General features: G+C 39.6%; 7 protein-coding genes and 1 pseudogene across 10 annotated transcripts in view; 4 read left to right on the forward strand and 4 right to left on the reverse strand.

Annotated features, from left to right (window-relative positions):
• The first annotated feature begins 313 nt into the window (after nucleotides 1–313).
• Nucleotides 314–158725, forward strand: LOC135698130 (uncharacterized). 2 transcript variants are annotated; one of them, XM_065218014.1, is made up of 6 exons: nucleotides 314–1107; nucleotides 87355–87385; nucleotides 156527–156949; nucleotides 157001–157121; nucleotides 157182–157530; nucleotides 157595–158725. In XM_065218014.1, exons 3-6 carry the CDS (start codon nucleotides 156553–156555, stop codon nucleotides 157901–157903), a joined length of 1176 nt encoding a protein of 391 aa, XP_065074086.1. In that variant the 5' UTR covers nucleotides 314–1107; nucleotides 87355–87385; nucleotides 156527–156552; the 3' UTR covers nucleotides 157904–158725. The 2 variants fall into 2 exon arrangements, with proteins under 2 accessions (XP_065074086.1, XP_065074088.1); XM_065218016.1 differs by having other exon boundaries at nucleotides 157022–157121.
• Nucleotides 50680–52031, forward strand: LOC135698096 (arrestin domain-containing protein 3-like). The gene is made up of 2 exons (XM_065217948.1): nucleotides 50680–51717; nucleotides 51787–52031. The coding sequence occupies exons 1-2, from the start codon at nucleotides 50691–50693 to the stop codon at nucleotides 51939–51941; spliced, it is 1182 nt and encodes a 393-aa protein (XP_065074020.1). The 5' UTR covers nucleotides 50680–50690; the 3' UTR covers nucleotides 51942–52031.
• Nucleotides 158726–175196: 16471 nt separating the features above from the next.
• LOC135698125 (triokinase/FMN cyclase-like) lies at nucleotides 175197–229922 on the forward strand. The gene is made up of 2 exons (XM_065218010.1): nucleotides 175197–176971; nucleotides 229910–229922. Exon 1 carries the CDS (start codon nucleotides 175223–175225, stop codon nucleotides 176963–176965), a length of 1743 nt encoding a protein of 580 aa, XP_065074082.1. The 5' UTR covers nucleotides 175197–175222; the 3' UTR covers nucleotides 176966–176971; nucleotides 229910–229922.
• On the reverse strand, nucleotides 187432–256516 carry Usp47 (ubiquitin specific protease 47). 3 transcript variants are annotated; one of them, XM_065217966.1, is made up of 15 exons: nucleotides 227518–227979; nucleotides 226656–226871; nucleotides 199201–199308; nucleotides 198251–199128; nucleotides 197914–198187; nucleotides 197504–197710; nucleotides 197268–197435; nucleotides 196918–197199; nucleotides 196399–196846; nucleotides 195936–196336; nucleotides 195723–195877; nucleotides 190349–190673; nucleotides 190154–190283; nucleotides 189894–190092; nucleotides 187432–189818 (listed from the first exon to the last, which is right to left on the reverse strand). In XM_065217966.1, exons 2-15 carry the CDS (start codon nucleotides 226851–226853, stop codon nucleotides 189668–189670), a joined length of 3924 nt encoding a protein of 1307 aa, XP_065074038.1. In that variant the 5' UTR covers nucleotides 226854–226871; nucleotides 227518–227979; the 3' UTR covers nucleotides 187432–189667. The 3 variants fall into 3 exon arrangements, with proteins under 3 accessions (XP_065074038.1, XP_065074039.1, XP_065074037.1); XM_065217965.1 differs by lacking the exon at nucleotides 227518–227979 and adding an exon at nucleotides 255985–256516 and having other exon boundaries at nucleotides 187433–189818; XM_065217967.1 differs by lacking the exons at nucleotides 226656–226871; nucleotides 227518–227979 and adding an exon at nucleotides 255985–256515.
• A 6530-nt stretch (nucleotides 256517–263046) lies between these two features.
• LOC135698097 (uncharacterized) lies at nucleotides 263047–264288 on the reverse strand (annotated as a pseudogene).
• A 5315-nt stretch (nucleotides 264289–269603) lies between these two features.
• Pfdn2 (prefoldin 2) lies at nucleotides 269604–270813 on the reverse strand. The gene is made up of 2 exons (XM_065217950.1): nucleotides 270489–270813; nucleotides 269604–270316 (listed from the first exon to the last, which is right to left on the reverse strand). The coding sequence occupies exons 1-2, from the start codon at nucleotides 270656–270658 to the stop codon at nucleotides 270001–270003; spliced, it is 486 nt and encodes a 161-aa protein (XP_065074022.1). The 5' UTR covers nucleotides 270659–270813; the 3' UTR covers nucleotides 269604–270000.
• Nucleotides 270814–271065: 252 nt separating this feature from the next.
• On the forward strand, nucleotides 271066–285026 carry ghi (ghiberti). The gene is made up of 2 exons (XM_065218034.1): nucleotides 271066–271509; nucleotides 284450–285026. The coding sequence occupies exons 1-2, from the start codon at nucleotides 271401–271403 to the stop codon at nucleotides 284572–284574; spliced, it is 234 nt and encodes a 77-aa protein (XP_065074106.1). The 5' UTR covers nucleotides 271066–271400; the 3' UTR covers nucleotides 284575–285026.
• Nucleotides 285027–286627: 1601 nt separating this feature from the next.
• The window catches only part of pall (pallbearer), a 1807-nt gene continuing 76 nt past the window's right edge, over nucleotides 286628–288358 (reverse strand). Inside the window, exons 1-2 of the mRNA XM_065217951.1 lie at nucleotides 288204–288358; nucleotides 286628–288135 (exon numbers count right to left, since the gene is read on the reverse strand). The exon at nucleotides 288204–288358 is cut by the window's right edge and continues 76 nt beyond it. Coding sequence (XP_065074023.1) covers nucleotides 287080–288135; nucleotides 288204–288317 — 1170 coding nt within the window. The 5' untranslated portion in view covers nucleotides 288318–288358 and the 3' untranslated portion in view covers nucleotides 286628–287079. The remainder of the gene's footprint in view (nucleotides 288136–288203) is intronic.

Raw genomic sequence — 288358 nt, forward strand, 5'->3', positions numbered from 1 at the left:
AATCTACCGATAGAAATGAGAAATAGCGGTGGGTGGACACTACCACCCACAGCATGTATGGAGGGGCTACTGTAGAAAGACACAAAAGATAACATAATTTCACACTATGTCATTCATAACTGCTTAAATGATCTAATTTACTAACCAGGCCATTTTTGTTAATCTTCTATCAGTTATTTTATGGAATCTTTGAACTACACATTAGCTTGCCGTGTTCACCGATATTACGACTGTACTCATGTTACCAAATTCATCAATTCATGTCCGATTTTCCTTTCCATCCCACAGGAAGAACCAGCCAAAGAGAGGCTCCCCTTGGCAGAAGCTTGAAGGGATCACCCCCTCCCGCCTGCAACACATCAACACGAATCAACCGATGATTGCGGTCAGCCGGGGCGCAGCGATCGCCGTGCTCGTCGAGCGATTTCAACGGACGAATAAGAAAGCAAAAAGTGCCACAACATTTTCAAGTGCCCGGCGAGCTGCTGCTGCTCCTCAATGGTGCTGAAAATTCGCTCTCTACTTAGCCGCCACTCCAAATCCCATGATACAACATTAATTCCGAACCGCTTTGCGTGCATTTGTGTGTCTGAAGAATCGTTTCGGGTTTTCGATAAACTCCTTTCGGTTGTGCAACATAAGTTTTGTGTTTTTACTTGCTTTGATTGTTTGGGGCAGAAAAGTTTCCTCGAGTGTTGTTTCGCGACTGTTTGCGATGTTTACGGGCTTATGAGTGCTTGTTGGAAGTAAAGGTATAGTTCAGCAAGAGAGAAAAGATTGCAATTTCGGGTTTACAACTTTAGTGCTGCCTAAATTCAATTGAATTGTTTTGAGATCGTGAAATCAAGCACTTTCTTTGCTGATTACTCGTTGTCCAGAGAGATTGGTGGGAAGTGGTGTGAACCTGTGTGAAGACAAGAGAAGAAGCACGCGAATCAACAATCAGACATTCTCAAACCGAAGCAAGAAGTGAATGGAAGAGCTGATAATCGTCCAAAGAAGCGTGCTGATTGCCGAATATCATTTAAAATTGGCATCCAGATCTGAAGCAGTACGCCTGATGATTTGAATGGCAGGATCTTTTTCATCACCTGGAGCTGTGTAACGGTAATTATATGCTTTTTGTTTGTAGTTTTACTTTAATGATAGGAACTTTAAAATTTTATGTTGGTCAATTTTTAAGGTTTGCTTTAAAAGGGATCCCTTTTTCGAAACGAGCTAGCAAATAAGCCGCAAAGTCTAACTTCAGACCTTCCTTCCGACTTTTACGAAAATCATGACTTTAAGATTGATGTTGTTGTTGTTGTTGTTGTTGTTGGTACTTCCGTCCGCTCTTTTTCAATGCTACCAGTCACGTCTGAAGTCAATTCATCAGTGACATATAGATATATTTTATCTCAATGCACAATATTTTCGCTTGGGAACCATGCATACTAGAGATGGGCGATCCGCTCCCTAGCTGTTCTAAAGACCCGATTCACTAAAGTGAGCTGATGACCCGCGGTTCATTTTTTAGGAACCGCAGCTCATCAGCTCACTGATATCACAAGTCTAAACCATTCAATCCGTCACTTATAGCGGAGCTTTTCAAAAAAGGACTCATTACTACTCTTACGCATTAAACAGCCTCCGCGTAGACCAAAATGCGCGCGTAATACAACTTGTGCCTACTGATCGATAGCATCAACGGTAAAAGCAAACTTCCAAGCGGCTGTATGGGAGAGAGAAACATATGTACTTGTGCTACACGATGTTAAATTTCTAATGGTATTTTTCAATGTATTTACTTATACGGCTCTTATTGCTGATGTTATTCCTTCAGCATATATGCTCGCAACTCTCCTCCCATCATTCTGATGAGGAGCGGAAGATCCACACAAACGCAAATACCGTGAAGCTTTCTAATTGCAATCTAATAATATATAATAATCGAAACATTATTGATTTAGTTTTGCATATGTTCACTTAGTTTTACTGGTGTTTCACGACAAATCGGCTTGATATTCAACCTCACAACTCAGCTCCGGATCCGAATCATCGACCGGAATGAATCACTGCACTATGGGGCATTTTCATACAACCAGGCGGTCAAAAATATTTCTATCATTTTTTCACAATTTCTGCTATTATTCTTGCTTGATTTCATCAATATAAGGTGTGCGTTATCACTTTTCAACATTTTCATGACCAACTTTTGAAAAGGGCCTAACTTTTGATTAATTAAAATTTAATTTTTACGATTTTATAACGGTTACAGTTTCAAGCTTGTTTTCAGAGAATAAAATCTATTGAACAAAGACAACCTACCATGGTTTTATTGGGGGGAACACCGTAAAAAATAAAAAAACCTTTTTTTTTGGAAATATGTTTATTTTTTTCAACAAATTTTCTGTAAAAAAAAAATACAAAAAGCCATGATACAATAATCAAAATCAAAAATGTTTCAACTAATTTCTTTTTATTCCTCTGTTACAATATCATCATGAACAAATTCTTCTTCAATTTCATCGACTGCTTTCATAAGTTCCTCCAAGGCATTGAAGTTATTAGTATCGACTACTGAATCACTTACAGAATTTTCAAATATCATGAAACTTTTCACGATGTCGGGATAATCCAGGGATTCTTTTTTCTGTCATCTTTTTGCCATCCAAATGGAACTGATCAGTGGGTCCGATTCATTAATGGCACGAATAAAGACATCATGTAAATTTTCTACTCTTGATCGTTTTCTTGCATGATGGGTTCGATATTTTTTCAATTGTTTATGTTTACTTTCTGCTGCCTCTTTCGCTAATGAACCAAGTGGTGCTGGTGAATGTATGATTATTTCTCCGGCATGAGCGAGAACTTTATGCACGGTTGCAGGAATTTTGTACCAATCATACAATTTAAGATAGAGCCTATATGTTTCCTTGCAATATGCATCAAATTTTTCCGGGTTTATTGGCTCTTGGCAGTTAATAGCAATTAATATATTCCGGAATCTGAAAATTAACTCTTCATCAATGTTCAGCACGGAGCTTAAAAGCTTGGGATTTCCAAATGCTCTTCGACAAACGTTTCCTTTAGTACTGGTACCTGCTCCACCCGATCGTGGTTGATCTACTCTTACTCCAAATTTTTCGTAAAGCTGTGTCGTCACATGTTTTTTTCTTTGTTCATATAGTTCTTTGAACGGTTTCGTTACCTTCCATTTTTTGATATCCATTCTGTATGCAATATGCAAAAGGCATTCGAAAAATCTTATCCAAGCATGAAGTGGAGATATGCCGTAATGCAAGGCTTCTTCGTTTGATATAAATCCTTCCTCGAATTTCTCTGCATCATTCATTACATTTGGTGTTTCCCCACATATTGGACAATTCTGCATCGACGAATTTCCAGTGATATAAGTTAAGACTTTTTCGTCTATCATAAAGGGTGTCCACGATGAAATTGCCACACACAAAATTGATTCGCAAAATTCGAGTTTTCATCCGATTGCCATCAAATTTTCAGGGATTGAGAAATAACTATTAAACTTCATTTTACGATTTTACTCGTATTTTATTTACAGTCCATACGCAAATGCCCGCACCTTGGCCTTAACCCCGGCCATAAGATTCTGCACAACCTGTGAATCAACCGTTTTTTGCATGTAAACCCATACTTTCTTCAGTTCCTCGACTGTCTTCACTACCTTAGGTCGTTTAAGAAGGTGCTGCTTCATAATCGCCCAGTACTTCTCGATGGGGCGGAGCTCCGGAGTACAATGTCTTTATTCGTGCCATTAATGAATCGGACCCACTGATCAGTTCCATTTGGATGGCAAAAAGATGACAGAAAAAAGAATCCCTGGATTATCCCGACATCGTGAAAAGTTTCATGATATTTGAAAATTCTGTAAGTGATTCAGTAGTCGATACTAATAACTTCAATGCCTTGGAGGAACTTATGAAAGCAGTCGATGAAATTACAACTTCCTGGCACGGGTTTTGGCGGACTTGTTCTGCTTCTCGTCGCGATTAGGGGCCTTTTGTACCTTGAACGTTCGAAGCCCAGCCTTAGTTTTGGCCTTCTGGACAAAACTTCGGCTTAGGTGCAGCTTCTTAGCCACATCCCTAACGGAGGCGTTCGGATTTCGGTTGAAGGCCCCAACTACGCGGTTGTGATTTTTTGGGTTGTACGGAATACTTTTTCCTTCACTTCTGGGCTTCCGATCGGTGGTCAACCGTTCCTCGAACCGCTTAATCACTCGCGACACCGTGGAATTCGCGATTCCCAACGTTTTAGCGATGGAACGATGCGAGAGATCCTTGTTCTCGTGATGAATGCGCAAGATTTTATCACGCACGAGCTGTTCTTTCGACTCCATTTCCGCGAGTTTTGATCACAGGACTTTAAAACTTGCAGGATGTAAATAATGCACTATGAACTAAATCCACTCAAATTTTCATTAAATTCTACCCAACGGTTAAAAAGTTAGAGCAATTTCATAGTGTGGCAATTTCATGGTGGACACCCTTTATTGAGGACAAAATCAAACTCAACAAGTATAAACTTGTCGTTTGAGAGTTCAATTTTCACTGGCGTTAGCTCACTCATTTCTTTTTCTACATCCTGTTTTGTAGCCAGAATAACTTCTTTACTCTCTTCAATTAATTCAAGGATGAATGGCCTACAAAATCGAATACTTTGAGGCATGGAATTAAACCACATAATTTCCTTTCGATCATTGTACATGAACAACTGAATTGGTGTTAAAGTGGACGAAAATACATCTGAATCGTCCTGACATCCTTCTGGTAACACTTGATGATATTGCGAATATCCAGTTGATCCGTCCATACCCCAGCTACATAGAAAAACCAGTTCCGTAGAAACTAGATCGTTGCTATCCATATACTCGTTGAGCTCTGCATCAATTATTTGGACGATTCGTTTCACTGTATTTTCCATCAGCGCCTGGAGTTTCACTCGTATTTGCAATGCACTTTCTTCGATGAATTCACTAGGAGGGGCGCATATTTTTTTCACTGCTCCGATCACATAGTAAGGTGCAAATCTTGAAGGTGATTCACTATGTATTACTTCGTATTGAAATCTACTCAATCCAGCCTCGATAAGTACACTAAAAGCCTCTTCATGGTTTTAGAGCTTTTTTGTTTTTTTTAACTTTAACTAAATTAAAATCCTTTCGATTATAAGCGGTCCGTTTTGCAAATAACAAAGCTTTCTCGATGGTATCGAATTTTGGATCAACTGCTTCTTTATCGATGACGCGACGTTTTCCTCTTTCACTCAAATCCAAGAAAGGTTTTGAAGGTCGTCCATGTTTTGTTCCCGAGGCCGAGGTTGAGGCAACACATTGCTCCTGTTCGATGAATTCCTCGATGCCAAATTCTCCATCAAGCCAATTCCGAAAATACGACTCAAATCGCTCTTTCGTGCGATTAGCTTCATGCCATTTGTTGATGTATTTAGTAACAATTTTATGGATCTTTTCATCACACTTGGTCTCAACCGTAAATTTGAATTACACTGTAGTAGTTTAAATAAAAGCTACACAAAATACACTATAGCTTCAAATTGACACTACAGTAGGTTAAGTACAGACTTAGGTATAAATTAAACTCATCCGCGCATATGCATAGGTATATACTTACGCATATGCTTCTATAATCGTCATAACCCAGGTACTTACTTTAGAATAAAGCATAAACGAATGTAGTTTTACGTTCATCCAACAGTGAACTTTATGATAATGATGACTTCTTTTTGTACAAAAGCTTAAGCCCTTTTTAAAAGTTTGTCATGAAATATTAGAAAATGTTCTTTAACAATATATTTCGACTATACCAACCGAATATAAATCCAAAAGTTGCAAAATAATTTTTGAAAAAGTTTGTTTCCAAGCAGGCTCTTGTTCAATTTGAAATCTCCCATAATAACCGAAAATTTCAAATCGCTTATATTTCCAATGGGGCAGATTGGGGCAGGCAAACTCTTCAGTACTTGTTAGAGTACACTCAAAACTTTATCCAGAGCTGAGAATTAGCCTGGGAATGTGCGAGACTCGAAAGTTTGTGATCAATAAAGTTAAATTTTCATTAATTTTCAATTATTTTTTTTCTATTTTTATTTTTAAATTTTTTTGTCTTCATCAAATTTCCAAATGGATTTTTTTTTTCGGAAAGCTTATTAAATTACCTTTCCAACGATGTATAATGATGTGGTAGTCATATGATAAATAGTGGATGAAATTTTATTTGAGTGGTAGTGTATTTTTGCGGCAAAATTTGTACTTTTCTTACTCTTTTTTGACTTCGACATCCGATATCTCAGAAACTAAAACTGCTAGAAGCTTGAAACTTTCAGATTCTCTTAGTTGAAATGTTTACTATCGACCAAAAATAACGAAATAAGGATTAGTGAAAGTCTATTTTTTGATTTTTGACCGCCTGATATCTGATAGTGCACTGGGTGCTGTTTAGGATGACAGCTCTCGGAACCGTCCAGCTCTTTGATTCTTCACGATTCAGCTCCTGATTCGGATCTGAGCTGATGATCTGGAGCTGAAGCCAAGAACAGTGAGAGCAATTCTGTGTGTGTGTGTGTGTGTGTGTGTGTGTGTGTACAATCCAACCCCCACTGTCCGGCAGTGTTATTATGGAAGAAAACTGCTTTTTATTACTCTTAATTTAAAGCAGGTTTAGTCCGGGAGTTAGAAGGTGTTAGCTCTATTGCAGCTCCAGTGACCCATTTCAGAATGCCTGGTAATTCACGACCACTCCGAGGTCACTTTTACTTACAATAAGCCCCGCATGTTTACTCTACCTTTATCAAATGGATAATGGTATCATAAACACACTTCCAGATTCAAAAACTATTATTTCCAAATCTGGCATGTATATAGTTTTGAAATTTTTTCATCTGTATTAAATCAATTTTAATGGACATTTCTTACCAATTTTGTTTCGAATACCTCTTGATTCATCTGCTGGCAGCCCTTACTTCCATTTTTATGTTCTTTCTTTGTTTTCCTTGTCTTCATCTATCATCTTCAATTATCATCTGAAATATATATTATTTTAGTATAACTGTGCATAACATTGATTTATAATCTTTTTATTCAATAACCCGTCATTTTTTGCATCGGATTGATTTGATTTTTATCAACAACCTGTTAACTTTTTAATCCTCTATATCTGTTTCAGATTCTTCCTCACTACCTAATACTTTATAAATTTCTTCTGCCTTGCTTTTCAACTTATCCCTATCCCTAGCTAATGTTATCCACTCTTCTTTTGTTGTATTTGTTAATTTACTTTTATCTTCTTTTATACAATCATTCCATGTCTTGGCTGGTCCACCTCTTTTCTTAGTATTTTCTTTAATTTTCTGTGCTACCTTCAATGGATGTCCTTAAGGTCTTCTTTGAATGTGACCCCAATAATTTATTCTCATCACCCTGATTTTTTTTACTGCTGTCTTTCCATCTAAAAGCTTTGACACTGTTAATCTACCTTTTGGCCTATCTCTACAATATTTCAACATTTCCTTTAATATCTGCATCTCGTATTTGCTGATTGATTTCCTATTTCTTTTAATTAATGTGGCTGCCTTAAGTCCGTACGTGATTGTGGGTGATATAATACATTTTAAGAATTTGTGAGTTTAAAAATGTTTCACGCCCAAGAATTAAGTTACAATAAATGTTTTACACGCAAATTTTCTTTAACAAAAAGAAGAAAAAACGAATGTTTTAAGATATTTTAGTTTTTTACATATTTTTATAAAAATCAAAACTTAGTTTTTTTTTCTAGAAATATTAAAAACAAATTGAAAAAAAAAAATTGTAATTTTTTTCAAACATTTTTTCTATGTCATCATGATAAAAAGTTGGACTGCACTTGATGGGGCATTCATCGTTCATGCGAGGGGGCAAAACTCAGTTTTTAATGTACATAATGTAGTATTACGAGGACCCGAGGGTATCTCTGAAGATAAAGAACAGTGAGAGCAATTCTGCTGGAAAATTAACATCAGCAATCAAATCTGTATGTAGACTGGATTGCATAGCATGAGAAAAAGCGATGTCAATCATATACACAGCAAAAAAATAATTTTGATATCACATCAAAGTGGATGCACTACAATCATGTCGAAAATTTCATGTAATTTTTATGACCACATAAATAAGCAAATGCAGTAAAAGCAGCGTAATGTCAGTTCATGCATTGTATTAATGATAATTTTGTCCTTTTTAGCAAGTAATATTACACCATATTTTCGACATGATTGTAGTGCATCCACTTTGACGTGATATCAAAATTATTTTTTTGCTGTGTATAGTATATCATCGCATGTGATATAGGTGTAGCTCTCTCGCACACATTTGCTTTACGCGGTGGTTGTTCAGTTGTTGCGTAAGTGGCATTTTCAATAGAAAAATTGAGCCATGTTGTAAGCTACACACTTAGAAATAACTAATTTTACACGTGACGAAATCCATCTTTGACTTAAAGGATGAGACGTAAACAGACATGTCATGTAAAATTAAGTGCTCCGAGACTGAAAAGTTCGAAAATACGTTTGATTGAGCTGATTTTTGCGTCTATTATGACTCAATTTTATGTCAAAATTGACGCTCGTATCTGTCAGTCTCGGAGCACCTAAATTTACATCAATTTTTCTAAGTGTGTACGGATATATTGGTTTAGACTACTTTTACGATTTTATGTAGTTTTAAGCCTCTATAAATAGCTCTATTGGTTTAGGTTCACCAAAACCACTTATTTATTTTCCAATTTTGAATTTGTGTCAAAATTTCTATAATGTCAATGTGACCTGATGAGCTGTTCAAAATAATCGGCTCCCCTTAGTGAGCTGGATGGTTCTGATCCGCTCAGCCAGATAAGCTGTTTTGCCCACCTCTAGTACATACATAACATAGCAGTTTAGGGGGCTCTGCATTAGGTGTAGTAAAATATCCAACAGTGAAAGGGCGGTGTATAATTTATCATTCATTTTAGCTATTCAGAATTAAGGAAAGGGTCTTAAATCAACATTCAGTAAACAAGCGCTTATTTTGGCATGAGGATACATCATTGATCCGTCCAGGATATGCAACCCAACGTTGTTTCACGAAGCGTAATCGAAGACATCGGTGAGGCAGTGGATGGTTTATCGGCAGCCAACATAAATTAAAAATACACTTATCTTCACAGAAAATTAACTATGTATTGCCTCCAAGAGGCAATCTTGCCTATTCGGAAGATAAGTTAAATACTTTACAACACTCTTACATGAAATTGTCTTCTCTTAAATAGTAAATACGAATCAGTTAATTTCAATAACACAAAACTCTACTTCACAAAATGTCCAGGCCAATACATCCAATCCGGATGTAATTAGGACGCTCGGGAAAAAAATCCGTTCCCATATTCGTGAACGGCAGCCTGGGCGATCTGTCTCTAAAACGTGTGGCTTAAGCGCCACTTCAGGAGGGAGACCACACGTCCAATGTAAATTTGCCCGGTTGAGACTCTCCTAAGGGCGGGTCCATTAAATTTCCTACAAAGGATTTACGAATCAGGCAAGTCGGCTTTCGCCTAAACGTCCAAACGAGGAAACCATATTATCCTCATGAAATTACAAACACAATGTCAATCAGAGAGTCGATGAGAGCTCACCCATTCCAAAAAGACCTATACGAAAGAGAATTTTCCTATTCGGCAGTCTCGTCACTTGCCATTAGACGTCGCCCCGATCTGGAAGTGGACTACTCTCCCCAACATTCAAACTCTCAACAAGAGCTAAGAGGAAGAGGAGACAGCTGGCTTCCATTGGCGTAGCTAGATAATTTATCTGGAGGGGCCTAGGCCTGTTTAATTTTTTTTATTTTGCAAAACTACGGTTAAATAGAAACTCACGAAGATGCTATTCAATCAAATTTCTTGAAGGCAACTTGTTTTTGGGTACATTTGTTTTGTGACCAATAATATGACATTGAGGCTTACTATTTATTTTAATGGTGACCCAATAAATTTGATTATATTTATTTCATAACAACGATTGGGACCTTGATTGGGGGAGCCTTGAAAGCTTACTGCTTTTGAATAAGCAATGATCGTTTGTTTATGCTTTTTGTATTGACATCACATAGCGTCTGGATCTCATAAATTTAAGCATCTCAAACCTATGAAAATTCGCAGAGCTAGGTAATCCATGAATTTTGTAACTGCTTTTTTATTTTGAATATTTCATTATGAGTAAAATCTCTGACATAAAGACTGAAACGCGCAAAAATTGGTCGACAAAAAAATCAAAATTCATATCACAAATATATTCTTATTTTTTTTTTGTAGTTCAATACATATATTTAGAGGAAAAAATATTCGTTTATTCTTTTGGTTTGTCAAATCCGAACTGCCGTGCGTCCCGCTTAACCCCTTCCATTAAATTTTGCCCAGTGGTCTCATCGACCTTATTCGCCGCCAAACGCCAGATAGATTTAAACTGCTGCTCGTTTTCCATGGATTTATTAGTTTTTTTTTGTGATTCCGTTTGACCAAGGCCCAATACCGTTCGATAGGGTGGAGTTCTGGGCTGTTGGGAGGGTTGTGCGCATCGTACCACTCGATTGCCTTTTTCCCATAGTGGCAGCTCGCCAAGTCCGGCCAGAACAGCACATATGATGCTTTAGTAATGGTACACGGTTAGAAAAAAATACCCAAAATTAAGTTCTTTTCACTCGTCTCGGCACTATAGTGCAGGAACCCAAAAGTAGGTAAAGCGGGTCAAAGTAATTTTCATTTACTTGTGTGCAGTTCGTATGGAATTTTCCACTGGCTTTTTAACCAAAAGTAAGTTAGTTGTACCCAACAGTAGGTAAATATGATTATACTCAACGTTGGATTCCCACACTTTACTACCCCTGTTGGGTGGTTTTGCTCCTTCGTTTTTGACAACATTAGTAGGAGAAAAGGAGACAAACTATGTAGTCAAAAGTAGGTAAAAGTGAACTGGCCGTTGGGTGCTTTTTTCTTACCGTGTAGCAGCCGCTTTTACAGGCACTCCTGGACGTAGATCTCTTGATTGATGGTTCCCGTAGTAACGAAAAATGCCACTTTTTAGACCACACGTGCATATGGCCTGCCAGACGAGATATTTTTCGGGAACTTCGATAGTTTGATGGCTTTGAAAATTTCAGCCACCTTCCCTTTTCCTGCTGCGGTATAAAACTCCTATCCCGGAAGCTGCTTGAAATCCACCATCCTTCACATAAGTTTCGTCGTCCATGACGACACAGTCGAACTTTGTGAGTAGATTCGTATACAGCTTTCGGGACCGCTGCTTTGATGACGTGTTTTGTTTGTTATCTCGGTTCGCCACCTTCACCTTTTTAAACGTCAACAACCCGGCTCGTTTCTTGGCCCGGTGCACAGTAGTATGGGAGACATTGAGCTTGTCAGCGACGTCCCGGATGGAGAGGTTAGCATTCCGCTTATATTTCACCGCCACCTTCTTCGTCGTCGCTGCCACGTCCAGTGTAGATTAATTGCGTTTGTTTTGAAAGTCTTCGCTGTTACGTCCGAGCGAAATGAACAAATGAATTAATTATGCATCAACGAATACGCGTTTGTTGATATTCTCCAGTGCTTGATTATCCAACCCAAAATTGTCAAAATCAGAAATGATCATCAAAAGCAAAATAATCAAATTCATTTTGGACAAAACGATTATTTTGAATATTGTCGACTCCAGAGCCTAAAACCGGGATTTTATCATCAGTTCAGCATGAGGCAATAATTTGCCATCGGTTTGTGTGTAAAAACTAATTCGAAACGTCCATCAGTGCTATATTTGGGTAAAATGAAAATAATCATTTTGCATTTGATCTTCAAAATCATCCCCACCAAGATGAAGACGAATATTAATATTGACAACAACGGAGGCGATAATGAACATTCAGCCATGAATTAATAGCGAATTTGTTTATTATTCAGTTCCAACCTGGATCGGGTATCAAGATCGGCTCTGCTTGTTTTCTGACAAACGTCAATTTGATCGTTTGTTTTTAAAACCTACCTCAGGTTGAGGTTCGCACTGACAAAAAGTTCGGAATGATTTTTATCAGCACTGCTCCTATGTTTTAGACTGGCAAAAAATCACTCCGTGGCGCATTCGCCGGACGCTACCTCCAAAATAGAAAGGGCTTGACTCACCAGATGATCGTTGGCTTACGCGATGGTCCCACGCACTGGTGATCCGATAAATGCAGTTCTCTGAAATTAAGTTCAAATAGATAAAAGTAGAAAAAAGGAACAATCTCACCAAATCAGTCCAAGTGAATCCTTTGCAAGCAGCTCTGTTACGTTTGGTGTAGCAGTTTCGATCATAGACCCGCCTTACGAGAATCAATCATCTGGTCGAATGTAGTTGATTGCTCTAAGTGTAAGTGGTAACTTACATCTACTTGAACCCGAAGCTACCGCTCATAAAATCATACAACGCATAAATAAACTGAAATTACTCCTTACTCCTATTAAAAACTATCCCTCGCGATGCTACAAATTTCTCGAGTATGGGAACGGATTTTTTGCTAGCATAACTGCTTTTGTAAACAATGACTTCAATCCACGATATAAAATCTCACTCTCATAATCAAACTTACTATGCTGATAGAGGAATCATTCTCCTACACGTTTGTGTTGTTATTTTACGAGGGTGAGCTTTTATTCACGAGCAATGTGTGATTGAAGTCATTGTTTACAAAAGCAGTTGCGCCCTAATCCCAAATCAGTTCGGGCATATTGTCCACATGTTGCATCAATATTAATTGATACACGGTTGTAAACAGTAAACAGCAGCTTGAAATGCTGTTTTAGGAATTACTAATTAGTGTTAAATGTACCATTAAATGCGTGTATGATATTGGATATATAATATTATCCAAGAGTTGATACTCAACAATTAATTAAAATTGTACTGTAGGCAAGGGAACCGATTCCGAAAGTTCGTGGTGCGGGAGTAAGTTGAAACCTGTGAAATAAAACCACACGTGTCTGGTGGACGATGTTTTCGCATAGCGCGATTGTCGAAAACTAACCACATCTGACCGACCCACAGTGTGACGACTCCTACCTGGCGACCTGGACAAAATTCTTAAAGGTCTTGAAATGGGTTACAATAGGCTTCCTTCGATTAGTTTCAAGGTTAAGAATCATATACTAGAACTAGAATTTTTTGTCACAAAGCCAAAGCTACTTCTAATTGGACTTAATACAGACAATCTATAACAGAATATAAAAGAGCAATTCGTAAATCTAAAAGAATGGATTGGAAGCTTATATGTGAGCAAATTAAAAATGTGCCTATTGTAGTTAGGCTTCACAAAGCCCTCTCAAAAGATTACACAAATGAACTTGGTAGTCTAAAAAACGATAATGGGAATTTTACATCCGATTCCCAGGAATCACTTAGTGTCATGATGGATACGCACTTCGCAGGCTCAATACAAATAACTTATGATAATGCACAAGAGGGGCCTCCCTTAGCTCAGTCGGTAAAGGCGCAGCTACAAAGCAAGACCATGCTGGAGGTGGCTGGGTTCGATTCCCGGTTCGGTCTAGGAATTTTTCGGGTTGGAAAATTTCTCGACTTCCCTGGGCATAGAAGTATGATTGGACTTGCCACACAATCATATCAATGCAAAAATGGTACAGGCATCGAAAGCTCTCAATTAATAACTGTGGAAGTGCATCTAGAACACTAAGTTGAGAGCACGCAATAAGCTAATATGCGATATACAATAAGCTTGAAATTCGAAGAAGAAGAAGAATGCACAAGACTTCGCAGCAGTTCAGTCCAGTTCAAATACGAACGTGGATAGAGCTCTCGAAATAGCTAGTGCTATCTTAACTAAGTCTAGGGTTGAGTGGGCAGTAGATTCCTTACAGGCCTGTAACTCTCCAGGATCAGAGGGAATTTATCCAGTGTCGTTACAAAAAATCAAGGATATCACAGTTCCTCTTCTGACAGAGATGTTAAGGGCCAGTATGATCCTGGGGTACATTCCTAAAAATTGGCGAGAGGTCCGGATCATATTCATTCCCAAGCCTGGAAAACGTGACAGGACTAGTCCCAAAGCATACAGACTGTATAACTTCTGTTATTTTGAAAATGATGAAAAAGTAATTGATCTTCATATTAAGTTATCATATTTCACCAGAAGATAAGCCAGTGCGCCTATCAAACTGGAACATCAACAGAAACACGTTAAAAATACGTTGATTTCAAAAATAGAAAAATCTTTTGAATCTAATGAAATCTTACTTGCAGCTTTTCTTGATATTGAGGGAGCATTTGAGTAAAGCTATGAAAATACATGGATTTGACATGTGCATCTCCAACCGGATACATGCTATGCTAACCATCCGTATTATAACAGCCAAATTAAGAGGATCTTCTTTAACAGCGAAACCAACAAACCTGCTGGCAGTTGGCAGGAAGGATTTATAGATATGATGTGGCTAGTGCGGAGGCCGCAGTACCGGAAACACAGCTAGAAGTTGAAGCGGTATCAGGCAAAAGAGAGGCGAATCATCAATATACTTGCCAGTAATAGCTGATCGAAAGACCCCCGACCTACATCTACACTCAGGGCTGAGACGACTATGCTGAGCGATGGCTGGAATAAGCGCAACTGATGTAGAGAAATCGGGGGCTTCCACAGTGCTATCCACGATGCGTCTCGGTGGTGGTCCAGAAGCAGTAGAGGTAGCAGCATTATTCTTGGAGATCGTGGAAATGTCGTGAATAGCGGGTTTGAAGACCTCATCTCCAATCCCACACACAGGGCCAGGACGACTGGTGAACGAAGGCGGGTAAAGCTCGACTGTGGTGGGGCAGTGTTGGCTAAAATCAAGATCAGAAAATCGAAATCAGCTATCTTTCAAGATCAATATCACGTAAAATCACAGGCACCAATATCACAAGCCAACATCACCACGAAAATTGCATGTGATTTTTGACCAATATCAGGCGTGATTTTCGATTCCCAAAATCAACCAAGATCAAAATCATAGGATTAGAAGATTCCAACGGAATGAGCTCGATGATTGGAAGTAGAAAATTGACATCCGCCGCCATTATGGAACCCAAGATGGCGGACCAAAATCCAATATGGCGGCCCCAGGACAGGGAATATGCATTTAAACCCATGCAATATGGGTATCTACGGAATGGGCTCTATGAGTGGAAGTAGAAAATTGACATCCGCCGCCATTTTGGAATTAAAGATGGATCAAAATCCAATATGACAGCCGCAGGACAGGGAATATGCATCTAAACCCATGCCATGTCCGCCAACTTGAATTCCAAAATGGCGGTGGATGTCTATTTTTTACTTTGACTGTTATACCAAGTTATTGATTTTTCGTTTGGTTTTTTTGTTGCCTCCAAAATCAACCTTAATTTTCTGCTGTGTGATTTTGCTGCTCTCAAGATCAGCCAAGATAAAATCAGCCATGATTTTCTGTGTGTGATTTTGCTGATCTCAAGATCAGCAGTGATTTTCGGCCGTTCTTGATTTTGGATTTTTTTTTTCATCACTGGGTGGGGGGATTAGGGGCGTACATGGAGTTAACATCGTTGCGTCCCAGAGTTATGCTTGTAAGTAAAAAATCATGGTTGATCGTTGTAGAGCTGAAACCGGTGAACGAGTCAGGAATTGATCTGGTCATAAGAAGATCGGACTTGCCTGCTGTGTACGGTCGGAAGACCACGTCTCCAAGCTCATGAATGTTGCATAGACTGCAACAGAGTAGACATTTATTCGGGTTCCGTTGTCGTTGCTGGAAGCGTAAAGTGGCTCAGAGGATGGAGGTTTAGGTATGTTACGATACTTTGCTGTGGGTACAGGCTGGAAAACCTCGCCGCCATTACCGATAGCAGGGCCAGGATGATTTCGGTTGATTGGATCTTCTTCCGGCTCGACTGCTTCGGGTGGGTCAGAGGCTTCCAAAGCGCTGTGTTGTTGCGTTCCAGTTCCTCTCATCAGTGTGTCAGTCCTCGAAAGGGATTTTTTTTTCCTATGTTGGGGACATAATACCACCGCGACCATTACTTTGATCTATTGTGGTGTATCCTCTTTTTATTTATGCCATAACGTAGTGGTAAGCCACTATTGTTTGAGTAACTACCACTACTGTTGTAAGCAATCATCCCAAGCAGGTAATACATTCCTTATGAAATTTATTACCTGATTGGGAGCAGCAGCCCAGATTTCCCAAGGTCTCATCAGACCCTTATCAAGATATCTGCATCGTTTATGAAATAGTGCAACACAGTCACACAGCAAATGTTCAGAGCTTTCACTCTTTAAGTTACAAAAGCGACATTTATCTTCATGAAGTTTACCAATGATTTTCAGGTGATATTTACAAGGACAGTGTCCTGTTATCCAACCAGTGTATGTACTCAAATCTTTTTTTGAAAGATTAAGTAACTTTTGTGTATGAAAAGCGTTCGGCTTTATAAAACGTTTAGATTGCCGAGAATTTAAGGTACTGGTCCAGTTGTACTGTACCTTTGTTTTTTCCCAGTTTTTTAGCTCCATTTTTAAAGCACAAAAAGAAAGTCCAAAGAATGGTTCAGGACCGATGAATTTCGTGGATGACCCTATTTTTGCCAATTGATCAGCTTTTTCGTTTCCTTCGATTCCACAATGACCAGGAACCCAATAAAGGTTAACCGTATTTCGACAGGACAGTTGCTGTAATAGTTTAGTACATTCCCACACCAGTTTTGACGTGTAAGTTTTTGATTTCAAAGCATTCAGCGCCGCTTGACTATCTGAACAAATGCATATATTCGCATTTTTATAGTTTCTTTTTATGCAAATCGCTGCACATTCTAAGATGGCATATATTTCAGCTTGAAATACTGTCGGCCAATTTCCCATGGACACCGAAAAGTTAACCCCAGGGCCGGTAATACCAGCCCCGACCATATTATCTTGTTTCGAGCCATCTGTATAAAAGATTAATGATCCAGGACTAATATTCAGTCTTCCTGCATCCCAGTCAACGCGAGTCACACCAGGAACTTGGAAATTATGGTTGAAATAATGTCGCTTTAGCATGCAATCTTCGTTCATCAATATTAATGGACTTATCTTAAACTCTTTTAGAATGCTAAAATGTCCAATAAGATCTCCATCGAAGAAATTCATGGACCGTTTGAGCCTTAGAGCACTTTTCTCTGCATCCAGTTGAATAAATTGATGAAGAGGAAGGATATTGAGTAAAGCATCCAAGGCTGTAGAGGGAGTACTACGCATTGCTCCAGTTATGGAAATAGTAGCAAGCCTTTGTAGCTTGTTTAGTTTGACTTGTGCCGTTTGTTGCTTAGTTTTCGGCCACCATATAAGTGAGGCGTAGGTAATCCTGGGTTTAACTGTAGCCGAGTATATCCAGTGTATGATATTTGGCTTCAGACCCCATTTTTTTCCAAACGTTCTTTTGCAGGTCCAAAAAGCATTTGTTGCTTTTCCTATTTGTTGATCAATATGTTTGTTCCAGCAGAGTTTACTATCTAAAGTTACTCCTAAAAACTTTACTTCTAAAGATAGTGACAGCTTTACGTCTCCAAGTTTAAGATCATTGATAGAGATTTTACGTCTTTTAGTAAAAGGTACAATAGTTGTTTTTGTAGGATTGATATTCAATCCCTCATCTTTGCACCACGATAGTGTGAATTTTATCGAATTTTCCACGGACTATAATGACAATGTCATCCGCAAACCCAATTATTTCGAATCCTTGGTGCTTTAGTTTTATAAGAAGGTCATCAACAACTAGGGACCACAGAAGGGGAGAAAGAACACCTCCTTGAGGACAGCCTTTTACAGCTGTTACTTTCACTACTGAATCTCCTAGATTAGCTGATATTTCTCTTTTGGATAGCATTTCTACAACCCAGTTGATTATGTTTTATTAAAACCACGATTTCTCATGGCGCTTATCATCGACGTGAAAGATGCATTATCAAATGCACCTTCAATATCAAGAAACGTTGCTAGTAGAATGTCCTTAGCCGCAAAGGATTTTTCTATTTTATTAATAAGAGTATGAAGAGCTGTTATTGTTGACTTGCCTGACTGGTAAGCAAATTGTGTCTTACATAATGGTTTATTAAGAAGTATTTCTGATTTGACATATTCATCTATGAGTTTTTCCATTAATTTCAAAAATATTGATGACAGGCATATTGGTCTAAATGATTTTGGTGAAGATTTATCTCTTTTGTTCGCCTTTGGTATGAATACCACTCGGACTTGTCTCCATTTTTTTGGGATGTATCTCAATAAGAAACTAGACTTGAACAATTTAACTAAAACAGGAATTATTATAGATTTACAATTTTGAATATGTGCTGGAAAAATTCCATCTGGGCCAGGGGATTTGAAAGAACTAAAAGAATCTATCGCCCATTCAATTCTTGAGTTTGTAAATATTCTAATGGCAAAGTTTTCAGCCTCTTCATTTGACATTTCTAGCCCACATAGTGAGACATTTGTTTCGGTAGATCTATCACGTTCACCACGGTCTGAAGATGTGGCATTTTGCATGCAATCATGATTTTGTAGTTGATCATCAGTAGGAAGGGACCCTGGATAATGGGTTTGCATCATCAGTTCCAGAGTTTCTTTTGAGTTTTCAGTAAAATGTCCGTCAGTCTTTTTGAGAGTTCCAAGACCGTTAGAATGATCTTTTGAGAGAACTTTTTGAAGTCTTGCAGTTTCAGGAGTGTTTTCTATGTTTTCACACATGTGTCTCCAATCTTTCCGCTTGGATCTTCTTATTTCTCTGTTATATTCAGTTAACGCCTCTTTATATTGAGACCAGTTTGAAGTAAATTTTGCACGGTTGAATAGTTTCCTAGCTTTTTTCCGTAATTTTTCTAATCTATCATTCCACCAGGAAACATCTCTATTAGTCGAGCGCTCCTTTGCAGGACAACTGGCATTGTAAGCTTGATTCATGTTAGTTATTAAGTCATTAGCAACTTTTTCTAGCTTTGTAATGGTATCAATATTATTGAAAATGGGTTCATGTTGACTCTTCATAATTGTGCTATATAGTTCCCAATTTGTTTTACGAGGATCTTTATAAACCTCCTTCAGTATATTAGCCTTAAATTCAAACATAATTTGTTTATGATCAGATAAAGAAATTTCGTCTGATACATGCCAATTTACTATTCGATCAGAAAGTATTGAACTACAAAGAGTAAGGTCCAAAACTTCTTCCCTTATCGCATTAACAAATGGCGGGGAGTTCCCTTTGTTACATATGTCAATATTAAGTTGTGAAATGAAATCAAATAGACACTCACCCCTTTTGTTGATTCCGGAGCTGCTCCATATCGTATGATGGGCGTTTGCATCACATCCGATGATAAAAGCCTTATTTTGGTTTCTGCAATGAGAGACGAACGCTGCAACTTCTGGAGGAGGTGCATCTTCAATATCGCCAGGAAAATATGCGGATGCCACGTAGAGCATCGTTTTTCCTTTTGTCGTTGGCACCTCTAGTGAAACTGCAGCAATATCTCTATTGATGAATTCTGTAATTGGTGTAATTTTGGCATTAATATTGACAAGAATTGCAGCTCTTGGCATGAGCTGAGAATTGTCATATATTAACTTACACGGTTGTGTAGGCATTCCTAAGATCCTGCTTTTATAAGTCCAATGCTCTTGAAGTAAGGCTACATCCAGTTTTCCTTTGATAAATGTCTTGCTGAGAATAGCTGAAGCTGCCTTTGCGTGATGAAGGTTTTCTTGTATAAACTTAATGCTTGTTCCAGTCATTTTTGTGAGCTTGATATATCTTGAAGGGCATTTCTAACTGCCTTTATTCTAGTTTCGGTCGATGTCCAAGACGATCATCTTTATTCAAACTCGAATTTGATTCGGAGCATAAGGCGGGCAACGCAGAATTTCCAATATTCTTTGTTCCACTACTTTCTTGAGGACACTCATGAGCATTGTGAAAACATCCCTCAACATTTGCAGTAGCATTGCAGCTATTATCAGGTTCACTGTTAGTGATGCCGCTAGCTTCTGTACCTCGTTGATTTGTCTCACGCATCTCAGCATCCTCGAAAATTTCGTGAATTCTAGAACTTGTATTGGACTGTTCTGAATCGCCCTTTTCCTTTTTGCCACCGAGCTGTTGTGATTCCTCATTATTTCCTGATTTCCTTGAGGATTTTTTTTTTTCTTAGATAAGCAACTCCGAATTTATAATCCAAAGTGAAATCGCATTTTTCTAAAGTCTCCATGGAAACAGCATCAACAGTCAAGACAAGTTCAACGTGATACTGTTTAACTGTATATCTTTTAAGGATCTTCCAAGCGTCAACCATTAATCCTTCATTTTGGCTTTCCACGAAGGCAAGGATATCCTCATTTCTGTCCTCTACACTTCGTGGGAAGAAACCCAGTAAAATTTCCGGCCTAGGTATGTCTTTTTCTTCAATTGCAAGGGATACTGCTGACAATGTTCCGAAACAATTCGAGCGATTGTGGTGACTTTCTTCGAACTCACGGAATTGAATACCCTCTGGCCACCAATCGCAGGAAAGGACAACATCCCGTTTATTTTGATTAACGCCGACTTTGAAGGAAACGTAGTTCAACGTGGATGAATCTATTCCTCCGGGCACCAATTTTGTAACCCGTGGATTCTCGTGTGTCTCCAGACCCAGACGGGTACACGACGTTAGGCATACGGTCGTTAGGCATACGGACGTTAGGCATATGGACGTTAGGTATACGGACATTAGGCATAATTTACGATAGGAATAATGGACGTTGGGCATAAAGGACGTTCGGCATAATGGACGTTAGGCATAATCTACCCGATGAATTCCAGAAGGATGATAATGGAGACCGTCTATTGATTGCTGACTTCGGTGACAATAATGAAACAGCCTTAATTTTTGGAACTCATGAAAACTTGGGACGTCTTGGACAGGCAAAGTATTGGGTTACAGATGGTACGTTTGCCACAGTTCCTTGTTTGTTTCGGCAACTCGTCACTGTTCATGGAAGTATCGCTCCTTTACATCAGCAAACGGTTCGGCTAGTTTTCATTCTAATGACAACAAAAACAGAATCGTTGTATCGAAAAGTATGGCAGGAAATCATGGCAGCAGCAGGTATGTTTTTTTGTAACTGTATGAAAAACCACAGAATTCACCATTCTTCATTTCATGAGCTGTTCTTCGGCATCATATTTTAAGCTTAGCTGTTTTTTTTTTGTTATTGAATGAAAAATCACAGAATTCACCATTCTTTATTTCATGTGCTGTTTTTTGAGGAAAACCTTTTCTTCTTTGACAATTGCAATATGTGTATAAGAATATATTACAGCAAATGTGTGATTTTTTTTATTTCTAGATGCGATTGATTTCAAGATAAAGCTAAAAACTATACTGAGTTTTCATTGCCAGATTACTTAACCGCTATCGCTACTAATCTTGGATCTAAGTAAATATGTAGCTACGTCACTTATGATTTGATAAATAATGGATTCCAAACTGTGCTTATTGAATAAACTATGTTTGTTCAACTTGTATCATTTTTATTCAACGCTTAGTTTAATTTAAGCATTGTTTACCATGCTCGAAACAGGTTTATAGAGTTACACAGCAGCAAGGTATTTTATGCCTAACGTCCATTATGCCTAACGTATATTATGCCTAGCGTTCATTATGCCTAATGACTTTATGCCTAACGTCCATTATGCCTATCGTCCGTATGCCTAACGTCCGTATGCCTAACGTCCGTATGCCTAACGTATTTATGCCTAATGGGGTACACTCGACCCAGACACTCAGAGACGAGAGATGAAATTCTGTAATTCGTAGTACTGGGATGGAATACAGATAAGTACACCCACACCAGATCTTCATTCAATTCAACGGTTCTGATAGAGCCGATTGGAGCTTTTTTCAAACATATTATGGGTTTGTTGTCAGAGTTAAACGAAGTACGGTGACGTTTTGGGGTGCCAGGAACATTATCGAAGCGATCATTTCTGAGCCAACGGGGTAGAGCTTGTCGGAATCTTGGAATCAACTTTGGCTGACGCATTCGGCGTCACAGACGTTTGATTGACGTCACGGCTCACGATATTGCGGAAGTGGCCGCACTTCCAGAAAATGTTATTTGCGTACAACTCAAGTTGATCGAGAATTTCGACATCAACTTTGGCACAGATCACGTGGAATGTGTGACCAAAAAATCCACGTCAAACGATGCGTTCAGAGTTCAAAATTTTCTATAAAAAAGAGCAGTAATTGTACAACATTTGGCCTAAAAATACCCAAGTAACCATAAGTTCCACATTCAACGATTAAAATCACTTCCAAGTTCCATAAAGTTCAAATAAAGTTCCGAGCGAACCTTCAAGTTCCATAAAGTTCAAATAAAGTTCCGACAGATTTTTCAAGTTCCATAAAGTTCAAATAAAGTTCCGGCAGTTCCATAAAGTTCCATAAAGTTCGAATAAAGTTCTGACAGAACTTTCAAGTTCCATAAAGTTAAAATAAAGTTCCGACAGAACTTTCAAGTCATGAAGCAATCCGCACAAGTATTTATTAGTAACAAAATTTAATTTACGTAAATATGTAATGATCAGTGGCCCGAATAAATCATAATTTTTATATTTATGCAGTACATCAAACATAAACAAATTAAAGAGTAAATTCCTGGATTCAAACCCGTGTATTCGATCTACGATTGCTAACCACTGCGCCACAAGTGTGTTGGATTACTATGCGGGCAAACACCAATTTAAAACTCATCAAGGTGTTGTGTTTCGTATTCAAGTCAGTCAGCTGGTACTGAAAAGTCCAACAGTAGGCGGAACAGCTCACTTTAATAAATCTCAGATGAAGTAGCGGTTTATGCTGGGGCTCTAACGCAGAAAGACTGGGTTTAATTCTTCAAACAGCTCCAATTATACTACTAATGCTGATAAATCAATACACATTAATACCTGCCTTTAGAAATAGCATTCATAAAAGTGCGAACTAAATATAGAAATTGGTATGGAGGACAAAAAACCTTTTAAATTTATTTTCTAAAAGTTCCGTTCAAGTTCCACCAGAAGCTGCTAAGAATGCTCTTCAATTTTACCGGAACTTAAAAATGAGGCTGGTAAGAATTCTATAGACGACCTTCAACCAAGCTGCTTAAGCCACAAATAGCCTTTTATTAGAACTTTTGGTTACTTGGGTAGGCAATTCAATTACGGATTACAATTCCGCAGAAGATGTGGTATTTGTATGTCATTACTATTGTGTATTAGGGTTGATGCATGTAGTATGTCACGCTCTGGTATGTGGTATTTAAGATTTTGTGACAAGCAATGCACTAGGTATAGGAAAAACGTCACGATAGGGGGGGGGGTGACATGATTAATGCATGATCCCTAATTGCAGAATCAATGATTTGTTTGCATGATAGGCCGAAGTGAGGGGCTACCCGAGCAAAGTCGGTTAACAAAATGAAAGCAAATCGATATTAAAGTGTGCAGTTCCTATCATAATGAAAACTCATTTTGATTTCAAATGTTGCGACATAAGTCTGATATCATATTGTGCTTTCATTATGCAGTCAAGACGTTTTAAATGAAAGCAACTTAATTTGAAGTTCTGCTGTTTACGTCTTGTTTAAAATTTAATTGAAATTCATCTGTCGTTGAACTAATGATTATCGTTTATCTGATTTGTTTAACAAATTTTAGGTCATTCGTGACTTGCCCGCGGTGAGATTGGAGCCTAAGTCTTTCAGCTTGAGAAACATGAATGGTAACCATTTACTCTAGGCCCGTATTCAGTTAAACATTATGAATGCAAAATCAGTAATCAAATTGATTTCATTGAAAGCAGGATTAGTTTTCCGTTTGCTTCAACAGTGTAAAATTTTGCTCTCATTTTTGCTGTGTTAACCGTTAAGTCAACCAAAATGAGATCAACTGGAGTATTCAAAACAAGTTACATCATAACAGCAAATTTTGATTTCAATTTGATGTTCAGCTTTGCTCGGGTAGGCTGACATTACATCTCGTAACCCGTATATAAGAATTTTAAAATGGTACAGGCTTAGAAAGCTCTCGAGAAATCGTTCAAAGAACATTACAGTTAAGAGCTGGTGTAAAGATCCAGTTGGAACGACATAGCCAAAGAAGAAGAAGCAGAAAATTTTCACCTATCGTAACATTTCAAATAAGCAACTTAAAATCGCCTTCGGAAGTTTGTTTTTTTTTTCTGCTGCCTTTAAATATATTAAAGTAATACTGGTTGGTGCTCGAATATAATCGAAACTTTTTTGTTTCCTTCAAAACGACGTCATGCTGGGATTGGAAAGGATCGTCTTCTGTTTATAGTCCCCTCTGTCTTACACCGCTCCAGCAATCTTGAAAATCCTCATTCCCCTTCTTCAACATTGTACCTCATCAGTTTTCAGAAAGACGACGACCCGCACATTGTACCCATCGCGCGCAGCATGTTTGCCATATTTGATGTGGTTTCCGATCAGTTTGTACCTTTTGATATGGTATCGGTTTTATTCACAACAACAACAGCAACAACAGAAACCCATCGTCGTCACACAGGCTTCATTTACGTGCGCTTTTTTGTCTTTAGCTGCACTCTGCACTTGGCCTGGCTAGCAATGGACCGCCGTCGGTTGTAGCACCAGCCAGTACGACGAACGTTGAAACTCAACGGACTTTGAGAAAATTACATACATACCGGGTGGTCCCTTCCAAACTGGTTATGGGCCGTCCAATCCAAACCAACCAGCCAGCCGAAGTCATACGGTTGGTGGTTGCTTCCAGGAGAGGAAATGGTGAGCATCGTCAGAAAATTGCAACCACAACAACACCATGTGGCACAGAGTTGTATAGCTTGTACCTTATTCCCCCTCTTGGCCGACTCGCTGCTTGTGTGTTTTCGAATAAAATGTAAGCTAAAAACTGTGTTTCCCGACCTGAAGCAAATCTCTTAAAGCTGGAGCTCACTCGACAGATTTCCAAGTGGACTGGACAGGAGTGGTTTCAATTGAGCAAAGGGTTGTCATGGAAATAGTGTTCTGTGATTTTTATCCCCGATTCGCTGTGTCGTTCCATGTAATGTAGACCTTACCAGCAACAATTCAATAGGAAGTTCTTGTGGTTTTTCGAGCAGGATTAACGTGAGCTGCTCATACCCGGTTTCAATGGGTTGGCTGGAGAGGCGAAGAACGCATCGAAAAGTGATAAGTGCTATTGAAACCACGTGCGTGGTGAGGGTTGGTAATTTGAAAATAATAGCTCATATTTAAGGTCACCACCATTAGTGTTGACAGTTTATCACGATGGGGGAACGTTGAGATCAAGATGGTGTATGAATGTACGAACGATTTTGAGGGTTCAGTTGTTTTAAACCTTGATCAGCTTATTGCTGATTATTTCAAAATGTGCATACTTACTGGTCATGTCCAAATTTTTGATGAGGAGCCGTACAGAAACTACGTAGAATTTTGTCAAGGGATTTCAGACCCTCTGGGTTGATAATCGTCCCCCCTTAAAATGTTATGAACCGTGGTTTATGAACAGCTCCCACACTGCATCACAGATTCAAAACGTCGGCTCAAAAACAAAACCGCTCCCAACATGTTGCTCGATAATGAAAACACATTTTATTCCACTGCGATTGCTACCAGGCAAATTATTCGGAAACTAATTGCCATTCCTGGCTTCGCAAACATTGAATGGCAATATTTGTCATTCCTTTGCTCTGGAATCCTGCATCAAAGTAATGCAGGAAATTTGCCATTTCGTGTGGTGGGTAAGCCTGTACTACTGGTAAGCGGTGTATTTTTACCATGTTGCAGTTCATCCTTACCAAGGCAAGGCAGAGTTTGTACATTTCCATAGAAGCGTTTCGACATACCGTGAACACTTAAACGAGTATGGTTCATAAAAGGTACATGAGCGGAACCTGTTCCCATACTTTGTAGACGGAGCGCGACATGGCGGCAGCTTGGACTGGGTCGAATGGAACACGATGCTGGCGAGGCGAATATCTACTGAACTCCGCGATGCATGCTGTGCGACAAAACACTCTATTTGCATTAAAAAGATTCTAATTAAAATAAATTAATCTGTGTCATCTGGTTTTGCCCGCGGGGGGGTAATCTCTGGGATGCTGAAGAAATATCTCTAAAGTTGTATGAGGAATGTATCCAGATGATTAAATCGCTTAATTGAGTCAAGTTTTGGACATTCGCCAATCAACGCCCTACCGGAGATTCTGTATAATGAATCACCGCAAGACTTTTCAATAAGTTATATAAACTTAACGTCTTCCAAATTTATGAATTATGAGTTATCCTTGTACTACTTATACTAATCTTCATTGTTTGACATCGTAGGGTTACGGGATGTCAAGTCAGTCCAGCGTTGCCAGATATACCGATTTATCGGTATTTATACCGATTTCCAAACTAGATACCCATATACAGATAAAGTTCCGCAGAATACCGATTTCTTAGATTTTATACCGATTTATACCGTTTTTTTTTTTAAATAATCAAAATTATTATTGCCTGCCGGCGCTCAGACTTCGGAGAAATTTTTTTGTGAGAGACTTGTATCTTTTTGAATACCTCATATTTGTTGAGCCTTCAAAATTCTAAACAATCATCTCTAAAGATGCCTTATGCTTGATACTCTTTCGACTAATGTTTGCATTTCCAGATAATATTTTGACTAATGTTTGCATTTCTTCACCGTTTTTGGCTACCCATCAATCGAGAAATAGTCGATGGCTCTTTCCGGCAATTCCTAGGGCGTAAATATATATATATTTTTAACATTATTTAACTTCCGGAAGTTTTTATTCATTTTTAAACTTCCTCAAGTTTTATCCAACTTTCCCTGGAATTTTCTTCCACCTTACCTTGGAAGCTTCCTCAGCCTTCGCTCGAATAATTCTTTCATCTTCTCCCGCCAGTTTTGTTTTTTGACTTTCCCGGAGCTTCAAAGATGCTATCAGATTTTTATTGCGGAGCCACACTAGCTGCAGACACATTTAAGAAATTCTGAAACTTCAGAAAAGTCCAGACTTTTGTGTAAGTTTCGATAAATTAAATACAGTTTCATTAACTTCTGTTAACATTCGTAAACCCGGAAATTTCAGAAAAGTCCAGCGAACTCCAGTGAACTTAACTCTTCGACTACCACACCTAAATCACACTTTTCACTATTTTTGTAATATCTTCGGTAAATTTTCATGTATTTTTGATGTTGTTATCTTGTTGGAAAGGGTATTAATTTTCCTTTTTGATGGTTTGATTGAGCATAGCACACAATGACGAGTTTGATAGTTAATCAATCTTTTGGTTTTTCAGTTTTTGTCAAGTCGGTAGACATGTCGTTTCAGCAAGTTGAAGTTGATCGGTTTGTCCTTTTATATTTTTTTCCTGAAAGCCTATAAAAGTATCTAATAGAATGCACCATGCACACATTTTTAATTGCCCTACAGAATGAATAATGACCTTCCGAAAATGTTGTTATAAATTGGTAATCCTGATTTTATGAAGCTACGACACAATCAGGGAGCGTGAATAACAAGCTAATAAAAAGATTAGGATGTGACCTATCCAGCGGTATTAAAACATTTGAAAACGGATAAATAGCGACTGAGATACATCATTTTGAAAAAAATGTCGACTCCATTTTCAGTGTGGTGCCCGAAGAGTTAAGGAAACATCATAAATATTTTGGAAACTTAACGAGTCCAAAGAACTGCAGGGAAATTTAATGGTTTTCAGGAACTTTAGTGAAGCTCAGAGAACATCAGGACAGATCAATTAATTTCAATGAAATTGCTGACATTATAAAGGAGTTCCGAGAAACTCAGGGAATTTTCGAAAACTTCAGCAATGTCTATGCAAATTAAGGAAACGTAAGGGAAGTTACATGAACATTAGATCATTGTGAGAACATTTTATGAGAAGTTCAATGCTTTTTTATGGCAGTGTCGATAATTTTTTTAAATTAAAAAAAATCGGGAAGATCGGAGAACTTCAATGTTGATGTAACAATAAATTCAAGAAAATTGTGAGAGCACTTAAGAGATTTCGTAATCTTCAAGAAAGTCCAGAGACCATCTAAGATGATTAGAGATATTCCGGCAGGAATATCAGGAAAATTCTCTGGATCATTAGAACATCCTCCAGGAATCTCTTTATTCCGGAATTACGTCCTTGTTTCTTCCGACTGTTCCGTAAGTGCTCTGGCTTACAACTTTTTACAGATGTTTCTTCCGATTCTGTGACACTACCCCCAACGCCATAACCCCGAACGCCGTTACCCCGAACGGTACACTACCCCGAACGCCGTTACCCCGAATAGTACACTATCCCGAATGGCCATTACCCCGAATGGCGACTACCCCGAAATTAAGACAAATAGAAGAACAGCAAGGGATAAATTTTTGAGAAGGAAATTTTCTTTTCTAATTAACCACTTCATTCGAGCACTTAAAATGACGTTTACTACCACTCGAACTTTGAAATAAAACATTATTTTGAGATTTTTTCTTCTAGAACCTCGAGAAAGGTAGCCAACATTTGTGCGTTTTATAATTGAAAATAGAAATTAGTTGGTCCAGTTTTGTGAAATCGCTGGTAGAAAGTCACGCCAAAACTGCTTGACAAAGTGGTCAATTTATACTGAATACAAATGATAGGATTCTATAACATTCACCAGAAAACCATTCCCCCGAAAACCATTCCCCAGAATCTCATTCCACAGAATGCACCATTCCCCAGAAAAGCATTTCCCAGAATGACCCATTCCCCAGAATGTACCATTCCCCAGAAAAGTATGCCATGTATTAGATTGACTATTTTTGTTTATTATAGTCATTCCTGGAATATTCTTTCGCGTATATAAAAAGAAAAGAAAAACTTATTAGGATATGTTTATAAATTTTGTATGGAAAATTGTCTACGCAGGGGAAGGGGGGGGGGGGTCAAGAATCCCAAAAAAACTGTCTACATAGTTAATGAACAGCCCCTTAATGGCTCAAGGAGGTTTCCCATCTTTGAAAATATAACAATAGGAAATAATTAATTCTTTGGATATACGATAAAGAAAGGAATATTCCCTTCTTTTAATATATAAAAGAGAAAATAATCAATTCGTTAAATATATGATAAAGAAGGGAATATTCCCTTCTTTGAAAATATAACAAAAGGAAATAATTAATTATTGGATGAACGATAAAGAAGAGAATATTCCTTTCTTTGAATATATAAAAAGCAAATAATTTATTCTTTGGATGTATGATAAAGAAGGGAAGGGAATATTCCCTTCTTTTAATATATAAGGAAAATATGTAATCAATAGCTTTTGGCAAGGGATTCGGGGTAATGACCATTTGGGATAATAACGTGTGGAATAATGTTATAAATTTGTAATCGATAGTTCAACGTTCCATGCACCGATTTTTCAATCCATAACGAGAAATTCTTCAACTCAGGTCTAGACTCAGGTCGAACAATTCTTTGATAAGGTTTAACAGTTTCCGACTGGTATTGCATATTGAATTGGATTGCATATTAGACCCTTTGACTTTTTAAATGGTGAACGAAGTGTTCGAAAACTTGAAGGTTGTCATTTTCTAAAGAGCTTTAAAATGGTTTGGAATTGATAAATACATAGTTCCATAAAAGTAAACGTAGTGTATCATCAATTTAGTAAAGTGAAACTAATCAGAGAGTTTAATCACAGACAACAGACATAACACTTTGAAAAAGTTTTTCTTGAAAACATAGTATCTCAAAACATAGGACCTCAGTAACGACATCTCTCGGGCTTCTCGCGTAAAACAAGCTTGCTCGCTTGCAAGCTTCAAAATTCCAATAAAAAATTATCATTTGTATTCAGTATAAATTCCAAAACGAAATTTCCTTCTAAAAATGTACCCTTCTTTTGACCCCTTGCTGTTCTTTCATTTGTCTTAATTTCGGGGTAATGGCCATTCGGGGTAGTAGGTCATTCGGGGTAGTGGCATTCGGGGTAATGGCGTTCGGGGTTATGGCGTTCGGGGTAGTGACATTCGGGGTAGTGTCACAGAATCGTTTCTTCCAATCTACCTTAGGAAGTTTCTGCCAGCGTCTCCAGAAATTTTTTTTCGTCTTCTCAAGGAAGTTCAATTGATTCTTCCAGAAATTTCTTTCGCCCTTTTCTGGAAGTTTGACCAGCCAAAGGTTTTCTTGTTCGACTTCTATTGGAAGGATTTTCCGATGGCTACTTCTGGAAAATTATTTCCGCTTTCCAAAACTTTTCTGGCTTCCTTTGGATGTGACATCCAATTTTTTTCCGATAGTTTATTTAAATTTTCGCCACAAGTTTCTCAATTCGTGTCTCGGAAGTTTCCCGGAGGTTTTTCAAGCTTTTCTCGAACTTCATCCAGGAGAGCTTCTTTCGTCTTTCTCTGGATGTTTTTTTTTCAGTTCCATTCAAAAGCTAATTCAAACATTCCCCGGAGTTTTCTTCCGGAATTTTTCGGAAAAGCAGGGTTGCTCTCACTCACTTGCTATAAAAAATATTTTTTTCGGAATCATGCAATCATTAGATGTTATAATGATATGTTGTACTTGTAAGTAACAAGAAGAGGGTGTAAAGTATGTGTTTGACTCATAAAATCTGTCAATTCCACTTTCAGAGCGTCACAATCAGCGATTTTATTATTCGTGAGCACTCAGAGTGAGCGCTCACGAGTCGTAAAATCACTGATTGTGACGTACTGAAAGTAATATTGACAGATTTTATGTGTCAAACATGTACTTCATGACCTCTTCTTGTAACTTACAAGTACTTATTAGCATTATACTATTTCATGATTTCATAATTCCGAAAAGCATTTTTTTTTTAGAGCAAGTGAGTGGAAGTAACCCTGTTCAAAAGCAAAAGATTTCTCAATCTTAAAACATTGCAACGACTACGATGTAATCTGCCCGACATTTCGGCCATAGGTTGTGGCTTTTTTCAAGGGAAAATATTAATTGACGTTATTGTCAATAGTTTAGTCGTTGTTGTGGCTGATTTTCCATATTTTGGTTTCATTTAATGATATTTAATTGAAAAAAAAAAAACTACTTGGTCACAATTTTGATCTCCACTTGAGTAAAACAATAATTTTTAAAATTAAATTAAATAAATTAAAGAGTGTTTTAAGACTGAGAAAGCTATTTCAAAAACTATTTGTCCGAATCATTTGCCCTTTGAAACACATCAAGTGGAAGAGTTTGCCAAAGTGTGGTGAAAATTTGAGCCCAAAATATTAAGAAATAAAAAATCCCGCCCATTATGAAAATAGGCCAGTTTTTGACAATTTGGATACCTGCTGGTAATCAACCTGTTTACTGTAGTTACTATAATAAAAACAAAATGTTGGTACACTATTAAAAATCTACATTAAAACACCTTCAAATTGAGGTTCTTAGATCACGAATAGCTTATTTGGTTGTGGAGTAATTTCTTCTGAAAGATGAAATTTTTTTAAATCTCGACGATTCTGGGTTGTAGCCGAGAGGGATCTAGGCACTTCAGAGCAAAATCAAAAAAGACGTTTGTTCAGAGTGCCAAAATAAACGTTTTGACCAAGTTTGGCTCAAATCGATGACATCGACCACAGGTGGTGTACCCACTTGAGCTGGAATGACCCATATACAAATTATTCAAGCTTCAAAGAAACTGCAATAACTTTTAAGGAGTTCCATGACATCAGAAAACTTCAGAGATCTCAAGAAATCCTCTAGGAAGTCTGCAGAACTTAAGGAAGATTGTGAAAAATAAAACTTTCAAGAAAGTTAGCTCCAGAGAAATTTAGAGATCTTAAGAGCAGTCCCAACATCTTCAGGAAATAACTGACTTTCGGGGAAGTTTAAAGATCTGTAGTTTTTGGAAGAGGATACTTAGTAGTATTCAGATCTGTAATTTTTAAAAACCTATAAATTCAGGACAGCACCATGAGCTTCAGGAAAGCTTTGAGAAATTAAAAGAAGTTTCGTGAATTTCAGAGATGTCCAGAAAACTGCAGTTTTTTCCGGGATGTTCTGAGCATTTTGAACAGGTCCGTTAATTAATTGCAAGAATTTTAAAAAAGTGTCGAGGGATTTTATAATATTCCGAGAAGTTCATAAATGTTTCAAACATTGCTAGAAATCTGTTTAGTCTTCATAGAAGTTTTGTGAATATCATGAATATTTTTGGAACGCAAGAGAAATTCAAAAAATTTCTTGAAAATTAAGGGAACATAATGAAGGGACAAAAACTTCAGGCAAGTTCAGAGATATTCAGGGATTTTTTAGGTTTTAAAAGATAATCCATCCCCGAGGGGCAAAAGTTCGATTCGGTATTGGGTTGAAAGTTCGGCCTCTCTCATAAAATTTATCAATTTCCCTGGGCATTTAGTATGATTGTACTTGCCACTCAATTATATTACTGCAAAAATGGTACAGGCATCAAATGCTCTCAATTAATAACTGTGGAAGTGCATCTAGAACACTAAGTTGAGAGCATGCAATAAGCTAATATGCGATAAGCAATAAGCTTGAAATGCAATAAGCTTGGAAGAAGAAAAAGCGAAAATTCACAAACTAAATGACAGTTCTTGAGAAGTTTTACTACGAAAAATAATTAAAAGCCCCGTGATGGAGTGAAGGACATAAAGAAACAACTTGACACACGGATTTAGTTAGAACTTGGAAAACAACATGGGTTTCGAAAACCTCAAAACGAACGTTTGCCCCACGTGATTATTAAACATTAATTTTAAATTAACGTGTTATACATAAATTTGCAATAATGAACCTTTTAATGCGTTACATATAGATGGGCCTTGGATCTAATCAATCAACGCACCGATGATATCACTGCGAAAGTAAACACGTCTTCCCCTTTCCTACAAACCTCACAGCTTCCTACGACGAGCCCGTTTTGGCATAACGTATGATCCCTTAGCATGTTTACCTTCCATATTGCTCGTTACCGAGAACAGCTCTTATTCTCCTTGTTGTTGAGTACGGTGATTGTGGAAAATGCATGGGAACGAACGTAAGACACACTCACTATCGCTGCACTACTGCTGCGGTTTGCTTGGTGACACTTAAAAAGCACCATAAACGGTGAATGTGCAGTTATTTTATTGGGAAAAAGAACCGCGTCGAGCAGGAGCACAAAGCGAGCCCGGGGAACCAGAAAGAATGTCGAACACTGAATTGTCGATGTCGTTTTGTCGGAGAAAAATGCAAAACATGTGTGTGTTGTTGGCTGGTGGTTTCTGTTTCACCGATGCAGCAAGTCGATTGATGCTGGATCGAAGTACACACTGATCTGGGACCTTCAAGTATCTACAAGTAAGCGTGCGCGTTGACCAAACCGAGCCGCCAATGCGGTACAATTTAAATGTTAATGGAGATTTTCACCTCAAGTCCGGCCGGTGCGAGGTAGCGCGGGAAAATCCGACATGCACCTAAATCAAAACTTTGCACGGTGCAATTAATTTTGATCAGGCGTTGTTATGATCTAATAATGGTAGCATTAAGAGAGTGTACCTGAAGCTGCGGCTCCACGGGTGATCGCGCACGGATCGCGCTCGGGGATTGATCCATGATAAATCGCCCTGGGGTTGTGCAATCACTCCTTGCCAGACTATGCTCGCAAACGGAATGGAACAGCAAACGCGAGTTGATATGTGTGTCGTGTTTATGGCGTACAAGAGGTTGTAATTATGTATGAACTGTCATAAATTATTCGGTTCTTTCACATTTTTACTAGAGGTATGTAATTTACTAGAACTAACCACTTAATAAGGACGTGTGGGATTTATTCGCAGCTCTTTTTGTTTGACATCTATATGAAATTGCTGCTGTGATGATTTAGAATTGAATGATTCAGCTTCGTTTCTGCTCGATTTCCGGGTTTCAATTTGTATATGGGTCATTTCCTCTCAAGTGACCGAGCAAAGGCATCGACCCTCTCCGATTCGAACCAAAATTGCAGGATCTACTTATTTTAGGCCAATACTTAAAAATTCACACTCTAACTTTACCCATCAATGAGTACAATTTCACTCATTTTGAAGTAAAGTACATGGAGACTGCAATCACTCACACACTTCCTATTCATCTACACGAGACTGCCAGGAATATTATTTCAGAGACAATACAAAACGGAAAGGGACATTCACTTAGTAAAACCGAAAAAGAGGAAATTCGTATTCTCAAAGAACTAAAAACAAAGCCGGTATTCTATACAAAAGCGGACAAAGGTAATGCAGTAGTGATTTTGTACAAAGAGGACTATGACAATCGGATGACGGAAAAAATTACTAATGGCCCATACAGACAGTTGAGGATTGACCCCCTCCCATCTATAGTTAAACATGTGGATAAAACGTTGAAAGAGTGCAAGGCGTTTATTGGCAACACTACGAATCAATTGAAAGTTTCAAACCCTATTCTCCCTAGGATCAAAGGTTTACCAAAGATTCACAAACCAGGAAACGAAATGAGGGAGATTATCTCGGCTGAAGGATCCCCCACTCATAAGCTTGCCAAATGGCTAGCAAAGGAATTTCAAAATATGCCTAAACCCTTTTCCACTCGCTCAGTCAACAGCACACAGGAATTCGCAAGTCAGCTTCAGGCATCAGGAGAGATTTGGGAAGATGAAGTCATGGTTTCATTTGATGTCACAGCACTTTTTCCGAGTTTACCAGTAAAGGAAGCCATCAGCCTTTTAGAGGACTGGCGTCTGAAGCAACGTGAGGATTCTACTTGGAAAAACAAAGTTCGGTCATATCTCAAGCTTACTCGTCTTTGTATGGAGGAAAATTATTTCATTTTCAGAGGAAATTTCTATAAACAAACTAAAGGCGCTCCTATGGGCAACTCGCTTTCTCAATTTGTATGTGAATTGTTCATGCACACTTAGAAAAAAATCATGTAAATTTAGGTGCTTTGAGACTGACATATACGAGCGTCAATTTTGACATAAAATTGAGTCATAATAGACGTGAAATTCAGCTCAATCAAACGTACTTTCAATCTTTTCAGTCTCGGAACACTTAATTTTACATGACATGTTTGTTTACGTCTCATCGTTTATGTCAAAGATGGATTCCGTCACGTGTAAAATTAGTTATTTCTAAGTGTGTGGCTAACCTAGAAAATACTCTGGAGGATAGGAATTTGTTGCCAAAATGTTGGTATAGGTACGTGGATGACATCTTTAGCATTGTTAAAAAGGGAGGCCATAAGCAACGTTCACAAGGACATCAAATTTACTCACGAAGAAAAGAGAGAAGGCAAACTCACCTTCTTAGATCTTCTCATCATCAGGAAAACGTCTTCGTTCAATTTCGAAATCTATAGGAAACCAACAAACACAAAGATAGTAATACCAAGCACTTCAAATCATTCCCATCAACACAAAATGGCCGCTTTTCACCACATGGTTCACAGGATGCAAACTTTTCCTCTTAGCGATACAGGCAAATCAAAGGAAATAGCTCACATTTTTTAAATCGCTAGACTTAATGGGTATCAAGAAAAAACAATTCAAGCAGTAATCGATAAAAGAACAAGGGATCATTTTAGGCGTATTTCGACAACTTTTACACCAGTAACAGAGGATTTAAAACGAGTAGCGGTGAATTACGACAAAAACATTACCAAACCATTGATTTCAAAGTTTAGATGTTTTGGCCTGGATTTAGTATTCAGCAGTAGGAGAAATCAGCTGAAGTCACTGTTAGGATCAACAAAAGATTCAATAAATGTCTTAGGGAAACCCGGAGTCTACAAAATCTCTTGTCCAGATTGCAATAAAATCTACTTTGGTCAGACGAAAAGGACTTTGGAAACAAGGTTTAAGAACACATCACAGAGGTAAAAAAGGCTAACAAAGAGATGGGTAAAGGACTTCATTATGAATTTAAATCCAAGGTTGCAGAACATATCGTTACAAAGGGGCACAATTTGACTAAGGAATTCATTAATATCCTGCGGACTGTATCTTCACCTTGGAAACTAGACGTAGCTGAAAGTTTAGAAATATTTAAACATAATCCATCAACATTGCTTAATAGAGATCAAGGAAACGGATACTCGAGACTCTTTAGCATGCTACCTAAAACAACACATCGTAGCATGCCTCTACCTGTTGGAGACTGAATTTAGATACCTGGTTAGGTAAATTTTGACATAGCAGGGGATACCTGCTGATTTTTAGTACCTATTGATTAGTATATAACTCGTAGATAAAAGATGGATTCTTCAGTGGTGTTGAGTGCTTGGCACTGATGAAGTCTGCAAGTAGTAGACGAAATACGCGTATCAGTCAAAAGATAAGCAATTATAACGGAATTTAAAGGAAATAGTAGATTAACCCATTAAATGGGTAAAACATTTATTGATTAATTAGTAACGTTTACCCACTAATGGGTAACAATTACTCATTTATGGATAACAGTTACCCATTAATGGGTAACTTTTATACTCATAAAATTCGTTAACCTACTTTACTTAAAAATGGATGGAATTGTACCCATTAATACTTTCCAGTAGCAGTACAAAAATGTTGAGCCAATCGGCTAACCCCCCTGCCCCCCTTTTTGATGGTTTTTAATAAACACCAATTGTCATTTTTACATATCTCTGAAACCAATAAAGATACAAACGACATAGGCTACCTTTTTAAAGTGTTAAACGTACTATCAAATTTTGAGACCGTATGTTTTCAACAGTGTATTACCAACTCTTCGATTTTTTTATTAGTAAACTTTAAGTAAAATATCTCAAAATTACCCCATTTTTTGATTTTGATGATGCCAAAGTGTTCAGTTTACATGTGATTGAATTTTAAAAACTATCCATTACATTAAAACGCTTCAATATATTGAAAGTTGTTCAAAACCATCTAATCTGTTAGTATGCTGAAGACATGATCCTGTTGAAAGTACAGTCAAATGCTGAAATCAGAATTTTTCTACAGTGTTGTCATGTTATGATTTACGATTTACGAATCTAAAAGTAAATCAACATTTTGACTCAGAAATTGCACATTTAACAGCTTAGTGTCTTCTGTGAAGTTGTTGTGTCTTTATTTTAATGAAAATTGCAAATAAGGTGGTGATTTTTTTTCAATAACAATTTTTTTGACTTAAGAAAGCGTTTCTTGAAAAATGTAGTTTTTATAGAATAACTCTATTACAAATTATACTTAAAAGTTGTGTGCTACACATTTTTACCGCTCATAAAATAACACATTTTTGCTATAATTATTTTTTTAATAAAAAATGTACGAACCGTTTTCTCCAAAAATAAAGTCATTTTCAATTGTATTTCTTCAAAAACGGGATGTACGTCTTGCAGCTATCGAAAGGTGATGTTTTAATGTACATTTTGTACACCCAGGGGATGTAAGATACAATAATGAGTGATTCATCCTCGCACGATGTTCAATGCAATAAAATGGAGAAAACAAAATGTGGAGTGTATTAGTGAGTGAAATGCGTTGTGATTTTCAGACTTGTGCTTAAGAAGCGCTTATTTCCTTTCATACTGGATTTCATATGCTTTTTTTTCTGCTGATCGGAAATTGGAGTTCTAAACTAAATGCTTGCTTGTGGGTATAGTCGAAAGTGTAGACAGAACACATAAAAGTGATGTGGAGGATGATAGGAATTGTAATTAACATTCAATGTAATAGATTTTTGGTTTCAGTGTAGGTAAAATTAAAGCGTAATCGTGCGAAATACATACCTTTATATTTCCCAACAAACAATTTGAGCAGATTAAAAGCTTATTTTTTGCCAAAGAAGAATATGTTAGCCAGAATAAGATCTTATTGAAAATTCAATATTGTTATGCAAATAAACACCGTATTTTAAACAAAAACGGTTATAGCTGTCTGAGAAAAAGAGATAGCTAATTGGTTACTTTGGCAAAAAAATGCGTAACCAAAACTTCTGAAAGATTTAAGAACCCAAGTAACATTTTAAGTTTTATGAAATACTACAAAGCAACTATAAAACAACATTCATAAAACCCTGGTCAAGGCTATTTTGTCATTAATGCATCCGCCAAAACCTCATTAAGACTAGAATATGTCTAGTTGGCCCACCCTGGAGAAGGTTCTGAAGGGTGTATTCTCGAAACTTGTCAAGATAGATTTACTGCAAAAGGTTGTATGACGAGCGCATTCAGAACCATTTGAAAGCTACAATAAAAGCTATTTAGCAACAATAAAAACCCTTTTCGAGCCATTACCCCTAACCGCATGCTGAATCCACTAGGAAAGCATCAATCAAGATAGAAAAGGATTTATGAATCCGATCTTATCAAAATAATTAAAATAGAAACTGATGGTATAAAAATATTGTTGAATATCCAAATTTATTACAATAGTTCTCATTAAGTGACCTAGTTTTAAGTGCCATATTCAATTTTATGTGAAATGTACGTGAAAACATCTAAAAAATTAAGTCCTCCCTCGTAAAACGTCGGTTTGACCAATTATTTAACATTAAAAAAAAATTATTCTTCAGATCGAGCTTGGCCGACATTTTTTTAAATGATTTTCGCATTAAAATGTTTGCTCATTGCTAAATTTACCAAAATATAGTTATATCCAAGGCAACATATATTGAAAATCGAAGATTTAAAAAAATAAGCAAACTAATTGTAACATATGTGGTGGCATAAAAGTTGATTTTCATGGGTCATTTGTGAAAAAGTTGTTTAGCTTTCAAGAATTCCTTCACATTCCTTATTAATTAGATTTTAAAATGGCTTTTATGAAGAAAACTTGCAGGCTGAATTGTATTTATCCAAAGCCATTTTGCTTGATCCTAAACCATTCAGATTAATGGCAGCATTTATGGAGGCAAAGTTGCCTGCAGAAAGTTAAACGTCAAAGTTTGTTTAGCTTTCGATAGTTGCGCTGTGAGATCCAGGATTATTCCAGGCGGTTTTCTCCCGATGGATTGTGAGCAGTTACTCAGATAGTTTGCGATACTGTTTTACAACATTTCGCATTTCGAACAGCTGGAAGCGCAATCGTTCCCGAAAAAGATCCCCTTCTTCCGGATGGTTACAGAAGTACACCATCCAATGATGCAGAGATGTACGGTTGAATAAAATTTTCGAAGAGTCTTTCGCCGAATAAAATCGCTGCTTTGGATCGGAAACCAGCTGATCTCCGCTAACTAACAGTTTCAGTGGTTTGCTGTCGGTTGTTATTTCGATTGTCATCGCAAGATCTGGAGAAGGCTGGTATGTTTTTCAACTTTAGACAATTTTATGAGTTCGAGGGCCCCGCTCACTTTACTCTTCTCTGACAGATGGTCAGTCGTTGGTGGTGTGCTGGTTCTTCTAAAGAAGTAACTTTATCTGAAATTGACTTGATTTTTTGATCCTACTTCGTCTATCCTTCGAGATTTCCTTGTCATAGATTTGGCATTTAGTAACTATGAGGAACCATCTTTTAAGCTCAATTTGTAAACAAAGTAATTGGGGAGTTAATGATGCTTTTTAAAAAGGCTAAAAAGCAACAATAAATGCTTTTTTTCTCTAATGCAAAACCTAATAGTTTTATGGTTGCTTTTATAATGATAGAACATGTTTATAAAGTTTTTTATAATGACATTAATAAACAATTGCTAATGACGTTCATGCTTGAATTATAGAACAGTTTTAAGGAGGGATTGATAACTGTTTTAAATTTATTTTTAAAACAGGACAGTTTTTGACTTTCTTGCCAGACTATAAAAGGTTTTTAAAACAGCAAAAAGCTGAATTACTAAGCAGGAATGTTTTACACTTTAAAATGCTATATTTAAACCAAGTGGATTGTTCTTTGCCGTTATAAAACCATCATAAATCAGAGTGGATGCTAAATGGTTACTGAATTGCTACTTGGGAATACATCATTTTCGAAAAATCTATGCAGGAAAAGTTAACTTAATGAAACCTACTTTAAGGGATTAGCCAAAGTTACTTATTAAAATTTGATGTAAAACATGAACCATTAGAGATAAAAAATGGTTTCTTCTGCAAAGTTGCTTGCAATAAACAGTTCAGCTTTGATCAGCAATAAGGCAGTCTATTCCAAATAATTGACTTACTCATCTGGTCATATCTCAAAAACTATTTGTACAAATCATTTGCCCTTGGTAACACATCAAGAAGAAAAGTTTTCCAAAGTGTGGTGAAAATTTGAGCCAAAAATATTAAGAAATAATAAACTCCATGGTGAAAATAGGCCATTTTTTTACAATTTGGCTACCTCCCGGTAATCAGCATGTTTACTGCAGCTACTTTAACAAAAACAAAATGTCTACATTAATAAAACCTTCAAATTGACGTTCTAAGATCACGAATAGCTTATTTGGTTGTGGAGTAATCTCTTCTGAAAGATGAAATTTTTAAAAATCTCGAAAATCCAGGGTTGTAGCCGAGAGGGATCTAGACAATTCAGAGCAAAATAAAAAAGGCGTTTGTTCAGAATGCCAAAATAAGCGTTTTGGCCAAGTTTGGCTCAAATCGGTGACATCGACCAGAGGTGGTGTACCCACTTGAGCTGGAATGACCCATATGCCAATTTTCGGCCATGGGCATGCAAAGAGAAAGTCGACGAAGAGAATCTGTCAATGTTACTTAGGACCTAATCCAATGTTCAGCTTGAAATATTCACAAGCATTCTCAGCGATCAAGTGTTCATGGATATTCAACAAAACATTCTAATACACTAACAACCCTGCAATCTGATGCTATTGTAATTTTCAGCAACGTCAGGAATGCTCATGAACCTCCTCAAACCTTTGTAGACTACTTAATATTACTTTTTTTAGTAGTAGTTAACTATTAAATTAAAGAGTTGGTTGAAAATGCTATCTAACATGAAGCTTTAGTGTGATAATTTATTAGCTAGAGAATGATCTTAGAAGAGAGTAGGTAGATAATTCCGTTAAAGTAGAATAGTTCGTGCTAGTGGCGTGCGAGGTGCGTACCAATTTACTTTTAGTTAGCCTTTAGTGATTATTTCAATTTAATTATAAATGGTGATTTCATCGCTGGTTTTGGCGCAAATTCAACAGTTTACTCATACTTTTAAATGATTACAAAATAACGAGTTTCAGTAAAGATTATTCAACTAAGGAAGATCACACGAAAATCCAAAAAACTTTTCCAGGCCGCAAAGTCTGTAATATATCAATCATATCAGATTGATGACTTGAAATAATTTATATTTTTGTATTCACTTAACTGTCAGAACCCCAAGGGTGCAAAGTGCGTGGCGATAGTGTGAACAAGTACGCTTCTCGGCAAAGTGATAGGTGAACTGTGTTGCAGTATCGCCACGCACTTTGCATTCTTGGGGTTCTGTCAGTTAACTGTGTATTTGTTAGTCACAAGATATCGTTTAACTGGCTTAGTAGAAAATATTAGCGTGTAGATTAGTTTCCCATCTAAGGACTATATTCCTGGCCAAAGACTCTTCTTGGTGCCATAAGAATCCTAGGAGCATATCAACTGTAAACATTTCACTACGACTTATTACAGTCATAAGGTGCTCCAAATTATTGGGACGGGATTGTGCTACTTGGAAAGAGTGCAATACATTCCAGTAGGAGCTACCAATATATTTTGAGTTTTACATAATATATAAGTAGTGAAACCTAGAAGATGCAGTGTTGAAGCTTAGACCTGACTCTTAAGTGGATATTTTTGGATGGTAGGATTTGCATAAACAAGCTGAACGTTAATTTGACTTGAATTGTTTTATTTAATAAATATGTAGTGATTCAATTACTGTTCGTAGCGATGGTCTATCTGACACGACTTGACTGCACCAATGATCAGTCATTTAACGGGAAGGATGATTCTGGCTTGCATTGATTAAATATCAGTGATGGTTATGATAGGGCTGCTAAATCTAAATCGAGGCCCTGCATGATCACCCTTACTTGTTTCCAAAAGAAGTTTATGGGTTCTAGATATTTACCCTTTCATCTAAAATAAAGGTAAAAATAGGAAAGGAATCTGCCCGATATCGCCGCAAGTCTTACCGCCACAATTGTTGGTGATTAAGGGGGGCGAGAATGCAGTGTCCTCACAACGCTTATCATGGCTGACTACGAGTCACTGCGATAGTGCTGAATATTCAGCACACTGCACTGAGAAACATTGGGCGCTCTTTGCACCCACACACGTATCTGGTAAGAACAAGCGGTACGCCTTTCAGACTACGACGACGGCTACCTTCCTTCCGTTTTGGTTGGGATAACGCCTTCAATGTAGCCAATCTTCAGCGAAGAACGAACCAGGGTTGACACAGACAACTCAGTGCCTGGTCCTGGAGTCTTGGTGAGGTTACACCCAGTGGCATACTGTTCAATGAGCAGAGCGGTGATTGTACTTCTCATCATTAGCACGATTGGCATGGATCTCCATTCGACCGGTAACAGAAAAGGGTATCTGTACCTGGTCTTGGAGAACTACTGTATTTCTGAAAATTTTCGAGGTGCTAAAAAATCATTTGTTAAAAAGGGATATGTTTGTAAGAACGTAAACATGTCAATCATCGATAGAATTTCCATTTGCCGCAATTACGGCCTCAACACGCTTCCGGAATGCTCGAAAGGTTCTGATAATATAGTCCGGATTAATAGCTCTTCAGGCGTGGGTCAATGTTTGTCTGAGGCTTGCTGTCCTGGAGTGGCGTCTGGCACAGGCTTTGGCCGTCATGACGCGCCACTGTGAATAATCCAAGGGGTTAAGATCGAGGCTGGATGGCAGCCACATATCTTTCGGCCAGAACGACAGATGTTCCTTCAGCCAATTCTGCGTGTGGTTCGAGGTGTGGCATGGTGACCCGTGTAACTGAAAGATCACATTCGGCACCGGTTCATATTGCTTAGTAATCCACGAAAGGACATACTGACTAAGAATGCCGATATACATCTCCGTATACCTAATTATAGTAAAAAATATGAATAAATTCAAATTGATTTTATACGAGTTTAAAAAATAACATACCTCTCAATCCTGATCAATGTGGGCGTCTTAGTAGAATACCTGTAGGTATAATGAGAGAGAGAAGGATTAGTATTTTCCATTTAATTCCTCTACTTTATTTGCTTATCCTTGACAGATACGCGTATTTCATCTACAACGTGCAGACTTCTTCAGTGTCTTGTACTAATACTCGACTCGACTGGAGTCGAGTATTAGTACAAGACACTGAAGAAGTCTGCACGTTGTAGACGAAATACGCGTATCTGTCAAGGATAAGCAAATAAAGTAGTGGAATTAAATGGAAAATACTAATAATTCTCTCTCTCATTGAACATACCTTTTTTCATATTATTGAGAAAAGCATACGCCCTTTTAAATGCCGTATTTTTTTTTGCCCCAGCCAGATATATTAGCATTTGAAAAAAGGTATATTTTTAGTAGAAAAACATCAATAATTCTTGATCGGCGAAAAATATCGACAAGGTCTATGTAGCAACAAATTGCGCCTTCTAAAGAGCTAAAAGTTATTTGAATCCACTTTTGCTGAGAAATTTGAAATAAGAAAACTAGAGCAAAACAACTGTTTTTTTTTAGAGACACCCTAACTTAATCCAAGAAAATAGCTCTAAATCAGTCAATTTAAGAGATACAAAAAAGTGTGTTTGAACAAAGTTGCTTAAAACTAGCTTAGCTATAACTTTGCCTAATATTGTATACCTTAGTTTATTCAAACAAAAAGTTAGATTTTTTATTTTAATGATAATAAGAACCACCCTAGAATTCATTGTCACAAAAATGAGGGCTTAACTAAAAGGAACAACTTTGTAGAAAAGACTTTAAGTCTAAAGTTTCAACTTCAGCAGGCGTTCTGGACCACTGTGCAGTGGCGTCGTATGAACGTACTTTCAGTAAGCTGAAAATAATAATAAACTATATAGGGGAAATGGCTCTAATGTTGGCCTATGGATCAAAGATTGGGCCCATGGCTTAAAATCTGCTATTTATCAATTGACGGATTTCACGCCAACTCGTCTTCGGAGTTGGCAGCACCCTCTCAGAACCTTATGAAACTTTGTGGGTGTGGAGACTTAGCAATTTTAAGCAACTTTGAGTACTTATTTTTTTCAAAATTTATCTCGCCTAACATTTGATAAGGGTCAAAGTTTTTTGCCCTACAAAATAGTGATGTATGGCGAACTTTTAGCAAATAATCTGAAATTTTATAAAAAAATTTAAATAAATTAAAAAATTGGTTTCTACACTCTAAAAAAATATATTTAAAAATTAAAAGTCATTTTCCCAAAAATGGTACCCCTCAGATTTGCTTGATATTTTTTCTCATGAAAGGCAATATAATTACCTAACTTTTCTTCATACATCGCAAAGTGGGCGCTTTTAAGGAAAAAAAGTTGTTCGAACAACAACTTTTTCATGTTAATTTTTTTTTAGCGTGTTTCACTCAAAGTCGAATAGTAATACGCGCACAACCTTATTAAAATCCGTTGAAACTTAATGAGCATAAAGATTTTGACCTTTTGATAATCTGGGCGTGCTTAAAACAAAAATCTAGCCTAACATTTGAAAGGGCCTAATACAGAGGATTTTCCTGCATTTCGAATGGTGTTTTAATAAATGAAAACTCTAGTGTTTTTGTTTAGAGCATAATTTATTTTCCTATAATTCTCCATACATAATTTGAGTTTTTCATTGATTATTAGTCTATCGGAAACAGAGTGAAATTTTTCGGAGTTTCCTTTGAATGTGAAAATCGCTTAGTAGAAATTATGTTTTGAGAAATAGGTACAAAACAATGAAATTTTTGTGTACCAGGTATAGTTTTTACATGACTGAACAGCTCCTTGAGTTCATCGGACATCTTTGTGTATTGATCATTTGATATGAAGCAGAAGTTCAATTTTGTTATGCTTGTATCTGTTTGTTTAACTGCCCAGTCATACAGTTCTTGTGGAGTTGTGATTGTGTTTCCATAATCTCGAGCAAGACTTGCTCTCTTTGCCATTCGTTTGAGAGTTCCTCCAATTGCGTCACATGGGCCTTTCCCATGAGACGTTGCGAAGAAGTGCCATTCTGCTTCCAATCCATACTTGGACTTGAAGTTGCACAAACTGGCAAAATTCTTTTTATTTTTGTAATGAGCCGCTGCTCCATCTGACATGAAAGTAATTTTTGTGAAACTAATAGATTGTTTAATGAAATCTAACAATTTTGATATAAATAATTGAACTGCTATTGTATCATGGGTCAATACTTCTGAAATAATAATAAAGCTTAAATTTTCCAACTTGTTTTCTTTTATGTAGTAAATTTCGAAAGGATGTATCGTAGCTTGATTATTGTTCCAATGATACCCCTGTGCTGAGTTTTGAATAATAAATGAATAATTTTCAGAAAAGTCGCAAATCACTAAAATTTCACCGTTTTGAAGAGAATTTTTTTTATTACTTAGGTAAGATGATTGCTCTTTATGAATAAAATCATGGGTTATGAGCTTTTCAACTTTTTCCGTCAAATATTGAACAAACTTATCTGCAGGTTTAATAATAGTTTCCAAATTACAACGGTCGGTAGTCAACCACTGTTGAAATAAAACTTCTTCCATATCAGAGTTGGTTGGAAATGCTAACATGAAGCTTTAGTGTGATGATTTATTAGCTAAAGAATGATCTTTAGAAGAGGGTAGGTGGATAGTTCCGTTAGAGTACGGCAGTATGAAAATTGAATAGAAGTTGAAAATGAGCGAAGGGCCATTAAAGCGACAGTTTTCAAGATAGACGCACATTTTTGCCTAGCCCGTACGATGTACGCGGGGACTTGAAGTATGTCTCCAAGTCCACAGGCAAAAATGTGCGTCCCTCTTGTTGCTCATAAACTGACTGCGGCTGTGGAATAGTTCTAGCGACGTTTTCATCACTACCTAAAGCCCCACGCTGCGAGAGCATTTCCAGTCGATGGTGTGTTATAATGCAGTTCTTCTTTACCCAACTATTGTGTTGCTTGTGTTCTTCCATATCATCTGCTTCTAATACTGATGTAAGTTCCCTCACGATACTATCTGTGGAAATGCATTCTTCATATGTACGATAAAAACAATCTATGGTTCTAATAGGACTACTGCAAAGTATTTTGTCTGCAATTTCTTTATATGAATCAAATTTTACACTATTAATAATCAATTTAACATTTTCATGTATAGTACAGACACATACATTATGTGTACCTGTACTATCCAACAGTATGCAATGCTTTGGTTGGAGCTGAGTGAACGAAGTAAATCCGATTTTAACACTTTTGTATTTCTCTTCAAAAATCATAAAAGCCTCTTTAAGAGACATCATCAATAAACGTTTCTGAACATGCTCTTTATATCCATTTCGATATTCAGAAACATAATCATTACTTCCTGGCATAGGCCTACTAATATCATCACTGTCAAAGAAATTTAAAACAATTTGTTTTTCAGTATCATTAAATCCATGACCACTTCTTGCTTTCTTACTACAAAGAATACCTTGTTCTCTGACTAGCCTTTTCATCTGTTTCACTGTATGATGGGGTGCATTAAACTCATTAACTATTTGATTCACTGACCATGATTTAGGGAGCACTGATAACACTTTTAATTTGTCATTTGTACTCGTAGAAGGCAAATTAAATTTCTCCTTTAACTGCATGATCATTTCGTCAAAATCATTTGATTTGTTGACATCGTCTGAATCCATCCCAAATATATTTTTACGCACTGCCTTTGTGATCTCTGCAGATATTACCACACATTAATATATAACGCTGTTAAGGTGATAGTACCATGAACGGGGGTGGTTTTGATAATAGGGGTAACTTTGGTAATGCAGCTAGGCCAAAAATTTATGACTTAAGGCACATCGTACGCAATATTTTGGATAGGAAACCGATGTTCCCTTCCAAAATAATGAATACGAAGAGCATTAAGTCATAACTTTTTGGATTAGCTGCATTATCAAAGTTACCTCCATTATCAAAGACATCCCCGTTTACGGTACATCGAAGCCGCATCTGAATTTTCCCCATGTTTGTGGAGCACGAGCTGCATAAACCGCATATCGTACAGTCGTGAAAATTTGATAGATTGTTCACCGAGGTTGGCCTACCAATCGATCAAATTTGTACGATAAGCGGTTCATCCAGCTCGTGCTCTAAAAAAATGTTGAAAATGAAGTTGTATCTTCGATGTACAATCCTTAAACCACACAGTTGAAACAGTTAAAGTTATTATTATTTACCTAGTGTATCATCAAATTCCTGATGTTCTGATTGCTGATGACTTGTTGATGGTTGCGGCTCTTCAAACTTCCGAGCATGGCTTGATTCTTTTCCATCCGATCGCCTCTTTTTCGGGAGAGGTGTCCTATTGTGCACTAAAATTCCACGACACGATTCACAAATACGCATTGTTACATCCAATTGATGATCAAAGCCCCATGAATGTATTTTCTCTATGAGACTTGATGATAAATTACGTAAATTATTGCGGCTGCAATTGGGATTGTTTATGTTGGCACTACATTGCACCCTTTTAATAATCAATTCAGCAGATTTTTCCATTGTTGTATATATAAACACTTTTTCGTTTCAACAACTATGCAGCACTACACTTTCAACAACTATGCACTACAGCAACTATGAGCATTGTTGTGATATCACCAAACTTAAATATTAGATTATGTCGGTAGAAACAGACTGCGGTGCTTTAAGTTTATACCTTATATCTCTCATGTGACTACCTGCGTTGTTATATAACTGCTATATAGCAGGTAACTTAACGATTATTTTAGGCATGCCTTAAATAATCGTTAAGTTACCTGCGCTATTATATGTATTCACTTGAGAGATGAGGTATAAACATATATGCATATTGCTTACTAATGGACACACCTAATACATAAAAATAAATGAATGATTATTTTTCTAATTAAATTAATCACAAATACATGAATTGAAATCTTTTCATGAATAAAACATACTAAGTGATTTTTACTTAGTTTACCTGTTGATTTGGAACAATTTGAGGGTGGTTTTATAGAAGTTGGATAGAGTGTATGCATATATTATAATACAATCCATCACAGGAAAGTGCAAACCATGCTGAGATGGCTGTTCCTCATTAGAACGTTTTGTTCTGAACTCTTATTGGACGATTTGCAGGTAACTTCTCTGTACCCTTTTCAAATGTTAGGCTAGATTTCGCCCAGATTATCGAAAAGTATACCCATAAAGTTTAATCGAATTTTAATAAGGTTGTGCGCGTATTACTATTCGACTTTGAGTGAAACACGCTAAAAAAAAATTAACATGAAAAGTTGTTGTTCGAACAACTTTTTTTCCTTAAAAGCGCGCACTTTGCGATGTATGAAGAAAAGTTAGGTAATTATATTGCCTTTCATGAGAAAAAATATCAAGCAAATCTGAGGGGTACCATTTTTGGGAAAATGACTTTTAATTTTTAAATATATTTTTTTAGAGTGTAGAAACCGATTTTTTATTTTATTTAAATTTTTTTATAAAATTTCAGATTATTTGCTAAAAGTTCGCCATACATCACTTTTTTGTAGGGCTTGTCATTTTTAAGCTATATCGATTTGAAAAAAAAATCGACAAAAAACTTTGACCCTTATCAAATGTTAGGCGAGATAAATTTTGAAAAAAATAAGTACGCAAAGTTGCTTAAAATTGCTAAGTCTCCACACCCACAAAGTTCCATAAGGTTCTGAGAGGGTGCTGCCAACCACTGGATGAGTTGGTGTGAAATCCGTCAATTGTATCATTGGGACGGTACTAATGGATACTTTTGGTTGCTATTGAAAATGTAGTCGATTGCAAAATTTATGTATGGGCCCAAATCAGGGGCATTTAGGCCGACATTACATCCATTTCCCCTACGTTCCAAAATGAGCCAAGACAGACTCTCGGCTTTCGTTCGAAAATAAATCGCTTCGAGAACTTGATTTGGTTGCTATTATTGATCAGTTTGCTTCAGTTAAGTCACATCATGCTATATTTTGAATTGACTTTAATGGCGGTAAGCTCCAACTCGGATTAACTTTTAGTACCGTCCCTGTTTGTACGATCTGCAAAATGTTTTATTAGAGTCATGTTGATAAACTCTGATGTCGACATCAAACCAGCCGGTCATTCTTAATCTGGATTTAATCTGAGGATAATATCGGCTGAACTTACCACCTTAAGTGATGATTATGATGGTCTTACTATGAATATGAAATAAACGTTACTGTAACGAGTTTTTCACGGTATATATAAATATGACTCGACATGTCGACATTTCACAATCTTGTATGTGTAATAATTAAAATTCATTGATATAGATCAAATATTATAAATTAATTATGTGAAATACTTAAAATATAAATACTTACGTCTAAAAAACACATTTGACAAGGGGTGTAATTTCCATGGTTTGCCAAGGGCGCTGTCAACCTTCACTACGTCCCTGCTCTTCAATACCATATTTACGTTTCCAGCTATGCTATTTTGATACCTGAATTTGGTATTCATAAGTTATTTTCTCCTCCTCGGGAAGCAGCACGCCACCGTACTGAGAAAGTGTCTTTTTTTGCGGAATGCCATACCTAATCATCACTGACACACTCCCAAACAGATAGGAGGGCTAGAATGGCGCAAAAAATGAATTGTGCTTTTTGTTGAGAAAATCCCCTTTCTGAAGGTTACAAAACATTTGGTTGTGACACAAGCTGGTGCTCTTGGTTTAATGTTAATAAGGGGTGTTTGTTCAAAATTTATTAGAAAATGATACCCTTCCATTCTTTTTTATCATAGAATTGATTCTTATCCTCGATTCGGCTCAGAATTTCAGGGCATTTAGCTTAAACAAAAATAAGCAACTTTTTCGAAGAAACTTAAGACACAACTATGCCGAAGACTGCTTCACGATGCAAGTTAGTGTTATTGATATATTTGCATTTGAATGTAAGAGAGAATTGTATCCGAAAACAATTTTTGCACACATTCAAAAGTAAATATAAGTGGATTCTTATTGTTCAAGCTACATGCTGAATCTTTCAGAAAGGGGTTTTCTCACCTAAAGGCACAATACTGTTGAAAAAGTTGAAAAAAGAATCCTCCCACAAAAATTTGGGCCAGTCTAAGAGGGGCCTCAGTTAGCAGCACTGATAACATTCTTATCTTATCGAATTCTTTCCCGATAAAGGAAAGGAACACCCGTTAATCCCTATCCGCCACGCACTTCCACCTGTCCGCCGTGCAATCCGCTAATTAGTTTCTTCCCATTCTGCCATCGCACTCGCACGCCCTGCAATTTATCGTAATGCAATGGCAAACAGTATCGTTTGTCCGTGATTTCGGTGTGTGTTTGTGTGGATTTCTAATTGATAGTGATCACTGGTGCCCTGTTATCAGGAAGGTAGAGTGTTGGTTTTTTTTCTGCGTTCTGTCTTTTCGTTTCCCTGTCTGTTAGTCATTCAGGGACATCCGTTGAAAGTGGCTCACCATGGCTCCGCCAATCTGTGACATTTCATTCGATGACAACTCGCACGGAGTGTTCTTCGCTGGTCAAACTCTATCCGGCCAGGTGGAGATTACCGTGCCAAAGGCGAAGAAAGTGAAGAGTGTCTTTCTGAAAATTACCGGCCAGAGTAGCGTGCGTTGGGCGGAGAGCAATAACACGGGGTCCAGTGTGAACTATACCGGTCGAGAAGAATATGTTAGTCATATGGAGAAGTATTTGGAGAGCCCAGATGGAGAGAAAGTGGAATTGAAAGAGGGAACGCACAAGTACAAGTTCTCGTACAAACTGCCAACGGATTGTCCCACATCGTTTGAAGGCGATTTTGGATATATACGGTATACGGTTCGGATAGTGTTCGAACGGCCGTGGAAGTACGATCTAACATATAAGATAGCGTTTACGGTGGTAAACCAGCTGGATTTGAATAAGATTTCACCACCTTTGAACGTTGCCACTGTGCGGGAGAACATGAAGCAATTTAGCTGTGGGCCGTGTAGATCGGCCCCTATGATTATGACAGTGTGCATTCCAATGACCGGCTATGTTCCGGGACAATTGATCACGGTTACCGTTGATGCCATGAACAAGAGTAAGAAAGATATAAGCGAGGTCAAGATAAAGCTCCGACGGCAGGTCAAATACGTCGGCCAATCGCCGAGTGAAAGAAGCAAATGTGTGCAATGCACTCTAGTCAAGTATCAATGCAGTGGCGTAGATCGCAACAAATCGGTAGGATACGCACGGCGTCTTCTGATTCCACCCGAGCCTCCCTCTCGAGTGACCAGCATAATACAGATCGAATATTTCGTCGAAGTCACAGCTAAAGTTCCGGGCATGTATGCGAGCCCTCGGATTAAAATTCCTATCATCATCGGTACTGTCCCACTGACCAATCTTGACAAATCTCAGACACGATCGTCGGTCGTCGACGGAGTAGTGGCGACGGGTTCCGGGTCAGCCAATAACCTCTCGACCCAGTTCCTATCGAGCAGTATCCAGTCGTTGAAAAGTAAGCATATCTTTCTTTTATGATCCTACCTACAGTGGGGTGATACATGTTTCCTTTGCATTTGCACAGTGCCTCACAGTTTCGAAGAATCGCCGAACAGGGCTGCGATCAACATCCAGGAGGACGACGAGTATCAAACGCTGGGAGCGAAACCTTTCACCCCGCGCTATCCGGTCTACAAGTTCGAAATCAGCAGCGAGACGGCTCGAAATCGAACCAGTTGAAAGGAAGAAAGGGGCGAGTCTAATGGAATTGTGACGTTTACGACACACTTATCGACTGAGGAAAAAAGCAATAATATAAATTGTAGTGCAGTGACTGCCGTGTATTATTGACTCTTATCGGTGTGTGACTGGTTCGTTTGGCAATGACATTCTGTCCTACAGGTTGTTTCGAAATTTGCAGCCAGTTTTGAGGTGCGCCGCGAGTGACAGTTGTGCTGTTCTGGTGACGCATGTGTGTGTTTGATTATTTTTTAGTAAATCATTATTAACTTTGTAGTTGTGTTGCATATGAGCGGTTTGCTTAATTTTGATTTACTGTGTTTACTTTTCAGAATCGATGAACTATTTGATGTAATTTTTCAATCAACTCATGTCACAACACAGCATAAAATAAAAATGACTATTATATAAAAGAGACTTGCACTTCAACTGCGCTAAAAATGAGGAATGGGGAAGATCGTTAATTTCACTGTATTTTCTCACCAAAACACTTCGATGAATGTATTTAAACGATTACTCAGCATTTCAACTTCAATTTGATTACATGTTTACGACTGGGCAAACCTGTTATGCCAAGTTTTTCTTCAAATGAAATATACGCATCATACAATACGTCTGATTTCGAATTGTTGAAAATAGAACAGCTGCCTAATACGCAGTTTAAGTGGAAGTGGTTGCCGAAGAAAAAGAGGTTGCCTACAATAGTCACATTCGCCTGAGAAGTTTCGAGCGTTGTCAAAACGTTTTCAACCCATTTTGGACAATACTGTCAATTGGAATAGGTAGAACCGCAAGCAGTACATAAATGTAATTCAAAAAAATATGTCATATGTGTTCGTGACGCTGAGAAATTGGTTGGAAATGCTATCTAACAAGAAGCTTTAGCATACTCTATCGGAACTATCTATTGAATAGAAGTTGAAAATGAGCGAAGGGCCATTAATGCGGCAGTGCAATTCAAATGCACACTCTTTGCCTAACCTGTCCGATGTACGTGAAGATCTACAGGAAAAAAGTGTGCGCCTGACTTTGCTCAAATACTTCCCGGGGCTGTGGAATAGTTCTAGCAACGTTTCATAACTACCTAAAGCTCCACGTTGCCGAAAGCATTTCCAGTCGTTAGTGTGTTATAATGCAATTCTTCTTTAGTTCAACTATTATGTTGCTCCTCTCGTCATGACCAACAACGTAGTCATCTCAGAGAGAAAGCAGTAGGGTGGGTGTTGCGTGCTGTACCATCATCAGTATTGTTGACGGCTACTCCCGCCTTGAGTTGTTACATGCAAAGTGTTTTTATGTTACTTCATACGCGAAGTTTGCGATTTTCAGAGTTGGTTGGAAATGCTATCTAACATGAAGCTTTAGTGTGATAATTTATTAGCTAGAGAATGGTCTTAGAAGAGGGTAGGTAGATAGTTCCGATAGAGTATGGCAGTATAAAAATTGAATCGAAATTGAAAATGAGCGAAGGGACATTAATGCGACAGTGCAAGTCTAACGCACACTCTTGAATGCTGAGAAATTGCTAGTAGAAGTGCGGACGCTGTTTAGATTGACGAGAATTATTAGGTAGTAAAATTACGTTTAGCTCTGTTCCTTATGATTGTACAATAGACTGATGCAAAATTTGACTTTTTCGCTCCACAGTGCTTAAATGGTTTCAAATCGGGTCCTGATAAGCCTTCCAAAGTTACAACTCATTTGGTTAGAAACAGACTTCGCACAAGCCATTTGAAGTTTGCATGTAAATTACTATGGGAAATCTCAACTTTTTGTTCATTGCCTTCTAGTTTTTTCCATATTGAGCTGCGAAACAGTTCGGTAGCTATTCTTATAGAAAATTTTCTCAGCTACATCTTTGCTGAAGATCGTTTCTATGTAAAACGAGACAGGAAAAAGTTAATTTTTTAAGAGATTAGTAAACTTATAACATGATCAAGCAGCTGCTCTGTAGGCAACACTGTATTTTGCAGTCTGACATAGTAGCCATGATTTTTGTGTCCTATTCAACGCCCCAGAAACACCAATGTTGCCTGCTGAGCAGTTGATTGAGCATGATCATAAGACATCAGCGCATTGAACCATTGATAACTTTCGATCCTTGCATTTGATCAAAAAGTGGTCTTCAGCAAAGTTGTAGCTGGAAAAATTTTCTACAAGCACAGTTGAGAGCTGTTGAAGCAGACCGATATGGTGAATTATTAGATCGACATGAACAAAAATCTTGGTTTTTCCATAGTAATTCCCATACAAACTTCAGGATCCGATTTGGAATCGTTTAAGTATTGTGGAGCGAAAATTTCAAATTTTGCATCACTCTATTGTACATTGATTTAGCATTTCATTTGATTAGCCTATATGGCTCTCCATCTTTGATTAATTCGTTATTCCTATTTAATATTTGCATTTTTCAGCAAATGTAAATTTTTCCCCTTGGGGGCATATTTGGATTGAATAGAAAAATAATGTTTTATAACCTACCTAACTACGAATATAACTTAACTTAACGTGTTAGATCACGTATTATCTGATGCCTTGATCTCAGACAACCTCTGAACCTTTCCAGGATGTATACTCTCCTTTCTTCTAATGTTCAGAATTCCAGCCTGGAGGTGGATCCCAGAATTTCGAGTCCGCGGGGGACTGTTTAGGATCATCATAAGGATATTGTTCTGGATCCTTTGCAGTTTTAGGTGATGGCAATGTGAACAACTCCCCCCCCCCCCCCCATTGTGATATCATATTCAATAACAGGTAGGATTAGTTGTTTATAGACAGCAAGCTTATTTTTCAGTGACAAGGAGGAATTCCTGTTGATGAGTGGATACAGTGATCTCATCAAGATGTTGCACTTAGTGTTAGTTTCATCTATGTGCTCCCTGAAAAGGAGCTTCCTATCTAGGGTTAGTCCGTGGTATACAACCTCTTTGGACCAATCTACCACTGAGCCGTTTAAGCGTATCTTAATATTCTCAGACGGAACAAGTCTAGGTGATTGAGAATGTAGGAAAATGGTCTTGGCCGCGTTGATACGGATCTGCCAACCAGTGCTGAAATTTGTTTCATTGTCATTTACAGACTTTCGCGCGATATTAACCAAATTATTATTCACATAGTCACTGATAGACTTGATACTCAAAAAAGCATTTGTCAAAATCTTATTTATTTCTTCACCAATGACAAAGATTCACCTGGTAACAAAAAGTGCAATTTTGTGCATTCTGAGTCACATTATTGTTATCCAAGAAATTCAGAACGTAGATGCTTGTTCATTTTAACGGCTCCATGTAATTGTTTTGCTCAAGTCATTTAATTTCGTTTCAAATTTAGATAATAACAAAATCTTCACATGTTCGTCACTGACAGCATTGTCGCTGACAATTGTCATGGTTTGCCTTGACGATGACTGTTAGTCAAGAACACATTGTACCGAAATTAGATTCGGCACATCCATCGGCACACCTTCGGCACAATCTTAAACATGCTCTAATTGAATATACCAGAGGAACTCAGACCAGCATTTCCTTATAGATCTAAATACGAAATGTAGGATCTAAGTAGAGTGGACTCAAGAGAAAGAGGCAGTTAGACCCCATTAATACCCTTAATTAAAATAATGCTGCAACTCACATAAAACAAAATACAGAAATCTATTCATCTATCTATCTATTCTCTATAATCGGTCTCCAACAATGTTCCCCACAGGTTCCAATTTTTTCCGGCTGCTGATAGACTGTTGCTTTTCACATCACGGAAGGCTAGCTTTCTGGTCTGCCTTTGAGGACAATGTAAATTATCATATGAATACAAAACACCAAAATTGCACACACCCACCACTTCCCGCGTCATCTTCAATCCGATTTATCCTTGCGATTTGAAACCAAAACATTCAAGGTGTCAGAAATACCGGGTTGCCGGGATGGATATTTTACAAACAATCACAGCTTGCTCTATGACCGGCACAATCAGCACATCTGCAGCACACTGAAAAAAAAAAGATGCCCCAAGATTGGTGTGCGGAGTGACCTACCCCTTGCTGTTGGCTCAAATGTGTGACCAAAGCAGAATTTTGAATAGCGCCGTGTATTGTTGAGGTTTTGCAGCACTGTTGAACTATTGAAAGCCTCAGACAGGACATTCAAGCCTCTCTGAAGTTTAGCAATGAGAGCTCCGATGACCCTACAAGCACAGAACAGAAGGGAAAGTGCAAACAAATCGGTGAATCAAAAAGTGCTCGTTTTTCTGCTCAACAAGCGATATGTTGTGATAGCGTTCCACACGGGCTTTCTATGTGCACTCACACTATCATAGCATGCTGCCTATCTTAACTGCAGGCCGAAAATGCCTTCTACCGCTAGGTGCGCTAGTGTTCGCAAATGACAAGTGGAGCCACTTTCTGATTCGAAGTTCCACTCCTGTGTTACAAGGGTAGGATGGATCTGCGAACAGAGAGAACGTTCCACCATCATGGAGAGCCGGAATGTCGGAGGTGAACAAATTGAAAAGGATGGGCCCAAGGATACTTCCTTGCGGAACGTTGAAGGCATCCGAAGTGATGCCATTGAAAGAGACTTGGCATGTTCTGTTTTTAGCTCACTCCCATCACGAGGGGAAATAGCCAAGCCTAAGAGGTAATCGTAAAATCTAGAACTCATATGTTTAAGCTCTATATTCAAGATGTTATCGAAACCTGGGGCCTTCATGTGTTTAGAAGATTCAATATAGGCCAACAGTTCGTCAGCTGAAATCTCTGAAACATCGGGGAAGTTTTTTTTTTCCTTTGGTTTGTTTTTTCCGTCGATCTTGTTTTCCGTGCTGAGCACCAATGCTACCGACGTGCCAGGAAGGCAGCTCCCACACCTGGACCCTATATCGACCCATCAACTCATGAACCGGGGACCAATGGCTTTACTTCCCATCCGAAGGAAGGCGTGATCAGAGATGTTATGCCTCAGAACATCCCGGCGGCGCCGACTGGGATTGAACCCAGGCCTGCTGGAGTGAGAGGTAATCACGCTTACCACTACACCACCGGCGCCGTTCATCGGGGAAGTTGTTAGGAATCAAATGGAGGTTGGCTGCATTTTCAGCCTCATGTGGACTAATCATGTTGTGTCCGAGCTGACGAAGTGTTGGACAATCACAGCAGCCTTCTCAACAGGAGTTATCAGATGAACCACTGAATCATCGGGACGATTCAGTGGAACCAGTGGTGGAATGGTGTAGCATGGTTACTGTAATACAAATATTAGTGTAACAAATTTTCTTTGTTATTATTCAAATAGTAAACTATTTGGATGTTTTGCATTTACAGTGTATCTCAAAATTAATCGTATACCCAAGAGGGCAATTTTTTGAAACATGGTAAATAGATATATATATATATATTTTTTATTCGTGGCTGGTGGTTGAACAGATGCTTATTCATTTATTGCTATAAATAGCTTTGGTCTTTATTGGAAGAGCCTATATGAAGTTGGGCTACAAATGGTGAGTCGACAAACTGGAAGGAGTGTTGTCCCAACAGCTCTGGTCCTCACAAAGTCCTACCTCACGCTTCCACGGGTCAGCCGATGACAAAGACCGCCAGCAAAAGATGCTGGTAGCGTAGCCTGGGCAATGTCACCACGATAAAAACATGGATCCGGATCGTGGTGATAGCAAAGTGAGGAGGTGCGACCCTCGAGCGTCTGTTCACCATGGAGGTGCGGCTCAAACAGCGTCTGTCTCGGAGCGAGCGGCTGAATAAGAAATGCTGTATCACGTCAGCTACACCTAAGGTGGCAGCCCCACCAACATGATGTAGGTATCGCGACCCCGGTAAGGTAGCATGCTGAAACCCCCAACATTACTCAGAAAAACGAAGAAAGAGAAAACAACGAACGGAATGTTCGGCAACCGACCCGGCAACGAAATAAGGACAATGAATGGAAACTCGGTACTTGGAATGTCAGAACCTTAAATGAATCTGGACGAGCGGGCCTTTTGGCTCGTGAACTGCAAAAAGTGAATGTGAGCGTAGCTGCTATTCAGGAAGTACGGTGGCCTAGATCCGGAGAACGTGAATTCCGGGCGGTGGATCCCAACGCCAACACTTCCTTCAAGTATAATATCTATCACAGCGGTGGCGATAGGGCAGAACATGGAGTAGGGTTCATAGTGATCGGGAAGCAGATGAAGCGTGTTATGCGGTGGAGACCGGTAAGCGACCGCATCTGTGTATTAAGGATTCGGGGCAAATTCTTCAACTACAGCCTGATCAACATCTATGCGCCAACCAACGATAAATCCGATGACGTGAAGGACGCGTTTTATGACAGTCTCGATAAAACTTATGATGAGTGCCCAAAACACGACGTGAAGATTGTAATCGGAGATGCAAATGCGCAGGTCGGGAGGGAAGATTTCTTTCGTCCAATCATTGGTACAGAGAGCCTACATACAGTAACCAATGATAACGGCCTGAAACTGATAAACTTCGCCGCTGCTAGAGGTATGGCCATCAGTAGCACCTACTTTGCACGCAAGAATATCCGAAAGCACACCTGGAGACACCCAAATGGCGAAACTTGCACCCAGATCGATCACATGTTGGTGGATGGCCGGCACTTCTCAGATGTCATTGATGTAAGGACTTTTAGGGGGCCTAACATTGACTCAGATCATTATCTTGTTGTCTGCAAAATTCGGGTGCGTCTATCGACCGTTACGAATTCAACGAACCGGAGATCGATGCGTTTCAATATCCATCGCTTGTCAGTAGAAGGTGTTGCTGCAGAGTACCGCCAGAAGCTTGATGAGCGGATTAGCGAAATCAACGTGAACGAGGACCTCAACAATCTGTGGAACACAATCCACGGAGCGGTGAACACAACAGCACAAGAAGTGATAGGTACTGCTCAAAGACGACCACGTAATGGCTGGTTTGATGAGGAGTGCCAGAGGTTGACGGATGAGAAGAACGTTGCCAGAAGCCGGATGTTAGTGTCTGGTACCCGGCTGAACAGAGAGCGGTACAAGGTAGCAAGGGCAGCTGAGAAACGAACCCACCGCAGAACGAAAAGGCAATACGAAGAACGCGTGATTGCTGAGGCGCAAGAAAGTATGGAACAGAACGATATGCGAAGGTTCTACGCGACTGTCAATGGTGTGCGGAGTAAAACAGCGCCATCTCCCGCCATGTGTAATGACCTTGAGGGGAATTTGCTGACAGATAAAACAATGGTGGCTGCCAGGTGGAAAGAACATTTTGAGACATTGGTGAATGGAGAGAGTGAGGGAGTATCGAGGAACAGAGTAAACATCGAGGTTAAAAAGGCAATACGTGAGCTGAAAAACAATAAGGCTGCTGGGAAGGACGAGCTCCCGGCCGAACTTTTCAAACACGGAAGTGAGCAGCTGCATCAAGCAATCCACCGTATTCTAACGAAGATATGGGAGGACGAAGAACTGCCTGCTAGCTGGTTGGATGGCCTCATTTGCCCATTATTCAAAAAAGGGCACAGACTCGAGTGCGCCAATTATCGAGGAATAACTCTTCTGAATTCGGCGTACAAAATACTGTCACGCGTTCTGTTTAACAGATTGAGACCGCTTGAGGAGTCCTTCGTCGGTGAATACCAGGCTGGTTTTCGTGAGGGCCGATCAACGACGGATCAAATGTTTACCCTGCGTCAAATCCTTGATAAATTCCGGGAGTACAACTTGCAGACTCACCATCTGTTTATTGATTTCAAAGCAGCATACGATTCAGTGAAGAGAAATGAGCTTTGGCAGATTATGCTAGAACATGGTTTTCCGGCGAAACTAATTAGACTGATTCGCGCAACGCTAGATGGATCGAAATCAAGTGTAAGGGTTGCAGATGAGATTTCGACCTCGTTCGTGACCTTAGATGGATTGAAGCAGGGTGATGCACTTTCAAACTTACTGTTCAACATTGCTCTTGAAGGAGCGATTAGGAGAGCTGGTGTGCAGAGGAACGGTATCATCATCACACGATCGTACATGCTCCTTGCCTTTGCGGACGACATCGATATCATCGGAATTGACCGTAGAGCAGTGGAAGAGGCGTTTGTGCCTTTTAAGAGGGAGACGGCGAGGATTGGGCTCACGATAAGTTCTACCAAAACGAAGTACATGGTAGCCGGTAGACAGCGTGGGAGCAATAGTGGTGTTGGTAGTGTAGTGTTGTTAGATGGTGAACAATTTGAGGTAGTGGAAGAATTTGTGTATCTTGGAACACTAGTGATATGCGATAATGATGTTACCCGCGAGGTGAAGAGACGTATTGCAGCTGCAAACAGGGCCTTTTACGGATTACGTAGCCAGCTGAAGTCCCGTAGCCTGCAAACGAAAACGAAATTCGCTCTGTATAAGACGCTGATACTTCCGGTAGCCCTCTACGGCCACGAATCGTGGACGTTAAAAGAGTCTGACCGGAGAGCATTTGGTGTCTTCGAGCGTAAGGTGCTGCGAACAATACTCGGCGGTAAACAGGAGAATGGCATCTGGCGGCGTCGCATGAATCACGAGTTGTACCAAGTGTATAACGGTACGGATATAGTGAAGCTTATAAAACACGGCAGACTACGGTGGGCTGGGCATGTAGTGCGGATGCCGGAAGAACGACAACCAAATATTATATTCAGCAGAGAACCCGGTAGAGGTCGTCGACTCCGGGGTAGACCTCGGACACGTTGGCTATTTTCAGTTGAGGAGGACATCAGGTCGCTAAACGTTCATGGCGACTGGAAGCGATTGGCTCAGGACCGAGTCCAATGGAGAAGAGTACTTCGTTCGGCGTTGAATCAACCTGGCGATTCGTAGCCCATCAAGTATCAAGTAAGTAAGTATATGAAGTTGGATTTATTTTAGTAAAACGCTCGATTTTCAACTTTTTACCTAGTGGAAGAATTTTAGTAGAATTAATGCCGTATGAATGATCCTTACTACGACTAAAAATGAGCAAAATTTCAAGAAGTTGTGATCATTTTAGTTCAAGAAAATAAGGTTGTTCAAAACTTACTCCTACGTTGTGTCTCATTTCAGGGGAAACATGTCAGAAGGGTCTAACACGAAACGTAAACAATGACTTGGATCGTCGGTATCTTAAGAATGACAACATACCCACTCAAACTAACTAAATCTTCTGACAGAGAAATGATTGTTCTATGAGCTGGTGTAGTCAGATTCCGTGGGTGTGTGGTCATTCAAGAGAAATCGACGTTCAAAGTCATTTTTTTTTTCCTTTGGTTTGTTTTTTCCGTCGATCTTGTTTTCCGTGCTGAGCACCAATGCTACCGACGTGCCAGGAAGGCAGCTCCCACACCTGGACCCTACCTATCGACCCATCAACTAATGAACCGGGGACCAACGGCTTTACTTCCCATCCAAAGGAAGGCGTGATCAGAGATGTTATGCCTCAGAACATCCCGGCGGCGCCGACTGTGATTGAACCCAGGCCTGCTGGGGTGAGAGGTAATCACGCTTACCACTACATCACCGGCGCCGTTAACGTTCAAAGTCATTGTTTACGTTCCGAGTTATACCCTTCTGACATGTTTCCCCGCATTTTGCGAATTGTGGCCACAGCACGGCCCTAGTGTTCGCACAGGGAAGAAAGTGCATACGATGCACACTGATAATTTTTTTTCACTTAGCTTACACTGGCAATTTTCGGTTGCATAAAATTAAAGCACCAGAGTTCTTCCACACTTTTTATTGCTCAACAGAATATTTTTTAGTTTATATTTTTTTTTGTTTATTCTCATCGAGCTACTGATAATGACTAATGATCCAAACAAATATATGCAGAGCTGGAAAAAGGGCCTATCTGGTTAGATCGATTCTCTTTCGATAACCACGGCACATGCCACATAGCATGATAAAGGAGGTTGTTATTTATCGTTCAAATCGTCAAATACAACAGGAAATCTAGATAAACTTTTCAAAAGGTCCTATCTATATTGATCAATTCTCTTCATCGACTTTCTATTTCGTCAATAACTCAGCTGCAAAACCTTTCCCTGTTGTATTTGACGGTTTGGCTAGATAAGAACCTCCTTTCATCAAACTATATGGTAGAATTAGCGCGAAATCTGTTTGCATATCAGTTATGAAAAGAGAAAGTCGATTAAGAGAATCGATCAAAGCAGAAAGGACCATTTGAAATGTTCATCGAGAAATGTTGTTGCAGAGCTGAGTTATCAAAGAAAGAGAAAGTCGACGAAGAGAATCGATCAAAGCAGATAGACCCTTTTTCCAGCTCTGTATAAAAATGATGATGGGTGGAAATAACGATGATGACGAAATAACCCGAACACAAGCAACCGAAGACCTAAGGTTGCCAGTTTACCTAAATAATTTCGGCTGAACGGGCGAAAATGCGATACTGTATGGGCTCGCTAACAAACACTTCACATTATGTTTCATCAAAGGTTTTTCAATAATAAAGGCGTTTTCCTTAAATTGCTCTAACCTTTTGTAAAACCAACCAAATATGCCTAATATTGAGAAAACGCGTCTTTTTAACTTGTGCTTTTAGAGCCGTTTTTCTAAAATTTAAATACAGCTGTACGATCAATTTTGAGATACACTGTATATACATTTGTATTATTCAATATTAATTATCTTCGTGCTTCATTATTATATACTTCTTATCGCTTAAATTCACTAATATTCTAATGTTCACTAAAGATTAGTTGAAAAGTTAGCTATCACTATTTCAAATGATGCGCATCAAAAATCCATATGAATAACTTGTATTCAAGTCGCTTTCTATCATTATTACAATAACATTTATTTCCATAAACCGTAACGGAATACAATCGAATCTGGAGTCCAAGGTTCAAAACCGAATAAACTAAATACTTTTAAAATAGATTGAGTGAGATAGGTCATGTAATGGCATGGAAGTGAAAGGGATAGCGTTTGGATCGGTTTCAATCGTATCGTGTTAGTAACTTAAAATTAGGAATATTCGAAAAATTAATTCAGTTATAATAATACAAATGTATATAGGTGTATGCCAAACATCGCAATCGTTTACTATTTCAATAATAGCAAAGAAAATTATTACACTAATATTTGTATTACAGTCTCTGAGCTTATTTTTTAAGATTCAGGTTAGCTTCCAAAAAGGCTTTGCACAATTTAGGAGGGAACGGATCTTATTGGCAAAATCGCTATTTCTGAGATCCACCATCCTGGCCTGAAAGATCTTTGTTAATCGATTACAATTGGTTTTCAAGATAAGCTGGTACTGCCTACGAATGGTGTTACGAAGTCTAATGAGGTCTTTAGTAGAGCTGTCAAGGTTCAGAGTGTTGCTCACCTGTCTGGATACTGGCACGTGCTGTTCACTGGCCCGGGAAGTCGCCTCATCGAAGGTATGTAGACACCGGTCAACATATTCGGATGGTGCCGTTTTGATTGCGCCGACTGTTGCCCCAAGCTTGATGTTTGACGTTCAAGTCGCCATCGATGATGAATTTTTCCCGCCGTCGTGTTAGCTTGACAATATCTCGTTCTGATGTTGACTTTGTGCGGTATCAATACCCCTCGAGTAGAGATGGTAGCCGTTAGCCACCTATCACAGAGCCCCTCGGCTTTCAGGCATGTTGAATAGTAATAGCAAGCAGCGCCATCGATCCAGGCCAATCCTCATCAGATAGCCACAGGGTACGGACGCACAGGTAAGTAGCTCCACATACAACGGTATAGCCGCGCATCGCGGCTAAGGCTAAAACTCCACAGACTTGTGTGGGGCAGTGAGCCGCAACGATGGTGGAGTAGAAACTTCCATCCCTACGGCTTCGATGATCTTCAGCTGGAAGCTTGGCAGCAGCCGACAGCAGATGTTTCTCCTTAGCGCAATAGCTACTCCTCCTCCTCCTCCAGATTTGGTTCGATCAAGACTCACGAGCCGGAAATCGGGAAGGTAGATGTTAATTTCGGACTTCAGGTGGGTTTCAGTTATGATGGCAATGTCGATGTTTCGTTCATTGAGAAACTCAACGAACTCGATATTCTTACCCTTGAGCGAGCAAGCGTTCCAGTTGACTAGCTTCAACACTTCAGAGGCCATACTCGATGACGAAAAAGCCCAGAGTGTAAATCTGGTCGTAACGGGTTTTGCAACTGCGCAAATGTGTGGCAAGCTGGGTGAATACGGGGATCAGTTGCTCCGCTGTGAACAGAGCATCTGTTTTTTCGTTCGGTGGTGGTGCATCATCGTGGCGCCTTGATAGTCCCGGAGAGGGGAGGTACTCCAGGATGCATCGGTTGCCGCATACGTTTGACGAAGGGTTGGGCACCCCAGAGGTTATCGAGACCGATGCAGTAGCAGCAGCCAGTCGGTTGTTAAGTGGGAGTGGCGGAAGCACCGGAATCGGCCGCCGATGGCCAATGGTAGGGAAGTTCTGCCCGTTGTTTTCCGGTACCCTTCTGTGGCCTGGTTGGTTGCTTGTGGAAGCCTTTTTGCGGACTGCGACGAACTCCGATCGTTTCGGGCAGCTCTTGTTGATCCCGGTGTGCTACCCACAGTTGGCACATATGGGATCAGCTTCCTCCATCATATCGCAAGCGCCAGAGTTGTGTTTTTTGCCATATTTGTTGCAGCGACTGGCCATGTGGCAATTTTTGATTCCATGCCCGAACAGTAAACAGTTCGCGCTTAGAGTGACATCACTATGTACTGGCTTGAACAATTCCCATTTTACCACGATGTTGGATAGGGCTCGAACATTGTGCAGATCCTTCATGCACGTGGAATTCTTTTCGAGGTGGACCAGATACAGCTGATCACGATACTCATGAGTGGCGTCATGATGAGTCATCTTGAAAATTTGGACCAGTTTTAGGCCGTTCGCCTGCAATTCATCCGACAGTGTGGCGGTATCCATGTCCGGGAGGCCTCTCAGCACCACCTTGAGCAGCTTGTTGGCTTCGAGATCGTGGGAGAAATAACCCACCATCATTTTTTCCAGCATGGCTTGAACCGTCTTGTAGTGTTTCATCACCGGGACTATCAGTTTGTAGCCCTCCGTGCACAAACTGATGGTAATTTGGAGACCTTTACTAATGTAGAAGTCTATAGTCTCCCGCAAGCCATCCGAGAATCCCTTTACGAAAACGACGGAAGTTTCTCCTTCCTTTCCACCTTCAGTTCATCGCCATTTGCCAATACGGCGTAACGGTGGTTCGCTAGCAGCTACTTCGAACGCGAACACTATCGCAACGAACTTTCCAAACAACTCGAGAGAGTGAGCTAAGACCGAACTGTACTTCTTGACGGTCAAGCACTTTTCAGGTTCAAGCAGAAAGATGTACAACCAATCGGTACTCAATTATGACGACTGGGTTTGGGGGGGACGTTTATTTTATGAAAACAGTGATACAATTCTCACTTTTTATTTGAACATTTTTCAAAAGTTTGTTTATGGAAAATTGAACAAAAAAAATATTTTAGCAGATTTGGAGGGTTATTTTTTATCGATTGGTGTATTTTGATTTAAATTTCACCTATAAATGACAAAGTTATAAGCGTTCAAAACCTAACACCTTTTCGTTATGGTCGCAATTTTAGATTTTAGATTTTCGATTTACCTCCTGTAGCTTCCCGTAGGGCGTAGTCTACGTCAAAAGAAAAAAATTCCGACTGGACTCGAACTGCACGGACTACAGACCTGTACTTTATCCACTGCTCTCTCCACGCTTTGGAACATGAAAAGGCTAAAAGTGAATAAGAAGCGCTCATAGTACCGTAGAGCCCTACGGAGGCTGATAGGAAATGCAACTAACATTGAATGTAATACATTTTTGGTTTGCGTGTGTAGTTGCCACCCTGCATTACCATTTGCATCCCAGAAATAGTTGGGAGCAGATCTCGCTCTTAATAAATAAAGCCATAAATGCATCGATGCATCGTTCCTCTAAATGCTTTCAAACTAGAGCCCATACAAACCGAAATTGCTTGCACTACATCGTTCACTATAGCGCTCTCATCTCTGTATCTGCATCATCTTGCCTTTTGCCGCCATCCCCCTAATTCACAGTCGGCTTTGAGTGCAAGCTTCTGCGATGGCTCGAAAAAAGCTTAATGGAGTGCAAAATGCACCGATTATGCATATATTCACTATCAAATGAGGCACAGAAGATCGTGCTGCCTCTCGCCGAGCATTAGAGACATGACATGGCAACCAGGCCGAGAAGCAGCTATACAACTCATAAAAAATAAATGACGGCTTGTTAAGCTTCCTATTGCTGGATGACTTTGTGAGATGATGCAACGTGCTGCAAGCTTGCTATCCGCTCTTAGACTCAAGGACTTGAGCAGAGAAAAAGTAATTAAAATTTATGTTTTTCTCAATGGCTGCATTTTTTTTTTCGTCTATTCAAATGGGTTGTTTTTCTTTTTTTTCCAGTCTCTGTTGCAATGCAAGGTATCTATTCTCTAGGGGCAGAGTGATGGAAAAATGAAAACTCAGTTTAGAATGAGGAGTACCTACCTATTCAGTGACGGATTTCGAGTCTGCTAGTCTGGTTTCGCTATATTTACTGAGAATGTTGATAGCATGAATACACAGCTGTGGGTGATGGTGAATATGAATGGGAACATACAACTGAAAAATGTATCCTTTTCGGAGAAATGAATAAAAAGGCTTCGTCTAGTGCTTACAGTTTTAAAAACGGAATTTATTCGTAACCCGTAGTACTTGGAAAGAAAGGTGATCGTGAAAGTGTAATGCAATCGGCGAGCAATGTTATTTAATTAATTTTGGCGAGACTTGGCGAAACACACAATGGGGGATAAATTTAGAAGGGCTCCTATTCGGTTTCCTGGAGAATGAATCATTATGTTGAAATGAGGTGAAGGTTAATTATTTCCGGACGGTTGAACAGGTAGAAACCTTTAGAGTTTTACTCTATTGAATTGAATTTCAGATTGCACAAGTTAAAAAAAAGTAACAACCGAATAACAGCTTAATTAAAGTTCAATCACCCAGTAAAGTTTACTTTCATCACCCCGAAAAACAAGAGAGCAGAAAAAAAGCAATTCCATTTCATTCTATACGATTATTACGGTAAATCGGAATCGGTTGGGGGCCTAAAGATCGGTTCCATCGTTTCGCGCGCTTCGGTGTTGTTTTATACAAGGGTTATAAAAATTCCCAATCGATCTGCTGCTGCTCATTCGTGTTGTCGTGATCTCATGTTGGGATAAAATGTTCAACTAATGAAGCAACTTGCCGCTTGCCGAGCTCTCCTGGCGCACACCAAGCGGATATACCTACCTATGTTAACAACGGCCGATCAGTCAGTCAGTGGGAGGAGTAATAAATGTTTTATCTACCTGCGATGGATCCATGGATGTCGTGTCCCCCCAGTAAATCCAGAGAGCGAGCAGCAGCACCATTTGGAGTGAGAAACGATTTTATTGCAATGCAATGCACGACCGGGTATGGAAGTTTGTTTTATAATAGTGGAGCGAGTGGAACGGAAAAAAATGAATGGAAAATACGCCCGGACGGATGTAGGTATCTTTTTTTTTTCTTTGTGGTTTGTTAATTAGGATTTGCGATTTTTGTTTTCTTTCTTTTCGAGTTTTCATTGGCCCATTTGAGTCGCCACCACACTCAATTGAATCCAAACAAGATCGGTTTGGTCGTTCGCGGGAATTGGACCCGATTGTTGAAGGTTTGATTTATGAGCAATTTATGATCACTCGATTAAAAAAGCAGTGAGATTGGAAGCGTTGCGGTACAATTTGTAGAAGCTACATCGTAATTATGGTTCTGCTTTTTATGGAAATTGTAATAAATGTGTTTCCTTTGTAATATTAGTCACCTTAACTTTAACAGATTATAGATCATTCGTCATTTGTCCTAGGATGAGACAAGTTTACGAGAAAAAATGAAAGAGAAAATAATTTTTGCTATTTTTCGTAACACACTTAACAACACATGTAATTGAAAAATTGATGAAAACTATAGCCAAGCAAAAATGAAAAAGAAGTAGTTCAAAGAGAAATCAGAGTCACTCAAGCTTGAATCTCAGATTGTGTCAAATTCCATAACCGTCGTTTTAAATGAAATATTCAAGTAGCAATATTCAAGCAGATCGTATAGTGCCATCTGGTTGACTATTACTCTCATTGACCTGTCAGGAGTTTGTTTTTGTTTTGATTGGTTATTTCAAATTAACAAAGGAAATTATTATCGAGATGGAAAGAAAATGTGAATATTGCTATTGTGGAAACAATCAGGGGAGCCCTGGAAAACTCGGATCTATGTCATTTTACAGTTTTCCGAAAGGCAGTGCATTGTAAGCTATGGAATATTTTTCATTAATATTATTTCCCCGATGCAGTATTTCGTGACGTAAATAACAAACATAGATAATCCCAAGTAACAATTTAACGGCCTTTTGGTTTTCACTCTGATTTATTGTGGTTTTAAAACGGCAATAAACAAAATTTTTAGTTTAAATACAGCATTTAACAGGACAAAAGATTCTTGATTAGTAGTTCAGCTTTATGCTGTTTTAAAAACCTTTTAAAGTCTAACGAGGAAATCAGAAAGAGTCTGATTTTAAAAATTGATTCAATGCAGCACCATATCCCTTTATAAAACTGTTCAGTATATCATTCGGTTTATGTCTTATTGATGTCATGACAAAATACTCCATAAAGGTGTTTTATCATTAGAAAAGCAATTATAAAACCGTTCGGTTTCCCTTTATAAAACTGTTCAGTACATCATTCGGTTTTTGTATTATTGATGTCATGACAAAATACTCCTTAAAGGTGTTTTATCATTAACCGTTCGGTTTCAAACGGAATCAAAAAGCATATATTGATGCGTTTTGGTGGCAATCGAGTGTATCACTTCCCACTGTTACAAATTAAACTTAAATGATGGATCCGCCCAGAGACGCAAGGAAATTCCAGATGATAATCGAGTAATATTTCTACCAAAATCAGTCAACAACAACAAAGCAGTCGACTAAGAGGAGCGAAAGAACTGAAACCCGTCAAATTAGACGCTTAAAATTGAATACACAGCATATTTTCAATGGCAGTCTTCTCCAGAAATAACGTTGCGATGATGATCCGAATAGCATCAGTGCCAAACTGGGACTGCGGAAAACTGCTGACAGGAAACATCAGAAGCTGTCCATCAGCTATAAATTGACTGCCTTCCGAACCATAGCAACGGTTCGGTGAAACGGTTAATTGTTCCAACGGTTGCAATGATCGCACAACAAAACTATCGAAGGATAAACAAATTTTGACGTTTAACTTTTTCCTGGCAACTTTGCCACCATTAATGCCGTCATAAAACTAAACGGAATAGGATCAAGTAAAAAAGCCGCATTAAAATGGCTTGCATTTGTTAGCGATTTCATGAAAACAAAACAGTTTTTGACACATGGCTTATGGAAAATTAAAATTTGTGCTAGCGCCATATTTTTATTATTCCATTTGCTTTTTTTTCAATCTTCGGTTTTTCAAGATGTTTTTCTTTTAAAATAACTTTATTCTCATCAATTCATCAATGAGCCGTAATAGAAATTACGAAAATCATCATATTGTCTCGGCTGTGAGCAATGATTAACAAAACGTATAACTTTATTTTGTTTCCTAAATTAAAAATAATTAGTCAAATCAACGTTTTCCGAAGGCGGACTTTTTTTTAGATTTTCCGAAGCACATTTCACATTAGATTTAATCTATCACCTAAAAATAGACCACAATTTGAGTTTCGATAATTTAAGTAATTCTTTCACTTTAATAATGAGGAAGTTTATGAAGATTTTTGACAGATTCATTTTTTAACAATTAATTTGGAAAGATCAGATATTTATGTATTCCTTTTGATCTTGCTTCATGCATTATTTTTAGTGCGCTTAGCAAGCATCAAAACGAAGACAACAAATCAAGAAGACTACCTACATTGCCAGAATCCAAGCGACACATGCAGTAGCGCTGCACTTGAGTGAAGGTGGAAGCAACGTATACAAAAATGAGCAAATACCCAAACCCTTCTTCTGAGGATGTAATATTTGCTATCAAATTCGTTGGAAGCATTTACCTTTGAGCGGCAGATGACGCGATCATACCTGTCTCATAGCGTTTGTATGAGAAAATGGAAGAGCTGCCAGTCTTCTTGATTTGTTGTCTTCGATCAAAGGCAAATGGCACAAGTATTGATGCCAAATGGCGTTTATTGTACTTGTACAAGGATTTAAAATGGTTCTCAATGTATTCGTTTTTGCAGCAAGTCATTCTTGAAATATTTCGATAATGCATTCTTTAGAACCTTCTTCAGGGTGGGTCAACTAGACAGATTCTAGTCTTAATGAGGTTTTGGTGTATGTAATAAAGGCAAATCTATCTCGATCAGAGTTGTATGAATGTTGTTTTATAAAAGCCTTGTAGTACTTCATAAAACGTCAAATGTTACTTGGGTAGTGTGATTCAATAGATTTAAAGAATTTATTTCTATCTGCGGTTTTATTGTTATGGATTTCATTTAGGCTACTATACGATGCTGTTCCATTTTCGCACGTTGTTCATCCTCAAGTGAAAAATTATAGTACAAACGGTTCCGAAATAATTACTGAAGCTCCAACTAACGATGGTACTTCGGATGATATGCAAATTGAAATCATTACCGGAGACGAAGATTTCGAGATGTGGTGCGCATTTGTTGGATATGGTGCGGATCAGACCCCTCCGTCTACTAGTGAGCATAAAGCTGTTGATTTTCCGATTTTGGACGACCACAAAACACGTAACGAATTACCTCTATCACAAGCAGTGTTGTGAAAATATCAAAAAATCAAATCTCACCAACGCCCAAGATCACGCTTGATTTTCGTAGACAAAAATCAACAAGCAAACAACTGCGGTTGATTTTGCAAGCTGTGATATCGCAGCTCAGAATATAAAGCTAACAAAACTCACCAACTGCAAATCTCACCAAACTGTGGTAAGATTGAGTTTAATGATTTTTGCTTTACACCCGAATGCAACCGAAACTTCCATAACGGCTTGCAGCAGTCCCTTCGCGTCTGCCATCGGTGAAGATTAAAAAGAGATAGCAAACTATGCTTTCTCTTTCTAAAAAAACGATGTGCAATGGAATCATTTTTGTGTCGAGTCAACTCTCAGCTTGATTCTTGCACATTGTGAATAGTCTCACAATATCAAAGGAGCTTGTAAAATCAATATCAAGGATGATATTTTGTTCCAATATCACGCGTGATATTGCGAACTCATGAGAGCGGAAAAACATCAATTGATTTCTGATTTTGCTAATACTGATCACAAGATAGCAATCACAAAAATGTAGAAAGACTACGACAGTCCCTTAAACGCTGCGCATATGTAACAGTAAGTTTGACGTCCCGTAAGGTGGGTAGATCACCTTTTCGTGGTACGTTACGGGATGTAAGATCTACCACCGATTCCTAGTCCTGACTACTTCAAACTAGGGGAACAGGATTTTTCAGTAATCCAAGGTACACATCTTAGTCCTTGTTACTTTTTATGCCTTGTTGATAGTGACAAGACTCGGCTTTGTCCACCGAGGATGATCTTGAAACAAGGAAAAAATGAGTCAGTAGTCTTCATCTATGTAATTCCTAATCTTCTATTCATTGTTCCCCAGTTTGAAGTAGTTAAGACTAGGGTTCTGATGCATGGTCATTATCGGTGTCATTCCTTAATTTTGTTGCTTAGGAATCCAATTTTGACTGACAAAGGGGCGCGCCTTTCAACACTCCGAAGGGTCTAAATAGCGGGACCTTTCAATTAGAGTCGGATCCTTGCGATTAATGCAAGAGTGACAACTTTAAAAAAATCGAATACTTCATCATTTCTCAATAGTGGTGGAGTAATACGACATGCACTAAACTAAGGACACGGGATATACTACAATAGATCAATTTACTGGTCGCAGTAGTGTTAGGTCCGGAACAGAGGAAAAAAAATTTGACGTCAAATTCGCAGTTCCATTGAAAAGCGAAATAATGAAAGAGATGGCCAGTTTCACATTGCCCGATCTGGTCTCAATGACATTCAGCCATCATTCCATTTGTCATGAGATCATATTCTGTCAATTTACTGTGGCAATTTTTAACCTACGTGGTGCTAGTGAGCAAGTGATTTCTAACGTAATTTACACAACATTTTTGATAAAATTTGTACTGCAACCGAATGACGGATGATGCTCCTCCCGAATACAGGATGAACATTGATACAAGAAGCGAACGGACCTCAGTTGAAATACGTAATGCTCTCTGTAGAATGATTGTCATCCCAAATTGTAATGCATATGGTATTGGTTCAGCCCCCTAACGCAAACCATCCACAAATCGATGATGAAAACAATCATATCGGACGTCATTTGCTGATCTGAACTGACAAACGAGGTGAAAACATAGTCATCGAAATTTGGATAAGATAAAAACTAAAAAGGAGCGCTCTCATACTCGACTTCATATGCTTTTTTCTGCTGAACGGGAATTGGAGAGAGTCGTGGCAAGTATGTGCGTCGTTCTCAAATGTTACAAAAAAAAGTCGAAAGACAAAAGGTCGAAAGACAAAAGGTCGAAAGACAAAAGGTCGAAAGACAAAAGGTCGAAAGACAAAAGGTCGAAAGACAAAAGGTCGAAAGACAAAAGGTCGAAAGACAAAAGGTCGAAAGACAAAAGGTCGAAATACAAAAGGTCGAAAGACAAAAGGTCGAAAGACAAAAGGTCGAAAGACAAAAGGTCGAAAGACAAAAGGTCGAAGGACAAAAGGTCGAAAGACAAAAGGTCGAAAAACAAAAGGTCGAAAACAAAAGGTCGAAAGACAAAAGGTCGAAAGACAAATAGTTTAAATACAAAAATTCGAAAGACAAAAGGTCGAAAGACAAAAAGTCGTAAGACAAAAGGTCGTAAGACAAAAGGTCGTAGGACAAAAGGTCGTAAGACAAAAGGTCGAAAGGCAAAAGGTTGAAAGACAAAAGTTATAATGTATAAAAGGTCGAATTGAACTTAGAGGAACAAAATATCGGATACACCAAAGGTCTAATGGACCAAAGGTAAAAAAACTAAAGGTCTAATGAACCAAAGGTCAAATACACCAAAGGTCGAATGGACTTAAGGTCGAATGAACATCAGGTAGAATGGACACCAGATCGAATGGACAACAGGACGAAATGAACTTACAGGAACAAAATGACGAACGGACAAAAGACGAAATGAAAAAAAAAATGAAAAAAAGGAGAAGTGGACAAAAGTTCATAAAACCAACATAAAAAAATTCAAAATATTGTCAAGAAAATTTTCCCACAGAGTTTAAAAGAATTAAAAAAAACATTATGCAAAAACTCCAATGAGCAGTTCGCTCATGATTTAAAGAATGAATATATTCTAGAAACAGACAGTTATTTGATTCTTAAATTTCCAGGACGCGCACAGTAACTATTTGTTCCTGATTAATGTGGGCGTCTTGGTGGAATATCTGTTTAATAAGAGAGAGAAGGATTAGTAATTTCCATTTAATTCCAATACGACTGCAGTCGAGTATTAGTACAAGACACTGAAGAAGTCTGCACATTGTAGACGAAATACGCGTATCTGTCAAGGATAAGCAAATAAGGTAGTGGAATTAAATGGAAATTACTAATCCTTCTCTCTCTCACTATAAACTATTTGTTATCTTGATTTTCCAAAGAACTGCTTATAATTTAAAGAAGAACAATATTTGAGAGATAGCCACCCATTTATCCTCTAAAAAATTGACCAGTTCATCCATTTAGACCTATTGTACATTCGACATTTTGTCAATTTAGACCTTTTGCGCATTCAACATTTTGTTCATTTCGACCCTCTATCTATTCGACCTGTGGTCCATCTAATTAGATATTTTGTCCCTTCGACCTTCTTTCCATTCGACCTTTTGTCCCTCTAAGCTCAATCCTTTTGCCCATTCGACCTTTAGTCCTTTCGAACTTATGTCCTTCGATCTTTTGTCCTACAATCTTAATTACTGTGGAAGTGCATCTAGAACACTAAGTTTTAGAGCCAGCAAAAACGCACTATGCGGAATTCAACTGCGCAAAAATTAGCGATGAGACTTCAGGTTAAAAATTGCATAGCTTTATATAGGGGAAATCAATGTAATGTCGGCCTAAATGCTCCTAATTTGGGCCCATACATAAATTCAGCAATCGACTAAATTTATAATGGCGACCAAAAAATATTCATTAGTACCGTCCCACTGACGCGTTCATCTAGATTAAATTGATAAATAGTATTTAGCGGTGGGCCGAATCTTAGATCCATAGGCCAAAATTAGAGCCATTTCCCCTATTGTCGATATTCATTGCTATTAATGTTGCCAAACTAACAAAAAATTCTTGAGATTACTACCAACTGACGTTTGTTTTCATGAGTTTTACGCAGGAATGATTTTTATTTTTTTCGTGAGTTTATTCTTTCAGGGAGGCTCAATAAATGATATTTGATAATTATTTTCCGATCGAGCTTGAATATGGTAGGTGTACCAGTTATGGTCATACATTTCTGTTGAGGAATTCCCATTGGCCATAATTGGAACACTCCATAATAGGAACGTATTACTGTTTTAATACCCTTGGATTCAGAGAAATGTTGAAGACCTTGAACTAAATGATCAAGCGCCGATACCTACACGCTTAGTTTTATTTGCCGAATCTCGGTAACTTCTGTAGCTCGAAATTTTTAGAGCAGCTCGGAATTAAGTTTTACTGACATCTCAGCAAAAGCGATGTTTGAAAAAAAAGAAGATTGGTTTGATAGACATTTTATTGATAATTTATTAAATTTCCCTCGAACCAAATATTGCCAAGACGTGCATGTGAATTCACATTTTCTCTAATTCAAACTGCAGTATTTTCAATTTACTGTTTGCTTCATAAAATTTTAAATGATTCATAAACTAAAACCTCCCCTCTACTCTTCAAACGTCAACGACAGGAAACCCTCGACTGGTGAATCTCTTCCTCCTTACACGAATGAATGCATTTTGCTTCGTGATTTTATCGTTCAAATTTAGATGTGGTTTTATTTCTCATTACCGAACCATCATCGTCTCTCGTTCGTTACTTGAATAACCGACCACCTTCGGTTGCCAAGTGCCATTTCTTCCGCTGCAGGTCGTGTATCATATGTCCTCCCCGCCCGCCACTGGGCCTTCCCAGCAATCTTCACACAAACGGTCGTTCAGAGTGACTCAATATCGGCCAAAGTGAATTTTCTCAAAAGTGAGTTGAATTGTCTGGGCTTTTCCAGGAATATGAGAAAAATCGATAGAGGTCTCACGCAGTCTATTAGTATGCTCCTAGACTGAGTAAAATTTTCATTGATTTTCCTCATATTCGAGAAGTTTTTCCTGGAAAATTCAACTCACAAAAGATTCTCTTTTCCCAAAATTGAGTTGACTCAATTTTGAGTCGGTCTGAACGACCGTGCAGACTCTCATTGCAACGGCGACGATCGACCGACCACAAACTGCATTGCAAGTGGCGTCATATCTGTGCGTTTTTTGCAAAAGTGTGATTATAAGCTGGCAAAGGGAAGGTATTTATTGCACTCTTCGAGTTAAACGTGCAATTAAAAGAAAATTGTAAACATAATTTATACTCTGGTACCGGGCGGCTGCTGCAGTTAGCCGAACCACGAGGACATCGATGACGACGACGTGGGGTATGGGTAACCACCAAGTCTCCTCGCGGTCTTTATTTGGACAATTCAATTGCGCGCCGGTGTGTGTCGTTGTGAGTGAAATCATAAAAAAATGTTTACGACCGGCAAGATCCAAAAAACGCAGAGGACTTTTCGGTTTACGGTGCGGAAAATTGACAGTCCCCGAGGTATATTGCTATACTTCGACATGTGAGCAAACGAAATTTACGACCAGATGAGGCGTTCCGCTCCGGGGTCCTGTTTGTTGCCTTCGATGCAGGTCAGTAAAAGAAACACCGACCGGGTCGGATTGAGCGGCGGGTTGCAACCAAGGTAGCAATAACAATGCACTTGTCAATATTTGCATACGGGTTATGGCTTGTTATTGGTGCGTGAAACCGGTGTTAGTATTTAACAAGTCCGAAGGAGGAGTGCAGGAGTGCAAGAAATGGCAACCGCATGTCTTGTTAGCAGGGTGCAAGAGCAACAAAATAGACTACATAATATGCTGTGACCCTTTTGTCACAAGGGTATGTTAAGCAGCCCATGACAAACTGTTCTCATATTGTAGGGACTCCAAAGTTCGTATAAAAATCCTGGCCTAGTTGTAGGTGTTATTAAATCTTATGTGAAAATACGTGAAAACATCGAGAAAAATGAGTCCGCCCTCGGAAAACTTACTAATTATTTTACATTGAGAGGAAAAAAATTATTCTTCAGATCGAACATTAAGTTTAGCCGAAATTTTTTTTTTAATGATTTTCGTATTTGAAATATTTGTCCATTGCTAAATAGATTAAAACATAGTTATATCCAATTAAATATGGTTTGAAAATCGAAGATTTTTAAAAGCATACAACATAATTGTAATATGCGGAGGCATAAACGTTGATTTTCATGGGTCATTTGTGAAAAATTTGTTTTGCTATTAAGAAATCCCTTCCCTAACAAATTCATAATGATTTAAAATGGCTTTTATGAAGAAAACTTGCAGAGTGATTGTATTTATCTAAATCCATTTTGCTTGATCCTAACCCGTTCAGATTTATGGCATTTTTGATAGAGGTAAAGGGGCCTGCAAAACGTTAAACGTCAAAGTTTGTTTATCTTTCGATAGTTGTACTGTGCGATCCAATGTTCTTCCAGCAAATTTTCTCACGATGGATTGGAAGCAGTTCCCAGGTAACAATTTGATGCTTAACAAGTGTTGATTAATCGATTTCAATTCAGCCTTAGATTGAATAATTGCAGTACATAGACCACGTTAACCTTTGTCCAGCTTTTAAACATCTAAATCTGGTGATTTTAATCAGCCAAAAGCTTAACATTAATATACATTATAAGCTTTTTAAGGCATTAAATAACAGTCTTTTCCAACCCTTGTTTAGCCTTCTAGTTTTATTTCAAAAATAATAATGGAAGACCGCTTCATATCTTATGCATTTATATGGAACTGCTTTAACTTGTTGCTGACTTATTGAATTTACATATTTATATTGTTATTATAAGTTTAAAAATTACCTTTGCATTTCGAGATTCGAACCGGCAGTTGGTGATTCACAGGCGTCAACTATGCCTACTGGACCATTTAAGCATATGTGTGGCAAAAGGTATGGTCATTAACTTGAAGCACGTTGTCGCCGCCAAAAGCTACTTTCTTCTCCGGTTAGGGAGAGTCTTTCGCTTCCAGGTCAGACACTGTTTCTCGATTCTAGGAGCTACTTTTTTCCCCGGTTAAGGAGAGAAGTTTTCACTTCTAGGCCGAAAGTTCTTTCGGATTCAAAAAAAGAGAAGAATCTGGAGTAACCTATGAAACTTAATTTTATTCAACAAAATTGTACAAAGTGATCTTACGGCTACGTGTTGCATTAGCAACTTATAATTATGTAAAACTTTTACATGATTTGTCCAGGGTTTAACATATCCCTTTCAATACCGAACTTTAACCTAATTTGCCTATTCTAATAAGCTAGGATTCCGATCGCCCTTGAAAGGGTAAATTTGTGTTGTTTAGACCTTATATACTATGCCCTCTCAGATCTGGGATTTCTCAGATATCTTGTAAGTTTATTTATTTTTGTAACTCAGATCTGATATGGCTCTACAAATAAGAATGAGACATTTGTAACGTTTAAACATTATAATTATATCCTTCGTTAAGGATAAACAGAGAGGGAAAGCTAAACGTAACCTAGATGCGCAAGCATGCCATGCGTGGGCGTGTTTATCCTACTTGAACGCAGAAACGTTCCTAAGTAAATACTGCAGTTAGATTATGTAAAACGAGCTCTCGCTCCTTTTGCCCTACTTTTCATTTCATATTCTTGGCCTTGGTATCAACGTCAGCTAGGGCTATGCAAACGAGATGCAACTATGTGGTTATCTTATGGTTTTGGTTTTAAATTAATTGCCTCGCGGTAACACACGTCAAATTTAAGTTAAATAACAGCAACCGGAAGAGTATTATACAGCAATGCAGAATTGTAAGCAACAACTGGTGACTGGTGCTCTCATTTTCAAGTGCACTAAACACAATGTGGACACAAGCACACGATTTATTTTGATGGTCATTTGGATGCTATTCTAGTGCCTTAATTGAGTAATATTTTTGGAATGCGGTCTGAAAATTCAGTGCAATATAAAGTGGTGAACAGACAAAACACAGAAGTACAAATGTTAATACATCCGACGTCCTCGCAGACCACTTCTACCTGGAGCTATTCCTAAAAATCTCCTTTGCCTTGTCTCTACTGCTGCCACTGCCTGTAATTAGAAAGGTAGGCAGTGAATTCAGTAGAACTAAAATGCCGGACATGCAACGAGTGACACAGCCACTGACGACATTTAACAAATTAAGCTATCAAAATATGTGTAACGCATTGCTGATTTGTGGAGTTGTGTTAAGCTTAAATAAGGCTTGTTCAATCTTTGGATCAGCTAACCTATTGAGGTTGGATTATGGGATACAATTCGCTTCATGCACTACTAATCAACTATATATTCAGCCTGATGTTAATTATCTTTGTACACCTTAAATCAACCAATAATCAGCTTCTGTTCTTAATTTTCAGCTTTTATTGTTACTTGGGTTACTCAGGAAGTGTGCGATACTGTTTTACAGCATTTCGCATTTTGAAATGCTGCAAGCTCAATCGTTCCCGGTGGTTCCCAAAGTGCACCATCAAACGATGCAGGAATGTACGCTTGAATTAAGATTTTCGCAGCGTTGACCCATTCGCCGAATAAAATTGAAGCTAATCTCCGCTAACTGACACTTTCAGTGGTTTGCTGTCTGTACACATCTGTACCGACAGAAAACCACTGAAAGTGTCAGTTAGCGGAGATTAGCTTCGATATTATTCGGCGAATAGGTCAACGCTTCGAAAATCTTAATTCAATCGTACATTCCTGCATCGTTGTTGTTGCATCATAAAACATTGTCGAAACAGTCTAAAAACAGACCAGCCTTCTCCAGATCTTGCGGATGGATGACGATCGGAATAACCTGCATCTAGGTTATTCCGATCGTCATCCATCCGCAAGATCTGAAGAAGGCTGATCTGTTTTTAGACTGTTTCGACAATATTTTATGAATTCGAGGGCCACGCTCACTTCACTCTCCTACGCCAGATGCTCAGTCGTTGATGGTCCCGGTCCCGGTCCCGGACGTCCTAGTTCTTCTAAAGACGTAAATTTTGCTGAAAGTCGATTTTCCTTCTGGCATTAGAATCACTTGAATTTTTCATCCTACTTCGTCTATCCTTAGAGATTTCCTTGTCATAATTTTTGCTTTTATTAATTATGAGTATCCATCTCTGTAAACAGAGTAATTATGGATTTTTTGATACACTTTAAAAAGTCTGAAAAGCATCAATACATGCTTTTTGCTCTCATGTAAAACCTAATGGTTTTATGGTTGCTTTTATAATGATAGAATACGTTTATAGAGTATTTTAACAAGAAATTAATAGACAATTGCTAGTGACGTTCATGATTGAATTATGGAACAGTTTTATGGAGGGATTGAGAGTTGCTTTAAATTTATTTTAAGAACAAGAAAGTTTTTTACTTTCTCGCCTAAATATAAAACGTTTTTAAAACATCAAAAAGCTGAATTACTAAGCAGGAATGATTTAAACTTTGAAAAGCTGTATTTAAACTAAACAGGTTGTTCATTGCCGTTATAAAACCATCATAAATCAGAGTGGATGTCAAATGGTTGCTGAATTGTTACTTGGGATGGTTATCATTTGAAGGGTGAGCCACCAGGGTTTGAGATATAGTGTTATTTTGGGCCACCCTACTACATATGCTGTGACCCCTTTGTCACAATGACGTAGCCAGCTTGCAAAATATTCACGAGCATTAGTTTTTTACCTTCCATGGCTCAGTCGGTAAAGATGCAGCTACATAATCAATTGTGGACAATATGGTCCTGGACACTCCTGGCCAATGTTTTTATATTGAAGTCATGTGATTTAATGTGTTATGCTAGTCAATTTCTGACCACTTCCGAGGCTACGCAGAATATTTCCAGTAGGGTGTATCAAGTTTGTATGGTAGAGCACAACCCCAAGTTCCCCACTACTGTTCCGATGTGTATTGAGGTCTCCCTCAACGGTGCCAAATTAGAACAAATTTGGTTATGATCAAGATTTACGGGAAAAATTTTAATTTTGCCTGAGGCACGAAACGAACCTATTCATTTGCTTGCCAAAAATCAAATATAGCTTTAATTTCACCAAATTGATTGGGATTGGAAATACTACGCAGAACAATTATTTCAAGGACTGCAAATCGATTAGACTTCTGAGAGAAAAAATTGAATATGCTGATTTATACCTAAATAGGTATTGCTTGTATTGCTTCGCGCATACCTACAGGCGTTTATATGAGTTTGTAGGTAGGCGTGAAACACTTGGTCTAAAGTGAAAGATTAGTACCGTAAAATGAGGTAACTTTAATAGGTATATGAAGCATATTCTAAATATATTTTAGAACAATGAATGTTTTTCAAATATATGTTTTTTAAAACAAGTACTGTGGATCGTAGAGTAAATTCGTCAGTAATATGTCTAAAGGAAATTTTTGCTTTTGCACTATTCGTTTTGTCTTGTTACCGAACATCAGTTTTTTTTGTTTTGCTGTTACTATGATAATAAAACTTTGAATGAGTATATAAAAAGAACCATGATTCGCAATAAGAAGGCAACAATGCATTGGTGATAGCTATTTTCGAAGTTACATTTAATAAGTGATTGTTTAAGCACCTTTTCAATCTGGCGATGATTACTTCAGATATTTGCAAAATATGTAACACACACTATATAAAAACTCTATATGATACACTGGCGTGCACAGGGTGGGGCAAGGTGGGGGCAATTGCCCCCTCTTTTATAAATAAGATTTTTTTTTCACATTTAAAAAATTAGAATATAAAATAACTTGATTTCTTGATAACTTGATACTTGATACTTGAAAATAACTTCATTTCATAATATAAGGGCACTGAAAACCTTTTATTGCGTCAATTCCTTTGAGATGGTCCCTCAAAATTGCACCACAAAGGTGCATGAAGGGGCAAACTTCAATGAAATTCAATGGTAATATTTTTTTTTCAAGGTGGTTCATGGAGGGTTAAAAGAAGAGGGTATATTTAAGGTTGAAAAAATTTACCTTTGTGGTGGTGAATCAAAGAAAAAGCTGGTAATTGAATTTTTCTGGTGTAAAATTATCATCAAGGTGGAGGGGCAAATTAAAATTAATAACTCTGGTGGAAAAATTGAATCACACTAAAAATTTGGAGGTGCACATTTAATTTAAAATTTCTGGTGGAAAGCTCGCAACACTGTGGTGAATGTAGAAGCAAGGTTTATTCATTTTTCTGGTGCATAATTTGCATCGTTCTGATGAATGCAAGCTTAATTGAAAATTTATGGTGGAAAATCTTCACCATTCTGGTGCATGCTTGAATTGCCACCAGAAAATTGCACCACAAAGGTGCATATTTAGTGCAACAAACTTCACTGACAATTTTTGGTGCACCGGTCTGGTGAATGGAGGACCATGGTTTATTGAAAAATTTGCATCGCTCTGATAAATGAAATGAACAGAAAATTTCTGGTGGAAAACTTCCACTGGTCTGGTAAATGAAGGTACAAGCTTTATTTAAATTAAGCTATATTGAAAATTTCTGGTGGAAAATCTGCACCGTTCTGGTGAACAGATGGGCAAGCTTATTAGCAAGCTTTATTGAACATTTCTGGTTGAAAAAAAAATACAACATTTAGGTGAATGGACGGACAACTTAAACTTTACTTCGGAGAAGAACCTCTAGGGTATTGAATTCTGAGGACTGTTCCAAAAGAAAAGATTTCTGGGGATGATTCCATGATTATTCTGCGAATAATTTCTAGTGCATCCTGAAGATAGTTCCAAGATAATTTCGAAAAGAATACCGAGAAAATCAAATTTTGAATGAAATTCCAAAGGGATTTTAAGCAAAATTTCAAACGAATTCCGAGGATAATTTCTAGCTCATTCCGAGAAAAATTTCTAAAAATTCTAAAGGAATTTCAGTTCCAACACTGAGAAAAAAAATCATGAAGAGTTCTAAGTATAATTCCAGTGGACTTCTGAAATGAATTTCAAAAGAGCTCTTAGGAGAGTTCTAAAAACATCCGAGGAGAACCTCAAGGATATTGAATTCTGCGGACTGTTCCAAAGAATTTGTGGGGAGTATTCCAAAATTCTACAAATAATTTCTAGTGAATCCTGCAGATAGTTTCAAGATAATTTCGAAAAGAATTCCGAGAAAATCAAATTTTAAGTGAAATTCCAAAAGGATTTTAAGAAAAATTTCAAGCGAATTCCGAGGATAATTTCAAGCTCATTCCGGGAAAAAATCTGAAACTCTAAAGGCATTTCAGTTCCAAGGTGTTCCGAGAAAAAATCATGAAGAGTTCTAAGTATAATTTCAGTGGACTTCTGAAATGAATTTCAAAAGAGCTCTTAGGAGAGTTCTAAAGACATCCGAGGAGAACCTCAAGGATATTGAATTCTGCGGACTGTTCCAAAGAATTTCTGGGGAGTATTCCAAGAAAATTATGCGAATAATTTCTAGTGAATCATGCAGATAGTTCCAGGATAATAGAATACCGAGAAAATTAAATTTTAAGTGAAATTCCAAAGGTATTTTAAGCAAAATTTCAAGCGAATTCCGAGGATAATTTCTAGCTCATTCCGGGAAAAATTTCTGAAACTCTAAAAAATTTCAGTTCCAAGGTGTTCTGAGAAAAAATCATGAAGAGTTCTAAGTATAATTCCAGTGGACTTCTGAAATGAATTTCAAAGGAGCTCTTAGGAGAGTTTTAAAAAAATCCAAGAAGAACCTCAAGGACAGTTCCAAAGGATATCTGGGGAGTATTCCAAGAAAATTCTGTGGATAATTTTCAGTGAATCCTGCAGATAGTTCCAAAATAATGCCGAAAAGAATACCGAGAAAATTAAATTTTGAGTGAAATTCCAAAGGGATTTTGTGGAAAATTTCTAGGGAGTACCGATAATTTCTTCTAATTTTCCGGGAATAATTCTTGAATAATACTTAGGAAATTCTTCTGAAACTCTAAGGGAATTTCAGTTCCAAGTTGTTCTGAGTAAAAGTCAAGAAGAGTTCTAAAAATAATTCCAGAGGACTTCTGAGAAGAATTTTAATAGAGCTCATAGAGTTCAAAAAATTTCGAAAGACTATCAACAAAATCTGGAGATGGACTTTTTTGAACCTTTTGAACCTTGGTCTATTGTTGTCTTACTAAGAATTCGTCTAAGAATCTTCTCTGAAAATTTCAAGTCATTTGTTACCGTGGTTAAAAAGTTACAGCTATTTATGTGCGTTGCAATAAATTCGGAATTGTCCTTTGTATCATCTTTAAAACATGTTGAATGTTTGGCATCATTTCGTGTCACCCCGACTGGCGGTACTTTGGGACAGGGTTGACATGCTCAATCCTTCGCACAAGTCGTAATTCCGTTAACAATCCTGTACTCGCTTGTCACAATAGTTTTTTGTGCTTTACATATTTTTTAAACCTTTTAAATAATCCTTTTAGCCTTGGCATTTAGGTCAAAATTTGAAAAAATAGAACTAAAATTTTCGCTGAAAATGACCAAGTTCAACGTACTCGCAACGGTAATAGTAAAGTGTAACAACAACAGCATATAAGGGCTTACAAAATCTTGAAACATTAAAAAATAACTGTAACGATGTCTTCAAAATATACAAAAATGTACTACACAAAATTTCAGAAAGGTAACTGAAAAAAATATGATACCAGTACCTTGAAGAACATGTTTTCTTTGGTTCATATTTTTAACCTGTAAAGAAGAGCATGACGCAAAACATTATTACAACGATTCCTACAGGGTTCAGAAATTGGAAGAAAGCGACCGAGTTGATGGGCAACCACAGTGATACCCATGTTGGTAGTATGGAAGCGTGGACAAATTTCAAAACCAGGAAAGGTATAGACGAAGAACTGGACCACCAAAAAAACAGCCAGTACACAAGTAAAGGGTGATACGGTCAAAATTTGGTCAAGGGAAAACGCGTGTAAATCGGTGAAATCGTTTATTTAAAAAATCAAATTAAATTTCTTTTTCAAGTTCAATTAGTATAAAATTCAGGAAAAAATATTCAGTTAGGCTTCCACTTTTCCAAATCCGAATTGCCGGGCCTTACACTTGACCCCTGCCATCAGATTTTGTACAGCCACCTTGTCCACCTTCTTCGCCGCAGAAAGCCAGTTTGCCTTGAACTGCTGCTCGCCCTTAGCAGTTTTTTTGGCCTTCTTTAGGTTCCGCTTGACAATAGCCCAGTATTTCTCAATTGGGCGGAGCTCTGGCGTGTTGGGAGGGTTCTTGTCCTTGGGAACCACCTGCACGTTGTTGGCGGCGTACCACTCCATGGCCTTTTTACCGTAATGGCAAGATGCCAAATCCGGCCAAAACAGTACGGAACAACCGTGTTTCTTCAGGAAAGGCAGCAGACGTTTATTCAAACACTCTTTCACGTAAATTTCTTGGTTGACAGTCCCGGAAGCTATGAAAATGCTGCTTTTCAAGCCACAGGTACAGATGGCTTGCCAAACCAGATATTTCTTTGCGAACTTTGACAGTTTCATGTGCTTGAAAACATCTGCTACCTTTCCCCTTCCTTTTGCCGTATAAAACTCCTGTCCCGGAAGCTGCTTGTAGTCGGCTTTGACGTAGGCTTCGTCGTTCATTACCACGCAATCAAACTTCGTCAGCATCGTCGTGTACAGCCTCCGGGATCGCGCTTTGGCCGTCGTATTTTGTTTATCATCGCGATTTGGAGTCACTACCTTCTTGTAAGTCGATAGTCCGGCTCGTTTTTTGGCTCGATGCACGGTTGTAGACGATACACCCAGCTTATTTGCGGCATCTCGGAGAGAGAGGTTAGGGTTTCGCTTGAAACTACCGGCAACTCTCTTTGTCGTCTCAGCGGCTTCCGGTTTTCGATTTCCCCCCGATCCAGACTTCCTGGCTGTCGACAAACGTTCCCCAAACACTTTAATTACATTTGTAACGGTTGATTTGGCAACTTTTAGCGATTTTGCCAACTTTGCGTGCGAGTAGCTCGGATTTTCGCGATGCGCGAGCAAAATTTTGATACGCTGCTCTTCTTGCTTGGACGGCATTTTGACAACTGAAGAGTGAATTCCAAAATCAAAATAGGAGCAACATTTTACACACACACACCTTCAAAATGAGGGGTGTTCAGGTTTTTTAAATGCAAAATTGAAAGAAATACGTCAAGTTGATATTGACCAAATTTTGACCGTATCACCCTTTAACCGTATTCAAAATGACAGGATTACGTTGTTGCACAATGTAGTGTTGCAGAACATTGCGAAAACCTTGCGAGGAACACCAGTGGCAATAATTGTAGATGAGACGAGCGATTGTGGCCATCACGAGCAGTTGGTGATTGTCATCAGGTATATTGATAATGATGGGATTAAATTGCCAATTCCATTGGCTGTCTGAAAGCAGTTTGCATTGAAGAAGATGAACCACCACCGGAGCAAAAAATAAACAAAACTAGCTAAATTGAACAGTAGGGAAACAGTGGTGGATGAACAGTACTCCCTATCCCCAGATTAAATGCACCATAGAAAAAAAAATTGCCCCTCCTTAACAAGATTCCTGAGCACGCTAGTGATATGATATCAAAGGTAATACCCTAAGCTACAAAATGAAACCAAGGTTTCCAGTTTGGAAATAGGGCAAAAGGTAAATTTAATCATTATTATCTAATATCAAAATTATCTACATTATCAAAGATAACCCGTTTTACGGTAACTTTCTGTACAAAGAGCAAATAGATTTTCAGTCATGGAAATAGCTATTCACATGTCCGAGATTTGGTGAAATTTGACCTACATTTGGATTTTTCTCCCAGAAATCGAGATTATAACCAAATTCACTGAAATGTTGAACAATTGTTGGGGACCTCAATACGCAGAGCAGTGGGGAACAGGTTGAAGCCAATGTGGTTTAGGCCGTCTTTATGATTCCTGTTGATCACATTATCCAAACCGGAGGCGAGGGGTTCGATTCCCAGTCCTCATGCATTGGTTGACAGAAAAAGTACTCAATTAAACTGTGGAAGTACTACTCTAGTTGAGAGCAAGCAAAACTGTTCGGGCAGTTTCTCACATAACGAACTGAACATAACTTACACGTTGCTTGCTATAAACTGGCAATTGCCAGTTCTAATGCACTTCAACTAATTTCAATGCACTTGGACTATATGTTTAAGTATTACTTCTGCGTGAAGTCAACGATTTACATAGTTGAAGATGCTAATTTCAAATAACAGACTAAAGTGGTAATTTTTATACGATAGATGAAAGTATAGAATTGATGGTTCCGTTTAGAGTACGGCAGTGTGAAAATTGCATATAGAAGTAGAAAGCGAGCTAGACAACTTTTAGGAAGGTACAAATCAGTTTTATTCATCTCTTTTTACTAAACTCCCCCTTTGGAGAGGGATGGTGAGGGGTGCCCCCCGCCACCACTGGCAAAAAGAGATGATCACCGACCCGCTCATGTACCAACGATGTGTTTGAAACAGTTCTACCGATTTTTACCGCACTCCAGTTGTTATCTGAAAGAAGGCATCCAGTCGTAGGTTTTGAAATTGCAGCTATTGTTACCTCTACCACGGTATGTGCTCCTGTCATCGTCGACTTGACGATCTCGAGGGGACACGGATGCCTTCCTTCAGATAACAACTGAAGTGCGGTAAAAATCGGTAGAACTGTTTCAAACACATCATTGGTACATGAGCGGGTCGGTGATCATCTCTTTTTGCCAGTGGTGGCGGGGGGCACCCCTCACCATCCCTCTCCAAAGGGGGAGTTTAGTAAAAAGAGATGAATAAAACTGATTTGTACCTTCCTAAAAGTTGTCTAGCTCGCTTTCTACTTCTATATGCAATTTTCACACTGCCGTACTCTAAACGGAACTATCAATTTTATGCTTTCATCTCCTCATCTATCGTATAAAAATTACCACTTTAGTCTGTTATTTGAAATTAGCATCTTCAACTATAATTTCAATGCTTAAAAGTGTAACATCTCCAATAATGTCCTTCTTTTTCACCCTCCAGCAATCAACCCTTCAAAACTGGCCAATTCCGGGTAAGTCAATTGCAGTGCACAGCCACGCTATTAAGTTTTCCAATCTAGGAATCCCTTCAAGTACAAACTCCATCGAGCCTAGCGGGCACGGCGGCTCATCTACTCATCAAAGACGCGTCTGCAAGAATTAGTGCTATCAGTCTCAAGAGTCTGCACTCGAGAGCTAAAAAAGTCGCGATTACATCTTGTTGTATTTCCGGAGGGAGAAAAAAAAAGCAAACTTCCATCAATCTCTCATCAACCCAGACACCATTTCACTCGAAGTGTCTCCAGATACTTCTCGCCTGCCAACCGCCTACACACATACCCATCATCCACTCCGTGATTCTTTGATTCTGCAAGCGAACGCTTTGCATTTGCACTTGCTACTTGTGGTAGGCACTAATGAAAACATTGCATAGCTGCAGCAGAGCATTTCCAGGCCAAAGAGCAAACACAAAATTTAATTTCAGACTCGACCTTCTCCGATCTGCGTGAAACCTTGCATAATTGTTTGTTGTGGTCAAATATAGTTGAGTAAAAATTTGGACTTTGTGAATCCCGCAAAAAACTTTAAAATCACGTATTCTGTTAATGAAGTTCGGCGAACGTCATAAAAATTTAGAACTTTAAAGAACTTCATAGATCATTGCGAAACTTCAAACGAATTCGTGGAAGATCAGAAAATTTCGATAAAGCTCAGGAAACTTTCTTATAGTGCAGTGATTTCTGAAGAAGTTCTGCAAACTTTGTAGAAGTTTATTAAACTTTATAGAATTTAAGAAAATTTTGTTACAGTTCAGTGCACTTTAAACAAGTTCAGCTAAGTTTGTATAAAATCAGCTAACTACGTATGAGGATCAGTGGATTTTGTAAAAGTTGTTTTTGTAAAGCTCCATTAGATTTGTTTTTGACGTAGAACTACGTCTTTGTCGACTATACTGGAGTGCAAATAAAAAAAAATGTGTTAGGTTTTGAACGCTTGTAAGATGGTAACTTAAAGATGACATTAAAATCTAAATACGCCAATCGATAGGATTTATGTCTACAAATCTGTTGAAACAAATACTTTTCAAATTGTCTTTAAAAAAAACTTTTGAAAAATGTACAAATGATAATTATATCGCTATTTTCATGAAATAAACCTTTTTTCCCAAACCCAGTCGTCACAATCGCGTACCACTTGGTTGCACATCGTTCTGCTTGAACCTGAAAAGTTATAAAACAGTGCTGCTGCCTCTGCCCATTCCGCTTCGAACGGCGTGGCAGCAAACAGCAAACAGGAGGAAGAGGTGCATTTTCTTCCTCTCTGCCGTCGTGCTAAACATTCTCGTAGTGGAGATCGAACAATCGGTCCTTCTCAGGTTCTCAGGACCACACATTATTACTCGTCAGCAGCGTTGCCAGGTTGCCAGATTTATCTGGCACAGCCAGAGAAATTTTTGCTCTGCCAGACAGATTTTTTGAGAAATCTGGCAGCTTCCTATGTTAATTTGCTGTGCCAGATATTCGCCAGACATTTTTTTCGGGTTTTGCCAGATTTTTTTTCTAAATAAGCCTGGCATCTCTGCTCGTCAGACAGAGGTCTCCCGAACGACCCAAGACCGCTGCATAGATAGTTCGGTGTTATCGGTCCAACATGAAGGCAGTCAGAGGTAGTGCGTCACCATCTACTGATTGGTGACGCGGAGAAGGTCGTTCAACTTGAGACAGGAAATTCAAATTATTACGTTCGACACGTAACTATGATGCTACTTATCAAAACATTGATCAGGTGGAGAACCTGTACACGAGCTTTTGCGCGCTGACTTTTAAACTCAATAACTGAATCTCCCTAATTTCCAATTAATGTTATACTATGCACGATATATGCAATCTTTATCTAAAGAAAACAGAACAAAGAATAATGAAAGTTATGTGGCATATATTAGCGCTAGTGTAAGCAGGTCTTAACTTGACGCTAACGAGTCAGCAAGCCGGGTGTGCAGTCCCTCGCTGTGAGCGCAACAGTTCAATGCCGGTAAAAGGAGGTCTCTATGGCAACGCTTCATAAACACATATGGGCAACTCTCCACTCACTTTCGGATCAGCTCTTCACAACGTAATAGTACGTTCAGACTACAGAGTTATAACATGTTATAGCGCTATCTTGATGGTGGTTTCTGTGTTGCAATTATTTGACAACCGTTATAACATGTTATAACTCTCCAGTCTGGACAGCGTTTAAGTCGCAAAAAAGTTATGAACTAGAAATTTATGTTGAAGGGGAGAGAACTACTTCGGCCTAATCGCCCATTTCAGGCCTATCGAGCAGAAAACTAAAAATATATAATTAATCCATGATTTCAGAATTAACAAGTCAATTATGCGTTTGGTAGATGCTTTAGCTAATAATCTACCGAACGAAGTCAATGAGAACGCGTGGTATGAAGGTTTGCACCCATTATTCCCAAAAACAAAAGAAGCGCTCCTATCGAATCAATTTTTATCTTCATCCGATAGGCCGAAGTGAATTCATTAGCGTTTCAATTGCGTTTCAATGCGTTAGACCGAGTTAAGAATCCGTAGGTCGAGTTTGGCGTCAAAAAGCAGTGTTAGACTTTTGACAACGATTGGTTTCTCCTTTTCAAATCTTATGGTACGTACGGGAAGGTAAATAAATTTGGAAGCCATCAGTAATAATAACATTCCGTTTGGTGCTAAACTGCGCTAGATTAAGAAAGATTAAGTGCGGGTTGTGCTTAATAGGCCAGAAATGGGGTAGTTAACCCTATATGGGAAGGAGGGGCTTAGTGAACAGGTGGGCATAGTGAGCTTCCTGTGCTATAGCCTTGGATTTTGTATGGTTCGAATCAAATTAATTGGTCGTTAATCATTGCAATGGTAAATTGAACCTAGTACCAATTAATTTGTTTCCAACTGTTAGAGGTTAGAGACTGCACTGCCCCTATATGGGGTTTAATCCATTCCATTGGGTGTTTAATATGGTTCAATGAAACAATCAAATTGACATTTCATTTATTCAATTACAACGGTTGCTATTTTATAGATTTTTAATTGAGCACAGGTAAAGAATATAAGTCAACTTAAATAAATTTTAGTTGAAAGCCACTTGTCTGTCATAGTTCTGCAACGTGAAGATATGTGATGTCAGGTGCACTTTGATTTCTAAAGTTGTTTTGCCATGACTAACATAAGTTAATTTCCGAAAGTTGGGTGAACATGTTTAGAACCTAATGATGAATAATATAGGAACTGATTTTATAATTTCAAAAATTGAATCCTAGTTTTAGGATGTATTCAACAACCCCCTATTTTTTTATAATGAATTGTTCATTTTGGACGTAAATTCCTAAACCATTTATTTTGTTATTAATTAATAATATATTTATATTACTTAATGGAGCAGCAAAAATAATCTCAAAGTTGTACGTCAAAAATGCGGTCGTGCTTTGGACACAACCCTAAACTTTTTATTTTAACTAATCATGTTTGTATTACTTCATGCGTGAAGTTAACGATTTACATAGTTGGAGATGCTAACCAGACTTAAAGTGGTCAAAGTGATTGATGATTAAACAAAAAGTTCAAATATGATTTTTGTTAATTTTTAAGAGTCCAACTCGAAAATTTCTCAGAAGATATCACTTATTTATAAGCTATTTAATGAATTTGGTTTTTTTTTTTCCAAAATAAGATGATATTTTTTACCGTGTATATTTTCCTGAAAATCAAATATATTTTCATACAACTTTTCTCAGAGATCATGTCGATTGGAAGTGAGATTTTTAAGTAATTGCTTATTGAAAAATATTGAATACACCACTTTGAAGTTTTTGTCGAGATTCAAAATGGCCAAATTTAGCTCAAATGCGAATGATTAACCTCAAAAAACAATCATGCAAAGCGAAAAGCAAATCGGAGAAGGTTGCATCAAATCGTTTCGTAATTTGACGTGGAACTGCTCAGCAGCAGCTCATACATAAAAGAAGTCTCTCAGTCCGGCGTCGTCATTACATTTCCTGCAACAAAGATACTCAGCCGCCGGATTCAAGAGCTTAGCTCCTTTCAACTCTATTTACATCAAAGCCGACAGTTTTAATTTTAATTTTCCACTCTCTTTATCGCTGTTGCTTTATGCTGCTACTGCTGCTGCTGAGCTGCTTCTACTGCTGCACGTACGATGAAACCGACTCAAAAGTGAGTTCAATTCGACTCAATTTTGCCAACAGTGTAATTGCTCACAAAGTGAGTAAAATTTTCCGAGCTTTTCCAGGAAAAATTCTCGAATATGAGAAAAACCGAGAGAGATTTCACTTACTAATAGACGTATACTCACAGACTGAATATAATTTTCATCGATTTTCTTCATATTCGAGAAGTTTTTCCTGGGAAAGTTCGGAAAATTTTACTCACTTTGTGAGAAAATCCACTTTTGACCAAATTAAGTCGAATCCAACACACTCTTGAGTCGGTTTCATCGTCCGTGTGCTAAACAACACTTTGTTGTACTGGTGTTGCAGCGATACTTGTTTGATTTTCTTTTCTCACCATCAGCAGTAAGCGCCGTGCACAATTTTCCCTTGGTTTCCTTTTCAAAACCGCCCACCACCACAAGTGCAATCTAACGTCAGTGCATAATATTATTTTTGTTTTCGACGGAAACGTGCAGGTACGTTTCACTGTTACAGCAACGTAGTGCATTATGAAAAATGGGGATGGTCACAGACCATACAAGTCCTCTATAGGGAATTCGATAATGGAATTACCATAGAATTCCATCTCAGAGACGCCCGGATTCCTGCCATCGTGTGAGTGAAGCGAATTTATAATATGTTCTGGTCTATAACAAATAAGGAATATTTATAATATTATATTATAGATAATAGGGTAAATGATGGCTTCGGCATCCATTGACTGTTTCCGGCAATTAAAACTTAAACGTTAATTTCGCTGTATTTTCTCACCAAATAACTTGACTGAATATATTTAAACGATTCCATAAGCTTCAATATGATTACATTTAAAAAAAATTACAAAAAAGCGCTCAAATGATTTTGGCTCCAAAAAAGATAAATTAAAGTAAAATAAAAGCATTTTAATAATTGATGTGTCCTGTCGCGCTCCAGGGCTTCAAAAAAGTTATTTTTATTGGTAACACCAGTTTTGTCAACCCTGGCATCGAGAATCACCCACAAATTCTCGATGGAATTGAGGTCCGGACTTTGTGAAGGCCATTCCAGCGGTTTGATCCAACAAGATCGGAAGAAAGACTTGGCTTCTTAACAGTATGCTTCGGGTCGTTGTCCTGCTGAAATACGAACTTCTCTTCAAAGCCCGTCTGGATCAGTGAAAACCTTCAGATTTTCCCACTGGATGTTGATGTAGGAATCTGCCGTCATTATCCCGTCGATTTCCACGAGGCTTCCCACTCCAGCTCCACGAAAAACACCCCCAGACCATCACATTTTCCTCCTCCATGCTTCACCGTGCCTTAGATGTGGCGCTCCCGAAGCTCCTCACCTGATCTGTACCACACACAAAACCGCCGCTTTCGGTTAAACAGCTCGAATTTTGATTCGTCCGTCCAGAGAACCGAGTTCCAGAAGACTAGGTGCTTATCAGCATGCTCCTTAGCAAACTTAAGCCGTTTTTATTTGTTTGCCTTGCTGATAAATGGGCGCTTCCGGGCAACTATACTGTGCTACGAGACGGCGACGAACAGTTCGATCGGAAATTGATAGCTGAAGGGTTTCCTGGATCTCGCGGACAGTTCCCTTAGGGCTCTTCTTGACTTCGCGCGTGATCTTGATGTCCGTTATTGCATCCGTTTTGCGCTTCCTGTCTCTGCCAGGGTGATTCACCACTGATCCGAACGTTTTTAGTTTCAAAAGAATTTTCCCAACCGCTACCTTGCTGATATTGTACTTCCTAGCGACAGCCCGATGCGATTCACCGTTTTGCACATCACGAACCACCAATTTTCGAATACACAAGGGAATTGCTTTCGAAATCACTGCGTTCTCCATTTTTTGTTTCAGCTGAATCAAATGCGATCACTTGTAGGTACAAATGCACCAGGTCGAGCCGTTTGCAAAACATGTCAAAATATCAAAACATAAACAATCGAGGGGATTTTCGATGGAAACTTATCGATCATATATCGATTTTTGAAGTGGGCACTTTTTTGCAACTGTTTTTTTTAATGCAAATTGATTTTTTTTAAAGTTTAACTCTTTTTTTTCAGTATTCCATAAGTAACACTTTAAAGGAATATAAAAAAAGATAGCAAAAAAGACTACAGTGTGTTTACTTTAACCAAATAAATGAGAGAAATTCAAAAAAATTATGAGGTGGGTACTTAATTTTGCCTATCAGTGTATATTGAAAAAATCTTCACCGAGATTTACGAAATGTCTTCACCGCTACTATTCCAAAGAATGGGGGAAGTTGTTCAATATTTCAGATTTGTAAATTGACGTAGGACAACTTGTAGAAGTTAAGAGAACATAATTTCATGTTAGATAACGTTGTTTAAGCGTTTAAGTTTAAGCGTCAAGGAACATCAAGGAACTTCGTGGATCTTCATGAAACTTGGTAAAACTTTAGGAAACTTCGAAGAAGTTCAGGGAACTCTATAGAAGTGCAGAAAGGTTTGTAGAAGTCAAACTAACTCTGTAGAACTTCAAAGAACTTCGTTTAAGGACAGAGAGTTTTGTAGAAGTTTAGCAAATTTTATAGAAGTTCAGATAAGTTTCTAGATTTTCATCAATCGTTGTAAATATTTACCGGACTTTCATAATATTAGTGAATTTCATTGGGGTACTTATTTGAGGTTCAGGGATTTTTCTTTGAATTCAGAAAACTTCGAAAAACTTCAAGGACTTCTTAGATGATCAGGGTAGGTCGTAGAAATACAGGAAACTTCGTAGAAATTCTGGGAACTTTGCAGAACTTAAGATAATTTCAAAGCAGTAAAGGAAACTTTGTTTAATTTCAGGGAACTTCATAGAAGTTCGGGGACCTTCTCTTAACTTCATGGTACTTCGTTGATGTTTAATGGACTTGCGTTTTCCAAAGAAGTTCAATAATCTTCATAGAACATCAGGAAACTTCGTAGAAATCTTTAAAGTTTAGGAAACTTTGTTTAAATAGAGCAAACTTCATAGTCAACTTTGAAGAAGTTAGCGAATTTCAGATCCAGAGAACTGCCCAGACGTTGAGAAATATTCGTAGACCTGCATCAGAACTTCGGAGAAGTTCATATATGTTTTATGAGCTCAGTAGATTGAATACTTACGGAACTTCGCAGATAATTTTGTTTAGAAGTGTTACCGGCGGGTAACCTTTTGTTTTCCATCATTAGATGTGGGCGTGGGGAGTAGGGTAAATAAAATTGTTAGTGTAGCTAACGGTCGATTTGAAGTGGGGGCGATCAACGCCCGACGGTGTGGATCGCGTGTGCCGTCTGATAGCAGTAGGTATCTGATAGCGCTCTACGCTACCTACGATCGTGGGCAGATGGAGAGGATCGCAAACGACTGGCCGAAGTAGAACGGAGGAGAGAGATCCCGACTGAGCGACGAGTCAGTAAGTGACGAGCCTCTGCCGAGGACGAATGAAATTTGGCGAAAAACCAGACGTTTTCGGGATCAAAACCCCGTTTCGACCCACGCGGTTTGTGAAGTGTCCGGTATCAGTATGGCCGTCTAATCATCTCCGGGTCCGGGTTATCGGACCGAAAGTTATTCAGCAACTGTGCTTGTCGGGTCGTCACCGAAGCGCCTAGCAAGAATTGGCCTCTCGTTGCCGTGAAAGCGCGGGCTGTTAGTTCCAGGAGCAATTCGACCAGTGTGGCCGCGTCGGCCTCTGCTGGCTCCGGGCGACCCCACAACCAAGGTCACATCGCCGTAGCCAGGCTTCCCGGCGGTTCAAGAACACGCCCTGCTGGTCCGCTAGCGCAGTTGAGCGCTGGGTCCATAGCCGCCACCATCGTCGCATCCATCACTGCCACCAACACTGCAAGAATCGATTCCCTTCCTGGCGACCGCCCGATCACCGTCTAGAGCGACACTACCACCCGTCATCCCGTCCGAGCTGCCAACCTCGGTATTCTTCAGCCACGTTGGGCCGAGATCTAACCATCACCCGATTTCTGCACCGCCCCACTACCATCACTGGCCGAATAAAGCGTAAGGTAACCAAATTCGCATTTTTCTAGGTCCCCTCACATCCGAAAGGTCTCCCTCGCCCAAACGCCCTGAGACCCGGAACCTTTGTGGCTTTGTGTGCCCACCCTGGAAGCTACCGTCGGCTCTAGACCAGTAGCTTGGGGTCTTGGCTGTTCTCCTTCTGGGACACAGCGGTTCCGGGGCCGAAAAGTGGTCTTATAGAAGTTAAGGGAAATTTGTAGATGTTCAGCGAAAAATCTATGAGTTATTGGAACCCAGTGGTTGCTGAGTATTGAGGTCCGTATTTCTTCAAAGTAGCAACCTTTTTGATAAGTTGGAACGTACAGGACATCTTTCGTATGTATCATAACGCCACGGTTACTGATTCCAGTGATTATACCTGCTTCCTTGGCTACTAGAGATTCTCCGTTCTTCGCTACGGTGAAGTATACTGGTTGCTTCAAGGCTTGTATCTTCGAAAAATGTTGCTTCAAAATTACGATATGTTCACTAGCTCCAGAATCTAGCAGAAATTCAACCTTCTCACTGCAACTTGTTCTTCTTGCTCCGCTGTCCGCCATGAACACGACAGATCTTGATTCGGTGGCAACATTAGCGTTGATCTTCTTCCGGCAATCTTTCTTCATGTTGCATCTTTTGCAACAGGCGAGACATTTTCCGCTAAACTTCTCGCTTCCTTGCCCCTTACGAAATTCTCCAGAAAATGCTGTAGGTTTCTCTTTGGAGCTTTGGACTCTGTCCAAACGCTCCGACTCGTCCCTCAGCAACCGGGTCTACATCAACTCGTAGGTCAACTCATTCTCCAGTAGGATCTCGAGGGCAATCATGCGGGGATTATAGGACTCCGAAAAAGTTCAACTGAGTGCTGCACAGACATCGCTTTCGCCACTCGGAATTGCCGAAGAAGATTCTCAAACTTCAGAAGATGGGCTCATAGTGACGACCCTTCCTTCAATTGAAGACTAGCGATCTGTTTCCTAATCACGGTTTGCTTCCCGGCCGACATCTTAGCAAACGTAACTTCAAGGGCTTTCCACATATTCTTCGTTGTAGATTTCTCCCGGATACATCCTAAGTACTCGTTCGATACCAAGCTCACTATCAGTGCGTTTGCAGTGCGGTCCATTTCATGAAACTTGACCGCTTCTACAGCTACCGCTAGAACATCCTTCATCACGCCCATAACCTATTGATGTCCGTATTTCTTCAAAGTACCAACCTTGTCGTTGAACTGAACTTCTACGCCAGCGTTCGTCAACGAACCAGATAACTCCGCGCTCCCATAGCGAACGGGAGCGCAAAATTCCGGATAATCCCAAAACGTACACTGAAATTGCCATTCGTGACGACCGCGACCTGTGGTACCATGGTACCATACCCTAGTAGCACGCTTGTCATAAATCGGTTGTGGCAACTTCTATACAACTTATATCAGTCATAAAAAAGTTGCTGCAACTTATTGTGACGGAAATGTGCTACTCGGGCAGGCGGTAAAAAAAATAGCGATGTCCATCCCAAGTGTATACGCTCCAACAATCGAGTTGCCCAGTCTCTTAACCACCAGATGGACGTCAAGACAGCTTTCCTATACGGAGAATTAAAAGAAGAAATCGAAGGTGTTTGAAAAATTTCAAGAATTTGAAGCAATGTCGAAGACTTTGAAGCTCACAATATATCAAGGGTTTGAATATTGCTTCAAGGGCTTTGCACATTTCATTCGTTGTAGATTTCTCTCGGATACATTCTAACTCAACATCCATTCTTACCTGACGTTCAATAAATTTGTTATAAAATAAAACTGATCCTTTCCTGGCTATTGAGAAATACGGACCTCAATACTGAGAAACACGTCGCCGACACAACACATACACATTAGAGTGGTTCAAAATATCGATTTTGCTCCACCAAGTTTAATCGATTTCAAATCAGGACCTGGTGATTCCCCAAAATTTGAGCTCATTTGGATGCGAACTCATACTGCACTGGCCCTTTGATGATTATATGGGAATTACTATGGGAAAAGTGAAATTTATGTTTTCCACGACCTAGCATTCCACTATAATAATTTTAGAAAAATCTTGCTATCTACTAATACTACAACTTTACCTAAGACCACTTTTTGGTTGGGCTTCAAGTTAAAAAGTGATAAAGTCATTTCGAAGCCAATATCTTTCTGATATGATTAACTGACATAATCCCAAGCCACAGACAAACAGACGTAACACTTCATTGTGTATCTTCGTTCATGCATTTAACGGTTGATTTGAATATTATCAGTTCCACGAACTACTCGCCGCAGCGCTGGCATCGGATCACTCTGACGTTCCTATACATTCTATAGAACTTTTATTCAACATTGTTTGCGAGCTAGCGAGCAAGCTTGTTTTCCGCAAGAAGCCCGAGAAATGTCGTTAGCAGTCTTGTAAGCGGTCACGGTAGTCGACACATTTTCTGTGATAATTGACTGCCTTTGATTCCGACACTTGCAAAACAAGCTATCATAGTACAGTACCAAACTAAAATGTCATTTGAAAGGCTCTGTCATACGACACTGTCGCCGAAGACCGTCACGTATGTATGTATTTTAGTTTTTCTCATATTAAGAGCTGCTGATGTTGTACTTGTGTGAATTCTGAAAATAGCAAGTAATGATGTCCTAGTAATAATATTTCTGATCAGAAATGGTTTGATTTACACCAAATTGAGGAATAACAACGAAATCACAAATGTCATATGATAGCTATTTTGATCATTTTCTTTTAGCTCGAATGTTATTCTACCGCTCGTGTTGCGTGAGAGAGACGACGGTAGAGCATGAGTGTTCGAATACAAACAGACTGTCGCGTACGACAACGAAGCGAGTGTAGTAAAAAACGTCAACTGTTTCAACCCCTGGTCGTTAGTGAGGTCATATGTTTTGAGATACTATGTTTTCAAGAAAACTTTTTCAAAGAGTTACGTCTGTTTATCTGTGCCCAAGCCATCGAAACTTCCTCAAAGTACTAAGGCTGCAAAATGCGTGTCGATTCATAGTTGACATGGCTGGTTCTCAGCAATGCAATGACCCATGGTTATGATGCAACCACCAATCGAAAGATATGGCTATCTAATTTTATTTTGAATAGATAGATACCCAATTGGACCTGTGGTTGAACAGCCGGAACGGAAAAAAAACCCGGAAAAGTCCCGAGCAAAATGCGTGTCGATTCATGTTGACATGACTGGTTCTCGGCAATTTGGTTACCACATCTTAAGATTGAGCCACTACTTGAAAGGTATGACTATCTACTTTCAAACGGAACAGACAAGAAACCGATTGTAGTTGTGGGTGGCCAATCGTAACGATAAAACCCGTGAAAGGTGGTTCTGTGGATATCAAGATTCACCGGGAAAATGGTCAATTCTTAAAAGTAATCCTAGAGCTGCGCGATTTTTTCTAATTTGCATACAATCATGAGCATAGAGAAAATATACCATCACCATATCGAATTTGCAATCAAGTGGCCAGAAAAAGGTACTCTGGATATCCGAAATCACCGAAAAATTAGTCAAATCCTGGAAGTAGACCTAGAGATCAGCGATTTTTTCTAACTTACATATAATCATTAGCACAGAGGAAATACGACATCAACATATCGATTCTGCTACCGCGTTTACCTGCCTTTCTGGATATCCTAATTCACCGGGAAAATGGTCAATTATTTAAAGTAGTCCTAGAGATTCGCGAGTTTGTCTAAATTACATACAATCACGAGCATAGATGAAATATGCTTTCACCATATCGATTCTGTCACCGAGGGGTCTCTGGATATCCGGAATATCCGAGAAAACGGTCAATTCGTGAAAGGAGACCTAGAGATCCGCGATTTCTAAATTTCATACAATCATGAGCAAAGAGAAAATATGCCATAACCATATCTATTCAATAAAAAGAGAGAGAATGATTAATAATTTCCATTTAATTCCACTACCTTATTTGCTCCATGCTAATGATTATATGCAAGTTAGAAAAAATCGCGGACCTCTAGGTCTACTTTCTGAAATTGACCATTTTCCCGGTGATTCCGGATATCCAGAGGACCGTTTTCTGGCCACTTGGTTGCAAAATCGATATGGTGATAGTATATTTCCTCTATGCTCATGATTGTATGCAATTTAGGAAAAAATCGCGGATCTCTAGGTCTACTTTCAGGAATTGACCATTTTCCCGGTGAATCCGAGTTTCCACAGAGCCAGCTTTCACGGGTTTTATCGTTGCGATTGGCCACACACAACTCCAATCGGTTTCTTGTCTGTTCCGTTTGAAAGTAGATAGTCATACCTTTCAAGTAGTGACTCAATCTTAAGATGTGGTAACCAAATTGCCGAGAACCAGTCATGTCAACATTAATCGACAAGCATTTTGCTTGGGACTTTTCCGGGTTTTTCCGTTCCAGCTGGTCAACCACAAGTCCAATTGGGTATCTATCTATTCAAAGTAAAATAAGATAGCCATATATTTCGATTGGTGGTTGAATCATAACCATGGGTCATTGCATTGCTGAGAACCAGCCATGTCAACTATGAATCGACACGCATTTTGCAGCCTTGGTACTTTGAGGAAGTTTCGATGGCTTGGGATTATGTCAGTTAATGGACTGCTTGCAGGGTAACACTGCATCTTGCACTTATGACATAGTAGCCTGGATTTTTGACATGGATGATATGGAGCTACCACTCACTGTAGCGAGACAACTGTCGGTAGACTGTGGACTATCCTCGCTATTCGGCTTGATCAAGTTTAATAACCTCTAATTGTACTCAACCTGCCCCAAAAACGGTTTGAGTGAATCCGTGGGCAACATTGCCCACGTGCATACACGAGATAAATGAGAATCTCCTTTCAACAACAGGATCATACAACCGGCCAAAAAACAGGCCAGGGAATGTCCTAATGAGTGGGAAGAAACCAAGCACACCAATGTTGCCTGCTGAGCAGTTTATGGAGGGTGCTGCCGTTGTCTTCGTTCGATCTCACTGGGCCACGGTTATTCTCATATATGAGGCTGGTTGATAAGGATGAAGTCACAACTCATGTTTTCGATGTTTACCTTGCAGAACAAGCAATTCACATCGCATTGAAATGCAACACACTTCGAATACATCTGTTTTGAACAGTAGTATGATTTAACGTGCAATACACTTAAATTGATAGAGAAAGATTATCAACATTTCAAAGTTTGCAGTATTAGAAATCAACGTATTGAACCATGGTGAATTACACTTAAAATAAATGTAATTGTACATATGAAAAATCACTTCGTTCTGACGTGTGGACCTTTTTGAGTGTTGTTTTTTGCCTTATCTGTAAGAAGGATACAATTGTATTGTTTTCGTCGCATTCGTTTTCTTTTCCAAACTTGGAAAAGCTAATAAAACTTACATTAATGCAGTATCAAACTTATTGAGATGAAAATTGGACTTATTTTATTTTTTAATATGTACGGTTGAGAAAAATGATCTAAAAAGAAAATGTTTTCAAATTAAATGTAATCCATAATAACAAATTATGAAGTCTTCAAATATCTCTAAATCACATATTAGATTTGGATGATATGGGAGAATTTGGACAAAGTCACATGGTTGCACGTGATGATGCTTGTGGCAATCGATTCTCCTGATTAACAGAAAAGTGTTGATTAAACTTATTTCCGAAGAGCCACCGGGGAAAGCGAACATCCCTAAAGCAGCGTTTTACAACGCTACATCTACGATAAACGGGTAGAACCCGACATTTACCACCACCTCCAGCACCTAGTGCAGTGTCAAGATTTAAGCAGATAAAGCTGTAAGTAAAAGTCCTCCAAAAAACACCCGGCAAACCACATGAGCCAAAGGCGCTGATCTTCACTGACACACTCGTGGATAAGTCAACAGAATAGGTACGGAACAAGCATACCAATGCGAATATGCCACATGCAAAGTGCAACCAGAAAGCGGTAAATTATCATGATGAAAGTGAAACAAGGGTGCTGACTGGATCACACTCCCGAGATGGTAGCTGCTATGATGTTTTTTTAGTCTTCAGAAGATGTGTGCTGGTGTAGAACAGAGTTGCTTAGAACGTAATTCTATCTCTTAGAATGTAACCTTTTCCTTGGTAACATCAGCAAACCGCAAGCCTTAATCCTGCCAAGGAGTTCTTTGTTCCAGACAAGCGACAACCAACCACGATGACGACGACGAATAGACGGCGCGAATCTGATTGCGTGATGCACTTCACATTAATTTAAATGCAGATGCATATAATCCGCACTAAGCGATCCGTACGTGTGCACCTTTTACATGTACTCCCAATCTACATACATGCCGTATGCAGAGCAAACAATCCCATCAGATCCGATCAGCCATCGGCGGGGATTTAAATTGCTCTATCGAGACGTTTACTTCGCTTTGCACGTTGTTGTTAATCGCGAACTACATGTTGAACGGGGCTCAGCCTCTACTTTTATTTTGCCACGAAATAAGCTTCGGCACGGACAAACCTTGATCCGATAGGTAAACGATCCCCTTTAGGTTTGATGTTTATTGGATTCAGATAATAAACAGTGAGCCTGAGCTTTGCCCAACCGGCCGACCGTTCTAGGTGCATATAAAGTCGATTCTCACTGTCCGATAGAGCTGTTAGGAAAGAGCGATCTTGAATTCATTAAAAAATGTAAATGAACTAGACGGATAATCGTAACAAGCTCTTTTTATTATCTGCTGCAAAGATAATGTTGAAGCTACAGCATTTTTAAATAATCCAGGTTTCACCACCCGCATCAATGGCGAGAACAGCATGAACAGCTAGCAAATTTATAGACTTGAGATTCCTAAAATTTACCTTGTGGTTTTGGTATTAAGGACTGTTCAAAAAACGACATCCAAAATCGACCGTAACTTCAATTTTCATTACATCGATATTGTTTACTCATAGGTATAAGTATAGGTTATGATCCAATCAAAAATATGCATTGCTTTAATTAATGATAATCAAACGCTTTTCCATATATTTTTGTTATCTCGAGTAAACAAACAAGGTTTATTTCATATTTTTTCCTCTCTACACATTGATGTAAATTTAGGTTCCCAGAGCCTGACATATACGAGCGTCAATTTTGACATAAAATTGAGTCATAATAGACGCGAAATTCTGCTCAATCAAACGTACTTTCGAATTTTTCAGTTTCGGAGCACTTAATTTCACATGACATGTTTGTTTACGTCGCATCCTTAAGTTACCCCTGCTCCCACACGGTTGTTCAATCTTGAACCGTCTGTATAAAAAACAGTTGAACCTGGACGGTCCCCCACTTTCCCAAACATTACGATCAAATTCTGCTGCATTGTATAAACGATCGAAATTATATTTTTTCTCCATCCAGTCTTCATTTTTTAATACAAGAGAATCAATATCAAACATTTTTTAAATGCTAAGGTGTCCTGTAAAATCACCTTCAAGGAAGTACTTTGTTCGTTGAATCCTTAAATGGGGGCGACCCCGGCGTAGTGGTTAACATCCATACCTCTCACGCCAAAGTCACGAGTTCAAATCTCACCCCCGGACAAGTCACGAATGACCCAGAGTGTTAAAGTGACTATAATAAAAAAAAAGAAAAGAAAAGAAAAATGAATCCTTAAAGCGCTCCTTAAAGCGCTCCTTTCAGCTTCTAATTGGATAAATTGATGCAACGGAATCATTATTATTATTTAGCTTTATTAAGGAGGCTTTCAGCCTTGGACTGGTTCGCCTCCGCAACGGAATCAGATAAAGTAGAGAATCTAGTGAAATACTCGGTGTGCTGTTCATTGCACCAGTTATTGAGAGAATAGCTTGTCTTTGCAGTCTCCCCAGCTTCTTCTGAGCCGATTTTTCATTAGTTTTCGGCCACCAAACTAATGATGCGTAGGATATTCTGGGTCTTACAATCGTCAAATAAATCCAGTGGATCATTTTTGGTTTTAGGCCCCATTTCTTACCAAATGTTTTTTTACTTATCCAAAGAGCATTTATTGCCTTATTAACAACCTGCTCTATATGTGAATTCCAGTTAAGTTTACTGTCAAGAATGACTCCCAGATACTTGACTGTTCGTGAAAGTTCTAAAGAGGTTTCTTTCAATTTTAAGTTATTTATAGAAAGTTTCCTTTTCCGTGTGAACGGTACAATAGTGGTCTTAGAAGGGTTTATATTCAACCCTTCTTTAGCGCACCACGACGAAACATAATTTAAAGCAGTTTGCATTCTATTTGAAATGATATTATCAAATTTTCCTCGTACTATTATGACTATGTCATCAGCTAAGCCAATTATCTCGAAGCCCTTTGCTTCTAAGTTTTTGAGAAGTTCGTCAACAATTAAAGACCATAAAAGAGGTGAAAGCACACCTCCTTGAGGACACCCTTTTACAGCTCTAACTGTTATGGATGAGCTTCCAAGATTTGCTGAGATTTCTCTTTTAGACAGCATCTCATTAATCCACTGAACGATGCTTTTGTCGAATCCACGCTTCAACATATTGTTTTTCATGGAGTTATAAGATGCATTATCAAATGCTCCTTCAATATCAATGAATGCTGCTAGTGACATTTCTTTTGATTCAAAAGATTTTTCTAGTTTTGTAACAAGCGTGTGAAGAGCTGTTACTGTTGATTTACCAGCTTGATATGCAAACTGATATTTACTCAAAGGAATTGTAATCAAGTACGTTGATTTTATATGCTGATCTATTATTTTTTCCAATATTTTTAGCATAATGGATGATAAACTGATCGGCCTGAAGGATTTAGAAGAAGTTATATCCTTTTTATTAGCCTTCGGAATAAATATAACCTTTACTTGACGCCAAGTTATCGGAATATAACTTAATCTTAAGCTTGCTCTAAACAAGCCTGTTAGAATGGGTGTCAAAGTTTCTTTTCCTTTCTGAAGTAGTACTGGAAAAATTCCGTCCCTACCTGGTGATTTGAAAGGAGCAAAAGAATCAATCACCCATTCGACTCGTTTTTCTGTAAAAATTTTATTGGCCAGATTACGAGCGTCTTTCCTGGCAATCTCTAACCCAGTCGATTCATTCATTGGTGTCTGAACTTCCGTCCTGATTTTTCCAGAGCCAGTTTGCGCTGCACGTGTATTTAGACCAAATATGGAGGAGATGTTTATTTTTTTCAATACTTTATGAATCCAAATTTTTGGGACGTTCGAAGCCCCTCTCGGCGTAGACCTGTGCGCGGGTTCAATCCCAGTCGGCGCCGCCGGGATGTTCTGAGGCATAACATCTCTGATCACGCCTTCCTTCGGAAGATAACTAAAGCCGTTGGTCCCCGGTTCATGACTTGATGGGTCGATAGGGGTATGGTCCAGGTGTGGAAGCTGCCTCCCTGGCGTCGGTAGCATTGGTACTCGACAATAAAGGGTGTATTCGAAAAAATGGCACACCGAAAATCTTCTGTAACTTTTGACCCGTATGAGTAAAAAACCTGAAAATTTGAGTAAATCTTATTCATGGTGTATTGTTTACATCTCTCAAGTTTCATAGTTATTCATACAGTAGTTCCAGTCATGTTGTGGAAACAAGAAATTGTCCGTGAAAAAAATGTTGTGCACTTACACACTTAGATTTTTTTGCCGAGATGGGCACCACCGAGCAGCTCGGCATTTTATTTTGCTGGAAATTCAGCAAAAAATATGTTTGTTAGCTGAGATCTCGGCAAAATTCCCGTTTGTTAGCTGAATCTCGGCAAGTTTTTCACTGAGATCCAGCAAAATAAAATGCCGAGCTGCTGGGTGGTGCCCATCTCGGCGAAAAAATCTAAGTGTGTGCAATCAACATCCAGAGGCGTCCCATGGATCGCTAAAAAGCTTGAAATTGCAAATACAACTGCACACATAGAAGTGATTATCGATTGGTAATTTTTACTGAAGTCTCAACAGCTGAACTATTCGGTAAAAATTAGGCATTTTAATTCATTAGTTTTAAGGGTCGATAGGTAGGGTCCAGGTGAGGAAGCTGCCTCCCTGGCGTCGGTAGATTTGGTGCTCAGCACGGAAAACAAAATCGACGGAAAACAAATCAAGGGGAAAAAAACCATTCAATCAGATATAAACAATAATTCTGTAAAAACGAATTCTCACATGACCATAATTTGAAGAGCCCCTTTCTCATTCGAAGCTCATCGTCACTGTCAATTGAGTCACTCACTATCATTTGATATAGTGGAGTATGTAAGAAACCCAGCATAATGGTCCCGAACAGACAAGTCGACCTGATGTCGGATCAATAGGAAAATTTAAGGTCGATCGCGACCCAATGTCGTGTTGTTGTTGGGTCAATTTTGGGTTCATGTCGGGTCAATGTCGGGTCAAAATCGGGTTGGGGTTTGGTAGAAGTCAGGTTGGTGTCGGGTTGGCTGAGCTTTTTCGCCGTAATGTCGACCAGAGCTCCGTTTATGTGTAGGTTAAACTCAATTGAATGATATCAAGCGTTTCTCAAATGAGAAAGATCCATGCCTTCGTCAAATGACTAAACAACTGATATCACCCATTCAAAGGATAGCGGATAGCTGCTTTTCTCATTTTCATCAAAAATGTTAAATTGATTTTGAGAATTTACAGCACTGATCCAAAGGGCTTTATGTAAATGTTTGATTAATTAAAGGTCTCTGAAATAATTCTAGAAGTCGTGCCTGCCATAATATCTAGAGGACTATATAAAGGTTTTTGATCTAAAGTAGGTCTGTGCAAACAAAATCCTGATCAACCTGCTCTCTGAAATAAATATTTTAGGTACATTATTTGAAAAACAGGGCAGTTTGAGATCTTCAGAATAATTCCTGATCAACCTGATGTCGTGACAAAATATCCAAAGGACTTTGAGTAGGTCTTTGATCAATTGAAGCTTAAAGAAATAATTCCTGAATAACCGCAAGATATACTATTTTGAAGACATGATATGATATGTTGAATAATTCAAGATCTTCAGAGTAACATATGATCATTCAAAAGTCTTCACAAAATATCCATAGGACTTTATGCAGGACTTAAATCAACTAAAAGTCTGTTAATAGATTGCTGATGATCCTGCAATGCTGAGAAATTTTGTGATAAACATGGTTTGAATTATTGACCAGTCACAATAATACCTGGTCGTTGTATTGATAAAATATCCAAAGTACTTTACGCTAGTCTTTGAAAAATTTCATGTTTTTGGAATAATTTCTGACTATCCTGCTATTTTGCAAAAAATATCTCAGATACATTATTTGATCTATTGTACAATCTTCAGAATAATTTCTTATCAACCTGAATTGATCCACTGAAAATTTTGGAATATGTCATAATCATCCTTGTATCTTTAGAGAGTATAAGAGAAGAGAAAAAAATATGAACTAATTTATTGAACAACTGGAGATCTCCAAAATAATACCAGAAGAAGTCTTGACAAAATATCCTAAGAACTTTTGGGAGATCAATCATTTACTGAAGTTCTTTTAAATAATTCATGATCAACCTGATGTCTTGACAAAATATCCAGAAGACTTTATGCAGTTTCTTGATCAATTGAAGGTCTTAGGACTAATTAAGGGTCAATCTGTTTTCTGAAAGAAATATCTTAGAAACATGATTTGAAATATAGTTTAGATGAAGATCTACAAAATAATACCTGATAAACAAGGAGGCTTCAATAATTATCCAGACGATTTTATGACGATCAATGATCAATTGAACTTTTTTGGAATGATTATTGATCCACCAAGATGATTGATCTCGCAAGAATATCTAAGATACATGACAAGATAATCATTAACCAACTGTTGATCCTGCTTTCTGAAAAATATCTGAGTTTTGAATTGCTGAACAGTTGGAGTCCTCCAGAATAAAAACTGATCGACCTCAAGTCTTGACAAAATATACAGAGAATATGATGCAGGTCTTTGACCATCTGATGGTCTGTGGAATAATTCCTGATCAACCTACTATGATACGAGAATATCTCTTAAACATATAATTCCATAACAACTTATTTTCTTGCAAGAATATCTTAAAGGCATGATTTGTTTTATTAAACAATTAGAGATTTTCTGAAATTGTTAATTGAAATGTTGTACAGTTGACGATCTTCAGAATAATACCTGATCATCCTGAAGTCTTGAAAATACCAAGCAATTCTCAACAATATCCTCGATCACTTGAAAGCCTTTGCAATAATTTCTTGACAGTTGTAAATCTTCAAAATAGTACTTGAATAACAAGGTCTTTGGAATAATTTATGAGCCACCTGGTATGATATGAGGGAATTTCTGAGAGAAGAGATTTGAATTGTCGGATAGTTGGATATCTTCAGGTATCACACCTGGTCATTCTGATGCTTTAAAGAAATATCTACACACTTAGAAATACCTAATCTTACACGTGACGGAATCCATCTTTGACATAAAAAATGAGACGTAAAATTAAATACTCCGAGACTGAAAAGTTCGAAAGTACATTTGATTAAGTCTATTATGACTAGGGTTACCATATGGTATCCTACAGGAGGACATTTTGACAAACAGTTTCTCGAAAATCTAACGATCAACAACAGAGGGATTTTCGAACATTATAATTTATTTTCGAAGTGTCAGTGAAAATTCATCAAATGGAACACAATCTTAGGCTGTGTTCCATTTTTCTGATTTTTTACATAAATTTGATATTTCGAAAATAAATTATAATGTTTGAAAATCTCTCTGTTGTTGATCGTGTGATTTTCGAGGTGTTTGTCAAAATTGATTCCTGGGCTGCCAGAAATAAGTCTGGTACAATAGCAGGCTGATTTGAAAATTTTCGATCTGTAACATTTAAGTTAAAATTAACCAAATGGAACACAGCCATACAGATTGAATCCAACATGTGTTCGATTTTTACGTTCTGGTTCTATGGGATTTTAGGTATTTCAAGCATACTATTCAAATCGACGTATCTGATTTTGTGAAAAATCACTTCAATCGACGATTTGTGGCAAATGCAAGCTCACTCACAGAAACTTACAACACCAGCTAAATAGTAGGCAGAAGTGTCTTCTACCTGATGATGATGATATTGTTTGTTTGCGTGGGTGAGTTAGCAGTTAAGACAAATCGTCGATTGAAGAGATTGTTTACAAAAGCAGATACGTCGATTTGAATAGTTACGCTTGATTTGTTTAGGCCGCTACCATACTGAGAGCGAAGAGTTGTAGTTTTCAGAAGCATAACGAGAAGATGAAGTGAATTGGTAACGACTACAAGTTATGAACAATATCAATTGAACCTTTGAAAATCATGAATTTTGTGATAGCGCACATATTGTTAAAACGTTTGATAAAAACTCATTGTCCTCCTTTAATGTTAAGAAACGGAATCATTGTCCTCCTTAATCTCCAAACCTCAAATGAAATGACCTCCTTTTCAAGTTTTTTATATGGTAACGCTAATTATGACTCAATTTTATGCCCAAATTGACGCTCGTATGCGTCAGTCTCAGAGCACCTAAATTTACATCAATTTTTCTAATTGTGTAGAGGAGTTTATGGAGAACTCTGATCACCTGAATCTTTGCAGTATTTTCTGAGTAGCCTGGGATCATGACGTGATTTGAATTGTTGGACAGTTGATTTTGTTGAATTGTTGGACAGGCTTAATTACTGTATAAATTGACTTTGGTGCACTTGATGGGTCTCCACATGCATTTGGCCCATGCCCTGTGCTCCGGGTACCATTCTGGATGTGGCCAAAATCCGACATGAGCCTAAATCTATCATGCGACACATCAATTCACATTGGATACATCTGGTTATGTGTCGGTTCAGAAAGTGGCCAAAATCCGACAACTCAAATCCCATGAGAATACTAGTTTCTTTTGTGTAGTGCTAAGCGTGATAACCTCTCACCCCAGCAGGCCTTAGTTCAATCCCAGTGGGCGCCGCCGGGATGTTTTGAGGTATAACACCTCTGATCACGCCTTTCTTCGGAAGAGATGTCTTGCCGTTGGTCCCCGGTTCATGAGTTGACGGGTCGATAGGTAAGGTCCAGGTGTAAGAGCTGCCTCACTGATGTCGGTAGCATTGGTGCTCAGCACGAAAAACAAGATCGACGGAAAACAAATCAAGGGACAAAAAAAAGTGTCTTCTACTTTCAAACTAAACAAGGAAATCGTCTCTTCATCGGTAAAGAATCCAGTGCACACGATGTCAACACAGCGGTGAACTACCGCTCATGTGTGGGTACCTGCGGGAATTTCACTGCCGCGGCAAACTCGATTCATTCGCTACCGCTGCCGCCGCGAATAAATTCCGCCAGTGGGAAGGAGTCCTTACTATGGTGGCTGTCATAATGACACATCTTAAACTTCAATTAGAACCTGAATGTTGGATAAATGTATACAGTTATACAATATTCCGGTTTGAATTGAAGTTTATAACCGGTGTTCAATAAAAAATTAGTATTTTTTCAATCATATAGCTAGTAGAACAATTTTTTTTCAACGAATTCAGTATTTTTTATTAAAAACACAATGTTTATTCTTCAAAAAAAAGTCAATGAATATTGGAGAAGGGGCCCTGGTCAGCCGTACGATGCAACTTAGTTGCGATGCTCTCACAAGGGCGCTGGATGGCACTGAAATCATTCTCATTTTTTATTCAACACCACACATAATTTTTTAAATTGTTGTCGAAAACATCGTTGCAACGTTTTGGAATACTACCGGAACTGGTGGTTTTTATAGTAATTATAATTAACCTGAATTAAATAGCTTAATCAGTTATGGCACGGTATCATCAAGCCGAAGACAGTGGGTTTGATTAACAGCCATCGAACGCCAAATTCAATTTATGGATTTACCACAACATTCTTTAGGGAGTCTGAGCACTTGCTCAGAGGTACCTGCAATCTGTTTGGATATGAACAATGTAGTTTTGTATAATTATTGTGACTTCCATTAATCATGTGCTTGAATTCTCATATGATATATTACAGCCAAGGAATCAAAAATATCTCCAATGACAAAATGACAAGCGATCAACGAACCGAATGATAACGCTTTGTCAGAAGTGGAAAGCAATAATGATATAATCTTCTTCCTTCTTTTTCATGACAAGCAGCCAGTGCGACACAGCTCACTCGGGGTAGAAGGAAACGAGCAAAGTATTGGCAAGCTGCTTCACGAAGTAAAGCCGAAAATGATACACGTTTGTTAATGGGAATTTTTTTTGTTATGTCTTTTCTTGATTAAGATCAAGCTATGTCTTCATCCGTGTATATTGCAACAAAGTAGGCAAGCAATATATCATTATCCTTCTACCACTCCGATCGAGCTGTGTTGCAGTGAGAGTTTGTCGTCGTAGTCGTAGCAAGCGTTTTGTCTGTATCGTTGGTTGCTTTATGTGTTTGGATTCGCTGATTACAGCATTTGGATACATACTATCCTGAACATGCTGATGTACATATCTCCGGAACCAGTTGACCGATTCAATTAGCAGTGGTTAGCAAAAAACACGTCATCTAAAAATTTGAAGTGCAAAACGCATATTTACACCGCCGGCGTATCATCATGGCGGCGCGTCGACTCAAAAACGTCAGCGACTGCGTGTGAAAAAGTATTGGCAGCGGCGGTGTGGCGCGGCGGCACACAGGTCTACCTTGGTGCAGGGCAGCATTTTCTATGTATCGTGCTTTTTAACAAAGTGCTACTTTCTGTTAGCAATATCTCCGGAAGAAATAAAGCTACACACTTAGAAATAACTACTTTTACACGAGACGTAATCCATATTGAACGTAAATCATAGAACGTAAACAAACATTTCATGTAAAATTAAGTGTTCTCAAACCGAAACATTAGCTAGTCGACGAAGAGAACGTTTGATTGAAGTGATTTTCACGTTTCTTTCAACTGATTCTTATGTCAAAAGGCCCGCTTACATGTGTCGGTCTCAGGGAACCAAAATTTACATTAGTAATGTTTATAATTAACATTATAGAGTGTTTTTAAATTAACTCTACATTAAATCTAAATATGAATTTATTATTTTTGTATAGTGTTGCCAAACATTTTATATTTGCGTCTAAAAACTTAAAAAAGCAAATTTCTCAGAATGACTACACGGAGAAAAAATACTACCCAAAATTTGAGTTCTTTTTACTTAATATTGAGTTCAGTCTCTCACTTGCACTCTTTATTTTTGTCAAAAACGGAACGAGAGATTCGACCCAACGATATAGTTCAGCCCAATAAATTACTTTTGAGTAAATTGCATATTCTGAAATTTGCGTGAACTACACTTAATTTTGGGTAGAATATACTTAGAAGTAAGTTTTTTTTATTGGTGTTAAATGAAAACTACTATATGCGATTTACTCAAATTTGGATTATTGGGCTGAACCCGTGAATTGATGAAAAAGTACTTAATTTTGGGTAGTTTTTCATCTCCGTGTATATTTTGATTTTCATTATGAAAGCATCACCGTGTTCCCCATTATTTTTACGTTAGAAACACTTATCGACAAAAAATAATTTGCGTATTTACTAAGATTCAACATTTTGAAGCAAAAAATGCTATAAATTATGAAGACTTTTTTTTTTCTTTTTTTTTCTGTTCACCCGTTCTTCTGAGTAAAACAACTCATTTTGCTTGCCTATTATTTGAAATGATTTTTTTTTTTTCAGTTAGAGAAGATTTACTAACCTTTGATCCCCTTCCTCTATTGTCAGATACTCACTTAGAAATTTTTTTTTATGGAAATTCAGGTGCTCTGAGACTGACATTTACGAGCGTCTATTTTGACATAAAATTGAGTCAAAATAGACGCGAAATTCAGCTCAATCAAACGTATGTTCGAACTTTTCAGTCTCGGAGCACTTAATTTTACATGACATGTTTGATTACGTCTCATACTATGTTTAGATTAAATTAGGTAGGTATTTCTAAGTGTGTAGTATAATCACTTTAACTCTTACGATACCACTTGAAATCACTGAAATGGGTTAATTTTTGATGATCGAGATCCACATATGCTACACACCAAAAAATTATGAATTTTAATGGTGATGTAAATATCCACACTCTAAAAAAAACTGAAAATTACACGAGCTTGAATTGACGTATGATCTAATTTTCTTGTCATGTAATTCGATAAACGGCTTAATTTTATGCGCACATAGACGCACTTCAAAAAAATAAAGGTCGACATTTAATAATAAACACATCAAGACATGAAATAGCGTCTTATGACTGAATATCACATCAACTTCTGAAAAATATGTCATGCTTTTAAAATTAGGTGTCAAAAAACCTAAAATTACATGACCGAAACTGAAAAGTAAATTTGTGACAGATTTTTATGTCCGAATAGATGTAAAATTACATGATGCCTAACCTCGGTGACAACGCACCTGAAAGCAGTAAGGAAAGCTTCGATCGTCATCGGCAACGTACTCCGCAGTTTTATCGCGTTACGGTACGGTATTGAAAAAAAAATGAGTGTCCGGTGCAATATATGTGGTTTGGACTGCGCGAATTCCACATTTTATAAAACAACATATCCGGCTGCATAGGAATGCACAAGTATTTAAGTGCGCGTTCGGATGCGAAGTGATATTTAAGTCAATTGTGGCATATCGACAGCACTTGAGGTAGCGCCATATTGAATGGCAAAGTGAAATTTTATACGAATGTCCGATAATATCCTGTAGTGTCAAAACAAACGATTTTAAATCAATCACTAAGCATGCAATGCACCACATATCCACAGGAGAGCCTATTTTTTGCCCGTTGAATTGCCGGAGAACCAAACCATTCGCAACACCAAACAGCTTGAGAATCCACACTAAATTATGTCTAAAAGATGTAAAATAGCAGGATTTTGAAAAATTATCAAAATCAGCAAAAATGAGCAACAGTGACAGAAATTTACGTCACGAAATGTAAAAATATGTCTTCAGTTTGTGGTTCGAGTAAATTTAAGAAAAGACGTAAATTTAGGTCGATTAAGCCGCTTCTTTTGAGTACATCTAAAAAGATTAAAATTTACATGAAATTTTTCAAGTGTGCATGCATGCTAAAATTGAAGCATGTAAACTTCGTTTTCACGTAAACTACCAACTTGCAAGAAATATTGCTTACAAAGATGGATGGTTTCTTACAATATTTAGAATATTTCATTAAATGACTCATAAATTTACACGATCTGTAATGTTAATTTGTATGATATGTGACGCTCCATTTATGTGCATCATAGTGACAGAAATTTACACTACTTTTTTCGAACTGTGTATGTCACTCCCTTGATTATTACGACATGCATTAATACCGTTACAGGGCACACACAGAAATATTCAAGATTTCATGGAACTAAAAATAACGAACCCAGCATCTATTGTATACCCAAATACTCGAGCACGTTTTCGGATGTACATTGTGCACTGATGACTGTTGGTTGCATACATAACCGTAACCTCTATCAATGCGCGATAGCCCAAACAGCTATAAGTTCTCTTTCCACCCACACATTCCACGCTCCCATCAGAGTGCACTGCAAAAGAGGGCAATCGGCCGGCTGCTGACGGGATAAAGCTTTCAATGCGTGTTGTCGACGAACTAGCTGGCTGCCGAGTCGGAGAGTGAAGGGTAGATTTGCTGAAAACTTTCCATTGCGCGAGGAAATCCATACCGTTGCATATTTTAGGAGATGCTCTTGAGCTTTTATGCAAAATTCAGAACGGTATTGTTTCGCAGGGGGTTGCCTTTTTTGTTCGAGCCCGGTCTGCTGGAGCAGCACATTTGCCTCTTTTCTTTTTTGGACGGAGAACAAAAAATGACGCTCTTCTAGCTTTACCAATTTATGTTTGCCCTTCGCTATATGAAGATATGTATGCTGGAATCTCTTCTTCCATGCGGCTCGCTTGTGGACTCTTTTCTTACCAAGCAGCAGCGCAATGGGAAGAGTGCACATAGCCGGTAGCATATTACCGGCTGGGTTGCAATTTGTAGAGTACTTGTAAGTGTACGTTGTCGTACACGTACTTGACTACATGGCATTATTCATATTAGGAAGCCCGTCGCTGGTGCATTTTTATGTTCTTCATTCCGGGGTTGATGACGAGTATGCACTACCACCTTATAGGAATTTCAACTCATTGTTCCCGTTGGCTACGACCGAGGCAACGACAGAACCGTTTGAGATCAGCGTCCATAAATGTCGTCTTGTACAAGGATATCTAACGAATGATCAGATGTGAAGACATTTGTTAGTCGATTTTGGCGGTACAAATTTGCATTGTTATGAGATGCATTTAGCACAACCTGCAATTAGCCTGAATATTATCATGAAAATTTGTGTATACACCAAAACAGGTGAAATGTTTTGTCAAATATGAAGGCTTCGTTTTACATTCACTAATCTGCAATAATTATTATGCAGTTTATCAACCAGATTCGTTAGTCGGATATTCAACCTGAAAGTTTTCAGGTTGGATTGTCAGAAAGGTTTCGGCTTCGGGGCTCAATCTTAAGTATAGGCAGTTCTGGTGATAAAACTTCATCCGATTTATTTACTTTCTTTGTGCTCAAAGCTCTGAAAAATCAACCAAACAAAAATAATTAATCTATAGGTTTTTACTTAGCGATTGTGTAATTGTGCCCTTTGAATATTGTACTTTTTTCAAAATGGTGTATTTGATATTTTTCAATAAAACGTACACAGTTCGAACAAGCTGTGTAAATTTCTATTACTATGATGCACATAAATGGAACGTCATATATCATACAATTTTACATTTTAGATCGTGTAAATTTAAGAGGAATTTCATGAAACATTCCAAATATTGTATTCAACCGTCCTTCTTTGTAAGCAAAATTTCTAACTAGTTGCTAGTTTACGTGAAAAGGGTATTTACATACATGAATGTTTACATCACCAGTAAAGTCCAGATTTTTTTCTGTATGAACGAAATGACGTCTGAGACAAAGTTGTAGGAAAATGTCAATTCTTTCTAGGAAAAATATATGAACAAGATATTTTTTTATGTAGCTTTTGGATATTTTTTTTACTAAAGGATTTTCAAAAACGAAGCTTCCGAATCCTTTAGTACCGTTGAATCAGGTAGGAAAATATAAAACGGACTCCGGTAGCATAACCTTAAAAAGACCCTTTTCCTATTTCCCACGTGCCCGCAGGACCCATTGAGTTTTACCACGGGGGCAACAATCACGCATTTCGGTGGAGCTCACATCAATGTGATGAATATAGTGGGTGAGGATGACTGCAACATACTACTCTTTCTAGCATTTAGCACTGCGATGCAAGTGTGAAAGAGTAAGCTGTGTTGTCCGTCAGTTTTACCGCTGACAGTATGCCAAAAGTGTCAGATTGTCCAAAAATGTCAAAATCATGTGAGCTATGGTGCATCTATATGTGGTTGACATTGATAGAGTCCCCCTGAGTTTTACCTCAAAGCCGTGTGTAAATCAGCCCGAGATCGCACCGGGTCAGGTAGTGCTCGATCGACCGGCTACACGTGCCAACGAGTCGAAGTTCAGCCTTGGTAGGGAACCAGGCACCGCGAGGAGTTCGCAGCGACAGGCCCCCGCCCAAGTAACAATGCACAGCAAAAAAATAATTTTGATATCACATCAAAGTGGATGCACTACAATCATGTCGAAAATTTCATGTAATTTTTATGACCACATAAATAAACAAATACAGTAAAAGCAGCGTAATGTCAGTTCATGCATTGTATTAATGATAATTTTGTCCTTTTTAGCAAGTAATATTACACCATATTTTCGACATGATTGTAGTGCATCAACTTTGACGTGATATCAAAATTATTTTTTTGCTGTGTGTAAACGCTTTATTCATTTAATTTGTACAGCCTCAAGCTGTATTCAAACGTTATACGATATGACCCAAGTAACATTTTAAGTTTTATGAAATAGCTACTATAAAACAACATTCATAAAACCCTGGTCAAGACTGCTTTGCCATTGATGCATCCAGCAAAACCTCATTGATGCTAGAATCTAGTTGGCCCACTCTGGAAAAGGTTCTGAAGGGTATATTTTCGAAGCTCTTCAAGATTGATTTACTGCAAAATGGTTGTACGATAAGCGTATTGAGATCCATTTCAAAACCGTATTTAAGCTACAATAAAAGCTATTTGGCAACAATTAAAACCATTATCTGAGCCATTAACCCTAGCTGCTTGCTAAGTTCACTAGAAAAACAACAGTCAAGATAAAAAAAGGATTCATAAATACCATCCGATCTTATCAAAATAATTAAAATAAAAACTGATCGTATAAAAATCCTGCCGAATTTCAAAAATTATAAAATAGTTCTCATGAAGTGGCCTAGTTTAAGGTGCCATATAAAATTTGATGTGAAATGTACGTGAAAACATCGAAAAACTTGAGTCTGCCCACGGAAAACATCGATTTTACTAATTATTTAACGGTAAGAAAAAAATATATTCTTCAGATCGATCATTAAGCTTAGCCGAGATTTCTATTTAGCATGATTCTTGCATTAAAAATATTTTCTCATTGCTAAATTAATTAAAATAAAGTTATATCCAAGGAAATATAGCTTGAAAATCGAAGATTGTAAAAAAACAAACAAAATAATTGTAATATGTCGGAGGCATAAAAGTTGATTTTCATGGGCCATTTGTGAAAAAGTTATTTTGCTTTCAAGTAATCCTTAACAAATTCATAAGGTTTTGAAATGGCTTTTATGAAGAAAACTTGTAGACTGAATTGTATTTATTTAAAGCCATTTTGCTTGATCCTAACCCGTTCAGATTTATGGTAGCATTTATGGAGGCAATGTTGCCTACAAAATGTTAAAAGTCAAAGTTTGTTTATCTTTCGATAATTGCGCTGTGCGATTCAGCGTTCTTCCAGGCGATTCTCTCCCGATGGCTTGGAAGCAGTTACTCAGAATGTGGATCAGCTATGGATCGGAAACCAACTAGTGTCCGCTAACTGACAGTTTCAGTGGTTTGCTGTCGGTACTGACGCAAGTTATTCTGATCTTCATCTATTCGCAAGGTCTGGAGAAGGCTGGTCTGTTTTCAGACTGTTTTGACAACGTTTTATGAATTTGAGAACCACGCTCACTTCACCCTTCTCCACCAGATGCTCAGTCGTTGATGGTACCCGTTCCGTCGGACGTGCTGGTTCTTCTAAAAAAATAAATTTTACTGAAATCGACTTCCCTTCGGTCGTTAGCATCGCTTGAATTTTTCCTCCAACTTCGTTTATCCTTCGAGATATCCTTGTCATAAATTTGGTTTTTATTCACTATGAGGATCCATCCTTAAGCTCAATTTGTAAACAGAGGAGATTTTATGATACATTTTTAAAAGCCTAAAAGGCAACAATATATGCATTTTACTCTCATTTAAAACCAAATGGTTTTATGATGGCTTTTATAACGATAGAACAGGTTTATAGAATATTTTAACCATACATTAATAAAAAATTGCTAATGAAGTTTATGATTGATTTTTAAAACAGTTTTATGGTGGGATTGAGAACTACTTTAAATTTAATTTTAAAACAAGACAGTTTTTGACTTCTCGCCAGACTGTAAAAGGTTTTTAAAACAGCAAAAAGCTGGACTACTAAGCAGAAACGTTTTACACTGTGAAATGCTGTATTTAAACTAAATGGATTATTCATTGCCATTATAAAACCATCATAAATCAGAGTGGATGCCAAATGATTGCAGAATTGTTACTTGGGGAGACAATCTTTACTCAACCTCTGTACAAGCAAATCTGGCGAACTTAGTCAGCTACTTATGGCTGTTGAAAAAAGCTCTTATTGCACTTCCATTTACGCTTCTAAACAGCTGTTATCCTGCTGTTTAGTTGTGTGCGAACTTGAAAGGCGCTTATTCGACCTTTTCCCGGTTATCCAATCATCACTACACAGTTTTCTCTTGAAGCCGGGTTAAATATTGTTTACGCTTTGTTTCTTGGAGGAATTGAGTTTACCCTGCACCGGAACCTGGAATCGAACTCGAGACGACCGCATTGACAAAACTTGACACTGACAACTTTGCTACGGCAACACTTTGAACTGACGTAAATAATCTACATGACTTTTTACAACAATATCGCTGAGTAGAGGCGTTATAATAGTGCACATGAATCACTGTTCTCGACTAGCTACTTCAGCTTTGTAAAGGAGCAGAGTAAAAGCTGTAAAACTGCACACGTCTAAAAATGAACCTAGTTGATTGTAAAAATGCTTTCAAAGTAGCGCTAACACAGTTTATTAGCTGAATACAGGTTGTTTAGTTGTTGAAAAAGCACTTTTGATGTTTATGTTATTCAGCAAGAGTGGTTGGTTGTGTAGAATTGATGGCTTCTGTATTGATGAGTAATGTATTCACTTTATTAGCTTTGTTTTGCAGCTAAAAGTTAAAAGTTGATTAATATTTGCGTAGAAGTGACATTGGCTGCTGTTATTCAGTGCGACTGACAAATTGAATAATGGTTGTGAAAAATTTGAGTAAACGCTCTAAAAAACTAATTTGCTAGGCGCTTTTCTTCAGCAAGAAATCCCTCAACAATCGATATAGTCTTAACTGATTCATGCTAATTTTGTAGCCAATTTATTACCCATGCTGTTATGACCACCTTCCCTTAACTTTTGAAATAATTTCTAATCCAAAACAGCTCTACTTTCATAGAGCTGATTGGGAGCAATATCGAACATTTATGAAACATAACTTCGATCCAAATATCCCTTTGCAAACCAAAGATGATGTTAATTATGCTCTTGAATCTCTGACTACTTCTATAGTTGAAGCAAAAGCTGCCTCAGTACCAAAGTAAATTCGATTCCACTATAATAGAAGACGATCACAAATCCGGAAAATGCTCAGAATCTTACAAAGCAATTCGAGAGTTCCCATAATTTCAGTTTGGGTCTTACTAGTCCTATTGAGAATCAGAAAATCGTTACAATCCTCAATTGCAACGATTAATTCCCTTTATACTTTTTTGGAGGCGAACCAACCTCAGGCTGAAAACCTCCTAAATAAAGATAAATCAATCAATCAACCCCTTTATACTTAGATAAGATTTAGTTTAAGTTTTTAGTTTTAAGATGTCAATTGTTATACCGACATGCAGGTATAGAAAACCTGCTTAAAATACTGAATTTTCAAAGCAAAAACAATGTAAACACACTTAGATATAAGATGGTGATGATGGTTCCACCTCTTACCCCTACAAAGGTTTGAGCTGGACGATTTATCTTTAAGATAATTAAATATGACATTTTAACCAGATTGGCAAACAAAATCGAACTGGTTTCAGTTACAGATATAAATTCCCTCTAGAGTTTACAGTTGCTTAACAGTGGAAAAGCTCAGGCGTCCACCTCTTAGTTCGCCTTTTTGTTCACCTAAAATATTAATAAGTATTAAAGGGTGATACGGTCAAAATTTGGTCAATATCAACTTGACGTATTTCTTTCAATTTTGCATTTAAAAAACCTGAACACCCCTCATTTTGAAGGTGTGTGTGTGTAAAATGTTGCTCCTATTTTGATTTTGGAATTCACTTTTCAGTTGTCAAAATGCCGTCCAAGCAAGAAGAGCAGCGTATCAAAATTTTGCTCGCGCATCGCGAAAATCCGAGCTACTCGCACGCAAAGTTGGCAAAATCGCTAAAAGTTGCCAAATCAACCGTTACAAATGTAATTAAAGTGTTTGGGGAACGTTTGTCGACAACCAGGAAGTCTGGATCGGGAGGAAATCGAAAACCGGAAGCCGCTGAGACGATAAAGAGACAAGCGAAACCCTAACCTCTCTCTCCGAGATGCCGCAAATAAGCTGGGTGTATCGACTACAACCGTGCATCGAGCCAAAAAACGAGCCGGACAATCGACTTACAAGAAGGTAGTGACTCCAAATCGCGATGATAAACAAAATACGACGGCCAAAGCGCGATCCCGGAGGCTGTACACGACGATGCTGACGAAGTTTGACTGCGTGGTAATGGACGACGAAACCTACGTCAAAGCCGACTACAAGCAGCTTCCGGGACAGGAGTTTTATACGGCAAAAGGAAGGGGAAAGGTAGCAGATGTTTTCAAGCACATGAAACTGTCAAAGTTCGCAAAGAAATATCTGGTTTGGCAAGCCATCTGTACCTGTGGCTTGAGAAAGCAGCATTTTCATAGCTTCCGGGACTGTCAACCAAGAAATTTACGTGAAAGAGTGTTTGAATAAACGTCTGCTGCCTTTCCTGAAGAAACACGGTTGTTCCGTACTGTTTTGGCCGGATTTGGCATCTTGCCATTACGGTAAAAAGGCCATGGAGTGGTACGCCGCCAACAACGTGCAGGTGGTTCCCAAGGACAAGAACCCTCCCAACACGCCAGAGCTCCGCCCAATTGAGAAATGCTGGGCTATTGTCAAGCGGAACCTAAAGAAGACCAAAAAAACTGCTAAGGGCGAGCAGCAGTTCAAGGCAAACTGGCTTTCTGCGGCGAAGAAGGTGGACAAGGTGGCTGTACAAAATCTGATGGCAGGGGTCAAGCGTAAGGCCCGGCAATTCGGATTTGGAAAAGCGGAAGCCTAACTGAATATTTTTCCTGAATTTTATACTAATTGAACTTGAAAAAGAAATTTAATTTGATTTTTTAAATAAACGATTTCACCGATTTACACGCGTTTTCCCTTGACCAAATTTTGACCGTATCACCCTTTACAAGCAATCAAGAGTTAGTGAACAATCAACAAAGCATCCTATTACACTAGCAACCCCGCAGTCTGATGCTATCATAATTTTCAGCAATGTCAGGAATGCTCACGAACCCCCAACATTTGCAATAAAACTTACTACTAACTCAAAGTATCTTCCAAATAAGCTAAATTCAGTCCTCCATTTCCGTAATACGCGCTAGAGGCTTAGACCTTTGTAGAAGGCATGTGTTTAATTAATCTACTTCTATTAAATCAAATATTAAAAATCCATCATCACCATCGAGGCGAATAAAAATAGTTTTTCCAATGCTACAATAATTATTACAAAGTCATTATGACAGCAATCCATACAAAATAATCCGTTAGAGATAACTTCGTCAAGATACATAATTTGTCAATCAATAAAAAAAAGTCATTGGATAACTGTTCAAACGACAGATTTAACGTGTGAAATGCAGTGTCTTTTAAATTCTGCAAGTGTTGCTGAGTGTTTGATATGTCTAGACATCGAATTGAAAACATTTATTCCTTTATAATATAATGAATTTTGTGAAGCACAAGTCAAGAAATGTGGTGTTCTTATTTTAACCGCGTTTCCTATATTATATCTATGAAAATCACTTCCCTTTTTTCAATTCGATCACACAAATATCGAGGCAGTAAACCGTTAACTACGTTAAAAATGAACACCATAGTCAAATATACAATTCTTTGCTACACCGACAACCATTGTAAGGCGTCTGGCATCAAAGTTAAGGAAGTGAATCTATTGCATCTCAAAATCAAACGCATTATTTTATTCTGCAATCTCGATATTTGTGTTGCATTGGCCAGAAATAAAATGGAAGGGCAAAAATCAAGATGAGGAGAGATGATTGATTTGTATAGCTGTATTTTACTGGCAATAGTGAAATCGTTTTTCAGTCGACATAGAATTCCATACTTCTTGGCAATTTTCTTGATGACATTGTCAATGTGAGAGTTGAACTTAAGTGTGTCATGAATAATCACGCCAAGATATTTAATCTCCGAACGCGATCAATAGTCTCATCATCAATTACAACAGAGACGTTCTCATTTACTCGATTCCGCGAAATTACCATAAATTTAGTTTTACTTGTATTCAATTTCAACTGCTTGTAATTCAACCATCTACTTAGAGAACGCAAATCTTCATTCAAGTGTAAAACGGCATCATCTAAATCCTTAGCTGCAATGAATAACACAGGATCATCTGCAAAAAGATTAATGCCGCAAAAATCGTAAAACACGTCGCAAGTCATTAATATACAAAATAAATAACAGGGGCCCTAATACACTTCCTTGGGGCACTCCATGGTTATTTCCCACGGGACTGGAAACAGAATCATTAAAAGCAGTCCGTTGAGTTCTGTCAGACAAATAGCTTTCAAACTATTTATATGCAGTACTCATAATTCCAAAGCACTTGATTGATCTTAACAATAAGGGCCTAGAAATTGTTTCAAAAGCGCGTTTAAGATCCAAAAAAACAGCAACAATCGTATCTTTGCACTCCAAGTTATGTTTCCACTTCGCTAATACCAAATTCAACGCGGTTTCACAAGAATAACCTTCCCGATATCCCGATTGTTCAACAAACTATTACTATTTAAATACTCCAACAGCGTTAGCGTTAGCGTTAGCGTTAGCGTTGTTATGATATACTTCGTAGATTGGATACTAGCGACACTCACGTCTCTTCTGAAATTCTCAGTTAGACTACTTTCAGGAATAATGCTGGGGAGTAAACATTGGTTCCAATCTAAACAAGAGTAACAGAAGCATGACTGCCGCTATTCCCGGCCACGCCCATCTTTACCATAACTAGGGATAGGGAAGGAAATGTTGATGTAGTACTTACTTAACGAGAGGCCACCGACTTAGCGACGCCCTCATAAGTGCTACGGATTTGGAGGGTTGGGTAGGGTATTCGGTTAGGATTCACCTCAAGTTGGCGATGCAACCAAAAGTATGTATTGTTTATTTGTTGTTTATTTAATCTCTCGATAGCCGGCTATCGAAAGAACATATTCATTTTGTTTAGTGATCATGAATTTTAAAAGTCATGACGGAGAGCTTGGGATTAAACCCATGATTTTCTGATCAGTAAGCAAAAACGATCCCTCCAGGGTCATCGAGCATCTCAGAACCATAACGCTTCTCGACAATACAGGACTACGTTTTCGCTTGATATGCAAATAGTTTCCGAGGCTAATGTTTAATATCAAATATACAAATGATGGTGGCGATTTATTGTGCTGTGGAAGAGCTTGGAGTTAAGTCCATGATTTTCTGCTCAGTAAGCAAAATCGATCCCTCCAGGGTCATCAAGCATCTCATAATCCACAGCGCTTCGCGTCAAAGTACGAATATATGGATGAACTATCTATTATTGAATAACTATTATTTACGATAATTACATGAAAGAAATAAAACATAAACTACAAACAAAACGTGACAACTAAAATCTCAAAAAGATATTCTCACAAATATATTTCGCGCAACTAGGAATCTCAAAACAATTAGACGCTATAATGATACTCTGCACTTGTTAGACACAAGAAGAGGCCAAAAAGCAAGCGTCCGACACACAAAACCCGCCAGATCCACTTGCAGTCACAATCAACGATTCTACGAATCGCGAGCGCTCACGAATCATAAAACCGTTGACTGCGACACTCTGAAAGCGAAAATGACAGGCTCCATTACAACATCTAACGAATTCAAAACTCCGAAAATCACTCATCTATAGCTAGTGAGTGGAAGCAACCTTGTATGCAACCATTCTTCATGATACACTATTTCTGTCTATCTTTCTATTAGGCCTGTGGACATGGACATGCGTTAGCTTCGAAACTTCTAACCAAATTGGGAAATTTTCCAAATCAGAAAAAAAAAACTTTCAAAGGTAATTACAAGTAAAATAAATATTGATTATTTTACGCAAAAACGAGCAAGTAATATTAAATCTCTTGTATCGTATGCTAATGCTAATTGACTGTAACAACAATAATATGCTTAAATAAAATAAAATATTAATAAAATTATATGCAAAATTAACTAGAAGATCATTACTTTATTGGTGAGAAGTTTCTAATAAGCCCTCCCAGTTCCTCTGTATACAGAACAAATCTGATACTATAATCAGAATTGCTCAGTCTGCATGAAGCAGCCGATTGCATCAAGGAAGTTCTATTAACAACCAAGAATTAATCGTTTGAGGTATACTGAAGCATTAAGAAGGTGATATGTGTCACTATAGGAAATCATCATCGTTGCAAATATAAAGGAATTAAACATAACCCTTTGCTTCAGTACCGTCAACCTCCATGTCCATGGGGAGGGCTATTACTATTTAAATACTCCAACAGATGGCCTTTAACAAAAAGTTCTAAAATTTTCTCTAATGTGTGCAACATGTTGATGGGACGAAACTCTTCGGCTTTAATCGTTGCAGCAACTTTTTGAATAGGGACCACTAAGGATTCCTTCCAAATTTGTGGCACATGTCCAGTTTGTAATGATTCATTAATAAGGTCCAGCAAGATATAGCCAATGACATCAAAGCAATCTTGAATAACTCTAGCATTAACATTATCTACTCCAGCCGATTTTCCTAATGAAAAACAAATAATTCTAAGTTCATCTTATGTAATTGGATGAAAAACTTCAAATCTACAACTACTATCAACTGGCTGTTTTATTACGTCAGGTTCATCGACCAATTCAATGTATTGATTAATCAATGAAACACTGTCTACAAAATAATCATTAAACATAGCTGCAATTACTTGTTCTGACTGTTCTAATGTGCCATTAAAAGTTATGGACCGGGGTTTGCAATTACTAGGTTTTAATAAAGATTTCAAAATTTTCCATAACTCTTTGCTGTTGTTTTGATGCTGATCACATATATATCATAACAATTAAGGCTGGTAAGTTACTGTAGTAGCTGGAGTGCCTAGATTAAAATGAAATGTAAACAGTTAAAAAAAGAACTTACAACCGAATGAACAAACTAGAGAAGTCCTAAAAATAACCGTTTGGTATTAGAATTCCATTTTGGGCCTATCGAGCGGAAAACTTCAAATAAATCCATGATTTCAGAGTTAACAAGTCAATTTATGCGATACTTCAGTTAACAAGCTACCGAACGAAGTCAATGAGAACGCGTGATATGAAGGTTTGCACCCATTATTCCCAAAAACAAAAGAAGCGCTCCGACCGAATCAATTTTTATCTTCATCCGATAGGCCGAAGTGAATTCATTGGCGTTTCAATGGCGTTTCAATACGTTAGGCCGAGTTCAGAATCTGTAGGCCGAGTTTGGCGTCAAAAAGCAGTGTTAGATTTTTGAAAATATCTCAACGATTGGTTTCTCTTTATCAAATCTTACGGTACGCACGGAAAGGTAAATAGATTTGGAAGCCATCAGTAATAATAACATTCCGTTTGGTGCTAAACTGCGCTGGATTAAGAAAGACTAAGCGCGGGTTGTGCTTAATAATGATATTGTCTCACAACGCGTAAATTAAGAAAAAAATATTAGCAAGCTTAAAATTTTAAGTACCATCACGCATGTTAAGAACTCTAAATGTATTTCAACTGTCTCCTCACATATAAACAAATAAAGTAACATCATAATCCCCATACCTTCATGAAGCTTTGAACGACCCGGTGTCAATATCCCTCCTCTGTATAATGGAACAAAAAAAAAGTAGAAGGAACACGGCTACCGGACAATCAATTGATGGACTCTTCGAGCCTGATTGCAAGAATAAACTGATGGTGAATGATGTTGATGAAGATAGCAGGAAAAAAATAAAAACTACCATCGGATACTGTATGGAAATGTGCTGTATGCAGATGGGGTGGTGTAAAAATCAAGAGAAGTGATAAAACAACAATCGATCTGAGCTCCTCTCAAGAGCGCACCTAGTTTGTACCGTATAGGTAACCTATGTCCTATATGTACCGTAAACTTCCATCAGACGCGGTTGTTTGTTTTAACTCTGATTCTGTCGAGCGGGCAAACGAGCCGTCATTGATGGAAGCCGTGTGCAATCCCTAAGTCGCGAAAGGATAGGCAAAGCAAGTTGGGGAAAAAATCCAGTGTAAGTGCAGCGAATAAAAAAAAAGCAATTGGGAAAGAAATATTCAAGCTTCACAGTTCATTGATTTGCATCGAACTTATCGGATCGCGACAAGAGGTACCCGACATGTAGTTACGGTTCTGCGGCAGATAAGAACCGTTAGACTCTTGGATACGGAATTTTATCCGAGAAAGAGAATTCACGAAAGTTAATCAATTAAGCTCGGGATCATAAGCTTTTCCAAAGCTCAGAATCGCTTAAAAAAATAATTCATCAGCGTTCAACAAATGGAACTTATTTCTGAATTTTTATTTTTATGAATTTTCGAGAAAGTTTCTTGAACCGAAAGGTGTTAAAAATTTGTCTCATTCCTGGGATATAGATTTATTTTTTTAAGCTCTGGGAAGCAATTTGGATTTGAAATGTATTAATATTTTATAAATCCAAAATTAGGATTAGTTGCTCGACGAAAAGTAGGTACGTTTGATTGAGCTATATTTCGCGGCTGTTATAACTCAAATTTATTTCAAAATTGACGCTCGTATATGTCGCTCTCAGAGCACCTAAATTTGCATTAATTGTCTAAGCGTATGTGCATTGGCAAGACTTTTCGTGGCCAATTGTCTGGTTCAGCGCTGCGACTCAACGCTGAGACGAATGATGGAACTAATGATGGGACGCCTCATGGAGGTTCTACTTGTCTTCGGAACAGCTTCTCAGCGGGAAATAACAGAGAGGTAGAACTAGATACAATGAGATGCAGCTCTCGCAGAACTTCTTCTGTCTTAATGAACTCGCTGACAAATTAGAAATCGTCTCCTAAGCCTGGTTTTGACCAGACCAGCAACCGATTATAGATTAAAAAAAAAACTCCACGGAAAAAAAAACAAACGTCACGTCTGCCTGTCTGTCTGTCTGTCTGTCTGTCTGTCTGTCTGTCTGTCTGTCTGTTTGTCTGTCTGTTTGTCTGTCTGTCTGTCTGTCTGTCTGTCTGTCTGTCTGTCTGTCTGTCTGTCTGTCTGTCTGTCTGTCTGTCTGTCTGTCTGTCTGTCTGTCTGTCTGTCTGTCTGTCTGTCTGTCTGTCTGTCTGTCTGTCTGTCTGTCTGTCTGTCTGTCTGTCTGTCTGTCTGTCTGTCTGTCTGTCTGTCTGTCTGTCTGTCTGTCTGTCTGTCTGTCTGTCTGTCTGTCTGTCTGTCTGTCTGTCTGTCTGTCTGTCTGTCTGTCTGTCTGTCTGTCTGTCTGTCTGTCTGTCTGTCTGTCTGTCTGTCTGTCTGTCTGTCTGTCTGTCTGTCTGTCTGTCTGTCTGTCTGTCTGTCTGTCTGTCTGTCTGTCTGTCTGTCTGTCTGTCTGTCTGTCTGTCTGTCTGTCTGTCTGTCTGTCTGTCTGTCTGTCTGTCTGTCTGTCTGTCTGTCTGTCTGTCTGTCTGTCTGTCTGTCTGTCTGTCTGTCTGTCTGTCTGTCTGTCTGTCTGTCTGTCTGTCTGTCTGTCTGTCTGTCTGTCTGTCTGTCTGTCTGTCTGTCTGTCTGTCTGTCTGTCTGTCTGTCTGTCTGTCTGTCTGTCTGTCTGTCTGTCTGTCTGTCTGTCTGTCTGTCTGTCTGTCTGTCTGTCTGTCTGTCTGTCTGTCTGTCTGTCTGTCTGTCTGTCTGTCTGTCTGTCTGTCTGTCTGTCTGTCTGTCTGTCTGTCTGTCTGTCTGTCTGTCTGTCTGTCTGTCTGTCTGTCTGTCTGTCTGTCTGTCTGTCTGTCTGTCTGTCTGTCTGTCTGTCTGTCTGTCTGTCTGTCTGTCTGTCTGTCTGTCTGTCTGTCTGTCTGTCTGTCTGTCTGTCTGTCTGTCTGTCTGTCTGTCTGTCTGTCTGTCTGTCTGTCTGTATGTCTGTCTGTCTGTCTGTCTGTCTGTCTGTCTGTCTGTCTGTCTGTCTGTCTGTCTGTCTGTCTGTCTGTCTGTCTGTCTGTCTGTCTGTCTGTCTGTCTGTCTGTCTGTCTGTCTGTCTGTCTGTCTGTCTGTCTGTCTGTCTGTCTGTCTGTCTGTCTGTCTGTCTGTCTGTCTGTCTGTCTGTCTGTCTGTCTGTCTGTCTGTCTGTCTGTCTGTCTGTCTGTCTGTCTGTCTGTCTGTCTGTCTGTCTGTCTGTCTGTCTGTCTGTCTGTCTGTCTGTCTGTCTGTCTGTCTGTCTGTCTGTCTGTCTGTCTGTCTGTCTGTCTGTCTGTCTGTCTGTCTGTCTGTCTGTCTGTCTGTCTGTCTGTCTGTCTGTCTGTCTGTCTGTCTGTCTGTCTGTCTGTCTGTCTGTCTGTCTGTCTGTCTGTCTGTCTGTCTGTCTGTCTGTCTGTCTGTCTGTCTGTCTGTCTGTCTAATCTAATGCATGTGGAGGTATAAAGAGATGTTCATACGGGGGTAGCCCTGGCTGTACTACGTCTGCACGTTAAGATCCCAAGTCACAATTTAAGTTTTATGAAGGCTCTGTAGACCATATTTTAGACTTGTAGAATGCTTGACCTTGCTTGCTTGAATGAACCTTTATAAAATTTGCAATGCTACTTGAGATGCACATCCTAAAATTCGGTAAGGAATATCAAAATATGATTAAAACTTACCGATAATCGCAAAAAGTACAAATACCTAAATCAATCGGTAATTACCTAAATAAACATTTATCAAATTTGTACAACAAAATAGACCATCGGTAAAAAATAGCGAAATTATGTACCCAAAACTTTAGGTAATCGTAGCTTAAGGTGAGCTGCATCCCACCTAAAAAGTCGCATCCAAACTGATAGATGGATAGTTTGGTGCTAAACTTCATCACCGCTATTCATTTAGGCATCTAGGCTACGCAGAGGAAAAAAAAAAAGTGTGGTTTATTGTTCCCTCACCCATATGCCTTTAGGATTTGTTCACACATTACGTAACGCAAGGGTCAAGAAAAATGTTATAATTTGTTACACTTTTTTGCAGGTGGGTCACAGCAATAAATTTTGTAAAATATATGTTTTGACCACAACATTTATTCCACTACAAATGGAGCGCCCAACCCTGTTTTAGAACTCAGGGGAGAGCAACTGATGCAACTAGTAAGGCTACATGGTACGAAAAACTTCTATTAGCGCATGGTCATTTTTTGGTAATGTCGAACTCAAAGCATAAGTAATAGCATAGAGGTAACTCTAAGACACGAAGGTCCCGAAATAATGTGCTAAGCTTTTTGGCTCAGCTCTGGTACTCTCTTCGGTCCCAAGCTAATGATTCACCCCTCGAAACATAGGAAAATCCAATAACCCCTCATTTTATCTGTCAAACTTTCATAGCGAATCAAAACAAACATTGTGTAGTACTAGAATTTCGACTAGAATGGGATACGTTAATCGTTTGCCACCATTTGGGACCAATAGGCTAGTCAAGTAGTGAGCCAATTTAAAATCGTTAGTTTCATATTGATTGTTGGTAATAGGGTGTCCCAAACACCCCTCGAATGATAGATTAAGCTATTAGAAACAATATCTACCTACACACTTAGATTTTTCTACCGCGATCGGCTGTGCAAATCTCGGCAAAAAAAGTTTTATTATTATTATTTATCTTTATTAGGGAGACTTTCAGCCTTGGGCTGGTTCGCAAAAAAAAAAAAAAAAAAAAAAAAAAAAAAATAAAAAAAAATTAATTACTGAGATATCGGCAAACATTTCATTTGTTTGCTGAAATTCAGCTAAGCATTATCCGAGACTCAGCAATCAAATGTCACTTTTGCTGAGATCTCAGTGAAACTTATTTTGCCGAGATTTGCACAGCCGAGCTCGGTAGAAAAAACTAAGTGTGTACACAAGTGGAAACTTTCTGAAAAATTGTTTACAGATTGCACGCTTTAAATTTTATAAAAAATTTTTTTTTTTCCGAACAATTTCCAAAAATGGGTTCAAAGGGTCATAAAAATAGATTATATAAAGAATCTCAAAACCAATCTTTCGGCTGATGCCGCTTAAACAAGTTCTTCGTCAGTATTTCAAAATGTGTAATAATGACTTTTCATCGCACAAGGACGACAATCATATTCGATTACTCGATTTGTACGGGAATTAGGACGCTCACCTAGGACTAATGGTTTCATATCAAAAATCTCAAGAGAGTTTTCCGATGACCCGTACTGTTTAAAGGCACTATACTGTTCGGTTGAGATTGTTTACAATTTGCTCTAAAACCGCTCTTTCACCCCCCCCCCCCCCGCGACCTCCTCGCCTATATAGTGACAAAGCTGTATTACCATGTATATACCCACCATGCTCTGAACCATTTGGTGGATTATTTTAACTTTTGGTTAAAATTTGACAGATGGAAAGTTATCGATTAACCCTGCTATCCGAGCGTGGTTACTTCTGACAGACAAGAAGTTAAATTTTGACAACCTAGGCTAAGTTCTTCTCGAAAACCAGTCGATCGACAGCACAGGGATTTTCGAACATACAGAATAACTTTCGAAATGTCACTTTTAACCACGAGTTAAATTAAACTTGGCAAATGGTTCACAGCCTAAGGCTCTGAACCATTTGGTGGATTTTTTTAACTTTTGGTTAAAATTTGACAGATGGAAAGTTATCGATTAACCCTGCTATCCGAGCGTGGTTATTTCTGACAGACAAGAAGTTAAATTTTGACAACCGTGGCTGAGTTCTTCTCGAAAACTGGTTGATCGACAGCACAGGGATTTTCGAACATAGAAAATAACTTTCGAAATGTCACTTTTAACCACGAGTTAAATTAAACTTGGCAAATGGTTCACAGCCTAAGGCTCTGAACCATTTGGTGGATTTTTTTAACTTTTGGTTAAAATTTGACAGATGGAAAGTTATCGATTAACCCTGCTATCCGAGCGTGGTTATTTCTGACAGACAAGAAGTTAAATTTTGACAACCGTGGCTGAGTTCTTCTCGAAAACTGGTTGATCGACAGCACAGGGATTTTCGAACATACAGAATAACTTTCGAAATGTCACTTTTAACCACGAGTTAAATTTAACCCGGCAAATGGTTCACAGTCTAAGGCTGTGAACCATTTGGCGAGTTAAAGTTAACTCGTGGTTAAAAGTGACATTTCGAAAGTTATTTTCTATGTTCGAAAATCCCCGTGTTGTCGATCGACCGGTTTTCGACCCACCGTTGTCAAAATTTAACTTCTTGTCTGTCCGAAATAACCATGCTCGGATAGCAGGGTTCATCGATAACTTTCCATCTGTCAAATTTTAACCAAAAGTTAAAATAATCCACCAAATGGTTCAGAGCCTAAGGCTGTGTTCCATTTGGTGAATTTTTCCTTAAATTTGACACTTCGAAAATAAATTGAAATGTTCGAAAATCCCTCTGTTGTTGATCGGCCGATCTTTGAGAACGTGTCTGTCAAACATGATTTCTTGTCTGTCACAAATAAGTTTGCTATTCTAGCAGGTTTATTTGAAAATTCAACAAATGGAACACAAATGAAAAAAACTGTGAAGCATTTCCCGAGTTAAATTTAACTCGTGGTTAAAAGTGACATTTCGAAAGTTATTTTCTTTGTTCGAAAATCCCTGTGCTGTCGATCGACCGGTTTTCGAGCCACGGTTGTCAAAATTTAACTTCTTGTCTGTCAGAAATAACCACGCTCGGATAGCAGGGTTAATCGATAAATTTTTTAAATTAAATGTCAAATTTTAACCAAAAGTTAAAATAATCCACCAAATGGTTCAGAGCCTAACCCAACAAACAATTTTAGCTGCAGATTAGCTTATACTGCCAAAAGTTGCCTTATGCAGCTAAGTTTTGCCTGTATAAGCTGAGTTGCAGCTAAAATTGTTAGTTGGGAAGTAACGTCGATTGAGTGCGGCGAAAGAACTCCAGTGATGATGGCTTCTGCGAGCCCAGCTAATCTTTCTGGCAGTTTCGGAGTCCATCGATTTCAAGCTGTTGTGGTGCATTACCGTGTGATATGCAAGAGCACCTTCTGCTGCCCAAATTTTCAGTGCTGGAGTAGACTTTTGCACTACAAATTTCAGCATGGACTTCGAAGTCGATTGGGTGTTTGGATATGCATTTTCAAATCCGATTTACCTGAAGAGGTTTATGATTTATTTGAGTTATATTATTCCTATAAAATGGAAAGATGTGCATACCGCTGTTGGCCACTGACACGTAAGAAACACACATACAACATTTAACGTCAAATTCGCTTTATCCCTGAATGAAGCAAGGATATGAATGAATGAGTTTTAACACGAGAAATTCACTGTCTTTAAATCAATCGATTTATTCCCTGAAAAAATGTTGAATCAACTAAAATATAAAATTATTGTGTGCAAAAAATAGGACAATCGTAATATTTTATAAATAAATCAGGTTGCTCCAAAACGACTTCAAAATTATGACATGTCGGTTGGTATCCCCAATAAAAGTAGCATTTTTTGCGTTACGTAATTTGAGAGCAGACCCTTACGGAGAGGTATCCAGATGGAAATCCTTTGTTTGTGGGAGGCGGGTGTTACGTTGACGCGACAACGACGACAACGGGCTCTGTATCACGTTCAGCACCATCATCACACTATAAGTTACAATGAAAGCAGCCAGCTGGTTGGGTCTATGCATGGGAAAAATCTCAAAAGTGCATAAAAACTTCCACATCCAAGCGCGATCTGAATGACTCTAGAGAGACGTGAAATTGCAGTCCCGTCTGAAGAGGAGGTAACAGCGTGCGTCGTCATCAACATCACATCATCGGTACTCGGAACATAGGTTCATCCATATGTGTGGGGGATAATCACCAGCATAAGGCACCAGGATACACCTACAACTCGTCGTTTCGTGGAGGGTAATGGTACCGGTTCATACTCCACAAAAGCATATTCATGGATAAGCTTCAATGAGTATATAGTGTGTCGTACATGTAGTGCAATGCGACTTACATTATCTGGGTGAAAAAAAGCCTTCGACCAACCCAACAAACAACGACCCGGACGCACCGAGTCATGTTTGATTGCTGTTTACACTCCGTAAATTGATTCAATGAAACTTTTACGCTCAATTGGACGTTCTATGGATCTAATCGTGCCTTGAAAGGAAATTGTTCCTGGCGTTTGAAAACGGCAGCCCTACTTTTGCTCAATAAAACAGATGAAATAATCCCTAATAAGTAAAAAAAACTCCTTAAAATAGATCGGGTTGCTCCTTAAATGATTGATCAAAATACGTTAAAAATCTTAAAATGCTCAGTAAATATTTAAAGTACGCTCCCTAAAATAGAGAAAACTGTACATTAAGCATTTGAAAATACTCCTTAGTATGCACCGCTTTGCACCATTTTGAAGTGTAATTGTACCATATATCATCGGAAAAGCTGCTGTAAAAAGGTTAATAAGTACCATGAAATCAACTGAAATGTTCAGTAAATCATTGTGTGCATTTGTGCATTTTTACTGAACATTTCAGCTGATTTCATGGTACTTATTAACCTTTTTACAGCAGCTTTTCCGATGATATATGGTACAATTACACTTCAAAATGGTGCAAAGCGGTGCATACTAAGGAGCATTTTCAAATGCTTAATGTACAGTTTTCTCTATTTTAGGGAGCGTACTTTAAATATTTACTGAGCATTTTAAGATTTTTAACGTATTTTGATCAATCATTTAAGGAGCAACCCGATCTATTTTAAGGAGATTTTTTTACTTATTAAGGAACATCGTCATTGTTTAATGATTCATTTACCTTTTTACCTTTGAAAACGTTTAAAAGATGCGAAGATAGTTCTGAACGGCTGGTGGCTTCTGGAGATTGCAACTGCCATCGGAAGGATAATGTTGAATGTAGTTAAGTAAACAGCAAAAAGTTCATAGTATGCGAAAAAGCTGCTTACCCAAACAATGTCGGTTAACAAAATGAAAGCAAATTGATATTAAATTTGCAGTTCCTATCATAATGAAAATTCATTTTGCTTTCAATTGTCGTGACATTAGTCTGATAGCATATTGTTCTATTATTATGTAAAGACTAGACTCGGAAAAAATGAGACATACAAAAATGATCACCAAATATTCATTTTAAATCGGATACTTCTCAAATTTTAAGGGATTAAATAACTATATTCATAGCGCCTCTCGAATGCTTCAAGCTCCTTGTTCCGTATATGTTGCTGAACTGGCGGCAATACACTATACGCTAGAAACGATCGCCTCACTTGCACCAGATCACTATTTTATTTTTACGGATAGTCTCAGTTCTGTCGAGGCTATTCGATCCATGAGGCCGGTAAAGCACTCCTCGTATTTTCTCATGAAAATACGAGAGCTTCTGAGTGCTTTATCTTTAAGATCTTTTGTCATCACCTTTGCATGGGTCCCATCTCATTGCTCGATTCCGGGCAATGAGAAGGCGGACTCACTTGCTAAGGTGGGCGCTATGCAAGGCGATATTTACGATCGACAAATCGCCTACAATGAATTTTTCTTCATTTATCGTCAACAGTCGCTCGCCAGCTGGCAAAATAAATGGAGTGAAGGAAGTTTGGGACGATGGCTATTCTCGATCATCCCTAAGGTGTCGAAGAGTCCTTGGTTCAAGGGGTTGGATGTGGGTCGAGACTTCATTCGTCTGATGTCTCGCCTCATGTCCAATCACTATTCGTTAAACGCTCACTTGTTTCGTGTTGGGCTGAAGGACAGCAATCTCTGTGAATGTGGACAAGGTTACCAAGACGCCGATCACATCCTTTGGTCTTGTGCTGAGCATCGTGGAGTCAGATCTGAGCTGTGCGATTCCCTTCGGGCTCGAGGTAGGCAACCTAATGTTCCAGTTCGGGATATTTTGGGTAGACGTGATCTGGAGTTTATGAAACTCATATATGTTTACTTTAAGAATACTAACCTTAGATTGTAAGTTTGATTAACCTTGTGTTTAGTTTGTGTATTGTGCGTGTAGTTTTTTTTTTAATGTTTGTTTTCAAGATGAATAGAAATAAGTTCATGTTTGAGGATTAATTAAATATTTGTATAATAAATCATATTTCAAACCTCCTTCTCCCTTTCCCCATCCAAAAAATTGTAAATCTCCACTAACCTCGAGACGACCGCGAGTAATCGGTTCAATTCCTTTAACTCTAGATTTAAGACATTAATCATGTATAATGCAAATGATAACTCGGCTCTGTAAAGTTTATTCGATTGAGCCTGTACAAATAAATTAATATAAAAAAAAATAACTATATATTAGCTATGTTTTGGCATAATTTATTTATTGAATTTCCTCCCCCAAGCTGAACGCTCGTAAATTTCTCTTAACACTGCTCATGAGATCTTGGGCGAGGCTTTGCCTATCTTCCTTACACAATTTCTCCCAGTTTTTCTTCAAAGCTTCATCGGTTTTGAATGTTTTTCCGCATTTCTTCAACTTTTTCTTCATTATTGCCCAAAACTTTTTGGCGGGTTCGCCTCCTTCGGGACCACATTAACGTCCTTCGCTTCGTACCAATCCATTACAGGCTTGGCATAATGGCACGAATCGAGATCCGGCCAGAACAGCTTGGGACCACGGTGAGAGCGGAGGAAGGGCAGCAAGCGCTTCTGCAAGCATTCCTCTCGATGAATCTGCCCGTTTATGGTGCCGGTTGTAACGAACGGCTTGCTGTACCGTCCGCACTCGCAGATCGCCTGCCACAACAGGTACTTCTTCGCGAATTTGTCCATCTTTCTCTTCCGGAACTTTTCCGGAACCTCCATGCGGAACGTACCGACAAAAAACTCGAGGCCGGGGATTTGTTTGGTGTCCGCCTTGATGTATGACTCGTCGTCCATGACGAGACAGCCTGGCTTGACCAGCCACTCACGGTACAGCTTCCGCGCACGCAATTTGACAACCGTGGTTTGCTTGTCAGTCCGGTTTGGCGCCTTCCTGACCTTAAAAACACGTAGCCCAGCTCGCTTCATGGTCTGCTGGACGAACCACTTCGACGAATTGACCTTTTTGGCCACGTCTCGGGTGGAAAGGTTCGGGTTATTCTTAAAGTACTGCCTTATCTTCCGCGCCTTCTCTGGGTATTCCGTTTTCTGTTTTCGGCTGCTTCGATGGTATTCGTCTCCTGGAACATCTTCACAACGCGGGACACGGTGGAATGGTGGATACCAAGCCTTTTGCCAATCCATCTGTGCGACCGACCAGGATTATCGATCACCGTGCCCAAGATTTGCTGGCGTAGCTCTTCTTGTTTCGAATGAATCTTGAAAACTACTTGACAGATCGCGATAACGATTTGCACACATATACATAACACTCTAAACTAGTAGTACCCAAAATTTCATTAATTTTTACTCACGCGATAAAAAGTTACACCCAAATCAAAGTGTCGCATTTTTTCCGAGTCCAGTCTTTAGTCAAGAGTTTTTTAAAAGAAAGCCACTTAACTTCAAGATCTGCTGTTAAAGTCTTGTCGAAAATTTAATTTAAATTCATCTGTCGTTGAACTAAAAATTATTGTTAATTTGTTTTGTTTAACACATATTAGGTCATTCGTGACTTGTCCGGGGAGAGATTTGCAGAGCAAATTTTCAGAATTCCTTCTGATGTCATTTGAGGAACAGTGTTTGAAATATGTTGCTACAGTTTTCCGTATGCTAACGGGTGTCCACTAAAAAATAAGATTGAAAATAATGGGTCGAACTTTATTTCAAAACTGATTTAGTTCATACAATGGGTTAAATAAAGTCTTCAAACTAAGCTTAGTGAATATTGGCATTCGGTCCGTGGTACACCGTGCGGCACAGCTTAGTCATGATATTGGAACATGACCGTTCCACATCGATTTTCCGGATGGAGCTTTTGATCCTGTTGGTGAGTTGCTTGGTGTCCTTGGTCTTCCAATTATCCTTGTATACCATGGAGCTCAATAGACCGCAAAAATCCTCGATAGGACGGCACTGCGGCAGATTTGTCGGATTCTGGTCATTTGGCACATACGGTATATTTTGGCTTTCTGCCGTACTTCCAGGTCATCCAGCGTCATTGGGATCTCACGGTTTTGATTTGCTCGTCAGTGTACTCTGGGAATCTGGTTTTCTTTCTACACACTATTTCCTCCTTCCTTAGAGTCTTGCAGATGTGTAACTTCAAGCAACAGCACTTTCTGGTCGAAGAATTGTACAATGCGCACGCGTAGTTCTTCCTGTTTCGACGGAATGCTGAACACGACTGGACATGTTAGAGTGAAATAAAGTGTGTGACAATTATCTGGAGGGTTAAGATTCATTCACCCAAGGTGATATTTATCTGTGAACGGTTTTGTTCTGTTAGAAAAGTATTGGAATCATTCTCATTTTGTAGTGGACACCCTTAAGTATAAAGCCTGAGCGAGATATATCCTGTTACGAAGCTACTTGCAGATTCATGCCAATAAAAAAAATGTCCGATCTCAAACTCCTTGCAAACCCGTCACCAGACACAATCAACGAACTAAAAAAAATCATTAGATGATTGCTCCAGAGATAAATTAAAAATTAATTTCTGCACTTTGTGCTAACCAGGTACATAAGATTAGTCAGGCCATCGTAGAATACATTGGTTAGTCTGTAAAACATAAAGATCTGAATCCACAACTCTCACCCAAAAGTCATGAGTTCAAATCTCATCCAGATAAGTCACGAATGGTCCAAGAGCGTTAAAGCAAAGATGAATACTAAGATGAAACTGTCGGAAGAAAAACTTTCTATTTTAGTGTCCTCTTTCACGGTCCCTTTCATCTAATGAATACCCCCCGTATGCAAGGTAATTTTGTGGTTTTGCTGCCCCCTCGGTAGAGATGAAATTTTGCGCTCATTTTGATCAAAACAATCACACCAAAATCAGAGATGTCCCATTTTTTAGTTACTCGATTAACAACTGATCGATTATCTTTTGTTCGCTGTGCTGCCATTTCTCCACCAATGAGAGTGCAGCAATGTTTGAAATGATCCGTGATGATCCTCTGGAGATGTTAATGCTTATATCGGCATGATATAACCGTTTACAAATATTTTACATTTCGGTTCGTTAATCGATTAATCGATTATTCGAATGAAAATCAGCCATCACTAGATGAATGTGAAACGTCATTTCAAATATAAGTACCGTTCATAAATAATGATACAATTTTAAATGGACCGGGGCTAATCACAAATTACGTACCCACGGTAACTGAAATAAACACGAGTGCTGACCGGTTGGTTAAAGCGACTATAAAAAAATAATGATCTGAACTCCAGACATTTTGGAAAACGTAATGAGGTTTACCTATTCTTTCATTTAATTGAATCATCGTATATATTGTAGAGTCTGCAGAACTTCATGATCAGATATCCGGAATTATTTGGCTTTCCAACATTATTATTTTTAAACACAATTAATAATTTTAAATGATGTTATGAATTTCCGTGAAGCACAAAATGCTCAAAACTTCTGAGTTTGTACAGTAAAGTAAATAAAACAAAGTTTCATGAAAACTTATACATTATTTGGAAACGTTACAGAAAAAAGTCATCAAATTATGTCCTCTTTTTCTGCATAATGTATTAATTACATATCAGCAAATTTGAATCAGTCAGACACATATTGATTGGGGCCTCCATTAGCTCAGCAAGACCATGCTGGAGGTGGCAGGGTTCAATTCCCGGTCCGGTCTAGGAATTTCTCGGGTCGGAAAATTTCTCGGCTTCTCTGGGCATAGAGTATGATTGTACTTGCCACACAAGCGCTCAATTAATAACAAAAAAAGTGCATCCAGAACACTAAGCAGGAAGCACGCAATAAGCTAATATGCGATAAACATTAAACTCGAAATGCGAAGAAATATTGGATCTGGCTGCTATAAAGCTACTCACTGTTTAGCTCTTCGTTTAACAGATCAGAAATGAAACTGCAGATCACAGTGCTCCATATTATTTGTGTGAACACTAGCGCACCTAGCGTTAGAAGGCAAGCTATGCTTGCAGTTTTCATGGGCAGCATGCTTTGATTGTGTGAGTGCCCATAGAAAACCTGTGTGAAGCGCATCCACCAGCATCGGTTGGTAAACAAAAAATTTCTCCCACTTTTTGATTCACTGATTTGTTCACACTCTCCACACTCGTCTCTCCAATTTGTGAGCCATTTAGCTCCCAGCGTCAGCCTACTCTTACGGAGAATTCTTCGGCTTCAGCTTTCACTTCGCACTTGTCTGAGGACATTACTACTTTCCAGCTGGTCTTCTCGCCATTTTCGCTGCAGCGCTGACATGATCTGCGTACTGCTCTGCTGGCTGCGTTAAAGGTGCCCTCCTCTCGACCAGGCTTCCAAATAGTACAGCCTCCTCGCGACAGTTGGTTTATACCTGAATTGGGTTCTTTAAAGGTATTGAGGTAAATGCATATTCGTAATCTGCATTAAAAATAGAACCCAAACCCAAAAATTTTATCAATTTTTGAACACTGGAACTATTTTAAATAAGTACGATTACATTTGCAAAAATCGCCTTATTAGCGCCCCTCTCTGTCACTTTGTATGGGAGCGAGTTGTCAGTTTGTCAGTTCAGTGTCAAACAGTGAAGCTATTATTTTGCTTTAATTCTTGATTTAAAAATCGAGATGAAAGTGTGTGGGTTCGAAAAAAATATCGCTCTGCTCAGAAAACGAAGCTCTTTCAGATGGGGTATAAAAACCGATATATTTTTCAAAATTTAAAGAACCCAATTAACTGTTGCTTTGTGTGCTTTCCTACCGCTTGCTACCGTACGTTCAGATCTGAATTCGAAGTGTATTGGCAACAGCGCACACACGAACGAATGAAAGCTGTATAGCGCTTTGCTAAAAGCATCGTGCTTGGAACGTAGTGAACCGAATGGGCTGTATTTATACATTTCATGACCAGGTTCTCCATGTTTCTGTCGTCATAACAGCCTTCACAAACCGACGACATCCTTTAGCTTACCCAAATGGCTGTCACGAGACATTATATACAATTGATATACGGCAGTGAAGTATGGAAGAAACCCAGAAGAATGATCCCGAACAGATATGTCGGCCCGATGTCGGATCAACGTAAGGTCAATTTATGGTCGACGTCGGCAAAATTTCGGGTCGATATCGGGTCAATTATGTGTTTATGTCGGGTCAATGTCGTGCCAACATCAGGTTGGTGTTTGGTAGAAGTCAGGTTGGTGTTGGGTAGGCTTATATTTTTGGCCGGAGACCGCGCGTTTTAAAAAAATATCGGAGGAAAATTTTGCAACGAACGTGATAGCAACCGAACGAGCTCCGGCGCCACACTGGTAGTGTAGTAGCAGTCTTACAACATACAAACAAAATTTCAAAGACAGCAGCAACGAATCGGCAGTTTGACGGACTGCTTGTTGTATGTACGAGGAACGTTACGAATGACCATCCGAAGCTGTCATAGCCGAACGAACAAAATACATGACTAAGAACGAGCTGTCGTGTACTGCACAAGACGGCAACGTTGCATGTCGTATAACAGCCTCACTGTGGGCTGTCGCTTACAGCTCAATCTCAAGACTGTCGTAGGAAAGAGAAAGCGACAGCCGTTGGAATACTGTCATGAGGCGGTACTTTTGGTATGCCTGCACTCGACACATTTCTTCGACAACATTCTCCGCGCTAAGGGCGAGCATATCCTCTCGCAAAGCTTCAAATCTAGGACATTAGAAGACCACGTGCTCTGGTGATTCTTCCACATTCTCACACTCCGGACAGAAGGGTGACGTTGTGTGTCCGAACCGATGCAGGTACTTCCTGAAGCAGCCATGACCAGACAAGAACTGCGTCAAGCGGAAGTTGACTTCTCCATGCTTCCTGTTCACCCAGGTCGAAAGAATCGGTATTAGCCTGTGTGTCCATCTACCGTTCTCTGCTGCATCCCACTTCTGCTGCCACTTAGCCATCGACACCGTTCTCACCATTTTTCGTACTCCTCTGGTTTCTCTCGTCATATAGCACTCGTAGTCCTCCGCCAACCCTAATAAAAAATAACCATAAACGAACGATAACCCAAATCATTGAACTATTCCATAAATGGTTTGGATGATACCCAGAACACGTCGTTAAGCAAATTAACCATACAATTTTTATTAGGGAAGGTTATGCCGATTGGGATCATACCGGCGATAACGCATACTGCCTCCAGTGAAATGGTTCTGTACGCACTCACGTTTTGTGGTGGGCTATCTGCAGCTTCGCTCCTTGCATCCAGCGTCTCACCGGTTACCATCAAGACGACATCGTCCGCAAAGCCACCGAGCTCAACTCCTTTGGGCATCTTTAGCGTCAGCACGCCATTGTACATTCCATTCTACAGCGTGAGACCTAGAATGAAGCCTTGTGGAACTCCCTAAGCGCTCCTAGGAGTTCCTCGTTGGAGACTTGGCCAACGTTGTCACAATTTTCCTCGCCATATGGTGTAGGTGGCCGAGTTGTTGGGTCATGCTGTGGAAAAAGTCCCTCCACGATGACTTTCAGCTTGTTGGGACACATTTCAACCGGCATCGTTGGTCCTCTGATCTTCGCCATCGCGACTCGGTATGCGTTGCCCCAGGGGTTGGCATCGGCATCGCGGCACAGCTCCTTGAAACTGTTTGACTTGCTCAGCTTTATCTTTCGTTTTAGTGCAGCCCTGGCCTCTCAGAACATCACCCTGCACTCCTCTCTGTCTGCTTCCGTTCTTGCTCTCTGAACGCGCCCTGACTAGAAGACAACTAGCACGGAGGGTGCTAATTTCCTCGTTCTACCAGTAAGCTGGACGGCGCCTGTTCGTTGGTTACAGTTTTCTTGGCATAGTTGTGTCACATGCCCTTGCTAATGATTCGGTCAACTCGTTCGCGCTTAGACCCGGGACGTTGCTGTCTACCCTTAGAGCTTCGATGAAGAGATCCTTATTGAATGCCTTCGTCTTCCACTTCCGCTCGCTTACTTTCGTCCTCCGCATTTCCACCGGTGTCTGTTCGCCGATACTGTACCGGATCACCTGATGGTCACTATGGGTGTACTCTCCGTACACTCTCCAATTCATATTTGCCACTAGCGACGTACTGCAGAAAGTGAGTCGATAATGGATTCCCTACCATCTTTGCGGAAGGTGCTGATGGTTCCTATGTTGGCTAGACTGACGTTCAACTTAGCTTCCTTACTTACCTTACCTATCAGACTAAGGCCATGTTGTCCTCTGCTGTCCGAAGAAGTCGTCTCCACTCTACTCGATTCATGGCCACACTTAGCCAACCTCGTAGTCTGCGAAGGGTCCGCAAGTCGCCTTCTACTTGGTCGATCCACCTTGCCCGCTGCGCGCCTCTTCTTCTTGTTCCTGTTGGGTCGCTTTCTAGAACCATTTTCACTGGGTCGTCGTGTGGCATTCTTACGACGTGCCCAGCCCACCGTAGTCGCCCAATTGTTGCAATGTGGACGATGGATGGTTCTCCCAGCAGCTGGTGCGATTCGTGGTTCATTCGCCTTTCGTCATCCATCTGCACTCCACCGTAGATGGTACGCAACACCTTCCGTTCAAAAACACCAAGGGCGCGTTGGTCCTCCACGAGCATAGTCCAGGTCTCGTGGCCGTAAAGGACCACCGGTCTAATCAGCGTCTTGTAGACAGTCAACTTCGTGCGGCGGCGAATTTTATTCGACCGGAGCGTCCTCCGGAGTCCAAAGTAGGCACGATTCCCTGCCATAATGCGTCTTTGAATTTCTCTGCTGGTATCATTTTCGGCGGTCACCAGTGAGCCCAAATACACGAACTCATCGACCACCTCGATTTCGTCACCGTCAATCTGAACTCGGGATGGGAGGCTAACATTGTCTTCCCTAGAACCTCTTGCTTTCATGTATTTTGTCTTTGATGCGTTGATGGCAAGTTCAATCCACCTAGCTTCAGCCTTCAGTCTGATGTACGTTTCCGCCATCGTCTCAAAGTTCCGTGCCATGATGTCAATGTCATCGGCGAAGCCAAGAAGCTGGATCGTGCCACTCGTGTCTATCCCAGCTCTTCTGATCACACCTTCTAACGCGATGTTGAATAGCAGAGCTTCTAGCAGGCTATACTCTCTTGCGTTGGTACACCAGCTCCCCCAATCCACTGCCCAAGCATTGAAATCTCCTGCGATGACGACTGGTTTCCGTCCAGTGAGCTCTCTGGTGAGCCTATCTAGCATCTGGTGGAACTGCTCAATTGTCCATCTCGGGGGTGCGTAGCAACTACATACATATATTCCATTGATTATGGCGATCACGAAACCTTCGTATGAGCCCGCCACCACTTGTTGATTGGGATACCGGCCCATGACTTGTATGGCTTCCATTCCCGCTATATTCGCCACCCAGTTACCATTATCGAGTGAGACTCGATATGGCTCTGCAATGATAGCAACGTCGCACTTTGTTTCCGTTGTCGACTGCCACAACAGTTGCTGTGATGTGTTGCAATGATTGAGATTTATTTGGGTTACCTTCATTATTGGCCCACCATCGCCTTCTTGAACTCTGGGCACCTGAAACTTCCCGTCACTCGACCGTTTCCGTCCTCTTTTTTGCAGAGCATGCACCTCGGTTGCTTTGTACAGTCTTTTGCAACGTGCTCCTTCTCTCCGCATTTCCTGCAAAGATCAAATCTATCAGACCCTTTGCAGTTTCTTGCCTGGTGACCGCAGCCCATGCATTTGTAGCATCTCTCTATTTTCTTAGACACACCCCCCCCCCCCCCCCATAGCTTTCAACGGGCACACTGACCACCCAACCTTGATTCGGCCTGTATTCAGCAGCTCATCGTTAGTTGCGTCCGAAGAAAGCCGTATCGACGCCATGTACATGTTACCATACGTCTTCCTCAACCAAATTGCCATTGGTACGTCTCTCAGGTTGCATTGCACCTTCAGCGCACTTTTCAACTCGTCTTCCGTTGTGATCTTTTCCAGATCCCTGCACTCGACCACTGCGCACTGACTCCTGGGATAAGGCTCTTACGTTCGCCGTCCCGCCAAGAGATTTTTCTATGAGCTTCTTAAAAGCTGCGCTCTTAACCGTAGGATCCTTTTTCAGCTCAAATAGCATCTCGCCTTTTTGGGTTCGCCTGGTTTTCACCACGTACTCGCCTAGTTGTTTCATCTCCGGATCCTCTATCACTTTCCGGAGGAGTGCTGCGTAGGACGTTTTTTCCTTCGCCTCAACAACTGTGGGCGTGGGGGTACGGCGGCCCGATAGCGACCGTTTTTTGTTACTCGGCAGAAGATCGTTCGATCTCAAGCCCATTTACTTTACTGAGTTGATAGGGTCACGTTATTTGCTTACCATGCTGTAAAATATCGCATCACTTTCCAAAGTGAATCGAGATCTAATGCACCCTTATAAAAAAATATCCTCTCCGTGACAACGGTCCGATGACCGCAAGGACGTGACCGACGCCGTTATTAACCTTGAGGATATTGATTCACCTGATTTTGCACACTGAGAATGGATTGCACACTGAGAATCTGAATCTGGTTAATCATGTAGGAAGTAGGCAGTAGGAACAGTGAAATATATGGTCATCAATTCTCATATTCATGCTCATGCTGGGCGGATATGAGTTAAGTTGAATACAGAGTTGAGTATCGTCCACAAATAAGTAAGGGTTTTTGCGTGATTAGTAGACCACCTCCCCATCAGTTTTGATTTTAAATTTAAAAAAACTAGAATTCACTTTAATTAATTTTCAACTACTTCCAACTTATTGAAAGATTCTCAAAACTTTCTCTACTAAAGGTTGTAAAACATTGGTGTCTGCCTCTGCTCAATGTGCTTATTTGTTATGGAAGCTATTGAGCACATGACTATGCAGCTTGTTTTTTTTTTGCTGTTATGAATGAGCAAACATAGCTCCATGAGCTTCGGAAGCCCTACATAAATTAAAAACCCATTTTTTGAACGTCACCTTTTGTAAAGGTTTTCCCCTCACCACGGCATAACCGCACAGTAACGGTGAATATTTGATGATACCTTCCCCTACCTGTTCCATATTCCATAATTTATATAATTACATTAATTGCGCTAAAAATTTAACCTTTTGGCTCTACCTGTCGGAAAGGATTCTCCGTTCACGATCAAAGCTGACTGCGTGTTCGGACGACGACGGTGTCCCCTTGGGTTAGGTAAATGAATGCACCCGACGGAGGCAGGTAGGAACATATGTACATCCATTTATCTAGAGGAGCCAAACCGCACGAGAAGCGCAAAAGAAAGCACACCATCCAATCCGGGTGTGGAAGGTATCCGGTTACAAACAACATTCCTGTTATGTGCCTGCCAAAACCTGCGTTGCGGTCGGACAGCGAACTTGACCACCCTTTCTGTTTGCCATTTTCACACATCGCAACGTACAACTTATGAAGCACCCCCCCGACGATCTCCGATGGCCGGCGACCAACCTGGAAGAGCACACATGCTCGCTCGGGATGTTGCAAAGTGTAATACGTACCTAGCTACTTTCCACACTGGCGACCGACGGCCTACCAGACCAGGAAGGGATCAGGGAAACCTGCTGGCTGCGCTTGGTGCGAGGTGTGCAATCAATATCAGGCACATGCGTTCGACCGGCAAAAACCGATTCCCGTTTTTTGGACGGGAAATTTGAGTCCGTCAGTTCAGTAGGTGCTTCGTAATTGCATAAAATGTGACCCTGGTCTTTTAAGCCTTACCGGAGACCGGTTGTTGTAACAACAAATCGATTAAATGTTTCGACATTTGATGCAAAAATCTGAACGGGGCTCGGGTTTGCGAGGGATGGTTGAAATTTGACCCGCTTAAGACGTTTTAATCCGAAAATGCGCACTTTGTGAGTGGCGGGTAGGAAAACTGATGAACACGGAATGGCAAAGGTGCTGGCTTTCTGAAATGGATCGTTTAGATTACGTTTCGGTTGGAAGCCATGTGAAGATGGTCATTGTTGAATATTTATTGTCAATGCCGGTGGGTTCTGTAGATTTATTTCATCTAATTGGCCTAACATGTAAATTATGAAAATTATTACTTATAACTGTTTAAATTATTCTCAAATGTTTATCTAGTCTGGTCTGGTCTATAACAGCAGAACAACAGAATCGATCAGATTTGCATGAGACTTTGCATAATTGTTTGTTATGGGCAATAAAGTGTTTTAGTGTTATATGAAAAAAAAAGTCAAAGTCTGGAATTTCAAACGCTACCCCATGGAATGGTAGTTTGCGGGGTCAGAAAAAAACCCTGACGAAAATTGAGAAGTAATTTGGTTCACGGGAACTCCTTGTTCGAACGGCTTGAAGTTTGTATGGGGAAAAACGACAAAATGTGTGGAGGAGCGAGCCACTTTCACATTCGCGGCTCTAGGTGGCGCTGTAGTGGGTCGATTTTCTTCGTGTACAAAATGTAGAACCTTTGAAGTATTGGGAACATCTTGGCTCAAGACCGGATGTGAATCCGAGCTACCCTCGAAAAGTTATTAGCGTTTCAAATGAACACCACCTGCCTTACTTTTGATGAGGGCCTAACGCGCTTTGTGCGGTTATTATTTTTACGAACAGGCATACGAATAGCAATCTTTGCATAGGTATGACTTTTTTGTTTAACCATGAAATTGGCTGAAATTTTTACAGCGCGTAGAAAAATATTCGAAATTATGTTCTACTAAAAACTGGAACAGATTTGTCAAGCGGTTCCGGTTTTATTCCGGGTTTCCTAGAAGCCATCGGGGGAGAAAATATGCCAGTCGTCTAGAACAAGGTGATGCTGGAAATCCACAGCAACAAGCATCTATGGGTAGTGCTGGTTAATATTTTAGCAATACCAACCCACAACCTGGTTATACATACTGATTGTCCACCGGAAAGCTATCCGGTGACCCTTAACCTTAATTTTTATGTTATGTATTTTTGATCAAAGTAGGCCTTGGTTATTCTCTGCATCTATATGGAATGTGGTAAAATTGTGGTTCTTTATATATCAGCTGGCCATTGGCTCCCAGTGGTTGCCAGATGGTCTGCCAGAAAATTTGGAAAATCTGTGAAATTAATTGCTGTGTAAATTTGATATATTTTTATATATTAGCTGGTAATTGCTTCTAAGTGGCCACCGGAGGGAGTGTACCCCATAAGGCATAAATACGTTAGGCATACGGACGTTAGGCATAATCGACGTTAGGCATAATGGACGTTAGGCATAATAGACGTTAGGCATAAAGTCATTAGGCATAAAGTCATTAGGCATAATGGACGTTAGGCATAATATACGTTAGGCATAATGGACGTTAGGCATAAAATACCTTGCTGCTGTGCACCATTACCATACCATATCGTGTGGCTTTGCTACTTGTGCTATTTCAAGTCGTAGTTTTATTCGTTATTTTTCAAAAATATTTATTTCTTGACCAAGTTTTTCGTTTTAATCATCCGGACATTATTGTTAAAAAATTGTGCTCGTAAAGTAGTTATTCGAAGTACAATTTAACTGTTTTTTGTCCGCGCAGTGCTGTGCTATAGAGTTGTTTTTGTTCATTCTTCACCTACGTGCTAATGTTGAAACAGCACTCAATCATCCTGAGCTTGTTTGTCATCACCGTCCTACCGCCAACTTTTGTTCCTGCAAGAAGTCTAATTAAAGGCGTTTGACCGTTCAACTGCCAGCATGGAGACAAATTGTGCCAAGTGCTCGTTGGAAATTACTGGCATTGAGTATGTGACCTGCCGAGGATACTGTGGCAGTGTGTTTCACATGACGTGTTCCGGAGTGTCTCGTGCCCTGTCTGGTTACTTCACATCCCATCGGAAAAACCTCTTTTGGATGTGCGATAAATGTGCGGAACTTTTTGAGATTTCGCACCTCCGATCCATCACCAATTTGGCAGTTGAAAAATCACCGCTGCTTTCTCTCACGGAAGCTATCACGAATTTGCAGACGGAAATTAAACAGTTGTCATCAAAGCCTGTCCGGTCAATTCTGCCACCTGCTGTCAACCGATGGCCAACACTTGAAGCAACTCGACCATCAAAACAATTTCGTGGATCCGACTCTGTGGTGCCTAAAACATCTGAGTGTCAGTCTGGTTCAAAACTGTTGGGTCAGAACGTCATCTCTGTACCTACATGTGAAAAACCGGCGGCAAAATTCTGGCTCTACTTGTCCCGTATCCAACGTGATGTGAGCAACGAAGCAATCTCTGAAATGGTGAAAGCCAACCTGGAACTCGAAAATGAACCTGATGTTGTGAAATTGGTCGCCAAAGGAACCGACACCAGTAACATGACCTTTATTTCATTCAAAGTCGGTCTAGACCCAGCTTTGAAGAAGAGAGCTTTGGATCCGTCATCTTGGCCCGAAGGAGTTCTATTCCGTGAATTCGAAGATCACTCGGCTCAAAAATTTCGGAGACCATCTGGTGTGAATCTAACACCCACGCCAGTGACACCGCAGACGACGTTTGCAGCAAATCAACCGATGGATGGACCCCGGGACGCGCAAAAATAAGCATTTTGGAAGCCTCTTATCCACTCAGCACAGTCGCGCCGATAAATGGTGAATGCAGTCGAAGTCGTCCCGGCCCTGTGTCTGATGTGCGAGAAGAGGTCTTCCAGCTTGCTTGTCTAGGCAAGTATCAACATAATTTTCATAATTTCCTGCCTGATGATGATTCCCTCCTCAGATCACCAACTTGTTCTGCCGGGAGTACCTCCAGCCAACATGGACAACGTCTTGAACGTCCCCTACCTATGTCGGGACGCGCCGAAAATTCCTACACGCCGGCATCTCGTGACAACAGTTGTGGAATTGCTGGTGACAACGATGTTTGGCTTTACTTCCAAAACGTACGTGGTCTAAGAACCAAAATTGACGACCTGGTTGTAGCGGTATGTGATTGCAATTACGATGTCATCATATTGATAGAAACGGGCCTTGACGACAGCATCAACTCACTGCAACTTTTTGGTACTGACTTTAATGTATTTCGCTGCGATCGCAGTGCTCGTAATAGCCAGAAAGCGAAGTTTGGAGGAGTGCTTATTGCCGTGGCCAGCGTTTACAAGTCTGTTGAGATAAAGAATAATAATGGTAGTAACCTGGAACAAGTAAGTGTGTCTGCCTGTATTCGCGGAAAGCGGTTCGTGCTTTGCGCTGTATATATTCCTCCAGATCGTAGTCGGGACGTAGGTGTTATCGATGCCCATTTAGCTACTCTTCGTGAATTACGTGATGCAACTCCAGATGGTGACCTTTTGCTTGCTTGTGGTGACTACAATCAACCACACATAGCATGGGATTGTCGTGATGATGGAAACTTAAACCTTGATCCTTCCACGACGTCTGCTGCCAGTGCTGCTCTGATAGATGGAACGAGCTTCCTGAATATCCGGCAATACAACTCTATTCGCAATCACCTGGGGTGCATCCTAGATTTGGTTTTCTGTGATTCCGATTGCAACATTGTAGTTAACGAAGCGGTGTCCCCATTGCTGGCTATTGATTTGCATCATCCACCGATTTTATTCTCCTTACCAACTCAATCCGATTGTGTTGACCGTGTGGAATCCCCTGATGCTGGTGAACATACGCTCGACTACTCAAAAATCGACTTCGTCATGCTCAACGAGTTCCTGATGAGCTGTGATTGGAGCAGTATTCTGGCAACAAATGACGTCAACGATATGGCAGCACAATTTTGCAACATAATTTGCAATTGGCTCACCGATAACACTCCAAGACGAAAACCTCCTATATCTCCTGCTTGGAGTTCTCCTCTCCTGCGGCTTTTGAAACGCGATAAAAATTCCTGGCAGCGTAAACTTCGCCGACATCGAACTTCTGAAACGAAACGCAACTTTCATCGCGCTTGCAACGCCTATCGTAAGCTTAATTCAACCCTATACAAGTCATATGTCTTGCGTGTCCAGACCAATTTACGTAGAAATCCCAAGAGCTTCTGGAAGTTTGTGAACTCCAAGCGAAAATCGTCGAATATTCCTTCATCCGTATTTTTTGGCGATTTGGAGTCTACTTCTATGCTCGAATCGTGTGATCTATTTTCCCGCCACTTCAGTTCTGTTTTTTCGGATTCAGCCGCCAACGCAGATGAAGTAGAAAGAGCGGCTTGCAATGTTCCTGAGGGTCTCATCGATTTGCGTACATTTGTGGTTAGCAATATGTATGTCGTTAAAGCTGTTAGGAAGTTGAAGAAATCTGTTTCACCGGGTCCTGATGGTGTACCTGCAATCATTTTTTGCCGCTGTGTTGCTGTTTTAGCTGATCCCCTAGCTCGCATCTTTACCGCTTCGTTGCACCAAGGAGTTTTCCCCGAAATATGGAGACATTCCTTTATGTTCCCTGTCCATAAGAAGGGCGACAAACGTGACGTGACAAATTATCGTGGCATAACAAGTCTATCTGCAGCTTCAAAATTATTCGAGATCATTGTGAACGATGCTATCTTCTTTCATGTCAAGAGCTACATTTCAGCAACGCAACACGGATTTATGCCAGGACGCTCAGTTACATCAAATTTGCTGAAGTTCACCTCAACATGTATAAATCACTTGGAAAATAGGGTTCAAGTAGATACCGTTTATACCGATCTGAAAGCGGCATTCGATTGCATCGATCATGGTATTCTTCTTCGGAAAATGTCTCGCCTGGGAATTTCGGATGGTTTGGTTGATTGGCTGAAATCATATCTTTCCAACAGAACACTTCGTGTCAAGCTGGGTTCGTGCACTTCATCACCATTTGCTGCAACCTCCGGTGTTCCCCAGGGCAGCAATTTAGGACCATTGCTGTTCACAATCTTCTTCAACGATGTGACGCTCCTCTTGCCGAGTGGTTGTGTGCTCATATACGCCGATGATCTCAAACTATACATTGTTGTCAAGAACGTCGAGGATTGCCGTCAGCTCCAAGCAATGTTAGATCAATTTGTTGATTGGTGCCGCTTAAACAAGCTTTCCGTCAGTATATCAAAATGTGTGGTCATGACATTTAATCGCACAAGAACGCCAATCGTATTCGATTACTCAATTGATGGATTTGTACTAGAAAGAGTAGAACAAGTAAGCGACCTAGGTGTAATGCTGGACCCTAAACTTACGTTTGACTTACACCGTTCAATGGTAATCACTAAGGCTAATCGTCAGCTTGGTTTTATATCAAGAATCTCAAGAGATTTTTCGGATCCGTACTGTTTAAAAGCACTGTACTGTTCACTCGTTCGTCCGATTATCGAGACTGCATCTATTGTTTGGACTCCCTACCAACTTTCCTGGAACATCAGAATAGAACGTATCCAAAAAACATTCATTCGTCGAGCATTAAGACAACTTCCTTGGAGAGATACACTAAACTTACCTCCGTATGCTGAGAGATGTCGCTTGCTAAGCATGGACACGTTACAACGACGGCGACAAATTCAACAGGCAACATTCGTCGCGAAGTTATTAAGTGGTGAAATTGACTCTACCCACTTACTCTCTTGCTTGAACTTTCGTGCGCCAAGCAGATTTCTACGCTCAACGTTCCTATTGCGTCAAGACTCACACCGCTCTTCTTTTGGACAACATGAACCTGTTACGAGTATGATTCGCACGTTTTCTACAGTTGAAGAGTTGTTCGAGTTTGGGGAACCTGCTGCTCAATTCCAGAGACGTATTATTAACTCCAGATACATTTAGTATTTGTTTTGGCTTATGGTTCATTAAGACTTATTGTCAGATGGATGTATTAAATAAAAAAAAAAAATAAATAAAAATCTCTAGAAACCTGTTTCGAGCATGGTAAACAATGCTTAAATTAGGCTAAGCGTTGAATAAAAAATGGTACAAGTTAAACAAGCATAGTTTATTTAATAAGTACAGGAATCCATTATTTATCATATCACAAGTGACGTAGCTACATAGTTACTTAGATCCAAGATTAGTAGCGATAGCGATTAAGTAATTTGGCAATGAAAATTCAGCATAGTTTTGAACTATATCTTTAAATCAATTGCACCTAGAAATAAACAAAAAATCACACATTTATTGTAATATATTCTTACACACATATTGCAATTGTCAAAGAAGAAAAGGTTTTCCTCAAAGAACAACTCATGAAATAAAGCATGGTAGATTCTGTGATTTTTCATTCAATAACGAAAAAACAGCTAAGGTTGAATAAAATATGATGCCAAAAAACAGCTCATGAAATGAAGAATGGTGAATTCTGTGATTTTTCATTCAATAACAAAAAAACATACCTGCTGCTTCCAGGATTTCCTGCCATACTTTTCGATACAACGATTCTGTTTTTGTTGTCATCAGAATGAAAACTACCGGAACCGTCTGCTGATGTGAGGGAGCGATAGTTCCATGAACAGTGACGACTTTCCGAAACAAACAAGGAACTGTGGCAAACGTACCATCTGTAACCCAATAGTTTGCCTGTCCAAGACGTCGCATGTTTTCATGAGTTCCAAAAATTAAGGCTCTTTCATTATTGTCACCGAAGTCAGCTATCAATAGACGGTCCCCATTATCATCCTTCTGAAATTCATGCCTAACGTCCATTATGCCTAACGTCCTTTATGCCCAACGTCTATTATGCCTATCGTAAATTATGCCTAACGTCCGTATGCCTAACGTCCGTATGCCTAAAGACCATATGCCTAACGTCGTGTACCGCTCCGGAGGATCTGGAACATCTGTAAAATGTATTGCTTCGTAAATTTGATCAAAGTAGGCCTACATTTTTCTCTGCATTTATATGCAATGCGGGAAAATGGGGTTTGCTAATATGTTAGCTAGTCATTGGATCCAAGAGGTCACCAGATGACCCACCAGAAGATCCTGAAAATCCGGAAGAATGATTTTTGTGTACATTTGATCAAAGTAGGCCTTGATTTATTCTGATACTATATGTAATGTAGTAAAATTGAGATTTTTTTGATTTATTAGCTGGCCATTGGCACCAAATGGTAACTAAATCCGGACCATCCGTAGAACTGATTGCTATGTTAATTTTATAAAATCAGGCCTTGTTTTTTATCTGCAACTAGGGTTAACTACCTCATTTCCGGCCTATTAAGCACAACCCGCACTTAGTCTTTTTTTAATCTAGCCCAGTTTAGCACCAAACGGAATGTTATTATTACTGATGTCTTTCAAATTTATTTACCTTTCCGCACGTACCGCAAGATTTGAAAAAGAGAAACCAATTGTTGAGATGTTGTCAAAAGTCTAACACTGCTTCTTGACACCAAACTCGGCCTACGGATTCTAAACTCGGCCTAACGCATTGAAACGCCATCGAAACGCCAATGAATTCACATCGGCCTATCGGAGGAAGATGAAAATTGATTCGGTCAGAGCGTTTCTTTTGTTTTGGAAATAATGGGTGCAAACCTTCATACCACGCGTTCTCATTGACTTCGTTCGGTAGCTTATTTACTCAAGTATCGTAACAAACGCATATTTGACTTGTTAACTCTGAAATCATGGATTTATTTGAAGTATTCTGCTCGATAGGCCCAAAATGGGCGATTAGGCCGAAGTAGTTCTCTACCCTATATGGAATGCACTAAAATGACTATTTTTGATATATAAGCTCGGCATTGACTCCAAGTGGTCTCCGGATGACTCACCGGAAGATTTGTAACATCCGTAAGATTGAAAATTCATGCCCTCTCTTAAAAGAGCGCCCATAATTGTAATTACGGGAAGTGCATACAAAACTAGAGTAGGAAATATTCCTGAAATTTTTTAAATATTCCTGAAATTCATGGAATTTACCATAATTTCTCGGAAACTCTTGGAAGTTCCAGCAAATAATTATTGGAACTGCCCTGAAGTTCTCTGATTATCCTTCAAGTATTTGAAATATCCCTGAAAATTGTGAAATTGCCTAAAAATCTCTAAACTTCTCTGAAATTCTATGGACTTTCCTGAGGATCTCAGAACTGCAGTTTCCGGAAATTCCCAGAATTTCTAGTTAAGTTAATTGAAGCATGAGCAGCGTATAATCCTGGATCAAAAATTTGGTCGGAGGTAGATACCGAAGATGTACATCGATCGATGTGAAAGCTTCAAACATACGGAAACTTGTTCAATTTGATCACAGTTTACTACAGACACCGCTGTACACTGCAGACTAGTTTTTACTGCAATTAACACACCACCACCTCTAGTAAGATTGCTGGTGGACTCACTACGATCGCAGCAAAATAACGAGAAATCTGACATCAGTTCAACAACGCTTATGTCTCAGTGAGAACGACCACATCGTAGTCACAACTGGATAATCCTAGCTTGAGTTCGGTCGTTTTGGTGCGCAGACCTCTTACGTTCTGGTAGTAGACGGACAGGAAACGCTGTGGCTCCGATGCTCCACCGTTGTTGCTAAAACAGTTGCTTGTCGAAATCGTAGAAGCTTGTCCGTAAGAATATAGAGTTCGTCTAGTAGGCGCTATCGATAATGCTGCAACTGGAATTGAACAGAGTATCAGGAGGGGGCAATTGTACGGACGGAAGATACTTGCCTGGAAGAGCAGGCTGGAAGACCCCTTCCTTAGCCACAGACACAGCACCAGGACGGCTGCGACGGCAGGAACTAGGATGATGCTGCCGTTGTAGAAATAAAGCGGTAGTATGATCGGTCTCGACTGTTCTGGGCGAAGAAGGAGCTTCCATAGTGCTTTTTGACATGCGTCCCGGCGAAGAAGGTGGTGGTTGATGAGAAGTTTGATGACTGCAAACGTTTCTTGGAGGGTTGCTGAAATCCGAAGTTTTGTGAGAGAGCGAATCCATGAATGAATTCATACCATAATTGTACTTGCCTGACAAGACAGGCTGGGTAACCCTGTCTCCGAGTTCGAACACAGGACCGGGACGACTGGGGCTGGACCTGATGACATGTGGCTCGACAGTGCCGAAAGGATAAGGGCCACCCGTAGAACCTGTTTGATTGCATTCCAGGCTGACATCTATACTGGATGATGATTTCATGGCAGCTTTCGGACGAGATGTAGCATAACCGTTTTTTTTTAAACTATGGTCAAATTCACAAACAGTGACTCCATCTGGCCAGTACAAAGAATCACCCACTACATTGGATGCAGTTTTGCTAACGATCACGTTGAAGGTAACGAATGAGAGATCCTCCATACTTTTCCCGCGTGGAACTAGCTTGACAACTTTAACCGACGCAAAATCGTTGATATGTTGTTTCACGTCGTCCTCTTTTTGGTTTGGGGTAAACGGGGTCACGTAGAATGCTTCCAAATCGTCAGGCGTCTGGCCCGATTTTGTAACGCTTAGAGGTCCAGTACTAGGCCTTTTCCAGCGGGATGGTTCCTGTTCACACTACCGGGCAGGGTAATAGTACCACTGGTGAACTCGCTAGCATTAACAGTGTTCAGCTGGGTGCCATAATTACCAGTTTCTGGTGTTGATTCAATCGGGCTGGCTAGCATTAACAGTGTTCAGCTAGGTGCCATCATAACCAGTTGCTGGTGTTGTTTACTACAACAAGCCTGTCGGGTTGATGGGCAACTGTGCTGTTAATCTTATCCAAGACTTCGAAAAAAGACGTCTCATCACAGGATCTCGAACGATTGATGGGAGCAATAGTGTCGTCGAGATTCTGTTCTGGGCGATCGATGTTTTGGTGGAATTTTGACTGATCGATCGATTGGCTTGAATATTGAAACTTGGTTAGTCCCACACAGGTATGATGAAAAATCAGACCACATGAACCGCTGCCCGATTACCTTCCCAGAATTCAAAAATAGCGTGCAAGCTTGGCAAATATCCATGTTGTTGAGAGAGTAAGCAGATCACAATTGGTTCACGGTACAATGCCTACGACGGTTAGGATGCGAAAGCGCCTAGATGTCGCTTCGGGATGTAATTTTCTGCGATAAGGAACAAAATTAGCAAATTTTACGAAATTCTGAGAACCACTATATCGTTTTGCTATGGAATGGATACCACTTGGTTTGCGTTGACCAGAAAAGTAATTTAAATTTATCAAAATAACTTACATGGAATTCAAATAAAAGTTGTAATGGACAAATTCAGCTCTTTTCTCATAGTTTCATGTATTTTCTTCCATTGCAGCACGCGAGCCCTGTTCCGGATGAACGATGTTCACGCTGTCCAAGCTGTCCAATGAAGATGGTCCATCACCCAATGGTAGCAGCGGTAGCAACAGCAATAGTAACAGCAGCGGAAGCACTAGTAGTAGTAGTAGCACCAGTCCCGGTCCCTCTGCCTTCGACACTTCGGCAGATTCTTCGGCGGCCGCTGTTACCGCATCCAGTCCCTCCGCGTGGAATCTTGAACTTGACCTGCAAATGATCGAAGAAGACATGCAAGTGATCGACACGATCGATCAGAGCTATTGGAATGGGAAATTTGTACCGCCACCGCCGAGGCCTCCCTTTCTGGAGGAGTCGATTGCACCCGATGGGCTGACCACGTGCGATCTGTGCAGCTGGGCCTGGCAGGATAAAGGAACGCTGTCCCTCGACGGAGCAATAAGTATGTTTAAATCGACTCGAGGACAGTTTGGGTTGCTAGTTGTTAAATTAGAGGAAATTTTCTCCCCCACAGATACCAAGGAGTTTAGCTGGACGTTTACGCTGGTCGTAGTCTCGCTCACATCGGCGGTGCTCGGTGCCATAATTATGATAGTTTTTCTTAGATGTAAGAGGTAAGCAACTTACTCATCTTTCAATAAGAGTGTAGAATCAAAGTGATTTTCTGTTTCTAGGATACGAACCAATCAGAACGGTTTACGAACGCTGTGCTTCGATTCGAGTAGTAACAAGGATACAGCGGGACTAAACTTTGACAACCAAACATCGAAGAATTCGACTAACGGGTCGTGTAGTCCGAGGAGTACGAACTCTGGACTTTGGACGTGGTTCAGCAGTCGAAAAAATCTAACTACGCCGGATCAGCTGGTCAACTCCCATACACTGCCAGTGGAAAATCACTACACCCACATGGATGACAACAACTACAATCCTGTCCAGATAGACGAAGCGTCCTACGCCGAAGTGGGTAACGAAATGGGTCCATCTGAAACGAATTCATACAAGTCGAGCTCCGTGCATCATGTGAGTAGCGTGTTAACTTCGATTGAACGGTAGACTGATGTTCATCTATCATATTTCTTGACAGGGAGGCGATAACGACATTCTGATTATGAATTGCCCTCTGCCAGCGATTCCGACCGGATCGCACAGCGGAGGAGCTAGCGGTTCTGGCAGTGCATACTACTCAGGACTGCTCAACAGTGCCAACATGCCCAGAGACGAGGACGAAGACGAACGGCCTTACGAGATCGTCGATCTGAAGGAAATGTCCTCGCCCCACAAGAGTCACAATGTACAAAGTCACTTTCTGAACGAGACTAACAATCTGCTGACCATCGAGAAGCACTCGGAAGGTCTACCAGAAGGAACTATTTCAGCGTCCGATTACGTTTAAGTTCCACATTTTAATTTTCTGGAATGTGCTTCGCGCTAGCTTAAGTTCACTTGTACAATATTGGTTCAAATTGTTTAAAGCGACAGCGATTTAATCTCAACTTAGAATGATCTTTTGTGAATATTATTTCCGTAGATGTGTGCGTATTTATTTGAAAACAAAAGAACTTTAAATGTAATTTAACGCTAAATTATTGATCCACTTCAGAATATTAGCTAAACGAACAAAAATCAACGAGAGCTTAACAAATAAGGGAGAAAAGCCACGTGAAAGCAATCGACTGCAAATAAGTCTGAACATGAAACATTCCGTCACAAAATTGTCCAACAATGCACCCCCTTCCATCTCCCTCTCTCTTAATACGTGTAGAATTGTGTGATCCTTTGTAGCCTTAGAAAGACTCCAGACAAGTAGCAAAAGTAGCAAAAAGTTGTATTTAAATGTGAAACATTTTGATATTATATTCTATACGAGCGGAAACAGCGAGGTCGAACCAAGCAACAGCGTAGAAAACAAAACAAAAAATGTAACGATTTTACAAGTTTTTACAATTTAAACAACAACAGACAAGAGAAAACCCTGTACAACCTAGTCGTAAGTAAACGAACGTATTTGTATGATATATTTACGCCCCAGCTCCAAATACTCTCAATCTCTCTAGCTTTAGAAGAAAATCGAGCAAAGCCTAGCGAAATGTGCTTCAGGTGGAACCCAGATTGACCATTTTAGAACACATCATCAAGCCAACACATGAATTTAAAATAAAGCAGTGAAATTTTCAATTAAATTGAGCAAAAAGCTTTTTGAAAGTGAAATCACATTGTTCGCCTGTTTTCCATACTCGCTACTATCCGAAATTCCACCCAGTAAGTAACGTTGGTAGATCACCTTTTCGTTGTGCGTTACTGGTGTAAGATCTATCGAACTCCGGCCCTAGGCTCTTCTTGTTGATGGTTATGAGACTCTGTTTTGGGATTGGAAACAAGAAAAGGTTGCATGGTCAAATATCAGTATCATCGTCTGTTTTTGTCGCTAAAAAGATCTTCTTTTTTTATTGTTTAGAAGGCGTGTTTAAATGATACGGAACATCACAATTGAATGAGGATTAATGTAATCCACGTAGACCAAAGTTTTATTATTTTTAACCCCTCCCTCCCCTAGTAGACTATAAAAGACTTTTCTGAAATCCCTCCTCCCCTCTCCTAAAGCATACGTAGACTTTCATAATTATGAAACAAATTCAAAATCGGTGAATTGTCTCAGATTATATTGTATTCATAATTTTAAAACGATTTTTGCAAATAATATATTCAAAATACCAAATAATTTTGGTATTCATGACAGATACATATTTCGACTACAATGTGCAAAATTATTTAAGTGGGAGTTTTTTGATGAGAATATAGAATATTCCATCATCACCTGGAGCTTTCATATTTTGCAACTTTTTGGTTATAGACCTTACTTCGTCCAAATCAGTCCCCCAGGAATCATCAAAAATATTTTCCTGAGAGAAAATATTCAGATAATCCCGAGCAACCTGATTCTTAATAGGGCTAGTAAGACCCAAACTGAAATCATGGGAACTCTCGAATTGCTTAGCAAGTTTCTGTACTTTTTCCAAATTTGTGATCAAAATTTTACCACCTTCTTTAAGCGCTGGAATAGGCTTTTGAGGTTTTTTCAAAATTTTTGTGAGTTTCCAAAAGGGTTTGGAACTCGGGTCTAATTTAGAAACATTATTTTCAAAAGTTTTGTTCCTCAGGGCAGAGAATCGCTTTTTAATTTGTTTTTGCAAATCCCGCCAGATAACGTTCATGGCAGGATCGCGTGTTCTTTGATATTGTCTCCTACGGACATTTTTAAGACGGATCAAGAGCTGAAGATCATCGTCTATTATAATTGAATCGAATTTAACCTCGCCTTTTGGTACTGAGGCAGCTCTTGCTTCAACTATAGAAGTAGTCAGAGATTCAAGAGCATAATTAATTTCATCTTTGGTTTGCAAAGGAATGTTTGGATCGAAGTTATATTCCATAAATGTTCGATATTGCTCCCAATCAGCCCTATGGTAATTGAAAGTAGAGCTGTTGGGATTAGAAATTATTTCTTGGGATATTTCAAAGTTACTGGAAGGTGATCAGAACCGAAGTCAGCATGGGTAACCAATTGGCTACAAAGATGACATGAATCAGTTAAGATCAAATCAATAGTTGAGGGATTTCTTGCAGAAGAAAAGCATGTTGGGCTGTTTGGATATTGAATAGTGTAATAACCTGCAGAACAATCATCAAACAGAATATTACCATTGGAATTGCTTTGAGCATTATTCCATGAGCGGTGTTTTGCATTAAAATCACCAATAATGAAGAATTTAGACCTATGACGGGTAAGTTTCTGGAGGTCACCCTTGAGAAAATTCTTTTGCTGGCCTACGCATTGGAATGGCAAATAGGCAGCTATAAACGTAAGTTGTCCAAATTTTGTTTCAACAGAAACTCCCGAAGTTTCAAAAACTTTGGTTTCAAATGAAGAAAGAATTTTATGTTTGATTCGTCTATGAACAATGATGGCAACGCCACCACAGGGTCCATCAAGACGATCATTTCTATAAATTAAATAATTTGAGTCCTTCTTAACCTTATGGTCAGGTTTAAGGAACGTTTCAGTTATAACGGCAATATGCACGTTATGAACTCTCAAAAAGTTATATAGCTCGTCTTGATTATCTTTAAGAGATCGAGCATTCCAATTTACAATATTTAATGCTTTAGAATCCATTACTGTATTTTAAAGTCATAACAATATTATTTGCAAATTTTAGTCCAGTTTGAATAGCATCAAACATGGAGTTAGATTTAAGCATATCAGAAATCATGTCAATTAATGATTTCTGTAAAAATTCCATTTTAGGGGCAGTAATGCTTCCTAAGTCAAAATTGTCAAAATTTCCGTTAGAATTACTTTGGTTAGTATTTTGATTTCTACCCGTTGCAATAACTCGCTGAACATTGTTAGCAGCGAGGGGAGTACCTACGGGTACGAATGTAGAATTTGTTCCTCGCTGACCGTTGTTAACAGCAGAGGAATTTGTACCTGGTCGGAAACGTGTAGCGTTTCCTACCTGTCGCTTAGAACGAGATTGTAGGATCGCTTTGCGAGTCTTACATTCCCAAAAATTGGATTTGTGGTTTTCACCACAATTTGAACATTTAAATTTCTTAGGATCTTCCTTCACAGGACAGTCGTCCTTTGCGTGAGAGGAATCACCACAATTCATGCATTTAGCTGGCATGTAGCTTTTTTTAGTTTCGTGACCCCATCCCTGGCACTTACGGCACTGAGTGAGGTTTTGGAAATTTCCTCCAGTCTTCCTGAAGTGTTCCCACTTCACTCGGACATGGAGCATAAGGCTAGCTTTTTCTAAGGCCTTAAGGTTGTTTAGTTCACTAGACTTGAAGTGAACTAAATAAAAATCATTAGAAATCCCGTTGCGCGAATCGCCAGGACGGGATTTCATTTTCATTTTGATTACTTGGAGTGGCACAACTCCAAGTAATTTTGCCAGTTCATCTTTGATCTGATCCAGGGATTCACCACTGGGCAGTCCTTTCATGACAACCTTGAACACACGTTCAGTTTTGGTGTCGTAAGTAAAAAATTTGTGCTTCTTCTCAGTAAGATACTTAGAGACATTTAAATCCGTCCAAGGTTTCAGCCAATACACGGCATTCACCCCGACGTCCAATTTGTAGTGAAAACTTAACTTTCACGAAATTCAAAAGTTCCATGCGAAGAGCATGGAAATCGGAAGTGGTTATCACAATAGGGGGAATCTTTTCCTTCTTGGCATTAAGCCGGGAAAGTTTACTAGAATTTTTCTTGGATGCTGGATCATTCTCATCATCCGTGAGCAAATCAAATTGATTGCTCAAATTAATTTCATCAGAAGGGGGGTCAAGAGTTTGCCCCTTTCTTTTGCGTTTAGGCGCCATGGCGGCAGTAAATTTTTATCCAAATCGACTTCCAAGCAGATTACTATAAGAATCTGAAGGATCGAAGAGGAATTTTCCAAATCGATATCCAAGAAGGATTACCTCGGGTAGGGTCCAAACAAGGATCGAAGAGGAATAAGAGTTGAACAAGGTAGAAAATGTTTACAGGTTGAGCACTGAAAAGTGCTGTTTAAATTTGTTGTAGCTTTAGGTAGTAGTAACACTTCCTTCAGCAAAAAGCAAATAGATCCGCACGGCAAGAGAGCACGATGCGGACTGGATTGAACCCAGGTAATTACGCTTACTACTACACCACCGGCGCCGCTGCTCTCCAGAGTTGTAACCCTGTAACCAAACTTGGAAGCAGGGGATACTCTATATAAATGCTGTTCTAACTCTTTTCTGAAATGACTTCTAAATTTTCAGGGCCACCAATGTTACGTTGGTGATAAGTTTTAACCTCCGAAACCGTACAGAGTGCGTCCCTGTCGCTTCAGAGCGTAGACGACATCCATGGCCGTGACGGTTTTGCGCTTGGCGTGTTCAGTACAGGTGAAGGCATCACGAATCATAATTTCTAGGAACACCTTCAGCACACCTCGGGTTTCCTCGTAGATCAGACCGGAGATACGCTTGACACCACCACGTCGAGACAGACGACGGATGGACGGCCCTGGATGTTATCACGCAGAATTTCCCAATATCGCCAAAGCTGCATCATCATGACTGTATATAGCCAATGGGAAGCGTGAAAATATGGTACCGGCAGAGCTGGTTGTCTATATGACAGGTTGCTAACTACGCTTTTGGCTGATGTTAGTAACCCGTGCGAGTTGGTGGATGGTAGAGTGGCCTTTTCTAAACCTGAATTGCTCTTCGAGAAAGATGTTATTATCATTTGAAAACACCAGCAGACGGCGCCTGAGTATCAACTTTTCGAATAGCTTTGAGATGGAGGACAAGAGGCTGATGGGGCGATAGCTTTTGGCACGGGTAGGATCTTTGCCAGGCTTGTGTATTGGAATCACTTTGGCTAACTTCCAGCATGCAGGGAAGTAACCAAGCTAAAACATTTGTTGAAGATAACGGTAAGATGGATGAAGAAGTCAATACTCAAGTTTTTCAACCCGCACCCTTCATGTTTTTAGTACTTGTTCGCAACGTTAGGGATTCTTGAAGCAAAGTCCTTTTATGGTTCAAGACAGGCTCAAGCTGTAAATTTTATTGATTAATTAACCAGCTTGAATAGTTCAACAAATTCGTACTTACAATTTAGTGCCCAAACAATTCTAGGTGCGAACAATATACGGATCTTTAAGATCTAGTTTTAATCTGTAGGTTTAGTTGTAAATTCAATAGTTTTAAGGTATTTCATAGGAACAAATTAGTAAATAATCTTACGAAATTCGGCTAAGGGTAATTCTTTCTGTCCTCACTCGAGTATTTCACTTCACATACAATATCAACAAATTTCAATCAGACAATAGACAATAGACCTATGTATACTCCCTACATCTGACGTTCGTTCGTTGTACTGGTTGGGTCATCCTTTTGGCTCACTTGTCCGAGGGGCTTGCACGCAACATCCTCCCCCTCATGTCGCCTCAGCTTCCGCTAGGCGTCATCTTCCGGTTCCACATCCAGTAGTGCAAGCTTGACGACAGGCCTTCGTAGTATGCCACCCGAAGTCATCACCTCAGCTTGTCGCACTGTCCCATCCTTACCAGGATACGTACGCACCACCCGACCTCTCAACCACCTATTCCTGACCTTCTCATCCGCTATGACTACCAACTCACCCTCTTTAATCGGCCTGACATTTTGAAACCACTTAGTCCTCCTGGATATCGTCGGCAGGTACTCGGTGATCCACCTTCGCCAGATGTTGTCCAGCGTGTACTGCATCATATTCCAACTGCTTCTTAGCGACTCTCCTTCACTAACCGGGGCCTTAATCGGTTGCTGAACCCCAGTTGAGCTTAACAGCAGGAAATGATTTGGAGTTATCGCTTCCTGGTCTGAAGTCTCCAGAGCAACGAAAGTCAACGGCCGCGAGTTTATCATCTTCTCAGCTTCAGCGAAGAGTGTTGCCAGCGATTCGTCATCCAGCTTACGCTCCGAAGGAATCGCTCCAAGAGCCGATTTAATGGACCGGACCATCCGTTCCCAGCAGCCTCCCATATGTGGCGCTGAGGGTGGGTTGAACCTCCACTGCGTATAAGTGTCCGTGAACGTGCTACTCAACTCCGCATTGATCTCCTTCGTTTCCTTTTCCAACTCCCGGCTGACTCCAACAAAATTTGTACCGTTATCGGAGTAAATCTCTTGCGGCGCTCCACGTCGAGCGGTGAATCTACGCAATGCCTTTTTGCATGAATCGGTTGTCAGGCTACTTGCTACCTCGATGTGTATGGCTCTTATTGTCAAGCACGTGAATACCACTCCCCAACGTTTAGCCACGCTCCGTCCAACCTTGACTAAGTACGGCCCGAAATAATCGACTCCGACGAAAGTGAAAGCGCGGACATGTGTCGTCAATCTCACGGTTGGTAGTGGTCCCATCTTCGGCTTCACTGGAACCGACTTGTACACTCGACACCACGTACATCGAGTCTTCGTCATTCGTACGCATGTTCTCAACTTGCCTACGTAGAACCTTTGGCGAACTTCGTTTACCACCGTCTCATCATTAGCATGGCGAAATTCTCGGTGATACCAATCCAGCAGGAGCTCCGTCACGCGATGTTCTCGTGGTAGTATGATTGGGTATCTTGCGTCGAGCGACAAATACTCCGCCGCACCGATCCGACTGTCTACACGAAAGACTCCGTTCTCATCCATCATCGGCGGCAACTTTGCAATCTTACTCGAACACTCCAATCGCTTTTCTTCGTTTCCCGGATCCATGTTACGCTTCATCGTTGTCACTTCATCCGGATATGCATCCGATTGTACCAGCTTCCACAAAGTCATTTCCGCTTTCTGTAACTCATCTCTGTTTAGCTCTACAGCTGTTTCTCGAGTAGTTCCCTTGGAAGCTCGACGAAGATTGTCGATGAATCGATGAACATACGCAACGCTCCGCTTCAAACGCTCGAACTTGGAGAAGCGTTTAAATTCGACTGTTGGCTTGACGATGAAATGCGGACAGACGAATGCTGGTCGAAGTTCTTCGTTTGTATCTTCCACGTTTTCTTCTAACCATTCACCGTCTCGGTCGTACAGGAATGCAGGTCCACGATACCAGCGGCTTTCGATTTCGGTTGATGGCCCTTTGCCCCACTTTGTTGCTTCGTCAGCAACGTTGGTTTTCGTTCCGATCCAGTTCCATTCATCCACCGCAGACAAACTCAGGATTTCGTTGACTCTAAAGGCGACAAATTGGCGGTAGCGACGTGAGTCCGACTTAATCCAAGCGACTACCGTTGTAGAATCACTCCAGAAAAAGGTGCGTGTTATCTTCACGGAATGATGATCTACGATGGTTTGCCTCAGACGAGCTCCTATTAAGGCCGCCATAAGCTCTAGTCGCGGCATCGAAAGTGTTTGCAGGGGCGCTACTTTGGTCTTCGATGAGACAAGGGTGCATCGAACCTCTCCCCTGTCGACGATTCGGAAGTATGCGACCGCAGCGAAGGCCTGTTCGCTCGCATCGACGAAAATGTGTAGCTGGAGCGAATCGTAGCTGGCAGGATCGTATCCCGGAAAATAGCAACGGCTGATCTTCACCTTGGTCATCTCTCTTAGTACCTTCAACCATTGATTCCAGCGACAGAATATCTCCGATGGAATCTTTTCGTCCCAGCCAAGGTTTTCCCTCCACGTATCTTGAACAAGCACTTTCCCATGGATGACGAAAGCAGCAACCAATCCAAGGGGATCGTAGAGACTCATCACCACACTCAGCAACTCACGTTTACTCGGAACAACTTCACCGTCTATTAGTTGTCGAAGCTCTTCACGTAAGCACAAATCGAAGCAGAATACGTCATCTTCTGGTGACCAAATCATTCCCAGCAACCGCTCGAACTTGCAATCCTTACCCGCTGCAAATCTCTTAACTGCAGTTGGATTGTCTTCTCCGATTCGCTCGAGAACTTCCGCTCGGTTTGACGTCCAGTTTCTGATGAAGAAATCAGCTTTCCCATGTACCGTCGTAACTTCTGTGGCTAGTTGAACCGCTTCCTCGATGGTGTCTACACTGTCAAGGTAGTCGTCGACGTAATGTTTCTTTTTAATCGCCGACGCCGCTCTCGGATACATTCCCTCGTATTCTGTGGCATTGAGATTCTTTACGAACTGTGACTGAACTGGTGAGCAAGTCGCCCCGAATATGGCCACGTCAGTAACCATAACCTTGATGGGAAGATTTGGAGAATCTCTCCACAGGAACAGCAGAGCACTGCGGTCAGCGGAACGGATGAGAATCTGGAGGAACATCTCCATGATATCAGCCGATATTGCTACTTCGCGCTCGCGGAACTGAAACAGAACAGCCATCAACGAAGTCAGAAGATCAGGGCCTTTCAATAGCTGGTCATTCAGTGAAATGCCGTCGACCTTTGCCGCCGCATCCCAGATGACACGAACCTTGCCGGGTTTGTTGGGATTAATCACAATACCGAGAGGCAAATACCATGTACGCCGCAGATCGAAGTTCCTCAACTCTTCCGTGGTCGCTTCATGCACATATCCCTTGAACTGAAATTCAGAAATCTGCTTGCGAACCGTTGCGTACAATTCTGGATCCTTTTGCAGCCGGGTCTCCAGACATTTCAAACGCTTTTCCGCCATGGGCCAACTGTCAGGCAACTCGATATAGTCGTGTTTCCACAACAACCCCGTTTCAAATTTCCCACTCTCAGTCCTCGTTGTAGTCTCGTCCAAAATCGTTCGTGCTCGCTCCTCTTCGACACCTTCGATGTTTGGTACCACTGCAATCCCGAGGCTTTCCAGCGTGAAGAACTCTCGGACACATTCGTGTAGATCAGCGGTGGCAGCATGAGCGCAAATATGCATCTGCCGATGTTGCAGCTGATCTCCCCCTCGTATGCTTCCGTATACAGCCCAGCCAATACGCGTCTTCGATGCTATCGGTTCTTGTGCACGACCTTCTCGCAGCTTCAGTGTAGCAAGCAGATGCGAATTGTTGAGCCCAATCAGTATTCCAGGAGCAGCTGACTTGAAACTCTGCACAGGCAATTTCCTCAGGTGTTTGAACTGGTTTGCCACCTCGTCGAAGTTCAGGGATTGTTCTGGTAGTCCTAGACCATCCACTGTGAAGGCTCCTTCGAGTTTGAAACACTTGTTGCTGCCCTGTGCAGAAATCTCCATCTGTACTACTCTTGCGTCCGATATCCTCTTTTTCATGCCGCTAGTCCAGTGTATGCAAAGCTGCTCCGTTGCTCCGTCCAGACCTAGAGAATCAGCCAGGGTGCGTTCCACCAAAGTCACTGAGGACCCGTCGTCAAGAAAGGCGAAGGTGTTGACTTCACCATATTTCCCGTAAAGCGTGACAGGAAGTACTCGGAATAGTGTGAGTGGCGCTGACGTCTGGTGGATTGTTACCGTAGCATTCGTCATCTGTTCGGTTGCCCTTGAATCCGCCGATGGCTCGTAGTGCAGCAGGCGATGATGTAACTTCTGGCAACCGTCGACTCCGCAGGCGTCCCCTTTACACGGCCAACGAAGATGTGGCTTCAAACATCGTCGACAAAGTTTGTGCTCCTTCACAATGCTCCAACGATTGTCGAGAGTAAGCCCCTTCAACTTAGAGCACTCATCAGCCTGATGATCTCCCGCATTGCACGCTGGACATTTCTTGAGTTCCTCCGTTTTCTTGCCGCTCGCGTTCAAAAACCGCTCCTTTCCCGCATTCCTATTGCCATTGGTCACCGATGTCGATCCATCTCGCTCCGTAGTGGTGTGCGCATTCACGTAGGCCTTTTTCGCTCTGGTACGGTCATCCTTCGGATGCTTCTGCTGAATACAAGATAGCGTTACGCTGCTGGTTGCAGATGTCACACGGGCCATATACTCGCTGAAGACGTTGAGGTCTACCATCGGAAACTGCTGCTGATACATCGCCCAGTTGAACTTAACGTTCGCTGGCAACTTGTCGACAAGCTCCTGTAGCAATGTGGGATTCGATAGATGCCAGTCCAGTCCAACCGCCTTCAGATGTCCGCACAAATTCTGCACTTCCAATCCGAAATTCACCAGTGTCTCGAACTTGTCCGGTTTTGGAGGGGGAGTAGCTTTAATTTTCGTAACCATGGTGTGCACGATTTGCTCTGGCCGTCCGAACAAAATCTGCAACGTTGACATCACCTGTGGAACCGTAGATGGATGCAGCAAAAAGCTGCTCACTGCGTCTCTTGCGGTTCCCTTTAAGGCACGTTGAAGTCGAAGTAGATTCTCGGAGTCGGAATATCCACAGGCTTCCGAAGAATGTCGATAGCTGCTGATGAAAAGCGGCCAGTCGATGGGATCCCCCGAGAAGATAGGCAACTCCTTCGAAAGTACTTGCCGCGCAGCCAACTGTTGCTGTGTTGGACGAAGCACTTCTTGTTGCAAACCGCCACCGGCGATCAGGGGATTTGATGGACCAGGAAAGTAATCGCCCACCTGAGGCACGCGTGGAGGTAGTGGTGGATGTATTACCGGTATTGAGTTTGGGACGGAGTATGAAGAGCGACCTCCGATTGGAGTCGAAGATATTGAGGGGTGGTAGTCATACATGGGGTAGTTTGGATGAGGGTCTGTATTTATTACGCTAGGAATAGGTGGTGCAGCACTTACCGAACAGGGACTGTTACCAAACCTTCTAATCCCTGGGAATTCCTCCGGTTGCTGCAAAACTGGGTAACCCTGTTGATCTTGGCGAAATTGTGGTGATGGGTGGAGGTCGGGTTGTTTCTTAGGTGCTTGCTGTCGCTGCTGCAGTCGCATCGACTCGAGCTGATTCTTCAGCTGCTGTTCCGCAGCTCGTAGACGATCCAACTCTGCATCACGTCGCTTCGATTCCTGCTGTCGTTGCTCCTCCATGGCGGTCTGTCTTTCAGCCATCTGCTGCAGCTGCTTCCTAGTATCTGCTTCTTGCCTGCGGAGTTGTTCCACGTCCGCATCCTTTTGAAGCTGCAAACACTTAATCTGTTCAACTAGTTCCAGTTCCCGTTTCCTTCGCGTTTCGATGTCCTGCTTGTGACGCAGCTCCAACTCGTTCGATCTCCGGCGATTAACCGTTTCACCTTGCCACTGGTCGTACGGTACCACTGCTCTTCTCGCAAGTTTCGGTACTGTACCAGTACGTGACACGACAGGCTTTGGTTCATCCAGGATATTCCGCAACGATTGAAGGTTCACCATCGAAATGACATCTCCTCCGACAGCGCCATCCAGCTCATTTTCACCGATAGTGATACTACCGGTCGAAAGGTTGATGTCGTTGAAATTAACAGGATCGTTTCGAAGAGGGAAAGGTTCTAGCAGCTTATCCTGAATTGGAGTAGAAGTCCGTTGCTTAACTGGAGCTTCCACCGAATGCGCTGGCGCATGGTGAGTTGGTTCGTCTGGCTTGGACGTCTCTACAACGACGTCGGGACCAATATGGCTGGCTTCATTCACCTGCTCGACGACCCAATCTTCGACCCGTTTCGCTGCTGATCGGTTGGAACGATGACTCCTTATGCTTGAGATTTCGTCTTCCTCTTCTTGTAGAATCAGCAGATCACGCTTTTTGGCAAGATACTGCCGATCGCGCTCGATTTTCTCCTTCGCAGCCCTTTCGTTCATCAGCCGTTCTCGTTCCAGCTGTTCCTGTTGAGCTTCTTCTTGCAACCTTCTTTCTTCCTCCAACAACTCCAGCTCACGAGCTAATCTAACTCTCCTGGCACTGGAAGTGCTAGATTGTCCTGCTACAGAGTTCGGTACAGATGGTGCTGGATTACGTGGGATGCAGGCAAGACACGTAAACACATCTGTGAGTATAGCGTCGTCGCTCATTTTGGCGCATGATAAGTGGTACCATTTGGTACACTTCTTACACTGCAGCCGATGACGTTCAGCGTTGTTCGGGCGGTCACAGCTAGGACAGTCATGTTCTTCCCCGTTATCGATCGCTGACGTCACGCATCCATCCTGAGGTGCCGGTTGGGAAACAATTTTCTCTTCGGAAACAATACCAGTCATTGTCGCCTCTTTCGCATGGTTAGATGCCGAATTGGTAGCACCACTCTTTGCGACGACATTTTTCTTCCGATTAGCCGCAGCCGCAGCCGCATCTGCTGCCATTCGCTGGGCTTTTGTTTGTAAACGCGTCTTTCGCGTCATTCCAAGAACCGTAGTCGGTAAATTCTTGAGAATTTGTTCGCAACGTTAGGGATTCTTGAAGCAAAGTCCTTTTATGGTTCAAGACAGGCTCAAGCTGTAAATTTTATTGATTAATTAACCAGCTTGAATAGTTCAACAAATTCGTACTTACAATTTAGTGCCCAAACAATTCTAGGTGCGAACAATATACGGATCTTTAAGATCTAGTTTTAATCTGTAGGTTTAGTTGTAAATTCAATAGTTTTAAGGTATTTCATAGGAACAAATTAGTAAATAATCTTACGAAATTCGGCTAAGGGTAATTCTTTCTGTCCTCACTCGAGTATTTCACTTCACATACAATATCAACAAATTTCAATCAGACAATAGACAATAGACCTATGTATACTCCCTACATCTGACGTTCGTTCGTTGTACTGGTTGGGTCATCCTTTTGGCTCACTTGTCCGAGGGGCTTGCACGCAACAGTACTTCTAATAGCTGCTATCACCTCATCAGCCGATGTTCTACTATCATCATGCACTACTACGGGGGTGTCAGCGACTCTAGTCATTGCCTCCAGTACGGCAGGCCCATGGGGGCTCACCATGGTTTGGCCAAGATTATGTGAAATTACAAAATGTTGGCCAAGAGCATGGGCCTTTTCAACTGGGGTTATGAGTATGGATGGGTCAACAGAGGAAACCGGAGGGATCGGTCTCGACTTATTTTTCAACATTTTGGTCATCTTCCAAAATGGTTTTGAACAATCTGGGAGAGAGCGAATCTTGTTGGTAAAATCGTTATTTCTGAGTTCCACCATCCTGGCCTGGATAATTTTGGTTTGCCTATTGACATTGGTTTTGAAGTGGGGCAGCCCAGAACGCTGGAACTGCCTACGAATGGTGTTACGGAGCCTGATAAGATCTTTGGTTGGGCTGTCAAGGTTCAGAGTATGAGTCATCTGTCTGGATGCTGGTACGTGTAACTCCCTGGCACGGTTGCGGATCGACTCAACCGGGTGGGAGTGTCCGGACACAGGATGTTGTAGTGGGCTTCCTGCAGATCGTTGTATAAGTTTGTGCCGTTCTGGGTTTGCTGACTATTGCCTCAGGCTTGATGCTTGGCGTTCAGGTCGCAAGCAACAAGACTGGTCGTGGCAAGGGAGGCAAACCCTAATAAAAATAACCATAAACGAACGATAACCCAAATGATTGAACTATTCCACAAATGGTTTGAATGATACCCCGAACACGTCGTTAAGCAAATTAACCATAACATTTTTATTAGGGAAGGTCTTGGAAAAGAAGGCGCCAAGCGTCATCGGAAGGTTCTGCGTGATAACATCCAGGGTATTACAAAGCCTGCCATCCGTCGTCTGGGTCGACGTGGTGGTGTCAAGCGTATTTCCGGTCTGATCTACGAGGAAACCCGAGGTGTGCTGAAGGTGTTCCTAGAAATTATGTTTCGTGATGCCGTCACCTACACTGAACACGCCAAGCGCAAAACCGTCACGGCCATGGTTATCGTCTACACTCTGAAGTGACAGGGACGCACTCTGTACGGTTTCGGAGGTTAAAACTTATCACCACCGTAACAAAACGGCTCTTTTTAGGGCCACCAAGTTCATTTCAGAAAAGAGTTAGAATAGAATTTATATATAGTAACCCATGAGTCACCCATTCAATTTGTCACTAAATACATCAAAATGATACAAAAATCAAATAATTTGTTAGAGAAATAAATTATGTTCTATGTGTAGTCTTATCGGTTATTTAAATTTATTCCGAATCACTTTCATAAACTGAGAAACCCTCATCGTATGCATTCTCCTGCTGCGCAACATCTTCGAAATTGTCCGAACTGTTAAATAATACAGAGCACAGACTTAAAGTACAGAGAGTACAAAAGGAGAGGAGCCAGTGTCGCTACTGGATAGCAAACTACTCATGATACCGGCGTCTTCAAAAAGAAAGGCAATCAAAATTTAATTTTGTGATTGTTTCCCAAACACAGACATCATATTCAAAGAGCATCGTGATTATGCATTGTAGCATTCTCTGTAAATTCCAACTAGTACAGTAAATGCTTTAGTGTCTACACTCCGCGTTGGATAGAGTCAATATTCGAAGCGAGACAAGTGTTGATTGAGAAATTCTGTGCAAATCTTCAAAATGTGTCAACACATGGCTGCTAAATATCTCCGCAATTATAGGAAGCGCGTGAGAGACCAGGAGGCAAGGAAATCTGCGAAACAGATGCGGACTGTTGCTGAAAGCGTTCGAATGTGTCGAGCCAACAAGAAAGCGGTCAAAGATAATGCGTCGCCAACTACTAGTTGGGACTCCCACAGTGCAATTTAGAAAATTGAACGCTAAAATTTATCCTAACATTGCTTTGCATTTTGCATTATCTTTATGTGATTTTTATATGCAACCCTCAATTAGAAGAAACATTTGATAGAATCTTATATTTTCTACACACTTAGATTTTTTTGCCGAGATTGGCACCACCGAGCAAGCTTGGCATTTATTTTTACTGATTTACAAATTTATGCAAGTTAGCCGATCTCGGCAAAATTCCCGTTTGTTAACTGAATCTCGGCAAAATTTTCACTGAGATGCAGCAAAATAGATTGCCGAGCTGCTCGGTGGTGCCCATCTCGGCAACAAATCTAAGTGTGTATGTTTATTGTTTCAAGAAACGTTCGTTTTAAAAGAATGAAATTATTTGATACATTCATTTCTCTCAAAAATTATATTTTTTGCCAATATTACATATTAATTAAGATACATTGTTAAAGAAAATCATTGTTCTCTTAATCTCTTTCTTGTATTACAAATAAAGTATTCAATATTATTTATTAAATTTGATAAAACAGAGGACAGTAGCAGTACTCATTGAAGCGGTAAATTATTCGATAAAACATCACAGAAGCTTCAATTTGCAAAATGAAAGTTTTATCTTCTCAGCGATAATTTGAACCAGTAAACAAATATATAAATATATTTTTAAGAATAATTTGAATTCCAATTCCCGATATTCAACTATCATCACCTTTTCTATAAGGTGATCAAAATATCGGAAGAAGTGTGCAGTACACCAAATCACATGCATGAGGCATGTAACAAATAGTGTGTTGGTGAGTTCTTTGGCGTTAATGTTTCCGAAAAGTTCACTATTTGGCTATAAGCAAATGCAAAGCAAACAAATTTATTGGCAGATTTGGGCAAATTTTGACCTGTTTCATGCTACCGGAAGGTATGCTGGTCACAAATACCATGCCAAACTGATTTCCTGCGCAAGTTATATGAATAAACTCGAATAAACACGAGGTCCAGTGATTATAGTAAAGCTTGCCATAAAAAAAATCACAGTTCAGGGTCATCACAACTTACTACAAAAGAGTTGAGTTATGAAATTCACTTAATTTCAAAATAATATCCGAAACAACAAACTAGAAAACAGAACAAAAATTTCGTAGTCCTACGTCAACAATGCGGTCGTGTCTTGTACACCACCCTCCAACTTTTTAAACTGATTGAACCACCTTGAAGTTTCTCCTTTAACTTTAAATATGAGACAGTAATAATGTATAACGGAAAGTATAACTCGGCTCTGTAAAGTTGTATTCGATTGAGCCTGTACAAATAAAGTAATTATTAAAAATAAAACCACCTTGAAGTTCTCTAAACTTCCCTGAAATGGCCGAATTTTTTTAGGACTCAGATCTTATTATCCAGCAGTCTTTTCATAAATCTTCCCCGAAATCCTCAGTATTTGCGTTCATTCCTCGGATCTGCTTTGAAATTTCTAAAAAATGTCGCTGATGCTCTACATAGACTTTCCTGACGTTTGTGAAAAGCACAAGTATTAGTGCAGAACTCGGGGTAAATAGTGCAAGTATTAGTGCAAGAAAACCTTTGAATTTACCCAAAGTTCTGCACTAATACATGTGCAATTCACAAACGTCAGAGAAGTCTATTGATGCTATTGATCGATTCTTCTCATCGACTCTCTCTTTCGTTAATAACTTGGCTGCATGCATATTTCGGGTTATTGAAGTTAGATAGAGTCGATGAAGAGGTTCGATCAATGTAGATTGGTCTATTTGAGCTTAATAGAGCAAAAATTAAATTTTGAACCACCCTACTATAGGGTAAACGCACCAATAGTGGAAGTACGTTAGTGCAATGTGTTCCTATAGTGGCTTATGGAGTCTCCATACGCCTCTATAGGAACACATTGCACTAACGAACCATTAGGGTAGATGTACCAGTTATGGTAATACGTTCCTATTATGGTGTGTTCCAATTATGGCTTATGGGAATTCCATAGGCCATAATTGGAACACACCATAATAGGAACGTATGACCATAACTGGTACACTCACCCTAGTTATTATTCGCGTTAAATCAGCGATTGACGTGTTTGTTTACAAATATGTACAATTACGCCCAAATCACAAATCACTCCGGTCCGGTGTTATTAATTGAGAGCTTTCTATGCCAATGCATGATTTTGTTTGTATATTGTGTGGTAACCCTAATAAGAATTGTATGGTTAATTTGCTTAACGACATGTTCGGGGTATCATCCAAACCATTTATGGAATAGTTCAACAATTTGAGTTATCGTTCGTTTATGGTAATTTTTATTAGGTAAGCACTCTATGCCCATAGAAATCCATTTCCAACCCGAAAGATTTTTTCCTCTAACGAACCGGGAGTCATACCCGCCAGCTCCGGCTATCTAAGGCGCTCCAATCTAAAATCGACTCTGTTCCATCGTTGGCCAAAAAAAAAATTAAGAAACCTTCAATTTTAAATTTTCGTAATTAAAGCACAATGGGAGCACACCGGTCCAAAATAGCAGTCATAACCCTACTTAATGTTATGGCAATCTGTACCACCCCAGACTGATAAGAGAAGATGCATCCAAACCATTACAACAGGATTGTTTTCGTTTGAACACGCTCCTATCAGTCGATAGGAGTGATCGGTCGATCGAACACCATGCTCTCGAACGTTAATACTGCGCTGTCGGGTTTTGTTCGCGCCAACAATGGCCTACGGTTTATTCAGGATCGCAACTGCGTCTTACGTCGGGAGGAACAGTTATCCAAAGCCAAAGTAAAGTTAATCTCCGGTGGAGGAAGTGGCCATGAACCGGCCCACAATGGCTACGTCGGTAAGGGCATGCTGGACGGTGCCGTTTGCGGTGATGTGTTCTGTTCCCCATCGGCTACGTCGATCTTCGATTGTCTTCGAATGGTGGCCAAGCCAGACGAGAGTGTTTTGTTCGTCGTCAACAACTACACCGGCGATCGATTGAATTTCGGGCTGGCAGTTGAACGGGCTCGGTTACAGTACGGGTACGAGAATTTGCAGATCCTGCTGAATGATGATGACTGCTCTATCATGGAATCGATGACGAAAAAGTCGGTCGGGAAGCGAGGATTGGCTGGATGTGTTTTGCTGATAAAAATATTGGGAGCGATGGCTGAGCTTGGTCATTCGATGGATGAGCTAATTCGGTTCGGCGAGGGATTACTGCGGGAAGGCTACATAGCAACGTTTGGCTTCACTTTTGATGTGATTGATGGCAAATTGCATAACGTCGAGCTGGGGAAGGGACTCCACGGTGAACCAGGCGTGTACAAAATGGATGTGTGCAATGGCTTTGAATCGATCCTACACTTTGCGCTGGATAGAATAGCTGGAAAAATTGCGCCCTACACTGACACTGATGTAGTAGTGTTTGTCAACAATCTCGGAGGAACATCTGAATTCATCATGGGTGTTTTCATGAGTACATTATTAAAAATGTTGATGAATGATTACAATATCAAACGCGTTTATGTGGGAAATTTTTTCACATCTCTGAACCAGTCTGGATTGTCGATCACACTGCTCAACCTCAAATACTCCGACAAATTGTTGGAATACTTGGACTACGAAGTACAAGTGGCGTCACCGTTGTTCGGAGGACTCCAATCTTATGATCTAGCGCCATCAGAGGTACTGAACTTCGATGATCGTCTAGAGTCTAAAGTCACAGGCATAGCCCACGAATACAAGTTATGTTTCGCCGAATCCAGCCAGCCCATGATCAGGAAAATTTTGAAGAATATTGCCAATTCACTGCTCTCCAGCCGGGATTTGCTCAATACCTACGATAAAGAGTGTGGCGACGGTGACACAGGAAACACCATCGCCAACGGAGCAGAGGCTCTACTTGCTAGTATTGACTCGAAGCTGGAATTGCTCCATCCGGCCAAGTTGCTCCAGGATATCAGCATGATCATGCAGCTTAGCATTGGAGGTACCTCTGGAGCCATCTACAGTTTATTCTTCCAGGCTGCCTCGAAAGCGTTTGCAGAAGCGGACAATGACCCGAAAGTTACCATCAAACACTGGCTGTGGGCCCTAACCTATGGAAACGATGCCATCGTACAGTACGCCTTAACCGAGGTTGGTGATCGTACCATGCTGGATGCATTGAGAAACGGGGAATTCCAGCTGCGAGATTCGCTTCTGCAAAATCTTCCGACGTTGATTAGTGTCGAAAAGTTTGCCAGAGCGTGTAGAATGGAAGCCGCAGCAACCAGAAAAATGGTACCGAAATCGGGACGAGCTTCGTACTGTGCGACGGCAACGGGAAAAAGCGACTTCGAGTACCCGGATCCGGGAGCGCATGCCGTTGCTATTTGGGCATGGGCTCTGTACGAAGGTTTCAAGGAAAATTGTACAGAATGAAAAAAGGTTACAGAAGCGGTTCAAACAGACCGTTGGTTTAGTTTGTTGTTTCTAATAAAGATAAAATTTAGTAACCAATTGGAATTAATAAGTTCAATATTTTTTTCTTTGAAAAGCGATAGGTAGTTACGAGAGAAAAAATCCACCATGAATTTTAGCAGCAAAAGCGTTGCCTAAAACACTGTGCAACAAGGTTTTCTAGGACTGAGAACATTCACTTTATTTGACTTTCTCGTGGTCCCCTGAGTAATTTTGTGGTACCGCCCTCTTTATGAATTTTGGTATGTTGTCCCGATGTCGGTCGTATACTGCCTAACTAAAGCATGTTACGACATTGTCGTCGAAGAGTTTTTTTTTAGAAAATTACTTGAGGATTAGAACATTTGAAAACGGTATCTCATTGTCTTAACCCTCGTTTGGGTGATTTTTCAAATTGGGTGCCCCCCTAAAAATCTAGAATTCATGGAAATTCACTTTAAAAAACCATAATATGTGCAAGTATGTTGATATTTCCTTTAAGTGATTATTTTAACAAGGATGAAAACACTCTAAATCCGATGATCATACTTTATTGTTATATTATTCATTTTAATAATGTTACCGGTCAAACCTGATTATAAGAATAACACGACCTTCTAGGACTGAGAAAATTCACCATTTTTGACTTTCTTGTTGTCCTCTGATTAAAAGTCCAGAACATACTTATACCCTAACACGACCTAATTTTTTAGTACCACCCTCTATATGAATTTTGGTATGTTGTCCCGATGATGGTCGTATGCTGCCTAAGTAAAGCATGCTACGATATTGACAAATCAAAGTTGGCACTCGTGGAGAATAGATGAACTATGAAAGTGATGATGGTTCCAAAATTTTACACGGTGAGGTATACGAGTTTAATCTAAAAATGCCTTTATTTTACAAATGGAGCATTTTATTTAAATCTGGTTAATGCTACGTTAGTAGAAAACTTAAGGACTACTAATATATAATAATATAAATTCGATATAAATTCTCAGTACAACCATTACACATACTATTATTGCTTATTTTGGTGATTGTTCTTACAAAGTACTCACTCAATGATCTAAAACTATGGGAAATGTTCAATAAAACCAAAATTGCAACTCTTAATTACTCGGCTTCAAATAAGTTCCAGCATTATTCAACAGAGATACCAATTTGTTTCCTGCATACCAAGCTTCAAATGGTGCAGCAATCTGAAGGAATCTTTCCGTGTTCATCGGATTCGGTGCTCAATTGTTTTTCGAGTTGATCGAGATAGCAATACAGGAAATGGATTTTCAGGGACATGTGCACATTTATATCGTTGAACGCGATTATCATACTCTCAATAATTAATAGGAATCTTGGAGACCGATTTATTTTTATGAATTGATTTATTTGTACAGGCTCAATCGAATAAACTTTACAGAGCCAAGCTATCATTTTCGTTATACATACTTAATCCTTATCTTAAATCTACATTAATAAAATTCCACACATTTTTATTGACGAATTTCCATATGGAATTCCACATGATTTTCATGTGACCACACATAAACAGAATCCACCCAGAAGCACACATGAAATTTATGAGTCAAATGAATAGTATGTGTGGTTACACATGGTCTTTATGTGTACAATATTAAGTATGTGTCTGACACATAAATATCATTTGTTGATCACATTGCAAAAATTCATGTGTGGGACACATAAAAACAATCTTTGAAATTTTATCAGTGTAGAGTTACAGGGATTGAACCGAATACTCGCGGTCGTCTCGAGGTTAGAGGAGATTTACAATTTTATGATTGGGGAGAGGGAGGAGGAGATTTCACTATTTCTAAAACATGAACTTATTTATATTCAACTTGTTATCAGCTGTATAATTTTACAATTATTACCAAAAAAAAAATTTAAAAAAACCAAACACACAAAATACAAAATGGAGACCGATTTGTTCCGAAACAATTATGAATCACATCTTCAACGCATCTCCAGGCACCTTGTTCCTTTGGCAAAAGATTGTTTTCGTAGACTGTACTCTTCTCTAACTTCCTGATATCCGGGCCATTAAGTATTCCTGCCGAACGAATAAAATTAAGATTATTCTATCATATACACGGACAGAAAATTGTTTGCATTGAACCAAACAAAACTTTAGTTGTATTTAAACAAACAATTCCGGTTGAAATTATATTGCATTTTGTTGTTTCAATAATACTTATTCATATAAATTCAAAGTAGGATTCTTTTTGTTTTAATAAGCCACTTTTCAACTGCAACTATTGTAAAAATAACTATATTCTATTATTAATCCAACAACAGTTCATTTTAATTTAGCATTTATTTGCTGTGTCCATTCCCCGGGTCATGAATGCAAAAATAACTACCAACCATTCCCTCGTTTTCACCCGGACAAAAGTGTAAACAATAACAAAACTTGTGAATTTCGGGAAATAAGTGCAAAATTTCCGAAAATCTTGAGACTTGAGCTAAGTATTTAAGTATGCTGCAGTTCAAGCTGCAGTTGCTAAATATAATCAATTTTCTGTTTTTTTCCTTGATTTTTTTTTTCATCGATCTTGTTTTCCGTACTGAGTACCAATGCTCCTGACGCCAGGAAGGCAGCTCCCACACCTGGACCGTACATATCGACCCATCAACTAATTAACCGGGGACCAACGGCTTTACTTCCCTTCCGAAGGATGATCAGTGAAAAAGATAACAAAACATAAAAAAATGCCATATTATTTCCGGAGTGATTTGAGATTTGGGCGTAATTGCATTTGTAAACAAATACGTCAATCACCGATTTCTCGCGAATAAAAGCTCAATCTCGAAAAGTATTAACACTATGCGGTAGAGGAATGATTCCTCTATCATTTGGTATAGTTTGTTTGTGAGATTGAGCTTTTATTCAAAAGAAATCAGTGATTGACGTGTTTGTTTCAAAAGCAATTACACCCAAATCTCAAATCACCCCGGATTTTTTAATCAATAAACATATTTTTATTTCTACTGCGTGAATTTTCAGACTTCATAAAATAAATATGATTGAATCAACAAGAAATCTCTTTTAAAAACAAACATATTTTTATTGTTGACCCAGCTGCCAAATTTGACAGCTTACGTCAAAACCATGAAAGCTCTTGTAAATTCGAAAAGATTTTCTTTTTGATTTAACAATCCATGGGTTTTGAGGAACAAAAATACTGGATTGTTGAAACAATAATGATTTCTTTTTACAGCCAAAACAAAATGAAATTCTTATTGATTTTACGTCAAATATTATTACGTTTAAAATATTTTTTTCTGCGTGTAGATATTTACTTGCTACCTTTTTTTAAGTTTAGCTGGTCTTAGTTTATGGAACCTGTCAGGCAAACATTGTTTGCTTGTCCAATGACTTAATAGATGAAGAGCTATGAGTGTGTTTGTTCATTTCCTTTAAATTCCGTTATAATTGCTTATCTTTTGACAGATACGCGAATTTCGTCTACTACTTGATTGAATTTCGTCTACTGCTACTACTACTTGAAATAAACCAAAACACTCAAAGCTCTTCATAAAGGGATTCCGTTAAGAGGTTCAACAAATTTAAAAAATTATTAAATAAAGTTTTTAACTTTCACTAGCTGATATGAAGGGGAAGAAGCAAGATTGAGTCTCTGGGAACGAGTGGTGGGTAGATTACATTAGATTTCCTTAGCTGGTGTTGTCCACGCATTTTCCAATCAGTTTTCAGTAAACGACCATCATCGGGACAACACACCAAAGTTCATAAAGATGGCGGTACCAAAAAATTAGGACGTGTTAGGATATAAGTATGTTCTAGACTTTTACTCAGGGGACAACAAGAAGGTCAAATATGGTAAATTTTCTCAGTCCTAGAAAGTTGTGTTATTCTTATAATCTGAAGAATTTAATCTACCCGATTAACATCATCGGATTTAGAGTGTTTTCATTCTTTTGGGTTGTTAAAATAATTACTTTAAGGAAATCTCAAAAAACCAGCACTTACTATGGGTTTTATTTTACATGAATTCTAGATTTTTAGGGTGGTACCCAATTTGAAAAATCACCCATGGTATTAGCAACAATCAATACGAAACTAACGATTTTAAATTGGCTCACCACTTTAGTGAGTGAATCAAAACAAACATTGCGTAGTACTAGAATTTCAACTAGAATTGGGTACGTTAATCGTTTGCTTGGGACCAATAGGCTAGTCAAGTAGTGAGCCAATTTAAAATCGTTAGCTTCGTATTGATTGTTGGTATTAGCATAGAGGTAACTCTAAGACTAGAAGGTCCCGAAGAAACGTGCTCAACTTTTTGGCTCAGCTCTGGTACTCTCTCGGTCCCAAACTAATCGATGCACCCCTCGAAACATAGGAAAATCCACGAACCGCTCATTTTATCTGTCAAACTTTCATAGCGATTCAAAACAAACATTGCGTAGTACTAGAATTTCAACTAGAATTGGGTACGTTAATCGTTTGCTTGGAACCAATAGGCTAGTCAAGTAGTGAGCCAATTTTAAAATCGTTAGTTTCGTATTGATTGTTGGTATTAGCAACAATCAATACGAAACTAACGATTTTAAATTGGCTCACCACTTTAGTAGCCTATTGGTCCCAAGCAAACGATTAACGTACCCTATTCTAGTTGAAATTCTATTACTACACAATGTTTGTTTTGATTCGCTATGAAAGTTTGACAGCTAACATCAGGGGTGTGTGGATTCATGCAGAACATGCAGGGGTGAGTGAAACAGCTTGGGACTGCTTGGGACCGTTGTTCTGGTACTGAGTGAGCCAAAAATAATAATGATTTTCTTCGGGACCCAGTGGTCTTAGAGTTACCTCTATGGTATTAGGATGTCTTCCATTTGGTGAATTTTCACTTAAGGCCCAAGCGCAATGACAGCCGTAGCGGAACGGCAGCGGCAGCGGAAAAGCCCGATCTGAGTAAGCCTACTTGTCGGATTGAAAACTAGTTAGAACAAAATCGACTTCGGTTAGGCATCTTGATGTCATTTGTGACAACTGTCAAACTTTCTGTTTCCGTTCCGCTTCCGCCTATATTACGTTTGGGCCTTTAGGGTTGATGCATATATTATGTCACGCTCAAAGGGGGCGTGGGGGTCTAAGATTTTGTGACAAGCAATGCATTAGGTATAAGAAAAACGTCACGATAGGGGGGGGGGGGGTAAATTTCTCCTCGATTTAGCGTGACATAATTAATGCATGGGCCCTTACATTTGACAGATGGAAAATATTCAAATAAACCTGCTACTCCACCAGACTTATTTCTGACAGACAAGGAATCAATTTTGACAAACACCTTTTCGAACATCGGAAGATCAACAACAGAGGGAAGCTTCTCGACATACCTTAGCCAACACCATGTTGTGGTTGAATAAATTCTCCAGATTTGTGTGAACAAAGCCTGAACAGTCGTTATATTTAAAAATTGTATTATATTTAAAAAGTATTATTAAAGGGTTACGCCACCCTAGGATTTTCAAAAAATCGATTTTTTTTTTACATAAAAATGTACTCTGATGTGTCAAGAATAAGGGACAATTGGTTCCATGTCGAACAAATTAAAATTCCGAAAGTTATAAGCGAAATTACAAAACTTTGCATCACGCACCTGAATCTGTACCTCAAACTTCAACCGCGTTTTTTTTTCGATACAACATTTCTCTCCGTGGCCCACACGATGGCATCTGCAATTTTGACTCAATTTGATCTAGACTTTGACGATTGCATTCTCTGATTAATTATCTAGAGAAGTACATACGAACTTTTCAATTGATCAAAAAATGCAATTGTGGTAAACAATTTTAGAAACAAATTTCAGGCGAAAAAAACTGATGGATGGGACTTTGCGTAAAATTCAAATTTTTTTCATCTCCGCATGTACTTCTCTAGGTATTCTTATATAAAATAAGAAAAACCACTCGTTTTTGTTCTAGGTTCATATTTATGACAAAGAAAGTGTGGGCCGCGTAACACTACACGGGAAGCAGTGCCAGGAACTCGCAGTGCTGCCAACTGCCACACATGGTTTCCCCTTATGAAAAAATACTGTAAGCACCCCTAAGTATGTGTATTATAAGCCCATATAAGTTAATTTAGTATGTGACTTTATTAAATAACAAAAAAAAAATAATGAAGTTGGTGCATTTTTCTGTATTCTAGGGTGGCGTAACCCCTTAAGCATGCAATTGAATAAAATCGTCAAGAAATCGTTTCTTCAATAGGCGATTGTTTTTGTTGGGATGGTCATCTTCTTGCAAGTCGATACAAGCACATATCAGATCATGGTAATAAATAAGCAGTCGATTTTATAGAGGTTTTCAGTAGGACTAGTGATATCTAAAAAAATATTAACATATAAAAATAATTCAGTTCAGAGCAATAAGTAATTTTTATTCTCACATTTGCTTCAATAATTTTTGCAATTTATATAGAAACGTCAATGACGACAGGACAGTTGTATTAGGTAAATGATAATCAACCGAAAGATAGACAGACAGACAGACATAGGCTGGGTACAATATGAACAAGAACCATTTGTGTAGGTATGCCAAGTAACAAAACGGTAACAAAACAAGTGACCCAGGGAGTACTAATAGAAAATAAATCTTTAGCACCAAAACTTACCTAACAGTAATCTCGTTTACTCGGCACTATGTACTTAAAGTAACAAAATAATATGTTCGTACTTAAAGGTATAATCCTATTCTTAGAAATATGGAAAATCACTGAAATCAAAGGAACTGAAAGTCCTTCACCTATCATGATCCCAACAGCTCCAATTTGTTCCCCTAGATCATCCTGGACTCATGTTGTACAACAGAACATGCCATGTCTGAATAAATTGATTGGAGCTAAGGTATTGCATTCTATTGTTCGAATGGAAGACCAAGCTCAATCAATATTATTAGGAATGTACGACTGGTTGTATAAAGCTGACCAGAAAGACTTGGATATTAGCACAACATCCTAAATCGCAGATTTCTGGACTAGAATAACTAAAGTATGGCAAGAGGATCAATTTTCAAAAAACTCCTTCTCAACAGCATCTCGCCCATTTACAGGTTATGGGACCAGGCTATTCGAAGGTTATAGAGCCTCGAATATGAGAATGCGTCTCAACCATAACATTAGTGCTATACTTGGAAGAAAGATTGTCACTCCAAACTTCATATTACCCCCTTCATCAAACATGGTGTGTACAAGGATGTTGACAAGACAACCAGTCAACTTAAATGCTTTCACAATCTGATGATGAAGCTAAAATAGTTTCACTGACTGTCTCTGGATTGTTGCCGTCCACTGATTCAGCTCAATCAAAAACTAACGTAAGACCACAGTCACCATTCCCTAATGATTCTCCCAGACTTGAAAGGGATGTCGATGTAGTTGAACGGAGAAATCAATTTGCTGAAACCTCAAAATCAGGTTGTGCAATACAGCAGTTCACATCATCAGTCAATAATGCGATCGCCGTCGCTATTGTAAAGGAAGGTGATAGTGGTGATAGTAAACAACCCCTTACGAATTCAATGACTTGAAACCGATGTACTCCTCCAATACTAGCTCTCAAGTGGAGTTAATTGATGAGATCCAAACAGGTAGTCTCAAAAATGAGAGACGATATGATTTCATGAAATTATGTTATCTCGATCCATCTGAAACAGTAGATGACCCAAGAGTTAGCCACTTGGAAGATCAGCGCTGAATTGAATGAGATTAAACCTGAATTTGTGGCCTTGTCATACCCGCAGGTAGGATTTCAACGCTCTCAGTACAATCCAGGGCAGAGACAAACGAGCTCCCTTCCAATTTCGAACAGATTGGATTTACACACCGCTTTTGGAGGGGTCGCCTCCCAAAAAGAGCTAGGGTCTGTTAAAAATTACCTGAATACTGTTAAAGGAGTCCCTGATTCCCTCACATCTCGGCTTGAAGAACAGGACTCATTCAACAAGACGGTTCTGGGTGGAATGAGAATCTTCAAAGACCAAGTGGACAACAGCGGCAATGCACCGAATGCACTCATTGAGAGTCAAGAACAAGTTCTTAAGGAAGTTCAGAGAATGTTTGACAAACTGAGTCTGGTCGCTCATATATTTCTAAATATCAATCATAGCCAAGGACATCAACTCAACCTCGCAAGTCGGCTCTATAGGTTAGTTTGGGAAACAGTTTTAGATCACATACCTTAACCGAGTTAATAAACCAGCTATCAACCAAATTCCCTATGCTCCATAATTTGTGCGACGTAGAGGCAGTCTTAGCATAAGGTTATCACGAAGCGGTCAATTTGCCTCAGGATAGCCTCGCAATCTGTCCATCCTTACAGGATATTAGCCATGGTTAGGGCTCTGCTTGTGTCTCTTCTAGTCGGGAGAAGTTCTAGGTCGATAAGTTGACAACGGCTTTCGTAACTGGGTAATCGAAACGGATCATTCTAAGGCAATCTACGCAACGCAAAACGAAGAAAGTGACTTTGAACAGATTCAATTTTCTCGGTACCGTTATTGTAGTTTGGGTTCCAAGCCGCTGAACATTACTCAAGCGTCGAGATATTAGACAGTAGATATCAGTGAAGTTTTTAGCCATCCTAAAAATGAACCCTAAAGTTCTTGACGCCTTATCGACAACATATGCAATGTGTTGCTTGAATGAAAGCTGTGACTGCAAGATCACACCCAAGTCTTTCACCTGATTCACGCGTTCGATTGTCGAGCCAAGCAGGTCATAGCTAAATAATATCGGTTGTTGTTTTCGTGAGAAAGTAATAGCGGAGCATTTGGCTGGGTTCACTACCATTCTGTTTAAACTGCACCAACTAGCGAATACATTCAGCTGACGTTGAAGAAACTGACAGTCAACAATGGAGCAGATTCGTAGGAAGATTTTGAGGTCATCTGCATATGATAACCGAGGAGCTTCGATGACCAGATACGCGTATAAAAATCAACGGTCTCATGTGGCTTCCCTGAGGTATACCTGATGTGCCGAAGAAGCTAGCTGATCTGCAATCTCCTATGGCAACCGGTAAGATATGATCGAAACCAACTCAGAAGATTACCGCATACACCGCCGAGCTGCCGAGCTTAGGAATCGCAATAGCATGATTCAACTTGTCGAATGCTGCGGATAGGTCTGAATAAATAACGTCCGTTTGAACTCGACCCGACATGTTTTCGGTTATATACGATGTGAGACACAGCAGATTGGTGGTTGTAGAGCGGCCGACAGTAAACCCATGTTGATCAGCACTCAAATACTGCTTGCAATTGGACAGCAACGGTTCCATAATGACTAGCTCGAATAGCTTCGAAACGGCACTCAAATACTGCTTGCAATTAGACAGCAACGGTTCCATAATCACTTCGAAGCTATTCGAGCGGCACTTAACGATTTAATTCCTCGATAGTTATCCAAAACTCGTTTCCTTCCTTTTTTGTGGACGGGAAACATGTGCGCAAATTTCCAGCAAGATGGAAATATGCCACTGGAGAGAGACATTCGAAACAGGCGAAGAAGCTGAATTAACAAGCTAGCAATATGTATCTTAAAAATACAGATGGAACTGCTTCAGGCCCAGGATTGAAGGATAACTTGAGCAGAGTCGCGGCCTTAGAAATCATCCCAGCATTAACATCAATTGCACCCAGCGTTTTATCATGTACTGGAACGTTCCTGGCAGCCAGGGTAATATGGTCATCACTTAGTATCTCATTAGTGAATACACTGGCAAGCTTGTCGGAAAAAAGGCAGCATATATGCTGAACGGTGGCAGCAACTTCTCCGTTGAATTCGTGCGTTCGCTGATTGGGTTTTGGAGCAGTTGGAAACAGACTCCGATTTTGCCTGAAAAATCTTCTTCAGCGACGAGACCCATTTATGTGAACAAGCAGAATTGTCGAATTTGGGACAAGGCCAATCCACACGAGGTCCACCAAGTGCCAATGCATCCCCAGAAAGTCACTGTTTGGTGTGCATTTTGGCGTAATCGGTCCGTACTTCTTCGAAAACGACGCTGGCGAGACAATCACCGTCAACGGAGAGCGCTACAGGTCGATGATTACCGACTTCTTCTGGCCTAAAGTGGACGATGCAACGTGCCACACAGCGCACGAAACAATCGATATTCTGCATGAGCGATTTCCGAGCATGGTTATTTCGCGAGGATGCGATGTCAACTGGCCACCATGGTCATGTGGTTTAACCCCACTAGACTTTTTCTTGTGGAGTTATGTTAAGTCGCAGGTCTATGTCAATAAGCCGCAAACCACCGATGCCCTCAAAGCCAACATTACTCAAGCCATCAACGAGATTCAGCCCGATTTGTGCGCCAGAGTCATGGAAAATTGGACCTCTCCGATGCACGAAACCAAGCGAAGCCGAGGCAGACACATAATGCTTTTGATAGGTTTTTCAATCGAAAAATAAATCTCTTCAATATCTCACACACAGTTTGTTTTATTCAACTTTAAAGATAGGAAACGCTTAATTGAAAACCCTTTAAATATTTGGGTATTACCTTTGACAAATCACTTCGATTTCGAACTCACATTCGCGACCTGAAACGACGCACTACAGACGGACTCAACATGATCAAAGTGATCAGTGGTGCTCGCGGAAGAGGACACTCGAGTCCTCTGGGGCTTGTTTCAATGGAATTGTGAGAAACTTCGTAGAATATGGTTCTGCAATATACGGCGTTGCCAGCAAGAGTCGTTAACAACCAATGCGTTCAAAAAATTACAGGCTGCCCGAAGAGCATACCGTTGAATAGCTGCACAGGAAGGAGTTTAGGAGACTGTACATCATTGGAAAGGATTGAGTTAAACAATGCCACAATGGATATGTGCTTTGGAATCAACTAGAACATTCTCTACAGAGATATACGGAAGGCTGCAATAACTTCACATTCATAGAAAAAATGTTAGAAGAACACAGACCAATTTTCTATTTTTATCGTGTTCAGTGTGAAGCACAGATGCAAGGAACTACGTAGCTAAAGTCACATCAGAAGTTGTCCTCAGACAGCTCACACTAGGATTGATTCACGGGAAGTACGCTGGACGCAAATCATTTACACTGATGCTTCCAAGTACCCTGATACATGCGGCATAGGTGTATTCCATGAAAGAGGACATTTCCGACTATCATTGAAGCTACAAAATCATGCTCTTCAATACATTACACGCAATCAGCTACAGAATACAGTTATAATGTATGATTCTAAGTCCGGTTGATAATTTATAAAGAATGAAAAATTAGCTCGTCAGGATATACTTCGTATGGCGTCCACATCGCGAACCAGCATCCAATGGATCCCTAGACATGCGAAGATTGCAGGCAACGAGGTAGCGGATCAACTGACGAAAGCAGCAATTAGGCAGGACACAGCAGCTAAAAACAAAATTTTCACCCACGACCCAATTAATTACTTCCAGCAGTCTGTTCCGATCCGATCTCAAAAATCACACACCACTACACGGCGATGTTAGGAAAAGGACGAAAATACTTCGCACTCTAAAATACAATCCCTGAAAAGCCATGGACTGGCTTTGGAAAACAGTGAGGTTCGCACTTTAAATGCAACGAAAGATTTAAACATTCTAAGAAACGTCACACGGTTCCTCAAAGAAATCAACAAGAAAATGTAAGTAAGGTGTAATAACATCACCGAGGTGAGTAAAAAGTCACAGTTGCGTGTGGCGCCTGTCAGAACTGACAACTCCGAAGAAGAAAATTTGTCGAGACTGGAAAGAAAATAAGCTGGCGATATATCGGTTTTTGCTGTGCCAACACCAAAATAGAGAAAAGAAGAAGAAGACTCCATGAATTGAATACCATTAAAATTTCAGTCCGTCTGTACAAACCTTTGGCTGATAACTAAACCTTCCTTCGGATTGGTTTAAAAAAAAAGATGCGAAAAACACAAAAGTTATGCTTACTATGATGATATCGCGGCGACTTCCTTCCACTTCTGCAGTGTTTTCTTGACTATGATATGAACTGGTGGTGAAATGTACTTCGAAAGTTTCATCAACGGAGGCAATACTATGGATATAAATAGACCTAATGAGCGTATTCATAAACAAATAGGGGTCTACTCTGTGGTCGTCGTTCGAAGTTTGAAATTTTGGAAGATTAAGACTATAGAAATTTCGGAAATGGAGGAAATATCGAAAAAAACGACGACCATAGATTTGGCGATAAAGAGTTTGAATCAACTATCAATGAAAAGCGATCGCTTTTTTTTTCTTAAACAAAGATAACAATAAGTAATCAAGTACAAAATAATTAAAAAAAAACTGCTGCTAGCTCTTCTAACGGTATTGGATGGGACATTTCTGAATTTCCTCTCCCTAGCTCAACTCCACATCGAAATGGATCTATACACAGTACTTGAATAATAGTTTCTCTCTTTTTACACAAACTCAACTTGCTGGTGGTGCAGCGTGCGCGCGCATTCTAGGCCCTTCTACACTTCTACAAAAGCTAGTTTATGCTGCTGGCTGGCTGCTCATTGTTGCGAACCTACATATGCGGCGCTACTACGAGTGCACTTTTTACTGGCTCAGACTTCGGCTTCTCCCTATCGATCAGATGCAACATTTTCTTCGCTTGGTACCGGTGCTGCACTCGGCCAGCTGCAATCAGTCGTCGGCCTTCTTCGGCGAGGCATCCACGTAGATCTTGAGGGCACGTTCCTTGCGCGGCGAGTAGGTCGAACTGCTGCGGATGTCCTTCTTGGTGAGCTCCTTGCGCTCCTCGGCCGTCAACTCCGCCAGTGGTTCGGTATTGTCTCTGTCGAGGGAAAGAATTGGAAATTGGTGATACACGATTCTTGTGTACACATATCATGAAGGTAAAGAAACCTACCTGTAGTATAGTACGTTACCGTCCTGGAAACTGGTACTGCTGCTGTAGTCGTCGGACCGGGTTGGCGTCGACGTCCACTGAAGAGCGGTGTGAATTTGTAGAACCGACACCGAGTCGCGTAGCTGCAGCTTGGCGAACTCGATGTTTTCCTCGGGAATTTCGCTAATTTTTGAAAGCAGGTTTTTCAGTTCGCACTTATCTGCAAGAATGGGAAGCATTATAGTGAGATATAGCATGGGTCGACAACCACGCAGACGTACTGGGGAATAAAATTTCTTGCATTTTTCCTAGCTTCATCTCCTTTGGAAGCCACCTTCGGATCAGAAGAACTACATCGTTGTAGTGAGTGGGTGTCACACTGGGGAGGTTTTCCACTTCTTGGAGGATCATCTGAAAGCATTCGATACTCGATAAATAGGTGCCCAATCAAGATCATCCGCGAAGACTCGACTTACATCAGCGGTGTTGGTCAACGCCACCTCCTCCCCGATCTTCTGCTCGTCGGTGTACACCTTGGAGATGCTCTTCCAGCACTTCTTCCTTAGTCGACAGCGCTCGTACGTAAGGTTGCTGTATTTGCTATCGGATGTGGCCAGATGTGCTAGAATGTCACGCTTGATCTGACCGACCTGCTGCCCGTTGCGGACGATCCAGTTGCATAGGAACGGTAGCTTGTCGACGTCGTCAACGACATCGTTTACGTTGAAGTAGTACAGGTTGATCTTGTATTCGCCCTTGCGGAGGACGCGACCGAGCTCGATCGTTAGACGATCCCCATCTCTGGAAGAGGAAGGAAGGGTGTCATTGTACATACTACTGATTGTTTGATAACGGAACGTTAACGAGTTGTATGATATTGTTGGACCCTTATGCAATCTACTGCAGTTTGTGCGATGCAATGCAAATAACGATTCTAATGTAAGGGCCTGTTCAAAAACTACGTTTTTTAGAGGTTTAAGATCCCCCCCCCACACCCCCACATCCCAAGAGGACAAAAAGGACAGAGGATGGGCTACCGGTTAAGATTCATCTAAGCCATACAAAACCCAACATTTCTTTAGAAAAATGTAATGCAGAACATTTCATGAGTGTTTTCATCGATTCAACGGCATCGTTAAGCTCTGAAGGGATCAGAGATGATCCAAGAGACACGTTCAGCCTACTGCTTTCTCTCTGAGATGACTAAGTTGGTCATGACGAGAGGAGCGTAAAGAAGAATTGCATTATAACACACCATCGTCTGGAAATGCTTCCGGCAACGTGGGGCTTTAGGGTACACTATTTTTCCATCAACAAAATTAATAATTTTTATCTGAAATGTACATACAATTCATATGATCACATGAATTCTATGTGATAGATCACATACATTTTATTGGATACATAAAGTTCTTGTGATTTTGTGGTGCGATTCCCAATTACGATATCAAAGTCATGTGAAATTCTAATGGATATTTTCCATTGGAAATGTTTTATTTTTTGAGTGTAGTGTAGCGTTCCACCGAAATTGTGCGAGATCTTGCTGTGACCGGTCCTCAAACGCGACGCTATCTCCTGATCCCGCCACTGGTTTTGTCCACTTTCTCGTCGTCTCTTTGGTCCTTCTGATGATGAGGGAGCGGATTTGGCCCATTCCGCGTCCCAAGCTTCCCATACTTTGCTCACGATCTTGCGCTTGACATCGTGTAACGGTACTTCGTCACGGTGTAGCGATATGCGAGGGACAGATGGTCCTGCTCCAGCCAGAAAGTCAGTTTCAGAGTTGCCCGGTATTCCGCAGTGCCCCGGAGCCCAGTAGAATACCGTGTTTGGTGGCGAGGAATTCATCGTCGCCTTTACCCAGGAATGAGTCGGGGTCTCGAATGTCAGGGCTTGTATGACGCTGTGCGAATCCGTGAGGACCAGGATCGGTCGGTCCGAGGGCGTTGTAGCAGCGATAAAGATGGCAGCAGCTTCAGTAGAGAAGACAGAACATTGCGACGGTAAGCTGCAGCTGGTTGGTGTGATGTTTCCGACTAGACCGATACCGACCCCGGCCCGAGAGCGAGATCCGTCCGTGTATCGGTGAGGGTGCTTGGGGTATTTTTCTCCTAACATTTCAACTGCAGTCCTTTTCATGGCCACGGATTTGTCTCCGGCTTTGAACCTGTCCTTTATACGGCTTTCGATTTTCGGTAATGGTGTTTGCCAGCATTTGTCTCCATGCCAGTGGACCCTGGCCCTTGATTTCCGGATGTCTTAGAGATGAAAGCAGCGGGTTTGGTCGCGATAGCTGCGGTTATACGGAAGCGGAAAGGCAGGATGCCCGCGTCGATGCAAGCAGCGGCAGCGGGCGAGGATGGAAACAGCCCAGAGACAGTCCGGACGTAGGTGTTGTAGACTGGTGCTAATGTAGCATATCCGTTGCGATGCAGGTCATCTCCAACCCGTATAGAAGGCGACTGTCGATAATTGCACTCGCAACGTGAAAACGGATGCTGCGGTTATTCAATCTGCACGCAGAGAAATGATTTTTAAATTCAAATGGATATATTTTTGGCCTAATATATTTTTGGTATTGATTCAAATATATTATTGGGTTAATTCAAAGAAAAATATTTTTGAATCAACAAACCGGTTGTATAGTCAATAATCTGTTTGTTGATTCTAAAAACCATTTTGTTGATTCAAAAATATGGTTTGTGACAATATGTTTGAATCAAAATACATTAGGCCCGGGAAATGGTCCGGATGAGATTCACTCGGCTGCGGCAATATTTCTTGACTGCACTGACATGCTGTTCAAAGTTGAGCAATCGGTCAACGAGAACTCCCAGAACACGGACGGTCTTCTTCAACGGTATGGACTGGTCGTCAGTTTTTATCGGTGGTCCGCTAATTCTGTGTCGAGAAGGGCAGACATAGCACCTGATGCTTTTAGGGGCTGATAATTCGAAGCCTACTGATCGAGCCCACCTGGCGATTGCGGAGACTGCCGCTTGGGCTCTCATCCTTGTACGTACTGGCGTGGGTCCGGTGGTGACGATGAGGATGTCGTCGGCGTAGACGACCACATATATGTTTTTTCGGTAGTTGACGAAAGACTCCGTTCATCGCCACGAGGAGCAGGGTAACGTCGATAGCCGATCCTTGTGGGTCTGGATGAAGTGAACGATAGATCCGTTAAGACTCCAGTCGATTAGTTGCTTAAGGACGAAGGGCGTCCACGTTCTGGTGAAGGCCTTCGATATGTCGAGCGATACTACCGTATGCGCGATAATGTTTGCACCATAGAGCAATGTCAAAATTTAAAAAAATCTCAAAAATTTTGTTTTCGAGTTTTTTTTTTTATTTATTCAAAGGCGGGATGTTTCTCAGAGTCTTAAACTATGTTAATCATCAATCAAGTTTTGACTTGCTGCAATTACGGCCTCCACACGCTACCGGAATGCACGGCAGGTTATAATAATGTAGTCTGGATCCATTTCTCTCCAGGTACGGGTCAATGTTTGTCTGAGGCTTGCTGTACTCGGGTGGCGTTTAGAACAGGCCTTGGCCTTCATGACGCGCCATATTGAGTAATCCAGTGGATTAAGATCGGGGTTGGATTGCGGCCACATATCCTTCACCCAGAACGGAAGATGTTCCTGCAACCACTTCTGAGTGCGGTTCGAGGTGTGGCACGGAGCACCATCTTGTTGAAATACAACATTTGGCTTCGGACCGTACTGTTCTTTGATCCACGGAAGAACATACTTACTTAAAATCCCGATGTAGACCTCCGTGTTGACCTTGTCGCCTTCTGGAATGAACACCGGGTCCATTTTTTGCCATCGGAAGCCACCAATCCAAACACCATAACGCTAGCAGGATGCTTGGTCTGATACACGTTCTTGTGCTCGTCGGCCACGTCTTTTACCGGAAGAGAACTAATATACCGGTCGGTTTTGGAATTTGATACGGGATCGACAGTAAACATGCTCTCGTCGGTGAACAGGATTACCGAATTTTTTCGCTTAAGGAAGTTCAAGATTTTCTTGTATCGTTCGATTCGTAGCTCCCGGATGCGGTTGGTAATCATGTGAGTTTTTTTTTCCGTGCCCTCGACTTCACCCCGCAAGCTTCCTTTACGATCTTCCGTGCCGTAAAATCACTGATCCCGTGTTCCTTTGCCATTTTCCTTATTGAACGCACTGGATTCACCCGAATCTTCCTTTTGATAGCAGCGATAACCCTCGGAACCCGAGCTGACCTCGGACGATCTGTGGCCACCTTCGCGGATAGTTGTCCTTTCATTTCTCGGTCTAAAACCCTGGTGACGGTCCACTCCCACGGCGATTAAAATGTATTTTTGCGATATTTGCGCGTGCGACAAATCACGAATACGCTGTCACTTCGTCATGGTGCAACTGTCAAAGTAAGTAAATCATAGGTTACGTGCATGCAAAGAAAACCAAGGCATTGTATGCACAGATGAAACGGGAACCTTATTTGTACGATGGTGCAAACATTATCACGCATACGGTATCTTGGTCTGCAGACCGCTGTCGTAGACGTTTCGAGGAGGTATTGCTTCAGTCTTCGATTGACCATACGCTCCAGGACTTTAACCATACAACATGTTAGCGCTATTGGAAGGAACTTGCTGACTTCGCGGGCGGCTACCCCGGCTTTCGGGTTGGGAACTACCAAGCTTTCCTTCCATACTGCTGGGTACCGACTTCCCGTTGCTGCAGCGAAGGGTATGCTACAGTTCCTGCGAAGGGAAGGCTTGGTTTATCATAATCATACTATAGCTTCATGTTAGGTAGCATTTCCAAGCAACTCTAATTAATACTGACTGAAAAGTAGTTAACCGCATGCCCAGCTGAACTTGTGCTGTATGATAAGTCCACCATATTGACGTCCTCGTCAACCTCACCGACAGTTTAACATCCGCCATTTTCTTTTTCCTTCATTATCATTTTTCCGCTATCTTGCTTCTTCAGTTGGTTCTTCTTCTAGATTCCTACGCACTCCACACTTCTCTTCCTGAATCCTGCCTCAAGCATTTGAGTCTACCGGAAGGTCGACCGCAAATCCCACACCCATCGTCATCAACGTCACTGTTCATGTCACAAATTACACTATGTCCTTAAACTATGTTACCACCAGCTTACTCTTACAAACATTATTTACGTTATTTTCAAGGACCAACCCAAATTATTAGAGAATGTTTATACTTCCACATCCACAAATGAAAATCAAGAATATTCTTTTACTTCTTCCTGCACTGAAGGTTGGTGCAAGAATGTACTGCGTGTGATGTTTGCTTGGCTGGGCATGTCCTGGTGAGCAACAACGGTTCTCAGATCACAAGTGCAGAATTAACTAACTTTCACTCATCCAAAGTCATCATGAACTTCAGGACAACCCCGTTGCATCCACAATCGAAAGACCAGGAGAAATATCCACGCACAACAAATCGAGAGGAGGGAGGATCGGTCTCAGAAGCATTGGATATGTTCTTGTTAATGTGAAGAAGCGAAACAAGAGATATGAAATTCCAATGAATCACTTTCTTTTGCTCGGATGAAGTTTCATTAACTCAAATTCCAATTGTTTGCTTCGATTCGAGCACTTATCACAAAAGCAGAGTTCAACGAATAGTTCTACGGAATAACGGTTATGATGTGATTTCCTTTATGGTTATGGCAAACCATGATTCGGAGACTGCGCAGGTTCTTTACAGAGTTACGATACTCTTGAAAGTTTTCTATAATACCCTACTACTCGTTTGAAAACCTACGCAAAACTGCAGCAATGCTCGGTGAATAGCTATTTATCTCAATTATCGGAAGCAGTACTCACTTGTAGGCATTGAGCTCCTCTTTGAGCAACGTGATCTCCTGCTGACTGCTGACAGCTGAGTTCTTGAACAGCTTGAAATACTCCATCGGTACATGCAAATACGATTGCAGTCTATACTTTAGGTATCCATGATTGGCGCGTTTGTCAATCAGAACCTGCAATCATTTACCATTTTTACTGAAACTCATAACCTGGACTCACTCGCACACTTACCTTAATCACTTTCTCGCTATCACTACTATTACTGCTACTGTCTTCCTCCGCGCCGGAATCGGCATTCGGATTGTGGTACTCCAGTGGAGCCACCTTGAAGTAGTAGTCGTTATTTCTGCACTCCGCCAGATAGGATTCCTCCTCATCGTCATCGTCAGCATCCTTGAAACCGTTGGTCGTGACACCATTGGTGAAATGCAAATTGCTAATGTCCCCGTTCAGCTGCGTGTGCACTTCGTCCTCTACCAGCGTTCGGTCGTTGTCACTCAAACTGCTATCCTCGCTGTTGCTGTCGGTGCTCGTCATCTGCACGTCGGTTCCGTTACCATTCACCACTGCCGTCGCCGGCTGTGGCACCACTTTGGGAACAAAGCGCGGGATTGACAACTTTTTCAACGTATCTGTCAGGGAAAGCATGAATTGAAAATATGAGATCGCAAAGTACAATCAGGTACAATCTTACCCGGATCCATATTTGGTAGAACAAAGTAAATTCCAATCAGATGATCCAATCGAGCCACAAACTGCTTGAATTTGCAGCCAAACTCAGGATCCTCCGGATTGTTCACAGTCACAAACACCTTACAATAGTCAATGATGTTCTCGTCACGTAGCGAAGCATCGTTATTGGTCAAAATTTTGCTGCCTTCCTTGTATTCGTTCAATGCCAAAATGACGTGCTTGGCATTCAAAATTAGCTTACGTGCCACAATCTCCTTGAAATCCAGTACGGTTTGGCTTTTGCTGACCCGAATCGAGATCGGCCCATCGACATCGTGAGTGGCCATATTCACGTGGTAAACCTTCGTCATCAAACCATCCGGTAAATACGGCTCGAACACTTCATGTTCCTCACGTGTTTCCAGCAACAGTTCACTGCTCCTCTTAAGCTCTCTCATGGTATCATCAATCTTTAGAGCACAGAAATATAAATTAAGTAGTGGAAATTTTCCAATAAACGGGAAACTTCGAAATCCCTTACCCTCTCATTCTCCATTCCCTCGAAGCTCTTCTCGATCCACTCCCTCTGCCGATCGTACGCAACTAGTCGGCAACGCTCGATCGGCACAATGCCTTTCACCTGCAGCACCCGATAGGCTTCCTCCAGCGTTTCCGCCAAGGTGTTTTCGATGAGCAGGAACATTTTGTAGTGCTTGATGGCCCGAGTCCTCGGGTTGTCAAAGTACACCTTCACATACGCTGAGTCGGAATCGGCCTTGCTGTTGCGACCGCCTTCCGAGTCACGGATTTTGGCTACCAGTTCCTGTGATAATAGAGAAACCGCATTAGGACCAAGTTCCTCCCCAGGAGGGTACGCTTTCGCCATCATACCTTGATGTGATCTGGGAACTCCTCTTCCTTAATGGGCGAAATGTTTTTGGACGAATCGATCTGACGGTACATCAGCATGTAAGCGTTGGTGCTGGAACTGTACGCACCGGAGTAGTACGTCTTTGAGGAACCGCCGCCGAACGATTTCTGGATGTCGTCCTGTGTGATCTATCGAGATGAAAAAAATAGAATCAGTATCACTCACAAATCAACGAACAAGTTTTGGATAATCATACCGGCGAGACAGTTTGGTCGTTGAACGAGTACCACTTGCAGCTGTTGAAGTCCTTGATGTAGGCATAGTAGTGACCACCGGAGGCACTGCCGGAGTGGATCATGATGGCAAAAAGTTCGTACAAGTACGGGCCGGGTGCATTGAAGTTGCTTACCGAGGGGGACTTACTGTCGCCGTTCAGCTCCATGTCAATTCCCTCGTCGTCTTCCTAAATTTTTTGCAAGGAAAACAATACCACAGAGATTGTGTGTTTAGGCTACGGGTTTAGGGTAAATTAATTCTGATAAATCTATGAAGAATTCCGATAGTGAGGAGAATTTGTTCTAGGTTTTTTCTAAACGTATTTTAGCCCTAACATCTCCTGATGATTGCCTGAGAAGAAGCGACAGCCGATGCAGTTTACGAACTCACCTGCGTCATGAACTGATCGTTCGGCGTGGTTGTGGTCGACGAAACGGACGTCCCGTTCTGGAAGGATGAGTCCTCCTCCAGGGCCGATCCGCTGTCTGTCGTGCTGCACTCGTCGTAGGTCTTCATGAAATTCTCGGCCGTTTGAATCGCCGCAGCTCCGTTCCCATTGGTGGACTCGGGTACAATCGTCGTCATGCATTTGAAGTCATGCACCTGAGACTGAGGGACCGCGTTGACAAAGTTATTCAAATTAAGCGACTGCGGGAAGGTGACTCTGAAATTGTAAATCGGTTATTTTACCACAAAATCATCAACTCCCAAGCAATTTCCAACTCACTTGTCATTCAGCTTGATACGATGGAACGTCTGGTAGTCAAAGTCGAACCGCTTCAAATGCAACGTCAAAATGTACGGAAACTTGGTGAACTTCAATCCTTTGTGGGCGTCGCATTTCTTGTCGCAAGTCTCGCAGTGATACTGGTTGTTTCCGTTCAGGATCTCCGGATGGACGAAAGCTCGTAGAGCGTCCTCGATGTTTTCGTAGGCCACGGTACTGTTGAACGGCCGCACCGGCAGCGGGATGTCCAGGAACTTATCCTCCCGTTGCTTCTCCGTATTACACTCCAAGCACTTGACATAGTCGATCATTTTACCCTCGTACAAGCGATTGATCAGGTCCGCCTGTTTGGTATTTTTGAACTTTTGCTCCAGGGCGTCGAACATTACGCGACACAGCTCCTGGATGTCGTGCTGCTGCCAACCCTCAGCCGAGTCCCAACCGAAACTACGCGTCAGATCGGTCGTTTCCACGGCTGACTTTGGCGAAGTCTGAAGGTTCACGAACAACTTCTGCAGCTGATAGGGAATTGATTTTGCTTCACCATTGCCGTCGAATTCCCATTTGTATAGTGCATTGCGGAACTCCGGGGTCATGAACAGTGCCTGAAGCAAACTGTTCAGATAGCAAGTCATGGCCTGATTCACCAGACCCCGGTAGTTGACGGAAGAAGACTGTGAACTCTCCCCGGTATATCGTCGCAACCGAGAAGACATGACATGTGCTTCCGCTTTATCCGGCACGGTGCTGAATAGCGGCGCCGGAAGTGGTGGTGGTGCCGGCATAGTGTTATTGTAGCTGGATGACTCAACCGGACTCGCCGACGCACCCAGATCAAAGCCGTCGTCGGAAGACATATCCGTTTGTACTGTGATAGCCTGTGTAAACAACATTAGAAAACCGGTTTGAACTCGAGCGCCCAACGTTTAAAATAACTTTCCTTCACTTACCGCACTAGAGTAGTCTTCCACTCTCGGTTGAATAAGGATTGTGTTTTGCTTACCGAGCTTTATCCCTACATCGGTAAGTTTTTTCTGTGTTTTGTCGTGCAAAGTAATCTGTAACGAAAGCAAACGTTTTTAGACAATTTACGATTTTCCAAATGAAGCAGGACGATGTTTCATATTTAGCAGTAAGTAGGTAGTCATTCCCGCAAGACAAAATTCAACCCACTTTTATTATACCGCCTTCCAATTCTAATATTAGCGCATTTCCACCACCATTCTATGGCAGCTGTTTTCCACTGGTGCTATTTTACGATGATTCTATCGTACTCAGTTAGTCACTTACTACTTGCCACATTTATTACCGTCACCAGTAAGTACCGTTGAAATTAATTGCGAGTCATTGATTAGGGAATCTGGCGCGTAAGAAATTAAATATGCCAAAATGTACACGTCGATGATCTGGGGCAGGATCCAGCTACGGTACGGTGACCAGCAAATCCCGATTGACAACTTCCCGGTTTTGTTGAGTTTTTCTCGATTGTGCGATATACATTTAAATTAAGCATAAAAGCGAATGCAATTGATTTTGAATTTGGATCTGCGTCGAAGACTAAAATTTTGTCTATGGAAATACGCTCAAAACTTATCAGGATTTTATGAGATTGTTCTCAAACATTTCCTTTAAAATCAATTCCAATCACAGACTTAATTTCAGAATTCTTCTAAATTTAATTTGGGATCCTCTCTGGTAGTCCCTTGAAAATATCATTTACCAGTCCAGGCATTCAGGGTGGCAAGTGAATTTCTGATTTTAAATTGCTGCTCTTTTCCGATTTTCCTGGTTTCTTTTATAAAAATTCCTGGTTTTTGAACAAAGCTTTAAATCTATCAGTTTTGCAGATTTCCTTTAATTCTTCTACATGAGAGAAATGTCTTAAGTATATTATATATGTGAAATACTTCAAATTATATGCTTCGTATGCAAACTAAACTGGTTTGAAAAAACAGAAGTAAATAATTATTCCATTACGTATATTCAACGTTCGCTGAGTTGTATTGACTTTTCACCAACCAAAGGACAATCGCTAACTAAAATGCATATCATGTGTCAAACCCGATAGTAAAAAAAATATTTAAAATGCATCAGTGCCCATCCGGCTCATGTCAACAAATTTAAATTAAATTTGGCAGATAAATGTCCATTAACTGAGTATTTGTTTCAGTCCAAGGTTTTCTACTTAGCTAGAGTCTACTCTGTAGTAGACATGTAATCAAGCGGCTTAAGGTCAATTTCTTGACCTCCGATCAAGCCTTAATTCTGGTTTAACTAAATGGGTACATTTGTCCTTATTGGCGATATTGGCATTTACTATATATGTCATTAACACTCCGAACCCGAAGCCTCGGTAAAATGTATAACGACAAACTTTCAATGTTTGAAAAATCATAGCTCAGCCATTTATTGACAAATTTCAAATTTATTGGCACCATCTGAAACTAGATACTTTAAAAATTTATTCGGTATCAATAGATTTAAAATCTATCATTAAATTGTAGAGCAATCATTTTTCAAACATTGCCAATTTTCCGCTACACATTTAACCGGAGGCATCGTGTTCGGAGTGGTAAAAAAAAGTTTTCATTCAACAACGAAATTTAAATCACGTATCCAGCACCGAAAGCAAGATTTGTGATAGATCAGTGCACGTGGATGTCAAATTTGACAATTTTGGATGGTTTGTTTCGGTTCACATTCGTACACTGATAAAACAGCAAAGATTTTATTTATGTGATTTCACACATTACTTCGATTAAACGCCCCACACATTAATTTTATAAACCACACATAAACGTCATGTGCTTAACATATACCAAAGATGTGCAGCTCAAATGAGCGTCATGGGTAGCGGCATATAGCAAAAAAAAATATGTGAGGACGCACATAAAAACGATACACCCCTGCCTGCCTGACCGACCTCGAAAAAGATGAATTGCAAAATGGAGGCCGAAAGCAAGTTCGCGAAAGTTGTGCCAGAAGAATTGGATCTACCCGACGAACTACTGCACGTTTTCGAAGGTAAATATATATGAAAAAAAAACTAGAAAAAATAAAGTGTTATTATACATTTCCTTTTTCAGGCGAAGAGTTTGAGATAACATCGATGATAAACATTACCAAGGACGAGCTGACCTACATTCCGGAGGAGGCTGTCAGCAAAGAAAATCAGCGGTGGAATGCAGAGAAAATTTTCAGGAGCATAATCTCTTGGAGTTAGATTAACGTAAGTTCTCTATATAAACAAAACATCCTTGATTCGAAGTGTAAATAATTATTATTTCTACCATAGGGCTATAAAGTGTTCGGATTTGCTGAAGTGACAGTCGAGGAGAAGTGCAATGAGCAATCACAAGATCCCGAACTCCATCAGAATTCGCAAAGTGGACTATCGGAACTTGAAGAACCGGTCGACACTAGTACGGAAGAGTTGGAAGCGACGTCGGTTATTGTGTCAAGTGTAAACAAGCATGCACTAATCCATTAAAATCTCCCAGACCCCCCAATCACTGAATCGACACATTTTATTCCACGACATCTGCACAGAACACATCCAAAACTACACAACAAACAGAACCATCAACTACACATTTTCCATTGAAATCCATAACCTCTCATTTTCCATTGAAATCCATAATCCCTAACCATAACCTCTATGTCTGATCACACATAAATTTTATCGTATAACGAATGAACGCCTTTATGTGTCTCACACATAAATTTCATTTGTGAAATCACATTGCAAAAATTTATGTGTGTGGCACATAAACGCAATATGCACAATTTTCTCAGTGTAGTTATCTGTTGCCATCATTTTTATTCGGGTGTTAAAAGAAAGGGATACAACAAGACCAAATTGTGTACTGATCTACAGGGTGCGTGACGAATTTTTTCAGTAAATTTCAAATAGTAATTTCTCATGCTTGTGCATCATGATTTAGATATATTTGGCAGCACTGGATAGCTTATACTGTTAGGTGTAAGATTTAAACAAACAATGTTGAGTAAACGTAAAGATGTCGAAACAAGAGAGCAATCTGTCAGCCGTTGTCGCTTTGTTGCGCGCCGGAGTATGCATGAAAGAAATAATTCGGTCGGTAAATGTGTCTGAAAGAACAGTGTATAATATTAAAAAAAGGCTTGGGAAAGCGATAAGACGGAGCACCTGCTCATACTGCTAATAAAGCACAGAAATGGCTTACGGAAAATATTTCGTAAATTTGGGAGGAAGAAATTTGGCCCCCAAGCAGTCCCGATATCAATCCGTTGGATTATTTTGTATAGGGCGTCGTCCAACGGGATACCAATAGAACCCCTCACACCACACTTAAGTCGCTAAAAGCTAAAATCAAGGCAGTGATGACATCTATGGATCGAAACATTTTAAAACGTGCATACTGCAGTTTCCGGAAGCATCTAACTACAGTCGTCGAAAGGAAGGCAATTTTTTTGAATAAATTTACCTACAACTTCCATATGTTGCGAAAGAAAATAAATCGCACAAAATTCATTGCTAGAATAACTAACTGGTGTATTTTTTCTCAAATATGCCATTTACTGCAAAAATTCGTCACGCACCCTGTATATATGAGCTTTCATCGTGTTTGTACTGAGGCTGTGTTCCATTTGGTTAATTTTTACTTAAATTTGACAGATGGAAAATTTTCAAATAAACCTGCTATCCCAGCAGACTTATTTCTGACAGACCAGGAATCAACTTTGACAGACGCTTTCTCGAAAATTGGCCGATCAATAACAGAGGGATTTTCGAACATCTTAATTTATTTTCGAAGTGTCAAATTTAAGTGAAAAATTTCCAAATGGAACACACCTTGAGTCTGTGTTCCATTTGGTGAATTTTCACTTAAATTTGGTAGATGGAAAATTTTCAAATCAACCTGCTATTGTACCAGACTTATTTCTGATAAACCAGGAATCAATTTTGACAAACATCTTCTCTTAATTAAAACACAGCCTGAGAACATAAAGCAAAGTTGCGTTGTCATGACATCAGTGACGAAAGCTCTGATGCTTTTCAGCTTGATTATTAAAGTGTATTGAATATTGCTGATTCACATATATCTTAGCATGCATCGATATTTCACAAATAAGCAGAAGCAACATCCGCAGCTGTGAAACATAAACACAACCGGATATAACCAAGATAATAACTATCATTCTTCGAAGCCTCGGTTGAAGACAGATCGATCCCTCTTGATGCAATCGACCAGATCCGCTGGATTATCAATTTTATCATTATATTATATTATTACTGGAACCACATGTAACCCTTTAACTAGTTCGTTTATTTGGAAGGCTCAATCGCGTTAGCTTTACGGAGCCGATAGTTCATTGTTCTTTGTTTGTAACAAAATTCACTTAATTCTATGTCTAGTAGGCGTTGGGCCGAATATTCGTGGCTTACTCGAGGTAAGAGAGGTAGATTGTCGAATACATGTAACCCTAGAATCTACTAAATAATTGTGGAGACGGTTGGTTGGAGGATCTTCTTTTGCCAATGCGCTGAAAAGCAGTTTTATTTTATTTTTCTATTCAAATATTTCTAGATTTCTTCAATTTATGTTGCGAACTTCCACCTGAATTGTTGTTTTGAATGTTTCCTTTCATATTTTATGTGTTGTCATGCGAACAAGGTCTTCAACTCGGTCTTCAAGGAACGATTTTGGTTCAGTGTTCGATTGTTAATTTCGGTTGCCAAATCTGACGCAAAATGCGAATTTTTCTCTGAACTGGCAATATACAGATATATTATTTTGCACGCATCACACATAAATAGTAACGTCATCATTTCAAACCTACATGCATTATTATTTTCCTGGTAAATTATTATTTTCCTGGGTTTGCTTAAAAATCCCCGGTTTTTCCTGGTAAAACAAAATTCCTGACATTTTCCAGGTTTTCCTGATTCACTTGCCACCCTGGGCATTCTCTCAGAACACTAAAAAAAGTATGAAATTAGCCCTTAGATTCTCTTTGAATTTCAAACTTTTCCGTAGAATTCACTGAAACTTCATACATTTTTTTTTTAATTTGCTTGAATCTCCTTAAAATCCTCATGCAATTCAGCTCGGAATGGTCTTAAAATTTTGCTCAGAAATATCTTAATGTTCTCCTCTAATAAAAAAATAAAAAAAAATAAAAAAATAGTTAAGGGTTGTGTCCCAAGTACGAACGCATTATAGACCATTATAGAACTATGAGATTGTTTGTTTTTTGCTCAATTTAATAATATTTACAAAATTATTGATTTTTAAACTTTATTCTTAAATAAACAAAATATTTAATCCAAGTTTTGAAATTGGGCGAAATTCAATATCGAGTATTTCCAGCCCAAAACGCTAAACAAATACAATTTTGTCTCGACCCATTCCGAGTTGAATGAAACATTGCTCACATGTTCGTTGCTACCAATGGTTGCAATTTTCATTAATGTGTTTTTTTTTTCTTCACAATAACTTTTGAAAAGGGCATAATAAAAAATAGACTATATTTTTTAAATCTTAACATGAATTCTATTTTATCTGATCAAAATGACATGTGAGAAGAAGTTGTACATATGTAATTAAAATATTTTTGATGTAAAAATACACTTAGTATATTAATATTAAAAATCGTAAAACGTAGATTATTTCAAAACACCCCCTTAAATCTTAAAAAAAAAAATCAATTTTTTTTGTTAGTTTTTCAAGTTGGTGAAATTGCATATTTTTAGTAAAATAATGATTTATTTTGATTCTACGCATAATTTTCGATAAGTTTACACACATAAACTTTTTTCCTAAGTCCAGTCGTTCTTAAGTTAATGCGAATTAATAATAATAGTCATAATAATTTTCAACATTTTAGACCATTTCCAAATGTTAGTCGTGATGTCAATAGTTAAAGCAAGTAATTATAAGTCAAGTCGTAGTATACTCGTGCCGCCTGGTGTGAGAATTCAGAACTGAGCTTAGTATCAACTAGTTACTAGTGATTTTATTGAATGAGATTCGATAGGTCGTGTTATTCAGAACAACTTTAGTGAAGACAGCAAACTTCTATCTAGTCGTACTGTCAAGTTAAATCAAACAATAAGATGTCAAATTGCACACTAGCGTCACCTGGTGAGTGAATTCTGAACTGAGCTGCCCATCATCCAATAGGTCTTATTCATCAGAACAATTTCGTACAAGACCACTACCTTCTATCTAGTCGAGGTTGCAAGTAAAAGCAATAAGAAGTGAAATGGTATATGTATGTTTGGAATCGAAATCCCCATTAAACCCTGGCAACCCTGGTCATCATCGATTTCAACTGAGCAGTTCAATATTGTATGCAGTCTAGACCATCCAATATACCATCTACCGATGGGGATAAGGGATCGAGACGGTTTAGGTATATAGGAATCATATTTTTTTTCTTTCTTATAGGGCGTCGTTGTGTCAATTTGGTCGTGGCACATTTCGAGTATGAGAGAGTGATTGCAGTTAGATCAAAAGTGCCTGAGAAAAATGCAAGCACTTTCGTGGATTACCCGAAGTTGCGATTGTGAAGATATGATTAATTACAGATAACACTCCCAAAATGTTCATTGAAATTGCTTTTAATGGTAAATTTAAATGTTTTTTAGTTGGTAGTACCACTACTTGTGCCAGTTCGCTCGCGTATGACGTATACACACTACAGCCATTTATTGAGTGTATTGCGTATCACAGTATATACGACAGATGGCGGTAGTTTTTCAATGAAAAATGTTCAATGAGTTGTGTCTGTTTTAAGGTAACGTTAGGATAAAATCAAATCATTGAGATATATAGCGCATCACTTTTAGAAATACTTCACTTCGCAACTGATGTACCATGCCGACGGCCATATGAGTACCTAAGTAACCATTTACAGGGTGTCGACTCAATGAAGAAAACCAAATTCCCTGATATTGCCTGACTTTCTGCAACCATCTCGATATCAATCTACAAACAAGGTTTTCTTAATCGCTTAAAGTTTGCAGCAAATTTGCTCGACTTACTTCATGATATAAGAAGAGACTCTTGGCATGGCGATTTTCTCACCCTTAGAAGCAGTGTTGAAAATATTCACCAAAATTCTTCGTGAAATATCGTGAACTTTTTCAATCAACGCTAGGGGCAAACATTTACACAGTTCTCCTACATCTTGCATATGAAACAATCTTTAATCCCTTTATATATTTTTTCCCATGAGCACAATTATTTGAGACCCAGCTCTATAAGAAAATTATTCCGGATAATAAGCTTAACAAAACGCTAAGATTCCTAGGGTGGGAAATCGTAAAAACAACGCTTTCACCTTCAAAATTCAGTAGCTTAACTAAAGGGTGATACGGTCAAAATTTGGTCAAGGGAAAACGCGTGTAAATCGGTGAAATCGTTTATTTAAAAAATCAAATTAAATTTCTTTTTCAAGTTCAATTAGTATAAAATTCAGGAAAAATATTCAGTTAGGCTTCCGCTTTTCCAAATCCGAATTGCCGGGCCTTACGCTTGAGCCCTGCCATCAGATTTTGTACAGCCACCTTGTCCACCTTCTTCGCCGCAGAATGCCAGTTTGCCTTGAACTGCTGCTCGCCTTAGCAGTTTTTTTGGTCTTCTTTAGGTTCCGCTTGACAATAGCCCAGTATTTCTCAATTGGGCGGAGCTCTGGCGTGTTGGGAGGGTTCTTGTCCTTGGGAACCACCTGCACGTTGTTGGCGGCGTACCACTCCATGGCCTTTTTACAGTAATGGCAAGATGCCAAATCCGGCCAAAACAGTACGGAACAACCGTGTTTCTTCAGGAAAGGCAGCAGACGTTTATTCAAACACTCTTTCACGTAAATTTCTTGGTTGACAGTCCCGGAAGCTATGAAAATGCTGCTTTTCAAGCCACAGGTACAGATGGCTTGCCAAACCAGATATTTCTTTGCGAACTTTGACAGTTTCATGTGCTTGAAAACATCTGCTACCTTTCCCCTTCCTTTTGCCGTATAAAACTCCTGTCCCGGAAGCTGCTTGTAGTCGGCTTTGACGTAGGTTTCGTCGTCCATTACCACGCAGTCAAACTTCGTCAGCATCGTCGTGTACAGCCTCCGGGATCGCGCTTTGGCCGTCGTATTTTGTTTATCATCGCGATTTGGAGTCACTACCTTCTTGTAAGTCGATAGTCCGGTTCGTTTTTTGGCTCGATGCACGGTTGTAGACGATACACCCAGCTTATTTGCGGCATCTCGGAGAGAGAGGTTAGGGTTTCGCTTGAAACTACCGGCAACTCTCTTTGTCGTCTCAGCGGCTTCCGGTTTTCGATTTCCCCCCAATCTAGACTTCCTGGCTGTCGACAAACGTTCCCCAAACACTTTAATTACATTTGTAACGGTTGATTTGGCAACTTTTAGCGATTTTGCCAACTTTGCGTGCGAGTAGCTCGGATTTTCGCGATGCGCGAGCAAAATTTTGATACGCTGCCCTTCTTGCTTGGACGGCATTTTGACAACTGAAGAGTGAATTCCAAAATCAAAATAGGAACAACATTCTACACACACACACCTTCAAAATGAGGGGTGTTCAGGTTTTTTAAATGCAAAATTGAAAGAAATACGTCAAGTTGATATTGACCAAATTTTGACCGTATCACCCTTTACATCGCAATTGCAATACTAAAACTTCACTGAGAAGATAATTTTCTAAGGTAATCAGATTGACAATAAGACCTAGAATACTGAATAACGCCACTCTATGCTGTCGAGGCAATGTTAGTCTACGTTTCTTGAATCATTATTCAATCATTAAAGTGCTATTCCAAGGCCATTATCGTAAATACTCATTTAGTTTATTCTCTGAGCCAGCCAGGCTGTTGAGAACACAATAAGGAACAAGAACAAGAAGTGATCAGAAAAATAATCATCTTCTTCTCTTAACTCTTTACCAGTCTTGAATTTGTTAAAAAGCGCTCCAATGCGCCCAAAGGATCTACGTCAGATGCCATTGGGCGTAACATCTTTAAAGAGACGCACATACCAAATTTTCAGGTTATATTTTGCAACAAATAACAACGTCTAGTGTCTACGGAAATAGATTTTTTTTATCAAACCTCAAGATCTCAGTTGCAACTTGCAAAAATGCCACATCAAGCAACCACAAATTCCCAACTTTATTTAAAATTTTAAACCATCCTCAAACTACACCGAGTAATTAAGTTGTTTGAAACTAGCAAAGTTTGTCATTCTTCTGTGGTTAAGAAATGTTTCCCTGCATTTCAATTAAATTCCCTGAGATTCCCTGATTTTCCAGGTCCAAAAATTAATTCCCTGATATTCCCTGACTTTCCAGGTTTTTCCAGGTAGTCGACACCCTGATATAGTCGCAATATAGCTTGTATATACTTGCTTGAGTATGGTTAGTTGGGGAATCCGATGAGACTGTCACTTCTTGAAACTAATCCCTTTTGTATTTCTTTCATTCTCATGATGTGTTGTCATAACGTTATCCAGACGCGCTTTCAGTATGCGGGAGAGAATTTTGTAATCAAAGTTGAGAAGCGAGATTGGTCGGTATGCTCCAGCAGGGTTGCCAGTTTCCTTTTTCTTCACTACAACGATTACACCGTCTACAAATTCTGATGGAAAACTAGCGCCTCATTTAGTATAAGGTTAAGCTCGCGATGTATGATGTCAAAAGTTCGGAGGTAAAATTATTTCGGAATTTTTTTTTTGAAGCGCTCGACTTAATCGTTGCCCATATATCCGCCGTGGTGATCTTGTCTATGCTGGCTTCGTTCGCTTCGTCGATTTCTGGGATGTTCTGTTGGCACTGAAAATCCTCGGGGTGTTCAATTTCTCCACCTGGTTCCGAGTACAGCTCGGAGAAATATCGATATACGTGCTCTTGAACGGATTGCGAATCGTCCAAGATCGCACCTTGATCGCCATCCAGTCGTGTTATCGTTGTCCTTTTTCTTCTTCTTTCAACAAGCTTGAATACGGACACAGGTTCTCCTACTTGTGTCGTACGAAGGTTTACGTAAATCGTACACTCTAAAAATTTTCACGTCCGATTTACGTGAAATATCACGTACCTGATCTGTATTTAGAAAATCTCAAATGTTACGTGACGTTAGTAACTTTGATCTGCATTACACGTCATGTCCACTAAAAATTTTGGTGAAATTGACCGTATATTCACGTAAACAGATTTAGTGTATTTGTGTTTGTGTGTTTGGGACTTCGATATTTCCGTAAAACGAGATTTACGTGATTTTCAGGTGAGCAAAAAAAACAATATGGCGTCACCGAGCGTGGTGGAAGAACTCCTGAAAGATTCAAAATTCCTCAGCGCTTGTTGCAAATGTTGGACGGTAATTTGATTCTTTTATATTAATTTATTTATGATTATATGTAGCCTTTTTCTAGTTTTATAATTTCAGACGGTGACATCAGCATTTTGAGTCAACAATAGGCCTTTTTAATGGGAACTAAACGATCGATTCAACCTCTGGTGGTGAATAGGAGAACGTCAAAAAGAGTGTTGTGAGCAGAATTTTTTGCCTTGAGACATAGGAAGCGGAACACTTTTTTACTTTTCCTGATAAATTGATTCATCTGAGATGCTCGAAAACTTAATCTACAGTTGAACAATTTTATTCTGTAACGTTTTTGCAAAGATCCTGTTGGTGTTCAGGAATATTTTTGTTGAGAAAAATGGAAAATTAGAAAAGTGCCTTAGTGGTTATGATCTTCCGGATTTCTTGTGTGTGAATAGTTAAGGTGCAAATCAGTTCAGATTTGTGGAAAATCGTACAATAAGGCAATTGCCGATGGAAATTGGCAAGATTTTGAATGAAAAATGCTGTTATTTGCGTTGGGGAAAATACTTATTCACTATACTTGTAAACAAACGGTTTGGTTGACGTTTCTTCTCGAACTCGCGTGGCGCACTCTACGTTGGTGGTGCATTAAAAAGGCGTATTGTTAATATTTTGCCAGAAATAAAAAAAGCTCATACACGTTTCTACCTTATAATAATCAATTAGTCGATATTTTACAATTTTATGAGTAAATATAAGTATTAATTGTGAAATTTATATCTTCCCGATAAAATTGCATAATATTGTCTGGTTCTATATATACTTCCGATTATTCTCATTAAAAATTCACATACAAATTACATGAAAAGCATTTTAAACCAAACGGAATGTCACGTAAAAGTTACCAAATGTCCAATAGTTTTCACCCCCATTTCACGTAAGCAGTACGTGGAAATCAGGTCTTTTTTACCTGACTAATCACGTAGATGATTGAAGCTGAATTTTGATCAGCTACGTGCAATTCCGGTAAAAGTTACGTGAAAAATAGGGTGGACGAAAACCACCTATGTTTTCACGTCAATCAAACGTGAAGATTTTTCAGAGTGTATCGACAGAGCAAGCATCTCTCCCTTATGGCCTGTTTACACTTATGCTAGTTCACTAGCGCTGATAAGCTAGCTGCTAGCAATAACGCTCACCAGCATGATGTTAACAGTTTCTAGCAGCTAATATCAACTAGCTGGTAGATGCTGACGCCCTGTTTTGCATCATGCTGGTGATTGTTTTTGCTAGCAGCAGGCTCATCAGTGCTAGTGAAATAGCAAAAGTGTGAACACCCCATTAAGGCGGTTAATGATTGCTAGCATTACATAATGCAGCCACCAATAAAGCAAGATTTTTTCACAGTAGCGGGAATACTTCATAGAAATTCATAATGTTCACAAATTCCACCGAGATAGTCTGCGAGATAAACCACGAGAGGATTACCATGTGAACTGCGACCTTAATAGGTCGAAGATGTTACAGCAGTGGCGTCGCGTAACCTCACTTTTTACCTGTGTACCAACTTTCAAACCCAGATTTAATGCCAGATTCATATTCGAATCGGTTGAAAAATACACTTATTCTTTTAGTTTATTCCATATCTATCCATTGAAAATTTTGATAATTGTTTATGTTTTGAGAGTTGGTGTCCAGGTAGATTGAGGTTATCTCCATATCTCCATATCAACTCTCCATATCTCGATATTGAAGGGATCATCGAGATATGGAGCGAACGAGATATGGAGGGAACGAGATACCGTGCGGGACCGAAATCCGTACACCTAAGCACGAGATAATCATTAATGGTCAAAATTAAATAATGTTATCACATTATGTTCTGTATCACATCTTTTTCCTATACATTTATCTTTATTTTACCATTATTTGCAAACACCAGGTCTTAAAATTACCTTTAGTTATTAGAAAAAAGTATTTAAATTGCACATATCTTGAATCAAAATCCGTACAGCGTTCTACGATTGAATCAAAATCCGTACAATTTTGAATCGAAATCCGTACACTGTGTTGAGGATGAATCAAAATCCGTACAGTCATGAATCAAAATCCGTACATGAATGTGAATCGATCCAAATCAATGAAAAAAAACATGTTGCTATCTTGAATAAAGTATTTTTTTTTAGAAGTTGCTTGGCTAGGAGTCCAAAACAGCTATACTCGTTTAAATACACTAGTTTACAGCATATTTGAACTTTATACGCTGAAGGTCATTTCCCATGTAAAATCGTACGCTGAATCCAAAAATGTAGTCAAAAAAATCTCAGTAGGATAGTTTTGGAGATATAGCTAAAAAATGGAATCTCACTTTAAAAAAACGTGTTTACTAAAACACAAATATCTCCGGCTGTAATGAAGTAATATTAATTATTTTAAAATTTTACGTGATAAAATTTGGCTTCAATCAAGTTCATTTTGTTTAACTTTTATTTTTTAACTAGTGATATCAGCGTTAGATTAATTGATGCTCCAATCGATTCAAACTAAAGGTAACTCATTTCTTTTTACTTAAGAAGGTGACTGTTCTAGATTTTTATGCTAACTAATATTATGTTTAAGGATTCATCCCAAGCAACAATTTTTGTTTTATTTAAGTTTTATAGCAGTTGATATAACCAAATTATAAAACCTTCACTGACGACCACATTGCTTTAACAATCTCCTGAGAACCGCAATACAGCCATGTCATGGCCAATTGGCCCAGTTTTAATGCAGTCATTAAAACTTGATATGCGAACTACTTTAGGAGCATAGGATTTATGTCAGTTTTATCACACTCTAGACGTGATTGTTAAAAATGAAAACATAAAACCTCCTCCAGGTCAGAAAGTTTTAACAGCCTTCTAATGACTACCATAAAACTATATTACAACCGCATAAATCGCTCCTGAAGAAGTTGATAAAACATGATACGCAAAACATTTTGACAGCTTTGAAGGTTTTAAGTTGGGGTTTTTGGATGATAGTTAATATTGAGAAATATTTTATTGTGGTTTTATTCTTTCGATGTTTGATGTGAAATCATGATCCTTGTCAGTTGGTAATAATGGCTGATATTATTGTACATTGAAAATAAGACGACTTTATTATAATTTTAAACCAATCTGTATATGCTTCACAGCATGCCGTGCAATATTTATGGTGATTTTTATACCAAATAGGAGCATAAATTCAGTGCGCCATATGAATATCAAAACATAGGGATATTTTTAATTTGTCTACATGAGCACCATACATTAAATAATCATTAAATGATTATCTAATTAGTACAAAACTGTTACTACTGTTGAGCAATAACCAGTCACATATTATTTAATTATACATAGATGTATGAAAGTGTTGTATTGCCTATAAATTAAAGCATAATTATTCATACTGTGTGAAATTTGTTCATACGGCGACATTTTTTTTCGTTATAACTTGCTACTCCTTAAAAATACCTCAATATAACATATTCTCCTAGATTGGAATTCTATAGCATAACATAAACCTAATGGTTGTATCTTAGCATTTCGTAGTCCAAATTGAGAGCGTTAAGTTATATTTAAGCTATATAACTAGCTTGCTGGTTTTATTCGGTACAGCGAATCAAAACAAAACAAAAACCATGACCACCTGTCAAAAAGTCAACATTCCAAGCGATCCTCCTATTTTCGCTTGTAATCAACATGTAAGAAATGCTTATTGGATCCACTAAAAGCTTTTTCAATACAAGGTTTAAAGCCGTGATGTCAATACTGGCCATCTCCAAACGGATTTAGTGAAACTGTCGGCGTTGCTTTAAGAAGGGTTCGTGGATCTTTCGGAAGTGTATCGGAAAGCCGCTTGTTCAATATTTTTAAGAGCTCCTTCACCGCACTGTGCCTTATGTAGGGATCGTATAACTGTAGTTCCTCCAGGAGTTTCATATTGTCGATCGTCTCATCTTCATCGTGTTCAGAAGCACTGAAGGGATTTTCATTTCATATATCTGAATAGATTTGTTTTTTATAATGACAAAAAATTTCAGAGTATTTTTTGTTGTAACAGTATATTTCTTATCTGTGAATCTTAGGCCTCTGATAAAGATGATAGTTGTAATGAAGCTTTAATGAAGGTCTAAGACTGCTTCAAGTTTTATATCGGTCATAAAAAGTGTACCATAAAACATAATTGTATGTTTTGTTTTGGTTTTATTCTTCGGTTATAAGTAGTGATGCAGAACCACCTTACAGCTACCGTTAAAACTATGAAACTATTTAATTTAGTAGTCATAAAACAGTTTTATAGACGACTTGACGGCCTGATTTTATGACAAGCACACAAAACCGTAATACAACCACAGGCTGGAAGGGATGCTATGATAAAACAATGATAAAATAAGAATAAATCTTCCAAGCATTTGGATTGTTACTTGGGATTTCCTCCAAATTTTATTCTATACCAGTGCTTTGGGTTTAATATTAATACTAGAGTTTACCTCCGATCACAACTTCGATGTCTTTGAAAATTGACATGTGATAACGTGCAAGATGCGCCATACTTTGGAACTTGGGGGTACTCAAGCTCAACGCTACAAAACATTATTAACCGGGACTAAACTGGGCGGTGTAGCTTGGACAATGTTGTCGAATCAATAATAGCAAACTGAAGAGAAGACTGCCGAAACATCTTTAATACACCGATAATGGAAACGCTCCACCAACCCACTGGCATCAAGCGATAGAATAAGCGGTTCCTAAGATGGTAGCTCTATAATAGCGGATAAGTGAGAAAAAAAAATACAACCATCTTAGAAACCAACAAAAAAGACAATGAACTGACATCAAGGATTAGTTTTTCGTTTTATGCATGAAAAATAAAATTGGTAAGTTAACGACTAAAACTTAATTTAATTTAAAACGTCAAGAGAGTAATAATAATAAAAATGTAGATTGCTTCTTTTCCACAGCTTTGTTCTGCTTCTTCTCCATTGTTGCCATTGCCTTTTCAAGTTATAATGCTTTCTTGCTTCCAACTTTCTTTCCTCTCCTTCCTCTTTTTCCTCCTATTCCTCTCTCGCGCAACCTTTCTCTTTTGTCGTTCATTATGCTTTGTTTCTTTGCGTTCTCTTTATCAATTTTCTCCCGTTCTACTTTCATGTATATTTCCGGCCATTCCTCGCTGGTGGCTACTGCTGGGAATGCTCTCTTGCCCATTTCTGTTTGCTCTCTGTAATTTGTATATGCGTGTTGGTGATATCCTGTAGGGGAGCTGCGTTGTTTTCCTTTTCGACTGGTTATTGACGCTCTTCATTAAAAGATATTAATAATATAACATTTACAATACGAATAAAATAAGAGAGTAGTGATTCAATACGGCATCTCTAATGGTGGTGAATAGAACGGAAAAATCCCTGGATGCTTCTCGGTAAGAATTCCCCGCATGCATCATTACCACAGTCTTCTCCAAATCCTCTAGCATGTACTTAGCTTCCATGATCTGCTGAAAAAAATTGGATATAGTGGAGTCGTCATTGTTAATGCACAAGTGTACGGATTTAGAATCAGCTGTTATATTTGGATCGAAATCCGTACAGTACTAATTTTGATAAATAAATACCATATGAATAATCCATCGCTTAGAATTGAGGTATAAAACGATAAACACTTACCTTTCCGATCGACCTTCAGGAAACTACTTGCAAAAATCACTTACATACCCTTAACAACTGGAAGTATATCCGAGAGATTTTCTTAGAAAATCGTTAAGAACGCAACCGATTGACAGAAATGTCCAACACGTGATAAGGTTTTTATTTTTCTTATTTTAATTGCATTACATACTGCTCAATTGTTGACGTAAACATCAAGCTAATGCATGAATGAACATGAATATGTATTCATGTATAATATTTACATTGTTATGAAGCATATAAATAAACAAATTCAACAGGGTGTACGGATTTCGGTGCTGTACGGATTTCGGTCCCGCACGGTATATAACAAGAAAAGCCAACTGTACCATTTGGAGTGACCGAGACTACCATCGACATAAAAGAAAAAAAGTGGTCACATATAGAGATATAGAACATCGATACATGGAAAGCTGACTATAGAAGCAAAAATAGTATAAACATTGCGAAACATGCAAGTGACGACGTCAACCACAACATTCCATACTGCAAACAATGAATGTGACGTCACAGACAACAGCTTTTTTTGACGTAGGATTACCACTTTTGACCACTTGTAACTCTGTCAATAGCGGATGGATTTTAATTCTAAACAAGCCAATTTATTGGAAATTTTTCTACGAACCTGCTAAGATAAACGCTTTATCAATTTTCAATAGGACACTGTTGAAAATTAAACAAATGTTCAAGTTTTGCAATGTTGCTCAATATTATCACCGATTGCCTGCAAAAAGTGTTTTCCCTAACTTCTTCTTCTTCTTCGCATTTCAAGCTTACTGCATATCGCATATTAGCTTATTGCGTGCTCTCAACTTAGTGTTCTAGATGCACTTCCACAGTAATTAATTGAAAGCTTTCGATGCCTGTACCATTTTTGCATTGGTATAATTGTGTGGCAAGTCCAATCATACTTCTATGCCCAGGGAAGTCGAGAAATTTTCCAACCCGAAAAATTCCTAGACCGAACCCAGCCACCTCCAGCATGGTCTTGCTTTGTAGCTGCACCTTTACCGACTGAGCTAAGGGATTGTTTTCCCTAACACAGATTTCAAAATCGAATTCCATCCGCAGGGCTGGTAGTGCTGATGCGATATAATAGTAGTGAATTTAGTGACTAAAATTACGGAAATAGTTACCAAATAGTGACTTTGAAATAATAAATAAGTAACCAATAGTAACATTTATACGATGACTCAGAAAGTCAAATATACACTAAGATTATTTTACCGAAATCTGTAAAATTTAACCGAAATCTCAACAGTTGAACGTTCGGTAAACAGTTCGGTGATTTTTCACAGATATTCGTTGAAAAATTACAGGAAATCTGTGAAAAAACACCGAACTGTTTACCGAACAGCTGGTGTGTAAGGTTTAATATTGAAATAAACTGTTTTTGTAATGGAATTTTAAATCACATTTCATGAATTCTTCTATTTATATCGAAACTCTCAACGGAATCTCCTATTAAGAGCATTTTAAGTGATTTGAATAATTTCCTTCTGAAGACGCTATTCGTGATGGCCAGCAAATAGCAATTTTCCCAAAGAGTTTTTTTTTCCCGAAGATCTTGAATTTGATTCTGCCTTTCAAATCTTTGATATAACTTTGATAATTCGCTAAGAATATTTCATATATTTTTTTTTTTTAGGATGATCTCAAGAACTTTTTTAGAATTATTCCACTCCTCTTAAACTTGCTTCGAAAACAAGCTTAACAAAAATATTATTGCATTCTGGAAATTCTTTGCAGAACAATGGACAACATTCTTGGAAATAGATTATTTCCGTAGTTTGAGATGCTGAAAATCAAATAGGTATCAGACTTAAAGTGGACATTTTAATAAAGTATAGAGTTGATAGTTCCGTTGTACTACGGCAGTGTGAAAATTGTATATAGAAAGTAAAAAGCAAGCTTAAAACAATTTTGAGGAATGTACGAAGCGGGTAGAGCATCCCTTTTACCAAACTCATCCGTTGATGAGGGATAGTGAGGGGTAAAACAGCAAAAAAGGTTATCTTCCATTCAATTCCACTTAATTAATTTTGGTATCCATGACAGATACGTATTTCGACTACAATGTGTAGTCTTACCAGTGTCATTCCCACTAAAGAACTTATCAAAATCTAACCCCCTTAAGTACTCATCCCCTTTATTATTCTTCCAGGATTTCCATGAAGGTTCTTCCCATAAATCCATTTTAAATATACTTGAATTCTCCTTAGAATTTCCATGTAATTAACCTCAGAAATATCATAAATTTCTGCTTAGAATAATCTTGGACCTCCCATCCTCTCCTCCCCAGAATTATATTGGAAATTCTATTCGTATTCTCCTCAGAATTCCCATGGTATTTTCTCAGTTTTCTCAAAACATCGCAGCTAGGATTTTTATTCCGTTTCGCCAAAAGCTTCAAGGACGTGTATTGCCTGAAGGCTTTATACTGTTCCCTGGTTCGACCTATACTGGAATACTCTGCCGTTGTTTGGTCGCCATTCTATCAGAATGCCATCCATAGAATTGAAGCTGTTCAGCGAAAATTTATTCGCTTTGCGTTGCGACACCTTCGTTGGCGCGACCCGCGTAACTTGCCGAGCTATGAAAGTCGCTGTAACCTCATCGACCTGGAGCTCTTGGAAGGAAGGCGTAATGTGGCGAAGGCTTGTTTCGTTGCGGATCTTCTGCAAGGGAACGTCGACTGCTCCACACTTCTCAGTCTTCTTGACATCAACACTCAACGACGGGACCTCCGGCTGCATGAACCAATGTTGAGTATGTGCCGCGTTTTCAATAGTTGTTATTATGTGTTCGATTTTAATGTGTCCCGCGAGAAAAATAAGCGTAGCTTTAAGAGATGTTTGCGTTAATTTTGTGTTTGAAGCAGTTTTGATGTTTAGATATAGGAAATTATCATTAGGGTAACTATTTTATCTGTTGACAAGTAGAAATAAATAAACAAAACAAAAATCCATCTCAGAATAGCCTTGAAACTCTTCGAAGAATTCCTTTGAGATTGAACCCTCAAAATCCGATTCAATTGGAATTCTTCTCGGAATTTATTTCGAGCTCTTTAGAGTTCTCTTGGAACTATCCTCAGAAATCATCACAGAATTCTTTTATAACTTCCTTAGTGACAAGTACTAAATTTAAAAATGTTGTTGATATTTTTCCATTTCACTCTATTTTAGTTGTGAAAAAGTGACTTTAGTGACTATTTTTAGAGAAATAGTGACTTTACCCTAATAAACAAATACCACAAACGAACAATATCCCGGATGGGTAAACTATACCATAAATGGTTTGGATGATACCCCGAACACGTCGTTAAGCTCTTTTTTATGGTTATTTTTATCAGGGTAGTGACTTTTTGGTGTGAAACAAAGTCACTAAAAAGTTACCTACTACCAGCCCTGCATCCGGTCTCGCCGTTCTGCTCATTCAATCACCGAGTGTGGTGGTGTCCGTTCGATCGTCATCAGTAGCAGCAGTGCTTTCGGCGCGTGGCATTGAACATTATTCTCCAGTGCACAACGAAAGGCTACCCGCAAGCAGCGAGCTGCAGCCCACATGACCGTCCATTCACCGAAGAAGCAGGAAGAAGCCGTACCGCTACTGATCGGATTCAGTTGCTCGTCGTGACCCGCTGTGGGCCATCTATACCAAGCGCGTCATCCTTGTTCCAAACCACATATAACTGGCCAGCCTCATTCGTGTTGAACACTCTAGCATTACTCAACCATCACGACAAAACGATTCTTTTCAGGATCACCATAAATTATTGTAGTTTAAGAGTTAATTTTCATTGAACGTTCGCTTGCCTTGCTGCCAGCCACATCACGCCCAAAGCTCTTGGATAATTTCCTCTAACTTTTTTTTATTGATTTGTTTCCCGTACTGAGTACCAATGCTACCGACAACAGAGAAGCAGCTTCCACAGTTGGACCCTACCTATCGACCCATCACAACTCATGGACCGAGGATCAACGGTTTTACTTCCCTTCCGAACGAAGGTGTGATCAAAGATTTCATGCCTCAGAAAATCTCGGCGGTGCCGACTGGGATTGAACCCAGGCCCTTTGGGGTGAGAGGTAATTATGCTTACCACTACACCACCAGCGCCGCTGACTGCCAATAGCTGTTTTGTGTGAAAAGATAATCATTGCAACCACTACACATTTGCACATTTAACTAATACCAATAATCCTGGTGGCGCAGACCTTACACGGCGAATGAGAACGACCCAAATTTGAGTTTAGTTCACTCATAATCGCCAAAAGGGCAGGAACGCAGCGATGAGTTAAATTTGTCTAATGGTTTCCTGTGGAAAACCTAAAAAATCTACCAGAAAATGAGGAAATTGATGAAAATTTTATTCAGTCTCGGAGTAGTACCAATAGGCTGAGTGAATCCAATCTTTACTTTTCTCAAATTCGGGATTTTTTCCCTGGAAAAACCTGGAAAAACATGAGGCAAATTTACTCATCGCTGAGTTCCTGCACTTTTGGCGATTATGAGTGAACTAAACTCAAATTTGAGTCGTTCTCATTCGCCGTGTACATAAAAGACATTGGCATAACGGATGTAGAAGGAGCAGCGGGTTACTATTACAGCGATATAGAAAGTTCAAGTGTAGATCGAGCCATGCGATTTACTCAGTTTATGGGCAAAAGCAGCACTGGGAGGAGAAAGGTAGAAAAACTCGAGGAAGCAAATTTAAAGGGACAAAACTCGGCTAATGTTTTGGTGTTATATTATAATACATTGGAAACGAAAGTCATTCTCGTTAGAAGTTACCATTAAAAGGAATAAAACTGCCAAAGTGACCGCTTCATGCTTGTAGTGCAACGTGATCAACCTGAACCCACATCCCTGGCAAGACTAGTACTCACTGAAGCCGCCACCGATGTTGGTGGTGTTAGTGTTGACAACACGTTTTAAGCTACATACATGTGTGTCGCATGGTCATATTGCGTTAAAAGTTTTTACCTGTGTAGTAATGCTGCTATCACATCCAATTAAAATGCACTTAATTTTTAGGCAACGATAATTCTTGTTCAACACAGTAAACAGCGCCTATGGCACAACAAAGATTTAAAAAAAACCTTCCCGCCACTCGCGACAAACTTTCCTAACAACTTATCACGCATGAACAGAGCTTGCTTGCGAATATTTGCAGCAGCTGTCAAATGTTGAAGTAAAATCGAACCAGAGAACCAAGATTTTTCGGCTTCACACAAAGTATATGGGAATGACATTCGTGTCATAGATGTGCCTGAACCAGCCTTGAACTGTACCGTTGGAGCGCAATGTTCAGTTCAAGATCTCTTAAGACTTCAGTTCATACATATTTCATGCACAGTTTGTGGGCAAAAGCAGTGCGGGGAGGACGAAGGTAGAAAAACTCGTGGCTACCAATTTAAGGTGAATCGCTGTGACATCCTTATTCTCGGAACCACTTCGAACTTTAAGTGCACAAATATCAGCTTCTACGACACGTGCAACATTCAAATTGTTACTCCATGTATGCTGCAGTACAACTTCACGTGAAATGGGACACCGATTTTCGGGATTTGTGCAATTGAAAATTCGAAGTCGAAGTGCATATGCAGGCTACGTGGCGGCCATTTGTGGACTCTACAAGGAATCACCTTGAAGGGACATAATTCGACTATTTCTAACATTTTAAAAGGGCGGAATTACAAAATCACCATACTGAGAAAACCACTTCCGAATTTTGAAGACCGAAAAATTAACCCCATTTTATTTCACGGCTTCCTATTTTCTGGATGATTTCATATCGTTTCATCATGCCTCTTTTTTTATTTTTGTATTCCTCTGTTCGGGACCTAACACTACTGCGACCAGTAAATTGATCTATTGTATCCCGTGTCCTTAGTTTAGTGCATGTCGTATTACTCCATCACTATTGAGAAATGATGAAGTATTATTCGATTTTTTTACAGTTGCCACTCTTGCATTTATCGCAAGGATCCGACTCTAATTTAAAGGTCCCGCTATTTATACCCTTCGGAGTGTTGAAACACCCTCCAAAGGCGCGCCCCTTTGTCAGTAAAAATTGGATTCCTTAGCAACAAAATTAAGGTATGACACCGATAATAACCATGCATCAGAACCCTAGTCTTAACCACTTCAAACTAGGGAACAACGAATAGAAGATTAGGAATCACATAGATGAAGACAACTAACTCATTTTTTTTCCTTGTTTCAAGATCATCCTCGGTAGACAATGCCGAGTCTTGTCACTATCAACAAGGCATAAAAAGTAACAAGGACTAAGACGTGTTCCTTGGATTACTGAAAAATCCTGTTCCCCTAGTTTGAAGTAGTCAGGACTAGGAATCGCTGGTAGATCTTACATCCCGTAACGTACCACGAAAAGGTGATCTACCCACGTTACGGGACTGCATCATGTCTCACTAAAAACTAAAAACTTAACTGCCAACACTGGTAATACGCCGTGGAAATACACCCTCGGGATTTTATGTTTGTTGTTCCGCCTTGGTTCTTCGTTCGTAAATTTTGGGAGAGTGGAATTACGCCCGGAGAATTTTTGGTCTTCTTTTTGTTCGTCTGCTAATCGGATGCATTTCAAATTACTCGAGCGTGACTAGACACTACAAAATCAGTACGATTTTCATATTAAAACATTATAATTCATTCAAAGTGTTTTTATGTTACTTCATACGCGAAGTTTGCGATTTTCAGAGTTGGTTGGAAATGCTAACATGAAGCTTTAGTGTGATAATTTATTATTACGTGATAGTTCCGTTAGAGTACGGCAGTATGAAAATTGAATAGAAGTTGAAAATGAGCGAGGGGCCATTAATGCGACAGTACAAAGTCAAACGCACACCTTTTTGCCTAAAGGCCGGCGCACAATGGATACGTTTTAAGGTTTTTTGACAGTTAGCCCATGCATTATCTGTCAAAAAAAAACCCGAAAACGTATGCATTGTGCGCCGGCCTTAACCCGTACGATGTATGCGGAGTTTTGAAGTAAGGGAGAACAGCCCATAATGCACCCCTGGGGTAAAATGCCCACTCATAGAAAAACAACGATAACTTTTCCTCAGATGCATAAAATCCTTTAAATTCCTTTAATAAATTGCATTTTACGCAAAACAAGACACAGTTGTTAAAATCAGCATATATCGCAAAATAATGGAACGAGATCACTTTTCGTATATGTTGTATATGTTTTACTTCATGAATCAAAGATTAACACTCTATCTCTACTTGCAGGCAGAGGCGTCGCGTGCCTCATTTGTTTACCTGTGCACCAAGCTTTGTTCGTTATAGTTTACCACCACGTTAGTTTTTGTTTTATTTTTCAATGCTCCATGAATTCGAGGGACATATTCTCCATCACTATATTAATCACTACCTAACGTAACATTTGAAGAACCTATCATCTTGCATGAACAAAACTTGTATGGCCCTTTTCGCGCTAACCGAAGTAGGAGGAATTGCAAAACTTAACTAATTCCAGCTGAACATTGCATTAGGTTCTAAGTAATATTGATCGATTCTCTTCGTCGACTTTCTATTTCAAGTTATTAGCACATAACCATTTCTTGTTGTGTTTGTCGTTTTAGATGCCAGATAAAATCTTCTTTTATAGATCTGTGTGCTGAAAACACTTTGGAATGAAGTCGACGGAGAGAATCTGTCAATGTTACTTAGGACCTAATGCAATGTTCAGCTTGAATTCTCGTTTTTATCAAAAGGCTAACTCTTTCGACTGAAGTGCAATAAAGAATATCCGTCAAACACTTCCGAAAACATTTTTTGATACAAAACAATGCCAAAATCTAGAGAAAATTCATAGTCCATTGGGTAGCGGAACAACACTATCAGAATGAACCAGGGAAGCTCATAAGTTTTGACAGACGCACCGGCGCAACTATCGATAATTCTAAATAGAGCTGGAATAAGAGCGTAACAGCCTTTGTAAACAATGACTTCTCTCGTTGATTTCTATGAAATCAAGGCACGCCTACACAAACCAACATATCCATCTGGTAGGGGAAGTCTTCTCCTACTCGATGGTGATGTTGATTTGCCAGCGAGAGTCATGACTTTCGAGAAATCATCGAGAGAAGTCATTGTTTACAAAAGCTGTTACGCCCTAATTCCAGCTCTATCTAGAATTGAGAGATTCACAACCAGGGATGTAAACCGTTGACGTTTTTTACTACACTCGCTTCGTTGCCGTGCGCGACAGTCTGTTTGTATTCGTACTCTCATGCTCTACCGTCGTCTCTCTTACACAACACAAACGGTAGAACAACATTCGAGCAAAAAGAAAATTTTCAAATAACTTTCATATGACATGTGGGATTTCGTTCTAATTCCTCAATTTGGTGTAAATTAAACCATTTCTAATCAGAAATATTATTACTAGGACATCGTTGCTTGCTATTTTCAGAATTCACACAAGCACAACATCAGCAGCTCTTGTTATGAGAAAAACTAAAATACATACATTCGTGACGGTCTTCGACAACAGTGTCGTATGACAGAGCCTATCAAATGACATTTTAGTTTGGTACTGTAATTTGATAGCTTGTTTTGCAACTGTCGCAAGCAAAGGCAGTCGAATATCACAGAAAATGTGTCGACTACTGTGACCGCTTACAAGACTGTTCACAACTCACAAGTGAGAGCGGGCTTTTGCGCTCTTTCTCCATTACTCTCTTTGTCAGCAATCAGATATCCAAGTGCACAGCGAGAAATGCATACTTTGGGCACCCATACATCACAAATGTTCTTCTAATTTAAACTCACACATTCAAACCGGTCTGCAAGTATGATAACGTCCAAAGCGTACCAGACTGCTGTTTCCGTGTTGCTCCCGTTTGACGCGTGTCTGCTGAAAGCTTCAATTACAACCAGTGGTGCAAACCGCCATGTATTATGGAAAATTTGTGGTATGTTTCAAGAGGTGATAGAAGGTCTGCTTGGCTTACATCAGGCATTTGGTTATTCACAAACTTGCCACCCGCCACCCAAAAGAGCTCGCTTCTTGGTGCACTATTTAACGAGTTTAGTCATGGTAGTGATATCGACATGGTTAGAAATCAATGCATTAGGGATTAGGCAGACCATCCCAACTGAATTTAACCCTTTTTGAAGCAAACCAAGGTCGAATATTTAATTAAGCACACTGTATTCATGGTCACTTGTGGTCTGGAGTAAAGAAGTACAGCTTTAATGTGACCATAAAATCTATAAAAATCTGTCGTGCAAAGGTTGCACATGTGGACGCGACGCCACTGCTTGCAGGGGTTACGGTTTGTCTATCATGTGGTGCATTTTGGCCATTGTTGTCGTGCGTCTTGCCCCAATGTTGTGGTGCATATTGCACCATGAATCAGGCGTTTTGCCCCACTATCATTTTGGAAACGATTTATAAAATACCTTGAAAATCATGAACAATCATTATTTTGTAGTTCGAAATCACTCAATCTTAGTAGAAAACATGGTAATGAACCATAAACCGTTACTTTCTCATTGATTTTTGCTTCCATACGCCAGCAATTGACGATTTTACTTAAACGGTGCGTTTTGCACCATCCTACCCTATGTCTTCAAATCTACAGGCAAAACAGTGTGCGTCCGCTTTTGCTCATTACTGTCTGCGGCTGTGGAATAGTTCTAGCGACGTTTCATCACTACCTAAAACCCCCCGTTGCGAGAGCATTTCCAGTTGATGGTGTGTTATAATGCAATTCTTCTTTAAACGCTGTCCAGACTGGAGAGTTATAACATGTTATAACGGTTGTCAAATAATTGCAACACAGAAACCACCATCAAGATAGCGCTAACATGTTATAACTATGTAGTCTGAACAAGGCATTACCCAACTATTGTGTTGCTCCTCTCGTCATGACCAACGTGGTCATCTCAGAGAGAAAGTAGTATTTATAATTCATAGTTTTAATGCAAGGCATCCCGCATAAACGCGAACCATAAATTGACCTTACCTAAAATGGTTAAAAATTATTTATAATCCCTGCTAAACTTTAACTGAAATGGTTATGGAACTTTACATGAACGTTTAATGATAAAGTTTCAACCTTATGTATTATGGTTTTTTGGAACTGGACCTTACAAATAATGGGTTCTTAAGAACCATTACCATTCCAAATTCTTGTTTTCTCCATACATTTTCAGAAAGAGAACTATATAAGAACGTTTTTACTTATGATTTGAGAACATTAATGGTAATGGTTATGGTAGTCAGTAAGGTCCATTAATGGTTTTGTATTATCGCTCAACTTTACGTGGAATATATCGTGAATTGGTAATCAGTAAATTACAGGCAACCAATTCGCGATATATTCCACATAAAGTTGATCGATGTTACAAAACCATTCGTGGACCTTACTGACTACCATAACCATTACCATTAAAGTTCTCAAACCATAAGTTAAAAGGTTCTAATATAGTTCTCTTTCCGAAAATGTATGGAGAAAACAAAAATTTGGAACGGTAATGGTTCTTAACAACCCATTATTTGTAAGGTCCAGTTCCAAAAAACCATAATACATAAGGTTGAAACTTTATCATTAAACGTTCATGTAAAGTTCCATAACCATTTCAGTTAAAGTTTAGCAGGGATTATAAACAATTTTTAACCATTTTAGGTAAGGTCAATTTATGGTTCGCGTTTATGCGGGATAACAACCCGTATCATAGAGTTGAAAATTGGAAATACGCCATGTAAAAGGTAACATTTTTGATGATTTGAAATGATGTTTTCTTCTACTTTTTCGTGTTTATTGAGTAATTTGTGGACTGTTCTCTCTATACATGTGTGGCAAAACATGGTTTGTTTACATGTTGGCTCTTTCGCCCCTTTCAAATGTTAGTCTAGATTTGGTATTATATTGGGGCAAAATTGTCAAAATGGCCGTTTCACCGGATTGTTACTGTAGCTTGAGAAATGGTGGTCCAGCCGTTCGTTCTCGGAGTTTGTGGCACCTAGACGATGTATGCAGCATGGAGCTTTAGTAGAAGTATCAGTAACTGCAATTGTTCCCTGTACGACCCCTTGAAGATCTGGAACTACGAAATCAATGATTCTTGGAACAATGTCCGCCAGTTCCTGCACCAACCGAAGCAACAAATTTGACATAAAGAGAACCCGGGATGGGTAAAATTTTCCAGTAATTTTGCTGAGACAATACTATTGATTAAAACACAACCGGCGACGCCATATGTATGGTAACATTCAATATCATTGCAAGGCATCTCCATCAAACAACAAAGCCTACCGACCCCTTAAATTTTTACAAAAACATATTCCAAGCATGACCAACATAAACCATTGTAGAAATGCATACAGCCCACTTACCTCGGTACTCGATTCGCTGTTGTCCTTGGCGGGAAGTAGAAGCTCAAAATCCGGATAGAGGGTTTGCGACGCTACAAACTCGTACAGATTGGCGACCGTGTTGTGGGCTCGTATTTTGAAGTTGAATTTCCACTGTTGCGCGCCCGGTCGTGGATCCTTTATGACACAAAGTGCTTCTTCATCTTCGAGGCATACCATCGCGTACTGTCAGGGTGTCTGCGGCATGATTTCCACCAATTTGTCCGAGAATGTGATTTTTGTTTTCGGCGCCGTGCACATTTAATAACATTCATTCGAGTTACACACAAGCCACAGTGCATGTTACACAGAAAAGCCACGGTAGAGAGAGAGAGAGAGGAAGAGAGAGATAAAAGATTGCAATTAAAATTGGGTTAAAACAGCGACGGTTTTCGGTGGTTTTCCTGATAGATGGGGCTGAAGCACGTAACAGTGATATTTGTTTTGATTCTCGCACAACACACCAACACAAATTTATCGGTTCATAAAACTGGTGGATGAAAATTCTCTCGCGTTCGATTCTAGCAATTTTAAAAATAGTATGACTAACAGTCAGCGAAATATTTTGCTCCATCTTGACACATTTTTCGTCACATGAAATAATTCCTTAATTCCTCATTCTTTCAAACGACTACAGGAGGCAGCAGTTGCTCACATTCCTGAGATGAAATCGAAAAGCGGAACATGGTTCTTTTATTATTGAAAATATACGATGTTCCAATTTGGTTGTTTTCCCCATAAGCAAACTCGTCACTCGCAATGTCACTTGTCAACCCAATGACTTCCTAATCGTTTCTTTGGGTCATAGATTTTCCGTATTTTGCTCGCACATCCCATAACGCACCATCATGACAACGGCGTGCTGCTGGCAGCAGCTGAATTCCCCCAGCAGTAGCAGAAGTCAGCGATCCTTCCGTTCGTATACGCTCTATGACGTAATCCGGGCAGAGCTCACGAGAAGATCAGCAACAGTCGGACTTCCACCAAGTGGCATCTAAAATAAACAGATCGACGACACCACCAAGTAACACGCGTCGGCGTCGGCCCCAAAAAGTGGAAGAAAATGTGCGATATTTCAAGAGGCGTACAATTAGCACAAATTTTCGACGATCGCTTCAAAATTGCACTTTTTCACCAGAAGACAAAAAATGGACCACAGATTCACGCACACACGTTCGCGTATTTCTTCTTCTTATTCTTATGCTATTCCCCTGTCACGCTTGCGATCGTGATAATTTTTTTAGATTCAGTCTGGTGATTTGTCTCTCGATTGTTAGGCCCTTATGCACGCACGCACGATTTTCAGCGAACTGCGCTGCACAAGCCGATTCGCTCCGTGCCAGCCAGGAGAGTCACACACGTCGCACCAGCACAAGGACAAACCTCACGACGAAGAAAAAGGGAAAATTGAGCGCAAAGTGAGAGTAGCAGTGGTCACGTTAGTGGTTTTCGTGGCCTACAGAGCCGTGCACTCCCCGCATTTCGCAGGTCTTGTGTACTGTGCACGAGGAAAAACATAGAGAAAGAGCGAAAAAACAGAGATTTTCTATTTTTGATTCGACACCACCGAATGGTAACAGCAAAACACACCGAACATGTATTCTAAATCGGCGCAGGCGTTCATAATTTGAAATTATTACAAACAGGACCAGGAAGACGCACGAAAGCTGGGCTGCCAAAAACGAAAGAAAAATGTGGTACAATACAGTGCCGATCAATGATTTTGAAATAGGGGTTTAGAATCCCAGTACTAGTGAATCCTCCGTGTTCGTCATTGTTAAACGATAATTGTTTTGACGTATGACTACGCCAGTGATTTCTATATGGGGGTAAACTTTGTGAAAACCGAAAATGGAACATGTAACAAAATTATGAAAGATTTTGACGTTAATAATTCAGCTGCCCCTGGACCAATTACAATAATTGTATCACCAATCGATCAGAAATATTTCTACGCATCTGCTAAACTCAAGACTTTATCATTTTTCTAAATGTCAATATTGAAAATTCCACGAATGTGCAACTGTTGCTATGATAATTAAAATTATCACCGATTGCTTGCGAATAGCGATTTCCCTTACACAGATTTCAAAGGTGAATTCCATCCGGTCTCACCAAACGGTGTTTATTCAATCACCGCGTGGTGATGTTCTCTAGTACACAACGAAAGGCTCCCCGCAAGCAGCTAGCTATTAAGGCTGCCCTCAACCGCTGATCGGATTCAGTCCAATCACCGTGTGCGGTGGTGTCCGGTCGTCGGTATCAGCAGCAGTACTTTCGACGCGTTGCGTTGAACATTGTTCTCCAGTACACATCGAAAGGCTGCCCGCAAGCAGCGAGCTGCAGCCCACATGAGCATCCATAGAAGGAGGAAGGTCGCATAGCCGAACACTATCGGGCTGAATGGGTCATTATACCGAATTTCAAAGGGACAGATTATGTTAAGAAATTGTTTTAAAAATCTTGAACTTGATATGGAGCAAGATTCTTTTTAAAGTATCGTGATCTGTTCTAATACAAATTTTAAAAACAAATTGAATCATAAAAATAATTTTAAAATTTATGATTCTGAGGACATAGGGGAAATGGATGTAACGTCGGCCTAAATGCCCCTTATTGAGGCCCATACATAAATTCAGCAATCGACTAAATTTTCAATAGCGGGCCAAAAATATCCATTAGTACCGTCGCAATGACGCGTTCATCTAGATAAAATTGATAAATAGCAGATTTTTAGCGATGGGCCCAATCTTAGATCCATAGGCCAACATTAGAGCCATTTCCCCTATGTTTAGAGTCTTAGAATATGCCATTTGGCAAGCCTGAGCGTCTGTTCTCCAGGAGGAGCGGCTCACATCAGCGTCTGTTCCCTATGTTAGGGGCGGCTAATCTACGACCGAGTGCCAGTAAAGGACTCTAAGCACAACTGTGCACCCTGGTCCTCCGGAAAGTTAGGGGGTTGGTGTCCGGCCCTGCGAGCCAGCCGTAAAAAAAGCATTGCAACGGAAAATCAGCAACAGAGGAATACGAACCGAGACCAATGGCAACGACCCCAGCGACGAAATAGGACTTGCGATTGGAAACTCGGCACGTGGAACTGTCGATCTCTCAATTTCATCGGGAGCACCCGAATACTCGCCAATCTACTGAAGGACCACGGATTCGGCATCGTAGCGCTGCAGGAGGTGTTAGACAGGATCCAACGAACGTTTAGAGGTAATCATACTATCTACCAGAGTTGCAGAAGCGCGGGATCGGTTGGTGGCCGATCGACGAAAGATTGTGCAGGTTGAGGATCAAAGGCCGATTCTTCAACTTTAGCATAATCAACGTGCACAGCCCTCACTGCGGAAGCACTGATGATGACAAGGACGCATTTTACGCGCAGCTCGACTGCGGGTACGATCGCTGCCCAAGCCACGACGTCAAGATCATCATAGAAGACCTAAACGCTCAGGTAGGCCAGGAGGAGGAATTCAGACCGACGATTGGAAAGTTCAGCGCCCACCAGCTGACGAACGGGAACGGCCTGCGACTCATCGATTTCGCCGCCTCCAAGAACATGCCCATACGTAGCACCTTCTTCCAACACAGCCTCCCCTATCGTTACACCTGGAGATCACCACAGCAGACGGAATCGCAAATCAGCCACGATCTGATTGATGGACGGCACTTCTCCGACATTATCGACGTCAGGACCTATCGTGGCGCTAACATCGACTCTGACCACTACCTGGTGATGGTCAAACTGCGGAAGAAACTTTCGAGGCAGTGGAGGAATTCGTTTACCTTGGATCCTTACTGACGGCTGACAACAATGTGAGTCGTGAAATACGAAGGCGCATCATCAGTGGAAGTCGTGCCTACTACGGGCTCCAGAAGAAACCACGGTCAAAAATATTCACCCCCGCACCAAATGTACCATGTACAGAACGCTAATAAGACCGGTGGTCCTCTATGGACATGAGACATGGACTATGCTCGAGGAGGACCTGCAAGCATTCGAAGTTTTCGAGCGACGTGTGCTAAGAACGATCTTCGGCGGTGTGTACACAGCAAAAAAATAATTTTAATATCACATCAAAGTGGATGCACTTCAATCGTGTCGAAAATATGGTGTAATATTACTTGCCAAAAAGGGTAAAATTATCATTAATACAGTGCATGAACTGACATTACGCTGCTTTTACTGCATTTGTTTATTGTTGTGACCATAAAAATTACATGAGATTTTCGACATGATTGACGTGCATCCTCTTGGATGTAATATTAAAATTTATTTTTTGCTGTGTAGGAGAACGGCGAGTGGCAGCGAAGAATGAACCACGAACTCGATGCACTCTACGGCGAACCCAGCATCCAGAAGGTGGCCAAAGCCGGAAGGATGCGGTGGGCAGGGCATGTTGCAAGAATGCCGGACAACAACCCTGCAAAGTTGGTGTTCGCTACTGATCCGTTTGGCACAAGAAGACGTGGAGCGCATAGAGCACGATGGGCGGACCAGGAAGGGGGTGATCTAGCGAGCATTGGGCATGACCGAGGATGGAGAGCGGCAGCCGCAAACCGAGTATTGTGGCGTACTATTGTTGATTATGTCTTATCTTAAATGTGATGTTGTACAAATAAATGTATGTATGTATGTATGTATGTATTTGGATAAATACAGTCGCTGGAAAATTGTGTGGTCTTGGAAAAAATGTTCAGCATTCTAAGAAGATTTTTTCATACAATTTTAAAAATTCAAAATTCTGAAAATAACTTGAAGAAAAATATTTAACGGAGCTATGACAAGAATCCTAAATTAATTCTGAGATTAAGTCCTGACGAACTCTTAGAAGAATTACAACAGAGTTGTGGGGAGAACTTCAAGGAGAATTCCTCGGTGATTCTGAAGAGAATTGTATGCGGATTGAGAGGAGGATAGCAGATAAATTTTAAGATGAATTTAAAAAGAAATATAAACATAATTTAAAGGGTTTTCTGATAATAATTTCAAAGGAATACTGAGGAAGATTCACAAGACACCTTTAAGCAAGATCCGGGAAAAATGCCGAAAGATTCGTGTTCTGAGGTAAATAAAGAAAAATGCTGAAAAATTTAAATTTAATTCTTAAGAATGTTTCACGAAAATTCAGCTCAGAATTCCAAGGTATTCTGAGGAGAATTCCAAAAGATTTGCGAGGAGAGTTTTCCATAATTTCAAAGGTTTAAGATAATTAAGAACTGAATAAACCATTTTTGAGTGAAGAAACATATGTTTGCTTGATTAAGTTTAAGCTGTAATTCATATCGAATATGTTAAGGTTTGATTTTTCCCGGTTCTCCCGTCAATTCCCGGCTTCTTGTCAAATTCCTGGTTATTTCCTAGTTTTAACGGTTTTCCCGGTTCGCTGGCTACCCTGGTCAATTCAGACGTCAGTTTTCTCAATTTGTTACCGGTTCAAACCAAACACCCTACAAATAATCTAAAAATTATCAGAGTTTCTTAAGATATACTTGTTGGTCACGTCGGATTAACGGTTCCGAATTTACACGGATATTTCTTGGGGTCTGTCCAACGGTCATGTGAAACATTTCCATGATATTTTTAAAATTCCTATTCTATTTTCGTTGTCAAATCATAAACGAATCGGATATATGTGACTTTGTGGATCATGCACGACTTATTACCATGTATACCGAAGATTCTAGGTTCTTCAAATTGTCCAGCACATCAGTCGATTTGTTCTACTAGATCAACCAAGACTGGAATAATGGCTGTAGTATCGAAATATGTTCAATCAGATGTCTATGTGGATCATGACCTATTGCCTATTGTCATGATATAGCATGACCTATTGCCATGTATAGCAGATGCTCTAGGCTCTCCAAGTCGTCCTGGGGTTCAGATGATTTATTCTACTAGATTGACCATGACTGGGATAATGTCTGCAGCATCGAAATATGTCCTAACAGTTTCATAGTGCCTATGTGTATAATGCGCGATTTCCATGTATACCAGATGTTCTAGGTTCTCCAAATCATCTTGCAGTTCAGATAATTTGATCAAAAAAGACTGTAGTATCGAAATATCACATCTTAATGGACATATTAGGTCAGCCCTGATCCTCATAGACACTATGAATCTTCTTGGACATATTTCGATACTACAGACATTAGTACAGTATTGGTTGATCTAGTAGAACAAATCAACTGAACTACAAGACTATTTGGAGAAGCTAGAATATCCGGTTCACATGGCAATTAGTCACATCGATTAGTTAGTCGATTCGTTTATGATTTAGATGTTCATATTAGAAATAAAAAAAAAATCATGAAGATGTCATTTTTCAATAATTTCAACATTCAAAGTGTTTATATGTTAGGAGCTGTTCATTAACTACGTAGACCGTTTTTTTTTTTATTCTTGAGATGGAATTTCCTTCTCTACGTCCATATAAAAACCTCGCACTCCTGTGTGCATGTTAAGGCCCAACTCAGCAGAAAACGCCCAGACGACACGGTTAACCTTTCTGTATGTCCCCAGCACAAACGCCATATCACGATCCGGGACACCCTGGTTGAAGAACGTATTAAACGTCGTCCCCCGCAGACAACATGCAAACCTAAACTGCCTTTCCATCAGCATAACAGAAAATCAATTGCTCCGGGTTATGCAGCAATGTATACTGCATTGATTCCGATTTAAACATAATACATATGGCCTTTTCCAACGTAATCCGGTACGTAGCTTTCATTTCCACGAGATCCGAATATCCAGTGCCTTCACAAAATTGGCAATATCGCTCATGGAGGGCTTCGCACTTTCATTTGGGAAGTTAAATCCAATTGTTTTGCCACCTTTCGATTTTTTTTTCAACGTCAACAACAAAAGGTATCAAACGAGACACGACACACAAAAGCGCGTGACCGAGAGGCGTAGCCCCGACTGACCGTAAAGGTCTTAGTAAAGGTATTTTGGCGTTTATTCATCTTTAGAAACACAATTTAATAATTTACTTTACATTTATTTTGGTGTTTTTCAAAGGGATTTTGACGTTTCAACGTAATTTTGACTTTAAAAGTTTGACAAATTTTGCGATTTTCAGGTGATTTCGTTTTTCTGGCCTTTGAAATAAGCGAAATTTTAGTGCTTTTAAGACAAAAGTGTTGTTTTTTCCTTTCATTCTGCCATGAGTTGGTTCACCTAGTAATTTTGGCGATTTTAAGACGTTTTCAATATTTTTGGCACTTTGGAGACTATAAAAATTTAAATACTTGTTCATGCTTGAAATATTATTATTGTTTCACCTTTACACTTTCTGGCGAAATACACCTCCTCATCCATATCCTCGTTTCCGTGCAAAACGTGATTTTCATAAAACACCTATTTTATGAAAAATACGTTTTAAATGTTATCTAGATCACGGGAGTCTATTATGCTACGGGCAGTGACTGTCAACAACTTAGTTAATGATAGTTATGATTGAACTTTTCAACCAACTACATTCAGATCTATAACCAGAAACACAAAACTAGAACATTCAAGCCGACAAAAAATATGCATCGTTGCCAAAAAATCTCTCGCATTTCACGATTCAATTGCCGAGTGTGACTCTTCTCCCCACCGTCCTTCCTGTGTACCCAAACTGCCTACACCATCCACATCCGGATCTAATAATTCATTGAGGAATGGCTATTCATAAACCTATCGCCAGAATGCACGTGCTTTCATTGACAGTTCGTTTACTGCAGTTCTTACTCTTGTCTGTACTCTACTGTGCAACGCAACGTAACCAAAACAACCCTTTTCCGACTGCGGGCAAAAATAGAACCACCACCACGGCCATCGTCGTCGTTGCCACCACGAAACTAGCACAAATTAGGTGCAAAGACAACACTTGCAGCTTTGCCACAAAATTGCTTATTTTACGCCAACCTTCCTGAACGAATCTATAGGCTCTCAATCTCACACCGAACGATGAGTAGGTTGTTGCGAGAGAACAGAACGCATATTATTTTCGTATCGTACGACTATAGCACGGCCGATGAGAGTAGCTCAGTAACTGAGTTGAATTCAACTTAAAATTTCAAGAAGTTGTTTTACTCAGTGAGTATACTAGTAGACTGAGTGAAATATGTTTCAATTTTCGTCACAAAGTAGTTTTTCATGGAAAAGCGAGAAAATTTTCAAACGTAACTCCAGTAATGCAATTGTTAGTTTTAAATTCGACTCCATTTTGAGCTACTCTCATTGGCCGTGCAGCACGGTCGTTAGCAAGGTTTTCCGCTTTTCCTCGTGAGAGGGGTGAGTGAGAGAAAATTTCTTTAATTATCTCAATTAAAGCAAATGAGAGCGATTCGTATTAATCGCATTAGGTAGCAGTGAATAAGGTGTTTATTTGTTTAAACGCCGGTAAGCGATACAGGTGTGGGTAACTTTAGAATAATAAGCGCCACCGCGCACCGGTAGGTATAGAATCTCCTCGGTTGTATGGTGAAAAGCAACATTCTAATTAATATGTAAAATACGTTCCGGATTTAAAAAGAAATCACCTTTGCAGCATCAGTTGAGTGGGATAAATCGCACTGTAATGTACACGGCGAATGAGAACAACAAAATTTGAGTTTAGTTCACTCATAATCGCCAAAAGTGCAGGAACTCAGCGATGAGTAAAATTTGTCTCATGGTTTCCTGTGGAAAACCTAAAAAATCTTCCGGAAAATGAGGAAATTGACAAAAAATTTATTCAGTCTCGGAGTAGTACCAATAGACTGAGTGAATCCAATCTTTACTTTTCTCAAATTCGGGAATTTTTCCCTGGAAAATCCTGGAAAAACCTGGAAAAACATGAGGCAAATTAACTCATCGCTGAGTTCCTGCACTTTTGGCGATTATGAGTGAACTAAACTCAAATTTGAGTCCTTCTCATTCGCCGTGTAGGCAGTCATGATCGGAGCGCAAAGGGGGGGGAAGAAATAGGAAAATGCTTGTGCAATGGAAAACCACTTTTCGCTGCGACTTAGTGGGGTTTATTTTCGCGGGGTGGTTAGCGGACGGTGCTTTATACGTAGTTTGATTTCCGGGTTTGACACTATGAACGATTTGTGAGCACAAATCAAGCTGGGTGGATAGTTTTAAAACGTTGAATGCATGTACGCAAACTAAACGGAAAATACATCAAAAGTAAGTATGGAGCATTTCCAGGCCAAATCTATATATATAAAAAATAATTTCTGTGTGTCTGTCTGATCGTTATAGACTCGGAAACTACTGAACCGATCGGCGCGAAAATTAAAATACAGGAGTTTTTGCGGCGGGAAAGGTTCTTATGGTGGTTCGAGACCCCCCCCCCCCCACTGTAAGGGAGGGCTCCCGTAAAAATGAATAAGAAAAATATAGCATACTTTTTTGAATCGGCGCATAAACTCAAGCTAATATTGAATCCTGAGCAAGGCCGGACATACTCAGCTAGTATCAAATGAAAATCGAATTTCAGGCTCGACCTTCTCCGTTTTGCACGATTTTTTGCATAATTCTAGATAGAACTGGAATTAGGGCGTAGCAGCTTTTGTAAACAATGATTTCTTTCGACGATTTCTCAAAAGTCATAGCTCTCCCTGGCAAATCGATATCACCATCGAGTAGGAGAAGGCTTCTGCTACTCGATGGATACGTTGGTTCGTGTAGGCATGCCTTAAATTCCAAGAAATCAACGAGAGAAGTCATTGTTTACAAAGGCTGTTAAGCCCTAATTCCAGCTCTATCTAGAATTGTTTGTTATAGTCAATCATGCAGTCACAGGAGTGGAACTTTGGATCAGAAAGTGGCTCCACTTGTCATTTGCGAACACTAGCGCACCTAGCGGTAGAAGGCATCTTCTGCCTGCAGTTCAGATAGGCAGCATGCTATGATAATGTGAGTGCACATAGAAAGCCCGTGTGGAACGCTACCACAACACATCGCTTGTTGAGCAGAAAAACGAACACTTTTTGATTCACCGATTTGTTTGCACTTCTCCTTCTGTTCTGTGATGCAGTGCTCTCTGTGCTGTCGACACAGGAAACTGTGTGTTTTTTTTCGGCCCGGGTCACGCGATTACCTGTTATTCGATTGCACCTATTGTTACGATGCTTGCTCATTGTGTGAAGTTCATTCGCTTTTGTCGTTATCCCGTTGGAAGCAAACAACTGGAGATGTCGGTGGAAATAAAATTGACTGTTAGATTTAGCTTCACAGCTTACTGTAAAAAACCGTCAATGGACGAAATTGCGACCTTTGCGAAAGCGCTGGACACGGATCCCATTATGCCGATGGAAAATCAGTCGAGGTACACATGTCGCCTGCGGGGGGAACTGTTCAGTACGTGAGAGTTTACGACCACAAGAAGTCCCGGATAGCGATCTAGTATTGATGCTAGGGAAATATGGTGATGTAAAGCGTGTAGTACGGGAAAGATTAACAGCTACCTTGGGCCTCGATATGCTGGACGAAAAAAGAGGATTCCCAAGTCACTGCATTTTCTCAATCGAAAGGGTGTTACCGTTTGTAACATTTGTTGATGTATTTCTGTAATTTCCAATTTGACAACCCTAGTTTTAGTACATTATACAGTACCACAGTTTACTACCAACTGCTGGGATAGGTGATGAGCCAACAATTGGAGTTCAATGGAAGATAAGAGTACAGAGAAAGGGAACGGCGAGTAGCACAAAAACTTCTTCCGCCACTTGCCAAGTAACCTTAAAGAAGAACAGTTGAACAAGATAAAATAAAAACCGTTAAGTTTTCCTATTAAGAACGCTCGATCGAGGTGTTCGGCCAGATCACGCCGACAGGCCTTCCGTGAGCGATTGACCGCTGGAGAGCCAGTTCCGTTCGACGGCCCGGAGGAAAGGACCACTTTGGACCTTTCCGTTCCGAACAAGTTCCAACCAGATTCATACCCCGATCGTTCTCGCGTAAGGTGCCTCGTTTAAGCTTTCATTCGCTGATGACCTAAAAATGTATCATGTCATAACTGCTCTTCCAGATTGTATTGCCCTACAAGAAGATATTGATACTATACTGGTATGGTGTGGCGATAACGGCATGCGGGTCAATAACACGAAGTGCAAAGTTATTACCTTCGGTCGCTGCAATAACCCCATTCTTCATCAATACAGAATGGAAACTGCATCATTGGAACGTGTGTCGTCCATCTGTGACCTTGGCGTTACCATCGATTCGAGGCTCAGATTCAACAAACACGTGAGCATTACCACTGCCAAAGCTTTTTCTGTGCTGGGATTCATCCGTCGCCACGCTTCCGAGTTCACCGACATCCACGCTTTAAAAACTCTCTTTTGCTCGTTGGTTCGTAGCATTCTAGTACGCTGCTCCGGTTTGGTCCCCTTATTATGTAGCTCATGTACTCACGATTGAACGGGTGCAGAAAAGGTTCTTACGGTTTGCACTGAGACAACTTCCTTGGAACGATCCGACCAATCTTCCTCCTTATTCTGACCGATGCAAGCTCATAGGATTGGAACCACTATCTGTCAGACGAGTAACGATGCAGCGGCTATTTATTTTCTATGTCATTGGAGGATCTATAGATTGCCCTGAACTTCTCGCACAGATCCCGCTCAACATTCCTCCTCGACGGTTTCGGAGCTCAGCTTTAATAGCAGTCGAATACCACAGAACAAACTACGGCTACAACAACCTTTTTGATTCGTGTCTTCGCTTGTTCAATGTTGTCTGTGACGAAATCAATTTTAACTTGACTAAAAACGTTTTTAGAACTAGGATTATTAGTAATTTCTAGTTTATAAGTAAAATAATTCAGTCTGTACGACTAGTCGAAGACGGTGATAAATAAATAAATAAATAAATAAAAGAAATTTAAAAAAAATACTCTGTCAGCTATCTTGGTAGCTCCACATGCTCCAACAAGTGAAAGAAAAGAATAGATTTGTTTTGTAATTTTGAGAAATTTTAATACTTTACCACAGTGAAAGAATAATATGAAAAGTGTAAACAGAAGTGTAAAAAAAAGAAAATAAAATTTTGTTTATTTAAAAAAAAATTGATATGATAAAACTAAAATTGTTACTTAGGATGAGTATACAATGTACATTATCTATACATTATCTTTCCCCTGTTCGATTTGGGTTTTCCCGCATTTTTCCCGGCAAATCCGAATTCCCGGTTTTTTTTCTCGGATTTCCCGGTTTTCCCGGTTGGATGGTCACCCTGACATAAGCTAATTGAAAAAAAAGTCAATCATTCACATTTTGCTGCCATTTTGAATCTCGCAAAGAATTTCAAAATGGCGTATTCGATATTTTCCGACAAATCATAACTCAAAAACATCGCTTTCAATAGAAATGACGTCTGAGAAAAAAAAATCAATATATTAGTAATTCCGTCTATATCAACTGGGTTCTTAAATTTACAGCATCTGAAAACTGAACACATCGATATTGATCACTTCACTTTTTGACACAAAACTAACAAATTGGCAGCTTGCCATACAAAGTACCACACAACAAAAAATAAATTTTGATATCACATCAAAGTGGATGCACTTCAATCGTGTCAAATATATGGTGTAATATTACTTATCAAAAAGGACCAAATTATCATTAATACAGTGCATGAACTGACATTACGCTGCTTTCACTGCATTTGTTTATATTTGTGGCCATAAAAATTACATGAGATTTTCGACATGATTGAAGTGTATCCTCTTGGATGTAATATTAAAATTTATTTTTTGCTGTGCACCGAGAGGCGCTGGTGATTTTTGCAGATGTAATCGCACTTAATTAAAATAGTTACAGTGCTTCAAATTAATAAAATTTTGGATTTCGTTTCGATTTGTAATGCAGATTACGAATATACATTTACCTGTGTTTTATTTGGTGAATTTTTACTTAAGTTTGACAGATGGGAAATTTGTAAATAACCCTGCTATTCCACCAGACTTATTTTTGACGGATAAGAAATTAGTTTTGACAAACACCTTCTCGAAAATCAACCGATCAACTACAGAGGGATTTTCGAACATTTTAATTTATTTTCGAAGTTTCACGAAATTCACCAAATGGCACACAGCCTAAAGAACCCACTTGGACAGTTAACGTTTCCGCCTGTTCGCAACTCTTCTTGTTTTATTAGACTATACACACGGATGTTTAATGACTCTTTCTAACATATTTTTTTACCAAATCAAGCTGTGATTTAATGTGAGTTTTCAAAGTTAAATTCTTTACTCTCAACATTGGTCGTAAAAAGTGACATTAGTGTCTAAATTTAAAGAAAATCACTAGTGACCTGCTATCAGCCTTGTATCCTTCATTCCTTTATTTAACGTCAGTATCTGTTCCGCAATCTAGTGCCAATCACCGACGGACATCAATTGCCATCCATTGACGGCAATCGAATGTTTAGGAAGGCAGCTTCCACACCTGCGTAGGATATCGCACCCATTCAACACACATGGGCCGGGACCAACGGCTTTACTTCCCTTCCAAAGGAAGACGTAACCAGAGATTTTTATGCCTCAGAAAAACCCCACCGACCTCGGCTGGGATTGAACCCAGACCCATTGGGTGAGAAAGCACTCAGGATTACCACTACACCACCGGCGCCGGCAATCAACCTCACACAATATAATAAAAATACAATTGCTTTGGCCTTCTTGTTATGATCGGCACGTAAGATGCCTCAAATGGCTTTAACTGTTCAAGCTAGATGTAGAGAGATTGGAAGTACGTAGATTTTTCATTCTATGAATCAGTCACGCGCCATTTGCTCCAACCAATGCTGTGTTTACCAGGTCTTTACCTAGATCCAAAAAAGTCACTCTTCTTTTCTACACTTTCACCAATCACCGACTATTGTATCATCATGCCGCCGCCAATCCATCGACCACCCATTCATCATGAAAAGAACGAGAATGTTTTCCACCGCCAGGTTCTGCCCCCTTACATCCCGTTTGCCATCCTACTTCGACCAACATTGTTTGCTGTTTCTGTTTAAGATGCTTTGAACGATTGATGTTTGTTTGGGTAAATATCCATAATGTTTGAGAATAACGCCTCCCCGCGGCAGCAAGATTAATGATCAAGGCTTGCGTGTTGATGAGATGGGACATCGCAACTCTCTGCCGTGATAAATACTCTCTGTGGGTGTTTTGTCTTGTGCATAATGAAAATAAAGACTGGCGTTTGCCCAATTAAATGATCCGATTGCAAATACTAGGTCAGACACAGCTGGTGACCAATTTTGCTTAAATTTATCGAATCTACATGATCGGTCGAAAAGTGCATTTCCATGACGATATAGAACCAGGATTTAAAAATAAAATTATTAAAGTCAGCTGCCGCAGTCATATTCTGGAACCACCAAGACACAGAGTGACACATACACACACCTGTTGTCGATTCCATCCCATCCCACACTTCTCGCGTAACATTTGAAAAGGGCCTATGTCCAAAATGTAAACAATCCAGAAAATGAATTGTAAATTTTTCCGCCAGTATTTAATTCCTATATAAATAGATTGAAGTATTTTAAGCATTTATATTGTTCACAATAACAATAGTAACTATATCTCAGTACACAACATCCAAAACATGCGAAACGTTTTCAAAAATACATGAAAATCGATAAAAATTTAATATCACAGTAATAAGCCTTTTTGTGAATCTTTAAATGGTTAGGCCCTTTTTGTTAAGCCGTTGTGCTTGTCATCATAAATTGTAGGCCCTTTGCTAAGCCTTTTCTTAACGTCAAATAAATCATCGGCCCTGCCTCAAGCAGTAGGGCTTAGCTTTGATTTGAAATTTTTCAATCATCGGCCCTTCTACGTCGCTAGGCTTATGAATGGAACCTCATCGAACGAAAAAAATATATGTTAGGCCCGAGGTTAGGCCGTTTTAGCATGAATGATTGGAAAAATTTGGTGGATCGGCCGTTTTTAAAATCAAGCTATTTTTAATGATTTTTATCGATAATGCGGAACATTCCTATACGACTGGTAGCTCATTACCAGTGCTACAGAATGGTATCAAAAATCGGTTTGTTTACATTTTGGACATAGGCCCTTTTCAAATGTTACGCGAGACTTGTTATTTGCCTTGCGGCTTGCAGTCGTTATTCAGAAATAAAAATCCTCTTCAGTTTTGGATCACTTTCCAAAGTCGGTGGGTACCAAATACTTTTTTTCCTCACAATTTCACACCAGAAAGTGATTAATCCAATCAACAACTACCACACGGATCCCATTAGTAATTCTTTAAATTCGTTCATTCCGAGTAAACAAAACGCCAACCCGAGTTTTCCGTGTGCATTTCGATGCCGGTTGGTTGGTTCGTTTTCGTCGAGATGAAATGAACAGAAGGTAGACGACTTTACGTCAAAAGGTTTGCTTCCGATGACAACAACAGCATCACTCTGATGCCTAAGCAGGCGACCGACACTTTTCCAAGGCGCATCAACTTCGCTGAATGTCACTATCACCGCCGCGCGTTGCGCCGTTATCGTATGCGGCGTCCGTCGAGAGGAGGGACGAAGAGGAGGGTCACACACAATCACTATTATACTATTGTAGACTGCGGTGGCTGGTGACGGAATGGTAAGAATGCGCGATATACGTACATATACGACGAAAAACATACAACAAAATAGCGGACCATTAACAGCAGTGGGTAGCACACACGGACTGCTCGTTGGACTGCGTAGAAGCCGAAATGGCCCTCGTAGCTCTTTAAAAATAGCATTCACGGTAGAACGGCTCTTATGACCTGTGGTGTTGTGCCGTTTGCGAAACGGGAAAGATTGGAAAGTGCTTGAAGCATATGGATGGTGATGGTGATTAGAACAACACGCAGATCCGTTGAATAGCAGATAGAAACGTGTTATCTGAAGTCATGCATCGATTGTTAGGAGGGATGGGTTCAAGATTTACACCCCAAGGGGATATTTCAGGACAGTTTCACCATAAGTATTAATCCATTGACACTTCTTGGGCTAAAATCCATCATAATGATTGAATGGTCGTGTCACACTTCCAATTTTGATAGAAACCTCGTGCAATTTTTCAGATCGCCTATGGTGAATGTAAGGTCTGTATCCACAATTATACGGACACTTCAAAACTTAAGTAAAACCGAAGACATCATATCAAGAAGACTGGCAACTTTGCCAGAATCCAAGCGACAGATACAATCAATGACATTTATATAAGGTCTGGGCCAACAGGCAGCTTGCTGGTGTTAGAAGCAAAAATGTTGTAAACATTGCTTAACATCTCCGAACAGATAGAAATACGTCACTGCCAACATACTGAGAACAGATAGAAATACGTCACTGCCAACAGCTGTTTCGTGTAAAAAGATAAACATTGCAATAAAATACGAACACCACTAAACATTTGCACATTTCACTAACACCAATAAGCCCTTTGGCCCAGACCTTATATAAACGTCATTGAGATACAATAGCGCTGCGCTTGAGTGAAGTTGGAAGCAACGCATAGAAAAATGAGCAAATACACAAACCTTTTTTCTGAGGATGTAATCTTTGCTATCCAATTCGTTCGAAGCATTTACCTTTAAGCGGCAGATGACGCGATTGTACCTGTCTCATAGCGTTCGTTTGAGAAAATGGAAGAGTTGCCAGTCTTCTTGATTTGTTGTCTTCGACCAAATGCATTGTTCAGCTTTAAATGCTCAAATCGTGAATTATAATCCAAATTATAGTTCTCTTTACCTTAAAAATGTGATGGGTATAAGTATATTCGAAAATTTAACTCAAAGGACCACAAAATAAGGGTGTCCACAGTTAAATTGCATCACTTAGAAGACTCGCCAAAAATAAGTCTCTCAACTGATTGTCATGAAATTTTCAGGGAATTTAATATTATACATATAAGCTTGGTTTACGTATATTTATTTCACTCTATTTCTTCACCAAATCCAAATGCCCGAACTTTCTTCCTAATTGGGTTCTTTAAGGGTATTGAGGTAAATGCATATTCGTAATCTGCATTAAAAATGGAACCCAAACCCAAAATTTCATCAATTTTGGTACACTAGAACTATTTTATATATGAAAGATTACATTTGCAAAAATCACCTTATTAGCGCCCCTCGCAGGGCTGGTAGCGATCACTGCTGTCAGAAATAGTGACTTTTGTGACCATGTTGAACAAATAAGTGACTTATTGTTGTAAAAATAGTGACTAAAAAGTTACCTAAGAGATGGCGTATCAAATAGCTTTTTTTTTTTTTTTAGCTTTATTTAGGAGGCTTTCAGCCTTAGGCTGGTTCGCCTACCGGCGTATCAAATAAATGTTTGATGTTTTAGCCTTAACTATTCAATTATCACCTCATAAACACTTAAAGGGTGTCCACGATGAAATTGCCACACTATGAAATTGCTCTAACTTTTTAACCGTTGGGTAGAATTTAATGAAAATTTGGGTGGATTTAGTTCATAGTGCATTATTTACATCCTGCAAGTTTTAAAGTCCTGTGATCAAAACTCGCGGAAATGGAGTCGAAAGAACAGCTCGTGCGTGATAAAATCTTGCGCATTCATCACGAGAACAAGGATCTCTCGCATCGTGCCATCGCTAAAACGATGGGAATCGCGAATTCCACGGTGTCGCGAGTGATTAAGCGGTTCGAGGAACGGTTGACCACCGATCGGAAGTACAGAAGTGAAGGAAAAAGTATTCCGTACAACACCAAAAATCACAACCGCGTAGTTGGGGCCTTCAACCGAAATCCGAACGCCTCCGTTAGGGATGTGGCTAAGAAGCTGCACCTAAGCCGAAGTTTTGTCCAGAAGGCCAAAACTAAGGCTGGGCTTCGAACGTTCAAGGTACAAAAGGCCCCTAATCGCGACGAGAAGCAGAACAAGTCCGCCAAAACCCGTGCCAGGAAGTTGTACCTCAACATGCTGACGAAAGTTGAATGCTGCATCATGGACGACGAAACATATGTGAAGGCCGACTTCAAACAGATCCCCGGCAACCTGTTTTTCACGGCCAAGGATAAGTTCAGCGTTCCGGAGCATGTCCGCACTCAGAAGATGTCCAAATTTGCGAAGAAATTCCTGGTTTGGCAAGCCATCTGCACGTGCGGGAAGCGGAGTGCACCTTTCGTGACCCAGGACACGATGAACGGACAGGTGTACATAAAAGAGTGCCTCCAGAAGCGGCTGCTTCCTCTCCTGAAGGCCCACAACGTTCCAACAATCTTCTGGCCGGATTTGGCCTCATGCCACTACTCCAAGGACGTGCTGAAGTGGTATGCGGACAATAAGGTCAATTTCGTGCCGAAAATGTTCAACCCTCCCAACACTCCGGAGCTCCGCCCCATCGAGAAGTACTGGGCGATTATGAAGCAGCACCTTCTTAAACGACCTAAGGTAGTGAAGACAGTCGAGGAACTGAAGAAAGTATGGGTTTACATGCAAAAAAACGGTTGATTCACAGGTTGTGCAGAAGAGTAAAATGGTAAAATGAAGTTTAATAGTTATTTCTCAATCCCTGAAAATTTGATGGCAATCGGATGAAGACTCGAATTTTGCGAATCAATTTTGTGTGTGGCAATTTCATCGTGGACACCCTTTATGTACGATATGAACCTTTAAAGCGAAAGATTCAATAGAAAGTTGATAACCAAACCCACGGTATTAGTCTACTAACTTCAAAAATCTGGAAAACCGGGAATGCTTAGGAAATGTTTTGTTTAATGAAGTACCTGGAAGTCACAAAGAATTTAAAAATATCTTACAAAGGAAAATTTAAATAAAATAATGAATTTTAAAATACAACCATTTCATTTCTCTCGTTATTTTCATTCGCACTTTGAACTTTAAAGATTCACAGTGGATTAGTCTTCAGTAAAAAAATAAAAAAATAATAATGTTTTTTTTTTCTGTAGACATTCTGTGAAATTTTCAAAGTTTTTTCTAAATTTATGGAACTTTTGTGCTCCCGCAATTTTCATGGAATTAGAATGAAATAATTCATATAGCTCTACGATTTTCACTGAAGTTCTCAAGATTTTTCTGAAGCTCATAAAACTTCTCTTAAATTATCGACACTAATTTAAAACTTCTTCAATAGTCTAGACTTTCCAGGTGCCTAAACGATTACTGAATTTCTTTAAAGTTCTCTAGACTGCCCTGAATTTATCAGTATTTTTTAAGAACCCGCAACTTTACTGAAATTAATTAATTTGCCTTGAGGTTTCGAAAATGTTCCTTGAGTATTATAACCATTATTAACACTCGCTTTTCCCTGAACTTATCTATGCTTAACTGAAGTTCTCTAAATTTGATTAATAATCCAGCGAATTTTCTGATATATATTCATAATTCCCTGACGCTTCTGACGTTTTAGAATCAATCATAGAATTCTTGGAATACCCAATAATTCCACGGAACTCATTGTAAGTGCTGCAAATTTGCTTTAGTTAATGGGATTATTCTGAAGCTATCTGATCGTCCTCGAAGTACTCGGAAGTTCGCTGAATATCATTAAACTATCTTAAAATATCTAAATTTAGTTCTCTGGAATTTCTTGAAGATATCGCTGGTTGCTAAAAGTTCTCGCTTCTTATTAATGGAACTTCGTTAATTTTCTCTAATCAAATAAGCTAAATTTCGCATTTTTTTTAAGTTCTTGAAATCTCCACACCCTAAAAATACTCTCACGTTTTACGGATGTTAATAAAATTTCCAGGAATTCTCTCAAAGCTTTGTTGAAGTTTTCGGAAATTCACTGAGTTTCTCGAAACTTCTTTAAGGTTTCTAATATTTCCTTGAAATTATTTGAACTGCCCTTTGATTCTCTGACCTGTCTTGATGTTCTCGAAGCTTCCATAAAGCTCGTAGTTCTATTGAAGATCTTGGTTCTGCTCGGAAATAAATAGCATTCTCGTAAACACCTTTAAATTTCCCTGAAATTCTCTGAACTTCTGTGTCTTCTGTTCATAAATTATCTGAAGGTCTCTGTACCTCCCTGAAATTTGCGGAACATCTTAAGGGTTCTCGATTTGTTCTTCAGCACATCACGGAACTCTTGAATTTATCTAAATTTACGAATATAGAGTTTTAATCTAAATAGCTTTTCTGAGGTTCTTAAAACTTCTTAAAAATTTGCACAATACCCTCAAGTTTTCTCAATTTCTCAAGTTCGCTTGACACCTATGAAGTTCTCTGAAATTCCTCAGAACTTCTCCAAAGTTCATACATTTGTTGTAAAGTTAATAGGACTACATTGAAGATCTCTAATCTCTCATGAAGTTAATTAAGAACTTGAAATAAAACATTTATTTTTTTACTTAATTCTGGCACTTTGAATATTTTCAATATCTTGAACTTGTACATGGAATACGAAACTTCAAGACATTGAATATTTTTAGATCTTGGACTTACATACTAGGAAAACTCAGGTAATTTTATCCAGAAAAATGAGTAGATATCCTGTATATAGAGAAAGACGATTAAACGTCACAACACAAAGAATATTCAATCTTGAAATAAATTCACGTTAAAAAAGTTGGAAATAGTGACTTATTACAAGAAATAGTGACTTTAGGACTTGGCCTTGAAAAAAGAGACTTTTTAGTGACTGACTTGAAAAAAGTGACCAAGTCACTAAAAAGTGACTCGCTACCAGCCCTGCCCTCGGTGTCACTTTGTATGGGAGCGAGCTGTCAGTTTGTTAGTTTAGTGTCAAACAGTGAAGTTATTATTTTGCTATAAATCTTGATTTAAAAATCGAGATGAAAGTGTGAAAAAAAATATGAAAGTTTGAAAAAAATATCGCTGTGCTCAGAAAACGAAGCTTTTTAAGATGATGTATAAAAACCGACACATTTTTCAAAATTAAAGAACCCAATTCCACCCATAAGGGTTTGAACATTTGAATCGACATTTTTTCTGCTTTCAACCATAATTTCAACATTTCCTGCTCCGTAGTGACAACTTTAGGATGCGTACGGAGTTCGTGCTTCATTATAGCCCAGTATCTTTCGATCGGCCGCAACTCCGGTGTGTTTGGGGGATTGAGATCCTTCGGCACAAAATTGACCCCATTCGTCTTGTACCAGTTCAGAACGTCCTTGGAGTAGTGACAAGAGGCTAGATCCAGCCAAAAAAATTTACGAACGTTGTGTGATTTGAGAAACGGAAGCAATCGTTTCTTCAGGCACTCATTCATGTAGACTTGGCCATTTACGGTTGTAGTTGTTACGAAAGGCTTGCTCCATTTTCCGCCCGAACAAATCGCCTGCCAAATCATGAACTTCTTGGGGATCTTCGACACTTGCTGTTTCCTGAGGGACTCTGAAACATCGAACTTGTCTTTCGCAGTCATATACTGGTTTTCCGGAATTTGTTTGAAGTCCGCTTTTACGTATGTTTCGTCGTCCATGATACAGCAGTGTGGTTTTGTCAAAATTTGTGTGTTCAGCTTATGTGCCGCGTTCTAGCTGTCCTGTTCTGCCGTTCATTGCGGTTTGGTGCTTTCTGAACCTTGAATGAACGTAGTCCTACTCGTTTTTTGGCTTTCTGCACGAAACATTTTTGTCAGATGCAGTTGGGTTTGCGTTTGAAGGCAGCAATCACTCACTTGTGATCTTCAACGCAGTACCGAACACTTTTTCTTGCACTCACTTGCTTCCGATCGACAGTTAAACGTTCTCCGAAACGTTTTATGACATGATCAACGGTAGATTGTTGGATTCCCAACATCTTTCCGATAGCTCGGTGCAAACGATATCGGTTGTTGAGCTGAGTGTGCAAAATTTTCTTGCGCACGCGCTGTTCCTTCGACTCCATTTTCAAAACTACATACTAGAAATTTCACAATGCACGCAGTGTAAACAATACACGCTGAGGCCATCTCACCCAAAATTTCATTAAAATTAACCCAAAGGACAAAATGTTACAACTTTTTTAAAGTGATGCAATTTAACTGTGGACACCCTTTGTGATTAGATTTTCATGTCCTAGAAAACAAAAAGATACAGTTCCTCGCACAGTGGTATTATGGGGATTATGAGTAGAACTCAAGGGAACTCAAGTATTAAAAAGAATGGTACGGTTAATTCACTTTGAATCCTCCTTCGAATTTCCTTAGGTTCCCTGAAATTCCTTGTGATGTTTTTGAGATCCCTGGAAAATTATGACTACAATCCAGAAACTACACCTAATGATCGCCTACGGCAGAAAATCTCTTAAATGTTGCTGCAAGAAAAAATGGATAAAAATTCCATGGAAATGATTTACAGATTTTCAAGCTAGTTTGAAGAAAGCTTCAAGAGAATTCCTGGGACAATTCGTAAGAATTTTTAAAGAATTTCAAAAAGTTTCCGGGAGAGATGGCCAGGAAATTTAGAGCATATTTACAAAGAAACTCTAGATACTATTCCAGGAGAATCTCAAGAACTGTCCAAAGAAGTTCTAAGAAGAATTTCAAGAAAAATCCAAGGACATTCAGAAGATTTTCAAAGAAATTCCGGGGAAAATTTCCATAGAATTCTGAGGTGAACTCCATGAATGCTTTTCTGAATTCTTAGTGACATATTAAGAGATTTCCAAAGTAAATTCCAAGCGCATTGTAAAGAAAATTACTGAGAGGCATTAAATGTAGAATGTATTACTTGATTTTTTTTTTCTGGGAGAGACTGAGACTGTTCTTTCTAAAAAACAAATTTCTAGGAAATTTCGGAAAGAATCATAAAATTATTGAGGGGAATCCTGAAAAAAAATGAATTCTGAAGACATTTTGGAATGATTCTAAAGAAATCCTTGAGAAATTTTCAAAGATATCCTGAGATAAGTTCCTAAGAAATAATTTAATAAATTCAAACATTGATTTTTTTCAATATTCCGTATACAGAAATTCAAGATAAAGGATTAACAAAAGTCTCAGGATTCTAAGACCTCGAGAGAACAAATATTAAGAACCTGATCTAAGAAAACGGTTCAAGGACTGGAAATTTCAGAAAAGTGTAACGGTAAAGTAAGATTTCAATTTAGGAGATGCATTCAATATCGCAGAAATGGAGAAATTTTCTAAATTCTGGGGCAAGAAAAGTTTCGAGGTTCTTAAACTTAATATTGTTTTAGTTCTCAGACACAATTTGTAGAAATTCTATACTATGGAAAAGTTGAAAATCCCAGGCTTGAAGAAGTGTTCAAGATTCAAAGAGAAATATTTTAGATATCAGACTTGGAAAATTCATTAATAGAATTCGATTAATTATTTAAAGGTTTCAATCAAATTCCTGGTTATTTCGATTGCCGGTTCTCCCGATTTTCTTGGTTCAGGGGCCACCATGCTTGGTGCTAAAACTACACACCAAAAAATATGAATTTTAATGGTGATGTAAATATCCATGCATGCTAAAATTGAAGCATGTAAACTTCCTTTTCATGTAAACTAGCAACTTGCAAGAAATATTGCTTACAAAGATGAATGGTTGCATACAATATTAAGAATATTTCATTAAATGACTCATAAATTTACACGATCTGTGATGTGAATTTGTATGATATGTGACGCTCCATTTATGTGCATCATAGAGACAGAAATTTACACTACTTTTTCGAACTGTGTACAGTTTGGATTTCCTGGATTCTCTGGATTTTTAGATTTCTTCCCGGAAGAGATCTGCGAAAGGATGTTTTGCGAATGTAAGAGACGTTTAGTAAACAATAATGTGAACTTCAGAGACGTTCTGCGAACTTCAAAGAAACGATGTCCAAAGAACCTCAGGGATATTCTGTGAATTTCAGAAAAATCCAAAGGTTTTCGGCGAAGTCCCTAAGAGCTTCAAGGAATTCCTACGAATTTCAGGAAAGTCAAACGATTTTCAGGGATGCCCAATGATATTTAGGGAGCTCCTGCAAACCTCAGGGAAGTTTTGTGAACTTTGGAGAAGTTCTGAGAACTTCATGAAAGTCATACTAGCTTTAGGCAAATACTACGAGCTACAGGGAAGTCCTACGAACTTCACGGAAGCTCTACGAACTTCAGAAAACTGTGTAGGTAAGTAAGGTTAAGTTCTGTAAGGTAAGTTTTACGAACTTAAGGTAAGTTTTGTGAACTTAAGGTAAGTTCTGTGAACGTAAGGCAAGTTCTGTGAAGTTAAGGCAAGTTCTGTGAACTTAAAACAAGTTCTGTGAACTTAAGGCAAGTTCTGTGAAGTTAAGGCAAGTTCTGTGAAGTTAAGGCAAGTTCTGTGAATTTAAGGCACGTTCTGTGAACTTAAGGCAAGTTCTGTGAAATACAAGTTCTTTGAACTTAAGGCAAGTTATGTTACCTTAAGGGAAGTTCTGCAAAGTTTGGGAAAATTCTGTGAACTCTGGGGACATTCTGTGAACTTTAAGGAAGTTCTGTGAACTGAAGGCATGTTCTGTGAACTTAAGGACTAATTCTGCGAATTTTGGGGAAATTAACGGTGCCGGTGGTGTAGTGGTAAGCGTGATTACCTCTCACCCCAGCAGGCCTGGGTTCAATCCCAGTCGGCGCCGCCGGGATGTTCTGAGGCATAACATCTCTGATCACGTCTTCCTTCGGATGGGAAGTAAAGCCGTTGGTCCCCGGTTCATGAGTTGATGGGTCGATAGGTAGGGTCCAGGTGTGGGAGCTGCCTTCCTGGCACGTCGGTAGCATTGGTGCTCAGCACGGAAAACAAGATCGAAGGAAAAAAACAAACCAAACGAAAAAAAAACTTTAGGGAAGTTCTGTGAACTTAAGGGAAGTTCTGAAAACGTCATTAAAGTCCTACGAACTTCATGGAAATCCTACGAACTTCAGGTAAATTCAACGAGCTTTAAGGAAGTCCTACGAACTTGCACAGAAGCCCTACGTATTTCAGAACAGTCCTACGATCGAAGCCTTGGGAATTTCAGGGTAGCCTTACGAACTTCAGGCGTAAAATTTAGGGAAGGTCTGCAAACTTTAGGGAAGTCATACGAACTTCATGGAAGTCCTACAAACTTTAGGGAAATCCTACAAGCTTCCAGAAAGTCCTACGTATTTCACGGAACCCCTGCGAACTTCAGGGAAGTCCTGCAAATTTCACGGAAGTCCTACGAACTTCAAGAAAATTCTGCCTGCCTGTCCTATGAACTAGGGAAATTCTGTGAACCTTTGGAAAGTTCTGCGAACTTCATGGTAATCCTGCAAACTTCAAGGAAGTCCAATGAACTTCACGGTACCCATGCGAACTTCAGACAGTCCTACGATCAAAGTCCTGCAAACTTCGCGGGAGTCCTACGAACTTCAGGAGAGTCCTAAGAACTTCAGGGAAGTCATACGAAGTGCAGAGGTGTCCTAAAACTTTGGGGAAGTCCTACAAACTTCAGGGAGGTCCTGAAAACTTAAGAGAACTCCTCTATACTTCAGCATGGTGTCGACTCAATGATAATAAATAAATGTCCTGATATTCCCTCATTTCCCAGGCGTTTTTTTCAGTTACGTTTCCTTAACCTCAATCTGCCTATGCACCAATTCTCAAAACATAAACAATTATCAAAATATTGCCTTCAATGGATAGATATCGAGTAAACTAAAAGATTAAGTGTATTTTTCGACCGATTCGAGTATGAATATGGCATTAAATCTGGTTTTGGAAGTTGGTGCACAGGTAAAGAGTGAGGTTACGGGACGCCACTGGTTTTTCTGAAACCGGGTTGGAGTGACACACATACATATAGGAAATCAAAATAATAAATGGAGCTTACTGATTAAAATTTAACACGTGAATCTAAAGTTCAACAGTTTCTACAAAAATAAAATTTCTGAGATTCCCTGAGTTTCCAGATCATAAATGGAATTCCCTGATTTTCCAGGTTTTTACAAGTTTTACCTATTCAGGAAAGTCCAACGGACATAAGAACTTACTAAAAGATATGAGAACGTCACGAATTTCTTGACATCTCTGGAGTTCCCAACAATTCTGCGGGAGTCCAATAGCTTTGAAATTTGTAACTTCTCCAGAGTTTCGTCAGCATTCTAGAAAAGTCGAGAATTCCGGAGAAATTACAGGCACTGCACTTCGGGATCTAGTGTTCACTCGGCTGTCGGCAGAAGCAGACCACTCTCAATATGTGTCGCGATCGTCTGTTTACTCGGCAGCAAACATTGTGTGGTTCTCCTCATTGTTCTCCATCAGCAGTTCTTTCGGTCGATACGTCGTCGACTTTGGAAAGCAACCGTTTCGTGATGAGTGTGTGAGTGCTGACCACGTTTTACGTCCAGTGCTGCAATGGAAGCGCCCTGCCCTGGCGATACTGCCTTACAATGAAACCACTGGAAGCGGTTCCCGTTCTGATGGAGGAGGCTTATTGGATAGCGGAAGATAAACTGTTTATTGTGTTGTACCATTTGACTATAGTTTTAAGATGTATTGTATAGTAAACAAAAATCCTCGGCTCTGTAAAGTTAATTCGATTGAGCCTTATCAACTAAATTAATAATAAACAAACTTCGAGATCTCTAGAAACTGGAAAAGTTCTAAGAACTACTAAGAAGTTCCCAAAACGTGCAAAATTTTTCTGAAGTTTTCAGAACTTCTCAGGTGTTCCAAGAAGTTCTGGGAATTTCGAAGATATGTTAGAAAGTTTGGGGAAATTTAAACTTCGGAAATGTTTTGGAAACTTCAGAGAAATTTTGCACGTTTTGGGATCTTCTTTGATGGTCTGGGAACTCCGTTAAAAATATGGGAACCACAATGAAGTTTTGAGAACTTCTCTATAATCGTATGGCTCGGTATGCGTGTTCCCTTAATATTTAATTTTGAAGTTCCGAAATCCTTCACCATCCTCCGGTTTCAATGTGTCAAAATGGTTCAAACGGAACGTTCTTCCAGCTGACTCTATTATCCACCACCTTACTTTTTTCTTTTTCTTTCGCCGTGGACCAATGACCGTAGCGAAATTTTAACCAGTGATGCAAAGTGTAATGACACTCACTCGACACTCGTCAAATCATCAACCGACTATCGCTGACATGACGTTTCGTCACACAGCGAGAGATAGAGCCATGGCAAACAACAATCACCAGCAATGGTCGCTGCTCACAGGCAAAACATAACACTCGCTGCGGTGCTGATGATGTAAAGCACAACTAAAACAGTGAAGACTTCTGCAGTACGATGATGAGAAAAAGCGAAACGACTGAAGAAAATGAAAACAATGCCTACGCATTCCAAGTTCGTCACGGCACGCGAGACAGTGTGAGTTACAAACAAAGCTGGCAAAATGAAACGGAAGCTGTTGGGCTCACTCACCCAACAGCAACTGCTTCAAAACGAGCACAGCTGAGTGTCGTGATTGTCGGAAATAACCAGATCGGTGAAAGATCAACACCGAAGACGACATTCACCAGTTGCTTTTTACTTCTTTCATCAACTTGATGGATGGTCATAGAGAGTGCTTCGACAAGCACATTGATAGGAATGTACAAAGCGTTACTACCATCAGCTGTTTGACGATCGTCCAAGCACACTTAGGCAAGGCAAGACCTGACACTTTGTTGCGCGACACCGAAGAGCCTTAAGGCTGAACAGTTTCTGCAGCCATCATTATGAAATTCCATTTACTCCAGCAATGAGTTTCAGGACAGATGTGAATACTGGGGTTTGCTTGGGAGCAACTTGCAATTGAAGCAATCTGAAGTAATCTAAAATGCAAAAAATTGTAATTATTGATTATTGTTCTATACATGGGATCTTTTGAACTATCCACGGGATACTTCGGATTTGCACCCAGAACTCTTCTGTCTTCCGGGGAGTTATAAGCCCTTGGGACTATCATTAAGATCTCTTGAAACTGCGCTGCAAATCCTCTAATAGGAATTTTCTGAACTGACTTTTAAGGTTCTTATGCTTCAACTTGTCCTCGAGCTGATCTTCAGCCTTTTTCCTAGGTTTCAAACCTACTGCAAGTTTATTTCTGCTAAGTGCTCTGTTGTTCATTTAAGCACAGTATTCCTTTTATGACAACTGTAAAACGGGATACGGGTTGCCAAACAATGCTTTGCATATTCCGATTCTATACTAGGTAAAAAGTTTAGGTAGACAGGGATAAATTTTTCGAACCATAATCAGTTTTACCAATGTTAAGAACTTGTAGGCATTACGTATCCAAAATTGACCTTTTTTTCCTTTCCAACTTGTTTACAGACGGCTAAGACCAGTTTGGTACATCTCACCCCGAAATTGACCTTTCAGTCATCGATGTCAGTATGTATTTAGCACAGGTCTGACTCAACACAGTTTGTTTTTATATGAGTATTTTTGATAGAACTTACACGACTCTTGATTTCACCAGACTGAACAAACAAAGCGAATATGTTTATTAGTATCCCTTATCACTTTTATGGTAGCCATCACAGAAAAAGAAATACATAGGGGAAGTGGGGTTAAACACTTGACTTGTTTTTAACAGTGAAATCATCAAAATTCTGAAAATATAAACAATTGCAGGGGTACGAGACAAGATTGAATTGCCTGTGTGCTGAATTCAATGGTGTGAAATAGGCCATCAAAAACGTCACTTAGAGAACATGCACAAATGACGTAGCATTTGAGGGGGGAGGGGTCTAAAATTGATCAAAAATATGCTACGTCATTTCACACCCACTTCCCTTAAGTTTAAATACAATGAAAAGAAGTACGTACAAACTCGCCTATCAGAACACACCGCCTTCAAACCCGAGGAACAACTGACTGACTGACTCTTGCAAAACGTTATCATTATGCAAGCGGTATTCATGAAAATGGGAATATTTTTACATTCGAACACTGGTTAGGTACATACAATTTGCTGTATTTCGGCAATAATGTCAACGTCCCGGGTTAGGTCAAATTTGTACGCGCTCTTCCACATTTTCCCGAAGTGACAAAAACAAGGACAAACTCGGTGGTCCACCACTTTTGGTCTCGGAGTAGTCTTTATTTTCGTTTTTTTGGGGAAAACAAGCGTATCGTGTGTCTAAATTTAAGCCGAAGCAGAATGGCTCCCGGACGTCATGTTTTTCTTTATCATCATCGTTCCGTGTGTGGGGCGAAGCTGAAACGTCACGTCGTCGGCGGTCGAAAATATGTGCGGTCAGGTCATCGCCTGCCGTCAATGAAAAAGTGTGATTGCCATTTTTGTCCCTGTTGCTACCAATCATTGAAATCGAACCATTTTAAGTTCAAATAGATCAAAGAATTTTCATCCAGCAGATTTATATACCCATTAGAACTAACAACAAAAGCCCACAGAAAACATGGATGGGGGGAGCATATGAAAACGGGTACTCACCGTAGTCTTCGCTGCAGTTCGAGAGTCGATATCCAATTCGTTTCAGGTCACTTCCTGTCGTTTTCCCGGGTGTCCAGTCCGCAAATTTCGGAAACCACTCGAGCCAAATCAATTGCTTCGGCCTTCCGGTTAATCAAAACTCGGGAACTCTTTTCCACTGCAATGCAAATTCCAGCCAAAAAAAATGTAGGAAGGCTTGCGAAGCAGAAGCCTTTTCGATTCTTTTTTTGTTTCGTGTTTGTTCGTTGTGTGTCGCTCCCTTTCGATTCCGATTGGAGAAAAAGCGTAAAATTCCAGCAGATTTTCTTTCACGATTTTCACCTGGGTAAGCGGCTCATTTTTTTCGATTTACCTACAAATTCAACACCCACCGGTTCACTTTCAGAATCGAACAAAGCAGGAACTATTTTATGCCGCACCAGAAAAGTGCTGAAAATATTCCAATTTTTCGCTGCACTCGCTCACACACAAAATTCGCATCCACAAAAACGCACCGCGACGACGACGACGACGTTTGCTGCCGAACTCCGAACTCGATAGTAGAAGAGACACCCAGCGCAAGCAAGCAGCAGCAACGACGAACGAACACTCGGTAGGTTTGGTTGTAGTAGTGTGGTAGCAGTAAAGCTAGTGGTGTCCGAATCAATAAATCTACTTTTTTTACGCCGAAAATTTCCGAAAACAGGTTGTAAACGATCATCATGTTAGTTTCTTTTACATGATAGGCAAAATGATTAATCGATTGAAAAAATTAATCAAAAAGTTTTTAAAAATTGCAACGTCCTATTCGCGACAACGAAACATGGTGGACATGGCATTTTTACGCAAAGATTGACACTTCCCGCATCAGCACGCACTTGCCATGGCCTTACCAAAAATTATTTATTTTACATGCTGTAACTGTAATAATTATGAACTATACAAGAACGGTTGCATGATAGTGCTGCAACCTTATGTTTTATAGTCTTATGGGTCTGGGTTATAAAATAATGGATTATTAAGAACCATTACCAAGCAAACATCTTTAATTCTTCATACATTTTGAGCACGAGAACTTTAATTAACCTTTCTACATAGTTCGTGAACTTTAATTGTTATGCTGATAGTAATCTACGCTGAACAGATGGCGGTAGTGTGTAAACGTCAAACGCAAGGGAATTGACTATGAGAACCACAGGTGGTGATACTACCATAGAGGTAACTACTAATTAAAAAACTTTTAAATTTACCGTTGATCGCGTATTCGAACTGAACAACTTACTAGATTTATGTCTGTTTGTCTGTGGTATAACCATAAAATTGGTGCTCGAATTTATGGTCTGTTAATCGTTAAACTTTTACGGAAATAATAAATTCTAGAAGAACAGTTGAACTAGGTGGAACAACCAAACGTAAACAATGTCTTTAAACGCAAATTTCTCGACAATCAAAACAGACCCACGCACAAGCCCACGCAAACTAACAGCAACAATCAATACGAAACTAACGATTTTAAATTGGCTCACCACTTTAGTAGCCTATTGGTCCCAAGCAAACGATTAACGTACCCTATTCTAGTTGAAATTCTATTACTACACTATGTTTGTTTTGATTCGCTATGAAAGTTTGACAGATAACATCAGGGGTGTGTGGATTCATGCAGAACATGCAGGGGTGAGTGAAATAGCTTGGGACTGCTTGGGACCGTTGTTCTGGTACTGAGTGAGCCAAAAATAATAATGATTTTCTTCGGGACCCAGTGGTCTTAGAGTTACCTCTATGCTAACAGTGCCATTCGATAAAGGAAGTTTACTCTATCAGATGCTAGCGTTGAAATTTGCGTTTAATGCCACTGTTAACGTTTGGTCGTTCCACCTATTTCAATTTTCGGTCTAGAATTATTATGCGGGTTAGTTAAGGAATTTTTCGGTGTTTCAGAATAAGGCACATCCAAATCTCAATTCTAGCTGGTCAGCAAATCTCACACTAGCGAATAAAACTTCAAAAAAACTTCTTTCATTTCTCGCATCTACTTTCTTCGCGTATCATCACCCTTCTGCAAGAAATCTTCAGAATCGTCATCAATCTTCTTTCTATCTTCTCAGCGTGCGCGCAGCTAACCATAGCAAATGCATCGTAGATCGAGGGGTGCGACACATCTAAATCTCGATTTTAAATGGTCGAAAATTCTCCCACTAGTGAATAAATCTACGAAAAATCTTTTTTCATATCTTGCACCTAAACCCATCTACTCGCATCGCTCCCCACCATTTTGCAGGAAATCTTCAAAATCATAATCAATCGTGTTTCTATCTATTAAAGCGCGAGTGCATCACAACACCAAAGCAAACAATTGCCTGCATCTTAGATAGAGTCACCCCCCTCGTCGTAGATAGAGTCTCCCCTTCGGATTATATCACTTCAAACACATTTCACCATTTCACGCTACACAGCAAAAAAAAAATGTAATATCGATCAATGTAAATCAAGCTGATGTATGAAATAATTATGTAATAGCAAAAAGCAGATACAATATTACATCAATGGATGTAATTTTGTTCGCAAAATCGATGTACATCGTACAACGATATATTACACAACCGATGGATTGGCCTGGTTGCAGCAGTTTGGATGTAATATTCAACAGCTTTTTTTTCTGTGTATTTTTGCCATATACCTAGTTTAGTGAAGAATGTTCACATCTAGCGTCCAACACGTCAAACACGAAAGAGAACGTCGATGAAGAGAATCGATCAAAGCAGATAGGACCTTTTAAAAAACAACTCAAATTAATAAGCGGTTCTAATGGAATTCTTACGTTCTTTTGCCCGAGCTTTTGCCTCAGCGCGGTATAGAAGCTTCGTAGCCGCAATTAATCGAATATTTCTCAAACTGAGCACCCCTAGAGCGGTGCATCCCGCATACCGACGAAAACGACGACCGAGCGAGTTGCGGAGCAAGCACTTATTGTCAAAGAAACACCGGTGAAGTACTAGAATGGAACAAGGGAACTCACAGAATTGATGCACTGAAAAAAATTCATGTATAAAACATATGCAAGTTTTTTTTTAATTTTCTGGATTCGTAGAGGGATTCTTTTAAAATGTTTGAAGCTAGCAGGGTGTAGGACAACTTAGATACATTTCAGGTGGTAAGTCACTCTGCCACCTTGTGTCTGTGCTTATTGTGTTTCATGTGTGTTTTTGGGTGTCGGAGTGCTTCATCGTGTTGACCGAGATGTCAAAACTTTAACCAAAAAAAAATACTTCTTTCAACCTGGGTACTGCGAACACAGCCATTTTTGTTTTGCAAGTCAGCAGGAAACAACTTGAAAATTTTCCGATATCACAAATTGTTTTGCTAATGCACTGCTCACAATTTGCATATACATGCTGTCGAAAGTTCACCCTTTGCTCCATAAATAACGTGTAATTAATTAGTTGGGAGTGCACCTACCCACATGACTCTTATAAAGTTTGTTTGCATTCTTCCTTCAGCAGTTCGTGCAGGTTCGTTTGTTCGTTACATTGTTTACATCCGAGTATTTGAGCAAGTTTTTTGTTGAAGAATATTAGTAAAAAAAATGCCGAAATGACAATATTTTCAACATTGACCACAATACTTTCTCTGCCGACGGGGATTGTATGAGAAAAGTATCACTTTTAGCAGCTCTAGATTTTTGGATTCTTTTTGACAGCACCAGTTGGATTCTTTTTGACAACCATTTCGTGTTTCTCCGCACCACTCAGCTCACCCGTTACATTCTTAGAACCCCAAAATTGCTGACCAGCCATCCTTTACATACAACGACGACAAAAAAAAAGTGAAGGGAAGATGACAAAAAGGTGTATTATTTCGACAGTGAGCATGCATAAGGGCGAAAACGCGATGATCGATTCTCTTCGTCGATTTTCTCTTTTGTTAATAACTCGCTAGATTTAACGTTTCTCGGTGCGTTTGCTGTTGCTTTTGATAGCCAATACAACCTGTTACAACTCTGCATTGAACAAATTCTAGAAAATTGTTTCGCTTAGCTGTAGCAATTCAAAGAGAAAATCGATGAAGAGAACCGATCATCGCGTATACGTCCTTATGCATGCTCACTGCTCACTGTCGATTTACTCCTTGATCTACTTGCTGCATGCGGTTAAGTCGACCACAAACAAACATACGTAGCTTTTCCTCCTCAATCGTGGTACACTAATTTAACATTCAATTTGAATATGATTAGTTTCGTGAATCCCTTACCACAGCGCTAGCATCAGATCACTTTGACGTTTCCATACATTCTATAAAACTTGACAAGGGGGTGTTCGTGTCATTATCACCCAAATTCATGTACTTCGCTATGAATCCTCCCGATACTTGGCTTTTCAGATTTTTCACCTTCATACAGAAGACATCGTTGTAACATAGAGGTTGTTGTTGTTGTTCTTTTTAGGGACCGTTTAACCATTTGGTCATTCGGATCGTTTTTGATAAATTACAGTTTAAAGCTTAAAAATTAGTATTTGAATTTATCACTTCTTAACCTATTTCCGGTTGCCTTCTTGGATCTGGTCATGGTCGGGTCTTCCTTAATTAAACGTTGAGGACTGCTACAGATTTGGCGGCTTTGAGTGCTGCTTTCTTCCATTGTTTCTTTAGTATGTTGATGATACCGATGATTAGCTGGATTGACACTATGAAGAGGATAAGTGAGAGCTTCCAGTTGTGGTCTTCTAGGTATCCCGTGTGGACTTCTTGATTCTCGATTATGGTGACGACCGTTTTGGGTGGTATCTTGCTGTTTGCGTTTCCCATTGTATGAGTGCTGGATGTATGGTTGTACCATAGAGGTAACTCTAAGACAAGTAGGTCCCGAAGAAACGTGCTCAACTTTTTGGCTCACCTCTGGTACCACAAACGAAGTGACAGACGACTAACTGGTGAAGAAATCCATTAAAATAATGTGGTTCACTGTAATAGAATTTTCTTGGAAGCTTGTGCCATCATCCACCAGATGGGTTAGTTTTTTTGTTTTGATTTGAACAAAGTTGATTTTGTGTACAATGATTCTTTGACAGTGTGCAAAGAGTGCGTATCATTTTGTCATTTTTTTATGCATTTCAGTTTTGAGTAGAGTGAAAGAGATAGAACCAAAACATTCTAATACATTTGGTGAAAATGCTAGTACAATCCAGTAGTAGTGTTGCCATGTGGTACAATCTAGTAGTAGTGGTGTTGCCATGTGGTACACTGAAAAATTGAAATAGCAGGTTAGTCACCAAAGTTTTCAAGCCGCTCCGTCTGTCACTTCGTTTGTGTCTGGTACTATCTTCGGTCCCAAGCTTGTCGAATCACCCCTCGAAACATAGAAAAAACCAATAACCCCTCATTTTATCTGTCAAACTTTCATAGCGAATCAAAACAAACATTGCGTAGTACTAGAATTTCAACTAGAATAGGATACGTTAATCGTTTGCTTGGGACCAATAGCATAGAGGTAACTCTAAGACCACTGGGTCCCGAAGAAAATCATTATTATTTTTGGCTCACTCAGTACCAGAACAACGGTCCCAAGCAGTCCCAAGCTATTTCACTCACCCCTGCATGTTCTGCATGAATCCACACACCCCTGATGTTATCTGTCAAACTTTCATAGCGAATCAAAACAAACATAGTGTAGTAATAGAATTTCAACTAGAATAGGGTACGTTAATCGTTTGCTTGGGACCAATAGGCTACTAAAGTGGTGAGCCAATTTAAAATCGTTTGTTTCGTATTGATTGCCAATAGGCTACTAAAGTGGTGAGCCAATTTTAAATCGTTAGTTTCGTATTGATTGTTGGTTGTACTGTAGTTGAACCGTGGATGATTTGAATATGACTGTTGCTTGATTGCCATTTGTCGGCTTTATAAGTATTGCATTTTGCTGACAGGTCTCTTTGGTGGTGAATTTTGTTGCGTTCTTTTTGTGTTGAATCAGCATAGGTTCGATGTTGATTGTGGTTGTTTATATTAGCGTATGGATTTTGCTATCCTTCAAGAACTTGATTGTTTTTTTCTATGGAATTTGCATCGTCTCCTAGTATTTCATGTAAAGAGGAGCCCAGGTGATTGGTTTTTCTTTCTGCGTCGTAGCGGGGACAATCGATTAATATATGCTGAATGGTAATTGGTATTCCACAAGATAGACATATTTCCGGGTCTTCTTTTCTTGCACGGTGGCCATGAGTTAATTTGGTATGTCCAATTCTTAGCCTTGTTATGATTCGGCTTGCATATCGATCTTTATTGTATGAGGTGCTCCATTCCGAAATGGTGTTCTTGATTTGCCTGAGCTTGCTGTTGTTCATGAACCATTTGTTTTGCCAAGCTTGGTTTATATGTTCGTCAACTATCTGATTTGGTGACAGATATATGCTGCAGAGAGTCATTTTTCGAAGTAGGTTGATTTTATAGCTATTGCTTCAAGACTTGTGTTAAGGGGAAGCTCACCGGCCCAAAAATAAAAAATATTTTCGGTACGTTTTTATTTTTCTAAAAATATTGGGAAAAATTATCAAAAATCCAAGAAAATCAGTTTCTTCCTTAGATTTTTGTCAAAAATTACATGCAAAAAAAATTTTTCTATCCCATCATGAAAAAAAATTGGACTCTCAGAAAAACCGAAAAGTTGATGTTTTGTGGTTTTTTGAGTCCAACTTTATGCCATAATAACTTATAAAAAATGTTTTTGCACGTGAATTTTTTTTGAAAAATTAAAAAATATGTGATTTTCTTAAAATTTTGATATCTTTTTCCAATATTTTTAGAAAAATCAAAACGTAATTATTTTTTTCGGAGCGGTAAGTTGAATTTTTGAGTATTTTATTCCATGTTTGATTGCAATAGCAACTCCACCTTGTCCTGAAGGACGGTGGCAGAATAAGGTATCGTAACCAGGAATTGAGTGTTAAACGAACCTGTTTGTTCTTGTTTCTTGTAGACTGATTAGAGATGGCTTGTACTCATTAATCAATATCCGTAATTCTGCGTTTTGTTTTCTGACGCCATTACAATTCCAGTGAATAATTTCGGTTGATTTTCGGTTTGCTGTTGGATCCATTCTAGTTGTTTTGATGACGATTATTGGGTTTAGGGTTGCATCTCATCATCGCCACCCTCTTGAGAGCTGACATCCGATTCTGAGTTAACGTACTCAACCGTTTCACATTTTTTCATCTTATCGTTACCTTACTTTTTCCTTGGGGGAAATTCGATGGGATTGCCTTGGCTCCTGGTGTGATTTCCTGATGGTTTGTATCCGTAGAGTTTCAGTGTGTTCTCCAGTTTGGAATAATTCTCTTTGAGAATTTCGAGCTCCTTTTCTGCCGTTTTTCTTTTTTGTTTTTCTTCTTTGTAGGTATTAACTGCCGGTTCAAACTGGTTTTGTATTTCCATGAGCTTATTTTCCATCTCCTTCATTTTTTGTTCGAACTGTTTCTGCAGATCTAACCTTAGTGCTTCCGCGTAGGATTTCTTTTCTTCATTTAATTGTTTGATCTTCTCATCAAATTGTTGGGTTAATGCACTTTTAATGAAATCTGAATATGTGATTTTATTTTTGCTTTCAACTATTTTTCTAGCTTCCAAAAAGTTAATATTTCTGTCCACTTTTACTTTGGTGATAGCTACTTCTTTGAAGAATGCTCCATGAGAATCACCACAGTTAAAACATTTTTCTGCATCTTCACAGATTTCATGGAATGCCTCACCGCATTTGTTACACTTTTTTTTCACTGTTACAGTTTTTTTCCGATATGCCCGAACTTATAGCACACGAAGCACCTCAAAGGGTTCGGATACCACGGTCTTGTTTCCAATTTTTACTTCGTTAGGTGGAACCGTACCCTTGACAGTGAGGACAAAAATTCCAGTGGGAGTTTTGTTCTCATCGCGTCCTTTCATAATCTGCCGAACTTCAGTTATTCCTGTTTTCGATAGGTCTTCGAGTAAGTCTTGGTCACTGTCAAACTTTATGTCCTGGCAAAAAACCACTACTTTGCACGAGTTAAGAGTTTTGTGCTCGTACACTTTGGTGGAAATTCCTTGAGCCAGCTTTTCGATTTTAGCCAGCTTTCTGGCCTGGCTTCCACTTTTAACGTGGACGAGAATTTTCCCGTCTTTCGTTTTTTTTTTGCGCTTGCTACTTCCCCACAGTAAGCTTTAAATTGTTTTATCGACGAGAATCGGAGAGACTCCGTGGAAGGATTTACCCTCCACTCCCCTTTCCATAACTAAAATCTTTCTACCACCTCCAACAGAGGTTTCCCCCAGCCGGGGGAAACTAGAATTATTCATCTGGTAAATTTAAACCACTGCGTTAGGTGAACATATTGCCGAGCATATTGCACACCGGGTTTATTGACACTCGCGATTTGATGACTTATCACTTTGGCCGTTCCTCGGGCCGTTCGACCGCGCGTGTAATGTGACACCACTCGAGGGTATTTAATTGAACACAAGCGAATTAAAAACAGCGACTGTACTGAACCGTGGTCAAGCTAATACCATCTAATACTGTGTAACATAGAGGTAATGAGGTTGTAATGGCCGTAAAGACTCTCTATCTTAATCTACCAAATCTGGAAATCACCAGTGTTGCCAACGCACGGTGCATGTATCTTTCCCACTGATGTCAGCTTTGTTAACTTCTCATAGATCGGCTATTGTGCAAGGAAGATCGCGTCCACAAGCACTGAGAGGCGATTGCTGTTAAATAATGATTGTTCCTGTAAATCCAGGGATCAATGATCATCCGTAACTTGAAACCGAAGGATTCAAGAACCACTTGGAAGTGGTTAGAAAAATTTACTATACAAATAATGCTCATGCTCATAGTTTGTCGTCCAAGTGTATCCGCGGCATAAGTTACACGAAGAGGTTGAAAAGTACGGGTTTAAACTTTAAACCTGTCAATTTTGCTTTCAGAGAGTCACAATCAGCGATTTAATGATTCGTGAGCTCTGAATGCGGAATAGAGTTCTCCAGATGCACGCTAATTCCGCAGGAATCCTTTTAAAGCAGTGATATCGTGGGATACCTTTCTAGTTATTCTTAATTTTCTTCCTCGGTGCCCCATTTCACCTGAAATTGCTACTTCGTGTATGCTGCAGTGCAACCAACGTGGAGTAACAATGGAATGTTGCACGTGTCGTAGAAGCTGATATTTGTGCACTTAAAGTTTCGAAGTGGGCCCGAGAATAAGGATGTCACAGCGATTCACCTTAACTTAAGTGTTCATGATATTGCGCTTGGATATCTCTATTGATCAGGGTTGCAAAAAATGTTTTTCGGAATTATAAAATCATTGTTATTATGATGTTTTGTGCTTGTAAGGTTGTAAAGTATGTGTTTGACTCATAAAACCTGTCAATTTCGCATTCAGAGCGTCATAATCAGTGATCTTATGATTCGCGAGCATTCACTCAGAGTGAGCGCTCTCGAATAGTTCAATCGCTGATTGTGACGCACTCAAAGCCAGTGATGGGCAACTGAACCAACCGGTGCGCACCGTGTACTGGTTCGTGTTCAAAAAATACTCCTGTGTTTATGTAAGCGTGTACCCTGGTTCGGTTGAGTTTTAGTGTACCAGTGTGTTCTAAATCAAAACCGTGTGCCGGTTTTCGAGTTGATGTTCAGAACCGCAGCTTGAAAACCGAAAACCGGTGTGCTAGAATTTTGGTTTTGGTACACGAGATATAAACCGTGTGCAGGGTTCAATTATATGTTACCAAAACCGGGTATACCGTTCTTGGTTCGGAACATTGGCAAGAATTAAATAGCAGTGCTCCCAAAAAGGTGGGTAAAATATTTGTACCAAGCGACAGTTATTAATTCAATTGCCAAATATTTTGATAGACAATATTGGTAGCGAAGGAACTAGAAATCATTTTGAAGTCTGACAAATAGCCTTCGATATGGGTATTTTTGGAGTCCGCGTGACGCCTATAGTCTGGAAATCGATAACCGATACCTTCTTGAAATCCAGAAGGCGGCATCCTGTTGCAGATAAACTGAGAAATCCTATCAAATACCCTTCGATATGGGTATTTCTGGAATCGGGGTGACGTAAAAATACCGGAAATCAATGTCTGTCCAAGATGGCGGCTTACGGTTGTAGGAAAACTGGAAAATACTAGCAAATACGCTTCAATATGGGTATTTTCGGAATGGGGACGACCAATTTAGATCGGATATCAATGTCAGACACCATCTTGAAATCCAATATGGCAACTTCCGGTTATAGGAAAACTGAGAAATAGTAGCAAATACCCTTCAATATGGGTATTTTTGGAATCAGGATGAGGTTTATAGACCGGATATCAATGTCAGACACCATCTTGAAATCCAAGATGGCGGCTTCCGGTTATAGAAATACTGGGAAATAATGTCAAATATCTTTCAATTTGGGTATTTTTGGAATCGGGGTGATGTCTAGAGAGTGGAAATCAATGTCAGACGCCATTTTGAAATCCAATATGGTGGCTTCCGGTTTTAGAAAAACTGGGAAATAATGCCAAATATCCTTCACTATGCACAGCAAAAAAAAATGTAATATCGATCAACGTAATTCAAGCTGATGTATGAAATAATGATGTAATAGCAAAAAGTAGATACAATATTACATCAATGGATGTAATTTTGTTCGCAAAATCGATGTACATCGTACAATGTGATATTACACAACCGATGGATTGACCTGGTTGCATCAGTTTCGATGTAATATTCAACAACTTTTTTTGCTGTGTGGGTATTTTTGGAATCAGGATGACGTATACATACCCGAAATCAATGTCTGACGGCATCTTGAAATCCAAGATGGCGGCTTCCGGTTATAGAAAAACTGGAAAATAATGTCAAATATCCTTCAATATAGGAATTTTTGGAATCACGATGACGTATAAAGACCGGAAATCAATGTCTGACGCCATTTTGAAATCCAATATGGCAGCTTCCGGTTGTAGAAAAACTGGGAAATAATGTCAAATATCCTTCAATATGGGTAGTTTTGGTATCGAGATGACGTATAAAGACCGAAAATCAATGTCTGACGCCATCTTGAAATCCAATATGGTGGCTTCCGGTTATATAAAAACTGGGAAATAATGTCAAATATCCTTCAATATAGGTATTTTTGGAATCGGGATGACGCATAGAGACTGGAAATCAATGTCTGACGCCATCTTGAAATCCAAGATGGTGGCTTCTGGTTGTAGAAAAACTGGGAAATACTAGCAAATACCCTTCAATATGGGTATTTTTGGAATCGTGATGACGTATAAAGACCGGAAATCATTGTCTGACACCATCTTGAAATTCAAGATGGCGGTTTCCGGTTGTAGTAAAACTGGGAAATACTAGCAAATTCCCTTCAATATGGGTCAAATACCCTACAATTTAGGTATTTTCGGAACCAAGAAGACGTGTAGATGCCGAAAATGAATGTCCGTTGCCGTTTTGGAATCTAATATGGTGGCCATTGGGTTAAAAAAAGTGGCAAAAACCCTACAATATTTGTATTTTTGAAATAGAGACGACGTGTAGATGCCGAAAATTGATGTCCGAAGCCATTATGGAATCCCCGATGCCGACCATATCGTATAATATTTTACACTTTTTCTAAAACAGGTGGTCACCATCTTGCATTCAAAAATGGCGTTGTACATCGATATTCGGTCCAGTTCCCAGTTTTAATCTAACCAGAAGCCGCCATCTTGGGTTTAAAAATGGCGTCAGACATTGATTTCCGGTCTCAAGACGTCATCCTGATTCCAAAAATACCCATATTGAAGGATATTTGGCATTATTTCCCAGATTTTCTATAACCGGAAGCCGCCATCTTGGATTTCAAAATGGCGTCAGACATTGATTTCCGGTATATATACGTTATCCTGATTCCAAAAATACCTATATTGGAGGATATTTGGCATTATTTCCCAGTTTTTATCCAACCAGAAGCCACCATCTTGGATTTTAAAATGGAGTCAGACCTTGATTTCCGGTATTTATACGTCATCCAGATTCCAAAAATACCCATATTGAAGGATATTTGGCATTATTTCCCAGTTTTTCTATAAAGGGAAGCCGCCATCTTGGACTTAAAAATGGCGTCAGACATTGATTTCCGGTATATATACGTTATACTAATTCCAAAAATACCCATACTGAAGGATATTTGGCATTATTTCCCAGTTTTTATCTAGCCAGAAGCCACCATCTTGGATTTAAAAATGGCGTCAGACATTGATTTCCGGTATATATGCGTCATCCTGATTCCAAAAATACCCATATTGATTTATATTTGGCATTATTTCCCAGCTTTTAATGTTTTTATATAACCGGAAGCCGCCATCTTGGATTTCAAAATGGCGTCAGACATTGATTTCCGGTATTTATACGTCATCCGGATTTCAAAAATACCCATATTGAAGGATATTTGGCATTATTTCCCAGTTTTAATCTAAATAGAAGCCGCCATCTTGGATTTCAAAATGGCGTCAGACATTGATTTCCGGTCTCAAGACGTCATCCTGATTCCAAAAATAGACATATTGGAGGATATTTGGCTTTATATCCCAGCTTTCCTACAACCGGAAGCCGCCATCTTGGATTTCAAAATGGCGTCAGACATTGATTTCCGGTTTCAAGACGTCATCCTGATTCCAAAAATAGACATATTGGAGGATATTTGGCTTTATATCCCAGCTTTCCTACAACCGGAAGCCGGTATTTATACACACTTAGATTTTTTCGCCGAGATGGGCACCACCGAGCAGCTCGGCATTTTATTTTGCTGGATCTCAGTGACAAACTTGCCAAGATTCAGCTAACAAACGAGAATTTTGCCGAGATCTCAGCTAACAAACATATATTTTGCTGAATTTCCAGCAAAATAAAATGCCGAGCTGCTCGGTGGTGCCCATCTCGGCAAAAAAATCTAAGTGTGTACGTCATCCGGATTTCAAAAATACCCATATTGAATGATTTCCCAGTTTTAATATAACCGGAAGCCGCCATCTTGGATTTCAAAATGGCGGCAGACATGTTTTATGTATCAAATACATTCTTCGCGACACCTTCTTGTAAGTACATGTATTAATTATCACTATAACATCTAATGTTTTCATAATTCGCAAAAACATTTTTTTTCATAGCAAGTGAGTGGAAGTAACCCTACTCGGGAGTGGTAAAATTTCTGATTGTGACATCTGAACGCATCCGAATGAACGCTCACGAATCATAAAATCGCTGATTGTGACATTCTGAAAGCGAAATTGACTGGTTGTATGTGTCAAACACATACTTTACAACCTCTACCTGCGAACTACAAGTATGTATAACATCAAGTGATTTCATAATTTTGAAAAACATTTTTTTATAGCAAGTGAGTGGAAGCAACCCTGACTGTGTGAACTCAAAGTCCACTTTCGACTGATCCAGAAGTGGTTACTTGGTTGGAGACGAGTGAATCCCCGAAATAGGCGATTGAAGTCAAATTGCATGAGGTCAGAAATTCGCCAACATAGTGCATAGTCGGACTATTCTATTCCCTAAAGATTCCCATTACTGATGTGATAATTCTACAGACCCAGTCAGAAGAAAAAAACCATTCCTTACTAATTCCTATCCTTATTTGTAATTTATTCAAGCAACAAGGTGAACAGATAAATGATAGCAATTATAGTAAAAATAAATTCTGCATTAGTGCTTACCGGAAAAGATGAGGACCGTTACATTATGCTACGCGATTACGGGTTACGATAAATAAATTGATAGTAAGTATGTGTGATCTTTGTCTGACTAATTCCCTGGCATGAGTGTGTTAACAGTTCTGCCTACGTTGTTGAGTATCGTGGGAATCCGAAATTGCAATTTCGACCTACGCGCGCAATCTTATCGAAATTTTACAACCAATACAAACCTTCGCGTGAAGGCAGCAGCTATTGCCATGTATGTGTGTGTGTGGGTGGTGTTAGCGAAAGTAGGAAGGACATGCGTTTTAGGCTGGTCTTACAGATTTCCCACCAGCACGTTCCTAGTTCCGGAGGCAGCCGATTTGTCGTCGGCATTTTCCTTATCGCTGTTGGCGGCCGGTGTCGTATCCTGTCCACGGATCTTGATGTTGTGCTCGTCCTTGAATTGATTAATCTCCACACCCTTTTTAGTGATTTGGTCTTTTCCGGTCTCGATCAGCTTCTCCAGCTGTTCCTTGTTCTGTACCAACTGAGGCAGCACGACTTCCACCGTTTGATCGCACAGAACACCGCCAATAAGTCGGAAGCACTTTCGACCCGGTTCTACCGTCTTCAACGTATCGATCACGGTCCTGTAAAGAGGGAAATAATATACTTTGTTGTAACATCCCAAAAATGGAATCAAAACACAATGAACCAAGTCCCAATTGAGGTTATGCCCCAGCAGAAATCAATTTCCTTCAACGAACTCCAATAGCCGAAGGGGCAAATCAACTGGATCGGAAAATTTTCCCCTTGGCTTACTTGTGTTCTTTGAGGTCCATCTCCAGCGTGTTGAGATTGTTGATTAAATTCCTCTGCTGATTTCGCAGCTGCTGAAATTCGGCATAGATTTCCTCTTGCGATTTTTTGTCCTTTGATTTTCCGCTAGCAACGCTGCTACTGCTGGACGTCACCTGCTGTGTTGTGGCCATTGTTCTTACGGGATTGGTTTCTTTCGAGGAAGATCACAGTTTGGGGGAGGCCGGAAAATTACTGACACACACTTTGCGCTGTTGAAAAACTAGGAAAATTATGAATATTTCCGCAGAGGACGAAAATCACAAGTGCACCTCTTTTGTGGTGTTTTCGGTGTGGTGATGAAAAAGCTGTCTAAACGTCAACTTTGTGCTCACTTTTGACGGTTTGCTTTACACCCTCTTTTCTGGCTCAAATCTAGGGGTTTCCATCAGTGGTGCAGCTCTAGTACTTTGAGAAGTTATCTGTTGACAACATTCCGACTCTCTTCAAATTTCTCTCATTTTTCTCCGAAAATGAGAGAGACCGCACCGCTTTTCCAGTCAGAAAAATGAACATCTGATTCACTGTCAGTGGCACGGACGAACGAACGAACGAAGACACGGCAGCAGCCTATCAAAATAATCAAAAAAAGTTGTGTGCGGCTGCCGAATTTAGTGTTCCACTCAACGAGGACAGTGATAAATTATTCACGGACGGTGGTGACCTTATCTCGCGAAGTATTGCAGTGGCCTTGTGTTGGACAGAACAGAAAATCAATCGTAAATTCGAGCAAGACGCGTCCCACCGCCCTTCGGCTCCCACCGTGCGTATTTGGTCGAAAAGTAGCGGGCACATCACTGTCCAGTTATATTTACGTGGTAACCTATTAGCGTTCCAAACTCGCCGAGCGGTCTCAAGGAAAACCGACCACGCACCATGATGCGACTGCTGGATAAAGTTCTCACTTTTATCAACTACTGGTGGTTCCGGTATCTGATGATTACGGAGCTGTACATGGTCGAGAGCTGGGAACGTGTGACGATCCGTAAGTAGTGGCAATAAGAATATGAGAACCCTTATAAGTTACACGGTTGTAAACATTAAACACAAGCCTTTCAGAAGAATGGAAATGGTCGTTCTAGGATTTTTTGCTTGTGGTTTACTGCAAAACGAAACATCGAACAGTAGCACGCCATAACGAGTGGGTTGAAAAGCCCGGCCTTTATTCATGAACTATTACCAGCTAGAGCCTTCCAAGAATATGGGAAATGAGTACATAACCAGAAACACCCTTTCCGATTTAGTTGAATCTTTTTTTTTTACTATTGAATACATTTTATTCTCATATCAAATACATTAGGATCTACCTTAATTTAGGTACCCCTGCTGCTACTAAAGCTACTAACTGCAGGATTCTTTCAATGTTTAATACCACGGTGTTAAAGTGTGGTTACAACAATGTTGTTACCTCTTAGCAGTTAACTGTCGCTGGAAGCATAATTTTCTCATAGAACGTGGGACAATTATGCGTCCACCGCCATTTAAGTACTTATGTATTAACCTACATGTTTTCCGTTATTCGGGACATAAATCCACTGTGGTCAGTAATTGATCAATTTTGGTACACTCATTTTCCTAGTTTAGTCAGGATGATTGTACGACTTTTCCCCGAAAACCAGTTCCTCGAAAGTTTTATCCCCGAAATACGATTCCCCGAATGAACCAGTTCCCCGAAAGGAACGTTTTCCCGAAAACTATTTCCCCGAAATAACTAGTTCCCCGAAAGATACAATTTACACTGTGCGATCTATTTAAATATGACCCTTGGGTTTGTTACAACTTATCTATATGAAATTGAGAAAAAATATCTTTGCTGAATATTGATAAACAGAACAAAGTCGTTCAACACCCTAGATAAAGTTTGTGGTTATGACTTGTTATGACATTTGGCGGTTTATCAAATTGATATCTGATTGTAATGAGCATAAAGACTGAGCTTTGATATAAAGAAGGGAAAATTGTGTCAGTTTCATCAAATCTTTCGCTGGTTAACTACTTGTATCGAACAATACCACAATACACATATCAATGTGTGTCGAATTAAAGTGGACTCTACACGACAGTTTGTATTGACAATAATCGTATTGTCAATGCATTTTATATTGACGTCAATACATCGGTATTGACAATATATCTGTTTCCCCATCATCAATATTATTAATATTAATATTAATATTATTAAAAGTATTGACAATATTTCTTACCGTGTGGGGTTCGCTTAAGACAATAGTTTGACTTTCGTTAAAACTACATGTAAAGGTCACACACTAAGATTATTTCACCGAAATCTGTGAAATTTTACCGAAATCTCAACAGCTGAACGTTCGGTAAACAGTTCGGTGATTTTTCACAGATTTCCTGTAATTTTTTACCGAATATTCTGAAATCGGTGTATGGTGTTTTCTTCTTGCTCCATACAATTTTGGATTCGGCCTATAAGGAGTCGCAAAGTGACTATAGCATGTATTGCATGGGGACGCATGGTATCTTTTATTTATTAGTATGGAGTTTTTTAACGTTCGTACCTATCCAACACACACACACACATACATTGTATGCAATTAGCTCCATGGAACATACCAAGTTATACGTCAAATAATCAACTAAGATAAAAAGAAGGAAAAATTCTTGCAACAAACAAAATTTTCCCTTCTTTGTATCACAGCTCGTTCTTTAACGTTGTGAAGAATAAATATCTTACTAATTTATAAAACTGATACCTAATCGTAATCAAATTAAAAAAACGAGCCGTTAGGGGCCATACATTAATTATGTCACGTGAAATGGATCATTTTAGATGGCTGAGTTTTGAACCCACCACAGCTTTCATTTGGCGCTACTGTATACGGACGAACCAATGTAAAATACTGTGGTAGCCACAGTACGGTGCTGTCAAAACCTCAGCATCTTCAATGATCCATTGAGGCAAAATTAATCAATCACAGATTTCTACACGTCCCTCCTTAGGGCGTGACATAATTTGTACATCACCCCTTATACAAAGAAGAAAAATCGTTGTTTGTTTCAAGAAATGTTCCTTCTTTGTAGCACAGCTCGTTTCTTAACGTATCGCATAATATCTACCCTAATAAAAATGTTATGGTTAATTTGCTTAACGACGTGTTCTGGGTATCATCCAAACCATTTGTGGAATAGTTCACACATTTGGGTTATCGTTCGTTTATGGTAATTTTTTATTAGGGTATCTAATTGGTTTTATCAAAGAGATATCCCGCATAAACAATAACCATAAGATGCGCCTAACCACCAATTCGGGATATCATCCCAATTTTATGTGGTATGGACGCACCATCTAAGATATCGTCAGTATATGGTACACGTTTATTAGGGATCATTTTCCTTTCTTTGTATCACGGCTCGTTCTTCAATTTTATTACAATGAGATATCGCTTTGATAAATTAGTAAGATATTTATTCTTCAAAACGTTAAAGAACGAGCTGTGATACAAAGAAGGGAAAATTTTGCTTGTCGCAAGAAATTTTCCTTCTTTGAATTATAGTTCATTCTTTGACGTATAATATGGTATGATCCATGGAGCTAATTGCATACAATGTGTGTGTTTGTTTGATAGGTACGACCGTTAAAAAAAAAAACTCCATACAAACAAAGAAAAGATATCATGCGTCCCCATGCCATACATATTAGTCACATGGCGACTCCTTATAGGGTGAATCTAAAATTGTATGGAGCACGAAGAAATCAATATGTGTTGAATAAAGACAAAAGTTTGACTTTTGTTAAAACTACATGGAAAGGCTGCTGAAATAGGATTACACCGATTTCAGGAGCTTGACCTTTACATTTTGTTTTAACGAAAGTCAAACTATTGTCTTTATTCGACGCACATTAATATGTTTATTGTGGTATTGTTCGATACAAGTAGTTAACCAGCGAAGATGCGCAGATTCGGGGAAATGGTACATTCGGGGAAATTATTTTCTGGGAACTGTGCCATTCGGGGAATTGTATTTCGGGGAAAAGTTACATTCGGGGCAATAACTTTCGGGGAAAGTGTTTTCGGGGGACTGGTTTTCGGGGAAAAGTCGTACAATCGTCAGGATGTCTACTACCTTAAAAATTGGAAATATTTACCTTTTACCTGAACAAAAAACCCTGGAATTCTCAAGGAATTTTGAATTTTCGAATAAAGCATCAACAATAGTTACAAATTAGGATTAAATATATTAAAGTACGCCAATGAAATTGTGGAGTGGATTTACCTTTAGTAACAACATACATTCTAAATTTTGAACTAGGTTCTTTAATTTTGAAAAAAAAATATCGGTTTTTACATATCATCTGAAGAGCTTCGTTTTCTGAGGACCAGAGTTGCCACATTTTTTCTAATTTAAATCTGTATTTTCATCGTAAATAATCTTTTTAATCTGTATCTGGCATACAAAAATCGGTAGAAAAATCTTTATTATGGTATTTGCGCGGGCCTAAATCTTGCTTGAGTTCATTCAAAGTTCAGAAAGAGTTGGTTCAAAGTTTAGAATCTTGAAAAGTGAAGCTTTCTGAAGAATGTCTCTTGTTAAAAGATCTTGAAATCCTAGAATCTTGATTTTCTATGTGATTTGTATCTTTTCTACAAGTCTAAAAAAATAATAAACTCAAGTCCCATTACCTAGATACAACCCTAGCATAAGATTTTGTATTACCATGGTAATACAATTTACATTACAATTTGTATTACCATCTTGCAAGATTACGAAAATCTTTATCTGGATATTTTTTCAACCCCTTGATACTTGATTCTATATACATGCCTAAATATACGCAGTATTTGTGGTCAGTAAATACCTGCAAAACCCTTTGGAATAATTCCATCTGTTCTGTATTCCACAAAGTACACCTCTGTTTGATCAATTCAAGACCAACAATTGAAATGGCCTTAACTTCATTTTGTAAACAAACGCTATTTCAAAACTACGGATTGGGTGGATTCTACCCAAATTTGGGTAGTTTTGAAATAGCGTGTAGTGCCGAGATGAGTGAAAAGAACTTACTTTTGGGTACTTTTTTTCTTACCGTGTGGGAAGCTTTCGGAGGACCAATTCAAATGTCTCGTATTCGTCTGCAGGCTGAAAGCGGAAAGCGATGCGGAGGTCAGAACAATAGTCGCTATATTTATAGTCTGGCGGATAGAATTTCGATTTATTAAAAAGCGGAACCAATTCAATATATTGTAGACCAACAATTGGGCTCTTTAATTTTGAAAAATATATCGGTTCTTATATATCTTCTGAAAGAGCTTCGTTTTCTGAGCACAGCGATATTTTTTTCGAAGCCACACACTTTCATCTCGATTTTTTAATCAAGATTTAAAGCAAAATAATAACTTGACTGTTTGACACTAAACTGACAAACTGACAGCTCGCTCCCATACAAAGTGACACCGAGGGGCGCTAATAAGGTGATTTTTGCAAATGTGATCGTACTTATACTTGTACTTATACTTTAAAATAGTTCTAGTGTACCAAAATTGATGAAATTTTGGGTTTGGGTTCCATTTTTGATGCAGATTTAGATTATGCATTTACCTCAATACCCTTGAAGAACCCAATTGAAAAGGTACTACCAACTTTCATAAACAATACGTTGATTATTCTTTTCTCGCTAATCGAACGCAAATTACCAGCATCATCGGATAGGGGAAACTTTCCCCAACCCAACGATGGTGTTAGTTTGCGTAGGCGAGCCTTGAGTTACGAGAAAAGGGTTTCCGAAGTTTTGATCGCAATTCATTGGTACAAACAACGTAAATATTTACCTTTTTTGACAAAACCCAGGTAATCATGACGTTTGATTATTGAAAACAATATGAATGAAGAAAAGATACCAACTGCTGTCATGATTACCTGAGGTTTGTCAAATATTGTAAATATTTACATCGATTGTATCGAAGAATAGCTGATGTGCTCTTTTCTGTTGTTGGTCGTGATTTGCGCGATTGGTTCCACTATTTGACAGCTCAATTGGTTCGCGAGATTTTATATCCGCCAGACTATGAATATAGCGGCTATAGTCGGAACGAGAACCAGGTTGCTGAATAGAATCGAGGAACGGGATGACATCACGCTGGTCCAGATTTCGGACGAATGTCAACGGCTTCTGAACCTCAGGCACGACACGGCGATGATAGAAGCAGCGCGTCTTCGTCACCAGCAGTGCAAGCATTGAAGCGAAGGCAATTCGGTGGGAAGCATTACCGCTCAGGACGAGGATCGCCAGGTTCAAGATCCCCGAATCAGCGAGGTGCCGGTCCAGGAGCGCCTTGTTGGAACTACGGTGCCATGCACTATTCCAAGGACTGCCCCTTCATCAAAAATCGGTGCAAGGAATGTGGTCAGGAGGGCCACAAAAATGGGTCCAACGCTAGGTCCAACGCAAGAAAGGTAAAATGTCCAGGCAATCGGTGGTACTCGTCCAAACCGATGGTAACCAGAAGCGTGATGCGGCGGCGATGATGTAGTAGTAAGCGTGATTACCTCTCACCCTAGTAGTCAGCGCCGCCGGAATGTTCTGAGGCATAACTTCTCTGATCACGCCTTCCTTCGGAAGGGAAGAAAAACCGTTGGTCCCCGGTTCATGAGTTGATGGGTCGATAGGTAGGGTCCAGGTGTGCGAGCTGCCTCGCGTCGGTAGCATTGGTGCTCAGAGCACGGAAACAAGATCGATGGAAAACAAATCAAGGAAAAAAAAGCAACAGTCCAATCTGCTCGGACTGGACCTAAGAGAATTGTTTATCCTCGGGTCGGTGCCTGGATCAGTTATGCAATCAAATCAGCAGCTGTCATACATCGATCAGCTCCATTCAAGCAGCTTTTCCAGTGGTGTTCAGTATGTACCAGGATTGTGCTCGATGGCCAAGGTGAAGTTCACGTTAAGGGAAGGTAAATCCTCACTAACCAGCGTCTAGCTGAAAATCTCCTTAATAAAGACAACCAACCAGGGAAATCCTCAGTGTTCCGACCGAAAAGACCTGCTTGCGCCATGATCAGTACCGTCGACGCGGAGTTGGACCGGCTGGATCGTGCCAACATCATCGATTTCGGTGTCGATTTCTCGGAGTGGGCAGCTCGAATCGTCGTTGTTCGTAAAGGCCTGTACACAGCAAAAAAAAAATGTAATATCGATCAATGTAATTCAAGCTGATGTATGAAATAATGATGTAATAGCAAAAATCAGATACAATATTACATCAATGGATGTAATTTTGTTCGCAAAATCGATGTACATCGTACAACGTTGTATCAACAATCAATACGAAACTAACGATTTTAAATTGGCTCACTACTTAACGATTAACGATTAACGTACCCCATTCTAGTCGGAATTCTACTACTCCACAATGTTTGTTTTGATTCGCTATGAAAGTTTGACAGATAAAATTAGGGGTTCATGGATTTTCCTATATTTCGAGGGGTGCATCGATTAGCTTGGGACCGACGATAGTACCAGAGCTGAGCTAAAAAGTTGAGCACGTTATTTCGGAACCTTCTAGTCTTAGAGTTACCTCTATGGTTATATTACACAACCGATGGATTGACCTGGTTGCAGCAGTTTGGATGTAATATTCAACAAATTTTTTTTCTGTGTATAGAGATCGAAGCAAACCAGCGTGAGAAATGTATTTGACAAAATTTCACTTCGCTTGGAACTGTAAACAGATGCGGTCCAGTGCAATCGAATTTGTGGATCACATCTTTTTCGCTTAAGCCTAGTTTACAGATCGAGGTAAAATTTGAAGCACGCGAAAAATCATGAAATTTCACTAGCGAAAAAGGTTGTGAAAAAATGTTTGTGGAACATTTTCCAGTTTCCTTTTTTCGCAGTTTACAGTTCATGTGAAACGAAATTGATCAGTTGTGTGATGTGAAAATCTGATACGCTCTTTCTCGAAACGTCAACTTTTCGCTTAAAACCTGTATAGAGATCGAAGCGGAGCGAAAATCTCATACAAAATACTACATTTTTCACCAGCGTGAAAAACGCCATTAGCAAATATTTCGCTTCGCTTTGAACTGTAAACAGATACGATCCAGCGAAATCGAATTTTGTAGATCGCATCTTTTTCGCTTACGTTTACTTTTTTCACGCATGCAGCGCTCGCGAAAAGAACAGTAGCTAAGCGAAAAGTTGACGTTTAGAGAAAGAGCATATCTGTCAGATTTTCACTTCACCGGAGGTGTAAACTGATCGATTTCGTTTCACATGAACTGTAAACTGCGAAAAAAGGAAACTGGAAAATGTTCCACAAACACTTTTTCACAACCTTTTTCGCTAGCGAAATTTCATTAGTTTTCGCATGCTTCAAATTTCGTTTCGCTTCGATCTGTATACTAGGCTTTAGCTGCTACTCTTTTCGCGAGCACTGCATGCGTGAAAATGGTGTTAGTTTATGTAGGCGAGCCTTGAGTCACAACAAAACTGTTTCCGAAATTTTGTTCGCAATAGGTGATGTGCTCTTTTCTGTTGTTGGTCGTGATTTTCTCGATTGGTTCCGCTATTTGACATCTCAATTGACAAATCCAAGTTTCAATCGGCCACCGTGGCGCTGCAATCGCAGCGGTGATAAGTCCGAAATAATGTGTCAAACTGAATACATTTTTGAAATTTCAACCGAAAAACTATTATTTTGTATTTATTCTAGCGAGTTTCTGTGGGAGTCAAAACATGATCCGAGCAAAAAAGTAGTACTCGTAATAATGGTATATAATTCTGAATTTTATCGTGCTTTGTTTCGAAAATATCTTCCAAATAAACAAACATCATCCAGATCACCCGATTCGTCCACCGACTAAATCTATTGCCACTTAAAAATTAATTCCAGTCGGTGTATTAATCAGCAGATTAAATCGTTTTTCGTCTGGTGCTACACCGAGCAATCGGCCTATTTAATAGTTTTTCGTCGATGGATTTAGTCGGCCAACTTTGTCTGCTGTTTAATCGGCAGATGATTTCAAACCTTAACATGTTTTCTGTAATTTAACTGTCTTGAAGTAGCTTTGTATTTAGGAACAATGCATTACAAAATAATTTTATGCATTTTGTACTAGGTTCATCCATGCTGACAAGAAATTTGCATGAAGTTACATTGAAATTAAACAATTTTGCAAACAATCAATGAAATTGTCAAGGGCTGTCACAGACTTATCACCGTCGGTTAGTGCTTATTCCTGTCACCAGGCGCGCATGAGTTTAAGTTGGATTTCTCAATTGGTTCCCGAGATTCTATCCGCCAGACTATGAATATAGCGACTATAGTTTACACCTCCGGTAAAGAGAAAATCTGACAGATACGCCCTTTCTCGAAACGTCAACTTTTTGCTTAGCTGCTGCTCTTGTCGCGAGCGCTGCATGAGCGAAAAAAAATAAACGTAAGCGAAAAAGATGCGATCCACAAAATTAGATTTCGCTGGATCGTATCTGTTTACAGTTCTTTACTTCAGTAAAAAAAACCTGTTTAAAATACTGAATTGCCAAGGCAGGAACAATGTAAAAACAATAAGATATATATCATAACAATTAAGGCTGGTAAGTTACTGTAGTAACTGGAGCACCTAGGTTAAAATGAAATGTAATTTATTTTGAATTTGGAACAAATAAAGAGTTAAAAAAATATACACACACACATCGAGGTCTCTATCGGTACAATCGACTTCCACCGGGAGTTAAGGCAGCACCCGGAGCGTTTCAGCGAAACGAGGGATGCTTCGATTGCTAAACAATGCTTCGGAATGGGCATGATAGATGGTGCTAGAGTGTATGCAAAATACGCTTGACGATATTTTTTGAAGATTTTTCTTTTAATAGTTATGTCTGTTTGTCTGTGGGAGTTAATCTAATTATTCCTTCTTGCAGGAAAAAATCTCAGAAATCGAATGGAACTGGTTTCATCTTGCGCAGAGATTTTTTCATACAACTCCGAATTTTGTATAATTGTACTCATCAAAACATTTAACAACAACGATAAAAAACTACCCCATTGAAATTTGAAATGTTTTCAGAATAAATTCTTTAAGGCTCATCCAAACTTGAGGAGTTTGCGTTTTTTTCAGATGGATAGGTACACAATCTGGTCAGAAAGCATTTTTCAGTTTCATACGTTTTATGAGAGTTATTATAATAGTATGTTCAAACAACAGAGTTATAACATGTTATAGCACTATCTTCATGGTGGTTTCTGAATTGCAATTATTTGACAACCGTTATAACCAGTAGCATCGCTCTAACCTCAATCTACCTGCTCAACAACTCTCAAAACGTAAACAAATAAAACAATATTGGTTCCAATGAATGCAAATCTGTGAAACTAGAAGACCCTGAGCGTTTTGAAATTGATTTGAATGTAAACATGACCCTAAATAACGTTTTCAAAGTTGTTGAACAGGTAAAAAGTGAGAACAGTAGTTTTTGTTTCGAAGTTTTTGGCATTGCTGAAAATGGTGTGAACATTTTGTGGTGGAACAAAGCCCTCCCCTTGGCTAGTTTTTGCACCTTGCTGTTGGTGGGCGGGCTTAATTTCATGCTAGTGGAGTGTTGGAGACGGTGGGTTTATGGTCGGCGTTGCTGGCTCATGCCGCGATAGAATGGCGTCATGGGCAGGCAATGGAGATTACTGAGCTTCCCCTCTCTGATAAACCACTGCATGAGAGAACCAAAGATCTAGTCTAGCAGTGATAGTATCACACTTGTTACTCCTTTAATTGAGAGCCGCGTTGTAGTACGCTTACGTATAGGCACTGACGTTGGGTGTGATACTGGCGGGTTTTGCCGCAAATCACTCTTATTTTATTTATTTTTACGCAGATAGATTCATTTGGGTTTGCAAGGGAATTATACTATTGAAATATTTCAGAAAGTGCCCAACAGTGCTCCTTCTATTTGCGTGACAAGCTTTCATTGTTGTTTTCATTGAATTATTACTCAGGAAACAATGTTAAACATCATTTTTGTACATGGTATTGTAACTAATCTTATATGTGCTTCATTTTGATTTGGGATAAGTGTTTGAACTATGGCTCGGGATTTCCACTGTGGTGTGCTTCTATTGTGACATACCCATATGTATTTCTGTGGTGCCACATAGTGGAAGCGTGAGAGCGTAGTTGGAACATTTACCCTATACAATATACAATTTAAAATTAGCTTGGAAACTAACTTCAAAGTGAAGCATTTTAGCAACAATCAATACGAAACTAACGATTTTAAATTGGTTCACCACTTTAGTAGCCTATTGGTCCCAAGCAAACGATTAACGTACCCTATTCTAGTTGAAATTCTATTACTACACTATGTTTGTTTTGATTCGCTATGAAAGTTTGACAGATAACATCAGGGGTGTGTGGATTCATGCAGAACATGCAGGGGTGAGTGAAATAGCTTGGGACTGCTTGGGACCGTTGTTCTGGTACTGAGTGAGCCAAAAATAATAATGATTTTCTTCGGGACAAAGTGGTCTTAGAGTTACCTCTATGATTTTAGTCATTTGAAGGTGTCACCTGGGACGAACAAAGATATAATTAATATATGTAAAAGCCAGAAGTACTTGAAACACGTTAAATTGTAGTTTAAAAGCATGCACACAAAATCACGGCCTCCCTGTTCGGTAATTTTTTACTGGGTTTTTGAACAGCTGAAAAAGTCAGTAAACTTAAAAAAATTGTAAAAAATTGTATAAGAGTGATTTTTTCTTGAAATTTATACAGACTGTGTTCTTATTACATTTATTTGATGATAAAAATAAAATATGTTAAAATTGTTCGTTGCATTACGTGTGACCGTTATTTTCAGTTTACTGACTTTTTCAGCTGTTTGAAAACCCAGTAAAAAATTACTGACCCCAGTAAAATAATCTCTGTGTGTGGGTTATGATTGTGTAGGTAGATTAGAGATTTCAGTTATTTATTAAATAAACTTCAATTATAGAATTCAGAAAGTTAATTAACATAAGACATAGGACGCGGGGGGTCCGCTTAGGGAGGCGACTAGCCTATGAAGTTGTATAATAAATCTTCCTATTTAGTGTATTTGTTAATTACAGACAATGTCAATAGCGAAAGTCATATCTTCAACCAGGCGCTTACGAACAAGTGAAGTTTTAGAAAAGATGTGTTAAATATGTTGATAGGTTTGAAATAAGAATTAGGATTGTTGTGCTTTAGTTTTCGGTAAGGTATGATGTGTCAACAAAGCCCTTTTGAGCAAATTTTCAAACATCAAATTGATTGAGTGATTTATTGAAAGACATTGCGTTGCGAAAATTGACAAGTCATACATCTAACATAGTAGTAGTAGCAGTGTCGCATAATCTTATCACAATTGCTGCAAATAATGCTTGAGGGGCCAGCAGGGCTGAATACGGATCAAAACTAACATAACTACTAACACTAAAATGATCCCGGAACTAACACTTATCCATTGCACTTTTAGTTATTTATTAGTTTTATTTTTCTACTAAGTCATCTATGCTTCTTTCTATTGTTTGGATCAAGTACAACTAATACTAATCTACCTTTATGTATGTTTTACTCCCTTTTAACCCATTATCTTTATGAATGGCGAATCATATGACGTGAGACACGTACAAGCTGGAACTCAAAGAATTACTTCGAACAGGATGTCAAACAAATTCAGGACCAATCCAAATGAGACCAGAAACCAACAAGGCATCGGGGAGTTATATATTCTGGGAGAGGTATTTGATAAATAATCAAAAAGTGGTAAGTTAAAATCATAGTGGAGCCAAGGATCATGAGAGGTAATTGTCAATAATTCATTAATTAGTAGAAATCTCGATAACTTTTTCAAGGGAGCGTATCGGCTTTTGTAGGCGGTGCGTTTGGTCGTTGATTTGGCTTAACTGGTGGCTCGCCCACGCGGGCTGGTACTATCATCAGATAGGGGAAATTTTCATCTACCTGCTGGTGGTGTTGATAAGCATGTGCGAGCTGCCGGTTGCGCCGGATCGACGATCGGATGCATTGTTTGCAGGAGCTGGTGCTTCCCTTTGAAAAAGTAATCGAGAAATAACCATATTATCCTGTAATTGATATTACTATTTTTATATATCAATGAAATTAGTCATGACAGAGTAACAGATGGGGAAGGACAATAGACACAAGTTGACACAATAAACAAGACAAGTGGGGGTTAATACACAAGACAAAATGACAAAATAAGTGACGACAGAAGACAAGACTGGGACAAAATCAAACTTGAAAAAAAAAAAGAATGCGCAATTATATTATTAAAACTATTTGGATCAGCACAAAAACAACAGTGACCAAACGGGCACCATAGCCTAGGAACGTCTGTGTGTTGATTTAAAATAGAGGCTCATAGAAACAAAATTTATCAATAAAAGGGGTCCGGTGTAGAGTTTAAGCAAGTGCTGCTACTGGATCACTACAAAAAAAAAAAAAAAAAAAACATTTTGTGGTGGAACAAAATTTTTTTGCTGAGAGTCGAATTGGGGGCAAAATGTGCAATATCTAAATTCACTTAAATTTGGCACACACATATTAGTGACAGATTAAATCTTCCGGGCGACAACTAGTGAAACTACTGTCACAGACAAACAGACGTATATCTTTCTCCTCAATCGTCGTACATGCATTTAACGTTCAATTTAAATACTATTAGTTGCGCGAATCTCCCACCACAGCACTGGCATCGGATTACTTTGACGTTTCTATACATTCTATCGAACTTGTATGCAACATTGTTTGAGACATGGAAAGCAAGATTTTTCTGCGAATAACTCACGAGGTGTTGCTATACTTCCGTGACGATTTATTTAAGGCAAATTTATTTAAAGAGTTTCGTCTGTTTGTCTGTGGTACTGTATTAGTATTAAATGCCATCAACTAACCAACTTTCTTTCTTCCCCTTACAGACGTATTCCTGTTTAGCTTGTTCATGCTCCAGTGGTACTTCAACTGCAAGGTTGTCCTCCCGTTTACCGGCAGCATACTGGGGATCCTACCGATTGACCAACAGCTGGCTGCCTATCGATCGTAGATTCTTCGGCAATCTCCCACTTCTCCACGTGGTGGCCCCTCATCGGAACAAAAATATCAATACCTGAGTGAAAAGAGAAGTATTCCACGTTCAAGCAATTGTTTTTACCAGTAAGTTTCTTATGTTCCGGTTGCATCATCGAGAAGGGTTTTCTCACAGAGCAATTAAGATAATCTCTTATTCTAAAAAAAAACATGTAATATGGTAACATTAAGCAACAACAACCAAAATCGAGGAAACCGCATGCTTTGAAAAGATAACCGTGAATCTGAATTAGGACGATGAAAGTCCTCTTCTCCACTATAGAAGGCAGCAGTATAATTTATCACTTATTATTGACAAAGATTATACGTGTGTATGTCTACTGCAAGTAGTGAATCATAAACCCACTTAGGCAAGCAAAAATCTGTCACATTTTATAGATGTTTAAAAAGAGTTGTACGATGATAAAAGCGTGTGCTAGCTATATAGCGACATGCAACGAGTGACGACGTGGCTGCATGCGTAATCTATTAATAAGTTATACACACAAACAATACAATTGCAATTGATCAAATAAACCACTTCCGAGTGAGCAACTCTCGATGAGTCTCACTTGGTCCTGTATCTATTGAACAACTGTGCGTTTGACGAGTCACGTTGTGGGTATCACATATTGGCTCAAGTGGGTAGGTACCTGATGTTATCGATTAAGCGTGTTCAGTGCATGGTATGGGCACAGGTGATACGAATAATTCCCAAGAAGCTACTGATATTGACTTTAAGGTGTCACTAATAATGGCTAGCGAGAGTAGCGTTATCAGTAAGTATGATTTATAGAAGATTTCGATTTGGCTTTACTAGGCGCCAAGCTGTCTTTAATGGATATTAGAGTGATGCAAAATTTGATAATTTTCGATCCACAGTGCATTAACGGATTTAAATCGGGTCATCATGATTAAATTTGAGCTTGTTTGGTTAGAAACTGATTGTGCACAAAGCATTTGAAGTTTGTATGGGAATTACTATGGGAAATCCAAACTTTTTGTTCTTTGCCTTCTAGAAGATCTTCTATCGATTCGGGTGATACTGTTCTAATGCAACTTTACACGACCTTCAATCCAAAGCAGTATATAGTTATCTCACGATCTGGCCCTCGTGTAACAGTTGAAGACCCTCATAACGGAAAATCGTATAGCATCTTAAGAAGGCTGTTGAGCTTGAGGCTGAACCAAATAAAGCATTCGATGGCAACTGTCAAGATCAGGCGCAGTGCAGGCATCATCAGAAGATTCTTTTGGCTTTGACTCAGAAGAAGTTACTGAAGTTAAAAGTTAGTTATCAAGCCGACAGCGAAGATCAACGAATAAACCGGCCCAACTCAAACGATTACTACACTGAGGCAAATAGACTTACGAATTTCATAAGGCTCGACTTATGAACATAAGTCACACATATGAATTTCATAAGTATGACTTATAAAAGTTTTTCGTCTAACATGAGGTAGCTCTTCTACGCCATTAGCCATTCCATTTTCCCAAACGTTGAAAGACGAGTGGTCCAAACACAGGACCCGTAATATCAACGGCCATAGTTCGGTTCCAGTCTGCTCAGTTTTATTATTTTTCATTGGGAAAATTTTTGAAATTCATATCGATTTCTTGGGCTAAAATTCATAAGTGATTCTTATGGAATTCGTATTTTCTTTGCCGCAGTGTACATGTCACTTCTTAAATTTAAAGTGTGGTGCCGAGTGCGGCCCTGTCGGCTCTTAAAAAAAAATATCGCCCTATTTCAAAACTTTGAATTGAATGTTTGTTTGTTTTAGAATAAAATTTGTAAACCAATAATTTTGTAATCCTAATAAAGATAAATCAATCAATCAATCAATTTTGTAATGCTAATCAAAAATCAATCCCTTAGTCCTACGTCAATAATGCGGTCGTGCTTGGGACACAACATTAGACTTTTTAAGCAGACCGAACGCCATTGGACCGAACGCAAACAATCGGGTTGTTTCTTTCTGTAAATATCCACAAGCCTTTTTAAGATTGGTATATTTGATGAAGGTATGTATATTTCTTATGCAGTATTACGCGCGGTGAAACAACATTCAGTATGACAAGAAAAGAAATAGTGAATTCACGGACAGCAGGTGCGTATTTAGTAATTTAGCGCTTCTTGGTTAGAGTTCAACTAACACATCCAGTCTCGATGCGTTTCTGAGTATCTCCAACTCGTTCTATCTCTTAGCAGATCTCACTATCTCACTAACGGTTAGGTATAATTATTATAGTTTACACTAGTTTCTCTAAATTTAATCGTAATTGAGTCGACCTTCGAATTGCGCAGTATACGATGCTCACTAAATTCTAGAACTTCAAAAGAAAACTAACCGACAGGAGGAACATAAAACTGAAACGGCACAACGAAAAAAAAAAAGGTTGAGTTCCATGTTTGCTACGTACCGTAAATTCATCAAGGGGTTATGCAATATAATAGAGAGAGAGATTAGTATAGCTTCAGTTAATCCTGGCCGAGTCTGGTTCGCTTGGAACTTCCCGGCGTTGGTTCGTCGCCTTCCCCCGGAGACGCTGTAGAACTGGAAGCCACCGGAACGTTATGATCTTCTGCGTTTGCCAGAACCCGTTTCAGTATAATTGTCGCCGACCGAGGTTGGATATTACGAGCAGCAACCGCCCGACTTGTCGTCTTGGATGACGATGCCGACGGTCCGGAAGCCAGCTCCGAACTCGAGGGCACCCCGAAGGCGAGCTGATTTATGTTGGCAATCAGTTCGCGGTTTTTGGTTTCCGACTCCTCGAGACGACGGCGAAGATCTTTGATTTCGACGCAGTTGCGCATGATTTGCGTACGCATTTGCTTCATCAGAGTCTTCGAGCTTTGCATGGCCCCAACCAGCTTGTTGATGGTGAGCCTCATCTTGCGGGATTTGTTGGTAATCCGGGCAATCGAAGCATTGTTGATTCGACTTGCACTGCAAGCCGATGAGCTTTGGTGACAGTATAGCTGCTGCGGGGAAGCTTTATGCGGTGAAATTGGAGTCAATGTGGGGAGAATCAATTTTTCCCCGTTTACATCACAGGGCAGTACAACCTCGTTCTGGATGAATCCGGGAGTGGGAAACGGGAGGTGGCTTCCACTCGGGTGGTGCACTCCCATGATTCGCTTCAGTCTGTGAGCAATATTCTCGTCGAAATGTTCGATCGCCATCGAAGAAATGTCCCTCAGTTCCTGCAAAACCTCGTGAGCTCTCAACGGCTTCGAAGTGCTCTCGATCAACTTCAGTATGTTGAACACCTCGTCTATCACCTTCCCCGGAATGAAGCAGCACAGATCCTTATCAATGTACTTGGAATATGTCATCGATAACATTGAAATCCTCGTCTCGATACAGGTCAGTATGTCCGAATGTTTCGCTAGCGGGTGATTCCTTCGCTCCGACTCCCGTCTCGGCAGCTGCGACTTGATGGCCTTCAGGTTGGCATTGTGCCTTTTGATCATCTTCATGAAACCTCGATTCAGCAACGATTGGCAAACGCGGTCGATCTTTTTGCAAATCTAAAAAGAATCATAAACATCGGATTGGATTAGAAGCTGGGTAGTGTTTAAAAAAGAACCTGACCCACAATTCGCTTTTTGGCAATTTCGTCGTAGCTGAGGAACTCGAAGAACTGCTCGATCATACAGTCCGGAAGGTCAAGGAAATTTATCCCCCGCGGGATTTCTTCGCTGGTGAACATTACGGTGGTCCGCTTACAGGATGTTTTCCGGATGGTTTTGG

Source organism: Ochlerotatus camptorhynchus, unplaced genomic scaffold (genome assembly GCF_037179485.1).
Source record: "Ochlerotatus camptorhynchus isolate MF236.1 unplaced genomic scaffold, CSIRO-AGI_Acam_v1.1 ptg000082l, whole genome shotgun sequence".
In the NCBI taxonomy this organism is placed as follows: domain Eukaryota; kingdom Metazoa; phylum Arthropoda; class Insecta; order Diptera; family Culicidae; genus Ochlerotatus; species Ochlerotatus camptorhynchus.

Coding starts and splice junctions, on each gene's coding strand:
- LOC135698096 (XM_065217948.1), top strand. CDS start 50,691: ATGGCTCCGCCAATCTGTGACATTTCATTCGATGACAACTCGCACGGA. Junction 51,718..51,786: donor CAGTATCCAGTCGTTGAAAA/GTAAGCATATCT, acceptor GCATTTGCACAG/TGCCTCACAGTTTCGAAGAA.
- LOC135698130 (XM_065218014.1), top strand. CDS start 156,553: ATGTTCACGCTGTCCAAGCTGTCCAATGAAGATGGTCCATCACCCAAT. Junction 157,122..157,181: donor GTTTTTCTTAGATGTAAGAG/GTAAGCAACTTA, acceptor TTCTGTTTCTAG/GATACGAACCAATCAGAACG. Junction 157,531..157,594: donor AGTCGAGCTCCGTGCATCAT/GTGAGTAGCGTG, acceptor ATTTCTTGACAG/GGAGGCGATAACGACATTCT.
- LOC135698125 (XM_065218010.1), top strand. CDS start 175,223: ATGCTCTCGAACGTTAATACTGCGCTGTCGGGTTTTGTTCGCGCCAAC.
- Usp47 (XM_065217966.1), bottom strand. CDS start 226,853: ATGGTATGCCTCGAAGATGAAGAAGCACTTTGTGTCATAAAGGATCCA. Junction 196,847..196,917: donor AGGGAATGGAGAATGAGAGG/GTAAGGGATTTC, acceptor TGTGCTCTAAAG/ATTGATGATACCATGAGAGA. Junction 190,284..190,348: donor CGTTGACCAACACCGCTGAT/GTAAGTCGAGTC, acceptor GAATGCTTTCAG/ATGATCCTCCAAGAAGTGGA.
- Pfdn2 (XM_065217950.1), bottom strand. CDS start 270,658: ATGGCCACAACACAGCAGGTGACGTCCAGCAGTAGCAGCGTTGCTAGC. Junction 270,317..270,488: donor ATGGACCTCAAAGAACACAA/GTAAGCCAAGGG, acceptor CCCTCTTTACAG/GACCGTGATCGATACGTTGA.
- ghi (XM_065218034.1), top strand. CDS start 271,401: ATGATGCGACTGCTGGATAAAGTTCTCACTTTTATCAACTACTGGTGG. Junction 271,510..284,449: donor CTGGGAACGTGTGACGATCC/GTAAGTAGTGGC, acceptor TTCCCCTTACAG/ACGTATTCCTGTTTAGCTTG.